General features: G+C 37.3%; 9 protein-coding genes across 19 annotated transcripts; 3 read left to right on the top strand and 6 right to left on the bottom strand.

Annotated features, from left to right (window-relative positions):
* The first annotated feature begins 3,227 nt into the window (after window positions 1-3,227).
* LOC121372162 lies at window positions 3,228-7,929 on the top strand. Its single transcript, XM_041498437.1, has 2 exons — window positions 3,228-3,613; window positions 4,258-7,929. The coding sequence occupies exon 2, from the start codon at window positions 4,339-4,341 to the stop codon at window positions 5,356-5,358; it is 1,020 nt and encodes a 339-aa protein (XP_041354371.1). The 5' UTR covers window positions 3,228-3,613; window positions 4,258-4,338; the 3' UTR covers window positions 5,359-7,929.
* Window positions 7,930-16,024: 8,095 nt separating this feature from the next.
* LOC121372635 (protein F37C4.5-like) lies at window positions 16,025-65,202 on the top strand. Of its 4 annotated transcripts, none has more exons than XM_041499076.1 (9): window positions 16,025-16,277; window positions 22,020-22,245; window positions 22,968-23,170; window positions 28,049-28,178; window positions 28,958-29,109; window positions 43,155-43,332; window positions 58,348-58,587; window positions 59,722-59,955; window positions 61,229-65,202. In XM_041499076.1, the coding sequence occupies exons 1-9, from the start codon at window positions 16,093-16,095 to the stop codon at window positions 61,418-61,420; spliced, it is 1,740 nt and encodes a 579-aa protein (XP_041355010.1). In that variant the 5' UTR covers window positions 16,025-16,092; the 3' UTR covers window positions 61,421-65,202. The 4 variants fall into 4 exon arrangements, with proteins under 4 accessions (XP_041355010.1, XP_041355009.1, XP_041355011.1 ...); XM_041499075.1 differs by lacking the exon at window positions 43,155-43,332 and adding an exon at window positions 37,359-37,536; XM_041499077.1 differs by lacking the exon at window positions 43,155-43,332 and adding an exon at window positions 34,771-34,939.
* A 3,452-nt stretch (window positions 65,203-68,654) lies between these two features.
* On the bottom strand, window positions 68,655-80,519 carry LOC121370326. 3 transcript variants are annotated; one of them, XR_005957670.1, is made up of 5 exons: window positions 79,791-80,519; window positions 78,235-78,322; window positions 75,924-76,274; window positions 70,163-71,353; window positions 68,655-69,265 (listed from the first exon to the last, which is right to left on the bottom strand). XR_005957670.1 is itself a non-coding variant. In XM_041495474.1 (4 exons), the coding sequence occupies exons 2-4, from the start codon at window positions 78,284-78,286 to the stop codon at window positions 71,253-71,255; spliced, it is 504 nt and encodes a 167-aa protein (XP_041351408.1). In that variant the 5' UTR covers window positions 78,287-78,322; window positions 79,791-80,519; the 3' UTR covers window positions 69,910-71,252. The 3 variants fall into 3 exon arrangements, 2 of the variants coding, with proteins under 2 accessions (XP_041351408.1, XP_041351409.1); XM_041495474.1 differs by lacking the exon at window positions 68,655-69,265 and having other exon boundaries at window positions 69,910-71,353; XM_041495475.1 differs by lacking the exons at window positions 68,655-69,265; window positions 75,924-76,274; window positions 78,235-78,322; window positions 79,791-80,519 and adding an exon at window positions 74,015-74,244 and having other exon boundaries at window positions 69,910-71,353.
* A 19,530-nt stretch (window positions 80,520-100,049) lies between these two features.
* On the bottom strand, window positions 100,050-159,579 carry LOC121372633. 4 transcript variants are annotated; one of them, XM_041499068.1, is made up of 7 exons: window positions 159,486-159,564; window positions 142,685-142,776; window positions 139,167-139,514; window positions 135,853-136,038; window positions 116,001-116,097; window positions 113,475-113,558; window positions 100,050-100,997 (listed from the first exon to the last, which is right to left on the bottom strand). In XM_041499068.1, exons 2-7 carry the CDS (start codon window positions 142,734-142,736, stop codon window positions 100,478-100,480), a joined length of 1,287 nt encoding a protein of 428 aa, XP_041355002.1. In that variant the 5' UTR covers window positions 142,737-142,776; window positions 159,486-159,564; the 3' UTR covers window positions 100,050-100,477. The 4 variants fall into 4 exon arrangements, with proteins under 4 accessions (XP_041355002.1, XP_041355004.1, XP_041355003.1 ...); XM_041499070.1 differs by lacking the exon at window positions 142,685-142,776 and having other exon boundaries at window positions 159,486-159,579; XM_041499069.1 differs by lacking the exon at window positions 113,475-113,558 and having other exon boundaries at window positions 159,486-159,560.
* LOC121372634 lies at window positions 117,166-130,699 on the bottom strand. 3 transcript variants are annotated; one of them, XR_005957959.1, is made up of 4 exons: window positions 129,920-130,699; window positions 125,172-125,265; window positions 119,293-120,190; window positions 117,166-118,834 (listed from the first exon to the last, which is right to left on the bottom strand). XR_005957959.1 is itself a non-coding variant. In XM_041499072.1 (3 exons), exons 2-3 carry the CDS (start codon window positions 119,516-119,518, stop codon window positions 118,572-118,574), a joined length of 489 nt encoding a protein of 162 aa, XP_041355006.1. In that variant the 5' UTR covers window positions 119,519-120,190; window positions 129,920-130,675; the 3' UTR covers window positions 117,168-118,571. The 3 variants fall into 3 exon arrangements, 2 of the variants coding, with proteins under 2 accessions (XP_041355006.1, XP_041355008.1); XM_041499072.1 differs by lacking the exon at window positions 125,172-125,265 and having other exon boundaries at window positions 117,168-118,834; window positions 129,920-130,675; XM_041499074.1 differs by lacking the exon at window positions 129,920-130,699 and having other exon boundaries at window positions 117,168-118,834; window positions 125,172-125,272.
* Window positions 159,580-162,375: 2,796 nt separating the features above from the next.
* On the top strand, window positions 162,376-176,379 carry LOC121372313. The gene is made up of 7 exons (XM_041498607.1): window positions 162,376-162,505; window positions 166,579-166,655; window positions 169,254-169,549; window positions 170,671-170,757; window positions 172,400-172,511; window positions 174,062-174,150; window positions 176,335-176,379. The coding sequence occupies exons 2-7, from the start codon at window positions 166,598-166,600 to the stop codon at window positions 176,377-176,379; spliced, it is 687 nt and encodes a 228-aa protein (XP_041354541.1). The 5' UTR covers window positions 162,376-162,505; window positions 166,579-166,597.
* Window positions 176,380-183,263: 6,884 nt separating this feature from the next.
* LOC121372632 (kelch-like protein 5) lies at window positions 183,264-188,123 on the bottom strand. Its single transcript, XM_041499067.1, has 2 exons — window positions 187,906-188,123; window positions 183,264-185,349 (listed from the first exon to the last, which is right to left on the bottom strand). The coding sequence occupies exon 2, from the start codon at window positions 185,332-185,334 to the stop codon at window positions 183,712-183,714; it is 1,623 nt and encodes a 540-aa protein (XP_041355001.1). The 5' UTR covers window positions 185,335-185,349; window positions 187,906-188,123; the 3' UTR covers window positions 183,264-183,711.
* Window positions 188,124-193,240: 5,117 nt separating this feature from the next.
* Window positions 193,241-194,860, bottom strand: LOC121372312 (kelch-like protein 8). The gene has a single exon (XM_041498606.1). The coding sequence runs from the start codon at window positions 194,858-194,860 to the stop codon at window positions 193,241-193,243; it is 1,620 nt and encodes a 539-aa protein (XP_041354540.1).
* Window positions 194,861-203,915: 9,055 nt separating this feature from the next.
* LOC121370486 lies at window positions 203,916-218,631 on the bottom strand. Its single transcript, XM_041495747.1, has 5 exons — window positions 218,265-218,631; window positions 211,861-211,947; window positions 207,792-207,903; window positions 205,406-205,494; window positions 203,916-204,018 (listed from the first exon to the last, which is right to left on the bottom strand). Exons 1-5 carry the CDS (start codon window positions 218,613-218,615, stop codon window positions 203,977-203,979), a joined length of 681 nt encoding a protein of 226 aa, XP_041351681.1. The 5' UTR covers window positions 218,616-218,631; the 3' UTR covers window positions 203,916-203,976.
* Window positions 218,632-236,471: the final 17,840 nt, after the last annotated feature.

Below are 236,471 nucleotides of genomic sequence, written 5' to 3'. Positions count from 1 at the left end.
TTTGATTTGTTCCCCACGTGGCTATTTGGGTTAACTTGAGGCGCCTAAACCAGTCTAGGGGATGTTTTTCTGCACGGTCAGGCTGAACGTAGCCCAGAAACGTTGTACATACTACTACTGTATTACTAGAAGTACCCATCGTGTCCCTGGCGAGCACCCTTTCATTAAACTATACTCGACCTCGTTCGTGATGAAGAAGCACGATCAAAGTACATGGCGGTATACTATCTTCCTATTCATACTGTATTGAAAACACTCAGTAACTGGGTCAAAGATGATACAATAAACTGGTTTACCTGTTCGGAGGCTCATCTCAGTGTTATCAGTTGATCCGGATACTCTGTACCGATTTCGTGTGTGACAAAGCGTAGTGTAATCACATTACTGTAAACATTATGAAATTCAGGACACGTGACCACATATATCACATAGCCTTTGAAAAGTAAACTATGAAAAATAGATCCTTAAAAAAAATCACAACAAACACAGTTAAAAGCTGTATGTTTTGACATCTGTGTGTGTGTAGGTATCAAACGGTGACTGGCGTACTAACTACGAGTTTATTATTTTAAATATATACGTCAAACAGGATAATTTAAATGTGGCTCTTCGTCACCCATTGACGTAAATGACTGGTGACTCAAGAGGAACAAGCGGAGACGATTAGTAACATAATAGAAACCAGACACTTTATCTAGTGTTCGCGTGTGCCCCTCAGTTGTCTTTAAGACTTTTGGGGAATACTACGGCACGCTCAAATACAATAGTAATGTCATGGCCATAAATAACTCGAGTCACCCCTAACGCTCCCCTTATTGATATGTTGTAGGGGAGGGTTAGAGGCGACTCGAGCTAGGCCGTAAACAGCGTTTATGTCGGGGAGTTTGGGTGGTCTTTAGGGGTGTTATTGGAAAGAAACATACAAATACCGTATATTTTCAAATACGGTTTCTGTTGTTGGTGGTGTTTGTTTTTGTTTTATTTTATTTATTTATTTTTGTACTCTTGTTTTTGTTTTAATTTATCTAATTTGTTTTTAAACTATAAAAGGGAATTATGTTTGTACATGATTTAATTTACTAGATAGTAATGGAAAATGTATGAATTATACTTTTACCAAATAAAATAGAACAACTTTTTTTACAACACATTTCCACGATTTACACAAAGGCCTTTCTGAATTATGATTTCTCCATCAGAATAGTTGATGGTAAAATTATGCATAAAGAAGAACCCAGACAGCTGTATAGTATTACCGGCCTCGGTGGTGTCGTGGTTAAGCCATCGGTTAAGGTTGGTAGGTACAGGGTTCGCAGCCCGGAACCGGCTCCCACCCAGAGCGAGTGTTAAAGACTCAATGGGTAGGGACGTAGCTCAGTGGTAAAGCGCTCGCTTGGTGCGCGGTCGGTTTAGTATCAATCCCCGTCAGTGGCCCCATTGGGCTATTTCTCGTTCCAGGCAGTGCTCAACAACTGGTGTAACAAAGGCCGTGGTATGTACTATCCTGTCTGTGGGATGGTGCATATAAAAGATCCCTTGCTGCTAATTGAAAAGAGTAGCCCATGAAGTGGCGACAGCGGGTTTCGTCTCTATATATCTGTGTGGTCCTTAACCATATGTTTGACGCCATATAACCGTAAATAAAATGTGTTGAGTGCGTCGTTAATTTCCTTCCTTCAAACAAGCACTATTCATTTCTTTCCATTGAATGGGGAAAATGTTATCCATTGTTTCTAATGCTAAAATATCCATCATTGCGGTCTTTCAAATATTCAGTTTAATTTTAATTTTAACAAATATTGCTTTTGACAGAAAACTAGATAATATATCATTGATACAAATCAAATATGTTAACTTTGAGGTGGGTCTGGAAAAATTATAACGCAGTTTTAAAGAACAAATGATTGGAACGAACGAACAGTCGTATTTTAAAATTAAAAAACCCAACACATTTACATAACGAACCATTATAATCCATACGAAATCTTTTCATTCTTTCATTGAGTTTTGGTAGTTATCAGGAAGAAACACACCTGACTAGCGAGCGAATAAAGGTCGCAACGCCACAGAGCGCTAGCATCAAATGAAGTCCAAAGTCCGACCGCATCCATTAGGTTCAGACATATCTACCCTGGGTTTAGTCTCTGGTATGACCAGTGGTAAAGCGCTCACTTGATGGGCGGCCGGTCTGGGATCGATCCCCATCGGTGGGCCCATTGTGTTATTTCTCGTTCCAGCCAGTGCACCACGACTAGTATGTGCTATCCTATCAAAGGCCATGGTATGGGTTATCCTGTCTGTGGGAAGGTGCATATAAAAGATCCCTTGCTACTACTGGAAAAATGTAGCGGCTTTCTTCTCTAAGACTATATATCAAAATTACCAAATGTTTGACATCCTATAGCCGACTATTAATAATCAATGTGCTCTTGTGGTGTCACTAAACAAAACTAACTCTCTCTCCCCCTCCCCCACCCTTTCTTCGTCCGTCCATCCGCCTGTCTGTCTCTCTCGCTATCTGTCTCTGTCATTCCCTTTCAAACTATTTAATGTCAGGTCCCCTTCGCTTCCGGCGCCAATGATATGTTAGATATCAAATAGCTGTAAATAAAATAAATAAATAAATACATAAATTAAAAGAACAAATCCCAACAACTTTCCTTCCCTAAATTATGCAAAGGGGTTATCCTCGTTATTTGCTGTTATAAAAAACCGGAAATCCTGGATTAAAGGGTCTCTCTCGACGTTTCTAGGATCCCGACTCGATCCACACTACCACGCATCGTAATAATGCATATTAAAAAACGCAGTGCTCCCTTGGAAATAGACCGACTATCCATACATCGAAATAAAGCATACACAAGATCTATTGCCCGACGTGTAGAATGTCAGTCCTAAACAAACAAGACAAACTGCTCAATTCAAGACACGTGGCTTTGCAAATGTATATCAAACTGAAGAGCGATCTTCCATTGCAAGCTGTCCCTTTATGCTCTGGTGTGATTGCAATCGTCACCGAACAACCCAGTCGTTTTGCTTGACGGGGGCATGAATATCTCAATCGGCTAATCGATTCTCGTTCTTTATTCTCCGTACAATTGCTGTCTGACAAACTTTGATCATTTAGGTTCATGGTACACGCTCAGCTTTCACTTGCTACTTGATACTGTTTGGGAGACAGAGACGTTGCTAAATTGTTAAAATTCAGACGAGTGTAATTACAAATCTGTAAAAGAAGATGTGTTATCTATTGCCGGTGTCATCTCGTACCAAGCTGTCACTGAACAGCGTGTGAAGATACGATTTCTACTGTTTCTAACATTGAGCCAGTCATCATATCGTTAGTTCTATTCACCAGATAATTCACTTCTGGTTTATCTCAGGTATACTGTCGTTACTTGTGTAATTTCTGAAAATATATGCTTCCTGTGAAAGTAAGGTTTACTTAACAAAATACACACATTGAGAATGAGATAAAAAAACACCCAGAAGAAGCGTATTTTGTCACTGGCACAGACTGGTTCGTACAATACGACAAAAACAGCCACTGGTAAAAAGTAATCAACATGTAGCGAAGTTGGTGCCTGACTGTACATACATACCAACAATGGCGGTGAGTGATGGACACAATATAGCTCTTATTTTTGTAAATTGGATATGTCTGTCTGTCTGTCTGTCTGTCTCTCTCTCTCTCTCTCTCTCTCTCTCTCTCTCTCTCTCTCTCTCTCTCTCTCTCTCTCTCTCTCTCACACACACACACACGTATGCATCGGAAGCGGCGGGCTGGGGTGGGGGTGGTGGATTGCAGAAACAAACATGGATTATATAACTTTTAACTGTTGTACGTGTTGTGTGTTTGTCGTGTGTTGTCACGCGTGTTAACTACCATGTGTGCGTTGGAATCTCAGTGAAAGTTAATGTCATATTTTATGAGTAAAGGGAAATATTCGAATTAAACTGTATAGATCAACTCGACGAAAATCGGTCAAGTTAAGAAAACCTAAATGCTTAAATATTTGCTTTTACTTATTTATTTTGATCTAATTAATTTAAATATTGATTGATCGGTTCGATTTATGAAAGGACTTTCCTTTGGCACTGTCACTAACCCTAACCCTAACTCTATTTATGATAAGTATTTATAATGTTCTTTATACGTGACAGTGCCAAAGAAAAGTCCTATCTTTTTTTAAATTTATTTATTTGAAATAAAGCTACTAAATAGGCGTAAGCATTATTTTATTTTTTTCGTTTCAGACGAATGTCTTTACAAAAGAATACAAATGATTCTTTTTCATTGTATCGCCAAATGTTTTACTTGATTGTAAAACCTGGACGATGCCGCGGCACATTAGCATTGCCAAATTCTACGACTGGACGGATGACCTGTACGATTGTGTGTCTGTCTCGAAATCGAAACTGCACGAAAATATGAACGACACACCCCGACGCTTTTCCGAAAAGAGCAAACTACAGAACACTCGATGGTGTTCGAATGGAGTTCACGTGACCCCGGGGCGGATGTTTTCAAGGGAAAGAGGAAACCTTACGAAGGGTGAGGTGAACATAATACACGGAATATATCAAAATCGCGGCAATCTATCAGAAACTGACACTCTCTCGAGTCCCAGAAGTCACAAGGATGCTTGGCTTGTTGGGAAAACCACGAGAAACTCCAGTGGGAATCAGACGGAACGTGTGGACTCGGTGTCTTCGCATGACACGGACCTCAGTGATGGTCGAGCGTCAGGGAAGAGTAGAGCTGGTAGACACACACAGGGATGTGGGGTTCAGAAGGATACTGTCGGTCCAGCTACAATTAATCTGTTTTTCTCAAATGGCGTGCGGCGACGTGCCTCAGGTAAAACTCTAGAAAAGACCACATGTGTGGAGGATCGTTGTGAAATGGACGATGAGAGTCATCAAAATAACAGTCAGGTCGACAGAACAACTCCCAGGACCCAACGTTTGCCAGCTGACAAAGAAGACAGTACTTCTGGTGACGGTTTTGTACGCGATCACGAAGACCAAAATATGCCATCATCGTCTGAAGTAAACACAATGAATGGAGGTCAGTCAGTGTCGTACAGGGCTGAAGAAAGCAGTAAGGAAGTAGACAGTAAAAGACAGGTCACTCGGAGGATACAGATGGAGGTGTTTTTACCGCCAGTACCACGTGATCCGACAGATGATGACATCAGGAATTCGCTTCAAGAGGGACGACCTCTACTAGAAAGAGAACGGCCAATGAGTCATACCAAGTTCAAACTGAAACTTGACAGACTGCCTGAGACCAGTGATCCATACAATGTAAGGTCAGACGAGAAAAACAACTTGGCTGAGTCAGATCTCTTGTAGAGAAAGATACCAGCCAGTGAATCATGTCCAGTATTATGTGTGACCAAAGAACCATTCCCAGTGTTAAAGTATGAGTGGCCCACTACAAACGTAAACTAGACACATTGGTCTTATTAGATATATGGTAGAAATACATCAACCAAAGAATCATTTCCAGTATTATGTGTGACCCAGTGGAAGCCTAAACTAGACACATTGGTCTTGTTAGATATGTGGTAGAAATACATCAGCCAAAGAACCATTCCCAGTGTTATAGTATGAGTGGCCCACTACAAACGTAAATTAGACACGTTGGTCTTATTAGATATATGGTAGAAATACATCAACCAAAGAATCATTTCCAGTATTATGTGTGACCCAATGGAAGCTTAAACTAGACATATTGGTATTGTTGAATATGTGATAGAAATAGATCAACCAAAGAACCATTCTCAGTGTTATATTTTTATGAGTGACCCATTACAAGCTTAAACCTGACACATTGGTATTGTTAGATATTTGGTAGAAATACATCAACCAAAGCATCACATTGTATACAAGTTCAAACTGGACAAACTAACAAAAGATAGAAAGAGTCTTGATCGAGTGTCGTCTAGCGTTATATGTGAGAATAACGCTAGAGGACACTCGAGCTAGAAAGCGACCAACCAAAGAATTGTGCCCAATGTTATATTACCTGGTATATGCTTAGACTAGACAAGTGAAGTTCGGTACGTGCTAAAAACAGATAAACAATTAGTCTTATCAAGTATAAACTCAACTAGATAAACTATTAAGTCCGGTTTTTTTTATTGCGAAGAGAATGAGCAATGCATGCTATCTAACACTACCCCAAACTAAACGAACTGGCCGTGCTAGTCAGATCTGTGATCAGATCAACCAAGGAATCGCATTGAGTACAAACTCAAACTAAACAAATTGGTTTAGCTCGATCTGTGATTATAGAAATAAGTAAAACAAGGAATCACATTCAGTACAAACTCAAAGTAAACCAATTGGCTAAGTTCGGTATTGGATTACAGAATGAAATACAACAATGAACCTCATTTAGAACAGTCTCATGCTGTATAAAGTGACAAGCAATTCTGTGTTACAGGGATAATGACCAATTAATAATATCCAGTATAAGCTCAAATTGGACAAACTGGCTGTGATAGAAAAAACATCACAATAACAATTTGGCTCAGCCAGTTCTGCATTGTTACAAAGTTACAAAGTATCGAGTTTATACCAGTGTAAGTCAAACTTGGACAACCAGGCTAAGATATCATAAAATCATCGTAGGCTCTGACGTCAGTGCGATACACGCCATAGTGATGCCATAGCCTATGATGGTTTTACCATATCGTAGGCCTTGACGCTGGTTTATTTGAATATGTGACAGAAAAAGGATGTTCTATCTCACAAGGCCAATAGTGAGCCACCCAGTGTATGTTGAAACTGGACAAAAAACGTTGTGCTCGATCTTCGTTTGTACAGCACGTGATGATTTTATTGTATTTATACTATAACCATGGTTGTAAATGTTTTCTGATTTTAAAAAAATTAGAATTACAACCAAGGTTGTAGTTTTTTGTTCCATATTTTATTTGTGTTACAACCATTGCTTTGTTAATATGTCTTCTTCTTCTTTTCGTTCGCTTGATGACTACACGTTCAGGCTAGCTGTGACAATGAATGCTACTATCCTCTGTAGATCACTCGTGATACCGTACAGTTTCTTCTGGAGTGTTGTTGTAGTTGTCCAGGTAGCGTCCCTCAGCTGCTGTAGGTTTATGCAGTCTTGGATGACATGTTTGGTCGTCTGGTCTACTTCTCCACAGGAGCACATGGAGGAGGGTACACGCCGGAACCTCTTATACATGTGCTGGTTCAGACTGTTGTGTCCAGTCCTTAGTCATGATCACCTGTGCATGCCGATTTAGCTGGAAATAACCATCAGTTAGTTTGGGAGATCTGTAGAGTGATTTAATATGGGTTTTCATTTCTCTGATACCAGTGGCGAATCCAGAAAATCCATTATGGGAGGGGGTGGCAATGACATGAGGTGGAATGCCAATGAAACTTTGGGGGGAGGTTTGGAGGCGATCGTAAAAAAAATGAAAATTAATATATAATAAAATTATAACTGTCGTAAAATTTAGGGTGGGGGCGGGCCCTGTCCCCCCCCCCCCCCCCCCCGATCCGCCTCTTGATACTTTATCTGCATTACAACCATTGGCTTTCGTCTTTCTAATACTTTATTAGTATTAAAAACATTGTTTTAATTTGTCTGATACTTTAAGCGGCGTTCTCATTGTGTTATTAGTCGTATGCGATTTGTCGTTTCTACAAAAATCGTAACGTATAAGACTAAAGGCGTTCCGATTTAGGTTTTCTCACAGTACGATTCGATCGCATGCGACAAGTCCGTGCGACTAATCGCATAATAAGAATGCCCCTTTGTCTGCATACTGTAAACCAGATTTCAGATACTATTTGTGTTCAACCATAGATTTAATGCGTTCTAATACATTATTTGTATTACAAACCTAAGCTTTAATGTTTCAAAATATATTATTTATATTACAACAATAGCTTTATCTTTTTTCTTTTTGATTTTTATTATTTATTTATGTTACAGCTATTGCCTGCAATAGGAATGAAATAATATTTGTTAAATGACACCTACGGCTATGTGGTGTCTAACATCTAGTTATTTCAACATTTAGTCATTAGAGAAAAAACCAGAGAAACCTGCTACAACCACATATGCTACTCTTATAGACAGGTACACAACGCCTGGTATATCAAAAGCCGTGGTATGTGCTATCATGGCTGTAGGATGGTGCATATAAAAGATCCCTTGCTATTAATGGAAAATGTAGCGGGTTTCCTCTCTAAGACTATATGTCAAAATTATCAAATGTTTGACATCCAATAGCCGATGATTAATAAGTTCATTTAATCTAGTGGTGTCGTTAAACAAAACAAACTTTAAACTATTTTAGATAAAGCAGTAAGGGATTTTTATATGCACTTTCCCACAGACAGGACAATACATGTACTAACATGGAACATACTGGAATAATAATAGTACACTGAATGCGTCTGTGATTCCTCGAACTGGTAATTTTAACTCCTCCTTCGAAACACTCACAATCTAAGACCGTAATACGTATTTAGTAATAAAATCACACGTTTTTCTTCACATCAAAAAACGAACCTGGTAACTTTAAACCATACATCCAGATTTTCTGATTTCATAATAATAATATCTGTAACGGTTTGCAATTAGTGCTTTTCCATTGGACATTAGCTAGATATGAATAGAGCAAAAAAAAGAAGAAGAAAGAAACTAAATATAAACAATTTGCCAAGATCACTCCTGAGAACGCTGAGGTATGCTCATGACAGACGTATTTGAATCGTTTATAGCTATAGCAAAAGTTCAGCCTCTCATATGGTTGATCGCTGCCCGGACGTATCCAAGAAATATTTTGCGAGGGTGGACGTAGGTGGGAGGCTAACAGGAACATAACCGTACGTGACATAGGGGCAAATTATTAAATTCGGGCAAAAATTATAGAGATTGCTCGAAATCTTTTCACCGTGTTTTTCCATCAATCAAACCACAATATTAGTTGTAATTCAGGTGAAGAGGAGTAGTGATTTGTTTGCAACCCTATATAGCGGTTTGGCAGTAATGCTAATATGAATAAATGTTGTTATTCATGATTCAATGATTTTCGTTTAATTCTGGCAAAAAGCAGCCTGCCCCTCCCCACCCCCACCAAAAAATGGGAGCCCGTACACCTATGTATGGGGGGGGGGGAAGGGGGGGGGGGGACTAACGTGAACATAAGCGTACGAGACAAGGGGAGACATTCTCAAATTCCTGCAAAAACAATAGAGATTTTCGTACAAAAACGATTGAGATTTTGGAGCAAAATGAGCTTGCTTAAAATCTTTTCACCATGTCTTTCCATCAATCTAACCACAATATTAGTTGTAATCCATGTAAAATTGCGTACGGATTTGTTTGCAACCTTATATAGTGGTTTGGCAGTAATGCTAATATGAGTAAATGTTATCTATATTTGGGCATGTTCGTTTCATTAGACAAAACGCAGCCAGCCTACCCCCCCCCCCTCCCCCCAACCCCTTACAAACATGGGAACCCGTACGCCTATAAACGGGAAACGGTCACATAAACCAACTTGTCAATAGGGGGGGGGGGGGGGGGGAGACAAAATTAAGAGGGAAAAATGGGACACTTGAATATTTTTAGGGGGACGGGTCCCCTGGTCCCCCCCCCCCCCCCCCCTTGGATTCTCCTCTGTGATGGATGGATGGGTGGATTGAAATGAAAATTAACCGACACGTGTTCGTCTACTTTTATATGTTGTTGACAGTGACTCGTGATTACACAATGACAGGCCGTCGCATATTTCTCGTTGACGGTTCGTTGTTATTGACAATTTAATGCAACGCATTTGGTAACAACTTTATCCATTCACTCAGTGATTCGTATAATATAATATATACACATGGGCCCCGTTCCACGAAGCGATCTTAGCACTAAGATCACCTTAAGTGCATAAGTTTAAAGTTTTTTGTTTTGTTTAACAACACCACTAGAGCACACTGATTTAGTATTCATCGGTTATTGGATGTCAAACATTTGACAAAAGTTTGACATATGAATGAATGAATGATGAATGAATGAATGAATGAATGAATGAATGAATGGGTAACGACACCCCAGCACGAAAAATACATCGGCTATTAGGTGTCAAACTATGGTAAATGCAAACAAATATAGTAATGATCAACATCAATATAAAAATTCAACAGTTAAATCAGTTTGTCATATAGTCTTAGAGAGGAAACCCGCTACATTTTTCCATTAGTAGCAAGGGGTCTTTTATATGCACCATCCCACAGATAGGATAGCACATACCACGGCCTTTGATATACCAGCCATGCATTGTGCACAGCCTAGAATGAGAAATAGCCCAATGGGCCCACCGACAAAGTGCATAAGGTAGTTATACTCTTAAGGTGATCTTAGGACTAAGATATCTTCGTGGAACGGGGCCCTAGTAATTCAGTTAGCACCACCTAGTTTTGACCGTGTGACTTACAGTTCGTGAACATTTCGTGGATATTGGAAACATTTAGCAGCAAGCAACAGTGTCGGCACATCACTACTTAATGTATGCAAGAGAAAATATTTAGCAGCAAGCGACAGTGTCGGCACATCACTACTTAATGTATGCAAGAGAAAACATTTAGCAGCAAGCGACAGTGTCGGCACATCACTACTTAATGTATGCAAGAGAAAACATTTAGCAGCAAGCGACAGTGTCGGCACATCACTACTTAATGTATGTATGCAAGAGAAAACATTTAGCAGCAAGCGACAATGTCGGCACATCACTACTTAATGTATGCAAGAGAAAACATTTAGCAGCAAGCGACAGTGTCGGCACATCACTACTTAATGTATGCAAGAGAAAAACATGGAAATATATGACAATTAATTGTGGTGCTAGAATCATATTGGTGTGCTTCTCATAAGGACTCTAAGTAATTCGTTCATACCATCTCAGTACATACCCAGTAATGGACCGGATCTAGGATATTGAGAGGTGTGTGTGTGGGGGGGGGGGGGGTAGGGGGGGGGGCTTTAGCATTTATGCTTTCTTGGCTAAGCTGTGTGTGTGTGTTTGCGCGCGTGTGCGTATGTGTGTGTGTTTCTGTTAGTGTGTGTATGTGTGTGTGCGTATGTGTGTATGTATGTGTGCGTGCGTGTGTGTCTGTTAGTGTGTGTGTGTGTGTTTTCAGTGAAAAAATCAACCTCAATAATAAAGGTGATTCTTTTACTTAGTAGCTAATGGTGATGGTGGTGGTGGTGGTGGGTGGTGGTGGTGTGTGTGTGTGTGGGGGGGGGGGGAGGTAAACCTCTTAACCCTCAGCTTAGATCCACCACTGCAGTAGATATAGAACATGTAAAAACTCTTAATATCAGGTTTAACCTCCGTCGGCATGGACAATGACTTCTAGTCGCCCTTTTAGCTGCCATACAATTCAGGTGGTGTTTAATTAATTTCCAGGTCTATATTCCAGACGATATTGGAATTGAAAAAGCTAAGTACCGACAGGTAGACACGTAACTTGGTTTAAAGCTGAAATCTCGAATATATATATATATATATATATATATATATATATATATATATATATATATGTGTGTGTGTGTGTGTGTGTGCGTGCGTGCGTGCGTGCGTGCGTGCGCGCGCGCGTGTGTGTGTGTGTGTGTGTGTGTGTGTGTGATGTATATATAATATTTACGTATTTAGAACATAATTATCCATGACCGGCCTCGGTGGTGCAGTGGTTAAGCCCATCGGACATAAGACTGGTAGGTAATGGGTTCGAACGCCCTGTACCGGCTCGAATCCAAAGCGAGTATGACGACTTAGTGGGTAAGTGTAAGGCCACGACACCGACTTCTCTCTCACTGACCATTAACAACTAACCACCAACTTTCTGTCCTGGACAGACAGTCCAGATAGCTGACGTGTGTCTCCAGGACCTTAATTGGATTTAAGCACAAACAAAGATAAGATAGATAGATCATCCATATTAATGTTATGACTCAAAATGTTCGAGGTTATTTGTTCAGTTAAAAAACCCAGTTTGTTTTATTTAATATCACTAGACAACATTTATCAATTATCGGAAACATTTGGTAATTTTTACATAAGAGGAAACCCGCTACACTTCTCCATAGCAAGGGATCTTTTATATGCGCCATCCCACAGACAGGATAGCACATACCACTACCTACCTTTGATATATCAGTCTTGGTGCACTAGCTGGAACGAGAAATAGCCCAATTGGCCAACCAACCGCGCATCAGGCGACGCTTTACCAGAGTTAACGGTGTTTGAATCATAAGTTATTTTTAAAATATACTTGCTTCTTATAGGTACTCTGCGGCTGTTTAACAAGATCTTCCTGTGCTTAACGTTTCTTCATCCCAAATATAACTAGTATAAGGTAATAAATATATTTATCATATAACAGATAGCATATCCAGTTCAATCAATAACTTTGCAAATTAGATGTAAATTAATCGAGGTCACGGCACTATGTTCATTGACATTTAAGCAAAGATACTATGACGACACTCCAGAATTAACGTATGCAAACAAACACTTGTCAACAGCAACTTTACAATGTAAGAATATCCGATGTGCCCATTGAAAATGACGCCGCATCACATTCATACTTCATTTGAATATCGATTGATGGCTAACAGGAATAATAGTTGCATTATAATTTATACAGTTTACAAAAATATGTTGCATTAAGTTTAAAGGAAACATGTCACGTAAACCATATTTGGCACCAACCATGTACAATTAATTATAAATTGAATCACCTAAAAAAAAAAATTATAAAAAATTAATTACTTAAAATATCTCCATAAAAGAACCCCAGATACGAGCTCTTAGCGGAAATTGCCGATCTTTAATGAGCAGGGCAATCACGAGGTCCGTGACGTCAGAGACGCGTCGCTTGATCTGAAGCCTTACACTTAAAAGCATTAGTCCGTACCACTCATAAAGAATCTAAGACTTGCACAGCTTACCAAAACAATGAGTGTTCGTTCGCAAAACGTTTTGCCGTATCAATATGAGCTGTTAGTAAATGAAGAAAGACACACATTTACTTACAACAGTGATACTGAAGAAAAAACGGATAGCGAGTCGGAGGGTGGAGAAACTGATGGTGCCAGACCAGACCGGTCGACCAATTTACAGCCCGGAGCCCGAAAGCAACCCGGAGACAAAACCAAAACTCGGATGCTAATGCCGAGGTGTATACTGTTCATATTTAGCATAAAGATACACCTCGATATGATGTATTTAAATATGTAAAAAATATAAATGTAGGACAAACATTTTGGGGTTTTTTTTAAAGAAAATATCGCATTTTTTATGTTCGGGCTGTACATAATGAAATTTGTATGCACAGTGTAAACAAACGCTCTAATTTACGACAAGGCGCTTCACTTTCATTAACCTGGCTTGTAAAACAACATAAATGACTTGAGAGTATAATCAACTTTTAAACTAAATATATTTCTATTTGCATCAATAGAACGAAATGGGGTTATAGTATTTTTCTCTCATAAAAAAAAGTAGCATATTATTAGGCCTATTGGTAGGGTGCGTTAGAGTAAAAACGACCACTCACGATACCCAAGTGATAATTTTGTTTTCTTTGGTACTACGTAATTGGTCAGTTTTGTAATTTTAGATGCGAAAGTCTACTTAATCAAGGGTTTTACAGCATTATTTACAGTAATGAAGCAGGGCGGCTGATAATGTCTATTAACATTGTACTATAGTCGCGACAGGTTACGCCATAATACCCTGTGATCTTAAAAAAACTGGCACGTATTTTGTACGTATGTCTAGACCGTGGTAATCACTTACCTGGTCGATACCCTGCAATATACACCTGCCAATCAGGAATCACATGTGCAGGCCACGGAAAGAAAGGACCAATTAACTAAAACAACACTCCGATTCTCAAGTCAGCCCGTGGATGAAACATAATAGTTATTTCGACACCGACAGTAGTGGGTTTTTTTGTATTGAACTTCGTGTTGCTTTGGGGCTTCGGGCGATGAGCCCCTGCGCGTGCTGTAACCTCACCGTGGTGCAGGGGTGTAACATTCTCTTTGAGAATGGCCAATACAGCACAAATTGAAGTTTAGAGTAAAATTCGGTGTCCGTAAAATTCTGTGATGTTTGTATTTGTATTTTTTGGCACAGTACACTGTTTTTGTTTAAACCTTGAATTTTTATATTGATGTTGATCATCACTTTATTTATTTGCATTACCATAGTTTGACACCCAATAGCCGATGTATTTTTCGTGCTGGGGTGTCGTTAAACATTCATTCAATCGGGCGATGAGGAACGTTTTTGTGACGTATTCCGCCCGAAGATTAAAAACATTATTTAAAATTATTATTGTTTTCTACACGTTTTTTTAAAAACATATTTAAATACATCGTACTGAGATGTATCCTCATGCCAAATCCCATGTTTGTATATGCCATATTTAATTACTTATTGACGTTTCCTTCTTCGGACGGTGAATACAGATTTTGTTATGTTTTGTAGGCCTACAGCCCTAACATGAAAAATCTTTTTTTTTCCAAAAAAATAAATAAATAAAAAATTCTACATTTTTGTTTTAACATATATAAATACATCATGCTGAGGTGTATCTTTGTGCCAAATATGTACAATGTACACCTCGGCATTCGCAACCGAGTACTGTTTTTGTCTCCGGTAACGTTCGGGCTCCGGGCTGTAATTAGGCTGACACCAAAGTACTATGCGGTGTTGGTGTCCAATCTTTTCTTTTGCGATAAAATACACGCGTCTTTGTTCGGATACAATCCTTTGGAAAACCATAAAAAGACAATCCCGATCGTTTAAACTGTTTATTTTTACACCCAAAGGCCGCGCAGTACGGCACTGTTGAACTGAAAAGATCGTAAGCCCCTTACTCCATATATAAACAGTTAACAACAATGGAAGAGTACAGCGGCTCTGACGTCACTTCCCTTTTTTTCCGAACGCTCACGAAGAAATATGCATAAATCGTACTTTGATACTGATTAGCGTAATTTTTTCATTTTAAGTTAACTACACGTATTTTATTGTTATAAAGTTATTTGTATATTATTTTTATATCATTTTTCTTTTAAAATGAGCTATAATATGGTCTCGTGTCATGTTTCCTTTAAGAATATACGATAAATAAATAATTACCTTCGTATGTTTCGCTATCGTCAATATTATATATTAAGAATACAAATAAAGAATCTCGCATAATATAATTTTTATTCCTAATATATGATATTGACGATACCGAAACACAGTCTGGTAATAACCTATATATATATATATTCAACAATTGTTAGTTTGTGTTGTATAGTCTGAACTTGGTATGTCTTCCCAGGGCATTCAGTAAATGTCAATTAGTTTGTTAACTAATCATACTTGTTTTTTGAATGCCAGTTAGTAAGGGAGAGTACTTCCTAAAATACAAGCCACGAAGCCGTTTCGGTGTAATAATATTTTTATTTTTTTTATTTTTTTTATATAGAAATTGTATTGAAATACCTACAAAAGTGAACAGCGGGACGTAGCCCAGTGGTAAAGCGCTCACTTGATGCGCGGTCGGTCTAGGATCGATCCCCGTTGGTGGACCCATTGGTCTGTTTCTCGTTCAAGCCAGTGAACCACTACTGGTATATCAAAGTCCTTGGTATGTGCTACCCTGTCTGTGGAATGGTGCATATATAAGATCCCTTGCTACTAATGGAAAATTGTAGCTGGTTTCCTCTTTAAGACTATATGTCAAAATTACCGAATGTTTGACATCCAATAGACGATGATTAGTAAATCAATGTGCTCTAGTGGTGTTGTTAAACAAAACAAACTTAAAGTCTTTTTTAAAATTGTTTTGAAATGCATGATAAAGTGAATGGTGGTGTGCAACTTCAACACGCCATCTTGATTTTACATTAGCAGAGTTATCTCCCTTTTTTGTCTTTCTTTTTGTAATATTTGCCACTTGGTGGCGCTAATAATCAGGAAATAACTTTGTCAGGTGTTGGAACTGCTTCAGGTAAAGATTATTTCTGAAATAATTAAGATGGAGAAGAAGGAAAATGTGAATGAAGATGACACGTTTGTGTCATCTGAGTGCGCGGTAAAGAAAGTTACCGTCTACTCAGACCGTGCAGAAGTATGTCGTCTTATCGAAGCAGACGTGAAAAAGGGCGTCAACGAAATCGTCCTGAAGCAGTTGCCGAAGTGTATTGATCCGGATTCAATCAGGTAATTAACATCATGCCAATTAATAATTAACATATCCTTAGCCGTTTTCAGTAGCACGAGCGCTCCCGATCATTCATTTGGACACATCAAACAGCAGTTCATCAAGATAAACTGTGTTCACCTAACGACAAAAACACGAATACGATTATTATTATGAATATCATTATGGGAAAAATATCCGCCCGGTCCCCACCTCTAACTCTAACCCTAACCCTAACTCTAACCCCTAACTCTAACTAAAAATAATAAAGGGGGGACCGGGCGGATATTATACCTCATTATGCAATATGGTTGAGTATTGTAAAATCGAGAGTATTGTAAGTTCAAGACTCGGCGATTTTCGTAAAAATCATGAGAACGCTCGCGCTTCAACCGTTTTTTTTTTCTAATAAACCATCTGACGAGCAACCAAGACGTCACAAACAACTTTTCTGTGAAATAATGCGATTCAAACAGGTACAGTGCTGTCCGGTGTATCGGCGCACCTAAGCATTCAAAGACCATTTTCTATGTGAACACTGTGAAATACTTAATAAAATATGTCTCTCACCATTGAAGCAGCGCATAATCTGAGATACACTACAAATTGTTTTATGTCTGTAGTAAATAAACATTTTAAAATTTTCCATATATGTAGACACCTAGCCCGAGTACTCTGACTGTAAGAGAGCTAGACGGACATTTGGACAGTTATACACTCTTATTACAGTCAGAGATCAACCTATGTATTTTTTTGGCAATTCCTGACAACCAAAAAATTGGCAAAGATTCCCGCTCTAATACCACACCAATCCTATGTTTGATGTCAAATACCTTTACATCGATCATTTTCGAGTTAACTGATAAAAAAAAAATCCACATATTAATCACTAATACACATACTACAGAAAGAAATCCGACAGCACCCACATTCAGCTACGCTTCGTGACACTCCGTCGCCATAATTACAAAGCTCGGCGATCTATTTCAAGACGTAGATCACGTGATTGCACACTGGGTGATTCCGCTTTGTGCAGCAGTTACAGGGGCCGTCTCATACCAAGCGATGTTACAACTTTGTACAGCTTTGTAATTATGGCGACGGAGTGTCACGAAGCGTAGCTGAATGTGGGTGCTGTCGAATTTCTTTGTGTAGTATGTGTATTAGTGATTAATATGTGGATTTTTTTTATCAATTAACTCGAAAATGATCGATGTAAAGGTATTTGACGTCAAACATAGGATTGTTGTGGTATTAGAGCAGGAATCTTTGCCTACCGTTTGGTAGTCAGGAATTGTCAAAAATATACATAGGATGGTCTCTGACTGTAATGAGAGCATATAACTGTCCAAATGTCCATCTAGCTCTCATTACAGTCAGAGTACTCAGGCTAGTAGACACCCACCTTGTATCCAAAACGATTTCCATGTCCGGTGATTCGGCGCAGTAGATGTGGATCGGTGACCTCGCTATTTATAAACTGCCTGTGACCTCACTTTGATGCCCATAAACGCCACACTATTATCCCAGGATTATTTTAGTAGGCTACCTTTTTGTTTTGTCTTGTTAAAAAATATTACTATGAAAACGAACGATCACACATTACCCATCTCGTGATCAGTTTCGGAATCGTTTTCTTGAGTGACACAGTACTGCAGATGCATACATGTTCATTACTATGCATGGCTAAATGCCTACATGGATTTTTTTTTTCTCGGGTAGATTGTGCACACACGTGGATCTTATTTCCCTATTATTATTTTTATTTTATTTTATTTTTTTTGTTTTGTAACAATGTGACAAAATTTTGTGAACTGGAATGACTGGCAATTAAGGTGTAAAACTTTTGTTTTGTTTGTAGTTATCTGTGTTTTCCTTTTCAGTTTAAATAAAAATAAACGAAAAAAAATAATTACTGTAATTTTAAAAATGCGGGAAAGGTGTTTTTAGACTGGTTTTAACATTCTTAATATTAATAAGGCTGACCTACTTCGCGTTTATATACACTAAAGCAGGTGAATGATTTATTTTGAAATTATATATAATTATTGATAATTCTATTAAAAAAAACATTAATTGTACCCTTAACAATAAATATGTTGATACTTGATTGAACATTGAAAATGGAATTAAACTTTAATTCGTTAAAAATACTGACAACATGACAACTTCCTAAGCATACTTGAGCAAAATACCAAGTGCGCCGAATCACCGGACGCGCCGATACACCGGACACGGTTGTATAACTAGAACAAAATGTTTGTTTACCTACTTTTTAACTGTTTTCACTAATTCCTGTTTTCACCCTGGAAACGAAACCCAGCATTATAAAAAATACGGAAGTAGACAAAAATAGTTTGGGTTGGATGGCAAAAATTACAGCTTTTGATCACGTGACACATTGGGAGGGACTCTGTAAGGCCACGATAAAGTAATTAAATGGGTACTAACACAGGTGGGGGTCTTATCAAATAAACCGCACATAAAGCACTGACAGATTACTTGAGAGTGGGTTATAATGCCAGAAATTCTATTTTTAATGATTTTTAACTATTGACTACTCAAAGCCTTTTTCAATTTAGACAGCTTTATATGATATTGTAATAAATTAAGATAATTTACTTAATTGTATTACAATTATTTTTTTTGACAGACCAAACCAAATAAACAAAAAACAGGATATAGGTCATACTCGCCATCCAGTTTAACAAATGCTTACTTAGCAGTGAAAGATACTTACCTGTATTAACAGCTGCCAAACAATATGGTATTCCCCAAACTACACTCAGAGACAGGGTAGATGGCAGAATTCATATTGACTGTACTGTTATGAACAGAACACCAATACTAACATTAGATGAAGAGGCAAAACTTGTACAGCATTTGCAGGATGTTGCGAAATATGGCTATGGTTATACCAGACAAGAAGTAGTAGACATTGCTTCAGACTATGCGGCTGTTCTTACAGCATTTGCAGGATGTTGCGAAATATGGCTATGGTTATACCAGACAAGAAGTAGTAGACATTGCTTCAAACTATGCGGCTGTTCTTACATGTCACGTCAGATTTTGAGCTTTTCCACAGAGGTTACCATTTAAAAGTTTATATTTCATTATTCATTGTTTTATGAATTTTACTGTCCTTTTTATCAGTTGGTTAAAAAGGAGGGGTTTTTTTTAATACAAAGAAGTGTAATAAAATGCTTCAGAAACAAAACATTTCTTTTAAGTGGCCTCAATTGAATGTGACGTCACAGAAAGTAACACTGTGTTTACTCTCGACTTTACAATACTCTAACTGGACGCCATTTGTTTTAGGGGGAGTGTGTTTGGAACAATGTTTAATATATCAGCAGTGTTGCAGTGGACTTTCTTTTCGTTTGACTTTACTATAAACATATTTATGTACATGTAAGTAACATTTTTATTTTGTTGTCAGTTTCAAAGTATGGCCCTTCCGATCAAGTCAAACCTTAAGGTCTCGAATTTACAATACTCAACTGTATATGGTGCGTCCCATCCTTGATCGCTGTGTCAGGGACTCCGGGTCCGTGAGAACCATGACGATATTTACGGAAATATTATTATACATTTTTCAGCCAGGATACGTGAAACAAAATAGATTGCAATCAGTTAACGTAAACAAATCAACAATGTGGATGTAAAACAAATTCATTCTAGTAAACAAAAGTGAAACACCCTGCGGTAAACAGGAAAGAGTGCAACATTTCTAACTGCGTTCAGGTGCATGCGTTTGCAAAAAGTATCGTAACGTGCATGTGCGGTTTGTCATTTTCCATTTTTAAGGCCACTACATGAAAAATATGTTTCTTAACTATGCACAGTTGACGAACACTTAGTTTAATATTTTTTTAAAGGAAAAATTCAGTTTTTCAAGCGTTCTGGTCCGGTCTGCATTTTATCAACACACATCTTGATGTCAATACTGATAGGCATTAAGTTAATATCAGTGAATAGTTTGTAAAATATATATATTTGTTTTAATGACTAACTGTTGAATTTTTATATTGATGTTGATCATCACTTTGTTTTCCCCATTACCATAGTTTGACACCCAATAGCCGATGTATTTTTCGTGCTGGGGTGTCGTTAAACATTCATTCATTCATTCATTCATGTTTTAATAAACTGATTCATAATTTACACAAATATGTTTATACTTTATAGTAATGTCAAATGAAAGTAAAGTCCATTGGAACACTGCTTATATAATAAATACTGTTCCAAGCGCACTCCCCCTAAAATAAATGGCGTCCAGTTAAAATATTGTTATGTCTAGAGTAAATGCAACATTACTTTCTAAGACATCACATTCAGATGAGGTCATTTTAAAGAAATGTTTTGCTTCTGGAACATTTTATTACATTTGTTTTGTATTTAAAAAAACACTCCTCTTTTTAACCAACTGATGAAAAAAAAGAATGTAAAATTCATAAAGCAATGAATAATGAAACATCATACAATTTTAAATGGTGACAACGGGAAAGCTGAAAAAAGCATGGAACGTAATTTACTGTTCATTGTTTTTACTATTGGACCTACAATGAAGGCAAAAGAGTCGACCATGCACTTCTCCTAAGCACTCTTTCTTAGGTGCAGTACATTAAAAGCAGAATTTCTGGCATTATAACCCACTCTCAAGCCTCTATTTATTTATTACCCATATGGTCTACAATAAACGGTTACATAAATGTCATACTTTTCACACGTAATCTGTATTGCGTAGGTCATAACAATACCTTGAAAACTGTTATTGCACACTACTGATGTCACATGTTGCTTTATAGCAGCTGCAAGCTTGCAACAGTGGAGGTTTCTGAAAATGACATTAATCCACATCACTGTATTTGACATCACTGGATGTTATTAAGGTGGATTGTGAAGCAATTACAATCTTATTTAACATTTGTTCAAAATCATAGTTTGTGGATAATAAATAAATTATAACATTCGCAGGAGTGCCATTTGTAATTTATGAAACTTGTTTGGCAATTGTTTTATACCCCTTGCTCTCACTCGGAGAATAAAATTCCCAAAACTCGTTTAATAAATTCCGTATAGCACTCCCGCTCATGCAATATTAATCTGTCTATAGTCCTTCCCACAGGGAACGCCATTTTCTTTCTTTGGTATTCACTACACGTTATTTATTTCTGAGTCTATTGTTTTCTAAATTGCACACAAAAATAGGGTGGGGTGTTTGTTATTTCCAAAAAACTTTTACTTTTTTCTTATGACAAATTAAGCTAAAATTGTTTACAAACAACAATCAACAATGTTCATGGAGGCTGGGAAGGACGTATAGATGTGATGTCAGTATTACCCAAGTGCCTCAGGGTATGCAGGGTAAAAAAACATGTAACTAATTGTTATTTAATGGATAGGTTTTTGCCAGAGGGTATTTGGAGGGTCAAAAAAAAATTCCGTAGCTAATATCTTGGAATTTTAATGGATAGTAAGTTTAATCCATATTTGACAAAGCATATGACAATTTCTTCATGTGTTAAATTAAAAAAAACAATGCATTGAAGTGATTTTGTTGGGGTTTATTAAAGTCACAGTATTAAAAGTGATTCCTATGTAAGGGGTTTAGGTTTATTGAAGTACAGTATTGAAGTGATGTGTTGGGGATTTATTAAAAGTACAGTATTGAAGTGATGTGTTGGGGTACCGTTAAAGTACAGTATTGGAGATATGTGGTGGTTCAACATAAGAAGAATGTTTTGTTTTTCCCCCCACAGAGTGGAGGGGAAGGGGTCTGCGACGATTGCGGAGGTGTCCTATCAGATGAAATACCTGCCCAAGGATGAGGCCGAGATCACCCACCAGGAGAAGGAGCTCACTGACAAGATAGAGAGTCTCAAGAAGGAGAAAGACGAACTGGACGCTAAACTTGGGGTCATCGGCAAGCAGACGGAAGTCCTAGACAACTTCGCCAAAACTGCATCCAATGTTGGCTCTACTAAGGTCAGTTAGGTTTTGTCTTTAAGATAGCAGGCACGGACAGGGAACATTCTGTTCACTATCGCATTGCAATTCACTACACATGTTTCAAAGATCGCTACACAATTTTAAAACATTAACCAGTGGTTGCTAATCAATTTTCATTTGACTAGAAATATCACTAATCAAGATTTTGAAACCAAAATGTTCCCTGACGGATCCATGTAGGAGTGGGGAGGGGGCACTCATCGTACACCCCTCCTTTTTTTCGTAGATGTAAAACAAATAATAATAAAAGGCTGTTTGATTGAAACATAACCACCCCCCCCCCCCCACCCCCCACACAAACTAATAGATTAGGCACATGTTATACAATTTACTAGGCCTTCTCCATAAAGGTTGTTCAAACACCTGTTGCCATGTCCATTGCTACACCCCACCATACCCTCTTTTCTATAACCCCTGGATCCATGCTGGGATAGTAGGTACAGTATTTTTGACAATATGTTAATTGAATTTTACCGGTTAATGTTTAAATTTATTTGAATTTTTAAATCAATCATGCATGTAATTGTTGCCAATCAAAAATTTTAAAAACAAAATGTTCTCTTGATAATCATGTTATTCACCACACATGTATAGCTGTAGTTTTAAAATGTACTGAAATGGCATTGAACATTTTGTTCATTTTCTTTCCTACCAATAAAATAGGGATGTCATGAGAATTTAGTTTTTTTGTTTTACAGAATGCTACCCCGCCTGTTTTAGACTCATCATTTTTCAAAGGAGTTGGTGAGTTTCTGCAGCTGATTGGGGACCAGGGGAACACACTGGCGAGCGACCGGCTGGATATTGAACGGCAGGTGACAGTGTTGAATGACAAGATCACGGCAGCTAATGAAAACCTCAACAAGCTGAGGGGACCCAGGACTAATCTACAAGAATCTAGGTACCCAAGTCTTTTAATTAGTTAGGATCAATGTGAGATGTCCCACTACTATAGTCCGTCCCATTATTTTATAAAAATGTGTTTTTTTTGGAAATAATTTCAGTTTGGTTTGACATAAGAAGAAATGTAAAAGTGTTTTGGAAATAACAAATAAATAAAAATTTTGATGTGTAGTTTACAAATCAGTCTGTTCCGAAATAAATAATGTGTAGTAAATTTCATAGTATGAAAAAACGTCTTCCCTCTGGGACAGAGTATAGGTGATATGTTTTATCATGGCTCTTTGGTAGGGAGGTAGGTTTTTCTCTCTCACTCTATAGACTGGCTAGACTCTGTCCCACAATAAATTCTGGACTTTTTTTTCTGCAAAGCCTCAAGATACTAAGCTGAAATTTATATAGCTTTATCATGTATTAGCTGTTACATATCACATGCTGGAGTGTCATTAAATATTCATTCTGTTACATATCACATGCCGGAGTGTCATTAAATATTCATTCATTCATTCTGTTACATATCAAGTTTGACTTTCATAGGGATTTTCAGAGTCATGGCCCTTGAACTTAGGAGATACAAAAAGTTATTGGGCCCAGCTAGTAGGGGACATGTATTGCTTTAACCTTATTCCCAGAATGCTTGTTAATACATTTTATTTAATTATACTTGCCTTGTACCATTTCAGGATAGTAATCTTCAGCTCACCTTAATTTTACTCATGTTAAAGATTGGACACTTGTAACATTACATGTTCACAATTAAAATATTTTTACAATTAAATTATATATTAATTACTTACAACTTCTTGCTTAAGTTATCAGTTTATGGTAGCTCCAAATTTATTTTACACAAAGCAGAAAAAGGTATATGTTCCTCAGAACGTAGGGTCAGTGACTGTACAACATGTATATATTATATGAATTCAAGGCTGGAGACAGGAATTAATTTTTTTAATATGGCCTGATGTTATGTTTTTAAAAATAGAAAGTACAAAAAATATGTCCTGCAAAAAACCCCATATGGCCTCCTGGAAATAAGACAGCACAGCTAGGTGAGAAGAAGGTTTGGGATAGTGTGTGAAAAACATTAATACCTCTGAAATGTATTTTAGAGCATTGTTGAATTACAATATAGAAATTTAATGACCAGCATTTGTTTTGTGGTTTTAGCAGGTCAATTTCTATTTTACCTACTATTATCCTGTTCAATTATTTAGACCCAAAGTTTTTTGCAAATGTTACGTTTATTTCCTATTTGATATTTGTTTTCTTTGCATTTACATGAAAACAAACCCAAACCCCGACAGATTTTATATACAAATCATCATATAAAATGCACGAAGTTGACTTATTCCACTTTTTAAAAATCTCTGTGTCAAACTAATGTTCGGTTCTATCGTCCTCTCCGCACAAATCGTAGTATGACCTATATTTAAGAAAATATCTGTAAACATGAAGCAGGCGCGGATTCAGGTGGGGAGTTCAAGTGACAAAAAAAAGAAAGAAGTGTTTTATTTAACGACGCACTCAACACATTTTATTTACGGTTATATGGCGTCAGACCACACAGATTTTTTTTTAGAGGAAACCCGCTGTCGCCACATAGGCTACTCTTTTACGACAGGCAACAAGGGATCTTTTATTTGCGCTTCCCACAGGCAGGATAGCACAAACCATGGCCTTTGTTGAACCAGTTATGGATCACTGGTCGGTGCAAGTGGTTTACACCTACCCACTGAGCCTTGCGGAGCGCTCACTCAGAGTTTGGAGTCGGTATCTGGATTAAAAATCCCATGCCTCGACTGGGATCCGAGAGAGAGAGACGTCATTTATGTAATGACGCACTCAACATATTTTAATATATGGTTATAGGGAGAGAGAGAGAAGAATATGGTATGCATGCGATTGGTGGAGGTGGAGGTAAATAAACATTTCTCTCGTATGTATGTGTAGTCTATATGCATTTCTAGTCAATTAGTTTATAGGTTGTTAGGTTGTTTGATAGTGAGTGATATGGAAATAAATTGTTTTTGGTATTAAAGAGTTCATGCATACATTAAATAATACTCCTGATGGGTATGGAGAAATAACTTAATCAGTCGACGAACTCATTTCTTCATCACTATCTTCGTTAAGGGGGACTATCACAGGGGGTATTTTATTTCTTATAAAACTATTTTGTTTTCTAAAATCTTCTTCGATCTTTATTACATGTTTAACTGAGTCAGAGAAGTGTGTAGGTGTGACAGAGTTCAATGCATGTACAAGTTCTCTCCGCACCGTGGTCATTTTACCATCATTATGACGAGCTACACATGTATGTGCCCTTTGACTTGACTCCAGGTCAGTTCTATCGGATTGAGTTCAGAATGTCTTGGCAGCAGTCTTAGACACAAGTGCCCATGGCGTTCAGCAATATCATCAGTAACAAATTGCTTTGCACATTTGTTACTTTTCACAAGTTCATAAAGAACTGGCTTTGTCATGTTACTCTCAAAAGGTATATTTTTGTTTCGTAGCCACGACTGAATTTCTTCCTTTTTAGCGTTTAGTGCAGGACATTGTGTAATCTCAGTTAATTTGTTGTGGTAGCTTGCGTTATCCATGACGATAACAGAAGGTTCTGGTAAAGAAGGCATAAGTTGTTCTTCAAACCATTTGATGAAATTGTCATGATTCATCTCACCAGGATAGTCTCCGTCTGTTTTTTTAGCCTCAAAGATCAATTCACAGCCATCTATCAATCCATATTTATCACAGCCAGCATGACAAATAATAAGTCTTTTTCCCTTCCCAGTCACCGAACAGAGTTTAGGAACTCGATCAGCAGCGTCTGATTTCGGCAGGTGATTGGCGGTACTTGTGCCCGGGTGGATATCTGTCCAGTGGTGGGATGTTGTGTGGTTGACATTCACCCAGGTCTCATCTTGATACACTATTAAATACCCCTGTTCTCGTAAACTGGATATTTCATGGAGATAGGACAGTCTCCTGTCTGATATATTGGCGTCCTCAAAAATCACTTTTCCGGTTGTAGACATATGTTGGTATTTAAAATCGAGGTCATGGAGTGTTCTTCGTAAAGTTGATATGGATATGTTGATTACACATTCCTCCCTTAAAGCCACGTTAATCTTATGTAATGTAGGTAATTCGACCTCTCTATAAAATCTGTATACTTGTCGTCTAATAACATCTTTATCAAATAAATCGATGAGTTTTCGGTCGCGTTTTTTAACAGTGATTTCTGTGCTTGGATTCGTAGAGCTTAGATTTTTCACAGTTCTTTTTACTGTTGAAACCGAAACTTTAAGTGCATCGGAAACTCGATCGACAATTCGATAAGAAGCATACCTAGGTCTACCGCGCTGATATTCATCTTCAAAATAATCGAAAACGTTCTTAATACATGATTTTACATCAACTGAAGTGTTTTTCGATTTACCCAGATTTTTCCTCAAATAACAATAACAAGAATGTCGACTAATACATTTTCAATGAATTTATATACCCTACCTAACTTGTATTTTACGTGGTTTACACATTGCTACAATAGCACGTGCAGTCATAGATCGAAATAATGATGTTATTGACCAAGCAATGCTATCGTATTTTGAACATTCAGAGCTGTGTCTGCGGGATGAAAAAGTGGTTTAACCCATACAAGTCCAAACAATAGCCCTTTGGTTTTTCGCATTACAAATGTAACACCCCACCCCCAAACCCCAGCCCCTAGCACCACCCTAAATACTATATATATATATATATATATATATATATATATATATATATATATATATATATTATATATATATATATATATATATATATATATATACCCGTATGAGTTTTCCCAATTTAGAGGCAAATTAAATAACATTTTTATTATTATTTGATGTTGGTGGCCTTTGACATTTTATTCCCCCCCCCCCCCCCCCCCCCCCCCCCGGTCTTCTGGGTCCGGCCCTGCATTAAATTTATTTATAAATTTGGAAAGCACATTCCTGCAGTGTGTGAGGTGATTTGTTTTTATTACTGTGCTACACCTCAGTTGTGTTAGGTTAGGTATGGTATGCTAATATATAATTGATATAATAAAATAAAAATACATAATACATTAGCTAAATTTATTAAATATAATGCACCTACAAGAAAGGGTTACATGTTCTGTTTGTTTACATCTATGTTTAACAGAAAGATTAGACAATGCTGTTACACACTGCAAAACAATGATAACCTTGATTTAGTGAAACAAGCTATAATGGCCTTCATGTAGCCTCAGATCCCAATGTTTTGATATGCAAATGACCTTAGTTATTTATAGGCGAAATAACGTGCATTCAAAAGACACAGAGATTTTTAAAAAGTGGAATTAAGTCAACTTCGTGCATTTTATATGATGATTTGTATATAAAACCTGTCGGGGTTTGGGTTTGTTTTCATGTAAATGCAAAGAAAACAAATATCGAATAGGAAATAAACGTAACATTTGCAAAAAACTTTGGGTCTAAATAATTGAACAGGATAATAGCTACTTGTAGATCTAAACATATTTGCTTGCATGAGTTACATATGATACATTAATTGTAAGATCAATCCAACATTAAAGAAACATTCCTTTCCTTTATTAGACAGTGCAATACAGTTTTATAATACTTTTAGTGATCAGGCTGTGTCTGTGTTATTTAGGAAGCAGTAAAAATCAGGGCACAGAAATATAATAGGGCACTTTTAAAGTAACAATGGCACTTTTTTAATGTTTTTCTGTGCAGGTGGACTTCCTTTACCTTCATGCTAGGCTTCAGCCCATACACATGTAAGATGCTGCTGAGATTGGTCTCAAAATTAATGATTAAATTAATAACGATTACTGCTGTTTCAGAGAGTGTACTATTGTTCTGGAGTGTGAAGAAAAGACCAAGGTACTGCTGACTGTTTCCTATGTGGTCACTAGAGCGGCCTGGATACCAAGCTATGATATTCGCATGTTCACCGCTGAGGGAACAATGAAGGTAAATCTTTACAACCACAGGACATTGTCTTTATTATCATACTGTAAGAACGACTTACAACTCGTGTTTGGTTTTCCAGAGGCTAGCATGCAGGGCACAATATTTTTCGTGAACCATCATTCTGTGTGCAGGTTGGTGACAGAACATTAAATTTTCACGAAGCACTAATTGTTTACATGGTGAAGCGTTACACATTTAATTCAGAAAGAAACTTATTATTGATGAATTGCCATGACATATTTTTATTTTATAATTTAATTTGTGTAGAAATTATGGTCAGATCAGTGAAGAAGTCTTGAATAACATTAAAACATGGATTTCTTTCAGATCTTCTGTTACAGTCAGTTCGGTGAAGAAGTCTTGAATAACATTAAAACATGGATTTCTTTCAGATCTTCTATTACAGTCAGATCGGTGAAGAAGTCATGAATAACACTAAAACATGGATTTCTTTCAGATCTTTTATTACAGTCAGATCGGTGAAGAAGTCTTGAATAACACTAAAACATGGATTTCTTTCAGATCTTCTATTAAGGTCAGATCAATGAAGAAGTCTTGAATAACACTAAAACATAGATTTATTTCAGATCTTTTATTACAGTCAGATCGGTGAAGAAGTCTTGAATAACACTAAAACGTGGATTTCTTTCAGATCTTCTATTAAGGTCAGATCAATGAAGAAGTCTTGAATAACACTAAAACATGGATTTATTTCAGATCTATTACAGTCAGATTGGTGAAGAAGTCTTGAATAACACTAAAACATGGATTTCTTTCAGATCTTCTATTACGGTCAGATCAAGCAGTCTACAGGCGAGGACTGGAATGATGCCAAGCTCTTCCTGTCAACGGCCACGCCAAGTGTGGGGGGAGTCGTGCCTGAGCTGTCAGTCCAGCTTCTTTCTGTCAAGTACAAGTATGCATCAGCAAGGTTTGTAGACGTTTCACCTCACTGGAATCTTAAAGAAGGCATATTAATACATTCTAAGTGAATTTCAATCTGTTACATTGAATGTCATGGCAAATACCAATGAACAATAATATGTCTTGAGCCATGTTGTGTGGTGCCTGTTGCTTATGTTCATGGTTTGCATTTATGCATGAATGTTGCTGAAAACTATTTTTAAAATCAGATATCCTATATTGGAGGAACAAAAAACCTATAAATAATTTTTTTAATCTGGTCCAGAGCAAAGTTAACTTGGTCCCATAAAATGATTCACTGTAAGGATCTCATTTTATATTGATATTGCTTCTTTTTTCTGTTTAAAGGAACATACATAACCAAGGCTAGCTCTGGCTTATATGTAGAAAGTTTTGCCATATTATCTATTAAATGCTAAATATTTCAGAAACCCACCAACATTTTCACCAAAATATCAATCATTACATGAAATTCCTTCTCCAAATTAAAATAAAATTTGCCAGTTGTGTTTTAAATTCGCATTTGGCGAGTGGCAGAGCTAGCCATTGTAATAGGATTTTTAGAAAGTTTAAAGCATTGAAAATTTAACAAAGTTGCCATGTCACAGGGTAAAAGCACAGCCTACACAAAGTTGTTGAATATTACCCTTTATTCAAAACATTGACTGAAAAGGTAAGTTTTGTGGATGGCAATTGAAACCACAGGTACCTTATTAAAGAAGTAAAAAATCATTGACGAATGTGTCATATAATGTGTCAAATTTCACTAATTTGCCAGGGATGGAACAGCTGGACCTTAAACAATGATATTTTTAAACCACTGAGCTATTGTACATTTACACTGTTCATTTAAGGTTTATACAGTCCTAATATCTCAGTTATTTGATGGTGAAAGGCTATGGTATGTGCTTTCCTGTCTGTGGGAAAGTGCATATAAAAGACCCCTTGCTGCATTAGGGTTTTCTCTGATGACTATGTGTCAGAATTACCAAATGTTTGATATCCAATAGCCGATGATTAATTAATCAATGTGCTCTAGTAATATCTTTAAACAAAAAAAACCTCTTCAACTTCATGGTATACATGTCTAATGACTTATCTAGTAATTCGCAGTTACATGTATTTTGATGGTGATCTTTATATGGACCCAAATTAGTGCAGCCTTCATGGTGTTTGTTATCTTTGAACATATGTATAGGAGGCTATTTAAGAAAAGGTGGTGGCTAGATCTACTCTGATGTGTTTAATTCAGAGTATGAAAAGTAGATTAGGATGGTGGCAGCAGTGACTCAAACTCACCATGTAGGCCCAATTTAACAAAACGTTTTAAGCCTAGTTTTGCACATAAGCCACAATGCATATTACTGATAATTATTTAACAGTACAAAAAATATATTTTGAAGTACCCATATTTAAAAAAGAAAATTGTCCCTGTCGTAAAATTATGTCATTTGTTGTGTGAAATAGATGCCAAACACATGATGTAACTTATGATGCTTTGTGAAAGTGGCTCCTGCTGGGTTTTTTAAATAACACATCCTATATTTGTAATGGTGTGAAATGTCCCGGAATTGTGTGAATGTTTGAGGACTTACCTCTCACACTGACGGTGTAAATGGATTTATAATCCCTCCGTTTGTTTATTACATGTCCTGTGATTATTTGGATGAGTTTTGGATGAGTTTTGTTGATTTACAGATGAAATATAGTCCAGGAGCCATGGATGTATTCAGAATGTTGATTTCATTTCATTTCAACTTGTTTTCAAGGTTCAAGCATGCTGTTCTGGGCACACCTCAGCATTCTGGTCTGTCGGTCAAGGACAGTGTGTTAGTTGTTAGAGGGTGTAGGGTTTTCTCTGATGACTATGTGTCAGAATTACCAAATGTTTGATATCCAATAGCCCTTAAGAACTTGCTCTGGGTTGGAGCCGGTACCAGGCTGCGAACCCTGTACCTACCAGCCAGTAGTCTGATGGCTTAACCACTGCACCACCGAAGTTGGTTTCATACCCTTTAAAGAGAACAGTTATGTGAGATTGTTAGCTTGGCCTTTATGGGAAATGTTACTTGAAAAACATGCCACAGAAATTGCATTTTATAACTATACATTTGTGTATGGGAAAAAAATGTTATGCAAGGCCCTAATTAACTTGAAGAAATTATTATATAAAAAAAAAAGGAAGTGTATTATCTATCAACTCATTATTTTCTCCAACTATAATTACCCAAATAGTTTCAATAAATATTTTGTAAACTTTTTTTTATTGTCTGCAGCCTTAATTGTAGCAATTCTACAGAAATAGAGCTACTTTGGCATACAGTTATATAATGGCAGGGTTCGTACTCAGTCTGGAAATCCTTAAAAAGTATAGAATTTATATTTTTAATTTTCCAGGTCTTGAAAAAGTAAGGAAAAAAACACAATTTTGTGTGCAAGTTTTGGAAAAATATGGAAAACAATCAAATTTCAATAACTTTTGTAATGTTGCCTGAACATGATCTCCTTTTATACACAATCGTTAATATTCAGAAGCTAATTGGGAGTTTCCAATTTTATATGCTTGCTGTAAGTCTGGAAAATGGTTTAATGTATTTTGGAAAAGGTATGGAAAAAGTATGGAAATTAGTTTTGAAAAACGGTATATGAATCCTGTAATAGGTAGTTACACATAGATAGCAGTGAGTGCTGCAATGATATATATTTTTATCTCTAGTTTTGTCAGCTGTGCTAAAAATCACTATGGGCATTTGTAACACACATCCCCACCCTACCTCCCCCCAAATAAAAAATCCAAACCAAACAAAACAAATGGTAGAGGTGGCCTAAATTTATGATCCTGGCTTATATATAAGCTTGTATTGATTTGATATTTGTCAGACCTATGTTGTAAGTATTTCTCTGGTCTATAGAATGATATATTCTCCTTGTTGAATTGTTGCTTGTAGTTCCCCACTAGTAGCTCCAGGTAGGCAGTTATTAATGGCGTCAGGTGGCATGTTGCTAAAGTCTCCTCCACAAGCCAGGAGTTCCTCCGCCACACACCTGGACCATTCTGTACCTTCCCCAAAGATGGATTATTCCACATCGAAGGTCTGTATGAAATTGGACCACTTTGGTTTTTCATTATAGTCTTCTCTTTCCTGAACTGTTATCAGTATATTTAACACGCAGTTCAGTGGCGTAGCGTGGGTTTCCAGCGCCCGGGGCAAGGCAAGTATTGCAACCCCTAACCAGTGGACCGTTAGCACTCCCCGAGTCCCTTCCACCAGTCCACAATTTTGTGCCATGGGCAACCGCCTCGGTGGCCCCGCTCACGCTACACCACTGACACAGTTCCAACAGTTAGTGTATAGTTGTGGTTTTTCATTGTAGTCTTCTTTATCCTGAACTGTTATCAGTATATTTAACACAGTTCCAGCAGTTATTAGTGTATAGTTGTGGTTTTTCCATTGTAGTCTTCTCTACCCTGAACTGTTATCAGTATATTTCACAGAGTTCCAGCAGTTACCGTATTAGTGTATATAGTTGTGGTTTTTCATTGTAGTCTTTTCTATCCTGAACTGTTCTCAGTATATTTAACAGTTCCAGCAGTTATTAGTGTATATAGTTGTGGTTTTTCATTGTAGTCTTTTCTATCCTGAACTGTTCTCAGTATATTTAACAGTTCCAGCAGTTATTAGTGTATATAGTTGTGGTTTTTCATTGTAGTCTTCTCTATCCTGAACTGTTCTCAGTATATTTAACAGTTCCAGCAGTTATTAGTGTATATAGTTGTGGTTTTTCATTGTAGTCTTCTCTATCCTGAATTGTTATCAGTATATTTAACACAGTTCCAGCAGTTATTAGTGTATAGTTGTGGTTTTTCATTGTAGTCTTCTCTATCCTGAACTGTTCTCAGTATATTTAACAGTTCCAGCAGTTATTAGTGTATAGTTGTGGTGTTTCATTGTAGTCTTCTCTATCCTGAACTGTTATCAGTATATTTAACACAGTTCCAGCAGTTATTAGTGTATATAGTTGTGGTTTTTCATTGTAGTCTTCTCTATCCTGAACTGTTCTCAGTATATTTAACAGTTCCAGCAGTTATTAGTGTATAGTTGTGGTTTTTCATTGTAGTCTTCTCTATCCTGAACTGTTATCAGTATATTTAACACAGTTCCAGCAGTTATTAGTGTATAGTTGTGGTTTTTCATTGTAGTCTTCTCTATCCTGAACTGTTATCAGTATATTTGACATAGTTCCAGCAGTTATTAGTGTATAGTTGTGGTTTTTCATTGTAGTCTTCTCTATCCTGAACTGTTATCAGTATATTTGACATAGTTCCAGCAGTTATTAGTGTATAGTTGTGGTTTTTCATTGTAGTCTTCTCTATCCTGAACTGTTCTCAGTATATTTAACAGTTCCAGCAGTTATTAGTGTATAGTTGTGGTTTTTCATTGTAGTCTTCTCTATCCTGAACTGTTATCAGTATATTTAACACAGTTCCAGCAGTTATTAGTGTATAGTTGTGGTTTTTCATTGTAGTCTTCTCTATCCTGAACTGTTATCAGTATATTTGACATAGTTCCAGCAGTTATTAGCGTCTACATGTAGTTGACTGTGGTGGTATTATTAGGATCTGAAGTATTTTTGGTTTTGAAGATGTCTAAACAACAATTAACTGCATGCACCTGCATGTGCATATCCAGAGCCTGCGGGAAGTATATAGCTCAGTGGTTGTTTATTTCTCTGATGGGTGATGGGTTATGGGATCAATTGGCCACAGTGAATCATTTGTGTTTTCACCCCATTCCAATCAATGCACTTCATAGCAAATGTACCAACAGTCATGGTATGTGCTACCCGATTTAATATTATGAAAATAGGTTGTCATTCAGTCATCTACCATGAACGGTCAACAGACATAGCCTGTTTTAAGACCTTAATTGTTAAATAGATGTGCTTACATTTACTGTATTATTAATATGACACTAATATAACTACATTAGTAAACATATTATTAGCCTAAATATAAACTCAAAAGTGACAGCTAGGGAGGAGAAGATGGTACCCATCAAATAACAAATCTCTTTTTTAATATTGATCTTTAGGTGCACAAATAGGGGTGAAAGAGCAGCCCAAAATTTAACCCTACATCAAAGTTTTGTTCACAAGCCATCTTTAAGGCCATCACTGTGTTCTAGTGGTGTCGTTAAACAAAACAAACTTCTTTAAGGCCATGAACATTTATCTCAAACTCTCTGGGCTGTATTCTAGTCAACATTAAATTTTTTGGATCCAACTTTCATACAATTCTGTATCGGCCATGTTGAAAAAATGGTTATACAAAGTCATTTAAAATGATGACCATTTAACTTATGCTCAGAGGAGTTTTATGAAGAGGATCTATAGTTTACATGTATTGGTAACCTGTATTGAGGTACATGTACAAAGTCTTTTATTTCTTTGTTTCACTTAGACCTTGGAAAAGATCTAAAGCAACACGTAGCTTTAGTGGATTTAACCCTGCATACTGTTCACCACCTGAATGTGATTCTTCCTCACCTGTCAGACTGAGTGAAATAGAGCCACAAATGATGGATTTTGCTGTTACAGAAGTTGGTTATTGTTTTTATTGCATATTATTTAGTCTTACCACAGTCTTTTATTTCTTTGTTCCACTTAGACACTGGAAAAAAGGTAAAGCAACATGTAGCTCTAATGAATTTGCCTCATCCAAACCTGACCCTACTATAGACTATGAGCTTGACTACATGTGCAATACATATGGACCTTCCTCACCTGCCAGACTGAAACAAATAGAGCAACAAATGATGATGTTTACTGTTACAGAAGTTGGTTATTGTTTTTATTGCATATTATTTAGTCTTACCACAGATATATATATAGGCATTTTATCTTTTGGTTTTATCATACACAAAGTTGAATGAAAGACCAGGGCTTTATTTTACTAAGTGATTTTAGTGCTAAGATCCTTAGGTTGTAATGCACTTAAGATCACTTCATAAAATGGGGCACAGTAGTATGCTTTTTGTGGGGAATCTTTTTCTCAATTAACTAACATTGTGATAGTGATGTTCCATCTTCTGTATAAGTAGACCAGATTGGGGTGTGCTTTTTATGAGGCATATTTTTTGTGTGCATCTCACTACATTCTTAACCACTGTCTGCTTGATTGGACTTTTGTTTTAATCTTAGCTTATGGTCTGATACCTCTGTAGTTTTATTAACCGGTTAACTATATACTTGAGTTTTAGTCAAGCACACTTGTTACACTACACCTTTTATACCTGTGAGTTTTCTGTTTCTCCTCATACTCTTGAAAAAGTCTGTATTATACAGACGAAACGTCAAATTTTAACTTTGTGTTGTGGGTTTTTTTAAAGTGGATGATTTTAGATAAAGACTTTTGGTTTTAATTACTTTCGTAACAGGCAAGACAGGGTTGACTCAAGATTTATAATGGTGTGTGGGCATCAAACTTTCAGGAAAAAAAACAACGAGGATTCATCTTCGACATGGACTGATCAGCAATCATCCAAACTAAATAAAGAATCTAACCCTTCATTCTCTGCAGACTCTACATCGTATATCACAAACAGGAATTCTACTCAGAAATGTTTGATGACAAAGTCACAGTAACGAACAGTAACCTTTTGGTTAACAATCAAAATAACATGTGGAAGCAGCGGTCTTTGCAACAAAAGACTTGGAAGTTTGGATTGCAGGTCTTTATATACTGTCAGTGAGTTTATTAATGCATTAATTGAGATGCACATGCAGCTGGCAGTTTTTATATCTCTGAAATAAAGGAGTGGTGGTCTGGTTGGCAATAAATATGCATGATCAACCGTAGAAAGTTGTAGACTTTCATGGAAAAGAAGGGGTTTGAACAACCATGTGTTTCTTTAAATATACTTTTATAAATTCTTACATACATGGGTGGGACGTAGCCCAGTGGTAAAGATTTCGCTTGATGCATGGTCGGTCTTTGATCGATCTCCGACGGTGGGTCCATTGGGCTATTTGGCGCTCCAGCCAGTGCACCACAAAGGCTGTGGTATGTGCTATCCTGTCTTTGAGATGGTGCATATAAAAGATCCCTTGCTACTAATGGAAAAATGTAGCGGGATTCCTTTCTTAGACTATATATCAAAATTACCAAATGTTTGACATCCAATAGCCAATGGTTAATAAATCAATGTGCTCTAGAGGTGTCATTAAACAAAGTTTAATTTTTTACATACATAGTTTTAAAATCTCAAACTTGCAGCTAAACTGTATGTAGCATTAACAGTTACTATTCATGTGAAGTGTCCTGAAGAGGATTATGGGTATTTATGTGTATTTTGACAGCATCAAAATGAGTGTTTTCATGATTTGATGGTACATTCTGTATTAACAGGAAATTGTCCTGCTAATCTGCACTCATGCAGTATCAATGTTTGTGTACATAATAGCTGTAATGTTTCATGGTGGCAATTAAAACCTTGTGAAAATATCTCTTTGACTAAGATTGCTTCATTGTAGCAGTGATGACATTGTCAAAACGTCCCTTCAGTCTTCACCAGGATTGCTTCATTGTAGCAGTGATGACATTGTCAAAACGTCCCTTCAGTCTTCACCAGGATTGCTTCATTGTAGCAGTGAAGACATTGTCAAAACGTCCCTTCAGTCTTCACCAGGATTGCTTCATTGTAGCAGCGACGACTTTGTCAAAACATCCCTTCAGTCTTCACCAGGATTGCTTCATTGTAGCAGCGACGACATTGTCAAAACATCCCTTCAGTCTTCACCAGGATTGCTTCATTGTAGCAGCGACGACATTGTCAAAACATCCCTTCAGTCTTCACCAGGATTGCTTCATTGTAGCAGCGATGACATTGTCAAAACATCCCTTCAGTCTTCACCAGGATTGCTTCATTGTAGCAGCGACGACATTGTCAAAACATCCCTTCAGTCTTCACCAGGAAAGGTTATGCAGTGATAACTCCCGTGCCCATCCACACTTTCCTGCAAAGTTTTACGAGAGTGATAAATTAATCATTGAATTAAATTGAATCATTTTATTTGAAACTCCATAGCTCCAAGACCTAGCACCATTTGAGGAGTGTGATCTTCAGCTCAGCTTGATTTTGCTCATGGCGAAGACTGTCCCTTTGACTCTGCATTGTGCAAAGATACTATTTTATATATGGTAATATTGTTGTCATTCAGACAGATTGATGAACATTCTTTCGTTGTATTCAACAGGGGCAAAGCTAGAGGCAGATCCATGAGACGGGGTCACACATTGGATGGTGATCTGTCCCATAGAGTATATTTGGAAGCAACAGGTTTAGCTGATGGTGGGGGAGGAGAGATGTGTTTACTGGAGCGTAGTTCTGATCTAGATCAAGTTCAAACTGATGTTTCTTACGCTACCTCACAGGTATTTCTCACTGTTGTGTTTTCCTTGTTGCATATACCTGTTGTCCACTTTCCTCCAGTTTGGACAGGCATCAGAAGAAGCATAGCACTTGTCCATGACAAGTTCAGGAGGCTGAGTAATTACGAACAATTTGACTGGTAACATCGACTTCAATCACATCACTTGTTTTTAAAATTATAGGTGCAAAAGCCAGCCCAGCCACTAAACAATTGCCTGGTAACCCATGTACAGATTTCCATAAATTATGGGCTTGGTATTTCAGGGCTCACCAAAGTTGCCAATTGTGAAAAATAATACAAATTTGTGAAATAATTTTTGCAAAACAGTTTGCGAAAGTTTTTTAATCTAGATTTTTATTAATCAAAAGCTAGAAAACACAATCAAATAAGACATATTTAAGATGTGTTTCATTGTTGATATTGAATATTTGATTACTAGCTACAGTATTTTTCACTTTTTATTAATCATGTTTCGAGCATTCTGTCGTATCAGATAATGTGGCATAGTAATGATATCTGGAGGGGAAGAAGCACAATCTCGTGGGGTGGCACATGTTAAATTTTTATCTTTATATAGAGCAGCTGACAACAAAAACATCGGCTATTAGATGTCAAACATATGGTAATGTTTACATATACATGTAGTCTTAGAGAGGAAACCCACTACATTTTCTTATTAGTAGCATATCCCATGGCCTTCTGATATACCAGTCGTGATGCACCAACTTGAACGAGAAATAGCTCATTGCATACACGGGGATCGATCCTAGACCGACCATGCATCAGACGAATGTTTTATTACTGGGTTACGGCCCGCCCTAGATATCAGCAGCATTTCACTATTAGATGAGTTAAAAACAGACCCCTCCCCCAATACAATGTCATACAAGATGTAAACTGAATAATAAGTACATTTTAGCATATACTTTATTATCATAAGCACAAGATTGAAAACAAAATCTTTTGACTGAAATGCCAAAATGTAGTTGGAGAATATATATTTAAATTGGCACAAGAAATTAAAGATTGGTGAATTTTTTGGCAAACAAAAATAGGAACCCAGGGCTAGCCCTGTAACTAATAGGTGAATTTTTATGACACGTTTATTAAGTTTACAATTCTCATTATCATTCCTTCACAAACATGCTGAATCTTTGTAGTTCATTTCACTGTTCTCAGTACAGCAATACTTGTGTGTGTAATTTATGTTTTAACTGCAAACAATTGATCAAAATGTAGTTGGTGTTTGTGTTCAAATATTTTTGTAGAAAACAAAGTGCGATTCTTGACTTTATTGACATGTGGCATCCTCCTGGTGTAATGATTGTTTTTGAGTTATTTCAAATACCTGTTTGTCTTTAACTTGCGACTACTTTTTATTGACCTTTTTGTCATATCTCTGAGTTTTTACAGCTGACATCCATACTGATGTTTCGTACTTTGGTGCATGTGCGGAAGTGTAGGCAGGATATATCTATCATTGTCAGTCAGCATGTGACATTGATGTAATACACTGATACTCCTACCTTTTGCCTGTGTGTTCAGAGCAAGATATTATATGCATTCATGTTTTACTCAACCCCTGCAGCATGCAGTGCCATGGATATTTCCATGGAGTTTTTTATTCTCCACAGCTGTTCTCTCTTTTTTTTGCCATGGACATTTTCTAAATTGAAGGGATTGTACTTAGTTTACTGTTCATTGGAAATAATTTGTAGTTCCGAGATAAGATTCTAATTTTCCATCCTCTTGCTGTAGCAGATTTTAACTGACAAATGGCTGATTGCAGATATTAACTTGATTTCTCATCCTGGCTGTTCACCCATTGGTTTTTCTCTTCGTCTGTTTGTTGATTCATCATTTCTTGTCTGGTGAATGTTGTCCGTACTGTTTATTGCTAGCTTTGTTTGATGGTGGTCGACAATACATCTAGTGGAAGTTGATGTATACATATTACTTTTCACAATAACCATGGTGATCTTGTCGTCCAGTAGCTAGTGTCACTGTGCCTAAAGTTATGCCTCTCACCCCCTGTTGTTTGAAGCAAGTGAAGATACAGGGAGCTACTTTTATTATGAATGTTTGTAGGTCAGGATGTATCTACCACTGACAAATTAAATCCTCGTCCTTTGGATTGCTATATTGGTTTGAGTATATGCCTCTGTGGTATTATTAATAATATTCTTAATTTACCTGTTGTAGAAGACAGGATAGGCCTACATTAATTTTGCTCTTGCTTAGTTAGTTTGTGTATGAACTGACAGATAAAGATTTACCAGCCTTATATAAACAGATATAACCCCACTGCCAGGATTTACTAGCATACAAGTAAATATATTAATTATTAGCTTGCAAAGATCTACTGACATGATAAGTTCCACTAGCCTTTAAAGATATACTGGCCAGCAGAGATTTACATTTAAATTTACACCTGCAGATATCTATAAAGATCAAATACCGGTCAGCTAGCAGAGAGTACCAGCTTGCAGAGATTGACACTTAGATTTATACCTGCAGAGATCTATAAAGATCTACTCTCTGACATGCAAAGATCTACTCTCTGACATGCAAAGATCTACTCTCTGACATGCAAAGGTCTACTCTATGACATGCAAAGATCTACTCTCTGACATGCAAAAATCTACTGGTACTCAAGGATGTAAGGATTTATAAGCTTGAACAGATCTTCTGACCTTGAAAGATCTATACCAGCCTACAAAGGCCTACAGACATGCAAATAAGATCTACTCGTCTTTAAGGATTGGCCAGCCTTTAATTATCTACTGGTCAGTTAAGGTATACCAGCCTATAAAGATATGCAGACATGCAAAGATATCAATTAACCAGTCTATATAAACTTAAAATGTCTACTAAATTGTCTGTTAAATTGATCCAAACTTTAAAGATGTTTAGAAATGCAAATACATGTATCTATCATAGCTACAGGTAGCTCTACAGATATGCAAAGATCTACTGGTTTATTAAGGTCTACAGACATGCAAATTAAGATCTACTGCGTTATTCAGACCTACCAGCCTATAAAGATTTACAGATACATGTATATGGTTTTTTAAGTCACACCAACCTATTTTAAAATCTACAGACATGCAGAAATCTACCAGCCTATTTTAAGATAAACAGACATGCAAAGGTCTACCAACCTATTTTTAATGAAAATGCAAAAACAACTTTTCATTGCAAATAACGACAAACTATTAATGAATTGATGGATAATGTAATATGACATTAATGACTGGTATTCATGAGATACATTCACATGGAAACATGGCCAGTTATCATCAGTAATCGAGATGCATTCGTAATCGAAAAGTTCAACACCCCCCCCCCCCCCCCCCCCCCCCCCCCCCCCCCCCATATCAAGGTCAGTATCTGGTGTGTCCACCATTGACCCGTGAGCATGCGTGAAGATGACGGGGAAAGGATTGGCACAAACATCTCAAATAAGCCACATGAATATTCCTCCACTACTCCTGCAACGCCTGTGCAAGCTCAACGACGTTACGCGGTGGTGGCTGGCGGTGATGTACACGACATTCTAACTCATCCCACATGTGTTCAATTGGGTTCAAATCCAGTGAAACGGCAGGCCAGTTCATAACGGTGATACCAGCTTATTGCAGGAATGTCTGGGTAATTCTTGTAGTATGTGGACGGGCATTATCTTGTTGAAACAGAAGGGGACCTCCTGGTCTTCGGTGACGGTGCAAAAGTGGCTGGAGAACTGGTCTTAGAATAACGTCAACATAACGCTGGGCTGTAAGGGCATTGTGGACAATGCTGAGAACACTCCTGAAATCACAGTTGATTGCCCTCCCATACCATCAGACAACCGCCGCCAAACGGATCGCGTTCCCTCACACATCCATCAGCGTACCATTCGTGGAGTCTCCTGTACACACATGCTTTTCCATCGGCAAAGGAGACAGAGAAACGGGACTCATCTGAGAAAACAATGCTCCGGTAAAAGGCTGGTGGATGATTACCATTCTGGAGAGCAAACTGTAGTCTCGCAGCACGATGTTGCGGTGTCATGATGTTACTGTTGTACGAGCGTCTGCATCTGAGTCCAGCCGTTCTGAGTCATCGGATGGATAGGCCTTTGATGACGTCCTATCGTGTTGCTTGCTGTCATCGTCGCAGTTCTGAACCAGTCACAGAGGTGGGGTCGTCGATTCTGCCGATCTTGGCATGGGGTCGTAACGGGACATTGACCAGGTCGAGGTCGATCACGGACACTCCCGGTCTGTTGATGACGTTCAACAAGTCGTCCAATAGTTGATGGATGGACTCTGAAGGTCCTAACAACTTGGCTTTGCGAAGTCCCCCCTTGAACCATGCCCGACGCTCGCTCCCTTTGTTCTTCTCTGAGTCGTGGCATTCTTAATGTGACGAGGAATATGACACCGTTACGTGACTTTTGTGTGTTTACATACTGGCATTTCACGTGCATTGCATGCAGCATGATTGAGCATGTAATGAATGCATTTCACACCATTTTGTGTGTGTTTCTGCTATTGTACATGTATGTGTAACGAGAACAAAACCAGGATTAAAACCAAGACAAAAGTACCAATCAATGGCTTCCTCTCATAATTTGTTATTTTAAGTCCAATAAATATATTTTTTATTAATCACAACAAAATATTGAAAAATATCTGTTTTGCGTTTTCATTGTGTGTCAGTATATATATATATATATATATATATATATATATATATACTATGACATAAAGATCTACCAACCTATTTTAAGATCTACATACTATGACATGCAAAGATCTACTAGCTGGTTTATTAAGATCTACTAGCAACCCTCTATATTAACTTTTTCATCCAGGAGCCAGATGGAGCCTACTTGTATTTTTATATAGATGGTATGAAATGTTTTAGTTGCCAAATGGAAAGAAAAAAAAGGTCACATATTGGACCAAATCGGTCACAATGTAGATCGAGCCTATAAAGATCTACAGACTAGCTGTGACATGCAAATTTGATGTACTAGCTGGTCTACTGGTTTATTAAGAACTGCCAACCTATAAAGATCTACTGACTGTGACATGCAAATTTGATCTACTAGCTGGTCTACTGGTTTATTAAGAACTGCAACCTATAAAGATCTACACATATATGCTAAGATCTACCAACCATCCAACCTGCAAAGCTGTACTGGCCTATGAAAGATATGCCAGCCTGCAGAAATCGACTTGCTTATACAATCAGCTGGCCTGTAGAGGTTACTAACCTGCAAATGACTACTGGCCAATAAACATCACTCAATTGAGCAGTGGTGTAGGAAGGTGCCAAAAAGGGAGGGCACTCACATACATATATATATATATGTATGTATGTATGTATGTATGTATGTATGTATGTATGTATATATATATATATATATATATATATATATATATAAATATATATAAATATAAATATATATAAACCATCGCTGCTGCAACTGGATCAAGAAAAGTGGGTGGGCACATGCATGCCCCTCTTGCCTCCCCCTGCTTCCTAAGCCAGTATTGAGGACCACATTTCATACTGAAATATAACTTTGCATCATATAGTTTATTATTATAATTATTCTGTATTCAACAGGAAGAAAACAAGAACCTTTTCCATGAGACAGTATCGCACTATGGATAATGATGCATACATGTATGATGATCTACAACCATGTGGTATAGATGATTATTGTTTGAACACAAGTCTATCTGCAGGATTGATGGATGATGAACCTCAGTTTGAACCTGAGGTTGCGCATGCTACCTCACAGGTATTTGTGACTCTGTTTCCTGGATGTTGTACCTGTTGTCCACCTTCCACCTGGTTTGTGATGTGTTCACTTGTAAACATCCTCTTGCTAGTGTGAATTACATTGAATGGGACAGACCAGACATAATATTTATTATCCACATGGTTCAACATAACAGAGTTAATAAAAATCATACGAAGCACAAATGTAATAACGTAATTTTGGGAAGTGACGTCATTTCGTCGTCTTCAAGTTGTGGTTGAAACATTTAAAGACGATCCTTGTTATTCATAAAATAATAATATGAAACTCGTGTCAGGATTCAGGTATTACCCTCGCTCTCACTTGGGCAATACAAAACCCTGACACTTCTTGAAATCAGTACGACACACAAGCTCGTATAATAATAATATATGCCTACTTCTGTTCAGTGGTCAATTACAGATAATAATTACGTTGAACATCACACTCTTGTATAAATGTAGGGCATGATGTGCCTACATTTTCTAACACTTAAATTTTTATTCTTCTTTCTCTTGCTGTGGGCAGGATGTAGCCCAGTGGTAAAGCACTCGCTTGATGCATAGTTTGTCTAGGATCAATCCTTGTCCATGAGCCCATTGGGCTATTTCTCATCCTGGTCAGCGCACCATGACTGGTATATCAGTGGCCATGGTATTTGCTATCCTGTCTGTGGGATGATGCATTTAAAAATCTACCAATGGAAAAATGTAGTAGGATTGAAAATTAACATGAAAACCATGATCACCAGCAGGGCCAGTTGAAGACATATCTTACTGGCCCTTCTCAAATTCAACTAGCCCTCCAATTTTCACATTCAAATTTAACTGTACAGCCAAATTCAAAACTGTTCTTTGTTGAATAATAACCATGTGTTCATCGTATATAGATCGTTCACTTCAAAAGGAAACAGATGAATTGGCACGTAACTTTATAATGAATAAAGTTAAAATTCATATAAAAGCATGTTAAAAAGTTTTAAACCCATAGCTCAAATAACACTTTTTGAAAAAAGAAATCCAGCATAAATAAAAATGTTTCTTTACAAATTACCATTAAATTATACATATTAAATCTCATTTTTATACAGGGGTGAAGATAAAATGCTAGAACAGCCAAGGTATGCAGCTTGACTTGCATTGTCTCAGAAGTGAAAAAACTAAATAATGCAGTACAAAGAGAATAAAGGTAGAACTGCGCGTGCTTTGGTATATAAACTAGTCTGGGGTGCCAGAGGGATGAAATAAATTGGGGGGGGGGGGGGGGGATAACATTTCCTCAGGAGTGGCTGTCCTCCTAAAGACAAAGCATGCACATGTTTATAATTTGGATATTTTAAATGCTAGTAAGCTACTAATAAAATAAATCTGTGACAAAAAAACCCAACAAAAAAACAACAACACATTTTACCAACATATCATATTACAAAGCATAAAAATGTACTTATTGTTTATTACAGTAATATTTGGATGGTTATGTTATCATGTAAGTCTTGGTGTCACTTTAGATCTAATCTGTTCTTATTTCATGCAAATCGCTTAAACTTAATACAATATCAACAACAACAACAACCAATTAACTGAATTTTGGAATAAGCTCTGTAGTGATGGAAAATGTAATTGACATTTTTATCTGTGCACATGTGCTGTTGTTAGTGTGAGTTAAAACTACAATATAGATTTTGATTTTGTCCTAAAATAATGTAAGCTAATTAAATATGATTCCTTTTTACCATAACTTTGAATAACAATTGCCAAATAGTAGCTCTACTAGATAATTATGGCGTATCCAGTCCATTTCAATAAGCCAATAACTTCCAGATTTAAAAAAATATATGCAATATCTTCGATATGTTTTGATCTCTATTTTTAGAAAGACCCAGCCCAAAGCCACAAGCTTAGTCTGGTGTTGTCAAAATATAGAAAATGTTCTATGTCTTCTGCTTCTGTAGTTCACGCCAACACAGAGGCGATGTGTTTTGTCACATTCGATTCAGTTTCAATGTCTTTTCTTTTTTAACTGGTACCACACTCGCCAGACCGATAGCCAATGATTAATAAATCAATGTGCTCTAGTGGTGTCGTTAAACAAAACAAACTTTAACTTTCTCTTGCTGAGTTAAAGCATAATAAATATCTCTTTACAACTGATAAGTGTAATGCTTCTTTCTGTTGCTGAGTTAAAGCATAATAAATATCTCTTTACAACTGATAAGTGTAATGCTTCTTTCTGTTGCTGGTGTGTAGGACGGAATGAGGCTGCTCACTTGGTACATGTATATGCTGCTGGTACAGTGGTAGACTGAAATGTTAAATGCCTCAATCTTCCATTTGTTACTTCTCCTCTTGCTGCTGTTTTTAAGGGTTTGTTTATGCTTATTTCCGTGCTTCTATCCAATTACGGTTGAAGCACACTAGCTGTCTTGGGAACATAACTGAGCTATATTTGGGCTGTCTGTTCAGTGGTTAGTTTATTAGTAGTGAGAGAGAGAGGTAAGTATAGTGGCCTTACAACTACCCATTGAGTCGTTCAGCTCATTCTGGGTGGAGCCAGTACCACAATGTGAACCCAGTACCTACCAGCCTTAAGTCTGGTGGCTTGGCCACTGCACCACCAAGGCTGTGCTTGGTTCAGGGTCATACTTTTGCACTGGGCAGTGTTATCACACTTTACACACAGGCAGTGTTACCACACTTTACACACGGGCAGTGTTACCACATGGGCAGTGTTACCACATGGGCAGTGTTATCACACTTTACACATGGGCAGTGTTACCACACTTTACACACGGGCAGTGTTACCACACTTTACACACGGGCAGTGTTACCACACTTTACACACGGGCAGTGTTACCACACTTTACACACGGGCAGTGTTACCACATGGGCAGTGTTACCACATGGGCAGTGTTACCACACTTTACACACGGGCAGTGTTACCACACTTTACACACGGGCAGTGTTACCACACTTTACACACGGGCAGTGTTACCACACTTTACACACGGGCAGTGTTACCACATGGGCAGTGTTACCACATGGGCAGTGTTACCACACTTTACACACGGGCAGTGTTACCACACTTTACACACGGGCAGTGTTACCACACTTTACACACGGGCAGTGTTACCACACTTTACACACGGGCAGTGTTATCACACTTTACACACGGGCAGTGTTATCACACTTTACACACGGGCAGTGTTACCACATGGGCAGTGTTATCACACTTTACACACGGGCAGTGTTATCACACGTTACCACATGGGCAGTGTTATCACACTTTACACATGGGCAGTGTTATCACACTTTACACATGGGCAGTGTTATCACACTTTACACATGGGCAGTGTTATCACACTTTACACACCGGCAGTGTTACCACACTCTACACACTGGTAGTGTACCACGTTACCACACTTTACACACTGGCAGTGTTACCACACTTTACACACCGGCAGTATTATCACACTTTACACACTGGTAGTGTTATCACACTTTACTAACGGGCAGTGTTACCCCACTTTACACATGGGCAGTGTTATCACACTTTACTAACGGGCAGTGTTGTCACACTTTACACACGGGCAGTGTTATCACACTTTACACACGGGCAGTGTTATCACACTTTACACACGGACAGTGTTATCACACTTTACACATGGGCAGTGTTATCACACGTTACACACCGGTAGTGTTGTCACACTTTACACACCGGTAGTGTTATCACATTTTACACACCGGTAGTGTTACCACACTTTACATATGGGTAGTGTTACCACACTTTACATATGGCAGTGTTATCACACTTTACACATGGGCAGTGTTACCACACTTTATACACCGGCAGTGTTACCACACTCTACACACTGGTAGTGTACCACGTTACCACACTTTACACACCGGCAGTGTTACCACACTTTACACACCGGCAGTATTATCACACTTTACACACTGGTAGTGTTATCACACTTTACTAACGGGCAGTGTTACCACACTTTACACATGGGCAGTGTTATCACACTTTACACATGGGCAGTGTTGTCACACTTTACACACGGGCAGTGTTGTCACACTTTACACATGGGCAGTGTTATCACACTTTACACACGGGCAGTGTTATCACACTTTACACACGGGCAGTGTTATCACACTTTACACACGGGGGCAGTGTTACCACACTTTACACACGGGCAGTGTCATCACACTTTACAGACTGGCAGTGTTACCACACTTTACACATGGGCAGTGTTACCACACTTTACACACGGGTAGTGTTATCACACTTTACACATGGGCAGTGTTACCACACTTTACACACGGGCAGTGTTATCACACTTTACACACGGGCAGTGTTATCACACTTTACACATGGGCAGTGTTATCACACTTTACACATGGGCAGTGTTATCACACTTTACACATGGGCAGTGTTATCACACTTTACACACGGGCAGTGTTATCACACTTTACACACGGGCAGTGTTATCACACTTTACACACGGGGGCAGTGTTACCACACTTTACACACGGGCAGTGTTATCACACTTTACACACTGGCAGTGTTACCACACTTTACACATGGGCAGTGTTATCACACTTTACACACTGGCAGTGTTACCACACTTTACACATGGGCAGTGTTATCACACTTTACACACTGGCAGTGTTACCACACTTTACACACTGGCAGTGTTATCACACTTTACACATGGGCAGTGTTACCACACTTTACACACTGGCAGTGTTATCACACTTTACACACCGGCAGTGTTATCACACTTTACACACCGGCAGTGTTATCACACTTTACAGACTGGCAGTGTTACCACACTTTACACATGGGCAGTGTTATCACACTTTACACACTGGCAGTGTTACCACACTTTACACACCGGCAGTGTTATCACACTTTACACACCGGCAGTGTTACCACACTTTACACACCGGCAGTTTTATCACTCTTTACACACCGGCAGTGTTATCACACTTTACACACCGGCAGTGTTACCACACTTTGCACACGGGCAGTGTTATCACACTTTACACACCGGCAGTGTTATCACACTTTACACACCAACAGTGTTATCACACTTTACACATCGGCAGTGTTATCACACTTTACACACCGGCAGTGTTATCACACTTTACACACCGGCAGTGTTATCACACTTTACACACCGGCAGTGTTACCACACTTTGCACACGGGCAGTGTTATCACACTTTACACACCGGCAGTGTTATCACACTTTACACACCAACAGTGTTATCACACTTTACACACCGGCAGTGTTATCACACTTTACACACCGGCAGTGTTATCAAACTTTACACACCAGCAGTGGAAAGATCAAGCAGCAGACAGATGAAAGATTAATACCGTAATATTTTGTCTTATTTGTTCTGTGCTGTTTTACTTTCTTAGGGTTGGATCTAGCTTAGTCGGTAGAGTACTCACACGAAGTGCTTGGTTCATAGGATTAAACCCGTCTGTGAACCAATTCTCTGAGTGGGTTTTCCCCATCCCAACCAGTGTCTCACGACTGGTATATCAAAGGTCATGGTGTGTGCTGTCCTGTCTGTAGGAAAGTACATTGTAAAAAGATCCTATGCTAGCTGTTCATGGAAATGTTTTAGTAGGTGTCGTCTAAGACTGTTTGTAAAAAATGTCAAAATTATCAAATGTTTGATGTCCAATAGCCAGTAATTAATAGATCAGTGTGCTTTAGTGGTGTCATTGAAACAAAACATTCTTTAACTTTTTTGTTGACATTAAGCCAAGCTTGACTTATAGCCAAGAATCACTAAATGTGTCCTGGATGAAGGTTTACTATGATTCCTGTTTTATATATACTAAAACGCAAAAGAAACGCAGGTCCTGAAAATGCGAAAGAATTGCACTTTGTAAAGCAGTATCTTTGGTGGAATTGAACCTCAACTGTGTTAAAGGACATGGCACACACCCACACCGCAGTCCCACCTGCGTGTCAATTTCATTACCTGTGTGACGTCACGAATTCTCAAAACACGTTGTTTGCACGTGCTGGATCATCCGTATCATGAATCCAGTGCAAACACACTCATTGAAATGCTTATAAAGCCTACACACCTGGATTTAATCGCATAAATTCAATTTGAGTAGTGACAGACAACAGAATCACATTTTAAAAATGCCGCGACTGACGCAACTCCAGCGAGGGATGGCCATCGGGATGTTGCAAGCCGGACAGACCTGTACTGCTGTAGCCAGACAATTGGGATGTCATGTTTCGACAATCGCACGCCTTTCTCAACGTCACCAAATCACTGGATCTGTGAACGATCGACCACGCACCGGCCGCCCGAGGGTGACAACCGCAGCCCTAGACCGGTACATCCGGGTGACCCACCTTAGGAATCGGATGCTGCCAGCAGCTAACACCGCTCACCAGGTGCGTGGTCCACGTGGTCCAGTGTCCGCCGATACCGTCCGACGCCGTCTGAGGGCAGCAGGACTCCGTAACCGCCGTCCTTATGTGGGACCAATATTGACCCCTCGGCACCGCCAACAACGTCAACAGTGGGCGCAACAACATCAAAGATGGCGACGTGGCCAGTGGCAACAAGTTCTGTTTACTGATGAGAGCCGTTACAATCTTTCCAACGCTGATGGCCGAATCCGAGTATGGCGACGTCGACATGAACGTTACTCCGACTGCTGCGTTCTGCAGGCCGACCGATGGGGCGGGGGTAGTGTGATGGTGTGGGGTGGGTTCTCATTCAACCACAGAACACAACTTCATGTGTTCAGACAACGCGTTAATGCCGCCGTGTACCAAAATGACGTCATCAACAATCACGTCGTTCCCTTCTTTGCCGCTCACCCACGTGTGCGCTTGCTGCAGCAAGACAATGCCAGGCCGCACACTGCCAGGGCAACACAGGCGTTGCTGGCTCAGCACAACATCCCAACGTTGCCGTGGCCAGCCTTATCACCGGACATGGCGCCTATCGAACATGTCTGGGATGAAATCGGACGTCGCCTTCAGGCTCGCGGACAACCTCAGAATATGCAGGCGCTGGAGGCAGCATTGGTCCATGAATGGAACTCACTCCCTCAGGCATTCTTTCAACGGCTTGTCAACTCAATGAGGAGACGTTGCACTGCCTGTTTGAATGCCCAGGGTGGTCACACGCGATACTGACTTTGACAATGCTACAGGTCGTCTCTTTCACATTTTTAACATGGACCCCCACCCTACTTTATGACATGAAACAATAGCCAAAAAGGAATTCAATCAAAAATTTCCAACACCAATGTGTGCCGAATTGGTGTAGCTCCAAAATAAATGTTGAAATCTTCATTTCGTTTTGTTTTTTTAATATTTTATATCCAATTTAATGAGAACCTGCGTTTCTTTTGCGTTTTAGTATACTATATCATGCACTGTGAGCTGCTACAATCATCGTAATGACCCTCTACCCACCCAAACCCCCTCCCACCTACCCTGAAACAATTTGCCACAGTTGTAAATTAAGCACGAAATTGTATTAGGCCTCTGAAAATAGGGCAAACGATCGTTTCGATCGGGTGTCGTACGCGCAAGTCTAGTTTTGCATAACTAATTTTTCGTTCTCGCCAAAAAAATAAAGACATTAATAATATTTTACACTATCATTTGTCACTGTTCACATAATTATATATTTGAAACAGGTTACACAAAATGAAATGGGTTACCGTAAACGCAAATATTTTCGCGGCTAAAATAATTTGCAATTGGGCTTCCATTTTACATTTTCGCAAGGAATTATTTTTTGAAACTGTGTCCCCCGATAATAAAGTCAAAAGTACGCAAATTTCATTTGCCAAACTCTTTTCAATGACGATTTCATGCACACACTGGACATGTTCACCATGCTGTCAGGGAGACATAAATGTTGTATGTATGTCTGAATAGAAAATTGAAAAACGCAAATATAACTTTGAATTATTGGTGGTATACCCACAAACTTCCATTCAGGGTTACAAAGAAAACAAACAAAACTGAGATTACGCAACAACAGACTTACACCCAACAAATCCACGTGACCATGCAGGTTTACAGAACCATGTGACCTTGTGGATAATTTGGTGGTATAAAGACAAAGTACATACGAAACTCAGTATAAATTTAACAGGTACATGTACATGTGTGTACCTCTGACTGCTTGATTCTGATATGTGTTGAGCATGTAGAGATAAGACTATTTATCATATAATATCTTACATTTTCAGTGCAATCAAAGTATGTGATATTTTTCAGATCACATACTTTTAAGAATTTGATAACTTTGCAAATTAGATGTAACTTAGTCGAGGTCTTGGCACTAGGTTTATTGACATTTAAGAAAACGTACTTGGGTGACACTCCATGATTTACATATGCATTCATAGTCATCAAATAAAAACATTTCAATGGCAATTTGACACTGAAAGCTGTCCAGCATTCAGAAAACAAAAAACGTTAGGCATAACTTTATTTTGATGTAAGGACATCCAAAATTACGTCATTCGAGTTTGACGTCATATCCATTCAAAAATATTCCATTCGTGTATTTCGGTATCGTCAATATTATATATTAGGAATAAAAATAATATATTATGCTCGCCAGAGGCTCGCATAATACAATTTTTATTCCTAATATATGATATTGACCATACCGAAAAACACTCTGGTAATAACCTCTATATATCATATGGTAAATAATGTAAATATTTCGAATGTTAACATATACATATCCGTGGTCAATCTGAACATTTTACTATGTTTCGGAAATAATTTTGTGCTTAATTAAATTCCCACTGCTATTAATGTCTTTGCGATTTTTACGGTATATTTTATTTGCGAACATATTTGCGTATATAGTACATGAAACATTTCTGCGTAACCCATATTAATATTTGGGTTACACACACTTTTAATTCTTAGAGGCCTGTTGTACATGTATGTATAATTTAACTATAAAACAGCAGTAATAACTAGAATACTTCACGCTGCCTGGCAACTGTTGTATGTATAATTTAACTATAAAACAGCACTAATAGCTGGAATACTTCACGCTGCCTGGTAACTGTTGTATGTATATTTTAACTATAAAACAGCAGTAATAACTGGAATACTTCACGCTGCCTGGCAACTGTTGTATGTATAATTTAACTATAAAACAGCAGTAATAGCTGGAATACTTCACGCTGCCTGGTAACTGTTGTATATGTATAATTTAACTATAAAACAGCAGTAATAGCTGGAATACTTCACGCTGCCTGGCAACTGTTGTATGTATAATTTAACTATAAAACGGCAGTAATAGCTGGAATACTTCACACTGCCTGGTAACTGTTGTATGTATAATTTAACTATAAAACGGCAGTAATAGCTGGAATACTTCACGCTGCCTGGTAACTGTTGTATATGTATAATTTAACTATAAAACGGCAGTAATAGCTGGAATACTTCACGCTGCCTGGTAACTGTTGTATGTATAATTTAACTATAAAACGGCAGTAATAGCTGGAATACCTCACTGCCTGGCAACTGTTGTATGTATAATTTAACTATAAAACAGCACTAATAGCTGGAATACTTCACGCTGCCTGGTAACTGTTGTATGTATAATTTAACTATAAAACAGCAGTAATAACTGGAATACTTCACGCTGCCTGGTAACTGTTGTATATGTATAATTTAACTATAAAACGGCAGTAATAGCTGGAATACTTCACGCTGCCTGGTAACTGTTGTATGTATAATTTAACTATAAAACGGCAGTAATAGCTGGAATACTTCACACTGCCTGGTAACTGTTGTATGTATAATTTAACTATAAAACAGCAGTAATAGCTGGAATACCTCACTGCCTGGTAACTGTTGTATGTGTATAATTTAACTATAAAACGGCAGTAATAGCTGGAATACCTCACTGCCTGGTAACTGTTGTATGTATAATTTAACTATAAAACGGCAGTAATAGCTGGAATACTTCACACTGCCTGGTAACTGTTGTATGTATAATTTAACTATAAAACGGCAGTAATAGCTGGAATACCTCACTGCCTGGTAACTGTTGTATGTATAATTTAACTATAAAACGGCAGTAATAGCTGGAATACCTCACTGCCTGGTAACTGTTGTATGTATAATTTAACTATAAAACAGCAGTAATAACTGGAATACTTCACGCTGCCTGGTAACTGTTGTATGTATAATTTAACTATAAAACGGCAGTAATAGCTGGAATACCTCACTGCCTGGTAACTGTTGTATGTATAATTTAACTATAAAACGGCAGTAATAGCTGGAATACCTCACTGCCTGGTAACTGTTGTATGTATAATTTAACTATAAAACAGCAGTAATAACTGGAATACTTCATGCTGCCTGGTAACTGTTGTATGTATAATTTAACTATAAAACGGCAGTAATAGCTGGAATACCTCACTGCCTGGTAACTGTTGTATGTATAATTTAACTATAAAACAGCAGTAATAACTGGAATACTTCACGCTGCCTGGTAACTGTTGTATGTATAATTTAACTATAAAACGGCAGTAATAGCTGGAATACTTCACGCTGCCTGGTAACTGTTGTATGTATAATTTAACTATAAAACGGCAGTAATAGCTGGAATACCTCACTGCCTGGTAACTGTTGTATGTATAATTTAACTATAAAACAGCAGTAATAACTGGAATACTTCACGCTGCCTGGTAACTGTTGTATGTATAATTTAACTATAAAACGGCAGTAATAGCTGGAATACCTCACTGCCTGGTAACTGTTGTATGTATAATTTAACTATAAAACAGCAGTAATAACTGGAATACTTCACACTGCCTGGTAACTGTTGTATGTATAATTTAACTATAAAACGGCAGTAATAGCTGGAATACCTCACTGCCTGGTAACTGTTGTATGTATAATTTAACTATAAAACAGCAGTAATAACTGGAATACTTCACGCTGCCTGGTAACTGTTGTATGTATAATTTAACTATAAAACGGCAGTAATAGCTGGAATACCTCACTGCCTGGTAACTGTTGTATGTATAATTTAACTATAAAACAGCAGTAATAACTGGAATACTTCACACTGCCTGGTAACTGTTGTATGTATAATTTAACTATAAAACGGCAGTAATAGCTGGAATACCTCACTGCCTGGTAACTGTTGTATGTATAATTTAACTATAAAACAGCAGTAATAACTGGAATACTTCACGCTGCCTGGTAACTGTTGTATGTATAATTTAACTATAAAACGGCAGTAATAGCTGGAATACTTAACACTGCCTGGTAACTGTCATCGGATTTAATTATTTTAAAGACTATTAAAACTAATGCTAATTAATTTGTTTCCTAATTACTAATATCTTCTGCACCTTTTACTAATGTATTTTTGTCATTGTGTAATTCTCCATATTCTGTATATATACATGTATATATATATAGTGCCTGCATACATGTATTTAGAGCGGGACGTAGTGGTAAAGCGCCCACTTGATGCACGGTAGGTCTGGGATCAATCCCCATCGGTGGGTGAGCCCATTGGGTTATTTCTCGTTTCAGCCAGTGTACCAAAACTGGTATATCAAAGGTTGTGGTATGTGCTATCCTGTCTGTGGGATGTTGCATATAAAAGATCCCTTGCTACTAATGGAAAATGTAGCCTGTTTTCTCTCTAAGACTACATGTATATATGTCAAAATTGCCAAATGTTTGACATCCATTAGCCGATGATTAATAAATCAATGTGCTCTAGTGGTGTCGTTAAAACCAAACAAACATGTATACATGTACTGAAATACAAAACAAAATGCAATAAACATTTTCTGATATTATTTTCGCAATTTATTTAAGACAATAAAAATATACCTGTAGTCAACATAAAGATCAGTTTCTCTCTTAAACAATTTTATTTTGTTAACATGTATGTTCGAACATTTCATTAGGATGGTGTTTGATTATCATATATGTGTCACTACAGATCCCCCAAATGTACTAGTATTTTTCACATATCTTTGAAAGCACTGTGTGTGTGTGTATAAGCATGTGTAACTAGAAATCATTTAAAGACTATTAAAACTAATGCTAATTCATTTGTTTCCTAATTACTAATGTCTTCTGCACCTAGTTTTTACTAATGTATTTTTGTCATTGTGTAATTCGATCTCCATATTCTCTCTCTATATATATAGTGCCTGCATACATGTACATGTTGGGATATGTCGTAGCCCAGTTGTAAAGCACTCTTGATGCCCAATTTGTTTGGGATCGATCCCTGTTGATGTTCCCAGTGGGCTATTTCTCATTCCAACCAGTGCACCATGACTGGTATATCAAAGGCTATGGTATATATGCTATCCTCTCTGTGAGGTGCATATAGAAAAGATCCCTTTGTACTATGAACAATTTAGCGGGCGTCCTCTAAACAAAAACAAACATGTATGTACTGAAATACAAAACAAAATGCAGTAAACATTTTCTGATGTTATTTTCACAATTTATTTAAGATAATGAAAATTATACCTAGTCAACAATAAAGATCAGTTTCTCTCTTACACAATGTTATTTTGTTAATTAACATGTATGGTCGAACATTTTATAAGGATGAGGTTTGATTATCATATATGCATGGGTCACAAAAGATCCCCAAAATGTTGTGAGTTGTTTTGCTTTCAGTATATACAATGTATTAGTATTTTTCGCTCAACTTTGAAAGGAGTGTGTGTGCATGCATGCGTGTGTGTGCGTGTGTGTGTGTGTGTGTGTGTGTGTGTGTGTAAGCATGTGTAACTAGAATTAATGCATGTATATATAGTGGTATTTGTAATTTATATTCCATATTGTTAGTATTCTCGTAACTAGTGCTGTTGAGTGTATGTATATAGACATCCATGTGGCAGCATTTTTGTAGCAGTTAAGTAATTGACCTGAAAAATGTTTTATGAATTTAAAACTGATTGCCTAAAAGTAATTATATTCATTGACAAATTAAATTCTTAATTAAAGCTGCAATATTAATTAAGTGTATATATATATATATTTTGTATTATTAAACGTTTTAAAAATAGATACAGCATTAAATTTTGTTTTTTCTCCCATGACACATGACTTAATTTAATTCTTTGTTTTCTTTGTAGTGTACTTACTTTCCAGTATACATGTAATTTAATGCAATTGACACTAAAATTGCCATGTTAGAGATTACATGTATGTGTATGTTTTTAAAACTATATTTCTAAACCTGCTGCATCTTAATTCCTATTCTCAAACTTCTGGGGGAAATACCTTTCTGCAGCAGTACAAATAATTAATACAATGATATATCATAATTATAAGATATTAAATGAGCTTCCATTTCATATCATGTTTATGTCTTAACTGAAATAATTTTCAATTGTCAAGAGCTTTAGCGAGTGACGATGAAAATTATTTCACGAGGGACATATAAATATGATACGAAATGGTAGCAAGTTTAATATCCTATTTATTACTCAAAATCGATTTTAATTTATATCACTCATCTCGTTTCGTTGACGTTCCTGTAAGGTTGTGCGCCAATTGATGACATCATCGTGTGACATCAAAAGTGTTACATTCCACTTAGCATTCTAGTGGGACGTACATGTATCACTTTGATATGTACCAAGATATTTTTAACCATATGGGAAATAATACTACATAGGTTACTCCTGCTGAATAGAGAGGGGCTGAATCTATAGCTCAGTTGGTAGAGTTCACCTGAGGGGCGGAATCTATAGCTCAGTTGGTAGAGTTCACCTGAGGGGCGGAATCTATAGCTCAGTTGGTAGAGTTCACCTGAGGGGCTGAATATATAGCTCAGTTGGTAGAGTTCACCTGAGGGGCTGAATCTATAGCTCAGTTGGTAGAGTTCACCTGAGGGGTTGAATCTATAGCTCAGTTGGTAGAGTTCACCTGAGGGGCTGGCATATTACAGGATAGAATCACCTCAGTGGACCCATTCTCTGATTGATTGTTTTTTTTTCCATCCCACCAGTGACCCATTACTGGTATATCAAGGGCCATAGTGCTATCCTGTCTGGAAAAGTGCATATAAAGGATCCTAATGGAAAAGTATAGCAGGTTTCGCGATCCTCTAAGAATATTGTGAAAAATTACCAATGTTTGACATCCAATAGCTGCATGATGATTAATAAATAATGTGCACTGGCTGTAGTGATGGTCATTAAACAAAACATACTTTAACTTTGAATCTACTGAATACAAAAAAAAGAAGATATTTGATGTACTTTTCTTATAGAATTTACACATTATACAGACAGCACATCCAAATCCTTTGATATACATGTATGGTACTAATTGTTGGGTACATATCAGGGGCGTCGTAAGGAATTATTTAGCATTGGGGCAGCGAGGAGGGTGGGTGTTGGAGGGGTGTCCCCCTCTTGCAGATGGTGTTGCAGAGATGTTCCCACCTAAAACAGCTTTAAAGATATCTACTTTCAGATGATATTGTCACAATATTAAACAGAAAGAACATTAAAATATGTACGAGTATGTATACTTTAAAAAAAAACGAAATATTGCTCCGATGTCCCAGCATATCACGTTTTATATAGTCCATCCAACAGAGAACGCTTTTTTTCATGCTATAGAATTTACTAAAAGTTATTTATTTCTAAACCGATAGTTTTTTAAATTGGACACAAAAAAATAGTTTTTTTGTTATCTTCAAAATACTTTTACTTTTCTTCTTATGCCAAGCAAAACTGAAATTATTTACAAAAAACATTTTTGTAGGAGGGTCTGACTATAAACATTGTTCGTTGTATTGTTAGCAATGTTTTTTGATAGACGTTTTAGTAATTGACAAAGTAACTATATATATGGCAATGATTAATCTTACTTAAGATATACTTTGCCAGTATTCTAGCACGTGGTATTTGATTATTTCTGCAGAATTTTTGTAGGAGGATGGAATGGACTATAGAATAATGTCTATATTTTGTGTCAGGTGAACGAGAGCACAACAAGCGCTACGTATGAAATAGCTCGGCAGTCCAGCATCCCCAGTGATGACGTGGCTCATAAGGTGTCTGTTGGTATCCTCGACTTGAAGCCCAAACTGGAGTACATCACAATGCCGAAGACCGTGCCCCACGCCTTCCTGCGGGCCCGCATCACCAACACATCACAGTTCACACTGCTGCCCGGGTCCACCAGCATATTTCTCGACAACAGTTTTGTAGCAAAGGTATGGTTTATAGTTACACAGTTGAATCCACTTAATTGCATATCGGTTCACAGCATAAATCGGTTAATAGCATATTAAATTATTCTGTTGCACAGAAACTTTTAGCATTAGGCGCGGATTCAGGTGGGGGCCCAAGGGCCCAGACCCCCCTATTTTTGGTCAAACAATATATATTACAGAATACACCAAAAATGCAAACTTATCCCGACCATCTGTCTAGGAGCTTTAAATTCAATTTTCAAAAATAAGAACATCTTTTGGGCCCCCTCTGTTAAAAAATCCTGAATCTATGTCTGAGTATAATTTATAATTTATAATCTTGACATTTTTTATGTTCTGTGTAATATACATACCTGGTGTACATTGTATTATTAGTTTTCTTGTTTTTTCACTGTACATTGTTCAGACTGGAGTTTGAATAGATATCAGTATTAAAAGGAAATGGAGCATTTGGTTTTCAAAGTAAATTTGCAAGCAACTAATATGTTTTTTAATAAAAGTTATTTTGAATAAATATAATTACAACAGGTCTCTGAGAATTGAAAATCTATGTTACATATTTATCGGTTACATAGAAATAAATCCAGGTAACCGACTTCCTTTTTGCGTAACCCTTTATATCCAAGTAAATGGTGCTCCAAATTTTGCGCAAACAAAAAATAGGTTACACAAAATTAGATTTGCACTCGAGCAGTGCGTGAACAAAACGATCGTTCTCGTAGTTTTCAGACACCTGTACAATAGCATCTTATAAATGTGTACATGTGTTCTAGCAAACGTGTGATATCAACATGGCATGATTATATCAGTATTAATTAACATGTTTGTACTAAACACTTTTGCGGATGTTCAGAAAAACAAACAAAATTGCTATTTTCAAGGGATTTATTGATTTTTTGTTTGGTCATTTAAAAAGTGTACACTGGTATTATAATCATAAACCCCTGCATACAATTGTACGCTTATGAAAATATTAACAGGCTTTATGTAATAATTAATAAATCTTAGCAGAATTCATTTGAATATATTCATTGTTCTATAGGCCAAAATAGAGACAATGTACTTTGGGAGAGTGGTTTGAACGTCCATTAGATAATCTTGACGGCATGTGTTTAAATATACTTTATATTGTAGGCCAAAATAAAGGCCGTCTCTCCAGGAGAGGAGTTTGAGTGTTCGCTAGGGGTCGACCCAGCGGTGAGAGTGACGTACAAGCCACTGAGTAAGTTCCGTGAGTCGTCGGGCATCTTTTCGAAGACTGCGTGCACCAAGTACAAGCAGGTGACGGAGGTGAAGAATTCGCACGACTACGCGATCAGCGTCGAGCTGCGAGACCAGCTCCCACGAAGCAGTGACGAGAAGATCAAGGTGAGGGTCGACAGGCCATAGGATTTCAAACTTCATGGCAAACACTTTTTCAGTTCTGTGCCTTGTGATCATGGGAAACCATTGGAAACTGTTTATATTATTTTTGTTGAATAGTCGTACTTGATATAATAATCATGGGAAACAAAATTTCAGTTCTGTGATTTTACTGACATGCTACCAACATGTTACTGGAAACTATCGTTACCATGAAATCCGAAGGCCTGGGTCGATTGCCAAAGTGGCAGGGATATGATCTTTCTTATAGGATTTTAGGTTCTTTTGCATAAAATAAGATTCTCAAAATAGATTGAATTTTGATCTGAAATTGTCAAAAATTATTTAGATATTGTATTGAGATTTCAGCTTTTTAAAAATAATTTCAGCTTTTATTTTTAAATGGGTGTCACATTCCTGAAGTAGCAACTGAAATTATATAACCTATTTAACTGAAATTATATAAACTATTTATTTTCATCCTTGTATATACAAGGATGAAAATAAATAGTTTATTAGTCACCAGAGGAGACCTTTATAGACTACATGTAAGTGCAACTACAAGTTTTATAGAAAAATTCAAATGAGAAAACTAAATGTGATATGATAACACTGCCATGTTTGGTCTTGTTTCTTTGTTCATAGTCAGTTCCTTCTTATGGTGCAGTAATTTGTGGGCTGGTTAAAATTGTTTTCAACTGGCTTCAGCTGCATGTAGTTACCATAATTTTAAAGTTAAGTTTCAACCTCGTCTGTATACAGCTACCATTACGATATATTTTATACATGTTTTATTATAATGTTTATGGCACATTCAAAATGTCATCAGTTCTATGGTATGCAAACCCTAGGTTAGTATATTATAATAGCATTATGAGAATGAGTCTCTTTTGAATAATATAATATTTATAATGGTGCTCGAGAAAAACACAATAAAAAACCTACAACAAACACACACAAATAAAAAATCACAAGCAAAAAAACCCCACACCAGAATTTAAAAAATTATTTCTTCCATTTAAAATATTTTTCTTATGATTACTTAAAATTCACCCTCTCTGTCAGAGTTAAAATTATGACCCTTTTTAAAAAAACAAACAAATGAAATTATGTGTTATTTGTCAGTTATCGAACTTCTGCTGCTATATTACAGCTTGAAATTACAAGATGTATGATTTATTTGAACTTTGTGTTTGCCGATGATTAATAAATCAATGTGTTCTAGTGGTGTTGTTAAAACAAACTTTAAAAAAAAAAATCCTTGTTTTTTCCTGCCCAGGTTACTCTGATCGAGCCAACAATAGACATGAAGCACCCCGAGAAGAACCAGGATGTGAGCTTGACAAAGAACAACCATGTGGTGTGGCAGCTCAAACTGGACAAGCAGGAGACGAGGGAGATAACTCTGAGATACTCCGTGGAACATCCTGCCAGTGAGGAGATCGAATCCAAGGAGGTCTTTCAGGATTAGTCAAACTGTCAGTTAATCCTTCTGTTATAGTGATATCATCATTCTCCAGTCTGTTAGTGATGTCGTCCTACTACAATCTGTTATAATGATGTCATCCTACTAGTCTGTTAGTGATGGCATTCTACTACAGTCTGTTATAGTTATGTCATCCTACTACAGTCTGTTAAAGTGATGTCATCCTTCTTCAGTCTGTTATAATGATGTCATCCTTTTTCAGTATATTATAGTGATGTCATCCTACTACAGTCTGTTATAGTTATGTCATCCTTCTCCAGTCTGATATAGTGATGTCATCCTTCTTCAGTCTGTTATAATGATGTCATCCTACTACAGTCTGTTATAGTGATGTCATCCTACTACAGTCTGTTATAGTGATGTCATCCTTCTTCAGTCTGTTATAATGATGTCATCCTACTACAGTCTGTTATAGTGATGTCATCCTACTACAGTGTGTTATAGTGATGTCATCCTTCTAGTCTGTTAGTGATGTCATCCTACTACAGTCTGTTAGCAATGTCATCATTCTCCACTCTGTTATAGTGATGTCATCCTACTATAGTCTGTTATAGTGATGTCATCCTACTACAGTCTGTTATAGTGATGTCATCCTTCTACAGTCTGTTAGTGATGTCATCCTACTACAGTCTGTTAGCAATGTCATCATTCTCCACTCTGTTATAGTGATGTCATCCTACTATAGTCTGTTATAGTGATGTCATCCTACTACAGTCTGTTATAGTGATGTCATCCTACTACAGTCTGTTATAGTGATGTCATCCTACTACAGTGTGTTATAGTGATGTCATCCTACTACAGTGTGTTATAGTGATGTCATCCTACTACAGTTTGTTAGTGATGTCGCGCTACTACAGTATGTTAGTGAAGTTGCCCTACTACAGTCTGTTAGTGATGTCATCCTACTACAGTCTGTTAGCGATGTCATCCTTCTCCAGTCTGTTAGTGATGTCATTCTTCTACAGTCTGTTAGTGATGTCATCATACTACAGTCTGTTAGCGATGTCATCCTTCTCCAGTCTATTAGTGATATCATCCTACTCCAGACTGTTATAGTGATGCCATCCTACTCCAGACTGTTAGTGATGTCATCCTACTACAGTCTGTTATAGTGATGTCATTCTAGTTTGACGTGAGCATTTGCTCTCTATCTCTATCTCCACACGCAGATAGTACTCAAAATTAATTTGAATTTGACACTGAAAGTATCTGTTCTCTTACATAATAATTTCAGGAGAGCAATTTACTGCTTATACCACCGATTTTCAAACCATAAAATTTTACATTAGTTTTGTTTTAACAATGGATGTCTTATGCCATAATCATAACTAAGATTTGCTCAGTTATTTAGAAAATATAATCTACCTGTAGTATGATTAGAATGAATGTTTGCCTTTATAGGTATGATTTTGATAATTATGTGATAATTTATCATGTCACAATATTGAAGACAAGTGTTTTGGTTACCTTGTGGAATAAGGGATTATGTATTATGGGATCACATATATTTGGTTGTACATTATATTTGTAGAATCAGTACTATAATTTGCTGTCTGTACGAGTTTGATGATCATCTTTGATAATTTAAGTCACAGTATTGTTTTGTTATTTTGTGGAATATAAGAGTTACTTGTATTGCCAGGGTAAGTAGGGTCATGGAGGCTTTCTTTAAAAATCCTCTGAATTTTGTCTTGTATACACACGATTTTGAATATGCTAAAAAAATGTTTTGTGATTTTGAAATCTGTACTATGTACTAAAATGGCAGATAGCATTTTTTTTAACTGATCGGCATTTTCATATGTACATCTGAAAAAGGATACTTTCATGTATAGCTGTTAATTTACATTATATTGGTCATATTGTTGTTATTTGTTAGACTTGTGTTAGGACTGCTAGCAGCACTCGAGAGGGAATGCACATGCTGAGAAGAGCCCTTTGCTGAGAACATCCCTTCTTCCACCAAATGTGCTGGTTATATATTAACTGGTGACTGTAAAGAAAGACCCCAAGATTCTCAGTTTGTTGGCTACATATTTTACTATTTTTATATCCTTATAAATAGTGTCAAAAACAAACTTCTACAATTATAGAATGTTTGTGGGTTTTAAAACATAATGGGACCATTCATGAGCATCAATATGATGACAAGTGTACCAACTGTATGCTTAGTGGGGAGGGGTCATTCTAACTCAAACCTCACCAATTAAGGAGAGCTATAACTCGTTATGCATCACTCCCTTGAGACTAGTTCAAGGAGATTCAACTTTTAACTCCTGTTATCATGTGAATTTATATGGTATCAATATGTTAATTTCTTAAATCACTTCCCATAAGTCAAGGAACCAATTACTCACTTCTCAGGGGTTTTATCGTAGTGAGATCTGCTGACATATGCAGTTTAACCATGTCAACAGATTTATCGCATGTGAAATCAAAATGTTTGGTAAATACTTTTACGGTAGGTGGATGCTTGGGCTAGCAAGTTTTTTTAATACCCTTTGTTTGGTTGTGGATATTTAGATAGCTCCAAACCAGTTTGAATTTTGGACATGGTATATCTGGAATATATGTAATACAATGTACCTGTGTCTTAAGGTAGACAGATTAGACCGTCAAAGAATTAAGTTTTTGTTTTTTTAAATATTTAATTCCTATAGGTTCCATATACTATTGTATGTGCCTTTCAAGCCGTTTCCACAGCTGCCTTGTATGTAATTATTAATTCTAAAGTATATATTTATATCTCTTATCTTCAGAAATATTGACAAATGCATCTCTTTTATGAATTCTATATTTTATGTGCATTAATTTTGTTATAAGATGTTATGGTTTTATAGCGGTGTATGTATTTTTAAAAATGTTGTATGTATATATTTAATATACATGTAATCATTCTACCTTAATGTGTTCTGAATTGTGTGTTAATTATAATGTACTATTACATGCCAGAGAAGTTCCTTGAGATTTATGTTTTCCTATACACATACATGTACATCATTAACTATTGTCAGTTCACATGCAGAGAGACTGCAAACTAAAGTTTAAAACAAGCAATTGTCTGTTTGACCTGTGCTCTGTTCCACGAAGCGATCATAGCGCTACAATCACCATAATTGCATAGGGTAGCTATGCACTTAAGGTGATCTTAGTGCTAAGATTGCTTCGTGGAACGGGACCCTGGCAGGTAAAAATAAAATGTGTTCACAGATTGTACATCTGGTGGACCAGATAAATTTGTACTATTAATGTCAATAGAAATTTCAATAACATGTCAACTTGAAGCATACATTTTTCCTCCATTCTTAACTCTTATCCATCCAGCTTTACAACCACAAAACCCAAGTGTCCAATGTGAAATATGTTATTTTGAACCTACATTTTCAACCTCAAATATTAAAAAACAACTAATGTAACACTCTCTTGATGTGTGTAATATTATTTGCAGACCTGAAAAAGCTCTAAACATTAATTTACACTTATTTGAAGAATTAAATTCCAATGTCTGCTACACCACCCACCCACCTCCTTTTATTTGGATCAATTGGGTTTTTTGTTGGTTTTTTAAATTATTTGGATCAATTTTAGTGAAGATTCACTCTCATGCCCCAAAGTATCACTTGTGTATGAATGAGGCATAAGATACAATATTGTTTGTTTACAGTTAACCTATTGATAGTTTTTAAACTGCTGATCCCAATAAAAAAAAAAAAAAAAAAAAAAAAATATATATTATTATTATTATTATTATTATTATTAAAGAATTACTAAGAAAATAAATCAAAATAATGTGTTGTGGTGATCAGTTTTAAAAGAAATAAAATAACAAATATTCTACTTTACAGTACATACCTTATGATTTTACAACATATAATTGAAAATTGTTTTGGTCCGGCCTGGTCAGTTTTGATAAAACTTTATATGTGGGTCCAGTTTCAGGGATTCTTAAAATTATATACCATATTTGTTTTGATGAGGGGGGTGGGGGGTACTTGACAAGAATATCTCTTGATTTTTAATAAATAGTACACTTGAATATAATGTGTTGATGGTAGCAAATTATCTCAATTTAACACTATTTAAAAATATTTCTCACCTCTATTTAGTGAAATGGGTTTTTTTTTTCCTTCTTTCTTTTATTTTCTTGTCCGATATATTATAAATATTGTTTAGAAAAATATTTAAAACCAAAAATTGTAAAAAATGTATTTTATATAATATTTCATCAGTGTTGCTCAATAAAAGTTTTTTTATTTTAAATGTATTTTTTTATATATTATACACTGTCTTGTAACCACCATGGCAATATTTGTTAATTATTGTTGATATACAATTTATATTTGCACCATCAATTCTGTTTCGCATTATTTAATTTTTTGTAATTAAATATACATTATATTTGTATAGTAAGCATAATTCTGTACATTTATAGGATTAAAATGAATTTGCTTTAAAAAATCTTCATTTGTTTTATACTTGCATAGCGAAGAATATCGTCTTTGCTGTCCTGTTGCATAATGGTACATGTAAATTGTCGCCTGATGCATGGTAGGTTTAGGATCGACCCCCCTAGGTGCCCTGTTGGCTTTTTTTCGTTCCAGACTAGTGCACCACAACTGCTATATCAATGGTCTTTGGGTGTGCTATCCTGTCTGTGGGATGGTGCATATAAAATATCCCTTGCTACTAATGGAACAATGTAGTGGGTTTCCTCTCTAAGACTATATGTCAGAATTAATTGTTTGAGAGCATATGATAAATAAATGAATGTGTTCTAGTGATGTCGTTACACAAAACAAACATTTTCGCTCTGTTCCATCAGTGATCCATGACGTATATCAAAGATCACGATATACACTGACGTAGGCAGGATTTTATATTGGGAGGGTGGAGGAATCACCGTAGCTGTCTGCGAGTCATGTTATGAGGCATCGGGCAAATATAAAAGGTGGTGGCAAAAAGGATGACCTCGGTGTCAGTGGTGGTACCTTATGCCGTCCTGTAGCGGAGTTGTAGGCAGCCTGCCTACGCAGCAATGCATCGATTCCATCAGGGCTCTCATTGGGTTGCGTCCAATATCCATTCCCTCGTAGCCCTCAATTTCTCTATATTTGATTAATACACACGTACGCACGTTGCGTCCAATATCCATTCCCCCGTAGCCCTCAATTTCTCTATATTTGATTAATACACACGTACGCACGTTGCGTCCAATATCCATTCCCCCGTAGCCCTCAATTTCTCTATATTTGATTAATACACACGTACGCACGTTGCGTCTAATATCCATTCCCCCGTAGCCCTCAATTTCTCTATATTTGATTAATACACACGTACGCACGTTGCGTCCAATATCCATTCCCCGTAGCCCTCAATTTCTCTATATTTGATTAATACACACGTACGCACGTTGCGTCTAATATCCATTCCCTCGTAGCCCTCAATTTCTCTATATTTGATTAATACACACGTACGCACGTTGCGTCCAATATCCATTCCCCCGTAGCCCTCAATTTCTCTATATTTGATTAATACACACGTACGCACGTTGCGTCCAATATCCATTCCCCCGTAGCCCTCAATTTCTCTATATTTGATTAATACACACGTACGCACGTTGCGTCCAATATCCATTCCCCCGTAGCCCTCAATTTCTCTATATTTGATTAATACACACGTACGCACGTTGCGTCTAATATCCATTCCCCCGTAGCCCTCAATTTCTCTATATTTGATTAATACACACGTACGCACGTTGCGTCTAATATCCATTCCCCCGTAGCCCTCAATTTCTCTATATTTGATTAATACACACGTACGCACGTTGCGTCCAATATCCATTCCCCCGTAGCCCTCAATTTCTCTATATTTGATTAATATACACGTACGCACGTTGCGTCTAATATCCATTCCCTCGTAGCCCTCAATTTCTCTATATTTGATTAATACACACGTACGCACGTTGCGTCCAATATCCATTCCCCCGTAGCCCTCAATTTCTCTATATTTGATTAATACACACGTACGCACGTTGCGTCCAATATCCATTCCCCCGTAGCCCTCAATTTCTCTATATTTGATTAATACACACGTACGCACGTTGCGTCCAATATCCATTCCCCCGTAGCCCTCAATTTCTCTATATTTGATTAATACACACGTACGCACGTTGCGTCCAATATCCATTCCCTCGTAGCCCTCAATTTCTCTATATTGGATTAATACACACGTACGCACGTTGCGTCTAATATCCATTCCTCCGAGTCATTGCCCTCCATTTCTCTATACTTGATTGTTAATACACACGTACGCACGTTGCGTCTAATATCCATTCCCTCATAGCCCTCCATTTTTCTATACTTGATTGTTAATACACACGTACGCACGTTGCGTCTAATATCCATTGCCTCATAGCCCTCCATTTCTCTATACTTGATTGTTAATACACACGTGTCTTATATTCATTCCCTCATAGCCTTCCATTTCTCTATACTTTATACGCACGTAGTCATATGCACACAACTTACATGCACGTAAGTATGTACATGCACACATGGTAATGCAGGTTGGGATCTAGCTCGAGTCACCTCCAGCCCTACCCCCCTTATTGATACTTATTGATCTAATGCCACATCACAATTGAGTTAAAACGAGTTCATACCACTCGTTTCTGCAGCAAGGTCTCTCATCAATTATTATTATTATTATTATTAAAAAAAAAAATTGGCCAGTTATTTAGAAATGTATCTGGCCTTGACCTTGACTTCTAAAATCGTGTAGCCCCTTCTAAAAAAAAAAAAAAAAATCGTACTGTACCAAATTTGGTGCTTTGGGCCAGTAAGTCACGACTATTCCCCTAGTATCAAGTAAATACGTAACGCACCCAGTATATAATCATTGATAATTTATGTACCTAAAACATTTTAATTTTCGACCAGTCTTCCATAATTGTGTACCATCAAATTTTAACAACTCTAGCAGTGAATGAAATTTGGTCTCAAACACCACGTGCTACCTTATTTTCTTTCCATCAGTATGTTATGATTAAGGATTAATGTTTAATCTTCAAAAATAAATTATTATTTATTATTATTATTTCAAGTTCTGTCAAACATTGCCGTTTAGAAAATAAGAATAAAAATGTTGCATAAGATATATACTCAAGTGATTTAAATAATTCAGTTAGACAATTACTCAAATAGCACCAGTACTTTGCCGATTTTTTTTTTTTTTTTTTTTTTTTAATTTTTTATTATTATTATTATTTTATGTTTTTTTGTGGGGAATGTCAGTAAGAATTATTACATGTAGCACGGACTGCTGATAGCTATGCCACTGGAGTGTTACTGTCGTGAAAGTCCATAAGCCAGACCAAAAATTGGTACCATCTGAGGGCACCAAACAAAACTGTTGTAATTGTTTTAGTACATCCTAGGACAAACAAAAAATGCATAATGGACTTTTCAATAGGGTAGATTTACCTAGTTATCACACCTTTTAACATTTATCATTCAGGTGGTCGAGAAATCCGTGTTTTAGTGTTTACTAAAGCACTTATAAGCCTTGCAGATCGGTACCCACAATGTTCTTTGTGGTTTTTGCATTTTTTTAAAGTGTTGATTAAGGATCCCAGAGGTGTAATTTGGTATCCTTGAACATTTTTAAATATTCAAGATGGCGTCCAAGATGGCTGTCAAAACAGAACTGGAAACATCTCCAATACTTTATCAATAATGACGAAACTGCTGATGTTCATGATGGTGTTTCATGTTGAACTACTCCCAGCTAATTGAGATATTGCAACATTCTTTACATCCAAGATTGCCACCGCTACAATAGTCAGAACAAGAAAATTGAAATTTATTTAATTTTACATCAACTATAGCAAGATTGAGGGGGTTTTATTCACCAAGGAATACATTCAAAACAGATGCTAATTGAGATATTGCATCATCATTTAAATTCAAGATGCCCCCGAAAAATGGCCGTTAGGAGTAATAAGTGGCTATATGTTACATTCTAAATTACCCCAAACAATAATTTATACTTCAAATACAGGGTTTTATAGTGGGCAGGAAATTTAATTATTGTTTCCAGAATTCAAGATGGTTAACAAAATGGCTGCAAACACAAAGAAATGTGATATATGCATCACCTAAAACAATCTTTTTGAATCCAATTGTTAAGTTTTGAAGGTGTTCAATCCATTAAACATGCATGTATATCTACAAGTAAAGTTACCGTATCTAAAATGTCATCTAAAATACTAATTATTATGCTGACCTCTATGTCTTAAGGGTGCACCAATCTATTTTTAAATTATCTAGAAGAAATGTCACATCATATAGACCAAGTCTATAATGCCAATCTGGCTGTGATAAATGTGTAACTACAGTTTTGGTAAAGACTGTGGAATTAGTTTTTATCATTCCCATTTTTTGTCTCTTGATAATGGATACATACATATAATATATATATATATATATATATATATATATATATATATATATATATATATATATATCATCACTACATTTGAATGGCCAGGATAATTCGTCCGACATCAGGTTTTCTTGCCGTAACTTTTAATTTCTAGTATATGTATCCGGTTATTCTGTTATACGGATATTACCAAAAGGAGTTGCTGCCTAGAAAAATTGATTGATTTTGAATATACAACACCCAATCTTAGGTTGCCTAACAATACACAAACATAAAATACATCACCTTGAACACCAATATTACCCAGTCGGCGAAATTTGGTTAAAAAGCTGCAATGAATCGGACGATTTCAAAGGGTGCATGGTTTCATTCCATGTAGAATAGTACTTGTGGAAGTGATCTAAAACTTCGTATTTTCAACAATCAACGTCTTTACCATCTAAATGAAGCCTTTCTGGTGACTTATCTATGTCACTATCCAAGTCCCCAGGTTTAATAGGTTTAAAAGCTTCATGCAGAATTTTGATAAATCTTGCTTTTGTAACCCTTTATATTATAGCAGCAGTATTACATCCTGGAAGGGCATGGATTATCAAATGAGCAGCAACCATTTTTATTGCTGTTTCCCCATTGTAGTTCTTGCCAGTAGTGCTATTATTTGGACAGAAATCAGAAGAAGCATCTCTGAAATTATGCAACTAAGTCGGTGTAGCTTTCAATAAAACAATGCCAAATTTTGAATGAAACATGTAGCGGTCAAGGAACAAATGCGGTCCATAAGAAATGTGCACGTCTAACTCTTTGTAGTCACTTCTTCACAGAAAAATATACAAGCAGGCGCATGTGCAGGGCTTCGGGGCTCGAACCTCCTCACCTGCTCAAGCAAATTGTAGTTTTTTTCCAATATATTTTCCTGGCGTGTATGATTCAACCCCCTATAAATTTCAGACAACCCTCGATTTTGAAATTTTGAAATATAATATTATTGTGTATTATTATTATAGTATAGCCAGCAATTTGGATATACATCACCGTAAACATATATATCTGTTTCAAAAGCAAACTTTGTGTATGGATATGCAGTTTTGGCATATTTCTTTTTTTATGTCCGTTCTTTTTTCTTTATTTCTATTTCTGATTTTACTTTAAAACCTCGCTTCTTGGCTTCTGATTTTCAGTGTTTCTGTTGCAGATGACACTCTTCTGTATTTGTCGTAATCCTCGGTAAATTTAACCACCCTGTTCTGTTTGTTCTTTGTTCTGTAATGTGAAAGTTGTGTGTATACTCTGTGGTCTTCTCTGGTATGTGAACGTGTCCTGGGTCTTTTTGCGGGGGGTGTAACGAGGCTGTATTTTCGGTAGATCTCATTAGGGCTTAGCACCGGGATGTCGTCGACGTGCAGTAGGTCCTGTGTTGATGGTTGCCTGGTGTTTTCCAAGTCTGTAAGTGGCAGCTGCTGCTCGTGTAGTCCTGGTCTGAAAGAAAAAAAACACAAGAGGGGCAAAGGTTCACTATCGAAATTGGTTCATGTTTCACTGTTATTCATGTAGGTAAAGTTTATTATCTGAAAACACACATTGTGAAAATGTATTTTGATATGTTCTTTAAAATCAACATGGCAAACAAGACTGTACCTACACCCCCCAAAGAAATGCTTTTGGTTTAGACGTAGCAGTTAACCAAACAGTATTTCACAACGTGAAAGTTGAAAGTGCACCCATCTTTTCATTTCATAGTTAATGATACCAGTCCTGCCATTGGTGATAAATGTGATTGTCATAAAATGTTGTTTTATCTCACCAGTAAATCCCTGTTATTTAATTTGAACTACGTGTAGGCTATACACTTTAACACTTTTTAATTTACTGCCTCTTTTTTCTAGCATACCTTGTATTTGCTCTGGTGTATTACTCTGGCGGATCCAGAGGGGGTCACAGAGGTACAGTGACCCACCATCCACCCGTTTGAAGTGCCTTTTGTAATTACCTTTTTATGTGTTTTAGAAATCATTATCTACAACATACAACGCTAAATTGCCCTGAAAAAGCAACTCTGGGCATCTTTATTTCAACATTTTGTGGGGACCATGTCTCCGAACTCCCCTGTAGACCACGCTCCCATTGGGATCTCTGCTCGATTGCATTCGACAATCTCAAATGACCATTTGTACACATGGACGTCCATCAGAGCACCATTTCACATCTCTGGGACAGGTACCAGCAGTTTCAATCGGCTGAAGACGGGCCCAGAAGTGGAATACCTTGCATAACAACTGCAGCACAAGATCGCTACATCCGGGTTCTGCACTTGCGTCACCGAACTGCCACACAACGAACACTGCTGGACGCATACCTGGTTTGAGAAGGGTGACTGCACAAACCATTCGGAACCGACTTCGAGAAGCTGGTTCACGGGCTAGGAGACCGAATGTTGGTCCCGTCCTGCGACGTCAACATCGACATTTACGTGTTCGCTGGTGCACGAATTAACAGGGGTGGAAGTTGGGAAACTGGCGGCGAGTTTGGTTCAGCGACGAGTCACGTTTCCTTCTACAGCGACGTGATGGACGACAACGTGTTTACAGACGCCGCAATGAATGTCTTGCTAACAACTGCGTCGCCCAAGCTGACAGATTCGGTGGAGGGAGTGTCATGATGTGGGGAGCCATCTCATACACCGGCAGAAGTGAACTTGTGTTCGTACAACGCAACCTGACAGCCGTACGCTACCGGGATGAAATTCATCGTCATCACATGCTTCCCATTTTGGATCGACAAAAAGAACTCTTTCAGCAGGACAATGCCAGGCCGCATACGGCACGTGTAACAATGGATTTCCTACAGAATGAGAACATTAATGTGCTGCCATGGCCATCAAGATCGCCAGATCTCAACCCCATTGAACATATATGGGACGAACTGGACAGACGTGTACGCCAGCGTGACCCGGAGCCTCAGACGCTTCCGCAACTGCCACATGCACTGCTGGAAGAATGGGCTAGGATTCCATGTGCCCGGATTCAGAGACTCATTCAGTCTATGCCAAGGAGATGTCGCGCAGTGATTGCTGCTGCTGCTGGCTGCACAAAGTACTGTTCCAGCGCCCTCGTGCGACGCTGTTTAGTGACGAAAACGCCTCCACTGCCGTCAGTCCATAGCAAAAACATTTTCACATGTCAAATTAAAGAGATAATTCCATGAATTTTTGACAAAGTATATTAGCGTGAAATACAAAATAAGCGGTTTGGGGATTGGCCACTAGGGCAAAGCCAATTTGTTTATTCAAACGCTTAGCAATACATTGAAACTGGAACTGTACCGTGTACCTAAGTTAAAATCAAACACTATTTTACGGAGTAAATTTGCTACCATGACCCAAAACTACTGTTTTTGTAGTTAAAGTATTATTTTCACAGCAAGTTATGCTAACTATATATAAACTAATGCTTTGCTGCAGACGAAGTGTGCGTGTGTGTGCGCGCACGTGCATGTGTGTGTGTGTGTGTGTGTGTGTGTGTATGTATGTAACCAGTGTTAAAGGGACTATCCTGTGTTTGCTGCCATTGTATAATGTGTACAAATGATATACTAAATACAATTTCTTGTATCAGTGTGTGTATATTCAATGTGTGTTTCAGGATTTTGTCCCCCATAGGCGTACGGACTCCCATTTTTGTAGGAAATTTGTATTGTTTTTGCCCGAATCAGAGGATTTACCCCAGCACGGAGGTGTGTGTGTGTGTGTCAGCTGCATCCCTGTCCCCTGTCTCGTACGCTTATGTTGTCTCCCAATAACTTCGTACTATGAAAAATATATTTTAAGAAATCAAATGAAGTATGACTCAGTAATCTGAGTAAATGAGTACTTAGCCCGAGCACTCTGACGGTAAGGGAGCTGGACGGACATTTGGACAGTTCTATACTCATTAATTGTGAGAGAGTGTTGATAATCGTACAGATGTCCGTCTAGTTCTCGTACCGTCAGAGTACTCCGGCTAATCATTACCGTGGCCCAAAGTCAATTATTTCTCTCTAGTTATTGTACAGTAAGTTATGTCTATTAAACCAACGTGTTTGCGGTCTTGTGCTAATGTTTGTAGCAGTCTAGGACGGTGGTTTTAATCTAGAATGTTTTACCTCGGACACCGATACACGCAAGCTAACACAACCATAAGCAGTATTAAGATTATCGTCGCTGCAAACATTACTTTAACTGTTGGATGCAAGGGCGTGTCTGGAACAAAATAATCATTATTAGCATACATACAGAACACCGACGTAGCCAGGAGTTTATAGGGGGGGGGGGGGGGGGGTGAGCAACCCACAATATGTATTAAGTATGTATGTATCTATGTATGTATGTATGATTTTATAAAATTTAATACAATAAAAACAACAAAGAAAAAGGTTTGATGGGGGATAGGGGCATGGGCCCCGTGCACCCCTCCCTACATCACTGATGCAGAACCATTATAAGCATTCAAGCAAGCAATGCTGTAGAAACGTTCACTTATATTTACGACTTTGACGTTTTAAATTAAATGTTTTACTCATTAAAGGTACCAGTGGTTAGGGCCGATTTTACAAAGGATGTTTATGTTTTATACACGTTCTACATACAAAACAGGCGTCGTAAATTCTGCCCTTTCATGTTTCATTGTTAACAATAAATGTATAATTGTACATATTCAAAACACAACGAAAACGAGAGAGAGAGAGAGAGTGAGAGAGAGAGAGAGAGAGAGAGAGACAGACAGACAGACAGACACAGAGAGACAGAGAGCAAAAAGTATGAACACATTCACAAATTCTTTACCAATGATGACTATCTGTACAGCACAGAATTTTATTTAACACCTTGCTTGCGAGTTTGGTATCTTTCTGTATGTGGGGGCGGGACGTAGCTCAGTGTTAAAGCGTTCGCTTGGTGCGTGGTCGGTCAGGGATCGATCCCCGTCGGTGGGCCCACTGGGCTATTTCTCGCTCCAGCCAGTGCACCACGGCTGGTATATCAAAAACCGTGGCATGTGTTACCCTGTCTGTACGATGGTGCATATAAAAGATCCCTTGTTGCTAATCGAAAAGAGTAGCCAATAAAGTGGCGACAGCGGGTTTCCTCTCTCATTATATATGTGATTCTTAACCACATGTCCGACGCCATATAACCGTAAATAAAATGTGTTGATTGCGTCGTTAAATAAAACATATCCTTCCTTCCTCTGTATGTATGTATGTATGTATGTGTGTGTATGTGTGTGTGTGTGTGTGTGTGTGTGTGTGTGTGTGTGTGTGTGTGTGTGTGTGTCTGTCTGTCGGCATATCGACTGGTCGATCAACAAACGGACAGAAATAGAGGAAAATAATATACAGAAAACTGCTAAGTAAGTCTTCTTGGTAATCATTAAATACTGGTAAAAACATATTACTCTTTTCTTGCTTGCCTATCACACATTTTTCAACTGGGCACATCTGTTTGAAATTCTTTTTTCTGTGTCCAGTGCACACGACTACTATATCTCCGGAAGAACTGGGCTGCCTACAGGTTCTGCTTACAAACACGATTCGCTTGCAGTCTGCTTGACAAGGACCTATACGTGTACTCCAGGATGTCCACACCCCAACAACTGAAGAAAGAGTCGAATAACCATCTTACTAATACTGTCACTGCTACCGCTACTCTACAATATGTATCAACACCTTTATATTACCTCAGATAGGTCATATAGATTACTGAGCAAATATAATTAATAGGAATCTGGGAATAAAGTTTAAGGGGAAAACGTGACTACTGCTTTTATAATGTTCGCACATTATGTAATTAAACAGACAGTAAGTGACACTGCCTGTCAATGGGCTATGCACTTTTTACCAGGATATTTGTTTTCAATTACAAAAATTGTCTCCGCCGCTTAATCTTAATTCTAGATCCCCTCTAGTTTGATTTTCACAGTCCACAGAGAACGGACATTTTTCTTTCGAGGAGCATTATATTTAAAGCAATCCACTTGAAAGTATTCATAAAGTTGATTTGCCTGCAGTAACTTACGCTTCAACTTGACTTTAAAACTGTTGCTGCGATTTTTTGGATTTTTCGTTTCACAGAACCAGTCTGTAATATCGTTGACTGAAATTCTTTTGATGGTCAGAGTGTAGTTCTTACTTCTGGCAAAGATATCGGCTGTCCCTGATTCACAGGAGGCAGAATAACGTACTGGGTGTGGAACGTTAGACAAAACACATCCTGAAGCCGTCTGCTTCAGCACAGCAATCTCGTCTTTTCCAGTTTGAAAACTTACTTCGTCAGTAGGATTGGAAGAGACGGTTACAGTACAGATGAAAGTAAAGGGGTGGTTCAGCTCAGCGTACGTCGTAGCACCAGACAAATAAGGGGATCCAACTGCAATGAAAGGCGGTTTCAGTTCATTCATATAAAAAATGTATGCACTGTACACAATAAAATAGTTTTGGCGTAAAACCCAGTAGAGTATTTCGTTTGGTTTTACTTTTTTCTTTAAGGATTGTTCCAAAATGTATCATACAGGCAGGACCGCAGCTGGCATGTTTTTGTTTGTCTCCATTAGTTCATAACTGTTAGCCTACAAAGCTTACGTGAGGTCTCGAAAATGGCAATCGTGTAATTTTATACTTTCTTTAAAAAAAAAAAAAAAAAAAAAAAAAAAAAAAAAAAAAAAAAAAAAATTAAAAGGAATAATAAAAGAAGGTAAATAAATGATAATAGGTATGTAGGAATAACCTAGGTCATTTTTTACGTCTATTATTTTTCTTTTTTATCTTTAAAAAAAAATCCAAATAAAACTTTCTTTTAAAATTTGTATTTCAGCCAGAGGTTAATGAATGTACATGTGTTATTTATATATAGTAACAGTAATCACTGATCATTGCCGACTATTTAATTTTTGTTTTGTTTGTCAGAAAGTCACAGACCATGTGACTGGAACATGATTTGATGCGCAGTACTCTGTGGCATATTGACCAATCAGAGCTACCGGGGTCAGATGATTTTAACTCTGAATTCTGCATACACACGATGGTCTACTTGACAACTTATTACGCATTGATGATGGTGTCTACAATTATGGAGGTTTTTATTATCTTTATTATGGCATCCCACGTTCGGAATAAAATCCTCTGTAATGACAGATTTTGTCAGAGTTTGTATATTTTTTTATCAAAAACATTGGGGCCATTTTAGATCAATGACGTAACGCTGTTAGAGCTCTTAGTAACTTGTAGCGGTAGGTCAAATGGCGTGTTACAAAATGTTGAGGGAGGGAGACTGGTTGTGTAATTGTTGAATTAAAAATGCCACGTGAAAGTCAAAGTCCGAAACAACACTATCAATTGAAGTAATTGTAGTCTTACGTTTCACGAGTTATTTAAAAACATGTTTTAATAATATGAGTTGGTTGTGCACACCTGAGATGCATGGGTCGTAATTCATGAGCCACCTCCTCGGAACCAGTGGTTTTTTCCCATCCCAACTATCCTAATCATGTTCGTTGCACATAATAATGAAATTCAAGACAAGTTGATTCCTATATATGTTTAGCTGCACGTTCGTGAAAAGGTATATATATATATATATATATATATATATATATATATATATATATATATATATATATATATATATATATATATATAATTGTGTGCATAAAACTATCTGAATAGTACATATAATATTAATATTAAAAAATCAAATTGTCTGCATCAGTGTATGTCATAATTATATGTCTATAGTACTACTCCTGAAACTTTTTAATAAATTATAACTCCTGAAAAGGAAAAGAAGTCAGACCACTAATGAACCAAACAACATAAAATTAGAAGAAAACATTATTGGTTTATAGGTTAATTTTTTCAACATATGTCTCTACATTTACATGTACTAATTATTTCATAAATTAATAATACTTGATTTTCACTCGCCTTAGCATTTTGATGAGTGCGATTTTTCACTCGCCTAAGCGTTTTGAGGTGTACGATTTTTCACTCGTCTTTGTATTTCAAAAGCCAAGGAATGAAAAACGGTCTAAGAAGGAAAGGAAAGTAATATTAATTTTGTTTAACACCACCCCACCATAATTAATTAGTTATATCCACACTGTGCGGCATATTTATCACCAATATAAACATTCTCGTCAGTCGTACCACCCATCGATATCAGTCCCGTAGGACGAACATGTACCACTAGAGATTGTGCCCCCCCCCCCCCCACCCCACCCCTACTCCTGATATCGTTCCTACTGGCCTACATGTACACATAATTATGTCAAACCATGCTTAATAGTATTAATAATAAGCACCAATCTTGTTCTAGTATATGATATACAGACCACAATTTATCAGCAGTCCCTGCATCATAAAGACGCACTTTATGGTCTTCATGTTAGTCTACTATCAGCCTTAGCATTGCACAAATACCTGCAAATGAAAATAATACGGTTATCATTGTATTGTAACAACACGGTTATTTTTATAGTATTATTAATTTGTTTAATTGATTGAAACATATTTTATTGCATATAAGGTACAAATGAATTGGGCACAAGTTATCCAACTTACGAGGCTCTCTCCTAATAACATACAATAATGACAATATGACAATAACGGCAACTACAATTATTACAAGAATAAATAAAAAATTAAATATTCAAAGAGAAGTATATACATGAGAGAAAAACAAAACACAGGGGAAAAAACAACAAAATAATAAATAAATAAATAAATAAATAAATGAATGAAAAAAAATGAAGAAGGAAAGCAAACGGAGGTGATTCATTTTCCAATCGGACAACCCAATTTATAAAATATTCTTAGCAGACAGGTTCCTGCGTAACTGATTTAGATTTAATTAGACATTATTTATTGTTATTGTTATTATTATTATTATTATTATTATTATTATTATTATTTAAAACGCTATGTTTGTTTAATATATTTATGTACAATATAGAATATTTGTTTGTTAATAGTACCATTTACAACTGTACTGCCATACAATACTAATTGTAGATTAACCGGTGCAAACGTTTTCAAAGAATCTAAAAGTGTAGTGTTAATTCCAATGGACAGTTTGGCTTTGGCGTGAAGTAACCAATCAAGTGTCTTCAAATCAATCTCCCACGTATGTGGGATATAGCCTAACTGTGTGATACCACAAAGTTCATTCCAACGGAGAGGCGTAACAACCGAGAGTTACGTCCCTTCCCAAAAACGCATCCATCGTTCTTCCGGCGTAGAAACAAAGCAACATTTACAAAATACCCATTGCAAAATTTTGTGCTGTAAAACATATATTACAGTGAGAATTATGCCAGAAAGATATCATTTAGGTCTATGTGTGATGTAAATACGGTAACACGAATGTCTATGTTTATTGTGTTTACTCACAAAACAACAATGCATGTACCGAGCTCATTTCATTGATCATTTGTCGTGGCACAAAGTTAAATGTTTTATATAATACCTATAATTTATATTATTTTAAAATAAATTATATAAATAATGTTCAAACAAGCAGATTTTATCAACACTAATGCTCCTTTGATTTGTAAACAAATGATTAAAGTTAGCTGTAGTTCTTCCCACAGGGAAGGCCTTTTTTTCTTCTTTTTTTTACATACAATGGAATTTACTACAATTTATTTATTTCTAAACCGATTGTTTTTTAAAATTGCACACACATATATAATTTGTTTTGTCATTTCCAAAACACTTTTTTCTTCTTACGTAAAGGCAAAATGAAATTATTTACAAAAAACAAAAACAAAAACAAAACATTTTTGTAGGATTGATGTCGACCATAATAGGTGTCTACTTAATTAAAATGTAATTTTTTTTTGCAGAAGATACTTGGATCACACAAGATAATAGACACAGCTAAACTCACCAGAGTTTAAAATGGAGAATATATTCCTAAAACGGACTCATCGTTTATAATCGCATGCTCTAACATCACGGAAACAATTCGTACGTCACAACACCACCTCAAGTGCTCTCCCCCAATTTGTGACGTCACATTTCTACAGACGCTTATAAATAAAATAGGATCTATAGTCCGTCCCACCGGAAACGCCCTTTTTTATACCATGGAATTTACTACAAGTTATTTATTTTTGAGGTGATTGTTTTTTTTTGTTTTTTTTTTAAATTGCACACAATAATAGTATTGTTTTGTTATTTCAATTTTTTTTTTTTTTTTTCTTCTTAGGCCTACATCAAACCAAACTGAAATTATTTACAAAACAATTTTTGTAGGAGGATGGGACGGATTATAAGAGATTTGTTAGCCTACTTTGCGTTTGGGTGTATTTCGGTTCAGTTTGTGAATATATAGGAGTCAGTCCCCCATTTGTTTTCTTGCCTGTGTTTATATTTTAATAATAATAGGCCTATTTTACTTTTGTGCCTCGGATAAAATGCGACCAGGAGTCCTTTTACGCGCCTATGAAAGTATGTTTGAACCTTAAATCAGTCGCAACAGAATAACCTGGCACTATCGTTTTGGCTTCGTGCTCAGTTTATATAACATACAGACTGTTGGTACACATTTCTATTGTAATATTTATTTTTAAACTGGAACTTTACATTTTTATTACAATCATGAAGAATATAAACATGTACATGATACTGGCATAGATGATGTGTAGATCTGTGTTGACGATTCAGCTGGTAGGGGTCAGGGTAAGTAAACGCGTATCATAATCTAAAAAAACTTTACTGGGCCGACATTTTCTTAAAAACTAGACTCCTTTTCAAACACTCTAAACACTTATTCAAATTAAAAGGGTTTTTAATATTTAAATGATGTCACTTTTCACGTCCCTGCAATAATAAATTCGTCCATGGCGTCCTTTATCATTAAAACGGGACATTATTGTTCGCTAGATACTGTGTTGTAACACGTGCTGTGTGCGCTCGGGCGTTGTCTTGCTGAAATGTGTGCATATCCCGATGCTGATGAAAGAAGGGAATGACGTGATTTTGCAACACGTTATCCCGCTAGTAAAAATCATTTATTCTGCCACGGCAAACATGGAGTGCTGTTCGGTGATGATAACTGATTCCGCCCCACACCATGACACTCCTTCCACCCCATCGATCCGTCTGGACAAGGCAGTCATTGTTGTAACGTTCTCCACGCCTACGCCACACCCGCAACCGACCATCAGCATTCCTTAAATGGAAACGAGATTCGTCAGAGAATAGCACACGATGCCACCGTTGTAATGTCCAATGACGATACCTTCCTGCCAAACATCGGCGCTCATTTTGATGTCGATCAGCCAGGATAGGTTCAACATATGGTCGTTGAGCACGCAGCCCACCAGATAACCCCTCGTCGACCTTGAACTGTTACAGTTGGTGCAATCCTGGCAGCTTGCAGCGTTCGATCACAAATATGGAGGCGAACAATATGGCGATCTTGTCGTGGTGTCGTAACATGCCGTTGGCCTGGACGTGGACGGTCCCTGGTGGTTCCTGTCTGCTGGTACCTCCCGTGGAGTCTAGTGATTGTTGAATGGTGGAATCCAAATCGCTGTGCGATGACTCTACTCGAAATGCCGACTTGAAGCATGCCTAAGGCACGTTAACGTTCCTCAGCTGTCAATTTTCCCTCAAAGACTACTTCATAAATGAAAATGTTTTTTCAGAGACCATCGTTTATAGCCCCAAGCAGCATGATTTGCACATTCAATTTACGTTTTTCATGCTATGCATGCAATATGTTGTGTTTTGGTGTTGTGTTCCATGGAGTGTTCGGACAATCGTTTTTGTAAGTTATTTGTCGTCATGCATGGTCTATAAGATAGTACGGTACTTATTCATTGACACTTTTAATGCTGATATACGCCCCATTCACATTTGTTCTCATCAACTGGTGGTGCGTTTTCAATGCTGTTCAGTATATTATATTTAACTTAGGTTTTAATGCATATAATTGACATCTACATGGAATATTATCATCAGGCAAATATCTAGCACTATAAAAATCTAACTTTCATTTTAATCATTTTATGTGACCCAAATATGATGTATGCGAAGTTCACAATTTTCTAGTTCTACATCCTTCTTTTTATTATATAAAGTAGATGTTAATAACAACTACAAAACAATATAATATGTGGTATGAATAATTATAAACTTCTCAAAATAAGTTGAGCAATGCTATGTTCTCATATTTATGAAGATGTCCCTCTATTTTGAGTACCAGCCAATTGTGTAAGTATCTTTCCTCGGCATGTGTGTTTTAAATTTACAATTCATCTATCTCACAGAAACTTAAAATATTTTTTAAACACATTTGTATTTTAATTGTGCTTAATGTATGCTTAGGTGTATATAATTGACATCAAATATAGTCATCGGACATATCTAGCACTTGACTTTCTTTTCTATTTCAGTCTTATCATCTGACTCAAATATAATGTCTATCATGTTCACAATATCTGTAATTTCTTATTTTTCCTCTGGGCCTTTGCTCTTGTTCTTCCCTCAATATGTCAACATCTCTTGCATTATCAGAGCACAAACCATCCCCCTCAGCTTCAGTATTCCGTTGGACATTTCCAGGACTACCCAGGACTTTGTGATATGACTAATACCAAATGAGACCATGGCAATTTGCTCTCTTGCAATTTGCTCTATTGGTATAGTGTATTTTCAGGGAATCTCTGCTGGATGGAAGATTTGCAATTAATCCACAGTAGCATAATAACACCAGTCGTAGTTTGGCACTAAATTTCTCAAGTGAAATGGGTTCTTCCAATCCACACTTGATCTAAGGAGTCCCTACAAAGGCCTCAAGAGACTGGAAGACATTATCTTTAAATTAAAAAAAGAAAACCCTTCCGTCCGCTTCTTGGGAAGAGGGTTCTATTTGTGAGACAAAGTACATGTTTCAAATGCAAACCATGTCCGAGGGTGTAAAGTACACAAGATGGTGCAGAAACAAAGATTATACTTAAATGTCTGTATATTGCTGCCAGTTCACCATCCCGGATACGAACATTTGTATAATCTCAACTTGGCAACAAGAGGCATCTTATAGATATGCACAGCATCATTAAGGATGCATGGAAGACGCCAAGTAACAATTTCAGTTGTGCCTGCCGTTACTGGCTATGATACCAACAGTGTTTTATGCAGAATGAAAAACTCGTGGTTTTAAATATTCTCAAGCAACATCAAGACTTCCTTGAAATGTTGTTAGCTCATGAAAGGTCAGCAAAAATTGATGTTCGTATATTTAAGACGTATATCATTTCAAATACCTTCTCTACAGGTGCGAATAACACAAAAAAAAAACATTATGACTTGAGAAATATCTGGAAATGTTTGTTGCCAAACCAAGAATGATAATATTGAACTACAGTAGAGTATAAATCAGCCTTCTTCACTCTACATGTATGTATTCATTGAGAATGCTCTAAGAATGCACATAAAGAGAACACATTACCAAGTTGTTATTTGGTATCAGTCATATCAAGCAGTCCAGGCTATTCCCCAACCAAATTATCATATGGCTGAGAAAGTTTAGAAGGAATACTAGATATGATATTATACCATGATAGCAGATGGACATACGGATGGAGGAACCAGAGCAGAGTCTAAAGAAGGAAAATACCAGAAATTGTGAACATGGCAGACATATTTTAATTGCATGAAAATACAAAGGAATATGAAAGGAAGTCAAAACTTGCCTAGTGCTAATGACAATATTCGATGTAGGTACTAATTATATACACCTGAGCATAAGTTAAATATAAACGCAAATCTAATAATATTACAAGCACAGACTAGTATAAGATGAACTTCTGTGAGATAGATGAATTGTACATGTAATGCAAAAGAAATTACGGTAGGTACACAGAACTGGTGTTTTAAATTTTTAGCACTGGTGTTTAGTAAAGAGGAACATCTTCATACGCAACAAATTTAATTAAGGGCTAGTAAACCTTCTTATAATATAATTCTTTGTTACTGTCATATTATTTTAGCTAGTTTGAGTCATATACATAACTTCTAAACATTGTTTCAGTAAAATCTGACGGGCAATACATGCAAAAAAAAAACCACTGGGTATTTCACACATTTATGAACACTATTGAAATGAGCATTAGGCTAGGATTTGTTACACATTTGTTCAGAATGATATTTGTGATTTTGTTCCCTCTAAACTGTTATTTAAATAATTAACTTTAAGAACATGTCATAATGCTGACAACTTTAAACGGTAGAAGGAAAATGTTAAAATATCTGTTGGCCCTTAATTAATTTTGTTGAGTATAGTATAGGCAGATATACTGAACCATATTTGAATAATGCTGCCTCAGTATATTAAATACAGTGCAATTTTTAACAATAAAAGGTTTAAGAAGCCCAAAGTATGTGTAAATATAGAAAATAATGCATTTTAGGCATTGCTGAACTTTTGCCGATGGGTATATTTAATTTTTCCATATAGCATTTTTGGGACACAAAATGTGCAATGGTACCCCTATTCAAATGGCGATATGTTTTTAATCCACCAACATTTTTGCTGCAGACAAGCAGATATTAAATTCAAATATAATGGGGTATCGAAAAATACTTGGGTATTTGGCCCATGGACTATACACATGTCATCTGCCATTGAAATCCATGTTGAATTGCCCAACTTCAAAAGAAGATTGCCAATAGAACACGTTCCTTTGGCACTAACAACATACACCATTGCGAACATACATCATATAAGCATTTATTTTCACTCCAAAATTGATAACATTTCCGTCTCAGTTTTTTTGCTGTATGACCGCATTTGGCTGTAGTACCGGTCCGAACAGGTGGTTCATTATCCGATTAATTCCGGCTGTCTCATGCGGTATACACGCATGTCCCAAACTATCAATGCACAATGTTACCAAATAACATGGGCAAAATAAACACAGAAGGGCTTACCATTAAACATACATATTGTTTTAATTCTTACCCAATTCCTAGAAGTGAATATGTGAACCACAACATGTGTCACAATTAGGAACTATAGTGGATGAATGAACTCTCACCCGGAAGTTAACTGTGTAGTGAGAACGTACGGCTTTCGAGGTTTTTTTGTATCTTTGCTTGGAACAATATTCTGAGGGATGTAGCTAGGGAAAGAAGTGTTTTATTTAACGACGCACTCAACACATTTTATTTACGGTTATATGGCGTCAGACATATGGTTAAGGACCACACAGATTTTGAGAGGAAACCCGCTGTCGCCACTACATGGGCTACTCTTCCGATTGGCAGCAAGGGATCTTTTATTTGCGCTTCCCACAGGCAGGATAGCACAAACCATGGCCTTTGTTGAACCAGTTATGGATCACTGGTCGGTACAAGTGGTTTACACCTACCCATTGAGCCTTGCGGAGCACTCACTCAGGTTTTGGAGTCGGTATCTGGATTAAAAATCCCATGCCTCGACTGGGATCGGAACCCAGTACCTACCAGCCTGTAGACCGATGGCCTGCCACGACGCCACCGAGGCCGGTGGATGTAGCTAGGGAGCAAACAGGATATGGCCTAAAACAAGAACACGATATGAGTGGGTCCGTCGTTTATTTCTCAGTTAGATGTGTGTGTGATACATGAAATAGTTACATATACATTATTATAAAACGTGATAATGGATATTTCAATATTATTGAATGCATGTGCCGCAATAGTATGCACTTTACTTGTGTATTGCAATATAGTAATCAATATCCATGTACAACACACGTTTCATATATTTCCCACACCTCTAAATGCGGCAATCGCTAATAATGTATATAATAAACACTGTATATTCAAAGGTGACGTCATCTACATAACTATGTTTTATTATCGTTCACAATTTATCAATGCAGGTTATTCAAGGAACGTATGTCTTACGAGGCTATTTGGTTTCAAATAAATATGTAATATTGGTTTCAATTATGTATTTTAATGTAAGAACATAGCATTGAAGCCAACGATATTTCAACATAATGAAAATCAAAGTTTATTTCTCAGTCAGATGTGTGTGTCTGGGTTTAGATGTACGCTGTTTATATGGGCCCCGACTCAAACCGGTTATGTATGGATATGTAGGTTGTAGGTTTTAATTGCATACTACTTCTTTATGCCGTAACAGTTTAAGAAGCTCCCGACATGTTTGTTACGTATTGTATTGTTTATCATTGTTGGCAGATCGGACTCGTCATTAAGACCTATTTTAAAATATATTCTGTATCCCATTTATTAGCTGGTTCAGTTGATTGATGATGTTGGCAGGTTTAATTAATGTTTAGTTATCCTTCTTGGCAGGTTTAATCTTTAACTGTAATTAGTGTCATTCACGCTTGAGTGTTCCATTACGATTCTTGTTTAACTTGAATATTGTAAGTTTGCCACTGTGACAGTACCCCCGCGCAGTATGTAGCTGCTTTTGTCCCCAAAAGGTAAAATAATAAAGTAATATTCATACATACATACATATATACATGCATGCATACATACATACATACATATATACATATATACATGCATGCATACATGCATGCATACATACATACATACATACATGCATGCATGCATACATACATGCATACATCCATGCATACATACATGCATACATACATGCATACATACATACATACATACAATTTTTCACATATATAACAATATCAATATATTCTAAAAATACATACACATGAGTACTTCTCATTTCATTTCAACTTATTTCCGTGCTTATCTCTAATTAAGGTTCAAACATGCTGTCCTGGGCACACGGCTCAGCTATCTGGGCTGTCTGTCCAGGATAATACTTATCGCAATACAGTTTTGACCATTCTGTGGCACCTTATAGTAATACAATCATTAAGAATCATGATCCAGCGAAGTTCCATGCTACTGTGTGTTGTTATTTTAAATTATTGTCATGTGTGTGAGAGAGAAAACAAAATCTGCAAGTTTGTACTATGCTCTATAGAAGTAGTTCAATGGTGTATCATAGTTCAGTAGAAAATGTGACAATCAGTGAAATAAAGTGCGCCTCTCAAGAAAAGCGGCAAGACTTTGGTATCAAACTAACACATTAGTGTTCGATCATGGGTTTAAGCGTTGGTCTTGTTTTCGGTTGCCACACTTCTTTTAATTAAAAAAGGCAGATTGTCTACCCTTACCAATAGTCACAGTATTGAATGGCTTCTGTTTTAACATACTGAAGGTTGACACAACTCCACACCATTTTATTGTGTAGAAGCTGCCATGCCTGCTATTGGTAATGCCTCGTCACATTATTTCAGTAACATCCAAAAGATAGGAATTTAGAAGTATTATTTGAAATGTGGAAACTGGTACAGCGAAGTTTACTTGCTGCTTATGAAAACTATCCGGCAAGTTTATCATTCCTGTCAATAGTTAATTATTCACTGCTGTCTAACGCATTTCCTTAGGTCACCAGTGCAAAGACAAGCAATCACACATTTGACATTAGCCTTTGTTCGTGTACGGCTTCGCAGATTTTAGCTTATATCTTGCATCTGCAGTACTTGGGACATCTTGCTGTAATCAGACTCCTTCAGCATCACTGTTGCACATCTCATTAAAATGCTGTCTCGGCAGAAAAATGCAAAGCAAATTTTCCTTGGTGATAAAGGTTGTCATCAGTCATCTCGTCCACACAGACACTTGAACAGGTGTCTTTTCGCCAAGAAACATTTCACCAAACGAAATTAAGGGTAGATTGCCAGTGCTTTCAACATTCTTTCCTCACGTAAGATACCTGTATCTTTGTTTTACTTTGTAAAGGTAATACCTGTATCTTTGTTTTACTTTGTAAAGGTAATTACCTGTATCTTTGTTTTACTTTGTAAAGGTAATACCTGTATCTTTGTTTTACTTTGTAAAGGTAATACCTGTATCTTTGTTTTACTTTGTAAAGGTAATACCTGTATCTTTGTTTTACTTTGTAAAGGTAATTACCTGTATCTTTGTTTTACTTTGTAAAGGTAATTACCTGTATCTTTGTTTTACTTTGTAAAGGTAATACCTGTATCTTTGTTTTACTTTGTAAAGGTAATACCTGTATCTTTGTTTTACTTTGTAAAGGTAATACCTGTATCTTTGTTTTACTTTGTAATGGTAATACCTGTATCTTTGTTTTACTTTGTAAAGGTAATACCTGTATCTTTGTTTTACTTTGTAATGGTAATACCTGTATCTTTGTTTTACTTTGTAAAGTTAATACAAATCATCCAGGGTAAATAAAACAATCAACTAAGAGAGGTGGCTGCTGACTATGGATGTCATGATAGGTGTTTAAACATTACTTTCTTCTTCGTAGATCCAAAGAGGAAAGAAAGAAAGAAAGAAAGAAATGTTTTAGTTAACGACGCACCCAACACATTTTATTTACGGTTATATGGCGTCAAACATATGGTTAAGGACCACACAGATTTTGAGAGGAAACCCGCTGTCGCCACTACATGGGCTACTCTTTCCGATTAGCAGCAAGGGATCTTTTATTTGCGCTTCCCACAGGCAGGATAGCACAAACCATGGCCTTTGTTGAACCAGTTATGGTAGATCCAAAGTAGAGACGGGAACACACGATGTTGGTCAAAATATCGATACACATATACTCACACCAATACATTCAAGCTTACTTTCCTTTGGTGTGGAATTGATCAGCAGCATTAATAACAGTTTAACATTGGGATGGGGGGGGGGGGGGTGTAGATTGACAATAAGCGGGCCACAGACCATTAGACAGTGCCAGGGTTAAAATTAATATACATACATGTGTAAACATACATACATATATACAAACATACACACATACAAACGCATACACGCACGCACGTGCGCACTCACATTACATTCTATTCTGATATATACAGGTACAAATCAAAATAAAATAGTACTTCCTTTTATGCACGCCTTATGGTCCAGGACTTTAAAAAAAAGAAAAAGAAAAAAGGGTAACAACGAGAGAAGAAGAAGAAGAAAAAGAAGGAAAACAAGAAGAACAAGAAGAATAAGAAAAAAAAGAAGAAGAAGAGGAAGAAAAACCTAAAGTTGATAGTGAGTAACGAAGCAGAATTAAACTGATGATAATAACAGGAACAGCAGTCGGGCCTGTGTTGGAATGTTATATGAACATGCAATTACAAAGGTTTTTACTTTGAGTAGATCGTTATGTAAGTGTAATGGGGTGGGGGTGGGGGGGGGGGGGGGGGGGGTTCTTTCACTATATAAAAAGGTTGAGCCATTGTGTCCATTCTTTATTAAACGTTTCATAGTTGCAGTTTTTTAAATAAATATATTTCTCAATTTCAAATTTGTCATGCTAAACGTTTTGAACGGACGCGATAGTTTTTTGTTTGTTTTATTCTTGCATTTTCGTACAGTATATATAATATTTAATGTTAATAATTAGCCAATTAATTATATTAACGTTCTTTTTGTTAATAATACCAAACATAACAATATTTTTGTCAAAGTGGACAACAATTCCTTCCCTGTTTTGGACAAAACCCAGTCTTCTACAGCTTTCCATAAAGTATTAACCTGAGTGCATTCATAGAATAGATATTGTAGAGTTTCTGGGAAGTTATTACAGAATATACACATATTAGAATCTACATAATGAATCATATATAGAAAAGTGTTTGTTGCTAAAATCCGATGAAGGATGCGATACTGAAACCATAATAAAGTTGTATCGTTAATGCTTTGGAAAGGTAATTCATAGTATTGTTCCTAATAACTTGAGTCAAAATTAAATCCTTGATTTCTATATTTTATCTGCGCTTTTGGGATTATGCGTTTATGGTTGAGTATGCAATACATGTCCGTACATCTCTGTTTACAAAACAAGTCTTAACCTAAAAGGGAAAATTGGATTATTCACTTTTTTTAAACGATCGTCCCTTAAATCACTGAATGTTAATATGAATGATTTCACAGCATTTATTAGTGAAGCATAGCTAATGAAATTTGAACAAATTGTTCACACTTTAAAAATTCTCCAAAATCATCTACTAAATCGCTTATGAAGATTATACCTTTTTGGGCATAATGTTTATATAAAAATGGTTTATGATTTATAACTATTTCACTATTATGCCAAATATTAACTGATAAAATATCATCTACAGATTGTGGCTTATGTTTTTGTTCAGTAGTTATCCAACTCAGTAATGTATCTTTCCAAAACATGTTTGACATCTCATTGCATTTTTTAGAAATAAAAGGATCACCATATATTATTAAATCGTTCTTTGAGATACCTGTAACGGATTTGAAAAGAGTAACCCACTTTGAATTGTTTAAAAACAGTCTTCGTATCCATGAACATTTTAATGAGGTTTTAAAATGATACATGATGGTACATGTATTTATAACACGTCTATGAATCCATGCATCAGAACGCATAGCATCTGTGCAACAGATTTTTTGTTTCTTTTCTTTACTTTTAATTTGATTTTCCTGCATATGTTCAATTAATGTTCAAGCACGCTATCCAAGGCACTTACTTCAGTTATCTGGGCTGTATGTCCAGGTCAGTGGGTTAATGGTTAATTGTTTGCCATTATTAGAATACATTTAATGAGCTACAGTAACAAGAGGTTTTCTAGGGAAGAACATAATTATATTTTATTATTATTAGTTTTTTTGTGTTTTTTTGTGTGCTTTTTGCTACAAAAATATTGCATGTACATGTATAAATGTAGCCATAATTTTTATTTGAAACATTTTTGGCACAGCAGACCATCCAATTCTATCATAAGAAGGCCTATTCAAACAAAACACAAAGTAAAAGTGTGTTAGGTGAAGTATGTCAAGCAGTTTTTAACCAGTTCTAGAGTTTGGGAAGTATGTGGCTATACTTAACTTCTGTCGTACGTCAAGTAGTTTATAACCAGTTCTAGAACTTGGGAAGTATGTGGCTATACACTTAACCTTTGTCGTACGTCAAATAGTTTATAACCAGTTCCAGAGTTTGGGAAGTATGTGGCTATACTTAACCTCTGTCGTACGTCAAGTAGTTTCATAACCAGTTCTAGAGCTTGGGAAGTGTGTGGCTATACTTAACCTCTGTCGTACGTCAAGTAGTTTATAACCAGTTCTAGAGCTTGGGAAGTATGTGGCTATACACTTAACCTTTGTCGTACGTCAAGTAGTTTATAACCAGTTCTAGATCTTGGGAAGTATGTGGTTATACTTAACCGCTGTCGTACGTCAAGTAGTTTATAACCAGTTCTAGAGCTTGGGAAGTATGTGGCTATACTTAGCCTCTGTCGTACGTCAAGTAGTTTCATAACCAGTTCTAGAGCTTGGGAAGTATGTGGCTATACTTAACCTCTGTCGTACGTCAAGTAGTTTATAACCAGTTCTAGAGCTTGGGAAGTATATGGCTATACTTAACCTCTAAGTACGTCAAGTAGTTTATAACCAGTTCTAGAGCTTGGGAAGTATGTGGCTATACACTTAACCTTTGTCGTACGTCAAGTAGTTTATAACCAGTTCTAGAGCTTGGGAAGTATGTGGCTATACTTAACCTCTGTCATACGTCAAGTAGTTTCATAACCAGTTCCAGAGCATGAGAAGTATGTGGCTATATTTAACCTCTGCCGTACGTCAAGTAGTTTATAACCAGTTCTAGAGCCTGGGAAGTATGTGGCTATACGTAACCTCTGTCGTACGTCAAGTAGTTTATAACCAGTTGTAGAGCTTGGGAAGTATGTGGCTATACTTAACCTCTGTCGTACGTCAAGTAGTTTCATAACCAGTTCTAGAGCGTGGGAAGTATGTGGCTATACTTAACCTCTGTCATACATCAAGTAGTTTCACAACCAGTTCTAGAGCGTGGGAAGTATGTGGCTATACTTAACCTCTGTCGTACGTCAAGTAGTTTATATCCAGTTCTAGAGCTTAGGAAGTATGTGGCTATACTTAACCTCTGTCGTACGTCAAGTAGTTTATAACCAGTTCTAGAGCTTGGGAACTATGTGGCTACACTTAACCTCTGTCATACTTAGGTAGTTTATAACCAGTTCTAGAGCTTGTGAAGTATATGGCTACACGTAACCTCTGTCATACTAAATAGTTTATATCCAGTTCTAGAGCTTGGGAAGTATGTGGCTACACTTAACCTCTGTCATACTTAGGTAGTTTATAACCAGTTCTAGAGCTTGTGAAGTATGTGGCTACACTTAACCTCTGTCATACTAAGTAGTTTATAACCAGTTCTAGAGCTTGTGAAGTATGTGGCTACACATAACCTCTGTCATACTTAAGTAGTTTATATCCAGTTCTAGAGCTTGTGAAGTATGTGGCTACACTTAACCTCTGTCATACTTGGGTAGTTTATAACCAGTTCTAGAGCTTGGGAAGTATGTAGCTACACTTAACCTCTGTCATACTTAGGTAGTTTATAACCAGTTCTAGAGCTTGTGAAGTATGTGGCTACACTTAACCTCTGTCATACTAAGTAGTTTATAACCAGTTCTAGAGCTTGGGAAGTATGTGACTACACTTAACCTCTGTCATACTTAGGTAGTTTATATCTAGTTCTAGAGCTTGTGAAGTATGTGGCTACTCTTAACCTCTGTCATACTAAGTAGTTTATAACCAGTTCTAGAGCTTGTGAAGTATGTGGCTACACTTAACCTCTGTCATACTTAAGTAGTTTATATCCAGTTCTAGAGCTTGGGAAGTATGTGGCTACACTTAACCTCTGTCATACTTGAGTAGTTTATAACCAGTTCTAGAGCTTGGGAAGTATGTGGTTACACTTAACCTCTGTCATACTGAAGTAGTTTATAACCAGTTCTAGAGCGTGTGAAGTGTGTGGCTACACTTAACCTCTGTCATACTTAAGTAGTTTATAACCAGTTCTAGAGCTTCTGAAGTATGTGGCTACACTTAACCTCTGTCATACTTAAGTAGTTTATATCCAGTTCTAGAGCTTGTGAAGTATGTGGCTACACTTAACCTCTGTCACACTGAAGTAGTTTATAACCAGTTTTAGAGCGTGTGAAGTGTGTGGCTACACTTAACCTCTGTCATACTTAAGTAGTTTATAACCAGTTCTAGAGCTTCTGAAGTATGTGGCTACACTTAACCTCTGTCATACTTAAGTAGTTTATATCCAGTTCTAGAGCTTGGGAAGTATGTGGTTACACTTAACCTCTGTCATACTGAAGTAGTTTATAACCAGTTCTAGAGCTTGTGAAGTATGTGCCTACCCTTAACCTCTGTCATACTAAGTAGTTTATAACCAGTTCTAGAGCTTGTGAAGTATGTGGCTACACTTAACCTCTGTCATACTAAGTAGTTTTTAACCAGTTCTAGAGCTTGTGAAGTATGTGCCTACCCTTAACCTCTGTCATACTAAGTAGTTTATAACCAGTTCTAGAGCGTGTGAAGTGTGTGGCTACACTTAACCTCTGTCATACTTAAGTAGTTTATAACCAGTTCTAGAGCTTGTGAAGTATGTGGCTACACTTAACCTCTGTCATACTTAAGTAGTTTATATCCAGTTCTAGAGCTTGTGAAGTATGTGGCTACCCTTAACCTCTGTCATACTTAGGTAGTTTATAACCAGTTCTAGAGCTTGTGAATTATGTGGCTACAGTTAACCTCTGTCATACTTAGGTAGTTTATAACCAGTTCTAGAGCTTGTGAAGTATGTGGCTACACTTAACCTCTGTCATACTAAGTAGTTTATAACCAGTCCTAGAACTTGAGAAGTATAGTTTTTATCCAGTTCTAGAGCTTGGGAAGTATGCGGTTACACTTAACATCTGTCATACGTAAGTACTCTATAAGTAGTTCTAGAGCTTGGGAAGTATGTGGCCTCGGCTACCTTATGTCATACGTAAGTAGTTTATGACCAGTTCTGAAGCTCGCTACTTAAGGCACGTGGTTACAATATTTACAAATAATAGAAAACTGAAAACTTATGTAAAATCTGGCGGCATATGCCTAGCCATTAGGAATAATTTAATAACACAAGTGAATGTTCATCAGAATACATCGGAGTATGTCTTGTGGTTTGAACTCAAAGACCCCACTTTAAACTCGTACATTTCTAATACCGTTATAGCGGTCGTATACATACCACCAGAAGGATCGCCATATTTTAATCAAGATACTTTTGGTGAGTTACAGAGCGAAATAAATAGCTTGTCCTTTAAAAATAGTGTATTACTTTCAGGCGATTTTAATGCCAGGACCCAGTTACTCCCAAATTATGTAAATTGTGATACTGAACCTACTAATACGATTGACTTTTTGAATGAATTTTCAAATTATATGAATGAACCTAACAGTTTAAATCAGGATAACAGTAGACCAAATAGTCATGGCTATAAACTTATTGAAATCTGTAAAAATAATAAACGGAAGAGTTGATGAAGATAGAAATATAGGTAAAGTTACTTGTAAAGGGGTCAGTGTTGATTATGCCATAGCCACCTTCTATGTATTAGAGAAAATGATGAAATTTAAGGTGCTTGATTTTTAACCGTTATTCTCAGATATCCATAGCCCATTAATTATCACTTTGAATGTTTTAACAACGAATTAACAAGAAAATAGCAGTGAACAGAGATTAAAGCCACGCAAATGGAACAGGCATCTGGCCGACAAGTTCAATGCTTAGCTTAGTAACTGGTTTAACGTGTCCATATACCACTAGGGTTTCGAACACGCCTATCCCCGAGTCCGGCCTCCGATAGGATCGGGGGGGGGGGGGGGGGGGGTCTGACTCGGGACAGGAATAACCTAACAAATAGGATCAATTTTGAAATTTTGAATATTAACGACAAAAGTATTTTTAAAAAAGGGGGGAAGTTCAATGAACATGTAAACAGACAAACTATCAGCACTATTATTTTAGATCTAGACAAGTTCAGTGAACACTTCTCTTAAGAACAACTTAACGTCACAGTGGACAACATTAGTCAACTATGTCTGGACACTGCAGTGAATGCGTTTGGTTACACACAAAGGAATGCTAGACCCAAGCACAGAAACAATAAAGCGTGGTTCGGCAGCCAGTGTAAAACATTCAGAAGAAAATATATGGAAGCCAAAACAGCACACAGGAAAAATAAAACAACAGCAAACAAACAACGTCTTTTAAATTCAAGCAAACAGCATAAGAATATAATATTGAAACATTTAAGAAAATATAACTGGAAAACAGAGCAGAAAGATAACGATCTCAGTCGAAATGACATACGAGCCTTTTGGAAACTAAAAGAAAACAAAAGGGATTTTAACCTACCGCCTTTAGAAACATTACATCAATATTTTAAAGACGCAAACAGCAGTGATGACTTCATTCCTGAGCCAGATTTCTCTGTCGATTTTGAAAACAACAGTGCATTGAATGAACCTATTTCAGAAAACGAAATCCTCACTGTGGTAAAAACTCTTAAGAATGATAAAGCCCCAAGTTTAGACAATATAATAAATGAACTTATTAAACAAACTATTGATTGTATGTGAAACTTTTCAATTTATTTTTTGAAAATGGCATTTTCCCCGATTCATGGTTAATTGGTATAATTAAGCCAATTTATAAAAGTGGTGAAAAAAGAACCCAGAGAATTATAGACCTATCACATTACTTAGTTGTCTCGGAAAACTATTTACTGCTGTATTAAACAATAGGCTGAAACTATATATTGAAACAAATAGCATACTATCTGAAGTTCAGGCTGGTTTCAGAAAAGATTATTCTACATGTTTACATTATATGGACTTATTGAATTAATAAAAGCTCGAGAAAAAACAACTATTTTGTACATTCATAGTAAAGCATTTGATTCTGTATGGAGAGCCGGACTTTGGGGGAAACTAATTGAAAATGGTATAAATGGTAAATGTTTTAAAGTAATATACAACATTTATCAGAACATTAAATCTTGTGTTGGTGCACATAACTCTGTAACTGATTATTTCCCCTGCTGTGTTGGCGTTAGACAAGGTGAAAATTTGTCTCCCTTATTATTCTTTTTGTTTCTTAATGATTTAGATGTTTTTCAAAAATAATGACTGCCAAGATATCATCATAGATGAAATGTATGACCAGTCTTTACTACACACAGCTACTGTACGTTTTCGTTTACTCTATGCCGAGATATCAACATAGATGAAATGTATGACCAGTCTCTACTACACACAGCTACTGTACGTTTTCGTTTACTCTATGCCGAGATATCAACGTAGATGAAATGTATGACCAGTCTCTACTACACACAGCTACTGTACGTTTTCGTTTACTCTATGCCGAGATATCAACGTAGATGAAATGTATGACCAGTCTCTACTACACACAGCTACTGTACGTTTTCGTTTACTCTATGCCGAGATATCAACGTAGATGAAATGTATGACCAGTCTCTACTACACACAGCTACTGTACGTTTTCGTTTACTCTATGCCGAGATATCAACGTAGATGAAATGTATGACCAGTCTCTACTACACACAGCTACTGTACGTTTTCGTTTACTCTATGCCGAGATATCAACATAGATGAAATGTATGACCAGTCTCTACTACACACAGCTACTCTACGTTTTCGTTTACTCTATGCCGAGATATCAACGTAGATGAAATGTATGACCAGTCTCTACTACACACAGCTACTGTACGTTTTCGTTTACTCTATGCCGACGATACGGTACTGCTTTCGGATAATTATGAGGATATGCAGAAATTACTGAATGCTTTTGATTCATATTGTACTAAATGGAGACTTACAGTGAACTGTAATAAGACTAAAGTTTTAATTTTTAGTGGAAATAAGAGACTATAAAAAGTTATTTTTTCTTGGGAAATCCAAACAAGCAAAGAAGGTTATGCATTTTATTCTGAGACAAGGTAGATACCAAACAATTTCTATACAATGCCAGTTCAAACTATTCGGCTGTATGGTGTTACCTATTCTTCTATGTGGAAGTGAAGTATGGAGTTTTTAGAGTTTATCCTCTTTGGACAAGTTATGTAACCAATATTTGAAACTGTTATTACCTGTAAGAAAATCTACTCCACTGTACATGTTATTTGGACAACTTGGGCGTTATTCAGTACATCTAAATGTGAAAATAAGAATTATTACGTTTTGGTACCGCTTAATTACTGGGAAACAATCAAAATTATCATTATTAATCTACAAATTACTTTTGAGCGATTTTATCAATGCTGTTTATAATCATAAATGGATTGTTTTTGTTAAATCAATTCTAGACGATATCGGTTGTACATATATGTGGTTAACCCAGTGTATCACAAGCGTTTCTTTGCTTAAGACATATATCTCCAGAAAACTTATTGATCAATTTTTACAAGCATGGTATACTTATATTGATAACTGCTCAAAGGCTTCAAATTATAAACTATTGAAACATACTGTTGAACTTGAGACCTATTTAACATTATTAGAAAGAAAGCACTGGTGCTTTCCTTTGCGGTTTAGACTTTCAAACCATAACCTCCCCATTGAAACAGGCAGATGGAGAAAAATACCATTATGTGATCGAATATGTCTCTTGTGTAACAATGATGTTGGCGATGAGTTTCACTATATATTCTCCTGTACATTCTTTGAAAATGAAAGGCACCATTATTTACCTACATTCTGTAGATCAAAAGCTAGTATATATAAATTTCATAAATTATTTAATTCTAAAAAAGCCGATGTTCTTAGAAAACTCTCAATATTTTGCAAACTAATTATGAATGTTTTTAAGTCCTCTGGCTGATATCTTCTTATATTGTTTTTTTTGTTGTTGTTTTAATGGGTTTTGGGTTTGTTTTTGGTTGGTTTTTTGGTGTGTTTTTTTTTTTAATATGTCACGGGGATTCTATAATACCCGTAACTGAATGAAACACGATTGTCCAAATATCTCTCCTAACTGTATATCTATTAGATCTCTCTGTAACAGGCAGTTATACCCGCTGTGGCTCGTCTAGGTATGATCAGAGATAAGATCTTATATGAAGTATATATTATTATAGCACGTTTAGTTCACTAGAAAACACAACAAAACACAATACACTTTGGAATCTGTATTAACCTACGCTGACAAATGTACTGCCGCAGTAGTTAATTAACAACAACAAATAATAACAACCCAGAACTGATCACTTAATTAGTTAATCTAATCACCGTGACACAACACCCCAACGTGTGATAATTGAGAAACGCTTCCAGGAGAACTTAATTAATAAAGGAATTACAACTCTATTCCTAACTGGTTAATTTTTAATTAACCCTTAACTACTCATTCAGTAACCTTGTAATACAGACTTAATACTGGTACCTATCACAATAAAGACAATAACCTACAGTTTACCTAGGTCCTCTAGGATGACTGGCTAAGCTTTATATATTTATTTAGACAGCGAGCCTACAGTTTACTGCGTCAGATGACCGGCAGCACCGTCTAAATAATATTGGTATAATAAAGTATTAAAATATTTAAAGTCACATCAATCACATCAAGGTTATACACAGAGCAGAAATAAAATTATTTACCAGTCTGGACGGACAGCGATCCCCTGGAGCTTTCCTATGTTTCTCTCTGATATCACTAAATTCCTAGCTATTTATTCAAAACTCTCAGAGACAGCGAATATCGCCTGGGGGCACAACGCGGTACCTCACCTATCATCTGATATTTCCACCTCTCCCAGAGTCGGTATATTTTCTTATATGACCAGACATTCTGTCGCCAGTCACCAAAATCACGGTTGTAAAAACCGCACTCGCGGAGGTATTACGTAACTACTGGCCACCTAGGCTAAGTGCATTTGGAACTGCACACGGCCCTCTAAAACAATTAATATCGCCACAGGCGAAAAGAAATTAAGAGCATGTACCGTCACAAAATAGCTGATTGTTGTTTTCATATTATTAATAGTTTATTTCATTTTGTCAACTAATGCTCAAATCCATTAATATTACTTTATATGTTTACATGTATATATATTAGTGTACACAAAATTAAAATTGTATATACTTTCCTCATCTTGTCACAATATTATAATGTATGTATTATTTTGTAATATTAACCTCATATGCCGTAGAATACGGCCTGAGAGTATATAAAGTTCAGTTCAGTTCAGCTACACTTAACCTCTACCATACTGAATTATCCATGTCATCTATATGCTATGAAAACTACATATCAAAGTGTACCAATGTTTTCAGGGGGTGGGGGGGGGGGAGAAGAAAAAACAACTCCCCCAGCCCCTCCCTCCAAAACAAATTCCCCACACAAAACACTCACACTTCCTATAGATTTGAACATGGATCATGACTCCTATAATACTTTATGCTAGTATTCTGTAAGATCTGTGATTCATGGTCAGTCTTCTCACACACACACACACACACACACACACACACAGAGAGAGAGAGAGAGAGAGAGAGAGAGAGAGAGAGAGAGAGAGAGAGAGAGAGAGAGACACACACACACACACAGAGAGAGAGAGAGAGAGAGAGAGAGAGAGAGAGAGAGAGAGAGAGAGAGAGAGAGAGAGAGAGCAGAGTAGGGCCGTACCCTCCGGGGGAGGGGGCAGTTGCCCACCTGAGAATCTCACTTTCTGGGTTTTTTTACTCCAGAAAATAGCATACACATCTCAGGGTTTACTTTGTATAGTGTTTCATTTGTTTATAAAAAGTAGTGTCCCCCCTCCCCCCTTTGATTTTGATCAGGATACGACTTTGGAGAGAGAGAGAGAGAGAGAGAGAGAGAGAGAGAGAGAGAGAGAGAGAGAGAGAGAGAGAGAGAGAGAGAGAGAGAGAGAGAGAGATGTTATATTAACAGTTGGATAAAGCACTCGACTAACACTTTACAATTACCGTCCGTTACATCCATGACATTTTGCAATCAGTTTCGCAATTAGGCAAAACCCATTACTTTTTACCATTATTTTCATCTGTTAAGTCTATTATAACCAGCATCTCTAGAGTCGGGCAAGGCAAGCCAAGATTACCCCATCTCCTATGAATGAATACGCAAATCTCATTGGAGTAACCAGGGGCTAGTTGTTCAAACGTTAGTTAGCTTAACCACTGGTTAACAGAAATGTTAAAACCCAAAGACTGAATCAATACAAATAATAATCTAAAACATGATGATGAAACTTTATTTAGAACAACCAAAGGTATTCATACATAATCAATTCTAAAGTTTATTTTGTATGTGTTCATAACTAATTTACAAGAAAATATTACACTAACTAAAGATTAATTTAACTATGCTTCAAATAGCTGGGCCCAGGATTTTATATTGTGTGTTTGTGTGTGTGTGTGTGTGTGTGTGGGGGGGGGGGGGGGTGCATTACTGTCCTTTTACACGTTATGGGGAGACTGGAAAATTATAAGAGGTGCCCACCCCACCCCGCCCCCTCCCTCCACCTCTGGCTACGCCAATGATAAATCTATGTTGAGCTGGATCCACGAGCCAGTTCGCGAATTATCAGACGAATGGTGATCGGGACAAGCAGCGTTTAAAACCATCATCTTTACTACGGTCAGCTGACGCTATCATGGCTCGTCTTATTTCTCAAAAGCAGGATTGTCGTATACTCTTTCTGCTGCTTTCCTTTCACTTAACTGGCTGTCTTTGGGAAGTGTGAATGTGACTCTTCTAGACCCGTCTGTTTTGTCTTTATCTAGGGTAAATGATACATCTGTTTCTATATCATTGTCAAGTATCTTCCCAGAAGTTGTACTTTCTGTCTTCTTCTTGAATTGAGCTCCAGATATTGAAAGCGATCTGCTTAACCTGGACCGATGTGCAATTTCGTCGAGGTTTTCGTCCACATTTTCTATGCTATATTTTCTGATGATGTCCTGGGAAGTTGTCACGTGACTGTAGTCTTCCAGTATGTGTTGTATCGACTGTCTCCTAGTGTCCATCCTGTGTTCCACCGCCTCTCGTCTGGTTTCCAGTAGACACTGTAGCGTCTGGCGACAACCAGATAAAGAGTCCGTTGATGGGTGCTCATTGGTGGGGTTTAACACAACAACAGGCAGCTCTTTGTCATCGTCTTTCTCCGCAGTGTTTTGTATTCGGCTAAAATTAAAATAACGAGAAGAAATAAAATAAAATATATATATAAATAACTTCTCGTCCCAGCCTGTGTACCACGACTGATATATCAAAGGCCGTGGCAAGTGCTATTCTGTCTGTGGTTTGGTGTATATAAAAGATCCCTTGCTACTAATGGAAAAATATAGCGGGTTTCCTCTCTAAACCCATATGTCAAAATTACCAAATATATGAGATCCAATAGCAGATTATTAATAAACCAATGTGCTTCAGTGGTGTCGTTAAAGAAAACAAAGTAACTTTTTTTAGTAGCCTTTGTGGCAGCAGCGGTCCTCCCTCTCCCACATACCTCTCCCCCCCCCCCTCTCTCTCTCTCTCTCTCTCCCTCCCTCTATCTGTCTGTTGTTGTTGTTGTTGTTGTTGTTTTTTATATGCCAGTCTCTGACGGGTCAAATTATGGGATGGTGGTTTCCATCTGTTTGTTATCTTTTCTTGTTCTTGTTCGTACCGCACCTTGGATGCCAAACCATGCAGGAACACCAAGTCCCAGAAGCAGGAACAAAGAAAGGCAGTAGGACAGATTAACTTTAGGCTTGCTATCAAGTTTAATGAAGGTTTGTTTTTAGCATTTCAGTACTGTCCTACAGAGAACGTCATGAACATGACTATCTGCAGGTCTTGGCCCCATTTTGCCAAGCGATCTTAACGATAAAATCGTGCCTAAAGTACCGATCATAACGTTTTCCTATGACCAACAGCCCGGGTTTTTTGTTGGATTTTGTTGTTGTTGTTGTTTTGTTGTTGTTTTTTATTTGTTTGTTTGTTGTTGTTGTTGTTGTTGTTTTTTTGTTGTTGTTGTTTTGTTTTTTTTTTGGGGGGGGGGTTTTGGGGGGGGGGGTTGGCTAAACGATGTTAGTTTATAATCACCTTAACTTATATCAATATTTACAATAGGTCTACAATCGTACCAAGATTGCTTTGTCCAACGGTTGTAAATTTTAAGATCCGTAGCGTAAAATCAACCTTAAGTTCGATAATTTTCTACAGACTAAGGTAGACGATAGTCACTATTCGCACCCTTGTGTTGGCTTCGTACACAATAAATATAACATATCTTACCGTAATTTCACTTGAAATCCATATTTCGTAAAAGGTACAATTTTTTAATCACAAGATTTTATTCAAACACATTCATGTGCATTTGTAATGTTCAAACAACAATTCAAACTAATGCAATAGCAATTTTGCATTGGAATCTTTCCAGCGTTCTGAAAATGGAAACGTCATGTAGCACAGCACGCCCTATTACCGCGTGGCTTATCGCAAAATGGGATTCTGAATAAAAACATTTATCTAACCTAACGATTTGTTTTGCTGTTTCGTTATTCATGCTTTCGTGCATATTGTGAAATAAAAAAATCCCACCCAAGGTATTAATTTCCGGTAGAAAACTCGTACCGGTTTTGATGCGGTGACGTACATACGCAATGGGAAGGAACTCGCAGTTACCGCGGGTGTTATGATTGTTTAGTATGGAGGCCCATTATGGACAAAATGTTAATAAATGTTACCTTATTATTGAGCGTGAACATCAAGCAAGTCCTAGTGTAAATATCACCAGAATTTGTCTTTTAACATCCTGTTCTCTTGGTTAAAGGTACCTAAAACCAATAACTTAATATTCGTTAGAAATAACCTGAATACAAATCCTGGAATGCAAGATATTTTAAACTGGATCAAATCATACACTTCAATATACAGAACAGTGGCACTCACTACACAGATGTCATCTGCCATTGAAACCCATTTTAAATTGCTCAACTTCAAATGAAGACTGCCAAAAGAACGGGTTCTCGTTGGCACTAACAACATACACTATTGCGAACATACATCATATAAGCATTTATTTTCACTCCAAAATTGAGAACATTTCCGTCTCAGTTTTTCGCTATATGACTGGCATCTGGCTGTAATACCGGTCCGAACAGGTGGTTCATTAACCGATTCACTCCGGCTGCCTCTTACGCTATACACTCATGTCCCAAAAGGTCAATGCACAATAGCACAATATTACAAAATAGCATGGGCAAAATACAACCAGAAGGCTTATCATTACACATACATATTGATTTAATTCTTCACCATTTCCTAGAAGTGAATATTATGTGAACCATAACTTGTGTTACAATTAGGAACTATAGGGGTGATGAATGAACTCTCACCCGGAAAGTGATCTGTGTAGTGAGACCTTACTTTCGTAATTGTGCTATTTGCGAGTTATGTCACTTGTGGGTATTTTTATATTTCCGGTGCAATCCGTAAACGTCATAACATGAGGAAATATTATTGTTGCATAACAAATTGTCATAGTTTTCGCTGTAAGATCGACAAATTTAAAAAAAAAAAGTTACTTTGCACAAACTGCCGAAAGAAAAATATATATGCTAGAACGGCCTGGATTATAGCTATAACTTAAGCCGGAAATACTGGAAATAAGTTCATAAAAATAAACTCGAATGTAAATGCACATTGAGTTTATAGTGTCGACGACATTTTCCATTCGCAAACACAGAGCCGTTCCGAGCAAACTCGGAACAATCTTGTATGTGGAAAAGGATCGGTGAAGTCATTTCTCGTTCCATAATGAATAAAACAAAAACCATAAAACTAAAAATTAATTAAAGTTCATAAAATAACTTAAAAAGTAAAAATAAATTAAAGTTAATAAAATTAAATAAAATAACATTTATTAATTAATAGAAATGAAATAAAAATTAAATAAAATTGCTCGGAACGGCTCTGTGTTTGCGAATGGAAAATGTCGTCGGCACTATAAACTCAATGTGCATTTACATTCGAGTTTATTTTTATGAACTAACTGGAAACCAACAGCGTATACACAAGTGTGTCCTGACCATTTCAAAAACGGTGACGGACCTAACGGGGTTTTTTTTAAAGATACCCACTGAAAATTTAGCGCAGAGAGCTGACCCACTTAAACGGCCAACAGTCAGATCTCGAAGACTGGAGGAGAATCCCACAACTATTGATTCTGATGGTGCCACACTTGGGCCAACCAAAAGCCAAGTAGAGATGATGCATGGGTAAGCTTTTCGTCAGACTATTGTAAACATTAGTTGCCCATCTCATATATATATTCATTTTGCACGTACCCCTTAGTAGTAGTGAGGCCTGTATGGGGCATGACCTACTGACCTACTTTCTCGTGACCTACTGACCTACTTAGACCAGACCACCGAGTGTATAAAAAGTAGCACCATTCTGAGCTGAACCACAAACATTGCAGCTGTTAGATAACTACATCGGATTGCGACTTCGACTTATCATTATTTGATTGAGAGAGAAAAATGTAACTATGTATTGTATTTTATAAATTTAACTACTATAGGAGGGATGAGTAAGAATTGGTGGTAGAAAAATAAAATTTCTTTACATAATTATACGTGGTACAACAAATTTGTATTTAACGATGCAAAGGTGATGCGTTTATTATGAAACTCAGAAATGTGTCCTCTAAAATATACGAAATCACATTTTAATATAAATAAAAGTTTTACCAGCGAAACGTACGTTATTTGGAGACTGGACACCATTTTTCGCACATCACAGGAATGCTTTTGTCGCACTCGACACAGCTACAAAATAATTGCTGTATACTGGAGAGAATGAAACAGTTAACAGACTCTACTTTCCTAATCAGCCGATGGTCGAATTGCTATACCCAGGTTATTATTGGCCAAACATCATAACACAGTTTTATTTAAATTTTTTATTTAAAGTATTGTTAGCAATGAATTTATAATCGTCATACTATGATGCGAGCATTCAAGTTCCGTTAACATTCCCATATGGTAACTTAATTACCGTGACGAAAAGAACACATTTAAAAAAGATAACAACACCAGATGTCCCGCTCCTCGTCGTGGGTACAGACTCGGCATCGAGGGTCCCGGCCTTTGATGGTGGACAGTATCCACGGAAGGGGTGACTAAACCTTCATTGGATAAAGGCACTTTAAGTCAATGCGGCTGACTGCCTAACACTAGATTTATCGTAACGCTCCAGAGGAACCATAATGAATGCGGGAAAGCGCCCCCCCCCCCCCCCTCCCCCCCCCCCCCCCTCCCCCCCCCCCCCCCCCCCCCCCCCCCCCCCGGGTGGATGATGACATCATTGTCACCTATCGAGATGTTAACATACACACGCTAACGACAGTGGACAATACTTTTACAAATAAGTGGCGTTCTTTAGTAGCCTAAATACCATGAAATAACAGGTGCCGGAATACAGGTACACAGCTTTAACTAATTAAATATGTTTTATTGTTAAAGACCACCGTTCACCATTTCACCGCACACCATTTCTCGTGACGTAGACAATGGAGCCAGCCACAAGACAATTAATTTGCGTATAATCATTATGACAAGCGAAAACACTGTCCTTGTTCATTTACATAATATGAGGCTATTTACTTCCAAACAAGGAATAACCCTACCGTATCGTTTCGTTATGTAAATTAAATTAGAACTATTTCTAAACACGTCTTGTGGTTTAATGGATAGAGCGTAAGAGCATGGCACGGGCGAAGCGAGTTCGTCTCTCAGTAGTGCAATTGTGGGGTGTTTTTTTTGGGTTTTTTGTGTTTTCTTTTTTTTTCTCCTTCTTATATAAATCTATAGTTGTTTATTGTCTATTTGTTAGGTATACAAAACAAAATTTCACAAATATAGTAAGTAGGCCCGACTGAATGTGAATAAAAAATTGCGGTATTGAATTTCTAACTGTCACGCGTATTAACGTGTGCGTGTGTGTGTGCGTGCGTGCGTGTGTGTGTGTGTGCGTGAAACACCCCAGCCCATTGCTTTGAAGAAAAAACGCGTGACTGCAACTCAACGCTCCAACCTAACCTATGATCTTTTAACTGCATTTTAAACACAAGTATTTTCCCAGAGTACAAGCCTTTATAGACAACCAGTGTATTGTGTATGGTATATCAAAGGTCGTGGTATGTTCTGTCTTGTACACACAGCTCTTGCTACTATAAAGTAGCGGTAGAAATATCCAATCACAAATCTAGTCATAGAGTAAAAAACACAAAAAAACAAACGCAATGGTTTGGTTTTTCATTTATTTCTAAATAACAAATCACTGACACATATATAAAATGGGCACACATTGGGTTACATCGAGAGACCTTAAGGGAGACATATGAATAATATTAGTGTTCATTTCTCTTCATCTTCGTCCTAATCATCAGTATCATCATCATCGGTATCGTCGTCGTCTATTTCGTCCAAATATTCGCCGATCCAGGAACGATACTGATTTAATTTAGAACGAATCTGTGGTCCGACATCTCGGTTAGGATTGACAGACTGTAGAAGTTACCTTGTCTTTGTCAAAGTAATGCATATATGTCAGAAAGCGAGAGTACGTGTCTTTAAATAACTTCCATTGTAAAGTCTTCATGTTTCTTTCGATGGCATCTTGGGACATGTTTTTGTCTTCGTAGCGTTTTCTCTTGCTTTCGATATAGTCATGATTGATGTCGAATTCACGTTCCACCATGAGACGAATGCCTTCGTTTTCCAGGTCGGGCGACAGCTCTTCTTCTTTTTCATTTCCCTCCTCACACATTTTAATTCGCAGATGTCGCTGCAAGTCGCTTCCGTCTTTAAAGACCAGACCACACGTATCGCAAGACTGCATCCTCTTGACTTTTTTCAGATAGGGTTCCACCTCATCTTCTTCTTCGTCGTCACTTTCGTAGGTGGGCATGCCTGGTAGTGTTCTTTTGACTGCAACTCTTCTGAGACATTCGCCGTTACGTTTGCGCTTTTATACCATTCGGACGGCCCCGTCTCTAAACCATTAGGTCGAAGGCGCCAATGTTCGGTTGTGGTCGGTTTTAAGTCCACCAAGAGATGTCCGTAGAGCCTGTGGGTAGCTTCCTCAAACCGCTGCATGAAATGACAAGTATTTCCAGGATACATCTGTTGTGCCAAGGTTAGGACTTGCTGCTTGTCGATGGGGTTGTTGAACAGTGCCAGGTAATGACAGTTTCTTCTCTGTGTCGGGTCCTTGCTGTGATACAGGTTCTGGTTGATGGCGATGACGGATACGTTTCTGTGGTGACTCCCTTCTGTGAACAGGTCGGTGATGCGAGGGTCTTTTCCAGCTGTAGACATCAGGTCGTCCAACACGACGAGATTTCTGACTGTCGAATCCAAATAACGATCCTTTTCCAAATTCTCGGGTATGCCTTGAACAAATTTCACTCAAGCAACCATTTTGATCGTATCATAGAGGGGTTGCCATCGTTTGTAGAGCCAAATGATGCGTTGAGGCGATGGGAAGATCTTACCATCCCTCAACAATTTGTATACCAAAAATGTCTTTCCACACGACGTGGGTCCCGACACGATCATGGTGAAGGGATGTAGCAATCTTAGGGGATGCTGCTGCTGCTGTGGTGGTGGTGGTGGTGGATGCTGCTGTGGTGGTGGTGGTGGCTGCTGCTGTGGTGGTGGTGGTGGTGGTTGCAGCTGTGGTGGTGGTGGTGGTGGTGACTGCTGCTGTGGTGGTAGACCTTTAGCATGTTTTTGTTGAAAATGTCTTAACATGGCGTCTCTCCTCTAGAATGTGAAACCACATTCTGAGCATGTGCTCTGCATGATGACTCTAAATGAAATGACGATATCTGACCCACATAGTTCCTTTTATAGTTTATTTAGAAATGCTTCTGCAATTTTGGGGCTTTCCAAACCGTACCACTTTGTTGTTGTTGTTGTTGTTTCCGTTTCAGATTGGCCTTGGCTTGCTCCACCACTTGCTGCGTTGGGGAGACCATGACAACATTGGGTGTCGGGGGCTTGTTCTGTTCCTCTTTTTCTTTTTTCCACGTGGGATCGTAGAGTTCTAGACATCGATCCACACTGTACATGATCTGACTTTTCCCACCACGTTGAATTTCGAAGTGAGGTTGAAGTTTGCCTTCTGCTTGCAATTTGTAGAAACGGGTCCACTTATCCACGTCGGGAACATACAATTTGTACTGGTCTGACATGTTGCTCCTCTGAAGGTTCTATCCCAAATGATGATGGTTTTTAACAGACATCCTGTTTATAGAGATCCTGCATATCTCCAGCGATCCGTGATCACTGACCATACGGTTTTTGCTTTCATCTGATCCAGGTGACTGTCGTCCATACTAATGAAAGTCAAACAGGTGTTGAGGTCTTTTATACCATCTGATATCGAACGACGTCTGCTTCTGGAATCCACGTATTGTACTTCTTAGGCCAGTGAAGCCATTTCACCAACACTTCTTTTTTCTTGTTACGAGTTCTCTTTTTTACGATGTCTTGGATGCGGTATAACTGTTCTGGATGCTCTGTCACCTCTTGAAGTTCGGCAGCATAGAATGTCCCTTCGATGGCATCACCACTCCAATCCTTTAATTTGTACATGTCTTTACCTTGAGACCAGTATCTTTTCTCGACGGTAAATATTTCCCCAGACCATTTCTCTTGGTATTCTCGATCGAAGGTACCACGAAGATGACTGACTCGTACTTTTTCACCTATGTCAAAAGTAAACGTTTTCTTCTTTTTTTTGATTTTTTTTTTTAGATTTGATCAGATACTGCGACAGACGTACCTCTTCTTCATTCGTTTTGTTTACATGATTGGTATTTGATTATAACTATGGACGACTTTCTCTAACACATCCATGTACTTGTAAGTAAAGTTTTTTAACATATAGCGATACAGGCGCATTTTAATGGTTTTAATGACCCATTCTGCGTAACTGGCTTTGGTTTCATTGAGCGAAAACAACTGCGTTATACCGTGTGACTTTAATAATGCTTTGACCATATGGTTCTTGTACTCCGACCCCGAATCAGACTGAAATAGTTTGGGTTTTCTGAACTCTGACTTCCATAGATCTGTCAAAACGTCTGTCACGTGTTTGCCCGTTTTCGATTTGAGCGGCAGAACCCACAAGTATCTGGAGAACAGGTCAATTATCACCATGAGATATTTCACCCCATCATTATATTTGGCCAAACTGACCATGTCCATCAGGTCGGAATGCCAGTGGCTGTCTAAGCCTTCCACCGTATATGTATTACGCGGATACTTTCGCCTCACTTGTGTTATGGTATAGGTCTTTTGACCTTTCAACCATTTCTTAATCTGCGTTAGAGGAATTTTAAATTTATCCTCTGCTTTAACGGCCTGGTACAGTTTAACATAACTACCAGGATGTTTCGCATCGTAGTAAACAGATTCCAGGTACCGTTCCCATGGAGACATGGTTCTCAACTGACCGATAGATCATAAAGACATGCTATTTATAAACAACAGATTCGCAATATACAACACAAAATTTATTACTAAAACAGCAGAAATACACAAAATATATGACAAAACATAGCAAAAACATACAGGTGTTTCAAATGCGTCTGAACACATTGTTCACATAGGGACATCTCGGAGAGAGTCTGTTCCAACACCGGGTCGTCCATTCTCTGCCATTGGTAGGCTCGTAGCCTACAACAGTAACAGACGACGGCATCGTGATCTCCCGTGTAATAAAAACCCGCCTTGGCGAGTTCCCTCGGTTTCTGGCGTAATTGTATTGGCCACCACCCAAACGTCTGCATCCGCGTGTAGACGTGGCGCATTTCGGGACGATGGCAGAACAGGTAACGTCTCGAACAGCAGTCTTCTTCATCCCAGGCAGTGTCTGTTTTATATTCTCGAGCGGCATCTGTTTGATCCACGGCTTCTTTGATTTCACCATCTTCATTTCCATCCATATTGTCACAGGCAGCATCCGTTTGATCCGTGAAATGTTCTTCTGGTTTGGTAGCCACTCTTTTGATCGTATGTCTTTCTGAACATTTGCAGACCAAGACGTCGTCCTCGTCGCTACTGCTGTTGCTACTAACACTGCTCGAATATCCCGATGCCATCTTCTTCGTTCCAGATAGAGTGCAACAAGACACAAGAATGTTAGACTCATAAAACACGTCTGCTCCCTAGGACAGTCGTAAAACAGTCGTAAAACAAATGACGTTTATACCACAAACCACTTTTTATAGCCAAAACAATGTCTGTTACCACTGATAGCACTCGTTCGGGTTGCAGAAGTTACACTGTAGGAATCTCATCTGATTTTGATGGTCGTCTTGCATGGCGCAGGGCACGATCGAGTTCAGATCTGGTACAAAGTCACACATGAGTTTCTCCCATTGGTCTAGGTGAAGAAAAATTCCTTTCTTCGATGGCTTGATCGCGTCAACGCACCACCACCACTGTCGAATGTTGTTGTCCACGCTCACGTACACGTTGGACCCACTATGACGAAACAACTTCTCCTCTTTCCTTTCCTTTAAGACTGCAATGGTGTCGTCTATCTGGCTCTTACTCGTACACAGTTCGACCCAGTGTTTAAGGGTTAGTGCAATACCTCGCTTCGTGGGTAAAGTGGCATTTTCGTCATCAAATTTCCTGATGTGAATGGCAATGTCGCCTTTCCACAGTTTGACCACAACGTATACGTTACTTACAAGTTCTATCTTGCATCTCGTATCGGTATTGCTTCCACTTGTCGAACAGGCCATGTCAAATGAATTCAGTTCTCGTTCGTAGAGAGTGAATGAAGTTACTAACGAAATACCCGGTGTTTTTATACTCTCAGGTCTGGTCTAAGTAGGTTAGTAGGTCACGAGAAAGTAGGTCAGTAGGTCATGCCCCCATACAGGCCTCACTACTACTCCCCTTCCACTCTGTTTATAATTAATGAATGCAATTAATAATGCAGAATTATAAAGATGTTAAAAGATGCTAGCCAGTTGGTTATCCCCCCCCCCCCCCCCCCCCCCCCCCCCCACCCCCCCCAAAATCCCTTAATGTTTGAGGTTTTCTGGTTAAAAAATTAAATTAAATTAAAACAATAAAATTAAAAAAATTGGGTGGGTGGGTAGGTATAAACCTTTTGCTTTATATTATTGAATGTAAGACAATGTTTATATTCCAAACAGTAACATATCATTTGAAAACATTACAGAAACAAAGTTATTTTTATGTATTTATGTATTTTTTTTAAAGAAAAAGGTTGATGTCAGCGGGTAGAATTAGGGTTGGTTGGGGAATTTAAAAAAAAAAAAGTAATTTTTTTTATTATTGGTGGGGGGGGGGGGGGGGGGAACTTAGCTAATTGGCAGTTCTCATTATGCATGAGTTTATAATAATGAATAAACACTAGGAAGAAATTTTCATATATTTTTTATGTCATTGTATACAGTTGTACTACTCAAAAGAATTTAAGGGTCAAAAATTTATAACCAAATAAGTTTCAGAGTGTATTAGATTGATGATGTAAACTACACCAAAAAATGTATTTATTGTTCCATATTTACAAAACCCCACAAATAAACGTCACTGTATACAAGAAAGTCACATGACATGCTGTCAAAGTTGAAGGTTGTCAAACATGGATTTTACACATTAGAACATTCGTTTAATAGTGTGTGAATCCACCCCTGGCGCGAATACACTCGACACATCGTTGCCTCATGCTGTTGATCAGACGTCTGAAGAACTCTTGGGGAATGGCCTGCCACTCTGCCATAAGAAGTTGACCCAGATCATGAAGGTTGACCGGAGGGGCATGGTTATCCCTAACTCTCCTGCCTAATTCGTCCCAGGCGTGCTCTATTGGGGCCAAGTCAGGCGAATATGCTGGCCAATCCATCCTGGCGATACCTTGTTGTCTGAGAAAGTCCGTTACCACCCTGGCGCAGTGGGGTCTAGCATTGTCATCCTGCAGAACTGCCCCGCCGCCAATCTGCTGAAGGCCTGGGAGAACCAACGGCCGGATAATCAATCTCATTCAGATAGCGGATTCCATTCAGATTGCCATCCACCACATAGAGGGGGGTCCTGTGGTGGATAGAGATGCCGCCCCACACCATGACGCTGCCACCACCGAACCGGTGACGTTGTCTAACGTTAACGTCAGCGAAGCGCTCCCCAGGACGTCTGTAGACACGAACCCGGCCGTCGTTGAACTGGAGACTAAACCTGGACTCATCAGTGAACATCACTCGACCCCAATGAACACGTTTCCACCGCAGATGAAGCGTGCACCAGTGACGACTGGCCGTTCTGTGACGTGGTAGGAGTGGTGGTCGAACAGCCTGGCGACGGCAGCGTAGATTATTGGCTCTCAGATGATTGCGTATGGTTTGATCACACTCGAGTTCCAGTCGCAGTCCGCAGATTGTCACGTAATCGGCGTGCAGTGGTTGTGCGTTGACGTAGAGCCATATTGGTGATGTAGAGGTCCTCTCTATTTGTAGTGCTTCGGGGTCTTCCCGAACGTGGACGATTTCGAACAGAATTCGTTGCTTGGTACCGTTGCCACAGTCGGCCAACGACACTCTGACTGACACCAAGTCTCAGTTGAAGTCGTACCATTGTCGAATTTGGAGTGTGCACCGTACACGAACGCAAGCTCCAATTATACGGAAATTCAGCATTGGGAACATGGAATACACGTGCAAAGCGTGCAAATGAAGCGATTTGTGAAAAAGCAAGTTATGGGCACTTAGCAGACCTTTCGCTTTCGCCCTAATTTACGTGCAAATGTAAGCATGTTTTCGCCATTAGAACTAGTCGACAGTGTCATTGACAGTGGATTTTAATTCATTTATGGGTTGCTTAGACCCACTTTCGTCAAAATGGAACAATACCATGCGTGACATTATGGTCTAGCTAATATAATTGACATTCAGAAAATAATGTCGAAAATATCGTCTGACCCTTAAATTCTTTTGAGTAGTATATACATGTGTATTCAAAAATATATAGCGGGCGAGATGTTGCCCAGTGGTAAAGTGCTCACTTGATGCGCGGTCGGTTTGGGATCGATCCTTGTCAGTGGGCCCATTGGGCTATTTCTCACTCCAGCCAATGCACTACGACTGATACATCAAAGGCCGTGGTATGTGGTATCCTGTCTATGGGATGGTGCATATAAAAGATCCCTTGCTGCAAACCGAAGAGAGTAGCCCATGAAGTGGCGACAGCGGGTTTCCTCCTTCAATATCTCTGTGGTCCTTAACCATATGTCTGACGCCATATAACCATAAATAAAAAGCGTTGAGTGCGTCGTTAAATAAAACATTTCCTTCCTTCCTTCAAAAATATGGTATGTTATCTGTACTATTTTATTAGTAATAGTAATAAGTTTCTTGTATTATCAGATATGCTAACCCAGCCAGTGATGAATCGAGTCTGGATGAAGATGCCATACAGTCACTAGTGCCTTCTCAGTCTGTACAGTCATGTACAGTTGGAATACAGAACACTCCAGTAATGTGTGACGTTAGTGTTGGTAGTAGCAGGCCAGAGATTATTGAGGATATACAAGACTCAAATGTTGATATGCAGTTTTACACTGGCTTACCAAATTGCATTGTATCTCTTGCCCTTTTCAAAAGTCTGCTGGAATGTGGGGGAAAACTGTTGTGCACAACCATATATAGGAAGTCTGAAATATGTTTAAAAAAAAAAAAAAGGCTTAAAAGGAAACTGAGGCGTATAGATGGAATTTCTATTAGTAATGATTAGGTTAGGTTTACTTGTCAAAGACCTGGAGTTCATATTTAAAGTATCCAGCAGTACTTTTTCAAACATTTTCAACACCAGGATATCATTTATGTATACATATTTGCAAGCTTTAGTATTTTTGCCAAAGTTGGAAATTCTGAAATCACATCCAGAGTGCTTTAAATTTTTTAGTGATACCATAATTATTTTAGACTGCACCAAGATATTTATTTAAACTCCTTCTTTGGAAAACCAATCATTGACATATTCCAATTATAAATCGCATAATACCTTTAAAGTTATACCTCATTTGAATACGCATAACTGGTGCAATTGTTTTAATTTCAAAACTATGGGTGGTAGTGCTTCTGATGTTGAAATAACCAGAGCGAGTGGTTTACTTGAACAATTAGAGCTTGGTGATGCAGCAATGGTAGATAAGGGTTTTGTACATTTGAAGAGATGAAGAGATGAAGAGAGGAGTGAAAATGTATTGTCCACCATTCAAATGTAAAGAACAATTTTCAAAAACTGAAGTCGAAATAACAAGATGAATTGCAGAAATGAAAATGGAACAGATACAAAAATTCCGGATTCTTCAGGGAGTTATGCCACTTGCTCTTAGTAACACAGCTGCTGTTTTGTGTGTGGTGCATTGACAAATTTATTGCCACCATTAGTAACTTAAAGATGTTATCTTGAGTTTTCAGAAGTGTTCTGTTCATTCCCTTCAATACCAGTTAAACATATCCTACTTTTCTCACAAATTTAAAAAATGTAATTTGGAGGTTGCTAGAAAAAATAAATTGATACATACAACATTATTGGAGGTAAAAGTCCATGTTAAGCTACTACAAAATCTTCAGATGGTCAGAACTGTTTAAATGACTAAAACATTGGGGAGTGTCCCTTTAAGTTTCAAGAACATGTTTAAATGTCAAACAACCAGAATCTATTTTAATATTTTCTTATTCAGCTGGATGTGTAACAGATATTTAAAGTGTCTATAATGAGGTAAAATGACATGCAAATTTTCAATGAATCTGTTCGTTGTTAGTCAATTTTAACAGTCACGGCGTGTTTTATATACCTTTTAGCTAATGCATACTTATTTCCGCTGATTACTGCCTTTTTCAAATTCAATATATTTTCAAATGTAGTTTCTCCAGATGATAAGATATTCGACGAATCCATACCATAGAAACTTGATGACACTGTGATCGAAAGCTTGTTGTAATCAATAAATGTCTACTGTTGTTTTTAAATAACATTTTGTTAAAATAGCAGACACCCCCTCCCCCCCCCCCCCCCCCCCCCCCCCCCCCCCCCCCCCCATATCCGATAAACATTCAGTACTATTTTTGTTTCGTTTTATTTTGTTTTAACATCACCCTATCCTACCTACGCATTTTGGTTCACGTTTTATTCCCGGCCAGGACGAAGTGAGGATTTTACCCCGCCCATAATGCAAATGTTAAAACACGAAACTATATGAGAAATACATGTAAAAAGAAGTACAAAATTTATTTTAAAGCTTAAGTTGCATCATATGCTTCTTGAAAAATACCTTATGACGTTGATATAATCAGGTATTAAAACACTTCATCAGGACCATAAATTATTATATACCCGACTTTGACCAAGTAAGTTTTTTAAAGTACCTTGTATAATATCTACATTTGATATTGAAAACGCTTGTAACAATATAGGCTACGTGTTAGTGGTTGGGACGCTAATTTATGGATATAAAAAAAGCTTTCAAATAATTATTGTAAATATTCATCATATTTTAATTTTCATGATACAATTATACTACTTGTATTATTATTATTATCTTTCTTCTTTTTTTTTCTTTCTCTTTTAGGGGTTTGTATGTAGGCTAGTGCGTGCCTTAGAGGGTTTGGGTTTCTTGGGGTTTTTTTTTTTTTTTGGGGGGGGGGGGTTGGGGGGTATATAGTGTGGTATATTGAGAGTAATTAAATTATCCTGTCATCAAGTGCCTATGATCCATAATGGCGTCTTGGCAGTCGAACGTAAACGTTACCTACCCACAGGGGAGATAACTCTAAAGTACAATCAATTACTGAAAAAGTGATATTCACCATACACTGGGTACATGACGTTTCTGTTTTAAGAATGCCGGAAAAATTCCAATGCAAAATTGCTATTGAATTCTTTTCTTTCTTTCTTTTTGTTTGAACATTACTAATGCACCTGAATGTGTCTGAAGAAAATCTTGTGATTAAAAAATTGTACCTTTTACGAAATATGGATCTCAAGTGAAATTACGGTGAGATATGCTATATAGATTGTGTACGAAGCCAAAACAAGGGTGCGAAAAGTGACTGTCGTCGACCTTAATAAGGAACGCAACATGGTTTACCTTCGGCAGAAACACCAAGCAGTCAACACCATCGCAATCAGAAGTAACACTGAAGTTACGGTAATCATTATAGCGACCTTTGAAGACAAACTTAGACCTAAAAACAAATAGATGTCATAAATATAAATAAAATGTGCATTTTCTCTAAATAAAAAGGTTTTGATCATCGGCTCGTTATTTCGTTAGATTTACTTTTTATTACATACCTGTTAAATCTTACTATATAAATACAGTCCTGAATACAAAAATGAAACCGACCTCGGTGGCGTCGTGGTTAAGCCATCGGTCTACATGCTGGTAGGTACTGGGTTCGGATCCCAGTCGAGGCATGGGATTTTTAATCCAGATACCGACTCCAAACCCTGAGTGAGTGCTTCGCAAGGCTCAGTGGGTAGGTGTAAACCACTTGCACCGACCAGTGATCCATAACTGGTTCAACAAAGGCCATGGTTTGTGCTATTCTGCCTGTGGGAAGCGCAAATAAAAGATCCCTTGCTGCCTGTCGTAAAAGAGTAGCCTATGTGGCGACAGCGGGTTTCCTCTAAAAAAAACAGTGTCAGAATGACCATATGTTTGACGTCCAATAGCCGATGATAAGATAAAAAAATCAATGTGCTCTAGTGGTGTCGTTAAATAAAACAAACTTTACTTTATAAAAATGAAATACACTTTTCCGTATTCAACTCAACTGCCGGAACTATGACGTATTCAATGCTACTATTAATAGCACATGGTTACCGGGGATGCCCTTAGCGATATGTAAACAAAGTTGGTACTTGGTTTGAATTGCCTATTAAAGCAATTAACGGTTATGCATGTTTAAAATGCTACTCTCGAGTGCCTAATAAACATAGGGGCTGAATAAGCATAGGATCTGGAAAATGTTCTAAAATCAATTAAAAGTAGGGTGCCAGAGAATTTTGCTACTGTACAAAATTTTATTTGTATTGCAAAACGGTCTGGGTCCAAATCAGTTTGGTCATTATAGATTAATTAGGAGATAATCATATCAAGTTTTTAGATTTGCGGGTGTTATTGTCTATTTGATCCCACAAATGTCATTCGGTCAAAAATTACCTTTGCGGGATCAAATAGACAATAACCCTCGCAAATCTAAAAACTCCATTAGGTTTCCTCCTAAATCACTATTTAGCATATCATGGCAGGCGTATCGGATAGGGATATTAATTATGTAGATCTATAGGTCACAGCTCTATAGTCCGAAGGTTCAATGGTAAGAAGGTTCAATAGTCCGAAGGTTCAATGGTCCGAAGGTTCGGTAGTCCGAAGGTTTATAGATTAGGCTATAATCACGAAAAATGGCAAAAGAACCGTGTCAAGTGCACTAAAATGTGAATACTTTACAGTATTCACTAGGCGTACCTCTGTGTAAAATGTTTTACGCAACTATGTTATCTTATCAATTTCTATTGTCAGATGACGTACAAATCAACAGTGTATATTACGTAACTCGAGCGACATATATAACTTGGTTCAAAGTACCTTTTAATTTCTCTTTAAACTGTATGTTAAATATAAAGATATATTCGTGACAGATATCAATTATCTTGCATTGTGATTAAAATTGTGTTCACCTCATGTTCGCTCCCATTGGCGTAGCCAGGATTTTATATTGGAGGGGACCACAATGCATCGAGGGTCGACTACATTGTTTTTGAAACTGTTAATATGGAAGGAAGGAAATATGGTGAAGGATCTCACCGATATTGAGACAGGAAACCCGCTGCCGCCACTTCATGGGCTACTCTTTACGATTTTATTTTTTACACCAGTTGTGCAGCATGAATGGAATGAAAATTAGCCCATCGACGGGGATCGACCGTGCACCAAGCGAGCGCTGTACCACTGAGCTACGGCCCGGCCCCATGTTAATAGGACGACAAACATAAAGAATGTGGCTGAGGAAAAATAGTTTGCTTGTGGAGAGCATAGTGTTCCTACCCCCTCCCCAGGCAACGCCAATCTTGGCTCCTTAGGTTTGAAGCAACCTGGAAGCTAAAAGGTATGTAACGATCGTCCATATTATATTCTCTGTTTATCCAAGAGCATTCTAAAGTGGTCACGATTTAAAGGCTTTGTGATGCTATTAATCTATAATTATATAAATAATATAACAAGAAGAATGCCCCTTTTAATGGTGGATATTTTAAAACATAAGCCACACCTGGATAGACTAGTAGTATAGTATAATACACGAGTTAACAAACAAACAATGTCAGTTTTTAATTAAAATAACTTTATTGAAATACATAACAGTTAAAGCTCCTATATCTGGGTTTCCATGTTATAATGTCGAATACTAATGCAAAATAAAAGCACAGCTGCACCTATATTACATATCGTCAAAAACCTATTACTCAATTCGCAAGACGTAAAAGTGGAGTTATGTCTGGATTTTGATTTAGTAGTCGATGTTATAACATGGCAGCCGGATATAGCAGCTTTAACAAGTACTACAACACATAAAACGACTCGCACAATCCATACTGTTAAACAGTTGGTAATGTTTTTAGATCCAAAAGACTTATCCAAAAGACTTCCCCACAAGCTTCAAACAAATGCTCGAACAGCACAGGTAACTGCTGTCCAATAGTCTTCCAACGTACACCGCCCATTATTGTAGGACTGTTTGAGGCGAATTATCCGATCTTCGAGTGTGCGCCACTTTTTTCTTCGACGGTTTGGTGGATTTCCTCTGCGTGCTGCCGCCGCTGAAACCTCCAAAAGTTGCTGCTCGTCTTTCAGCTTCCGGATGAACATCCACAGAGACGGATGGCGTCTTCCTACAGCAGAATTCCACTTGTAGTGAAAACCTGAAATAATAACAGTAATATTATTAGCAAACCATATACATTAATGGCTGTTATTTTTTGTTTTGTTTTTTTGTTTTCAAAGGTATGTTTTAGCTAATATATTGAGGTGCCGTTATAGCCAAATCGCTTCCGTTTTAGCCAAAGTGAGACGCGATTTATATTCATTCTGTTAAGCTGTTGGTTATCATATATATATGTATTTATCAACATTGTTAGTATTATTAAATTCTACTAGTAAACGACATTATTTAGTTGTACCTTTATAATCGCGTGTAATTAGAGAAGTAACTTTACACAAAACTACGTTTTGATCATTATGTTACTTTAAGAATAATGTATTATTAGGAGAATGAATTATAGTCTATATTCAGTCCTATAATTTGGCCACTGAATTAAACTCGCTTCTAAAATCGGGAGCTTGTATAATTACACTAGTAAAGTTAGTAAAGATGTTTTACCTTCAACATAGCTGTTCGTGTGTCGCATACCCTGTTGAACACGTTCCACATATGCGGAGGGAAATTCCCTTGTAGATAATTCCTGTCCATGTACATAATGAACTCTTGCAGAGCAGGATAACGATGAATCAGCTGTGTTGTTCTCCGGGATGTTGCCAAAAGCTGAAAGTTTTGTCGTACAAGCGGTATCGGAAGGTACCCAATTGCGAGGAATTTCCGTATACATTTTCTGAGGTGTCGGCGGTGTGCATAAGGAAGTGCCGGTTCTTGGACCCTACGTCAAAGACTTTTTAAAAAATGGAAATAGCAACCCCATATTTGCGCTTGTGAAATTTCAGTTTCGACAGCAGTAATGATGGCCTGTTCAAAGTCCGACACAACATGCTGAGGTCAAAATCTGTGACCAGTGCATGCTCTTACTTTGCCTTTCACATGTTGCAGCAACTGTCTGTACTGTCCTATTTGTTTACCTGTAGTAAGGCACACAACAAATGGAAGAACTCGTCCATTGTACATACCATGTATCGTGACAAATTGTGTATATGGTACTGGACATGTTTTAAACGTCACATCTATGTAAATCGTTTTACAAGTTTGGAACATCTGAAAGTTTCCGTCTGTTCCAAAAATGAGTATGCCCCAGACATTGTCCAGGTGCGTTTCCATTCGCCATCTATTTCAACGTCCTCAACATCATGAGGCACAGGCGGCTGTAGTTTGGATCATAGCGTGTTGAAATCCGAAATGCAGTCAACATCAACATTGGTGTCTCTGACGACGTCATTGTACACACGTCTTATTGGCTTCGTACAATTCAACTTGATGGCGCTTTCCATTTCACTTGTCAATGAATCAGCCTCTATCATGTCAGTGTCAGCGCATAGTGATGTTCGCTCTCCTGCAATTTAAAATGTAATTTGTAGTTATTTATTACAAACCAAATACATGTACTGAGATAGGACATTTAAGTGCAACAATGACAAAACTTGTAAATGAGCAATTATCTTTAACTACTTCAATTCGTCAACCACTAAGACAAATGAATGGATGTCATATAATCGTCAGAAGATTATGCACACACACACACACACACCCCCCCCCCCCCCACCAAAAGAAAGACAGTTTAATGTATTATTAGTCCACCCAGCTATAGCAGCGTGCTCTATAAATTATTGTACTGTCAATAATAACACACATGACGACACTTTTGAGAGTTGTAATTATTTAAACAAATATTACAACGAGAATGCAGGGGCATCGGAGGGAATACTTTTAGAACGCAATCTTTAACTGTATCGCTGCATAGCATTTCTGAGACATATATATATATATATATATATATATATAGAGAGAGAGAGAGAGAGAGAGAGAGAGAGAGAGAGAGAGAGAGAGAGAGAGAGAGAGAGAGAGAGAGAGAGAGACAGAGAGAGAGAGAGAGCAGAGCAGGGCCGTACCCTTCGGGGGAGGGGGGCAGTTGCCCACCTGAGGATCTCACTTTCTGGGCCCCGAGAGGGGAGGGGGGGGGGGGGGATTCGTCACGAGTATTCTTTAAAGGCGCTTAATCACGGATTTAGTGGGCCTTATTTCTGTAAATATGGATTATAAATGGAAATTACATTCATTTGTAATACCAAACCAGTGTTCGAGATTAACGGTATCACGATATCCCGGGGATACCAGAATTTAATTTTGGATACCAGACTTCAATGACCCAGTATCTTACCGAGGTACCATATAAGGTTGTGGGGTTTTTTTTAATCCTGCGTTTTTATTTTTCGCTGAAACAATGAAGTCGTCATTCACTGGTGAAGTTAAGTTAACAGTACTCAGTCTAAAGCTATGCCATAACAAAATATCTCCCTCAACTCGTGCGATTCCCAGTCTGGAGCTCTACGCGGTAAGACGTGTTTGTTTCGCTTGTGCACACTGCACGTGCTTTCGTGTGCTCGACTTGGGGGTCGTTCATTTCGTTGTTTTTGTCAGCGAAATGAAGTTTTCTTCTGGGATGTATGCGGCCATTGAAACTGATTGAACGCTGGAACGCTTCTCGTTTCGACAGCCTGCACCACCAAGTTGGATTCTTTTTTAGCGAGATTTCTTGCCTCCACGTCATTTCTCCGTCTGACTGTCGACTTGTTTTTTTCGTGACTCGTATGACGGCCATTCTGCAGAACGCCACGGTTGTTCGCGTTTAGTCTCTACATGTCCGAGCCTGTCCTAGCAGCACTGGAAGATTGACCGCCCCACTCTAACAAGAAATAGGAAGCGGGGTCGGCCCCTACTACTCTTTTTCTAGACTTTACCTTGCTTTATAGTGATACCATCTCGTATCCTCCGGAGTCTAGCCCGTCCGCACCACTATACCAACCCATGACGACTGGACTATACCCTAGTCTGATACTCTCTCTCTCTCGTTCAGACGGATCCGGCTTCTCAAGATCTGTATTTCAGCACAGCACTACACCTTCAACGTCTATCGACTGTCAATCTAGGGGTTTTCTTGACGGGATGCAACCCATCTCGTCCCTTTAAGCTGTGCACCCAAACGGCCTTAACGAGGCCACTCGCGTGAACATATCGATCGGACTTTAAACTTTTAGATCTGCGTTCAAAATTTTATGTCGAAATTACTCTCTTTTTTTAAATATTATTAAATAGTCCGATCCTCTCTTCTTTCTCTTATTTAATTTTGGACTGTCCTTCTAAAATGCTCCAAATTATATAAATATTCGGCCGAGCAGTCAATTCTTTTTTATTTTTGGCTTGTAACCTTTTTCTTTTTTTTCTTTAATTTATTAACTTTTTTACTAATTGCTATTTTCAAAATTCTGCCCATTTTCACCTCCCCCCCCCCCCCCCCTCCATCCCGAGTCAGGCCACCGATCTTATCGGAGGTCGGACTCGGGATGGGCGTGTTCGAAACCCTAGTGGTATATGGGCACGTTAAACTAGTTATCATCATCAACTCGTACCCAATCTAATTAAAATTAGATCCACTATTACATGTGGATCTAACAGCAGCCCGATGGAGCTCATGTCCAGTTGACCTTTCGTTCGACCAATCAAAATCTTACTTGCAGAATCATGACAGTGATTTGAAAAGAATTTGAAAAACATTCGGGATTATGCCGAGGGTATACGAAATGATTCGGGTGAATTACGAAGTATGCCGGAAACTAATTTCAGTATAAAATTTTATATAAAATTCGTTTCAAGACGATAAAAAACCGTGATGGTATAGCCATAAAATCTGTTATACTAGTATACAATCCAGAGTTTATTACTGCACCCCCCCCCCCCCCCCCCCCCCTGTTTTTTAATGCTGAAATCGACCAACAAGTATGCCTATTGCATAAATTTCGGGAGCATACAAATTCCAAAAATACCGGTCGAGACTATTTATAGATTCGACTAGTATTTTTAGAATTTGTATTTTCCCGAATAACGTTATAAAAGGCGAAGTGTAATTGGTCGATATTTAAATTGTTATTTATAGATGAAATGTCACTTGGACATGGGAGTCCATGCAATGCTGTTAGATCTACTGGTGAGACCAGTAGAGATAATTTTAATCAGATTGAACTCGTACCCAGTCTAATGTTACACTGGAGCAATAGCGACGAAGCAAAAGACTGGGAACTGCTAAGTCACTATTGTTTTTATTGGATGTTTTCTCCCTTCAAATTTTATTTGAGATATTGATTCCACATCTGCAGAATATTGATACAGGTAGGTTTATCATTAGTAATGTCAGAAACACTTATAGATTACTGCTAAATATTAATTTGTGTCAGTATTACTCAAAAACAGATGTAGCAAATCTTTTTGCCGATTCCGTTTGATTGCGAATTTCACAAATTCCGCGATTTCAATTGAGGCGTAGCAATAGAATAGAACGAGAACAGTGTCGTCCAAGTTTGTTACGATGTTATTTATGAATTTCATTTAAGTGGGATACTAAATTCTCAGGTGGGATACCAGATTTTGAAATGTTAGTATCCAGCTGGGATACTGCCCAAAATGTTTAATCTCGAAAACTGCAAACCTAGTTATTGTATGACCCAAAACATTTTAATTGAACTACGATCGAGGGAATTCCATGACACGCTTCTTTTTTAAAATTTCGAAGTCTTCTTGTGAAAAGTCATAAAAATACAGCAAAACAGACTCGTAGTGATGAGGCATATATACGACAATCGTATACTATATTTTAGAATTGTATATAAACAACCGCCGTGTATAGAGTCTTGGTAAATGAGGGCAGGCTATATAATAAAATAATAATTTAAAAATATTATTTCATGGCGAAAATAACTGCGAATACGCTGAAATAAAATAATAAACAGTCGGAACATGAACTCACCATTTATTATTATTATTATTATTATTATTATCAGGCGCGTGCGCATGGAATTTAGCAGGGGAGTCTAGACGGTTACAACGCTATAGTGCTTGGTTCGAAACTTATAACATGTTTTCCAGCGTCACAAATGTGGCATACGACCAGCCAGTCATTTTTCGTTAAACGTTTGCAAATTATTTTGACTGATTCGCAAAGTGGTCATTCGGTTTAATGTACAGCGTTAATAAAAAACCCACAAAAAACAAACAAACAAACAAACAAACAAACAAAACAACCGAACAAACAAAACAGTATAGGGGCCTACTGTCGCATGTTTTGCCGTCCAAAGGTTGGCTTAATTATTACTTAACCCAGTTGAATCCAGTTCTACGCGTAGGGACAAGTTCAGCCTGCCGTTTGTGCATGTGTGCATGCACGTTAATCTTGCATTTTTATGGACCCCGACCCCCCCCCCCCCCCCTCCGATAAAACACCGCCCCCGCCACCCAAAAAGGTAGTAGTAGGCTAATAATAATAATAATAATAAGAAGAATTAATAATAATAATAATACACTATTATTATTATTATTATTATTATATCATTATTACATGTATGATAATGTTGGTAAAATCACGTCGCGGTGGGGTGGGTGGGGGTTACAGAAACATTACATAAATTTAGAGGGGGACCCGGGAGTGGTCTCAGCGTTACTGGTATAAAAAAAAAAAAAGTATTTTGAGTTTTATTGCCCCTTTCAATTTTGCGCATTTGAAATATAACTAACACAGCAAAATAACCTTTTAGTCATATTTATTTGCGGTAAAATTAACTTAAAAAAAAAAAAAAAAAAAAAATCCTAAGGAGCCTCAAAATTGCAATCAGAGAAAACATTATTAAGTTCAAGCCCTGTTAGTTTGTGTACTGTCCAAAGTTGGTTTCTCTTTCAGATAATCTACCTCAGCAGCTGATAATTTATAATTTTTATTTTTATTTATTTATTATTTATTTATTATTATTATTATTATTATTATTATTATTATTATTATTATTATTATTATTATTATTATTAATAATATTTTGTTAGTATTGTCAGGGCAATATTACGCTATTCGAAGATTTATATACAACATATATATTTTGTTATATTATTGAAATAAGCCATAATTAGTAATTGCAAACTGTCTGATCACTATTACTTGTTTCGGGTTTTTTATTGTTTGTAGAACGTATACCATTTAATACCATCCACAAATTAAATTTTTTATTTTTTTATTTTTTTTTTAAATCTATAAATGAAGAAATAAAGAACGAAAGAAAAGAACAAACAAGTAAATAAATAAACATGTGCACAAATTGTTGACATTCTAAAAATGACTATTATTAATGAATCGATTTGCGTTTCGTAGAACATCTATTAAAATCAGCTTTCGGGAATTTTTATCAGACGTTTTAATATTTTAAGCTATTTTAAAGGAAAATAAACCAAGGTTTATTGTGATAGACTACTTTCAACTGGGTGTTTACTTAATTAGTTACGTTATATGTGGTTGTGCTGCGACAGGGTGAGGATGACTGCCCATGGAATCAAGCTTGATACGACTGGTTGGCTGCCCGTCTGCAGTCGTAACCACTAAAAAAAGAAAAGAAAGTTTGCCACGGTACCATTGGTGGACTTTCACACCTGTGACAAAACAAGATATTGTCAAGCGTTTCTTAGTTGAATTCAGACCCGTGATAACGCTGTATATGCATTCAGAGGAACGCAAGTGTTTTATTATAAAAACCAATATATATATTATTCTTTTTTTTTACGGCAATGAATTAGGACACAAAACTGGAGTATGGTGCAGCGCCCTTTTGTATTGCTAGCTAGAATGTTGTATTCATTGAAGTGGTTTTATAGTAAACGTAAACACGATAGATACCATTATGTGAATGTGTGTCTTCATCCCCTGGGTAACATTCATTTGATAAGCCAGACGTTATGATCCCCTGTTTCTCAAGGCAAATAATAGTTCTACTGTGATAGTAGTAGACAATGGGAGATCAGTTCTACTGACTGACCAGCACTGCTTCTAACTATAGGCACTGTTACTGGAGTTGATGCTAAACACATCTAAGTTTAGTAAATTATGATTATGAAATAAGTAATGTCATGAAGTTGCTTGTGATCCAGATGTTTATAGGGGTTTTTTGGGTGTTTTTTTGCGTATGACTAACGTTAAATTTACCTATAGATGCAAAGGCCTAAATAGTCGGGGTCGACGTTTAACATGCTTCTATTACTAAAATAAATTAATGTATAAGCTTATTATCGCTCAGTACATGTTTTTATTAATTTTAATAACTTATTTTCATTGTTATGTTTTTTTCTATTTACCCTACGTCGCAGAGGACGGTAAAGCGTTCTCGTTACACGAACTTGGTAAATCGTGTTGACACTGCGGTTATTCGGGGGATGCCCGTCACGTGACCAAAAATAATACGTCACACCTCTGCTCTCCAAATAGCCGTTATTTTTCTCTGAATTATGGACCGTTGACATAATTCAATTATTTTTTATAAAATATCAATAATAAGTGGAATATACTGGTTATGTAGATGGTTTAATAAAGTACTTTTAGGTACAAATCAAATGTATATATTGTCATATAATACTTTGTTGGATCAATAATTAGGTCAACCATCCGTGACAGAGCGCCTTTAAGATGGAAAATATCAACCGAGTCTATATTAATCGGTATTTGTCGAGGCTCTGCCGAGACAAATACCGATTAACTAGACGAGGTTGGTATTTTACATATTAAAAAAAAACGAGTAGCAAATTCTACTTATACTATAACACTTCTAAAATAACATTTTAATTCATGTTTTAAAAAATCACAGTACTAAAGTCGCCACCATCGATAATATGACGTCATCACGATAGAACAGATTAGTTTGATGTCAGGCATTTTAAACATATCTTTGAAAACGTTACGCTCAGATACACGGGTCTTGTTGGTTTGTAAGCAAACGACCAATCCACAGCAACACATTACCTAGAGATCTTGCAAATTTGCATACATTATTAACCGGGTTAATAAATAAATAAATATATATATATATATATATATATACACACACACACACACACACACACACACACACACACACACACACGTGTATATATATACTTAACTCCAAAAGAAACGCGAATACGTAGATTGGAGGTTTGAGTGCACTCATTGAAATACGTCCCAAAGTTCTTAAAATAATCGTTTCTATGAAAAACTTAAACAATTCGTAAAGATGAGATTTCATGTTATTGACATGTTAAAAATCGAGGTCGCATTGTCATTTGAAATGTCAAGGCCATGGCGCTTCTTCAATGGCGTCACATGCCACTCAAACATGTCCACTAATAGCGGGTGTGTCCGCCATTGCTGGCCATGACCGCCGCACACCTCCTACCCATGGAGAGGAAGAGGTTCCTGATGAAGGCCCTGGGCACGTTGTTGTAGGTGTCCACGACGGCCTGGCGGAGCTGCTGCTGTGTCACCACGGGAGCAGGGCGTTGGTTCATCATGCGCTGAACCTCGTCCCACAAGTGCTCGATGGGGTTCAGATCCGGGCTTAAAGCTGGCCAGTCCATTGTGATGATGTTGTGCTGTGCCAGGAATGCCTGGGTGGCCCGTGCCGTGTGTGGCCTGGCGTTGTCGTGCTGGTAAACCATCTGACGGTGACCCGCGAAAAAAGGCACCACCACAGGCGTGAGCACTTCGTCGATGTAGCGCTGTGCTGTGACGCCCCTGCCGCGTCCTCGGCCGTTGTTGTCGAAGATGACAGGTTGTACACGACGTCCCCAGGATATGGCACCCCACAGCATGACGGAAGGCCCTCCCCAACGGTCCCTCTCCATAACACACGCATCTGTGAAGCGCTCACCTCGACGCCTCCACACCCTCATACGACCGTCGGCCCTATCTAAGCAGTAGCGGCTTTCGTCGGAGAAGACGATGTTCTGCCACTGTCGGTTCCGCCACTGTCGATGCAGAACAGCCCAGTTGTGTCGTGCAAGGCGGTGTCGCTGTGTGAGACGTTGTCCAATGTACGGTCGACGACAGTTCAGATGGATGGCGATCAGACGACGTCGTACCGTGGTGTAGGAAACGGGGCGGTTGTGGGTTCCCACTGTCTGCCAGGCTGTTGTGGTGGCTGGTACGAACCGATCACGCATGTGAGTTCGGACGATGTAACGGTCCTGGCGCTGTGACGTACTCTGGGACGGCCGCTACGTGGACGGTCGACGACGTTGTTGTTCTGTAGAAATCGGTCTATGAGACGGTAGATTGTCGAGACATGGACACCGAAAGCACGTGCAACCTACCTGGCATCCATTCCGGCCTCCAAATTCCCCAAAGCTCTATGTCTGGAATCAGCGTTAAGTCGTGGCATCGTTGTATCGCTACTCGTAAAATGAGTTGAACATTGCTGTCTGGCGTTTCTTTTATACCCAGGCCTGGTAGTGTTTCACGTGCAATTCGCATCTTTCATGATCCACCCGTTTTGCATTCCAGATCGATTTTGGTCGTCAATTTCAGCACGTGCGTGACGTCACACTGTACTCGTTTTTTTCATGCGTTATGTGGAATTGGATACGCTGACAAGATGGCTATTGGTCAACTTAATCGATTTGTACATAGTTTATTCAAATGTGGGTTTTTTTAATATTTTAAAATTTTCGCGTTTCTTTTGGAGTTAAGTATATATTTATTACCCCCAATAGGCACTCATAACGGGGAAAATAAAAATCATAATTTCTCAATGAGAAATTATCATGCATTGGTCTAACGAACAATACTATTGGATGATTTGACGCTTACAAACCAATGACCTTGTCGGTACTAAATATGACGTTTTCACGATTTGGCAAACACAATGACGTCATGTAGTTTAAAGAATTTGCGTTTACGGCTGTCTGTTTTTGGTGTTAAATTTATAACAAAATGTCATTTTAATGCAGTTCATTATAGATTTTGTTCCAGAATAAAGAGGACATTTGTTTTTGAAAATGATCTACGGACGTGATTAAATTACAAAGTTATAGCAATACTCAGAACAGTGCGTAAAGCGGTTTATATAATATATATATAATGTATATAATGTATGTCCTTTGTGAAATAATTTTCATTTGTCACTCGCTAAAGCTCGTGACAACTGAAAATTGTTTCACTCGGGACATACATTTGATAATAACTGGTAACTCGTTTATTATCCTCTATATATTCATGCATGCATGCATGCATGCATACATACATACATTCATACATACATACATATATTTATTTATTACCCCAGCAGGCACTTATAACGGGGAAAATAAAAATCATAATTTCTCAATGAGAAATTATTATGCATTGGTCTAAAGAACAATACCATTGGATGATTTGACGATTACAAACCAATGACCTTGTCTGTACGAAATATGACGTCATCACGACTTGGCAAACACACACAATGACGTAATGTAGTTTAAAGAGTTTGCGTTTTATAACAAAATGCCATTTTAATGCAAGTCATTATAGATTTTGTACCAGAATAAAGAGAACGTGATTAAATTACAAAGTTATAGCAATACTCAGAACAGTGCGTAAAGTGGTTTATATCGTTTCTGTGCATTGTGTCCAAAATAAAGGCTTTTAGAGAAGAAAAAAAATAGCTGAGGTAATAAATAGAATAACAAACTCGGTATTAGTTATTATCAAATTTATGTCCCGAGTGAAATAATTTTCATTTGTCACTCGCTAAAGCTTGTGACAACTGAAAATTATTTCACTCGGGACATAAATTTGATAATAACTGCTAACTCGTTTATTATCATATATATATAAAGATAAGATAGATAGAAAGATGAGATTGAAAGAGAAAGAAAGAAAGAAAACAAAACGATAACAACAAGAACATAATCTTAATAACAATTTAAAACAGTCGAACTAAGTTTTCAATGTCTGCGTACTGTATTTAAATAATAGTTTGCATCCTCAAAATATTTATTATTCTGTTTTGGCAAATAAGTTAAAATTTGTGTCTGCCTATTTACTACATCTAAAGTATTACGATTATGTCATTAAGGATGATCATAAATAATGAGCACATATCTAAAAATGTATATACATATACCACATTGTCTGTTACAACAGAGCAATGATTTCACCTTTATGTTTCAGATAAGCAATGTTCTTGTTATACACGTTCGGTTTGATTTGGAGCAATTAAGAATTAATGGGAAAAAAAATACTCACCATCAGAATTGCTATCTGGGGGTTCTCCACTGCAATATCAAATATTGATGTGTGCAAATAGGCGCGGCAGTCTCGTCTCCAACATCTCCAAAATAGTTCATCTTTTGTTGTTCTGTTTTTATGATATCGATGATTATTATAAATTAAAACACAGCCACCACGATTGCCTCTCTGTATGTATGCCATGTTTATAATGTTTTGCTTCAAACATAACGTGTCTTTATGCTTATATATACCTGTGTAACGTACCCAGAACTCCCCTTTTCATATCCAAATATGGTCATGCGGTTACTTTAATGAATTAATCTTTCTTTGACATCTGTAATAGACAATTATAAGTTTCATATTTGTATTAAAAATTGTATCAGGGTTCAGTGTATTTTGAATTTCATTCAGATATGAAAAACTATTTCCGTTTTTCTGACACTTCCGTTACCTGTTAAAACTATTATACAGTCTACTTTAACTTTCAAAATTTTAAATTGCATTCTCATCATCATATAATGTCCAAAATATGTATTCAGTTTTTCCTGTGAAACATAAAGGTTATACCTTGAGGTCAAAGCCCACAAAATACTATATCCAAATAATTCCATGTACTACCATTTTATAAACGTCTTTATTGCAAAGCCACTTATGGTGGCCCATGGGTTAGCACGTGTCCAATTTGTTTTCTGAACTTTTCAGTAACGTGTATTGTAATCAATGTACGGAAAGAAAGAAATGTTTTATTTGACGACACACTCAACATATTTTATTTATGGTTATTTGGCGTCAGACATATGGTTAAGGACCACAAAGATATTGAGAGAAGAAACCCGCTGTCACTTAATAGGCTATTATTTTCGATTAGCAGCAAAGGATCTTTTATATGCACCATCCAACAGACAGGAAAGCACATACCACAGCCTTTGGTATACCAGTCGTGGTGTATTGGCTGGAACGAGAAATAGTCAATGTACGGATGTTCAAAAGAAACTATACCAAGACTCTGAGAGACTACTAAAGAAAACCCTAAATATGTCGCTGCATGTTCCAAAGCTATATACTATTATTGATGTGAACATGTCGTTCCAAACAACCAGAAACATATTTAACTATCATTTCAAATCCATAATCCAAATTATAAAGAATTTTAAGCCATTTATTATCAGTAGTTTCTTTTGGACGTCAGTATAGAATAATATAAACGAGTTCCCGTAACAGACAATATTTAAATATTACGAGTGCTTTTTCAATCGCACATTCGCTCGCGATCATTTTGATGTACAATTGACAACGCACTGGTTGTAATATAAACGATTTCTCACGGGAGATCGTTTAGTATTCTTTAAGTACTAACTGTACATCAGGTCTACCAACTTAATGAAATGTTTGTTTTCGGATCTTAAAAACTATTTTCAAATTAAAACGTGCGCATTTACATTTTTAAAAAGGTAATATACAGCGTGCGAAACCTTTTATATACACACATACATCATACAACACACGCACTTTTATACAGTGGAACCCCTCCAAACGACCATCCATATACTAAGGCCATATGGGGATGTAATCATAAAATACTATTCTTAAGACAACTCGCTATTACGGATTCCGACTGCTAATTTTCAGAACGGTTTTACTCCACAAATGAGACTTCTACACTAAGTAACCTACAATACTGATAACAAACAATAAACTTTCATAATTAATTTACTGTTAATGGTCTGTTTATTGTGTAAGGTATACATAAGAATATCGAAAAGTATAAATTTAATATTATAAGCATCTAGAGTATGTGTATGGGTAATGTTTGCGTGCTTCCATAAAACAAAACTGTTCAAGAACGCCTATCCTGGGCACAACCTCTGAATTCACCAGAGTTCTGCCCACAACAGGAAAGCATTCGTTTTCATGAAAGTATATGTATATTCTGTACAATTCTTTGTTTAGTTTTTGAGTCAGACACGTGATACATACATTCGTTCTGTTTTTGTGGCAGTATACGTCCATGATCCCTGAAGCAGTGTTGTCTGTTGAGTCTTGTTAAGTTTCAACGTCAGGTAAATTACGACGCCGACTGATCTTTTAATTTGAAATAGGCTTGACACTGGATTAATAGTTTCTGGCATGAGTCCTTATGTAAATTGTTTTTTGACACAAGTCTCAAGAAAATCAATCTTTGGAGCGAGCTTTAGCGAGCTCCATGGATTGATTTTCTTGTAACGAGTGTCAGAAAAACCATCTACAAAAGGACGAGTGCCAGAAATATTTTCTAGCACAACCTGTCTTATAAATTTTATTATTAATTTAGTCTAACTATACTGTAAGTCTCTTCATTTTATTTTTGTAACGTGACGTCACCTCTAAGCTGACACCCATGTTACGTCACGAGTGTGAAAGCATACAGTGGTGTCGAGAAGACCTACTCATATTATGTGACGTCATATACTACTTTGTTTAAAAAATGACGTAATCAACCGGTAGCAACTGCCGTCTACATCCTAATATTAACCAATGAAAAGGGCGGATTAGCGTCTACACACATGTGGTAGACGGTTTTTCTACCACCCCTTTCTAGCACCTTTCTACGACGTCATTGTGCTAGAATATTCTAACAATTACATGTACCGTCATCTTAAATTAGGCAATGCTACGAATTGAAGTGAAGCAATGCTGTTGCAAAACTTTGAGGATAAAATACATGTTAACATATTTATACCATACACATATTAGACGTAGTAGAACACTAGCCTATGTTCACGGAGTACAGTGTTTCGGATCAATGAACCTTCGGACTACTGAACCTTCGGACAATTGAACCTTCGGACTATTGAACTTGCGGACCATTGAACCTTCGGACTATAGAGCGGTCCCCGATCTATATACAAATCTATTAATCTAATATTATAAACTGAATCGTTTTTCTACGGAACTAACTTTATATTTGGTATTTCTCTGAAATCATGGCACTGATCAACATATTTTTGGTGATGCCCGCAACCAATGCAACCAGCATTCGTTTTCGGCCTTGCGAAGAGTGAAAACATACCTACGTACCAGTATGTCGCAGAAAAGGTTAAATCACTTGATGCTTTTGTATGTATGTAAGGACAGATTGGACAGCTTGGATATAAAATCTGTAGGCAATGCACTTTGCTGTGGTCACGACAAAAGAGTGTTCAACTTCGGCAAATTTTTAGTACCGGTAATGCAAAGGAAAAAAAAGAAGAAAAAAACCGACCACAAATGGCATTTCTGTGTCATCATCGGAGACATACCCTCATTAATTTTTTTTTTTTTAAATCCAAAAAATGTAACTAAACGCTCTTAAATGGTTTACTATATAATTTGCATTTCTTTTTATAAAAAATAGCAACACATTTTATCACAATCAGATATTATTTATAATGTCCAGAAGCTATTAAAATCGTTTTTCCAGTATCTACATTTCAAAAATTTGGCGGGAGAGCATGCCCCCGGACACCCCTAACAAATTCGAGCCACTTCTTCATAGCCCTCAACATCGCTAGTCCGCCGCCCCAATGTCACAATCGTTCCGGCGGCCATGCAACGAGCTTTTAATCCACGATTAAGGTGGACGACAGTCACTTTTTGGACCCTTGTTTTGGTTTCGTACACAATAAATAAAACATATCCAACGGTAATATTGTGACATGATATATTTGACAAAAGGTACTTTTTATTTCTTTCATCTTTTAAAACTTAAAATTAATATTTTGTCCAGAATTATGAAAAAACTAAATAATACCGACCTGTAAACAGCGGTGTCTGTTATAGGAATTTGACAGGGGTCAAGGTTAGTAGACTAGTTTTTTATTTTAATGTGGCGAAGCATTGTAATAATATAGCTAATTCTGAATTTAAATGACATCAGTATTCCAATGATGTCACTTTGCATGTTCTTACAATAACCATAAACTAGGTATATGACATTTCCTTTTTAAGAATTGCTATTGATTTTTTTTTTTTTTTTTAACATTACTAATGCACCTGAATGTGTTTGAACAAAATCTTGTGATTATAAAAACTTGTACCTTTTACGAAATATGGATTTTTAGTGAAATTACGGTAAAATATGCTATATTTATTGTGTACGAAGCCAAAACAAGGGTGCGAAAAGTGACTGTCGTCGACTTTAGCAACAACGACGTCGCATGCACCGTCTCCTCACATAGAAAACTTGGATGAACTGACAACGCTGAAGGTTTTGTGACGTATTACGAGCAATACCGGCGTCGGTGGTGTCGTGGTTTGGCCATCGATCTACAGGCTGGTAGGTACTGGGTTCGGATACCGACTACAAACCCTGAGTGAGTGTTCCGCAAGGCTCAATGGGTAGGTGTAAACCACTTGCACCGACCAGTGATCCATAACAGGTTCAACAAAGGCCATGGTTTGTATTATCCTGCCTGTGGGAAGCGCAAATAAAAGATCCCTTGCTGCTAATCGGAAAGAGTAGTCCATGTAGTGGCGATAGCGGGTTTCCTCTCAAAATCTGTGTGGTCCTTAACCATATGTCTGACGCCATATAACCGTAAATAAAATATTTCTTTCTTTCTTTGTATTACGAGCAAATTAAATATTACATTGTTCGTGCATTTTAGCTATTAACAACTCTTTAAAAGGCATTTCAAACAATATCATTAATATTATAGATAACTTTTCACTCATTCTTTCTTATTTCTGTTTAATGTTTAAATAGAACTATAATATTTATTCCTAGGTGTAATAATTGGTGGTTCATCGGTCCGCGTAATAATACAGCTGACCTAGTTTGTAAATTGAGAAATCCCCGTCATTAGCTAGCAGTGTTAGCAATTTTTTAACTATTATTTGGAAACAATATCCAATTTAGGGTATGTAATAAATACAAAACTTCTGATTTTTGTATTCCACGAGTGTATTTCCTGCAGGAAACCCCGATGCCGCATAGGTCTATATGTAGTTGTGTCTATATATACAGCATTTTATTACTTAGGATGGTATAATTTCATTTTTCATTTCATTTCAAATTATTTTCGTGCTTATATCCAATTAAGGTTGTTGGGTTTTGTTTTGTTTTTGTTTTTGTTTTTTTGTTGTTGTTTTTTGGGGGGTCCCACATTATTAGTACGACACTGCCGTCAGTTAGCAACTATAAATATCCTCAAAGGCACTTCCTGTTATCTCTGGAACTAGTAGCTTAATCCCACATTTTTGTAATTTGAGAATTAACGCAGCGATGCGGTTTTGGGTTGGGTTTTTCCTTTGATTTCTTTCCCTTAATTTTTGTTTTATTTTATAATTTATTATTTATTATTTTATTGTTTATTTTTATTTATTTATTTGTTTTATATATTAATTGTGTGTGTGTGTGTGTGTGTGTGTGTGTGTGTAGAAACGCATGTGGTTATTTGCAAACCCTCCTTGCACGGCTGGCAGGTGAAAGTGCAATTTGATCCACGTTAGCTGCAGTAAACACTGTGGGCTGCTAAAACAAGAGACACGTGAATGCCTACCCCACCGCACTAGTAGAATCACTCTGACCCCACACGTAAACGGATCTGCAAATACACCGAAAACGGAATCCTAGCTTTATATGTATTCTAGTTCTTTTCCTTGTCCGGACGACATAAGCGTTACCCAGGCGCGTGTCCAGACAGGGGTTTCGTGATTCGAAATCTACCAAAAGCGTTCCAAGCGATTTATGATATATAAATATTTCCTAGAGGAGTTCGATTACCACACACATACACACACACAAACCACAAACGCGCGCGCGCGCATACACACATCTAATAACATCGCTCGCCACAGACTAGACCTCCCTCCCCATGTACAACTCGCGCCTGGTTAGCACAATCCAAAATTGTATCCCTGTACAAGACAGACTCAAAAGGATGTTTTGACAAGGTCGACCCACCCTGTAAACAAAACACGAAACTTGCCTTTATTACAGCCGTCGCTAAGACAGCCCTGAGTTGTCTCATCCTTGTTGCCGCCTAAGCACGGCAGGAGTCTCTCTTGGGGAGCATCATCAGGATAATCACAGGTTCTTGTGTGAGACACTGTCCGCCTGCAGTCAGACTGACACGCACCCAGGTGCTGGACCCAGGATGACCACGCCCCACGCACTGGATAGAGTTAAAACATTAAAGTTTGTTTTTGTTTGACAACAGTGGAGCACATTGATGTATTGATCATCGGCTATTGGTTATTGGATGAAAAATATTACAAAACATTATTGGTAATTTAGGTCGTGATTTGGAGGAAATCCGCTATATTGTTCCATTAGCAGAAAGGGATCTTTTATATGCACTTTCTCAAAGACAGCATAACACATACATTGGCCTTTGATATACCAGTCACGGGAAAACTGGTTGAAACGGGAGAAGAAGAAAAATAATCAGAGAATGGATCATGGATCCACTGGGGAGTATTGATCCTACAACCAATGTGCCTGAGCACTACTGAGGAAGCTTGATCTCATTTTGGAGAGAGAGAGAGAGAGAGAGAGAGAGAGAGAGAGAGAGAGAGAGAGAGAGAGAGAACGAACGAACGAGAGAGGTGAATAATATCAACGTTTATCATTACAGGGGTAGAAACTAACTTCAGCTCCTCGCCCCAGGGAAGTAGAAATTGCTTACTTTAAATGACACTAGTGCAACCTTTCTAGAATACCAGTCCCTCAGACCAATGGAAATACTTCTTAATTTCTATCCCTTTCATCAATCATCATACTTATACAAATAATTTCACCTGTTGATAGTTGCAACAGATCTTCTTTTTTTTAATTATTGTCCCAGAACACATCTGTAATGTCAGGGTTGGAGCCCTAAATTAATTACGTACAGAAACATAGTGGTACACGGTGCACATACACACACAAACAATCAAAAATATTATAGATATAGATATAGATAGATATAGAAATAGATATATATATATACATATGTACTATTTTAACACATGCAGAGGCACCTTCTTTAGTTTAAAGTGGGGAGATAAACCAAGTAAAACTAGTTGGTAAAAAGAGAAGGGGAAAAAAGGTAGAAATTAGAAAGACAAGAGGAAGAAGAAGAAAAAAGAATAACAGAGAAAGGCTTTCCATACTAGAACCATCAGTTATTTATTTTTAAAAAAGGCTAGCCAAGGTCCCCAGGTTTCATTAAATTCTTTAAAAAGACAGTTTTTATAGAAAATGTATTTTTCAATATGCAATGTGTCATTTAGTATATTTTTAAGGCCTTCAGTACTTAATTTGGCATTTTGAATTTTCATTCCATATATATAGTATTTTACATTAATAATTAGCCAGTTAAAAAAAAAAAATCTCTGTCATCTGCAATTCTAAACAAAACTGTATTTTTGTCAAATATAATGTGTACCTTTCGCCTCTGTCCACAGTTCAACAGTTTCCCAAACCTCATTAACATTTGCACATTCGTAAAATAAGTGTTCCAATGTTACATTTTTTTAATATAAAATTAAATATACAGACACAGATATTTGCAAGTTTTGTAATGTTCAACACATTACAAAACTTGCAAATATCTGTGTCTGTATATTTAATTTTATATAAAAAAAATGTGTTGCTCTATGTACAATTTTATACTGAAATCACAAAAAGGAATGGTCTTTTAAAACTCTAAATGGTAAATTATAATAGTGTATTAAAGTATTTAATTCACTCTTTCTTTCATTCTTCCTTACCTTCTCTTTTCTCCCTTTACCATTCCCTTTAAATATTTCCTCTACCTCTATCTTCACTGTTAACCCCACATATTAGTGAACTCCATGTTTTCATGTATTCATGCTTATTAACATGGATGTAAGGTAGTGAAATCAGGGCCCCAACCCTGAGACTACTATACTTGTGTCTGGGGTCAATAAACTTAATTTTCTTTAAAAAAAAAAAAAAAAAACCCATTATAATAGTGTACAGTGTTTCAATTTCTGTGAAGAAAACACATAACCTAATTCAGAGTATTTAGTTTGTGAAGTAGGAACTGCATTGTTCTTGCTCAACAGTTTATATATTGCTTTACTTCCCATTTTTGTATCTTTTAAAAATGTTCTTAAATTAAAAGGGAAAATTTGATTATTCATGGATACAAATAGTTGTTTATCAATTTTTATATTGTCTGTAAAAGTTTTAATAGCTTTTATTAAAGTTGCATATTCTAATAAATTTGATTTAATGTTATACTTGAACTCTCCAGTCTCATTAAGTAAATCTTGTATAATTAAAAAAATGTCAACATAATGTTTGTACAATATATGTTTGTGATCTTTAATTATATAACTATTTAACCAAATATTTGTACTCATCACTTCATCATTATTTTCCTAAGTTTGTTTTTGTTGAATCCTTATCCAGCTCTGTAATACATTTTTCCAGAATATATTTTTTATTTGTTTTTGTTTTCTTTGAATATAATTGTCTCCAAATTTAAGCATATCTTTTGTCTTTAATTTTGTTACTACCTGGAATAAAGTTACCCATTTTGAATCTGTAGTGAAGAGACTTTTTATCCAGGAAGCTTTTAGTGCCATCATAAAATTTGAAAAATGTAACATTTTAATACCTCCTTTGCTATAATCTTGTATCAATATTTTTTGTTTATTTTTTTTCAGGTTTATTTTGCCAAATTATATAATAGTTTATTTATTTGTTTTGTTATTATATCTGGCGGGTTTGGTAGTGAAATAAGTAAATGGTTTATTTTTGGTACTATTAGTTTTAACAACAGTAATTCGACCTAACACAGTTAACTTTCTTGATAACCAATGTTTTGTTAATGTTTTCATTTCCAGTACCTTTTGTTCAAAGTTATTAACAGTGATTTCTTCAAGATTGCAACAGATCATGATCATTATTGTTTAAAGAAAAGTTAAAAGTTGGTTTTGTTTAACGACACCACTAGAGCACATTGATTTATTAATCATCTGCTATTGGGTGTCAGATGTGGTAATTCTGACATATAGTCTTAGAGAGGAAAGCCACTATATTTTTCCATTGGTAGCAAGTGATCTTTTATATGTACCATCCCAAAGGATAGCGCATACCACGGCCGTTGATATACCAGTTGTGGTGCACAGACTGGGACAAGATTATTGTGTAAAGAAAACATTTTCAAAATTACACCAGTGACCTACGCCCGTATCTCAAATAGATCTGTACACCCATAGACTAGCATAGGCCGGATCCCTCTACTTCGAAATAAGTCATTTCTTTAATAATGCATTTTCATTCACTTACGCTTCAACGCTAGAGTAAAACCTTCGCTGCGTCTTAAAGGCTGTGTTCCCTGGCAGAACCATTCTGCAGTGTCGTTGACTGTAACTCTTTTGATTGTCAGAGTGTAAATCCTAGTCCTGTTCAGACGTCCGTTTGTTCCGTGTCCACACGAGGCATCGTAGTCAGCTGCTGCCAGGAGCTTGGCCACCGAGCATCCCGCTAGAGTCTGCGTTAGCATGCCGAACTCTCCCCTTGGATCATGGAAAGTGATCACTTCTTCGTTGATCTCATCGTTTACCGTACATGTAAGCGTGTACGTCTGGTTCAGATCGGGATAGGCCGGAGATCCAGACAAATCAAGGGACCCCACTGCAACAGAAACGTTTTCATATGTGAATTGCTAAAAACATTACAGATTTATAAGAGAACAAATCAATACGAAACAAATCTGAACGACAAAACCGTTATCCATCATCAAGACCATATCTCTGCACAATGCAGAGTCGAATGTACATTTGGCAAAATAGTGGTTGGTTCAATGAATCTCTATCTAGAGCCTCGTCTATAGGATGACACCCACTGCCGAAGAAATGCTTTACTCAATGTAATTAAAATCAGCCCACTGGCCTGTACTATAGCCTGTGGTAATTAGAGACCCACTGTTGCTGATTTTAATCACATTGATCATTTACTGGACAATACATCCTTCCTGCACCGCTCAAAAGAGACCTGCCACTCCCAGACCTGTATCCGTGCTCATAAAACATTTAGAGTCCAGGGGCCCTATTTTCGAAGCCATCTTAGCGCTACGAAATCGTAAAACCGTCGTAGGCTGTGACGTCACTACAGCGCACGCCATAGTGAGGTCATAGCTTACGATGATTTCACGATTTCGTAGGCTAAGATAGCTTCGAAAATATGGGCCCAGGGCCCATATTTTCGAAGCCATCTTAGCGCTACGGAATCGTAAAACCATCGTAGGTTGTGACGTCACTACATCGCATGCCATAGTGACGTCATAGTTTGCGATGAATTTACGATTTCGTAGGCTAAGATTGCTTCGAAAATATGGGCCCAGAAGGAACGTCACGCGCATGCAATTTGTATGCCGTTGCCATGGCGTTACTGTCTCGGACTCTATTATAATAGTCTTGAGTCTAGATTCTAAAAGTTTTATTAGCACCAGGCCAGTTTACTAAATCAAAACTAGTACAGGAAAGACCTCATTGAAATAAATATAGTTGTCATGCCATGCATTCATGAATCATTGTCATAACAGTGATGATGTCAGGGATTCGCGAAAGTTGAAAATATCCTGCGTCACTGGTGGCACATGCCATTACTACTGTCATCATAGCTTTCAAGTCTGTCACTTCATCTAAAACGATGAAACACTTTGCAGGAGTTTCACCAATGACATAAAACACTATGCACAAGTTCAAAATATGGAATAGTACCATATATCATTTTGGTCAGTTATGCATTGTATTTAGTAGATGAGCCTCAGAATGTTCACTATGAAACTTTTTGAATGCCTTCAGAAATCCCTGGACACCATTAACATGATGGAATAACTTCTGTGCCACACTGGTATGGCGGGTTTAAAAAAAAATCTACATACAATGAGCACGCCCTACGAATCTTAGAAGTAGGCTAATATGTAGACACCAAAAGCTGGAGCAGAAGGTATATTGCTCCACATAAAGGGAAAATTGACTATTGGAAACTTGAAGTCATCTCTTTTGTCATTATAGCTAAGATACCAATTTGTCTATAGTCCTTCCCAGGGGAATGGGTTTTTTGTTTTTTCAAACTATGAAGTTTACTACAAACTATTTATTTATGTGTCGGTTGTTTTCTAAATTGAAAAAAAAAAGAGAAGATTTTTTTGTTATTTCCAAAACACTTTTATTTTTATTTTTACGTCAAACCAAACTGAAATTATTTACAAAAAACAATAAAAACAACAACAAACAAACAAACTAAAAAACGATTTTCGTAGGCGGATGGGATGGACTATAAGTATTTGGCCAACCCGCACCAAATGATTGGTCAGCTCGCCTAAAACTCACTGTACTATGTTAGTTAACTTTAAATTGGAAGCTATGTATAAATAAAAATAAAAGGTGAGTTTACGAAGAAGCTATTATGCATGTTCATCCAAATCAGCCGATGACACATAAAATTGTTTATATTGTGTATATTTGATACATCGTTTAACATGGTTGTTGGCCAGTTTGCTTCTTTACGAGTCATCAGTTTATAGTCACAAGCGTGGATCCAGGATTTTTTAACATAGGGGACCCAAAACCCCTTGTTGTGTTTGAAAATATAATTTAAAGGTCCTTGACAGGTGGACGGGATAAGTTTGCAGTTGCATTGTGTATTCTGTAATATATATTGCAGGCACAGCGGAAGCAAGTTGACATGGGGGGCTGACTGATTGCGGACGCAAAAGTGTATGGGGGGGGGGGGGTCGGGGTTATTCTCCCCCTGAAATGCAATTTTGCAATTTCCTGCATTCTACAAGTAAAGTTCATCTCTGCCTTAAAGCCGCACACCCTAGTTCCATCCAGCGAAAATAAATTATAATTTGGTTAATCTACAAACCTGTAACACACTTAGATCACGTTTTTATCAAATGGAGTGAAAAAGCAGGTTTTATATCGATAAATACCATGGGAATCCCCATGTCCCAATTGCTTGAAATAATTTTGAAAGTTTGTATTCTGATGTCACCGGTAGATGTCGCTCGAAGCACAACAATGCCTACGTCACGACAAATTTCACAGAGTGCGCACAGACTTGGGGTGCGTTCTTTTCACCTCTCCTGGACATGTTCCAACTGTTCTGTCCTGGTTGTATCCCCTCTCCAGATATCGTAGAACTTAGCAAAATTATTGGTTTTAAGGGTTTTTAACGTTTTGTATTGCGATACTTACTTGTCTGAACTTTATTGTTACTGAAAATGTTCATGAACTGTGAAGAAAAATCTCACAAATGAACAACAACAAATCGGATGTTGATTGCGCGAACCGTGCACGAGAAAACAAACCGAACCAAAATGATAACGGCCACGTGGTATACCAACGTCTGTGACATTGAAATGGAAATATCCCCTCTAAAAATAGATTAGACCTTGTCTGCTCAACGGTTTTTTCTTAGACGCGCGTGAGTTTTTCAGAAATACGAAAAATGCATTTTGTGGTATTACAAACACCAGGATTACCAGGATTACCAAAAAACACTTCAGGTGAATGGAAATGTATAATTATTCTAAATAATAAACGGTAAGTAAAGTGCAATTTTATTTGTGTAAAAATGGGTTTAATAGCGAAAAACAACGTCGTAATGGTTAACAACTAGCCGTAACTAGGGTGTGTCCCTTTAAGATTTAATATCAATAATAAAGCCCCCCCTACCCCCACCCTGCTCCGCCGTGCCTGTATTGTTTGACCTAAAATAGGATAGGCGTGAACTCCTACATATGTACTAACTCTAACAACAAATATAGATAACAAAATGAGAAGCATACTAACTACAGGTTACCAGTAAACCTGGAATCATACAAACACAGTGTATTGTCTTCATGTTGCTATGCTGATTATTAGTAGATCTGTCACTCGAACACCTGCAATTTAAAATGTTTCAATAATGTTCTTCTGAATACTGAAGTAAATAACTAAACCGAAAAGGAAAGGATAAAAAAATTTTAACGATTTTTGTTTGTTTTGTTTAACGACACCGCTAGAGCACATTGATTAATGAATCATCGGCTATTGGATGTAAAACATTTGATAATTTTGACATTAGTCTAGGAGAGGAAATTTGCTACATTTTTTCTATTTGTAGCAATGGATCTTTTATATGCACCATCCCACAGACAGGATAGCACACACCACAGCCTTTGATTATACCAGTCGTGGTGCACTGGCTGGAACGAGAAATAGTTCAATGAGCCCACAGACGGGGATCGATCCCAGACCGACCGCGTATCAAGCGAGCGCTTTACCACTGGGCTACGTCCTGCCCCGTTGTTTAACGATATCTCAGCACATTTTAACTATGACTACTTGGTGTGTAACACAGGAGTCAAAATAGCGGCCTGCGAAAAGTAGTCTAGAGCTTTTTTTTCTTGCTTTTTTGTTTTATTATTATTTTTTTTTTTAGACGTAGTAGGAAGTACTAAACAAAATAATATCCGGCTGGGTCAAAGTTGGAGGTGCACTTAACTTTTGATAGAACAGTTAATACCACTGGAATTGGTGATAAATGTGACAGCGTTTGTTGTCATAAGATGTTGGTTCATCAATTCAGTAAATTCCTATAATTTAGTTTGTACTAGTGTTAATGTACCAACTACCATTGTGTGTGTGTGTGTGGGGTGGGGGGTGGGGGGGATTTTAATAGCCACGATGGCTTGTAAGCTAGTCAGATGGATGTCACTCACAGACCAGAGCGTGTGGTGATCACAGCGATGGCTTGTAAGCTACAGTCAGATGGATGTCACTCACAGACCAGGGCGTGTGGTGATCACGATCCTCAATCGTTCTTACGGTGGAGTCCGGAAGAAGCGGAGAATGTGCGACATGCTTTGTGTTTGAATAGAAATGTTCAACATGATATCGTTCTGAACTCTGCTGAGCATCCTAACCAGAGTCACATTGATATGTTATGCAAATCCTTTAGTGACAAATTGTTTTCTGTATTATATCCAGAATTTGCAAATATTGGAGTAATACAAGAAAACCTCCCCCACAAAACGACTGGTTTAATGATGACTGTAAACATGCTCGTCGGTATTTCAGTAACTGTAGAAATGTTTTTAACTGAAAAAGATCTGAGGCGATCAACACATAATATAATTAAAAGAATAGCTAAAAATATATACTCTAAACAAAAGTAGGGGAACCTGAAATAATAATGTTAATATTATTAGACGGAACATACTTTTTGACCACAGACATCCTAGTAAAGAACGTTCAGGTCTGTTTATCAACACACCGAAACACATTCCATAGTTTGCATATGCATCACGCAGTTGCCCCGTACACGTGCGTGAGGTGTCATTTTCGATTTTTACAATTTCTAGGAAAGTCCATTAATCACTCTGGAACATTATTTCTGTCAATTATTTTCATTCTGTTGATCATACAGTTGTTATTGTTTTGATTTTAGTAATTTTTATTGTTTGAATTTGCGATATACTGATAAAAAAAACGTTAACTTTCAAATTGCACTTCTGACACCAATCGTCTTTCAAGATCTTTGGTGGTCATAAAACCTACTGTAATACTGAACTACCGGTTGAAATGTTTGCCCAATTAATTCACTATTATCATATAACCATTCCCCACAGCTAATATACCTTACAATTTTGGCAATTGTAAATTCTTATTAGAGTTCCCTACCTTTTTTTTTTAGGAGTATATATAAAAGAACAAGGGAGTGAACTCACAAATTTTGCAGTTTTGGAAAATGGTTAAGGATGTTAATAAAAATAGTAGATTAACCTCAACATTATGCATTGAAGACTTTGGAACATATTTTTAAAATGTTTTTACTCATTCTACTGATAACGCTCCCAGTGAAGATTTTGTGATAGATGAAAATATTTATGTATCAGAACTAGACAAAGATATTACATTAGGAGAAGTTAGGAATGCAGTTAAAAGTCTGAAATGTGATACTAGTCCAGGTTTAGACGGTTTTATTGTAGAAGTCTTCAAGTTTAATGATGATATTTTTAATAGTATTTTAAGTGATTTATTCAATGTCATATTTTCGTCAAGATTTTACCCTGCAGAATGGTTGAAGTGTACAATTGCACCTGTACCCAAAAAGGGAAATACAAATGATGTAAATAACTATCGAGGTATCGTATTGGTGAATGTTATAACAAAGATATATTCTGTTATACTAAGTCTAAAGAAACTTCTGAAATTATGGTCTGTGAAAACGAACCTACTTCATAACGAACAATTTGGATTTCAACCTGGTAAATCAACGACAGATTGTAGTTTTATTTTACATTCTATTATTAGCAAATGTCTTAATGACAAAGACAAACTTTGCTTTTATCGATTACACTAAGGCTTTTGATCGTATCAAAAGGAACTATTTGTGGTTGAAACTTCAAAAATATGGTGCCAGTTACAAGACTGTCAGATCCATTAAAGCAATGTATGACAACGTACAACTGTTGGTTAAATATAATAAAACACGGTCACCAGCAATTCAGTCATTTGTCGGTGTAAAACAGGGAGAACCACTGTCGCCACTTTTATTTTTACTGTTTATTAATGATTTTGTCAGTTCTATAGATATCAGTGAAGCTGATCCTGTACAGTTTAGATATTTGACACTTTTTACTTTGATGTATGCTGATGATACTATTCTTATGTCGAAATTGGCCAAATGCCTACGAAATTTACTTAATAGCTGGAATCAGTATTGTAACACGTGGCATCTTCGTGTTAACGCCAACAAAACTAAAATAATAGTATTTAGTAAAGGTCGACATCCAAAACAGTTGACTAACTTTTTCTATAATGGTGTAAAAGTCGACATTGTTAATTCATTCTGCTATCTTCGTGTTGATTTTCATTCTAATGGCAGATGTAATCTAATGCAAAAGAAAATATCTGAGCGTGGTTTACGATCTGTTTAAGCTGTTTAACATTTTTGAAAACATTAACGTTAATATTGCTCAGAAGAATGTTTTATTTGATTGTTATGTCGGTTCAGTACTTTCATATGGCTCTGAAGTGTGGGGATTCCACAAAGTCCCTGATATAGAGCGTGTGCATCTGAAATATTGTAAATATGTCTTATCAGTTAAAAAGACAACACCCAATATCTCAGTATATAGTGAACTGGGCCGTATGCCAATGTTTATTAGCAGATATGAAAGAATTATTAAATATTGGTTAAAGATAGTTTAGAATAGAAACTCCATTTCATATGAGGTTTACAATATTTTAAGAGTAGACGCAAATAATATTTAATATAACGGATTGAACTGGGTGTATGGTGTTAAATGTCTGTTGGATAGCCATGGTATGTCAGATGTGTGGTGGAGTCAAGATCAAGTGTTGCTTTACTTACCATATATTAAACAAAGAATAATGGATCAATACTTACAAGAATGGAACGATCAAGGTCATTTTATTTCTAAATTAAAACAATAAGTTTAAACAAAGTTTTGAGTGTGAAAAATATTTATCTTATATTTCATCACCACACTTAAAACGCTCACTAACCAGACTACGATTATCCTCTCAGTCTTTTATGCGAAACGGGTCGATATCATTCATATACCTTATGATCAGAGATGTTGTACATTATGTAATATGAAAGTTATAGAAAATTAATATCACTTTGTGTTAGTTTGCCCAACGTATATAAATTTATGACAACAGTATTTAAATAACATTTACTATAGATGGCCAAATATCCAAAAGTTTTATAAGCTAATGTCTTGTGATACCCCTAAAATTGTTATTAATTTAGCAAAATATGTACATCTTGCTATGCATTTTTTTTACAAATGTCAATTAAGCATCCAAAGTTAAATGGAAACGTTTATTTTGAAGTAAGTAAAGTACACATGAGTCAGTATGTTTATCACTAGCTGTGTTATTATAAAGTTATTTGAGTTACGACCGTGATTGGAATTCGTTTACATCTCGTCGGCCTTTCTGCAGTGACCGGACAATCAACATTTTATTTTTTAGTTGTTAAGTTTTTAACGTGTCTTTAACAAAGTAAATACTTCGGCTTGGATTCGTGGAAAGATGTCGACTGTATTTTATTTTCAAATGAAATTGCAACATATCAAAAGTTTGACAAAACGTCAACTTGTTTGATGATGAAAACGCACCCCGACCTCCCCAGCTAAGTGCTTATAAACTGCCTAATAAGCGAATTGGTTTAAAAAGAAAAGCCCAGGGCTTCTGCATTCACCTCCTACCCTACATACATGGACAAGTGGAAATAGTGGCGGACAAGTACAAAGAAAAGCCCAGGGCTTCTGCATTCACCTCCTACCCTACATACATGGACAAGTGGAAATAGTGGCGGACAAGTACAAAGAAAAGCCCAGGGCTTCTGCATTCACCTCCTACCCTACATACATGGACAAGTGGAAATAGTGGCGGACAAGTACAAAGAAAAGCCCAGGGCTTCTGCATTCACCTCCTACCCTACATACATGGACAAGTGGAAATAGTGGCGGACAAGTACAAAGAAAAGCCCAGGGCTTCTGCATTCACCTCCTACCCTACATACATGGACAAGTGGAAATAGTGGCGGACAAGTACAAAGAAAAGCCCAGGGCTTCTGCATTCACCTCCTACCCTACATACATGGACAAGTGGAAATAGTGGCGGACAAGTACAAAGAAAAGCCCAGGGCTTCTGCATTCACCTCCTACCCTACATACATGGACAAGTGGAAATAGTGGCGGACAAGTACAAAGAAAAGCCCAGGGCTTCTGCATTCACCTCCTACCCTACATACATGGACAAGTGGAAATATTGGCGGACAAGTACAAAGAAAAGGCCAGGGCTTCTGCATTCACCTCCTACCCTACATACATGGACAAGTGGAAATATTGGCGGACAAGTACAAAGAAAAGCCCAGGGCTTCTGCATTCACCTCCTACCCTACATACATGGACAAGTGGAAATATTGCCGGACAAGTACAAAGAAAAGCCCAGGGCTTCTGCATTCACCTCCTACCCTACATACATGGACAAGTGGAAATATTGCCGGACAAGTACAAAGAAAAGCCCAGGGCTTCTGCATTCACCTCCTACCCTACATACATGGACAAGTGGAAATAGTGGCGGACAAGTACAAAGAAAAGCCCAGGGCTTCTGCATTCACCTCCTACCCTACATACATGGACAAGTGGAAATAGTGGCGGACAAGTACAAAGAAAAGCCCAGGGCTTCTGCATTCACCTCCTACCCTACATACATGGACAAGTGGAAATAGTGGCGGACAAGTACAAAGAAAAGCCCAGGGCTTCTGCATTCACCTCCTACCCTACATACATGGACAAGTGGAAATATTGGCGGACAAGTACATTTTGTGGTCCGGTGGGCAAGTTAATTTTTGTTTTCTTATTTTTATAGCTGAAATATATGTAAGATATTATATGATAAATATATTTATCATATAATATCTTATATTTTCAGTGCAATCAAAGTATGTGATATTTTTCAGATCACATACTTTAAGAATTTGTTAACTTTGCAAATTAGATGTAAATTAGTCGAGGTCTCGGCACTAGGTTTATTGACATTTAAGCAAACGGACTTGGGTGACATTCCATGATTGACGTATGCATTTATAGTCATCAAATAAAAACATTTCAATGGCAATTTGACACTGAATGCTGTCCAGCGTTCAGAAAACAAAAAACGTTAGGCATAACTTTATTTTGATGTAAGGACATCCAGAATGACGTCTTTCGAGTTTGGCGTCATTTCCATTCAAAAATACACTGCGCCACATATTCTTACGTCATTTGAATATCTAGTAATGGTGGACTGGAATTAAAGTTGCGTGTACAGTTTACAAAAACACGTTGTATTAAGCTTGAGCTTATATGATAAAGAGATTATTACCCTCGTGTATTTCGGTATCGTCAATATCATATATTAGGAATAAAAATAATGTATTATGCTCGCCAGAGGCTCGCATAATACAATTTTTATTCCTAATATATGATATTGACGATACCGAAAAACACTGGTAATAATCTCTATTTATATATATATATATATATATATATATATATATATATATATATATATATATATATATATATATATTTCTAAGCTTAATATAGTTCCTTCCCAGTGCCAATCTTAAACTATAATTAAAAAAATTTAAAAAATTAATGTTGGTCTAATAAACGGGTTAAAGGTTTACGCCAATATTCATTTAGTACTGAATATTTACTTATTATAATTATATACATAGCCATCAAATATATAGATCTACAGAAACAGTAAAAGTGACATTCGGTGAAACGTCATATTTTCCCTGTATGTCTATTTTAGTTACGCCTATAGTAAAAATATGTTTGTGAACAAAATAATGATAAAAATATCTCCCTTGTAAATTATTACGTTTAATTATTGAGACCAGTGTCACTTCTTCGAGTTTACGTTTCATGATTACCAATGCATCTGATCGTTTTTGAAAAATAAAACAATGTAATTTAAACAAATGTACCTATAAACAAAAAAAATAGACATGAACTGCAATTACGATCAATTGTAAACTGATGACCAGTGTGTGTATTGCTAAAAATATATATATGAACTTAAGTTTAACCTTTTAAATGAAAATGAACTAAAAATAATTTTGGACCTACCAATAGATATTGCCTTTTTAACGAGCAAATACGTTTATGAAAATTTGAAAACTCGATTATTTAAGGTCGATGACAGTCACTTTTCGCACCCTTGTTTAGGCTTCGTACACAATAAAATTAATATAGCATAGGCTAATCCATAGCAGACCTTCGTTTTTGACGGGCGCGAGCGGTAACACACCCGTCAACTCAATCTGACGGGCGCGAAATAACGCGCCCCTAAATTGAACAAATCACGCTTGTATTTTTTTTTTTAACTGCCATTTTAATTGTTTATTGAATCCAATCCACAACGCCACAAACCTTTCCATTCTGTTCACAATGAATTTCCTAGAATATGTTTTATAAATTGAAACACGATTGGTTGGTTATCTTTACACTGAGCCAATCAGCTAGGAGTTCACTTATTATTAAAGGTGAGGACAATTAAGGCATTTGGCCTGGTATGCATATTCAACGATATATAATGCACATTATTGCTTAATATCAACACGTATAGTCGTATAGTTAATTAATAAAACGGTTAAATGTGACGGCTATTATATATAACGGGCGCAGCCATTTTGTACCATTCAGTGAGTACGCCCTCTGGCGAGCTGGTGGTTACGTAATACTTGACGCGTAATGTCAGGAATGAGCCTTAGAACTAGAGAAACATAATCCACCTGGTTTTTGCGGGATGATAAATAGTCATACATTGCAATGTTTTGTGATAATACACATCCCAGTAAGCCAGCAATAAGTATATCTATCACTATATATATTATTTTTCAATACAAAATAAAATACCATTGTCAAAGTGGCTACACAACAAGTCGAAACAATTAACAATGTTTTGCCCATGCATTAACCTACGTACTGAAAAGATACACGGAGTGTTTTCTTAGTTAATTGGGGTTTGCTGTTAGTTGCTTCAACCTGTGATTCCTGATTGGCAGGTATGTATTTGATTGGTAACCAGACGAGCCAATTAATTGACGCTGTCTAGACACAAAAATACATACCGGTATTGTGGAATATTACCTGTCGCCCCTAAAATTGTAATTGACATGGCGTATTACTGTATTACTGTAAAAACTATTCCATCTAAAACCACAAAACTGACCAATTACGTAGTCCCAAAGAAAAGAAAATTATCACTTGGGTATCGTGGGTTGTCGTTTTTGCTCCAACGTAGCATATCAATAGGCCTAATAGTGTACATTTTTCCTCTGGATTATTTAACAGAAAAATACTATAACCCCATTTTGTTCCGTTAATGCAACTTGAAATATATTTAGTTAAATAGTTTATTATATTATTACGTCATTTATGCTGTTTTACAAGTCAGGTTGATCAAAGAGAAGCCCCTTGTCGAAAATTACTGCTTTTGTTTACACTGTACATACAGGAGATGGTCAGGAGCTGACGTCACTTCGCCCAAAGCTATCCCACCGGACGTTACAAAAACGAAACAAAATGGCTGCCCCCAGTTAGCAGGAATAATCATGTTTTTTTTATTATGTCTAAAATTACGCGTTTTTCATTTGTATCAGTATGTGTTGGTGGTCTGGGTATGCATCTTTCCAACACATAAGGCTCTTGTTTGAGTTGACCCTACCTTTAAGATATCGTCGGTTTTGTTTTGTTTTGTTTTGTTTAATTTCGTACAATGTAGGTAATGGTCGCAAAATTTATTTTATACTGTCGTCGTTTTGATCACGTGCAGAAAAAATAATAGGTGCGTTGTCCAATAATTCTATGATGTGTATGTTTATACATGTTGATATCACAGTAAACGCGTACACCAACAACAAACGAATTTAGTAAAGCAGGTTTTGTTTTTGTTAATTGCATAGCGACGTACTCCAGACATTTCTGTTACACGATACTGCCACGTGATTTAAAGCCAATGACATTAACCTTGGTAGATTCAGATTTCTTTCCTTTTCCTTTTTTTATTTTTTTTATTTTTTTATTTTAAATATTTATTTTCCCCAGTCCATTCTGACCATGTCAAGGTTGAAGATCCTTGAATTCATGGCCTTACATCAAAGTTAATATAATTTATATACAAGTACATATATCTAATTTGTTGTATAATAATGTTATATAGTCATATATAACAATTTGATACATAAATGCATTTGTGATGTTTCTGTACAAAATTAAGATTGGTAAAAAACAAAACAAATTGCTATGACGCATATAATGGAAAGGACTGGGAAATATAGGAGAAGAAAGAAGATATAATGGTTAAAACACATAATAAATTAATAAATAAATAAGCAAATAAACAAACAAAACAAAAAAATAAATAAACAAATAAAATAAATAAATAAATACATGGGGGGGGGGGGGGTGTAAATCTATACTAGCGCGAAACGAAAAAGTGATGGAATTCGAAACAAGCTGTTGTTAGGAAATACGTTTCAAGTCAAAGAGATTGTGTCCATTGTTGATTCAAAATTTCGTAATTGCAATTCTTATATAAAATAAATCTTTCTATTTCAAACTTGTTTCGCAATTTTTGTTTAACTCCATTGATATTTAATTTTTTTCTTCTGTACTTTCATACAGTAGATATAATATTTAATGTTGATAATCAACCAATTTACAAAGTTACTATTTTCGTTTTCAAGTTTCGTTTTCAGATTTCTAGTACATGTAATCGGTTGACAGGAACCTGAAACAAACATACACCGATTTAATTTCAACTCAGTAATTCGAATTTACCGAGTGTAAAACATGTATATTTTAAAATTAAATTTACATTAGGGTGGTTTGTTTGTTTGTTTGTTTGTTTGTTGTTGTTTTTTGGAGGGTTTTAATGGGTTGCTATGATTCGAGTGTATAATAAATGACGTATTAACTACAGTACACCGATATTAATGAAAGCTAATCCTGTTTGTAAAAATATATATTTATAAAAATTGTAGTAAGACATATTTTGGTAGAAAACAATAGATGTTGACATTTTCTCTGCTATGACAGTTTTTGTTGTTGTTGTTTTTTTAAATAAAGAATTTGCAGGTACATAACATGTATATTATGATATCATGATAAATGTGATAACCCCGTGCTATGTGGTTGTTACACTTTTACATTCAGTTCACAGGTTTGTGTCCATGGAGAATTCATATTCTGCGATGAAAACCATAATTATTGTACTTGTTTTAAATAAAACAGAATAAGCACAAACAAATCAGTTTCAATTCCTTATTCATAAATAGTCAACAGATTATCATGATTCAGAAAAAAAGAAGAAGAAAGAAACGTTTTATTTAACGATGCACTCAGCACATTTTATTTACGGTTATATGGCGTCGGACATATTGTTAAGGACCACACATATATTGAGAGAGGAAACCCGCTGTCGCCACTTCATGGGCTACTCTTTTCGATTAGCAGAAAGGGATCTTTTATATGCACCATCCCGCAGACAGGGTAGTACATACCACTGCCTTTGATATACCAGTCGTGGTGCACTGGCTGGAACGAGAAATAGTCCAATGGACAATCATGATTCAGAATTGTAATGCAACATGACATGCATATAATACATAAGAAATCGATAAATATTGTGTTCATGGTGTTTCTTTTTCTTGTGTAGACTGTAATGGCCCATTCTTTCATCTTTGAGAATAACCATCATATTAGTTAAATTAGGATATTTATTTTGAAAACACAAAACATTAAAGTGCTGTGCCAGACCATACACTAAAATTTCAAATTCAACAATTAAATGCTTTCTTAATTCAATGCAATAATATTTTACACCGATATGTAAATCAATAATTACGAAAATGCCCCATAAAAGTATTAAAACATCACTCCCGTAGAACACTGCCGGAAACGACCGAGTAAAATTCTCGGTAAAAACATTTGCCTGTAAATAGCCATGACGTCATGAAGGGAACGCGCTTCACAGAAACCTACCACGAGACGACTTTCAGCGCAAGCGAAAGTGGGACCGACAGCGACTGCCAAGCTCATTGATCATGCGATTCTTCTTTCGATGATGAATAGTGTAGTAATGACGACTGGACTAATATTTGTGCAACACAAAAAATAATGACTTATCAGTTTGAACCTGGAACATCTTCCGATGAACCACCGGCCTGACAGATGACGATGAAAATGGTCGTGGAGACAGCTTACCACTAATTTACAACTTTTATTCTTGTTTTGTTCTTTAGCTTTTGGTGCGAATTATTTTGCTACACTGTATGTTCTAATACTTGTGATGTAGTAGAGAAGACGATAAATAACTCTTGAATTCTACGAGTCAAGTGGACCCGATATCAGTAATTTTAAGAAATAAACAAAAACGATTTTTTAGTCCGTCCCCATCCCTCTATGAAGATAGGGGTTTTTATGAACAATTTCAGTTTAGTTTGACGTAAAAAAAAAAAAGTAAGTGTTTTGGAAATAACAAAACAATACTATTTTTTGTGTGTAGTTGTGAAAACAGTCTGCTCAGAAATAAATAACTTATTTTAATTTTAAGAAATAAACAAAAACGACTTTTAGCCCGTCCCATCCATGAAGATATTTTTTGTGCGAATAATTTCAGTTTAGTTTGACGTAAAAAAAAAGTAAAAGTGTTTTGGAAACAACAAAACAATACTATTTTTTTGTGTGCAGTTGTGAAAACAGTCTGCTCAGAAATAAATAACTTATAGCACATTCCATAGTATGAAAAAAGGTTTTCTTTGTGGGAAGGTATAGTAAAATTAATTTAATGTATTTATAGTTTGTTTTACAGGGAACGCCTTTTTTTATACTATGGAATTTACAAGTCATTTATTTCTGAGCCGATTGTTTTCTAAGATGCATACAAAATTAGCTTCTTTTTTTTTCACAAAAAAACCCTACATTTTTGTAGGATGGGACGGACTAGGCTATAGATACTTACTTGTTTGTACTTTATTGTTTTAATGTTTTCGAACTGTAAAGAAAAATCTCACAAATGAACGAGATGCAAACGACAACAAATCGGATCTCGATGATTGCACGAACCGTGCATGAAAAAACAAACTGACCGGAGTTGAAAGCATAACGCAATTTGGGACATTGACGATATGCACCCCAAAGTCGTTTCGGTGTGGATGGCATCGGCTGTTGTCATTTGTTTTGTGTCGCAGAAAAATTGTTGGTACGGCATCTTTTTTTTAAAAGCCATAACACATGGTATTCCCATATCTCGCTTAAGCCGACAAGCCAGTTCGGACGAATCGAAACTAAAGTGCCTGCAGTCAACGGTCTCCGGCATTTTCTTCCTGTCCAGTATTTTCACGTTGTTTTAATCAAATTTACACACAGATTATTCACAGCAACATTACTAGGAAATGCGTGAAGACTAAATTTATCGGCTTTTGTATTGCTACAGCCGCCAACAACACGCCGTTTAACCATAATAAACACAAAAGAAGCAATGAATAATGGCGCTGACTATCGAAAGGCGTTCCCTTCGTGACGTCACGGATCAAATCTTACGGAAATTCCCGAAACGAATTCAGCTGGTTCTGTTTTTCAGGGGAATATTTTTAAATGGAAAATATACCGTTATATAATTTTTTTACATTTTTTTTTTTAATTTTCTAATCATATTAACTAATATCTTGATTGATATAGCTCAATACATCATACATCTGGAACAGCACTTTAACCCTTAAGGTATTTAATTTAGAAATCATTACTCCTCAAACTTAATCATGTTCATGGGTGCAATTCCTTTCGGTCTCTTGCCTCTAATTCTGATTATTTTGAGGGGTGCGATTTCCCCCTCTGCATTTTGAGGTGTGTAATCCCCCCCCCCCCCCCCCCCCCCCGTAAGCATTTTGAGGAGTGCGATTTTTAGCACTCCTGGGTCATTCTCCATTAACTGTAGCAACCAATAAAGTATGAATGTTGAAAAATAAATATCTTCTGAGAATGTTAAAAGTGACCTGCCTGCATAGTCTTAAATTGTCTGTAACTATTTAAAAATAAATTCCCCTGTACAGTCACCCTTTTAACAGTGGCGGATGTTGAACTAAGGAAGTCGTACTGATAACGTACGTGACCCGTCATGCCCTCCTTAGGAATTGTACCCTATAAATATACAAATTGGTCATTTTATTAAGTGAACAAAATACATTTTCTGAACAAGAAGAAACATCTTTAATGAAATCAACTTGAAAAATACAACTTTCTTTACTAATTTGTTCAAGATCGATGTTTGTAATAACACACTCTGACTACATTTTTATGCACAGATTGATACCTTATGTTCCAAACTGCATAGAATTGGTGACAGACTTGCACCAGGTAAATTTCACAGTTTATCTGCACCTAACAAACACATGAAATAACACAAAAGGGAAGTATACTACTCAGAAGTGTTTACTTATTATTGACAACTGTATCAAAAGAAGAGGTACGGATAACGTACGTGACGTTAAATTAGGATATGGTCGTTTGTAAAAGTTTCTTGCAATTTGTTTACATTTACTAACAAAACTATCCATCACCATGACCTTGGCTAACATGTAGAATGATAATCTAGCGACTCATGTGCATATTGCCCATTTAATTAATGAATGTCACTCAAAATATGCCTGTAATACAAGTAAATTTTTCATAAATTGATTTTTGACCAACAAGTAAGTGCTTAAAATAAAACAATTCTAACAAAACACGTACACGGTTATCTCCCGTAACTATGACATATATAAGATACCAGCACATTATCTCCAAAGGACACACGAACGGTGTATCCTCACAACATCTTGGGATAACGTACGTGACTCGGTTTGGTTTAAAATGATTGTTCCATAGTGCCATCCACATGTTCAAAGAATGACGTCATGGTTAGGCCCTTTGCAATTCAATCCCTTTAATCCAAACCAAGTACCTTTATTATAGCGTCCCACTCACACGGGTTAACTTGAAAATGGCGGCTGCGGCTTGTTACAGGAATAGGTTTGTCAATTAAGGAAATAACATCTGTATTGGCATATCATACGACATCATCAAACATGGGCCAGAAAAAAACGATTACGCCCAATGCGAGACATTGCCTTCACTTCCAAGTCGTCCTCATCTACGGCTTGTACCATTTCAGGATAGAGCTTGCCATCGTACAGTACTATCACCCATTTGTTCAAATAGGCGGTTGGATGAACAGGAGCGGGAATTGGGGCAAGTTCGAATGGTTTCTGATGCACGGTCTCCACGGCAGGGCCAGATACTGTCGCAGCCGGCATGGTTGGAGGAGGGGTAGTTTGTGTGACCTCCACGGCAGGGCTACTTGTAGATACTGTCGCAGTGGGGGGAGGGTTAGTTGGTGTCTCCACGGTGGTCGCAGTGACGGGGTTCGATGCCGCATCTTCTCTGGTTGTGGTGGCTTCCTAGATTTGCTCTCAATAATACGATGCTCCCACGAATCGCACCCGCAATACATCGTACCAGTATCAAAGCAATGTTCGCAGTAACACGAGAATTGAGCGACTTTAATCTGACCATCACCTTGGCCATACACCGCATGAAGTTTCATCGTGCCACCGATGGGACGTATGTTCTTGCACAGGGTTTCAAGTTCTTTCTTTGCACGGACACAATCGGATTTGGATACGAAGAGAAAGTTCGTTTCACTGTTCACAGATTGCGTCCATGCAAAGAAATCGCGTGGGTCTTGGATGACTGCAACTTCCCTCTTGACTGCATCATCAGCGAGTCGTTTTACTGTTCCACCAAGCCCGTCACATGCTCCCTTCCCATGGCCTGCTTCGAAGTAATTCCACAGGGCCCTAGAAGCAAACAGATCCTGATGTTTCGCAACTATCTGGAAGACGGATTTGTTGCCATATTGTGAAGTCAGACTATCCAATGAATCTCTAGCATACCTGATGTATTTAAGCATAAAATCGGGGTCCAAACATGTGCGCCATGCAGACGACAATTTTGCCCGTCGATGTTGTATCTAAAATGTTGATTCAGCCTGGAACGCAGACTAATGGATGTCGGATAACGTACGTGACAGTTTCGTACGTGACATTTGCAGTAAGAAGGGCCTGTAGTCATACATGCACTACATTTTATCATCATTTCTCTGCTTGTGTCCTTGTACATCTCAGAAACTCCAAGCCAAACTATGTATTAATGCGCTCGAGTGTCTACTTTTGTAAGACGGGAGCGTTCGTACGTGACACCCTTACAGACACGGTCCAGTATTATGGATTAATTGTCTTTCTGCATATCTAATGTACATTTTTCAGAGGAAGGATAAGCAGATACACATAATTAAGTATATTTACCAGAATTTAGTCATTAATCCCAATCGATCTAGGCCGTCAGGCTTACGTAGTTTCCTCTTTCAAATTGTATAACGTACGTGACCTAGAATTTGCGACATGATTTATTAGTGAATATTCCATAATTTAAGATGATTTTAAGTAGAGTAGACACATGTTTTGAAAAGGTGCCATGCTGTTGTGCTTACCCGAGTATAAAAACATACTTTAGAGGTAACAATCATGTATTTGTGATGCCCGTTTTATGCTCATCCTCATTTGCGACATGGGTATTTTTAAGGGTCAGCATTTTCCGACGGTCCTTTTGGAGGGAAAGGAGAGTAATGGCAGGTTGAATAATGACTCAAAAGTATAGGGAATGAACTAGACAACTCAGAAATAGTGTTTATTTTATAATACATTTAAATATTACTGTACAATCAGAGGACTAAGTGCTGCGACAACTATTTTCTACAGTTGCTACAGTTAAAGGAGAATGACCCTCCTGGGTTTTTCAAAAACGAAGTTCTGCATAGGCCTATCTTACCGTAATTTCACTCGACTGGGATTTCGTAAAAGGCACAATTTTTTAATCACAAGTTTTTCTTCAAACACATTCAGGTGCATTAGTAATGTTCAAAAAAAAAAATTCAATAGCAATTCTGCATTGAACGTTTTCCAGCATTCAAATGAAAATAACACCCGGAAAGCTAATGACGTCATTAGAAAGTGACGTCATTAGCAATTGGAACAGGCCAAGTTGGCGGTTCAAGGTCTACGGATAGCTTGTAGCCAGATATTGTTTCTCAAGAAATACCAAATATACAGTTAGTTCTGTAGAAAAACGATTCAGTTTACAATGGACATAATCATAAAATGACATTTGGGGATCAAATAGACAATAACACCCGCAAATCTAAACACTTCATATGGTTATCTCCTAAATATCTAGCATATAAAAGATCCCTTGCTGCTAATCGAAAAGAGTAGCCCATGAAGTGGCGACTGCGGGTTTCCTCTCTCAATATCTGTGTTGTCCTTAACCATATGTCCGACGCCATATAACCGTAAATAAAATGTGTTGAGTGCGTCGTTAAATAAAACATTTCCTTCCTTCCTAAATATCTAAAACTGAATACAGTCCTGGAGAAAATCATCAAATTCGTTCAAAAACAATAGAGAAATTCGGGGAAAACGTTTCACTATGTATTTTCATGTTCCTACCCACAATAGGCCTATTAGTTGTAACCCATTCTTTTGTAATACTATATAGCTGTTTGGCAGTAATGCTAATATGAATTATGAATAAACGTTGTAATCCAGATTCGAGCGTTTTTGTTTAATTCGGGCAAAAATCAGCCTGCACACACACACACACACACACACACACACACACACACACACCCTTACACAATGGGAGCCCGTACGCCTATGATAAGATATTTACCATATGCATATAATAAAATGACAATTCCATGGTGGGGGTTTTTTCGAATACTATTCGGAATAGGCCAACGATTTTTGTCAACGAGTAAAATGTGACAACCATAATGGCATATTTTCATGAGTTGCAAAGCAATGAGTGAAAATACATGTATGGTTTTCAAACATCACGAGTTGACATAAAAATCGTATTCGAAAAAGAACAAGAAAAAGTCTCTATTTTATTTTGTTTTTATTAAAAACAAAACTCACCTGAAATTGTTGAATTAGTCTTCAGTGTAGGCCTACATAGCTAGAACCCATTTCTCCTTGTTCCAAAGTGACGTCATAAAAAAACCGATTAAAAACAACATTCTTTCGGAACTTCTCGGCCGATTCGACTAACGTATGACCGTCGCTGACGTCATTCGGAGCACTTCGGGTACATCAGTATGATATAATTATTAATGCTTTTAAATATGTATTACATATCCAGACTTCAAACAACCCACTGTTAACTGCTGCGTTTATTGATAGCTCAAAGTCAGCTCAGAACAACAAACCGTCGTGGGTAGCTAAACTTATTAATGCTGCAAAGCTAATTGGAATTCCTACGCATCTATCTTCAACTCCAGAATTACCAACTGCATGCACTTTAGGTGAAATCGTAATTAAATGCGACCAGTACTTTTTGCAGTATATTACAACACAGCTAACATCAAACAAAAATTCTAACAAATATGATAATAAAATGCGCACATATATGTCATTCAAACAAATTTCGAGTTCAGTTGAGTCCTATTTATTACATACCAAAGACTATGAAAGCAGAAAAGCTTTTAGTAGGCTTCGTTTAAGTTCACATTCACTTATGATTGAAAAGGGAAGATACAAGAAACCACCTGTCCCTGCGAATGAGAGATATTGTCCCAACTGTCCCCTAGAAGTTGAAGACGAATATCATTTCATTATGACGTGCCCTATATATAATGCTTTTAGAAATGATTTACATCATAAAATAATAAAACAAGAATCACATTTTTCTTTTTTGACTAATAATGAAAAATTCTTATTTCTTACACGCAATAATATTCCAGAATTATGCCCTATCATTTGCAATTTTGTAAAGAGATGCTTTAAGTTGCGTGAAAGCATATGAGTTGGAAGTGATTTCAGATTGTTTGCATTTCACGTCTGTATAGGCTGATGGAGAATGTGCGGGTGTGTGTGGATTCGTGAAAAATAATTCACGAACGCCATAGTTGATGGTTTTTTTATGGCTCTGTACTTCTGACAATATTTGCTTTTACCTAAATATTAATATCACTAGTAATAAGGCTTAAATTACATATGTATTTGTTGATTCAGATGTTTGTTCATGTAATTAATGTATATTTGTGTTACTGTTACTGCAGATAAATGTATATTATATTGTTATTTTTGCTCTGCCCATATTCGGGTGTTATGCAAATAAATTATTCTTATTCTTATTCTTATTCTTATTCAGACAGTTGGGTGGCGAAAACACAATTTTAACTTGGGGTGGATGCCACTTTTTCAATTACATTTTAAGCATTTTACAGAATATTTTAATGCAGTACTTTTTTCGTTTTAAAAAACATCTACTGCATTGATTGCACTTAAAATTAACGTTCACATTGTATATTAATAATAAATTGTTCATATGTATAAAATTTACCATTATCATCTTATTTATGTATCTGACACCAGATTCATATCAATCTTTATAAAATAATTAATTATTATTTATTTTGATGTCATCAGGTTATTGTATCGGAAAGAAAGAAAAGAAAGAAATGTTTTATTTAACGACGCACGCAACACATTGTATTTACGGTTATATGGCGTCAGACATATGGTTAAGGACAACACATATTTTGAGAGGAAACCCGCTATCGCCACTACATGGGCTACTCTTTCCGATTAGCAGCAAGGGATCTTTTATTTGCGCTTCCCACAGGCAGGATAGCACAAACCATGGCCTTTGTTGAACCAGTTATGGATCACTGATCGGTGCAAGTGGTTTACACCTACCCGTTGAGCCTTGCGGAGCACTCACTCAGGGTTTGGAGTCGGTATCTGCATTAAAAATCCCATGCCTCGTCTGGGATCCGAACCCAGTACCTACCAGCCTGTAGACCGATGACCTAACCACGACGCCACCGAGGCCGGTATATTGTATCGGAGTCACCACTAAGTTTGTTCTTACATGTTTTGAGGTATACACACCAAGCTATTAAGGATTCTTTCCAAAATATATTTTGTACTGTTGACACAGTATTCGTTTCAGTATAATGTGTATCAAATTCATTTATATGCAACTGTCTGTGCCGTAATAAAAGTTTGGATATTGGGAACTTTAATACTCTCGTCACTATTATTAATATTCATTTGCACACGTTTAACATTATCCGGTTTTCCTTCTCATATCAACTTCAAACGTTTCTTATGGAATTTCTGCATTGAATGAATGGTGGGTTTATTCTTTCGTTGGGGTGTTGCGTTCATTTGTCTAACTGTTTTCTTTTGTTGCTAAGTGTTTTGGTTATACAGAACATATTTTCAATAAGAAATCTTTACGATTTATTTGAAAAATGATGATGTCACTAATTTTGTCGTTAATCTTAATTTTGAGTCCTACGAATCATTCCTTTCATTTTTGTAAGTAAATATTGTATTTTATTTTTACGTAATTTCTCAAATTCCTACCAATATGTATTATATTTTGGTTTTGACAGCGTAACTTTGGGCATTTAGTACAATTTGAATATTCGCAAAAACATTATAGTCAATTTATATTGGGGCCCCACAGTTTCCGTAAAACCCACTTTAAAACGTGACATCCACCTTAGAAGTGTTTTACTATGATGCCACAACACTTTTAGCATGTACTAAAACATGTCATGGAAAGTGTTTTTAGGGCACTTTTGAAATTTCGCCGCCTAACTATATTGGATGGAGAGGCAGGATGACAGCTTTAACAAGTTTTCTTTTGTATTAGAAACTGTAATGAGCATTATCCTATCCAAGTAGGATTACCTCTATCATAAAATTAGAAATGTTTAACATGTTAATGGCTTCTCAATAGCCGATATGTATTTTTGTGCTGGGGTGTCGTTAAACAAACATTCATTCATTCATTCTTATAAATGTTTATTTGTATATATTGCTCTGTCCATGTACAGTTATTACGTAAACAAATTCTTCCTGTTGTACTTTTAGATCCGTCATGATCCGTCGGATATACGCATGCAGCCTACGACCCTAAGAATGTATGTATATGCTGTTTATGTGTATCTCTCTATGTCCTAGCCCCCCCCCCCTAGCCCCCCCCCCCCCCCCACACACCACACCTCTCTCTCAATCTGCCTCCCTCTCCCCTCTCTCCCCTCCCTCTCTCTCTCTCTCTCTCTCTCTCTCTCTCTCTCTCTCTCTCTCTCTCTCTCTCTCTCTCTCTCTCTCTCTCTCTCTCTCTCTCTCTCGCTCTGTGTCTCTGTGTCTCTCCCTCCCCTGCGCGTGCTGTAACCTCACCGTGGTGCAGGGGTGTAACATTCTCTTTGAGAATGGCCAATACAGCACACATTGAAGTTTAGAGTAAAATTCGGTGTCCGTAAAATTCTGTGATATTTGTATTTGTATTTTTGGCACAGTTCTTTACACTGTTTTTGTTTTAACCTTGAATTTTTATATTGATGTTGATCATCACTTTATTTATTTGCATTACCATAGTTTGACACCCAATAGCCGATGTATTTTTCGTGCTGGGGTGTCGTTAAACATTCATTCATTCATTCATTCATTCTGTGTCTCTTCCTCTTTCTCTCTATCTGTGTGTGTGTGTGTCTCTCTCTCTCTCTCTCTCTCTCTCTCTCTCTCTCTCTCTCTCTCTCTCTCTCTCTCTCTCTCTCTCTCTCTCTCTCTCAATAATATATTTAACATTTTTTGTTTTTGTTTGATGGGAGGGAGCTTGTATTACAATTCAAGACGTAAGTTGTATTGTGAATATGAATTTCTTCACAATAATCAAATTCTGTTCTGTTCCGAGGCTTGACTTAAATATTTAATAATACCGATGTTTCGCACCTCTGCGTGTCATGTCTGTGAACTACACTGATCTGAATGATAACTGTGATAACATAGCCGTATGATTGTTCACTGTCCCTCGGGCCGGCGGGGCGGTGTTGTCTGATGTATGTTTAGGTGCTATCTACTCGAGTGTTAAGTAGAACTGACTCCAGGGTTATTGTCACCCCGGGCAAATCAAACTTCGGCCGGCCTCACTGGCTTATTACTTTAGCCACCGGCTTTGTGGCTGGTAGACACTTCGTTCGCCTCCCACTACTGGCTTCAATCCCAGATTGAGCTCAGTGAAGAGTTATTTTGTATGGGTTTTTTTTTTTGGCCGATTAACGACTAACAATTAAGTGTCCTGGACAGACAGACAAGATATGTGGACATTGTGCTTGAAGTGTAGTTGGATGTCAGAAAGAAAAGTGTATATAGTTTAACGTCAAATTTGACATTCAATAGCCCATGATTAATGAATAAATCTGCTCTAGTGGTAGAGCGCCTTTATTGATCTATGATCGGCTATTGGATGTTAAATTTGATCATTTTAACTCTAGTCTTCATAGGACACCCGATACATTTTTTCCATTAGCAGCTAGGGATCTTTTATATGCACTTTCCCACAAATAGGACAGCACATACCACGGCTTCTGATATACTAGTCGTGGGGCACTGGTCGGTTTGATTTCGCTTATGTCCCTTTCCAGATCTGCGGGTAACCCATGCAAAAATCGTGGTTTTGCAAACACGGGTAAAATACACACATGCGAAATGCACCACGGGTCTTGGTCTTGGTCATGTTTTTTCATCGTTTTACGTAAACCAGCGTTAAAGCTAGGTTTTGATATAACCCGATGTTTCGAAACCCAGACATAAAATCGACCCTACGATTTCAACTCGTAGTCTTCATTAACAGCAAGGGATTGCTTTTAGGGTAATTTCGCCACAAACAGGATGGCACATACCATGGCATTTGATATACCAGTCACCGCCCACTGGTTGTGACGGGAGGGGGGGGGGTGTACAATCAGAGAATATGTCCACTGAGTTGATTCGATCCCACGACGCAAGCACCTCAGGCGAGCGTCCACTTAAGGAACAAGACAATTGTAATACCACTTGAGGTTAAGGTATGCTATGTTTAGAGGCCCCAGGCCCCCACACCGTTAGCATGGCTTTGCGTTAACATTCGCGTTGCCACGACCAGATAAGAACTGGTGTGATCGCCGGCAAGATTCGATGTAATGGAATCAATGGTGCGTTGTTATCAGCAGCCGAAGAAGGTATAACTACATGGACGCGCACAATCCACTTTCACACTCAGACAACAGAGCGCGTCCATAGTTAGACATCTGAACACGTCGCAGGTAACAGTATAACATTTTGAACATTTCCTACCTCTGTTGATAATAGTTTATTATAAAATGTACAGGACATATTCCGTGTTTAATGAGTACAAAGCTGATAGTCTGGATGTTCACCTAAAGTTAATCGATATATATAAACGACCAAACCATCGGGGTTTTTTTTTGTTGTTGGTGGGGTTGTTTTTTTTTTTTTTTTTTTTTAATAGCACCACTAGAGCGCATTGATTTATTTGCTATTGGATGTCAAACATTTGGTAATTTTGACATATAGTCTTAAGAGAGGAAATTCGTTACATTTTTCCATTAGTAGCAAGGGTCATTGTATATGCAAAATCCCACAGATAGGATAGCACATACCACAGCCTTTGATATACCAGTTGTGGTACACTGGATTGAACGAAAAATAGTCCAATGGGCCATCCGACGGGGTTCGATTCAAGATTTTCCCGCCTTCAACACAAACCAGACATAATTTACGGTGCGTCTTGACAACATCCTTGAGACATCGCTTCTATAGGATTATATAGATATGAATACTGTCATTTTGCTTCTTTCCTGCCGTCTCCTAGAGAATAGCCATATCACCAAGACAGACGTGATTCATCGACTCTTTTTCACATTGTCTAATGTCTGCTCTTAGTCTTAGTGCCAAATGATGTTTGCTTTTTGTACTCAGCATAATACAAGCACAAATATTCGCAGTTGGTGGTCAGTGGGTCATCCTTACAGATACAGTGTTCTGCAAGCAATGCTAACAAAATATTGTTGTGCTAATTTTCAAAAATTCAATCTACATTTTTATTTATAAGTCATAAATATTCAGTACTCCATATGCTCTATTGTCCACCAACGTGTTAGTCCTTAACCACATGTCTGACGCCATATCGCTTTAATTAAAACGTGTTAAGTGCGTCATTAAGTTACTTAAGTAAAACAGGACGGGACATAGCCCAGTGGAAAAGCGCTCGCTTGATGTGAGGTCGGTTTAGAATCGATTTCCGCCGCCGTGGTATGTTCTAATCTCTCTGTGGGATGATGCATATAAAAGATCCCTTGTTACTAATGGAAAAAATGTAGCGGGTTTCCTCTCGAAGACTATGTAATAATTACCAAATGTTTGACATCCAATAGCTCTAACAGTGTCGTTAAAAAAAATTTTTTTTTTTTTTTTTTTTAAAGTAAAACATTCTTTACTTTTATGAACGTATTATACATACATATGATGCATTGTACAGCTATGACCTCTAATACATTATTGCTAATGGAACAATGTAGCGGGTCTCCTCTGAAGAATACGTGTCAGAATTAATAAATGTTTACCTTCCAGTAATGCCATAATGGTGTTGTTAAACAAAACGAAATTTAACTTTTAACGAATACACTTCTAGACAATTGTCAGAACTGGCATGGCGGAAGCAAGTAGACATGTTGGGGCTGGCTGAGATCGAGTTCGCAAAGCAAAGTTTCTAGTGGGTTCGGGGGTATGCTTCCCCGTAAACATTTGAATACTAGATGTCCTGAAATGCAATTTCCTGAATTCTACAAGTAAAATTCATGTCTGCCTTAATTCTAAATTCGCACGTTCGTTGGAGAAGTAATGGTTATCAAGACAAGCTCTAGTTATTTTTAGACGGTATTTGCCTGTTTAAATATCACATACTGTAGCTTCTCTCTGTTATAACCATATCCAAATATGTTGCAGGTTTGTAGATTAACTATACTAAGCGTCCATTTTCACGGGCTGAAACTAGGGTCTGCGCTTTTAAGATTTACTACCAATAATAGTTTTGATTTAGAATTATTGGGGGGGGGGCTAGAGCCTCCTCAGCCTCACCCCCATCCCCCACCCCCAATTGCTCCGCCGTGCCTGTAGAAGATGAAACTTACTTTGTTCATATTTTTGTTTTCAGGTGATACTCAAAGCAGAAGATGTTGTTTTCACTGGTTGTCGTCTGCGCCTTGGTGTGCTCCACAACAGCCATACAGTGTGAGTAACTCACTAATAGCTGATGCTGGAGATGTTAGGGGCCGTTATACAATTACGTAACGCTCTAGTGGGAGAGGAGGTATTGTCGGTTGCGTTGCGAAATGTTATTGGGGAGAGAGGAAGGGGGTTGTTGTCAAGAGTTATGAAACATTTACAAAAATATATCATATTTATTAATAAATGTAGTCAGTGATGATTTTCTATGTAGTATGTATTATGCAAATGAGCATAAATACCATTTTGCTAATGCAATAATATTATAAAATTGCGTCATAATGGATTTTACGAGGTCTGTTCAAAAAGTATCCGACTTTAGGCCGGGGAAAAAAAGTAGCTTAAATTTTGGGTTCCATCTTTAGTCTCCTTCGAAGTAGGCTCCTTGTGACTTCACACGCTTAGCCTAGCGGTCCATCCATTGCTGGAAACATTTCTAGAAGTCCTGTTTTGGAACGGCTGTCATGTGCGCAATCGCGTTCTTCGTGATGTCATCTCGGCTCTCAAATCGGGACCCTTTCAGCGGCATCTTCAGCTTGTGGAACAAGGAGCCATGTCTGGATAGTAGGGAGTCTGGCGAAGCTGAGTAATTCCGTGCTTGGCCAAGAAATCCTGGACCAGGTGCGACGTCAAGGCGGAGCTCTTGCTACTCACGCGAAAGCAGCTTGGTCACAAATTTCGTGGCCACTTTGCGCATGCCCAAATCAACAGTTAAAATGGCATGTGCAGAACCTTCACTAATCTGAACGTCATTAGCAAATTTTTGGACGGTCAACCGACGGTCTTCCATGATGAAACTGCGCACTTTGTCCATGACATGTGGATTTTGGCTTGTTGACGACCTACCGGAACGCTGGTCACTGTCAACTGAAGTTCGACCATTTTTAAACCGGTTAAACCATTCTTTAATTTGTTTAACCTCCATAGCATCGTTGCCGAAGGCATGCTGAATCTTATGAACTATTTCAGTTTGGGTATCACCAAGCTTTTGACAAAACTTGATGCAGTAACGCTGCTCAACACGTCCCGTCATCGCGTGTAAAGTGTAAATGCGACGAGCACGTGTTACACAACCACGAACACCGGCTGCACCAGCCCTCTCTAAAACTTAATATATCAGTCAGAAATAAAAGCTCACAGGAACACCACAAGAAAACAAGCCATTTTTTTTTTTAGTTTTTTTTTTTTTGCATGGCATGGAACCACTGGTATATTCAGCAGTAATGTCAACTGAAAACAAAGAGGCACTCAACAGATTCATTATGACACCATCACCAACATCGGATGTAAAAGCAAGTGGTTATGTTAACTTGTTTACATCCGTAGTTAATTGTATAAACATATTTATTCCGTGGATGTAACTGAACTATTTCATAAGGTTGCTCTTGTGGAGATTACAGGCAATGTTCTAAAAATTATAAAATCTCCGTATGCCAATGTCACATATAGTGTTCAAACTGATAAAGGAACGTCACAACGATTCCAGTCAAATATTGGTGTTCGACAGGGTTGTATTTTATCCCCAACATTGCTCAACGTGTTTATTAATGCTTTTCAAGAATATATATGCAGAATTGGTGATAAGGTATCATTAGACACAGTGTACCTAAGCTATCTGCATTTTGCACACGACATCCTGTTTCTATTGGAAACACCTCAAGGACTACAGTTACTCCTTATTAGCCAACTAGATAAATACTGCAAAGATAACATACTTACCACCAATCTAGATAAAACCAAAATCGTTATGTTTGGTGACCAAAGCGCAACAAATAATCATTTATGACATCTTTCTGGCAATACAGTACCTGTCCAGTAGTATCAAAATATACATATCTAGGAGTGGATTTTAATCAAAATGGTCATTTTAAAGAATGCTCCAAATCTCTTTGAAAAAAAAAAGGTCTGGGCTGCTTTTACAAACTTCAGATATAACTCGTGAACGCCAATATACCAGTGGATATTTCATGTCAATTATTGATTAAATCTGTCCTTTTATATGCCAGTGAAGTATGGGGTGTCCAGTTCATATATTTAAAATGCCTTAAAACTTTCTTGCCAGAGAGAGGGAGAGTGCTCTTAAAAGTCTGTAAGTCAATACTACAGTTAAGCAATTGTGCCCATAATTGGGCTTCTAGAGCTGAGCTTGGTCTGTATCCACTTTTATTATCTGTATTGAAAATAATGGTAAATTTTACTCTCACACAAAACCCTTTACTCCAGTGGAAGAACGATTCTGTAATCAGTGCAATCTGATTGCAGATGACTATCATCACATCATAATATGTGTGGAATATAATACTTCACGCTCTAAACTATTTGAATATTTAACTTTACATAATAACACATTTAAAGTGATGTCTGTGCATGAACAATTTATATTTATAATGTAAAACCAAGATGCTGCTTGTGCAGGTGCAGTGTGTAAACTTGTTTATGATTATACATGTATTAACCAATAATTAGTTTAGTATCCTGTTTGTACCATGCTTGTACACATATTACATTTATACATTATAATTTCAACGTTTGGTCTACTTACAAAATGCCAAACGTTATTTAGTGCATAGTTTAACGTAATTTCACTTTCTGGTCTATTTTCAGTTTGCTTACCAGAGATGTTGTACGAGTTCGCCAGCGATTTGACGCCCACGTTTGGGTCTGGATATGTGCAGATTAGTCCAGTGAGCTCCGTGCCCATTACTGGGGGAGTGGCCAATTTCGGGGGTACCGGGACTATCAAATACTACAAGCTGTCGGCCATGGACTGGAGGGGAGACAATCTGCTGAGCTTCACGTTTCAGCCAACCGATCCAAGCCTAGTGGCTGACGTCAGTCTCATGTCAACGTCCTTGGCAGACAATGCCGGGAGTCTGATGGTCACTTGGTCAGCCAATCAGGTGAGTCGCTAAAGTGTCTTGGTAGGGATTCTTCTTCTTCCTATTCTGTCCTTCGGCTAGTGCAGGCGCGGATCTAAGGGGGTGCTGGAGTGCGCACTACACCATCACCCCACTGAACTCCCTCCAAGAACCCAGGTAAATCTTTAAAATGTGTTGGTAAGATTTTTCTCGTCTACCTTTGTGTCGTTTAAGCCCGTGCATGCGCCGATCCAAGGGAATGGTGTTGGGGTTACGCACCCCCTCCGGAATTCGAATCCTCCGAAAAAATCCACTGTTTAGCAGACTAATTCATGCATTTCTTGGTTTTTAATGGGGAACATCTAATTAGTCATCTTGATATTTCTGTGGAAGATTATAATGTAGGTCATGGTAAGTACTATCCTGTTTGTAGGTGACCCCTTACTGCTGATAAAACGAGCAGCCCATGGAGTGGTGAAGGCAGGTTCCTCTCATTGTCTATGTGGTCGTTAACCATATGTCCGACGCCTTAGAACTCAAATACAAATGTGTTGAGTGCGTCGTTAAATTCTCCCTTCTTCATTTTTCCTCTTCGTTTTCTTTTCATTCATTCATTAATTCCGTTCATTCCATTCATTCCATTCATTCATTCATTCATTAATTCCATGCATTCATTCCATTCATTCATCCATTCATTCATTCATTCATTCACTTATTCGTTCATTTCATTCATTCATTCCACGCATGCATTCCATTCATTCATTCATTTATTCATTCATCCATTCATCCATTCATTCATTCCATTCATTCATTCCATGCATTCGCTCATTCATTCATTTCATTCATTCATTCATTCCACACATTCATTCCATTCATTCATCCATTCATTCCATTCCATTCCATTCATTCATTCCATTCATTTAATTCATTCATTCCATTCATTCCATTCGTTCAATCATTGATTCATTAGTTTATTATGTTGTCACTAAACAACATAATGTTGACCCATGTAATCATTTCACACGTTTTAGTTATCCCCATTCTAGCCTTCACTAAATGTGTTTATTTTTCTTGTCAATAATTTCAGCGAGGTTGATGTAAAGCGAAAAAGAGTTCAGCATATGGTATCGATGAGTTCTATATATATATTATATTAATTCCAGGTCAAGCTCAAGGTAATCCTGCGTCTGTGGAACACAACCACTCTTCAGTTTGATACAAGAACAGAAATGCTAACTATTTCTGGTTTGGTAAGTCAGTTTAATATAACCACCATTCAGGGCCGTAGTTAGGATTTATGTGGTGGTGGGGGGTGGGTGGGGGGGGGGGGGGGGGTGGAGCAGATGAATTATTGGAACGAAAGTGCACGGAAGGCGCAAGACACCTATTTTTGTAATCTAGAGGTTCTGAAATACCATTTTGCAACCATTTCAGGGCGCTTACATACTTAAAACGTTAATATCAATTACCCCCTTGCCCCCACCCCACCATAAGGAGTTGCCTTTATATTGTTCATTGAACAAAGTCTGGTGTATTTTACTGTGTATATATTGGGTGAGACTTTAATAAAATACCAGGGGCGGGACGTAGCCCAGTGGTACAGCGCTTGCTCGATGCACGGTCGGTGTGGGATCGATCCCCGTCGGTGGGCCCATTGGGTTATTTCTCGTTCCAGCCAGTGCACCACGACTGGAATATAAAAGGCCGTAGTATGTGCTACCCTGTCTGTGGGATGGTGCATATAAAAGATCCCTTGCTGCTTATCGAAAAGAGTAGCCCATGAAGTGGCGACAGCGGGATTCCTCTCTCAATGTCTGTGTGGTTCTTAATCATATGTCTGACGCCATATAACTGTAAATAAAATGTGTTGAGTGCGTCATCTGTCTGTATGTCTGTCAGTGGTCCCTCAGGAACGCTGTGTGTATTGCAAAAACAAAATTTTAAAGAAAAATTAGTCAAACTTATGTTATTTAGTAACAATTCCTAGGCCCAGTGTTCAGGGTTTCTGCCACATGGTAAAATGGGTATGGCGCCATACCCACATGTTTTTGCAGATTTTTTTTTAAGTTAACCTTTTGACAAAATTAATGACTCTTATCATTACTGTATGATTTGCTTAACCCTAACCCTAAACATAACCTTTTTTTCTGGGGGAATCACCCATAGCCCTTGTCGACTGCTTGCATTCAAAACATACATTGTAAATATTCAGTTTCATAGCGCTATACCCCAACATTTCGTTCTGGCAGAAACGTCGATGTTGGGTATATATTAAAGTGACAGACCCGTGTTGTTAAACATTATGACGTATTTTTCAGTTTTAAAGCCGTTTTTGATAATATAAATTAAAATTACTTACATTTTATTATTTAGAATATTCAATTTTGTACACCTTAAGTGGTTCTGGGGCCCAATTCACAAATGTCTCTTAGGCTCTGTTAGATAACAAAGCATCCTCTTTGCAAATCTTTTAGCATTGCACTGCGAGATCGCAAAGTTGCGAGAGTTTAGTGAATTAGGCCCCAGGTCATCCAGGTTTTTGTAATGCCCCGAAATGCATTATTTTTCATAATTTTAAAAAAACACGTTCGTCTGAGAAGTAATGGCTATGGAGACAAGCTTGTTAGTTTTAGACGGTATGTCCTCATTTAAACATCACATACTTTAGCTTCTCTCTGTTATAACCTCATCTTTGATGTTTCCAGATTAACTAAACTCTGTGTCCATTTTCACAGGCTGAAACTAGTGTCTGCGACTTTAAACTTGTTGTCTCTACAATCTTCAAAGATTGTAAAACTATTTGCAACAAACATCATGTTGCAGGCGGAAGAAAAAGGAAATCCGTATTTGTTATATATGTAGCGATTTTCAAATAGAATCTCTCTTAACCAGGATCTGAGCGTCGTACAGTCTGTGCGTGTGACCCTAGAAGCGACCAGAATTCGATTCCAGTCCAGTCCCCTGATTGGAGGAGGAGCCCCTACACCGCTTACACTCAATCTCCGTAAGTATAGACTTTACACACAATCTCCGTAAGTATAGACTTTATACTCAATCTCCGTATGTATAGACTGTACACTTAGTCTCCGTATGTATAGACTTTACACTCAATCTCTGTATGTATAGACTTTACACTTAGTCTCCGTATGTATAGACTTTACACTAAATCTCTGTATGTATAGACTTTACACTAAATCTCCGTATATATAGACTTTACACAAAAAATCTCCGTAAGTATAGACTTTATACCCAATCTCCGTATGTATAGACTTTACACTTAGTCTCCGTATGTATAGACTTTACACTTAGTCTCCGTATGTATAGACTTTACACTTAGTCTCCGTATGTATAGACTTTACACTCAATCTCCGTATGTATAGACTTTATACTCAATCTTCGTATGTATAGACTTTACATTCAATCTCCGTACGTATAGACTTTATCCTCAATCTCCGTACGTATAGACTTTACACTCAATCTCCGTATGTATAGACTTTACCCTCAATCTCTGTATGTATAGACATTACACTCAATCTCCGTATGTATAGACTTTACACTCCATTTCCGCATGTATAGACTTTACACTCAATCTCCGTATGTATAGACTTTACACTAAATCTCCGTATGTATAGACTTTACACTCAATCTACATATGTATAGACTTTACACTAAATCTCCGTATGTATAGACTTTACACTCAATCTACATATGTATAGACTTTACACTAAATCTCCGTATGTATAGACTTTACACTCAGTCTCCATATGTATAGACTTTACACTAAATCTCTGTATGTATAGACTTTACACTCAGTCTCCATATGTATAGACTTTACACCAAATCTCCGTATGTATAGACTTTACATTTAAGCGGAACCTAGATTATAATTCCCATGTTTTAAAACCCATCTACAAACTAGCGTCAGCAATCTGTTGGTTTTGCCCTCATTTACGTAGCTTTAAAATGATCATGTCCAAGCTAACTTGTAGTCAAATTCCATACACTACAACAAGTCAGCAGAGGTTTAATGCCAATAATGGGCCATACATGCCAGCAAACACGCACAAAAAGTTCAAGTTTATTTTGTTTAAAAACACCACTAGAGCACATTGGCTATTGGATTTCAAACATTTGGTAATTTTGACATAGACCTATAATCTTAGAGACGAAAGCCGCTACATTTTTCCATTAGTAGCAAGGGATCTTTTGCATGCACCATCCCACAAACAGGATATCACATACCACTGCCTTTTATATACCAGTCGTGGTGTACTGGCTGGAACGAGAAATAGCCCAATGGGATCACCAACGGGGATCGATCCAACACCGACCGCGCATCAACCGGGCACTTTACCACTGGATTACGTCCCGTCCCCTTATGCATGCATGCACAAACAAACAACACACGTCTACTTAGTAGAAAGAACAGAAATATGTTTAGAACAAACTGTATTTACGCTAAAATACTTAAAACGTGTTGTTGTTGTTGTTGTTGTTGTTGTTGTTCTTGTTCTTGTTCTTCTTCTTCTTCTTTATTTATGTATTTTATTGTAGGGCACGATGAGCATATTAAGATCATTGGCTGGGATCCACTGATATTTGGAGCAGGAACTCCAACTCGTTATTCAGGGATCTTCGATGAGGCGAGTTTTGTTTATTATTATTACTTCTAGCAACTGTTAACGTAGCCATTAATACCATGACAACATTCTATCGAAGCAGCGTACATAGTTTTCGAAAATGAAAAAGCAGCATGTCTTCTTCTTCTTGTTCATCTACTTCTTCATCCTTTTCTCTCCTCCTCCATCTTCTTATTCTTCTTTATCTTCTTCTTCATCATCATCATCATCATCATCATCATCATCATCTTTTCCTGCTCCTTCTCCCCTTCCTTCTTCTTTCTCCTCTTCCTTTTTCTATATGTTTTCCACCTCCTTCTTCTTCTTTATCTTTTCCACCTCCTTCTCCTCATTCTCCTCCTCCTCCTCCTTCTTCTCCTCCTTCTCATCCTCCTTCTCCTCCTCCACCTCTTTCTTCTTCTTTATCTTTTCCTTCTCCTCCTCCTTCTTCTCTTCCTTCTTCTCCACCTCCTTCTTCTTCATCTTTTCCTCCTCCTTCACCTCCTTCTCCTCCTTCTTCATCTCTCTTCCTTCTTCTCCTCCTCCTCCTTATTCTCTTCTTTTTTCTTCTTTCTTTTTTAAAAGCTCAGACAGGGACCTCAATTAGCTGCTATGCGCGCTACATGAGGTTCTTCATGGGTTTGAATACTTTCTCCTTGTGTAGCCAATTTCACAAAACATCGTAAGTTTACGTCTGCCACTAGCAGTTATAGAAGTCATACGTTTGCATGTGTTTGGCATCTATTTCACGTAGACATATCACATCATTACGGAAATTGAAGCATTTTAAGGACGAAATAAAATAAAATATGTGTACTTCAAACTATATATTGGTTGTACTGTTAATAGTAATGAGAACTGTGGAATAGTCGTAGGTATACGTTTACGTGCAAAAACTATGCTTACGATATATTGTAAAATTGGGCCAGGGGTTTATCTGAAGACAAGACTGCTTTCCTCTTGTCCGGGTATAAAGCATAAAAAGGAAACAAGTTTGGATAGATAGATACTGGAATGTGGAGTTGGGAGTGCCTGATTCTGTGGGGTGGTAGTTAGGGTATCAGTTTTAAGACCGATACGTTCTGGATTCGATACTCTGTTCAGCAGGAAGGCAGAATGGTGCCATCACAATCTGTCTGATAATTTTGCATTCCACACCGCTTCAGCTCTTGACAATACTATAGAGTACGAACACTTCAAAGTGTCACGAAATCCAGGTTTAATGTATAAATATAATGAATGTATTTGTTTTAGTAGGGAAATGTACTATTTTAGAAGATGCTTGCCTGAGACCTTTCTCACCATGTATTTCCATCATTCTACCCTCAAAATTAGTTGTAATCCATGTAAAAATACGTAGTGATTTGTTTGTAACCCTATATAGCTGTTTGATAGTAATGCTGAAATGAATAAATGTTGTAATGCAGATTGTGGCACTTTTGTTTAATTCGGGCGAAAGCCAGCCTACCGTCCTACAAAAATGTGCACCCGTACGCCTATGCTTTAGTTTACTTCGAGGTACTGTATAGGTATCCTTGTTGACGTTGCAACCCTGCCGAGAAAAATCCTGCCACTGTCCCTGATTATTAGATACGTATTGTGATACAGGCTTGTTATACTGCTGTATATCTTACAAAACGTTGCATATGAATCTCATCCCTAATAACTGAGGTGTCTACCAAGGACAGCTTAATTAACTGTAAGCACAGAAATAAACGGATTTTGTTTTCATTGGGAACGCCAGTGCATCCAATGTTGATGATGTACATGTAGTTGATAAACAGAGAACACTACACGACCGGCCATTAGATGTCTTTTATCTTGCAACGAGTTATGACAAAACGTATCTAACGAGCGATGCGTGGATGCATTTTTAAATGAGTTGTAAGATAAATGGTATCTAACGGACATGAATAAGGTATTCTATTTCTTACATATATCCTCAAAAATAAGGTTGAAAACGATTTTAAAAATGCCTTTTCCAACTACAAACACTGTATTCGTGCTGGTCCAGTTAACAAACATCACTGAGCAATTAATATCACTAACGTTTCGGTGTGGCTATGGCGTCTAGGTCACCACTGCAGAGCAGCCAATCAGATGCCTCTAAATTGATCTCCCACGCGTATGATACCACAAATATCAGACAGTGTTCTCATTAACGCGTGAATAAGAAATTATTCTTATTGTGTTTTTCTCTTCTTTCAGTTCGCATATTTCAAATGTATACCAGTTGATGCCTTCGTCCCATAACTGCCGACCAAAACCTGGTGAAAAAGTCCAGTATGACGATACCTCGACTACTAGCGTGTCCCGAACTGGACCCAATTTGATGTTTACGTATTATATATCTTGCAATAAAACTACTTACACCTTAATCGTTCGCCTTTATGTTGAAACTAAACTGTATAACGCCATTAGCAAAAATGGCACACAGGGCGAACGTTGCCTACTTTATATAAATAGATACTGTATCTCTTTAGTATACCAAACATGACTTCAAAGGTGACTATGTTAACGTATGTGGTAAAAAATGTCATATGCAATTTATATTAACTAAACTACGACGCAAATATTAATACTACAACCCCTCCTCTAAAGTATTAATACCCTAGATTCGAACAAAATCGCAGTAAACTTTTGTTTTTGTTAAATACATCATTAGAACACATTGATTTATTAATCAACGGCCACTTGATGTTAAACATTTGATAATTTTGACATATAGTAGTAAGTGATCTTTCATACACCATCCCATAGACAGGATAGCACATACCACGGTCTTTGATATATCAGTCATGATGAACTGGTTGGAACGAGAAATAGCCCAATGGGCCCACCAACGGGGATCGATCCCAAACGGACCGCGCATAAAGCGAGCGTTTTACCAATGGGCTACGTTTTTGGCCTTCCTAATGATTGAAGTAGCTTAAACAGTATTTTATTTCCTAATTGTATTTATTTATTTTTCGTACCTACAACCTTATTAGGAGATAATATCCAGTTTGTACTACTACAAACATTGGCAACATGGAACACACTGAAAATAAAGACACTGATATATTGTAAACAAGTACTATTATCCTGTTCAATTATTTAGACCCAAAGTTTTTTGCAAATGTTACGTTTATTTCATATTCGATATTTGTTTTGTTTGCATTTACATGAAAACAAACCCAAACCCCGACAGGTTTTATATACAAATCATCATATAAAATGCACGAAGTTGACTTAATTCCACTTTTTTAAAATCTCTGTGTGTTCGGAATGCACGTTATTTCTCCTATAAATAACTAAGGTCATTTGCATATCAAAAGCATCATTCTATAGTGCGTTTCAAACTAATGTTCGGTTCTATCGTCCTATCCGCTCAAATCGTAGTATGATCTATATTTAAGAAAATATCTGTAAACATGAAGCAGGCGCGGATTCAGGTGGGGAGTTCAAGTGACAAAACCTCAGTTTGAAAAAAAAAAATATGTATCAAATATTATAATTATATTGTGGAATACACAAGCGCGCGCGCTGAAGAGAGAGAGAGAGAGAGAGAGAGAGAGAGAGAGAGAGAGAGAGAGAGAGAGAGAGAGAGAGACGTCATTTATGTAACGACGCACTCAACATATTTTAATCTATGGTTATATGGTTATAGGGAGAGAGAGAGAAGAATATGGTATGCATGCGATTGGTGGAGGTGTGACCCTCTGCACAACCCCAACCCCACTTAAGGCTTCTTTTGTATATGGAGCGGGACGTAGCTCAGAGGTAAAGCGTTCGCTCATAGTAGGTCGACTGATCGATCCCACATGGTGAACCCATTGGGTTGTGTCTAGTTCCAGCCTGTGCACCACAACTGATGTATAAAGGCTGTGGTATGTGCTATCCTGTCTATGGGATGGTGTATATAAAACGTCCCTTATTGCTTATCAAAATTGCTTATCGGAAACAGTGGCCCATGTGGCGGTAGCGAGTTTCTTTCTCACTGTCATAATGCTCCTTAACCGTTTTGTCTGACGCCACATAAACGTATATCAAATGCGTTGAGTGTGTCGTTAAATAAACATTTCTCTCGTATGTATGTGTAGTCTATATGCATTTCTAGTCGATTAGTTTATAGGTTGTTAGGTTGTTTGATAGTGAATGATATGGAAATAAATTGTTTTTGGTGTTAAAGAGTTCATGCATACATTAAAGTAATACTCCTGATGGGTATGGAGAAATAACTTAATCAGTCGACAAACTCATTTCTTCATCACTATCTTCGTTAAGGGGGACTATCACAGGGGGTATTTTATTTCTTATAAAACTATTTTGTTTTCTAAAATATTCTGCGATCTTTATTACATGTTTAACTGCGTCAGAGAAGTGTGTAGGTGTGACAGAGTTCAATGCATGTGCAAGTTCTCTCCGCACCGTGGTCATTTTACCATCATTATGACGAGCTATGTGCCCTTTGACTTGACTTCAGATCAGTTCTATCGGATTGAGTTCAGAATGTCTTGGCGGCAGTCTTAGACACAAGTGCCCATGGCGTTCAGCAATATCATCAGTAACAAATTGCTGTGCACATTTGTTACTTTTCACAATTTCATAAAGAAGTGGCTTTGTCATGTTACTCTCAAAAGGTATATTTTTGTTTCGTAGCCACGACTGAATTTCTTCCTTTTTAGCGTTTAGTGCAGGACATCGTGTAATCTCAGTTAATTTGTTGTGGTAGCTTGCGTTATCCATGACGATAACAGAAGGTTCTGGTAGAGAAGGCATAAGTTGTTCTTCAAACCATTTGATGAAATTGTCATGATTCATCTCTCCGTCTGTGTTTTTTAGCCTCAAAGATCAATTCACAGCCATCTATCAATCCATATTTATCACAGCCAGCATGACAAATAATAAGTCTTTTTCCCTTCCCAGTCAACGAACAGAGTTTAGGAACTTTATCAGCAGCGTCTGATTTCGGCAGGTGATTGGCGGTACTTGTGCCCGGGTGGATATCTGTCCAGTGGTGGGATGTTGTGTGGTTGACATTCACCCAGGTCTCATCTTGATACACTATTAAATACCCCTGTTCTCGTAAACTGGATATTTCATGGAGATAAGACAGTCTCCTGTCTGATATATTGGCGTCCTCAAAAATCACATATGTTGGTATTTAAAATCGAGGTCATGGAGTGTTCTTCGTAAAGTTGATATGGATATGTTGATTCCACATTCCTCCCTTGAAGCCACGTTAATCTTATGTAATGTAGGTAATTCGCCCTCTCTATAAAATCTGTATACTCGTCGTCTAATAACATCTTTATCAAATAAATCGATGAGTTTTCGGTCGTGTTTTTTAACAGTGATTTCTGTGCTCGGATTCGTAGAGCTTAGATTTTTCACAGTTCTTTTTACTGTTGAAACCGAAACTTTAAGTGCAGCGGCAACTCGATCGACAATTCGATAAGAAGCATACCTAGGTCTACCGCGCTGATATTCATCTTCACAATAATCGAAAACGTTCTTAATACACGATTTTACATCAACTGAAGTATTTTTCGATTTACCCATATTTTTCCTCAAATAACAATAACAAGAATGTCGACTAATACATTTTCAGTGAATTTATATACCCTACCTAACTTGTATTTTACGTGGTTTACACATTGCTACAATAGTACGTGCAGTCATAGGTCGAAATAATGATGTTATTGACCAATGAATTAATGAATGAATTAATGAATGTTTAACGACACCCCAGCACGAAAAATACATCGGCTATTGGATGTCAAACTATGGTAATGCAAATAAATAAAGTGATGATCAACATCAATATAAAAATTCAAGGTTTAAACAAAAACAGTGTAAAGAACTGTGCAAAAATACAAATACAAATATCACAGAATTTTACGGACACCGAATTTTACTCTAAACTTCAATTTGTGCTGTATTGGCCATTCTCAAAGAGAATGTTACACCCCTGCACCACGGTGAGGTTACAGCACGCGCAGGGGTGTTATTGACCAAGCAATGCTATCGTATTTTGGACATTCAGGGCTGTGTCTGCGGGATGAAAAAGTGGTTGAACCCATACGAGTCCGAACAATAGCCCTTTGGTTTTTCGCATTACAAATGTAACACCCCACCCCCAAACCCCAGCCCCTAGCACCACCATAAATATATATATATATATATATATATATATATATATATATATATATATATATAGATATATATACGTATGAGTTCCCAATTTAGAGGCAAATTAAATAACATTTTTATTATTATTTGATGTTGGTGGCCTTTGACATTTTATCCCCCCCCCCCCCTGGTCTTCTGGGTCCGGCCCTGCATTAAATTTATTTATAAATTTGGAAAGCACATTCCTGCGGTGTGTGAGGTGATTTGTGTTTATTACTGTGCTACACCTCAGTTGTGTTAGGTTAGGTATGGTATGCTAATATATAATTGATATAATAAAACAAAAATACATAATACATTAGCTAAATTGATTAAATATAATGCACCTACAAGAAAGGGTTACATGTTCTGTTTGTTTACATCTATGTTTAACGGAAAGATTAGACAATGCTGTTACACACTGCAAAACAATAATAACCTTGATTTAGTGAAACAAGCTATAATGGCCTTCACGTAGCCTCAGATCCCAATCTTTTGATATGCAAATGACCTTAGTTATTTATAGGAGAAATAACGTGCATTCCGAACACGCAGAGATTTTTAAAAAATGGAATTAAGTCAACTTTGTGCATTTTATATGATGATTTGTATATAAAACCTGTCGGGGTTTGGGTTTGTTTTCATGTAAATGCAAAGAAAACAAATATCGAATAGGAAATAAATGTAACATTTGCAAAAAACTTTGGGTCTAAATAATTGAACAGGATAATAGTACTTTTGTTCCTTAAAGGGCTCCGTTAGTGTGAAACGTTATTGATGATGTTACTATGGGAGACAACTCGAGATAGTCTCTTTAACAACTGATGGATATATATTTATTACAGAATGGATGATAAAAACGCTTAATGATAAATCTCAGCATGAACAAGAAAGAAGTGTTTTATTTAACGACGCACTCAACACATTTTATTTACGGTTATATGGCGTCAGACACATGGTTAAGGACCACACAGATTTTTTTTAGAGGAAACCCGCTGTCGCCACATAGGCTACTCTTTTAAGACAGGCAGCAAGGGATCTTTTATTTGCGCTTCCCACAGGCAGGATAGCACAAACCATGGCCTTTGTTGAACCAGTTATGGATCACTGGTCGGTGCAAGTGGTTTACACCTACCCACTGAGCCTTGCGGAGCACTCACTCAGGGTTTGGAGTCGGTATCTGGATTAAAAATTCCATGCCTCGACTGGGATCCGAACCCAGTACCTACCAGCCTGTAGACCGATGGCCTGCCACGACGCCACCGAGGCCGGTCTCAGCATGAACAAACCTATTGGCTATTCAGTTATATTTACAAAACACTGCCAAAATGAATAAACTTTTCTGGCCACCAAAAAAAGATAGCGCTTTTTTATCCGCGTTCTAATGCAAGGTCTTTTCTTATCTAGTAAGGGACACACATTTCGTTGAATACTTAAATTCATTGACCGAAAAGGTAGAAGCATAAATTAGTATTCAGGGCCGTAGCTAGCGGGGGTGGGGTGGGGATCCGGAAAGCATTATAGAAACTTAAATAAAATTCTCTTCTTAACTGTTTAAGGAGTTTTAGACTATTAACTACTCAGTCCCCCCCCCTTCCCCCCCTCCCCCCCCAAAAAAAAAAAACCCACCCTAGCTACGGCTCTGGTATTATATGTGTACAAGTATTATATTTTTGTTGTGTTTTTTAATTCGATGACTGCACTAGTCCACGAATGGCATGGAAATTAGACCGTCACGAACAAAGGTGATTTGACATATACGCAGTTGATTGCTACTGACTGCATTATAATACCTGGCAGTTGTTATCACACCTGTCAGGTGTAATTATATCGTGTACGTCGGACTCAAATTGTTCATGTAATATGTACCTTGTCGATATACTTTTTCACATAAAAAGACAACTTTTTAGGTGTATTTTGCTTGTTATTTGCAACAACAAAAAATAATGGTGGGTATAGTTTTGCTAGGTACTTTTTAAATACAAATACTAGAAAAGAGGCGTGCCTCGCACTTGTAAATAATTGTACATTATTAATATGATAATTTGTTACTATAAAAGACAACTTTTTGTGTATTTTGCTTGTTATTTGCAAACATAAGGTGAGGTATAAATTTGCTTGGTACTTTTTAAAGCATAAATACTAGAAAAGAGGCGTACGTCGTTAGCCGGGGGTGGATGAATTGTAGATAGCAGTCTACCCAATAGCATCTCGCCGGGTCAAAAGTTCGAAATGCACCTGACAACGGCGCATTAAATAAAGCAACGCCTGTCATTGGTGAGATATCATGCGACAGGAGTTGTCATAAAGTGTTATTTTATCTGGCCAGTAAATTCGTGTAATCTGTGTTGAATTAACATCAGTGTAGGCACAGTTATAGCCTACTTGAAACATGTCATGGGTCCTTCTGAACTTCAGTTAAAGTCTGTTTAACGACACCACTAGAGCACAATAATTTATTAAACATCGGCTATTGGGTGTCAAACACATGGTCATTTTGATACAGTCATAGAAAGGAAACCCGCTACATTTTTTCATTAGAAGCAAGGGATCTTTTATAGAAATAGCCCAATAGGCCCACCGACGGGGATCGATCCAACACCGACCGTGCATCAGGCGAGTGCTTTACCACTGGGCTACACCCTGGCCCTACTGAAATTCAAATGATATTTTCTTTTTGTGCGGAACTAGGGTAGTCAAATACCTTTCCCCGTTATAACTGAAATTTACAGCTTACCCCCATCCCCTATTTTTTGTATTCTCTTTACAGTTCAGTGCTTGCAGTATTTATATATGTGGTGTGTGTATTTATTGAAATGTTGCAGGTAGCAGTTTTTGTAACATATGTTACTATTAAATACATGTTTATAACTATGCATTATAGTTTTGGACAAGTAAATATAGACATTGTTCTAAAACTAAGTACAAATGTTTAAAATCACAAGAGGAAGACTTCTTATTAAAAAAAAATACTCGTATTTTTATTAATTTTCTAAGGTATTAAAAATGAATGTAATTTAATTATTTTCGATAGCAATTTCAATCATTTTAATTTTCACATACGCTAGACATTTTAAAACAATTATCTACAAAAAATTAAAAAATAACACCTGAACATCAGTATATATAATGGGACTGGTAATGCTAAACACTAGAGAAGGTTAATTTGATAAAACCAGGATCACTAAGGTAAAAAAACACAAAAAAAAAAAAAAAAAAAAACAAACCCTAGCAAAGGCTAATCTTATAAAACAAGGGTGGCTAATTAATGTTAAAACATCATGGAGGCTAAAATTAATGTGAAGGTAAAGCCACTTTTGATATGTAAGCAAACATTCTGTCCTGTTCAAATGTTTTGAGACAATATGCTGGGATGTTATGGACATATATTTCGAAGATACGAAACTAAATAAAATCCGCCATGCAGTGTGTTCAGTACCTTCCAGACCAACCTCTCAGCACGTTACATAGGTTACCACTTCTTGGTGGTTTAGGGAACGTATTCTTTTCTTCCTTACCTTTAGCTAGGTTAAATGTTTTGATCCCGTCTTTTGTAAAACACAGCAAGTTCCCACCTTGGAGTGCTATACCAAACGCACACTTGAAAAAAATCCATTCTGCTGTGTTTTCTATCTTAATCTGGATATCTCCATCCATGTGAGTGATCGTGATGTGCATCACGGTGCCATCGTAATCCAACAGATACACATCTGGGAGGTGAGCACATCCTTTTATTACCACAGAGCTGCAGGGCAACTTTAAGTCTAGAGTGCTGACGGTGTGAGTTGTTGCGTTAAAACACTGGATGAGATCTGAATTGGTGTGGTTTACTGTTCCTCCCATAATGAAAATTTTCTCACCAACCGTCACAGCAAACGCGTGAAATCTCTTCAGTCCCAGATCAGCAACAACCTGCCACTGTGTGATCTCTTGGCTGATCTGTTCAATCTTGTTGCTGCTCACTCCACCTATTGCAAACACTTGCGACAGAGCTGTGGCCATACAGTGGAAGCTGTGATCCTGGTTCAGATCTGGCCCAATCTCCCACTCTTTTGTGTAGGTGTCATAGATTAGCGTACATTTCTTCTCCTTATTTCCACCAGTGATGTAGATCCTGTCGTCCAGACTTGCCGCTGAGTACCAAATGCCAGGATCTATTGGGGCTGGTGGGACGTCTTCCCACTTGTTGTCTGACGTGAAGCAAGACAGAAGTGATGTCCTGTGATAATGAAGTACAAATACTTCACGTCTTCTGGAACGCAACGTTAACCGAGTCTTTATGCTTGGCCATGGTGGTGCGGGTTGTTCATGGTACGAACGCAGAACTTTTCGTATCTTTTGCTGAAGAGGACTGTTTTGACAAATAATATTGGTAAACACAAGTTTGTCAATTAAAAGTTTTGGATCAACGATTGTCATCCGCACGTGTTGAAAAATAGTTCTGATTCCATCTGTGTCCGGGTTATTGGTTTCAATCCACTTCAGGGAGCATTTCATAACCGTGTCTTCTTCACAGTTCAAGTCTTCTTTTGAGATTATTGTTTGAAGTTCTGCCATCGACAGCTGAATCACATTTTCTGTTGCAACAAAATGATCCAAGTGTTTAACCAAATAGCGAAATGCTTGCGTGGACAAATCCAGGAAATTGTAGAGTTTTAGCAATCTCCACCAACTGAGACAATTCTCAGCGGTGAATACCAGACTGTTCTTGAGGTGGTTGTAACAGAGATGTTTGATGTCGTCAAGCTGCATCATTTCAGCAGCATCTAAGACTTGTATACAGTTTTTGTTATTGACGAGATTCATTTTACACAAATACATTTTAATAATATCTTGAAATACAGACAGTTGCACCGATGGAAGGTTCAAGACGCCTGTCCGACTCTCTGCCATGTCTGACGAAAGCATGGCCTCGAAGTACGGTGATAATACCGCCAGTACGAGCCGGCTTCCGGTTGTTGACCCATTCTTACAGATAACTTGAATGTCGTTGAAAGAGCCTTTGATGATCTCCTGGTGAATTTTACCTGGAAGTTGTGTGTGGATGTCCTCCATTATATATGACGACTTCTGAAGTGAAAAAAAACATTATAGAAATAAGTACTATTTGCGAAATTGTATGACACTTCTGCGTATATAGAGTGCAAACGCAGATATAATCTCCGAGTATTGGCCTATCACGAAACTGTTTATTTTACAGTAATAAAAATATGTTTAAACCAGAGATTGATATATGTATTGGCTGATCCCAAAACCGTTTATGTTACCGTAATAAAATAATAATAATAATAGTAAACTATGTTTAAACCAGATACTGATACATGTATTTCTGCTGGAGGTCAGGTTATTTTTAGATCGTAACATCATTGCATTACTGTCTGAGACTCGATTAGAGTCTTGAGTCTAGAGTAAAAGTTTTATAAGTACCAGACCAGGTTCTCAGTGTGTCATTCCTGGCATTGATATCCTATACGTTTTGCAAAAGGGTGCCTACTTGGCAGATGAAGAAGGCTTTTGACAACAGACAACGTGTCTCCGTGTGTGACAGTTACTGAATACTAGAAACATCTAAATCAGAACAACCAAGACTTTAACTACAAACGTATTGGACAATTATTTAAAGAAATCGCCTATGCTAAACAATAATAAGCACATCACCCCTATTACAAAGTCGACTCGACTGACTTTGAAGATTTTCGTCAGGTTTCTTTTTGTAGCTTTATACTGTCATCATATCATGACGCCCGTAGGAATAATATCTGACGGGGGCCCAAACTCTAGCAGGGGTCTCAACCTGTATAGTGGGGGAGGTAGTGTAAGCCATATTTGTTCCTTTTATATTGAGTTGGACAAAATCAAGGCCCCCCCCCCCCCCCCCCCGTCCCTCAGTTCCTACAGTCCTGGTAATACAAATGTAATGAATCGACCACACTAAAGTATATGGCGTCTTAGAGGATTCCGAAATTGGTGGCTGTCAGTATTATGTATGTTCTATGTCCTCAACTATATACATGATGAGGTTAGAGATACTCCAGCCCACTGGCAGAACTCTGGCCTTAAACACAGACAATACTGTCAAGGGCGATACACGTGAAATAAGTGGTTCTCATCGATTGGCACATCCCTGGCCATACACTGGCACAATGTTGTCAAGAGCGATACACGTGTACTAAGTGGTTCTCATCGATTGGCACATCCCTGGCTACACACTGGCACAATGTTGTCAAGGGTGATACACGTGTACTAAGTGGTTCTCAATGATTGGCACATCCCTGGCCACACACTGGCACAATGTTGTCAAGGGCGATACACATGTACTAAGTTAGATTCACATCTGTTCACAGACAATCACACAATTCAACACATGGTTGAAACGTTTTGACAAATTGATTTAGTCTATACATATTGCATTTACCATATACACTTTGTCGTATTCATATCAGTGATGGTTTTGAATCTATAACTTGGGTTGTACAGGTATTCCTATCAGTCAGCACCAGTCTCCCATCTCAGTACTGTTCGCTACAATGTTGCCCACCCCTAAACGGACAGTCAAGGGAGAAATCGGGAGTAATAGAGAGTGTTTCCTCGCTAAAGTAAATTGAAATGGCACTTTTTCATACTTTCCGGTTACGTCCTGAAAACCCCACCCCACTACATTACTATATACAGCCCTGATACTTTGTTGGTGATAATACTGACTTAGGCCCTGTTTTACGATGCGATCTTAGCGGTAAGATCATCTTAAGTGCATTAGGTAGTTATACACTAAAGGTGATCTTACAGGGGCGTCGGAAGGAATAGGGTGGCTGAAAGGGTGGGTGTAGGAGGGTGGGTGTCGGACGGTTGTCTCCGTCTTGCAGATCGTGTTAGACGGGTGTTCCCGCTTGAAACAGTTTAAAATATATCTACTTTCTGGTAATATTGTCAGAATATTAAACAGAAAGAACACTAAAATATGTACGAGTATGTCCTGTTCACGTGACACCTAGCATTTTCAGAAAGATGCCAGTTGCGATTCCTTATAACAATCTAACTCGTATTATACTAGCACTTGCAACTAGTCAACTAAACTTCCGAAATTAGAGATAGTGTGAATTTTGATTTGTTTTAAAAAAAGAAGTAAAAAAGAACAGAGAATTGGTCTACCGATAAGGTTCGATCATACGATTCAAACACCTCCGGCGATTGATCTACATACTGAGCTATATCCTGCAATCCCCTCCCCCACACACACACACCAGCCAGCCAGTGTAGGATATACACGTACACTTGAGACTGTTTAAATCTCAGTTGTTATAGTTAAGGTTTGTTTTGTTTAACGACACCACTAGAGTACATCGATTAATTAATCGTCGGCTATTGGATGTCAAATATTTGGTAATTGACATATAGTCATCGGAGGAAACCCGCTACATTTATTTTTTCTAATGCACTTTCCCACAGACAGGACAGCACATATCACGGCCTTTGTCCATTCGTGGCGCACTGCTTGGAAAGAGAGAAAAAAAACAATCAGTTGAATGAACAGTGGTTGTAGGTGAAAACAGTAAACTCTTCAAGGAGTTTATTTTTAGTTAACACGTGTTATATTTCCCAACAGCGTACTTATTATTGTTTACTTACAGTTTTATCGACACAGAGTCTACACTTGTAGATAAGATGGCTGTCACGAGACACTAGTTGTCAGAAACGCCAACCAGAAGACTGTAACCAGGTTTTTTGACTTCCCTCTTTAGCAGGTTAAATCATATTGTTTAATCAGAACAGAACAAGATCAGTACTACATTTAAAGTCAGGCCATTCCACAACGGCGTTAGAGGAACAAATATAATAACTTGAATAAATAAGACACGACGGTTTCAGCTGTGACGTCACACTATTGTTTTAACTAAGAGTTACTAGGGATGTAAATATATATTATACCGATACGTCAATGTATCACGATACTACTGCTGACGACACGATACATAATACCATACCCTTGCTTCTGTATCGATTCCTGTTTTAATTCAGTACAGATTTATCAACACCAGTTACTCAGATCATTGTACTTATTGACAAGGTATTTGAGCCTGCTTAATATGTCATCATGTCTATGGTATGGTATTGCCATATTAAAACTGTGGTTAAAGGGACATTCCTGGGTTTGCTGCAACTTTTAAGATGTTATCGACTAATAGAACCTTTTTAACGATTGCAATTACATATCAAATATATTTGTCTGCATAAAATATTAGTGATTGTATATTAAACGTGTTTCTGATCGTTCTAATATTTTTACTAGGTTAAATTTCATTTTATTTCCTAAAATATTATTTTTTCGTACGTACGAAATTATTTGAAAACAGAATCAGTTTGGGCTCCTTTCAAATATTAAGACGACCAGAAACACATTGAATGTACAGACACTGATATTCTAAACAACAAAACATATTTAATGTGCAAATTTAATCGAAGAAATAGTTTATTAGTCGGAAACATCTTACAATGCAGCAAACTCCGGAATGTCCCTTTAACCAATGTTTCACTTTTGTCATGTTTATTTTTTATTTTAAAATAATTTCACCTAAACTTCAGTTTGTGACACCCAATAGCCGATATGTATTTTTGTGCTGGGGTGTCGTTAAACAAACATTCATTCATTCTAAACTTCAGTTTCTAGTTTTACGGAGAAATAAACGTGAACCTGGCATCGTGATACATTGCGGATCGTGTGCTATGTATTGTGGGATGTGTATCGTGACACGATACGTATTGTGGGCTGTGCATCGCGATATGTGTCGTTTCGTGGGCTGTGTATCGCGATATGTGTCGTTTCGTGGGATTTGTATCGCGATATGTGTCGTTTCCTGGGCTGTGTATCGCGATATGTGTCGTTTCGTGGGTTTTGTATCGCGATACGTGTCGTTTCGTGTGCTGTGTATCGCGATACGTGTCGTTTCGTGGGCTTTGTATCGCGATGTCTGTCGTTTCGTGGGCTGTGTATCGCGATACGCATCGTGATATAGGTGTATCATGACACACTTTGTTCTAATTATGTCATATTTTATAATCTAATAGCATCCCATCTTCTCAAGCTTTAAAGCTGCAGTCCCTGGAATATTTTTTATTATTAAAGTATTTAGAATAGAAGATCCAGTTCTGTTTGGTACATAAAATCCCACCACATCGCTTCAAACGCAATGGTCAGCTTTTTTTTTCTTCATTTAGCGGGACGCCAGTAGAACTGGGACTTTACGTGATTTGCGCAGGCGCTGAGCTTCTCACGTGATTTTGAACAAATTTAACTGTCTTGATTGAGCGGTCGTCTCATATCTCCAAAACATATTTATATCCATAGAGGTATCGTACATTTCCATGGGTCGGTAGGGGATTTGCCTTGAAAGTTTAACAGTGGCCAGCGGTTGGCATTCGCGTTACATGTAAGAGGGTGTTAATAATTACGTAACGCTCTATGGGTAGAGGAAGAGGGTGTTGTGTTCGATTTACGTAACATTTCAGTGGCGTAGGAAGGTGCGAAAAGTGTGGGAGGCGGAGGGAGCACACTTTTATATTTACACACTTTTACACTATTATAAAGCAATTATAAAGGAAACGATCTGAAAAGTGTGTGGCGGGGGGGGGGGGGGGGGGCACATATAATTGATCCCTTGTAAAAAAAAGAAAAAATTAAATGTAGCGGGTTCCTAAGGCGCGTGTGCACGGATTTCAGCGGGGTTATAGACTGTGTTGAGCGAACTTTATATGGGGTCATGCTCCTCCAGAAAATATATTTCATTTTTTTTAGCTTGGGCAGTTAAGGGTTACGACCCCCAATACTCCCCCCCCCCCCCCCCCCCCGCACATGCACCCGTTTCCTCTTAATATGATCTAACATTGATGTCGTTAAACAAAACAAACTGACTTTGCCCTGAATTTGAATACGTAAAATTAAAAAGTTATTGCATTGTCTACTTTAGTATATTTTATTCAAAGTGTATACATGATCAATGTGTTATTAGTATACAAACTAAACTTTGAAAGTTCTACTGACACTTTATAAAAGATTAATTCTGAAATAGGAAGGTACGATTGACGATAATACGTTGTCAAGATCAAACCGGTTTTAACGAAAGACTTTAGTAGCGTATCCTCAACCGAACATTCTTCGTACAGCGCAGGATTTCTCATTGCATTTTTAGAGACGACCCGTACAATTTCAAATCCTCAAACGCACGTGTTAACTGAAACTAACAACAGGCTGTCGTTTGTTCTTTGCCGAGCAATGGCGGCACAGGCGACGAATCGAGCGTATACTTTTGACGATCTCCGTCCATAGCGAACACACACGACTTTTTTAAAAGTGCTTTTGAACTTGTATTTCATATTTGTACATGATGTTATAATATGGTAACCAGAGACTGTAACTTTAAGCAACAAAACTTTAACAGCGTATTAAATGAATGAATGAATGTTTAACGACGAAAGATACGAAATAACACAAAAAATACATCGGCTATTGGGTGTCAGACTATGGTAATGCAAACAAAGTCATGATCAACATCAATATAAGAATTCAAGATTTAAATAAAAACAGTGTAAAGAACTGTGCAAAAATACAAATATCACAGATAGATACCGACTTTTACTCAAAATTTCAATTGTGTGCTGTATTGGGTGTGCTGTATTGGCCATTCTCAAAGAGAACGTTACACCCCTGCACCACGGTGAGGTTACAGCACGCGCAGGGGCAGCGCATTAAATAAAGCGGGACGTAGCCTAGTGGTAAGTCGCGGTCGGTCTGGGATCGTCGGTAGGCTATTTCTCGTTCCAGTTAATGCACCACGACTGATATATCAAAGGCCGTGGTATGTTCTATCCTGTCTGTGGGCTGGTTTCCTCTCTATGACTAAGTAAAAATTATCAAATGTTTGACATCCGATGATTAATAAATCAATGTGCTCTAGTGGTGTCGTTAATTTTAACTTTTAAATAAATTTAAACCTGCCAACGATGATACATATGATAGTTTTTATTGATAAAAAGTCTTGTTTCATCTGGCCAGTAAACACCTGCAATTTGATTTCGAGTAGTTTCAGCGTGCTACGTACTGTTGAATCATGTGTAGCGTCCTACTAAACTTAGGATGACAATTTTTTATGCGAAACTAGTGTATTCAAATCTGAACGACAAAACCGTTATCCTTGATCAAGACCGTTGAGTGGGCATTGGGAAAGTAGGGATTGATTCCAAGAATCTGTATCTAATGTTTCGTCTATAGGACAGTCACTAGATTCTATACTGAAACAAGTGCTTAACTTTTGTGATTTACTTTAGGACTATCGTATGTATGTTGATTGAAACTGTATATGTAGAAGCTTTCGCCACCTTACCATTGAAACTAAATGATATATATAAAACCACAAGAGGAAAACTTCTTAATAACAAAATAGTTTATTCTTTTGAAAAATATTTAGAAATGGATTATCATTTTATTTTCAACAGTGATTAATTTCGGTACTTTTAATTTTCACATGTGCCGGGCTTTAATAGTTGTAACCTTTCCACAATTTTCTAAAACAAATACATATTTCAATAGGCTATTCAAGTAGTTATAAAGATGTGTGTGTGTGTGTGTGTGTGTGTGTGTGTGTGTGTGTGTGTGTGTGTATGTATGTATGTATGTATATTGTTACACAGTGCAGATTAATTGCACGTCTAAACTAAAACATCGTCTAAACACATTTTGTTCTTCGTCAGCCTAAATCATAATATAAAGCTACAACATTTATGTTAAACTGGGGCGGGACATAGTCCAGTAGTAAAGCGCTTGCCTGTCAGGATAGATTTCCGTCGATGAGCCCATTGGGTTATTTCTCATTCCAGCCAGTGCTGTGGTATGTGCTATTCTGTCTGTGGGATGGTGCGTTTAAAAAATCCCTTTCTACTAGTGGAAAAATGTAGCGGGTTTCCTCTGTAAGACCATATATGGCAAAATAACCAAACCATTGACATCCAATAGCCGATGATTAATAAATCAATGTGTTCTAGTGGTGGCGTTAAACAAAATAAACGTGTATGTTAAACTAGCGGCTGAATGTTATATTATTATAAAACAATACTAAAATACTACATTTGAAAATGACCTTAACATTTGGTTGATTGACTGCTTACAAACATCAGAATACTATAAATACAAAAAAGAAAAAAAAAAAAAAAACACGCCGCTTTCCTCCCCCATTCCACCACCAATATCTAGCACACACTATATTATTTCTGTCTCATGTTTAGCATAATTCAGTGACTTTGCTTCCATTAAATCGAACTGACATCAGAAACCGAGCTGTCACATTGAGAGTAATGAGCACTCCACTAACTGTCACACCGGGAGTCACGAACACCCCATTAACCGATAGCACAAGGAAAGTAGCCACTCTCAGATAAATTAACACTCCACTGCACGATAGCACAAGGCGAGCAGTCACTCATAAATGATCACTCAACTTACTCTCTGATAGCACAAGGCGAGCTGTCACAGATCAGTAAGCAGTCCACACTCAGTCTGATAGCACAAAGTGAGCAGTCACTCATAAGTGGACCCTCCACTAACTGTCAAATAGTACAAGGTCAGCAGTCAGTCCGAGATAAATGAACACTCCACTAACTAATAGCGAGCAGTCACTCTGATACAAACAACAACAAAAAAAATGCTTTCCTGCCCAATTCTACTGTCAATATACAGCACACACCATATTACTTCTGCAATTCCTTTGACATTTCTGTCTCATTTTCAGCATAATCCAGTAGATTTACTTCCATTAAACCTAAGTGACGTCGTAAAGAGAACTTTCACACTAGGTGTAATGAAAACTAAACTAACTGTAAGGACAACAAGCAAGCTGTCGGCCTGAGAGTAATGAACACTCCACTGGCTTTGTGAGAAGACAAGGCAATCTGTCACATGGAAGTAATGGGCACCTCACTGAATGTCTGAACGAAATGTCAGGACGTTGTACACTTTGCTACTGCTTGGTGGTGTAGGTAACGTACACGCTTCTTCTTTACCTTCAGCCAGATTGAACTTTCTGATTCCAGCTGTTGTAAAACACAGCAAGCTTCCATCGCAGTGCTTTACACCAAAGTAATAATCAAAACTTTTCCATTTTGCTTTTGTTTTACTCTGAATTTGTATTTCTCCACCTATATCAGTGATCTGGATGTGCATCACGTTACCGTCTTTGTCCAACAGATACACATCAGGGAGGTGAACAGATCCCCTTAGTGCTGAAGACTTACAGGGCAACTGTGTGTTTAGAGAGCTGACAGTGTAAGTTGTTGTGTTCAAGTGCTGGATAACATCAGAGTTATTGGAGTTTACTCCTCCTCCCATAATGACAATGTTCTTACCAACTGTCAAAGCAAAACCATGACGTCTGTTCATTCCTAAATCTGCAACAACCTGCCACTGTGTGGAGGCTTTACTTATGTGTTCAATCGTATTGCTCTTAAAGCCACCTATTACAAACACTTTAGAACAAGCAGTGGCCATACAGTGACATGAGTGTTCCTGGTTGAGGTTTGAACCTGCTTTCCACTCTTTTCTAATGGTGTCATAAATTAATGTACATTTATTCAGTGTTTGACCACCAGTGATGTAGATCTTGTTGTCCAAACTTGCTGCAGAATAGCATTGTCCAGGATCTACTGGGGCTGGTGGGACGTCTTCCCACTTGTCGTCTGACGTGAAACAAGACAGAAGTGATTTCTTGTCATGAAGCAATACAAATACATCATGATGTTTGGAATTCAAATTTATCCGAGATTTTATTCTTGGCCACGGTGTTACTCTTTGATGGTACGTGTGTAAAACGTGTTGAATCATTTGCTGAAGAGGAGTATTTTGACAAACAACAGTTGAAAATACAACTTTATCAATTAGAAACTGTGGATCAACGATTTCCAGCCGAACATTTTCAAAAATAGCTCTGATGTCATCTGGATCCGGATTATTGGTTTCAATCCACTTCAGAGAGCATTTCATAACACTGTCTTCTTCACAGTCCAAGTCGTGTTTTGAGATTATTTCTAGAAGTTCTGCCTTCGACAGCTGAATCACATTTTCTGTTGCGATAAAGTTAGTAAAATGTTTAGTCAAATAGCAAAATGCTTGCTCCGACAAATCCAGAAAATTATAGAGTTTTAGCAGTCTCCACCAACTGAGACAGTTCTCAGAGGTGAGAACCAGACCTTTCTGCAGGTACGAGTTACACAGCTGTTTGATGTAGTCAAGCTGCATCATCTCGGCAGCATCTAATACTTGCATGCAGTTATCTTCTGTAACAATATTTATTTTGCAAAAATACATTTTGATAATATCTTGAAAGGCGGACAGAGGCACTGAGGGGAGGTTTAAGACGCCCGTCCGACTCTCTGCCATGTCGGACGAAAGCATGGCTCGGAAGTAAGGTGATAGCGCCGCCAGGACAAGGCGACTTCCGGTTGTTGTCCCGTCTTTGCATACGATTTGAATGTCGCAGAAACTGCCTTTGATGATCTCCTGATGGATGCTTACAAGAAGTTGTGTGTGAATGTCCTCCATTATATACGACTACTTCTGGTCTGAAATAAATAAATAATAATATAACTTCCATAAATAACAGAAAACTGCTCATGTACTTGTATCTCATTTTTGGATTAATACGCACCCTATCCTATATATGTAAGGTTTATAAATATAATAACAATTTTGTGACAATAGCTACGCACCCTGGTGTATTTACACAGTTTAGAATGTAACGCACCTTAGTTGGTATGTAAGATGTACATACATATATACATTCATACATACATACATACATACATACATACATACACACATACATACATACATACACACACACCTACACCTACACACATACATATAAACACACGTACATACAGACACACATACATACAGACACACACAGGAAGGAAATGTTTTATTTTACGACGCAATCAACACATTTTATTTACGGTTATATATCGTCGGACATATGGTTAAGGACCACACAGATATTGAAGGAAGAAACCAGCTGTCGCCACTTCATGGGCTACTCTTTTCAATTAGCAGCAAGGGATCTTTTATATGCACCATCCCATAGACAGGATAGCACATACCACGGTATTTGATGTACCAGTCGTGGTGCACTGGCTGGAGCGATGCACACATAGATCACACACACACACACACACACACACACACACACACACACACACACACACACACACACATATATATACATACATACATACATACATACAATAGAGATATTCAAAATATAAAAATACATATATAGCCAGTGCCAGGTCTGTCCACATTTGCATGTAAGTCAAACGTTGCCAAGCCATGGGGCCTTAGAACGATCGTTCTATTTTTGTGGAATGTAGTTGGTCTGATTGGTAGCGTTCCGGCCCAACAATTGCGGGCGATTGGGTGCAACAGGTTCGGGTCTCGGTAACGGCATGAGCCAGGTCTGTCCACATCTGCATTTAAGTCAAACGTTGCTAAGCTATGGGCTTAGAACCGCGTGGTTGTTGGACCGGTACGAATATGGTCGACTAACGATCGTTCTATTTTTGTGGAACGTAGTTGGTCTAATTGGTAGCGTTCCGGCCCAACAATTGCGGGCGATTGTGTGCAACAGGTTCGGGTCTCGGTAACGGCATGAGGAAATTTTTGAATGCAATAAAGGATTTTAATATCCCCTGTGCCAGTGTGTCATTGAATATATGTATGTTTAAATCAAAACCCGACATACATACAATAGAGATATTCAAAAAATATAAAAATACATACATACATGCATGCATACATACAGACATATATACATACAGACACACATACAGACATACAGACATACATACATACATATATATACATATACATACATGCATATATACATGCACACATACAGACATACAGACACACATGTATACATACATACATACATACATATTTTGTCGTATGTGGGTCAATAAGCCTTCTATTTTTGGAATCAGCACCACTTTTTACATAAAGTAGGATTGTCAAACTTTCTTTACCTAAAGTTATGATAAAAGCCATCTACCTCTCAGGGCCGTACCTACCGTACTATAACTAGGTAACAAAAGTGAATAACCAAGAATAGAGGATCTTTTCTAGCTGAAATTGTTTTCAAGAGATGTTTTATTTAACGACGCACTCAACACATTTTAATTACGGTTATATGGCGTCAGACATATGATTAAGGACCACACAGATTTTGAGAGGAAACCCGCTGTCGCCACTACATGGGCTACTCTTCCGATTAGCAGCAAGGGATCTTTTATTTACGCTTCCCACAGGCAGGATAGCACAAACCATGGCCTTTGTTGAACCAGTTATGGATCACTGGTCGGTGCAAGTGGTTTACACCTACCCATTGAGCCTTGCGGAGCACTCACTCAGGGTTTGGAGTCGGTATCTGGATTAAAAATACCATGCCTCGACTGGGATCCAAACCCAGTACCTACCAGCCTGTATACCGATGACCTAATCACGACGCCACCGAGGCCGGTCCAGAAAAAGAGAGAGAGAGAGAGAGAGAGAGAGAGAGAGAGAGAGAGAGAGAGAGAGAGAGAGAGAGAGAGAGAGAGAGAGAGAGGCGGGGGGGGGATATTAGCAATGCAAAAGTATAATTGAAGGGAAAATGTTCGAGATTCTAGAAAATAGAGTACTAGAAATAGAAATAAAGAGTGAAGGAAGAGAAAAATGTTCTTGAAAAATAAATAAGATCCATGAAATATTAAAGAGAAAAGAAATTATAGAAAGTTGAGATACGTTTTCCGAACTGGCGATATTTTGCATTAAAATATTCTTATTAACATATTCATATATTTTGTTGTTAATCAATAAGTTTATAAGTGAATTTATACAATTTGTTTGAAGAACTGCTGCCAATGTTCCCACTGATCGTGGAAGTCTTTATATAGGCAATTTTTATTAAAAAATAATAATAATAAATCTGTATTTTATCAATAACGAATCTTAGCATTGCGTTTTTATTTAATATGATTTTTTGTAATTTCGTTTTCACGGCCTTTCATGTGAACAATTTGTAACAACTACGATGGTAATGTGCCTCTGCTGCAACAATGTCTCTGGAAGTTATGACAAGAAGTCGTTCATTAGCGGTCTTTATTGCAATGTTTAGAATAGTCTGGTCAGCCCGAAGGTCTATGGCCTGTATCAAGGGTTTTCTACTCTGTGTTCCTTTTACATACCTCTTTTTACGTTCACAGAAAATGCACACCTTATCATACACACGTGATTTTTCTTCAGTTCCCGTGTGTCGCAATGATTGCGTTGGTTCTGTCTTTTCCCCGTCAGTCCTAACCAATTCTTGCCTTTTTGCCACGTTTTGTAGCCGTGTCAGTTCCTTTTTGTGCGTAAATCCTGATCTGCATTCACGATGATACAGTACATTGGGTACAACACTTAGATTGTCAGTCGACAGTTTTATGATAGGTTCAAAATGTCGTATCTCTGCAGCATCACAAAGCATTTTTCAAGATTCCAGATCTCTTGGCCTCACCAGTTGATCAGGTGGAGAGTTCTTTCCACAGATTATGCAGGGGTCAAGTTTGGGGCGTTTCTGTGGGGGCTATGCCATGGCTTCACATCTGAAATAAACAGCGTTTATCAGAATCGGAATCAGACAAGTGGCAATACCTAGTGGGCATTGGGGGTAATAGAAATCATAGAGCATAGTCCTAGTGACTCCACGGACGTGCAGTTCAGATTACACCTATAAAAATGTAGATGGCGCCTTGGATGAGCGGCTCCATATACCTACAATAGCCAGGTTACAAATATAGAGGGTCTTACTAGAATTTCGTTTACCACGAAATTCCAATTGTTGCCACTTCCGCTACCTGGGACATAATCACTTTAATGTTGTGAAACAAATCGGGGACAATGTCTAGAATTTTTATGAAAATACCTAGCCTTTTAATCTAGGGCTACATTGACAATCATTGCAATGTTTAATTGCATCGCCACAGTGGGGCTACATCCATCCATCCACAGGATAGAGTATCAATAGAAACTGGTTTACAGCATACAGGTGTGCAATGTACATGCAATGGTTATGCATTGCAGAGGTGACCTACATAATATAGCCCTCACAAAGTATGCACAAATGGGATTAACGTATATCATAAGTCAATACTCACCATCTCTGTAGGCCTACTGGAAGTTTTAGGCCTTCACGATAACAATAATTTGAGCTAGATCAAAGTAACATTTTGACACATGCACATGTCTGTAGTTCCTGACATCCATGATGAAAGTGAACGTAGTATTTGTTGTGGTTGTTTTTTGTTATAGCCAATTCTGTAGGGCCCTTGTATAATGAATCATGGTAGGCCTAACTCTGCAAGTGATTGGTACTGTGGTTGGCCAACATGTATGTTTTGGTAGATTATTTAAAACGACTAAACGATCGGAACCTATAGGCCTATGAACAGACTATAAGGGTTGAAGTGGTGTAAAATTATAAATATATGAATACAAAATGTATTTTAATATCAAATTAGCCTAACTTCATGTCCCCAAGTCATCTTTATGATTCCTTATAGCAGCTTATTAAAGATCTGATACTACCCCTACCCCAAAAGAGCCGAAAACGAAAATTAGGTATCTATAGTACAACGCGTCACCAGAGTACAAAAATGGTCAAACAAGACCATGTAATGGTGGTTATGGGTGGCATATGAATACATCTAGATGACCTAGGTGGAAATTTGTATAGATAGAGAATGGTGATAAATTTTACTAGAAAAATGTGGGAAAAAAGAAAATGTTTTACATTATTTCTTAAATTTGGAACAGACAATAGTAATTAAGGTACACTATATGTACATCATAAGATGCGTAATCCAAAGATGAACAAAATACTCCAAACCCCATGTCTGTAGGCCATGTGGTTAGAGCTCCAAAGTCACTTTTATGAAGTATCATCTTTTAGTCCCAAACCGGCGGGCACTAAGCTACACTTCCAAAAAGTCCATCACAGGTTTTTGGACCCCTCAGGTACCAGACTAACCAAAAATCACTGTTGGATCTGGTCACCTTTTTAGTAGTCAGATTCGGTCTGGCTCATGGACTATAGGTACGGCCCTATTACAAATTCCTCTTTTACCGCGATATACACCAACGTGTTTAGGCCCTAAGTAAAATTAAGTAAAAAAATTCGGCTAGTGTATAAATCTCAAATGTATTTACTTGTATTTACTTATTGGTGTAAACAGTAAACTCAAGAAAGTGTTTATATATTTGTTTTAATTAACACGTGTTTTATTAAATTGCTAACCACGGCTTTGTAAGAGTAATTGACTTACCTGCACTACCGACAATGAGTTTACACATGTACACAAGATGGCTGTTGCGAGACACACGACCTAGTTGTTGTTTTTTCAGAAGTGTCGATCACTTCCGTGTTCAGCAGGTGATGTCATACTTTATTAATATCTCTACACACACGTCGTTCTGCAGTCAAGGTAAATAAACACTCACACGCAAAGGTGTACGTGATGGTTTTTCGGGTTTATCCAACATGGTTAAAGTACACTTTCCTGGGTATATACGTCAGTTGTTTCTACTGCCCACGATGGAGGTAAATGATTAATTATTAGTGGTGAGTCTCAGGCTGTAATACATAGGACTCAAATATAAATTCATTTATAGTGTTCATCAGTTACGGACCAAGCACGCTGCCAGAGAAAAATATTCTGTTATCCTCATTGTTTGTCTACGATATAATAGAGGTTAATGGCTAATTATTAATGGCTGGCGTTTGGCTGTGATATACAGGACTCCAATTATAGATGTATTTCTATATTATTTTGAAGGTTATCTTCAAACTGAACAGTAATTACAGAGGACATGTATCTAGAAACAAACTCTTTAAATATTGTCATCATTTAAAGTTTTATATTTCTTCCAAAACTGATAACACGTTTAAAGACTGTTTTTCCTCGTCTACACCTCCAACCCCAATCCCGCCTCTTTCTCTCCACACCACCTTTTATATCTTACATGGGATATTTGATATATACTTTATACCAGTTTCTACGCTGTGTACACCATTCGTTTACCATGTGGCGATTCGTTAACGGTGGCACAACACGTGGTCGCCGAACATGCAGATGAGCTGCGTGAAGACGATTTCTAATCACTCGGATCCCAGTAGCCTGTTGTAACTGTGCACCGATTTAGAATTGCTGTTTCAAATCGATTTCCTACAACATGGGTTCTGATGAATCGATCCTGGACTAGTATGGTTGACCTGGGGTGCCCTGAACAGGGTCGATCATCGACATATTGGGTCTGCTGGTATATCTGTTCCATAGTCTGCAGATCACAGACGACGAAACATTGAACATATTGGAGGCGATGACGCTGAATTCTACCAGTTTGAAGTTTGATTATACCATATGTGACCAAAACCATTAGTGAATAGAATAGAATAGAACAGAATAGAATGGAATAGAATAGAATAGACGTGCAACGACACCCCAGCACGAACCATTAGTAGTGAGAAGCAGGTCTCGTATTTGACTAACCCAGTTAACAACATGTGGTTTTCTTAACATAAGAGTTTTCATAACACTCTTACAAAATACTGTTATCTGCATTCAACACATTTATCCAATATTTAATAATACGAATGTTCCTACTTGTGTACAAAGGTGATCTACTTAATTCAAAATAGACCATCATATTAGTAGTGCTCCTTTTCACGCCTAAAATACGTTTACAGAATTGTAAATGAAGGATCTCGTGTCCATTTGTTTTGTTACACTTCACAGCTATAATTTACAATACTGCTAACATATGTATCAAACAGTGATAGTAATGTTTCTGCATTTGAGAAATAGTTACTAGTTTTGCCAAATAGAGCAGCCATAGCTTTTCTACCTTGGTTGCATATTACCTTCTGAGTGGTATTAAATTTGCCATTATAATGAAGGCAGACTCCAAGATAGTTAAAACTGTCAATAATTTCTAAATAAATTTCATGGCATTTCCACCTTTCTTCAGGTTTCACATTTCCACCTTTCTTCAGGTTTCACATTTCCACCTTTCTTCAGGTTTCACATTTCCACCTTTCTTCAGGTTTGACAACCACTTTTTCTGAATACTACAATCTTACTTTTATTAATATGTACTTTTAAAATTCTACTTATATATATATATATATATATATATATATATATATATATATATATATATATATATATATATATATAACGTGTCTAACATACTGTGCACGTGCACACTTTCGGCTGTCTTTGAGTGTTAGGTTGTGCAGCCATGAACAGTCATTTTTTAAAGATGATCTCTGTTCCAATCATTGGTTATGTCATTTGCATTTTAATTTCCCCTACTTCTGTTTAAGTATACAACCCAATGCAGAAACATAACTGGATGTTGCTAAATTATTATGATAGTGTGTTTCCAAGGAGGCGGGGGGAAAAAACAGACAGATGCGGGGGAAATTCACCCATAAACTGCTTGAATACAACACAAACATGTCTGTAAGTAGTTTGGGAAGAAGGCGACATAGAAGCTTGTAACAAAATCTAAGTCAGATATTTTAAATAGATAGTATGATGTCTGGAATGTGTGTGGGGCGCTCGAAACTGCATTTGAACTGCACCTGTAATCGAGAGAGTTGATCAGCTGCTATATTTTTACATCTGAAATGTAAAATGCTTTGAAGGTTAAATCGTAACAATTGCAAAATGAGCCTACGCAAACGTTTCGTGATAGTATGATCTTTGGTAGTGTGCTTGTTAAAGATGCGTACCACAGCCTGGTCGACAGAATGAAATGTCACACATGTGTTTGTTTTTAAACTCGGTTGACCATAAATAACTTAAAATCTATTTGGATGTTTTCATTTAGATGGCCTTAAACGCATCAGATCTCACCGGTTAAGGGTTTTTTCTGGGGTTGGGGGAGCAGTAATCATGGTCTATAACGTCTAGGGGGTGTTTTTTTCTGGGGTGGGGGAGCAGTAATCATGGTCTATAACGTCTAGGGGGTGTTTTTTCTGGGGTGGGGGAGCAGTAATCATGGTCTATAACGTCTAGGGTTGTTTTTTTTCTGGGGTGGGGGAGCAGTAATCATGGTCTATAACGTCTAGGGGGGTCCGGGGACATGCTCCGCCGTGAACATTTTAAAATTGGATGGCTTTAAACGTGATTTCGTGGCATCTGAATCACAAAATTATCATTTAAGGATTATTTTGCATAGCCTAGTAATATAACCCAATAATTTTTTATTTAGATAACCTTAACACCAGATCTCATTGGTGAAGTAAGAGAGAGGGGGAATTGATCAGAGTCGGAGATGTAGAGGAGTGTCCAAAGGTTAATGCTCTTCGGGGAAATTTTTAATTTGAATTTTTGCAGGGTACGGGGTCGGGGTCTAGACTGGTGAGTTAAGTTTATGGAGAGGGGGAGAAATCGCAAAGAAATCGCGTCTAAGGCTATCTAAATAATAATAATAAAACATTCTTGGGTTATATTCCTTAAAATAGTTAAGAATGTATTGTTTACAAATGGCTACGTTTGCTATTCAGATGCCAAGAAACCACCTTTAAAGACACTGAAATTAAAAAGTTCCCCGGTAGAGCATTACCCCCTGGACACACCTATACGTCTCCAACCCTGATCAGTGCCCCCTCCCCACCCCCACTTAACCAGTGAAACCTGGTGTTAAAGCTATCTAAATAAAAAGATTCTTGGGTTATATTACTAGGTTATGCAAAATAATCCTTAAAATAGTAAAAACTTCTCTCTTTTTCTAATTGATAATTTTGTGATGCAGATACCAAGAAATCACGTTTAAAGTCATCCAATTTTAAAATGTTCACGGGGGAGCATTTGGCTATTTCTCGTTCCAGCCAGCGCACCACGACTGGCATATCAAAGGCCGTGGTATGTAGTACCCTGTCTGTGGAATAGTGCATATAAAATATTACATGCTGCTAATAGAAAAAGAGTAGCCCATGATGTGGCGACAGCGGGTTTCCTCTCTCAATATCTGTGTAGTCCTTAACCATATGTCTGACGCCATATAACTGTAAAATAAAATGTGTTGAGTGTGTCGTTAAATAAAACATTTCCTTCCTTCATTGAGACAATATGGCGAAATCGCATTTGATCAGTAAAAGTGTATTCAAGAATAATGAAGACAAAACTGAATAATACATTCAAAAATTTGTAATATTTGAAATATATCTGATCAGCAGGCCGAACATTGGCGAACAGTTCGACTGAGGCGTCTTCGGGGGTGGGGGAGTCGAGAGATTGCGATCGCTCGCCACGTTGGATAATATTTGATAAATTTGATGCGAGTGAAGACGATGGTGCCTGTCAAATTGGCGAGCGCTCCGCTTCCTGGACACATTGGTTTCCACCCCATCGTATTTTATCACATATGTTCAATGTTCAGCGCAAACATCTAGTCCACTAAGCGAGCGTGAGACCTCGTAAACATGTCTGATATTTTAAAAACAACGACTAATTATTGGAATTATGTATTTTTAATGCACATCAAAAAGAAAATAACATGGCACATGAGCATCGTCAACTTCATGTACTTCCAACGGCATCTGGTGCAAGGTCATTGGTCAACTACTATGACATCTAGAAGAAGAAGCCAATTGGTATGCAGTTGTAATGAGTGAACTGAAAAACAAGAAAGCAGAATTCTGAAGCCAGTTTTAGCAAATAAGTTGTAATTTAAGAAGAGCCCCGCATAACGATATCTTGGACGTTGATACTATTTCAAATCACGGTACGTGAATTTCGTTGCCATTTGAAACATGTTACCATATGAGGATATGGTCTGTCGCCAATTATGGTAGGCATGGCGTTATTTAATGCGATGTTTAAAGTTAGGTCTGATGCGAACTTTAACCTTACATTTGTTAACATCACTGAACAAATATGGCTGCCAAACGTTTTGATTTTGGCTTTGCACGCCAAACTATTAAAAATCCTTAGCATTCCCATACTAGAACTAATTATGGAATTAAACAAAATAAATGCCATATACTGGCAAGCAGAACTATTTCTAAATGTTTCGTTGATAATATTTGCATTGTTTTGTTACCGTGGTAACCGTTTAATAAAACCAAGCTATGAATTAAACTATTTTGTTTGGTGTATTAAGAAACGTATACGGCTGGTTACAAGAGAAGGGATACTTTGTGAATGCTCTTTAATTGCCCCGGGAATAGAGGTGGGATATTTAAATAAAGAGATGCAGCCGTACTTATATCTCCAGCGCAGGGGGGGGGGGGGGGGGGGGGGTACATCGTGAGACACTGTCTATGTGTTCTAGAATCACCATTTATTAAGTCCTTGTTGTTTGGGAATTCTCTATATCAGACCACTAGGCAATGTCTATGTTATCGGATCATGGTAATGTTTATTATACAATATGGCACTGTTTATCATAAAAGATGGCACTGTTCATCATACAAAATGGCACTGTTCATCATACAAGATGGCATTGTTCATCATACAAGATTACACTTCATCATACAGGATGACATTGTTCATCATACAATATGACACATCATCATACAAGATTACACTTCATCATACAAGATGGCATTGTTCATCATACAAGATGGCACTGATCGTCACACAAAGTGGCATTGTTCATCATACATTATGACACATCATCATACAAGATGACATTGTTCATCATACAAGATGGCACTGATCGTCACACAAAGTGGCATTGTTCATCATACAAAATGACACTGTTCATCATACAAGCATACAAGATGGCACTGTTCATCATACAAGATGACACTGTTTATTATACAATATGACACTGTTTATCATACAAGATGGCACTGTTAAACATACAAGATGACACTGTTTACTATACAATATGACACTGTTTATCATACAAGATGGCACTGATAATACTGTTTATCATACAAGATGGCATTTAAAATGCTCTAGTAGTGTCGTTAAATAAAAGAACAGTTTTTTTTTAACTCAGGATATTTTCAAGAACGCAAGATGACAACTTGAAAATGGAGAAACGCGAACTTACAGACTGAAGCACACCGGAAAAGGGTGTTGCAGTCCCTTTTCCGAAAATCAGCGGATCCCATCCGACAATCTCAATATGTTCATCGTGTTCTATAAGAAAAAACCACATTAATATTAATAGTGACAATAGCAAATTAGAAAGAAAAACGTACATCTTACTTCTAACGGCATTACATAATCAAAGATTGAATGGTGCAATGACAATGGTGTAGTTTTAGTCCTTAAAATATTTTATTAGTCGGACACATCTTATAATACAGAAACATCTTTAATTAGAATAATAACAGCTTTTGTTTTGTGTTATGTTTTAGTTTTTGAGTTCTTTTTATAAGATGAATTTATTTGTTAGGGTTTTTGGGGATTGTTTTTTGGGGGGTTCGTGTGTGTGTGTGTGTGTGTGTGTGTGTGTGTTGTCGTTTTTGTGTTTTTAATTGTTTTGTTGTTGGGTCATTTTCTCATATTTTTAATTTAATTCCGTTACTCACCCCTAAAATTGAGAAAGATATGAAGACTGAGATAAACATCACTTAGATAAGTACATATTAATTAAAAATTCACAGAGAAATGGAGGTAGCATAAAGGCACCTAAAATTATGAAAAAATACTGGATTTAATAGGGTGGGACAACCTCAAATTGCCATGTTACAAATCAGCGCCATGAGACTGAACCTAAATTTGAAAGAAAAAAAATGTTTTCATGAATTATTTTATAGCAATCAGTCAGTTAATAAAGACAGCTTTTCTCAGGCTAAAATTACACTTGTGATTTATTTAGCAAAATGATCATTCTCTGTTACTTATTTTGTAATGAACATGTGAACACCGTGACACCAAGCAACATACATGGTCCACGATGTATAATGACAACCCTACGCATGTTACAAAATTCCTTCCAGGTCGAGGAAACTACAGTCTGTTCAAGTGATATCCACAGACTCTACCCAGACGATCACTCTCCTACAACTGATCAGGCAAAAAGAGGATGGCTCACTGCTATGTTTCTTTCTGTCAACGTAAACATTCTTTCCGAGTATTATTGAAACAAAATACATACAAATGAATAATGAAATTCGTGTCCTATATCATTTTCATCGCAAGTAGTACTTGGTCTATCTTCCAACAAAACTGCATTCCAATGTCCAGTCTCAATAGGCAAATTGTGGTTAGAAGTCCTAATTTTTATCATAACTGTCCATAATTTTTCAGGAATAATATTAACATAATATTCAAATATTAGTTGCTCTTTGCAAAGTTCGTAGGTTTTACCTCTCGATGACGCTCAAATATTATTTGTCCATGTTTGTAAATACTGGTCATTTTGTCTTATACCAATGTGTTGTGATACCTATTTTACGGATAGAATGGTTAGTGATAGCCATATATTACTCATTCCTAGGTGATCTAACATATATTTTTAACAGCAGCAATCCAGTTCCATTGCTAATATGGTCTCTTACCGTTGATTTGTATAATGGTAGAGATAGTTTAGATTGTTTCCCTGAGATTACTCGTGTCCAATAACAAATTAATCTTGTGTGGATAGTCAGCTCGACTGGCATTCTAGCAAGTTCACCATATAAAATGAAAAATGGGGTCGCTTTCTTTTACAGGAAGAATATGTCTAATCTAATTGATTTGAACAGAGTTATAGATGTTATTTTCGTATCCCCATATTTCACAGCCATATAATAGTATTGGCAAAACCATCGAGTCAAACATTATGAGTTTACACTCTATTGATAGATGACGATCTTTTCCTTTTGTCAGAACAAAATGCATAGCCGTTGTCACCTGTTGTTTAAGTCTAATCTTAGTATTTTAAAAATTATTTGGTTTAGTAAAAGTGGCACCTAAATATTTGTATTCTTTGACATTTTCAAAAGTAGCTTTTCCAATCTTAAAAGTATATTTATAATCTTTAGTATTTCCATAAAAAGGTAATACTTTTGGTTTTGTGATATTTATTTTAAGTTTTCAAATATTTCAATATTGATAGAATATATTTAACATCTGATGTACATTGGCCGCACTTGTTGCTAGTAAAACAGTATCATCAGCATACAATAAGCAAACAAAACAATGTATTTTAATGTCTAGTGGCTTATTTTTATTATCTGAGATGGAAGAAACGCCTTCACAACCGTGGTTAAGTAAATATTTTTCTAGGTCATTTAAATACAGTTAAAATTAAAGTATCACTGCAGTAGGGTAGGTTCCCCCAATCAGCGGACCTGACTGGAATGTGATACTTAGTGGAATTGTCACTGGAGTAGGGTAGCCTCACACACACACACACACACACACACACACACACACACACACACACACACACACACACACACACACACATACACAAGCAGCGGACCTGCCTGGAATGTGATACTTACTCAGTGCAATTGTTACTGGAGTAGGGTAGCCTCCAACAGTCAGCGGACCTGCCTGGAATGTAATCACCGAGCTTTCAATCGTCACCAGAACGTTTGTCATCACGGTCAAATCCTGTTGAGGAAGGAAGAATATTTTAACATTACTCGTAGTCTGTAAACGTACTTCTCCTTTAAAACGAATGTATTTGTTTTTGTCCGAGAAAACTGTCGATAATCTGCATTAATCCACTCACCAGTCACACACCAAAGTAATATTAAGAGTGTGTGGGTGTGGGTAATTTGGGGCATGCCTCCATCAGAGAACTGCTAAAGCACGCCTGTCGTGAGTACAACCTCTGACTTCGATAGAGAGTTCTGTCCATGACAGGTTATTTAGACTGATTCCAAAAGACATTTTAATATGAATTATGAGAGCAAGCAACCATGACACACTTAATATAAGTGTGAAGACAAAATGTTGAAAGAGCAATGGTAGGCAGGTTCACGGGAATTGTTACTACTTATTCTATAATGCAATGTGAGGGATACAAAATGTAAAACTCTTTTTGCATTTGTCTTATATTGGCTGTTCTAGTAGATGCCTTCATCCGATATTTAATCTGTAGGTTTTGATGGCACTTAGTTTTAAAAATATTACTTAACTGAGATTGCTTTTCTTTCTCTCTGTTTTGTTTGCAAAGAATGTTACAGGAGTTGGTATGATAATTGAAAACTGTAGTTATGTTTGTATTTACCATTAATATATGATGTCATAATATGGTGAAGAGAGATGTTTGACGCTTATAAGATTGACATGTTTACAGAGATAATTGTGTAATGTTTGTTATAAAATTGCTACAAAGGTGTGGCTTTTTAAGCCGTTACTACAGAGGTGTGATAGTTATATTTGACACACATTTCCATACCAAACCAGAACTCAGTCAAACGGTATCCTTGTTAAGCAGTTACTACAGAGGAGTGATAGTTATATTTAACACACATTTTCATACCAAACCAGAAATCGGTCAAACGGTATCCTTGTTAAGCCGTTACTACAGGGTGTATACTACCAAATCAAATCCCATAGACGACAATAGTAACATATGTGGCTAAAACTCCTACCTACAACGTATCAACCGACATAAACGCCACGGATATAAATACTACCACCCATTACACTTAAAGTGAATCAGAAACAAATGGGGGTCAAGCTGCTCGTTTCTGAGATAACGGGTAGCGTCTATGACTACCCTAGTTTCGCACAAAACACTTTTTTTTACAGGTACCCCATACATGTTTCAAGCACAAGGCTACTTGACACATTGGTACTAGATGAAATAAAATTGCAATTTTTTTTTACCCAGATGAAACTATTATTTTTTACAACCAACACTCATATTTATAACCAATCACAGGACTCGTGGTGTTCACTTCTCTATCAAAAGTTGGGTGCACCTCGAACTTTGACTCAGCCGGAAGTTATTTGGTTTAGTACTACCTATACTGATAACATACATTTTTCAAAAAGTGTCCAGCTATGTGTCTTTATGACAACCAGGATCTGGTGTATTCTGACATAAACTGACAACCTCACTGAAACTGTTGTTTCTACAGTGCAACCTAATATAATGTACACCTAAAAAAGCATATATATTGCATATAGTTTTGTACAAATGCAATATGTCATATTAAACAACAAAATGTTTTAAAATAAAACTCCTGAAGATATTTACTTTCAGTTGGGTGTGTGTACTCAGGTATATATGTAGAGACAACAAAGATAGTCAGAGTACCTCTACCCCTTTAAAGAATTCCATTAAAACACATGCACTTGATTGACCCCTAGATTATGAAGACTTTAACAGGCACATCAAAGAAATATCAGTATTAAAAAAATACACTGTCTGAGGAAGGAAACACAAACATGACTGTACCTGTATGAAGTAATGACTTAATGTCCTGAACATTAGTGTTGGGAGGAACTCCTGTATGCTGGGTGTGGGTGTCTTTAAGTTACCAGGTGTGGGAATTTCAAATCCATCGGCCATGCTGATTTTCATAATGAACCATCAAAACTATTGGCAGCCACCAATATTCCTGACTATATTTTATTTATAGCCTACTGTAGTTGGAGGTTTTAATAGTTGTGATATCTGGAATAATCATGCAGCTTTAACACATTTATTTTTTATTAATTACTGAAAAAAAACTATTTTTAAATGACAAAATTACCCGAACATCTATTTTCTTGCATTATTTTCTAATCCGGATGAATACAATATGTACATTAGATGTATTCCTACAATCTGTAATCCAGCATTTTATTTAGCTAGTAACATTAGGTAATACAGCTTTAACAATAAAATAAATAATCAACTTAATCCAAGGCAGATAATCAAATCTGAAAAAATTGGTTCTGAATCTAGTATAAACTCAAAATGCTTTTACGAGAGCTAACTAAGTGATTATTAAGAAAAAAATTATCTGGAGATCTAAGTATATGTTTAACAACCTTATTGTTATGTACAAATAAGAACAGAAGGCACAATAGTGACAACAAATTTAATTATGTTTTTGGTAAAGTTTTTCTTCAAATTTACTTTAAATTTTGCATAAAACTACAAATTTGTATAAAATATAACTTAGCACCCTATAAATATGTCAAAATGACAATAAAAATCAACTTCTTTACAAATTTGAGTTTTCAGAATTTCATACATAAAAAATTAACAATGTTAATGGAAACTAAAGACATTAACCCACTATTGGCTCATGCTATTTTTAATATAAAAATAAATTGCTATTAAAATCTTAGTTCAGGTTGCCTATATATAATACCATATTTAAGAGCAGTTGTATATGGCAAGTCAAATACCATGTAAAAAGAAATTATTGAAATCTTTACAGTATGAATTATAGGCCAAAACCAACTTTTCTTCAGTACTAACTTTGATTCAAACTCCATTCAGAGCCATGTACAGAGATTATTGTCACGGTCACGGTCAATGTGAACTTGCATGATCGAGTGATGGCTAATTAATCAACCAGTATAGTTTAATTAAATAAAATGACAAAATCATAATAGTTTTTATTATGCACTGAATATGTGCTATAGGGTGAATACTACCAAATCAAATCCCATAGACGACAATAGTAACATATGTGACTAAAACTCCTACCTGCAACGTATCAACCGACATAAACGCCACGGATATAAATACTACCACCCCTTACACTTAAAGTGAATCACAAAAAAATAGAGGTCAAGCTGCTCGTTTCTGAGATAACGGGTAGAGTCTATGACTACCCTAGTTTCGCAAAAAATTCGAGCACTTTTTTTACAGGTATCCCATACATGTTTCAAGCACAAGGCTACTTGACACATTGGTACTAGATGAAATAAAATTGCTATTTTTTTTTACCCAGATGAAACTATTCTTTTTTACAACCAACACACTCACATTTATAACCAATCACATGCACAGGACTCGTGGTGTTCACTTCTCTATCGAACTTTGACCCAGCCGGAAGTTATTTGGTTTAGTACTACCTACAGAGGTATGACAGTTATATTTCACATATATTTCCATACCAAACCAGAAATAGCCCAAACGATATCCTTGTTAAGCCGTTACTACAGAGGTATGATAGTTATATTTGACATATATTTCCATACCAAACTAGAAATAGGTCAAACGGTATCCTTCTTAAGCCGTTATTACAGAGGAATGATAGGTATGTTAGACACATATTTCCTTCCCAAACTAGAAATAGCTCAAACGATATTCTTGTTAAGCCGTTACTACAGAGGAATGATAGATATATTAGACGCATATTTCCTTACCAAACCAGACATAGCTTTAACGGTATCCTTGTTAAGCTGTTACTACAGAGGTATGATAATTATATTTCACATATATTTCCATACCAAACCAGAAATAGCTCAAACGGTATTCTTGTTAAGCCGTTACTACAGAGGAATGATAGGTATATTAGACGCATATTTTCTTCCCAAACAAGAACTAGCTCAAACAGTATCCTTGTTAAGCCGTTACTACAGAGTAATGGCGGTTATATCATCTTGACTTACCAAACCAGTAATAGTCTGCACGTCTGTTCTTGTGTCGAACTGGAGAGTGGTCGTATTCCACAAGCGCAGCGATACTTTAAGCTTGACCTGGAATTAATATTTAAAAACAATTGATATCATACATCAATCAGAGTTCAATCAGGTCTCGTGCATATAAAACATTTAGAGTCTGGACTCAAGACTAACAGAGTTGAGACTCTAACGCACTGACTACACCATACAAACTGAATGCGTCTGGCGTCATTAGAGATTGAGTCTTAGACTCAAAAGTTTTATAAGCACGAGTCCAGATTGCGTCATGCGTTGTTCAGAATTATGTTCTCAGATCTTGAACGATGATGGTTAATTGCGCTTCTGTCTGTGGTGTTGTCGCCCCCAACCCGCCACCGCCAACCTACGGTTGATGATTCACAGTTTTGTCGTGTTGTCGCAGTTCTGTGTTTCTTACGACGGGACTGCTCCTTTGGACACTCTTGTGTACGGCGTTTGATGCCAGCCTGTCTATTACCTCACCGTGAACTTCCGTGAATCTCGGCGCTAACCCTCCAACCTTTAATTACCACAAAAATTTTATAATACACTTAGGCGACCCAGGATGTTATACCCTGGTGGAACAAATTTATTGCCGTTCAAAAACAGTAGTGGCCTGGGGATTGGCCAACACGCGTTAGCCTATATTAAGGCCTCTCCCAACAGTTTATAATATGAATGTATTAGAAGCAATGCAATGAAACATGATTATAACTTGTTCCAAATTTAGTAACAAAGAGGTGAAATAGAAGGAAGAAAAGGTAAAGAGGATGAACAGGTTATAACCTTTAATCATTTTACATTATTTAGAATTAGATGTCAGAAGCGAGAGAACGAATGTTAATTAATCTCAAAACGTTTGCTATTTGTAATGAAGTTCTGAACAAATTTGAATACAGCATTATTTTCTAGGAGACTAAGGTTTGGGTCACCAAATAGTAAAATATTACAATTAACATTATGGTACTTTGGCAAATAGGTATTACGAACTACATTGTATAGTGGACAAAAGCGTAAGAAGTGTTCACCGTCTTCAATTAGGTGCCCGCATGCACAAGATGGATTGTCACATACGTATCATGAGAAATTTTGACCATTTAAGTTACTATTACCCAAACGGAGTCGGCTTTGTAATATCTGCTACATTCTATTGTCATTATAAAAGTAAGCTGGTATAATCGGATCAAATGTTTGAATTTGAATTTTAAATCCATTTACTGATGAAGAATGCCTAATATCAGCTGCTGTGTTGCTCCATAGTTTAACGGCGGACGGAAAGAGTTTGTTCGACAAAAATATGTGTGCAGATGATCTGCACTACGTGTATGATGTTGATGTATTTCAGCAGTAGAACGCGGTAGTTGTAATGTCAAGAAGATGGGTAGCACTTTATGTTTTAGTTTGTACATCATGCATAGTTTGTGACGTTTTCTCATTTCTGATAAACGTAAGAAGCCAGTTTCCTTAAATAATAGCTGGTAGGATGTTCTCCGGACAGCACCATAAATTGTACGGAGTAGATCTAATTAGATATTTTCAAGAGAAAATGTCTGTTGAATGGTACAATTATCATAGATAATATGTGCATAATCGAATATAGGGAGAATAAAATATCTGTATATTTGTTCTAATGAGACAGTTTATCAATTTACTGGCTTTGGCAACAATACTTTTGATACGGAAATCCCATTCAGCATAGTTTTACGGCGAAACATAATGGTTTCGGTTTTATCCGGACTAAACTTAACAAACCAATTTTTAGCCCACGTATTAATACACTCTAAATGAGAATTTAAAATGGGATTTTCAATAACAACGTATGATCGGCAAAAAATCGTATATTTGATGTAATTCCACTAACAATGTAATTTATATGTGATAAAAACAAAATAAGGCTCAAAACAGAACCTTGGGGACACCAGCTGGAGCTGTGTTTGTGCGAGAAGACCGATTTTGTAATACTACACGTTGTTTTCGATCAGATAAATAACGTTTAAACAACATTAACAATTTGCCTTTTATTTCAACAGTTTCCAATTTATGGATCAGACCCTTGTGCCAGAGCCGATCAAAGGCTTTATTTATATCATAGAATACCGCCCTAAAATGATATAAATAAAGAAGCTGGTTAACGTTTGAATTTCCTGAAATAAAACCAGATTGGTATTCTGTTATAATATTGTTAACTTTAAAACAATTTAAAATATGTTTAAAGATGCATTTTTCAAGTTTTGAACAACTACTTGTTAGCGAAATTAGTCTGTAATTTGATAATTCATTAATACTGCACTTTTAATTCTTCCTAGTTCTCCATATAACATGAATAGTGGGGTGCCTTTTTTAACTGGTAGGATGTGTTTTAAGAAATATATATGAATAGTTTCAATGATATCGATGTTTTCATAACCCCATATTTCGCATCCGTATAAGAGAATTGAGCTTACAATGGAGTCATACAGTTTTAATTTGCATTCTACTGAAAACTTATTGTTGTTAGCTTTAGACAGAACAAAGTACATTGCATTTGTTGCGTTTTTGAGTTAGCTGTTTGTTTGCTTGTATTGAATTTATTTAGTTTGGTAAAAGTAAAACCTAGGTATTTATATTATTTTACATTTTCGAGCAGATGATTTTTGAAGTCTAAAGACTTTATTGTAGTCACTTGTGGTGCCATTCAAATTATTATTTTAGTTTTATTTGTATTTACTTTGAGTTTCCATTTAACCAATATTAGGAAAAGATATATGTCTTGTTGTAAGTCAGAGACGGTAGATGCGAGAAGCGCAGTATCGTCAGCATATAATAAACACGAAAACGTAAAAAGCTGTTTCAGAGAACGCTTTCATCTATATCCAGGGTACGCAATTTTGGCTTTTTAAGTAATTATCTCGATCATTAAACGAAAGGGAAAACAGGGCAGGTGACAATGTTCTCCTTGTCGGACACCGATGTTGCATGGAAAGGGATCGTAGGTTTGGTTTTTGCATTAATACATGTTTTTATTCCTTGATACATTGATAAATATTTTAACTTTGAATTTTCCATTTATATTATTTTCTAACAATTTCTGCCAGAGGCATGTTCTAGAAATTAGATCAATACCTTTTTGGAAATCTACAAACGCGCAAAATAATTTCTTTTTTCTTGTTTCTAAAATTTCGATCAGGGAATGTATATTAAGTAGATGGTGGTGGTACAGTTCCTGTCGGATAGCAGATGGATCACGGGATGGAATTCTGTGGCTTGTACTACAGTTTTCCATCAGACACTATCATAAATGTGATTTGAAACGGTTATTTAAAATTGTGGTGAATAGTTTAGAGATGCAGCTGAGCAGCGTTATTGGTCTGTAATATTTGTTCCAGTAGTAGGTAGTACTATACCAAATAACTTCCGGCTGGGTCAAAGTTCGAGGTGCACCGAACTTTTGATAGAGAAGTGAACACCACAAGTCCTGTGATTGGTTATAAATGTGAGTGTGTTGGTTGTAAAAAATAATAGTTTCATCTGGGTAAAATAAATGTGCAATTTTATTTCATCTAGTACCAATGTGTCAAGTGGCCTTGTGCTTGAAACATGTATGGGGTACCTGTAAAAAAAAGTACTCAAATTTTGTGCGAAACTAGGGTAGTCATAGACGCTACCCGTTATCTCAGAAACGAGCAGCTTGACCCCCATTTTTTTCTGATTCACTTTAAGTGTAAGCTTCTAGTAACCAGTCTTGGTAAAGTGGCAGTCCTCCTATAGACAGTGCAGGTAGGATGAAATATGTACTATTGTCGTCTATGTGCTTTGATCGGTAGTATACACCCTATAGCACATATTCAGTGCATAATAAAAAAGATTATGATTTTGTCAGTTTGATTAAACTATACTGGTTGATGAATTAGCCATCACTCGATCATGCAAGTGTCACAATTAACTTGCAACTCGACAATAATCTTTGGAGAAAGAATGGATGGAATCATTTCGTTCCATCCAGAACTTTTATTGCAATTTTTACGTGATACTGAGTATTATTCTAAATTTTAATATTATATATCTGTGATATTTGTATTTTACACAATCCTTTACACTGTGTTTTAATTTAACTGTTGAATTTTTATATTAATGTTGATCATCACATTGTTCTTCCATTACCACAGTTTGACACCCAATAGCCGATGTATTTTTCGTGCTGGCGTGTCGTTAAACATTCATTCATTCATTCATTCATTCCGTATAAGAGAATTGAGCTTACAATGGAGTCATACAGTTTTAATTTGCATTCTACTGAAACGTTATTGTCGTTAGCTTTGACAGAACAAAGTACATTGCATTTGTTGCGTTTTTGAGTTAGCTGTTTGTTTGCTTGTATTGAATTTATTTAGTTTGGTAAAAGTAAAACCTAGGTGTTTATATTATTTTACATTTTCGAGCACATAATTTTCGAAGTGTAAAGACTTTATTGTAGTCACTTGTGGTGCCATTAAGAATTATTATTTTAGTTTTATTTGTATTTACTTTGAGTTTCCATTTATTGCAATATTATGAAAAGACATAGGGATTGTTGTAAGTCAGAGACGGTAGATACGAGAAACGCAGTATCGTCAGCACATAATAAACATAAAACGTAAAAAGCTGTTTCAGAGAACGTTTCATCTGTATCCAGGGATATGCCAGAACAATTTTGGCTTTTTAAGTAATTATCTCGATCATTAAAATAAAGGGAAAACAGGGCAGGTGACAAATGTTCTCCTTGTCAGACACCGATGTTGCATGGAAATAGATCTGAGGTTTTGTTTTTTTGTACTAATACATGACTTTATTCCTTGATACATTTGATAAATTAGTTTAAAAAAAATTCATTGATATTATTTTCTAACAATTTCTGCCAGAGGCATGTTCTAGAAATTAGATCAATACCTTTTTGGAAATCTACAAACCCCCATCTGCGGGTATACAAAAAGACCATGGTATGTGATATCTTGTCTGTTGGATGGTACATATAAACGATCCCTTGCTAAAAAAAAACGTATCGGGTTTCCAAGGCACGTGTGCAGGGATTCAGCGGGGTTCGGGTTATAGACTGTGTTGAGCGAAGTTTATATGGGGCCATGCTCCCCCAAAAAATACATTTTTATTTTGTTTAAGCTTCGGCAAGTAAGGGTTTAGATCTGCAATACCCTCCCCCTGCACATGCACCCGATTCCTCTCAAAATTACCAAATGTTAGACATCCAACAGCCGATGGAAGGAAGGATAGGATATGTTTTATTTAACGACGCACTCAACACATTTTATTTACGGTTGTATGGGGTCGGATGATTATTAAATCAATATGCTTTATCTTTGATGTCGTTAAACAACCCCACCCCCAACTTTACCCTTTCCAAACGAAATAATATTTATTTGAATTTGTCGATTTTAACACGTAAAATTAAGAAGTGAAAACGTTCATTGTCTACTTTAGTATATTTTATTTTAAAAATATATACATGATTAATGTGTTACAAACTACACTTTGAAAGTTCTACTAACACTTTATAAACTATCAATTCTGAAATAGGAAGGTACGACTGTCGATAATACCGGTTTTAACTAAAGACTCTAGTACCGTATCCTCAACCGAACGTTCTTCGTACAGCGCAAGATTTCTCTTTTAATTTTTTGAGACGAACCCTACAATTTGATATCGTTTGTGCTTTGCCGAGCTGTGGCGGCACAGGCGACGAATCAAGCGTATACGTTTGACGATATCCGTTCATAGCGAACACACACGACCTTTTTAAAAGTGCATTTGAGCTTGTATTTCACATTTGTACATGATGTTATAATATGGTAACCAGAGAATGTAACTTTAATAATATTATCGATTCCAGATGCCTTACAGTTTTACAGTTGTTTTATAGCATTTAATGTTTAATTTTCTTCAATCCTACTGTTTGAAACAGTTTCGCTATCTGAGTTTATGTTATTCAAGTTTATTATTGTTGTAAAATATATATCCTGGGAAGGGATCTCCGCTGTTATTTGTGCTACAGGCCCCGCGTATCTTTAAACCGGCTCTGCCAGGACAGTGGGTTAGTTGTTAAGTTGTTAGTGGTTAGCAACTGTGTGTCTTACCGAACAGTGATTGGTTACCTTTGAGTTTTACACGTCGCTTGATCGTGCACGATCGTGAATAACCTAGAGTCGATTCATTCGCATCTAAAAATATGATTTTTCATAGCCTCTGTTCAAAATCCCATTCTATCAAAACTGTCCCTATAAATTGATAAATGGTTCTCTATCGATCCCAGACCCAGACACTTGCCATATCAAAAACAGGGTCTTGGGTGGACGTCTGATTGAGGCATGATCAAATTATTTAACTTGATTCGACTTTTAACTAACCTGATTGGCTGACCACGTAATCATGAAGCTCCCGGCGTTGTCGTTGACGTCATTCGTCATGAGACTGACCTCTGCGACAAGGGTCGGGTCCGTTGGTTGGAAGTTAAACAAGAGGCTGTGAATCCCGCGCCAGTCTATGGCGGAGAACTTGTACATCTTCAGCATGCCGGTACCAGTGAAGGTTGCACCTGAGCCAGAAAACGTAACAGAGCCCACAGGACTCTCTTCCATGTATCCCACACCAGTGGTTGGTGAGGTGCTAGCTAAGTCATAGCTCACATCCACAGAGCATTGTGCTAGAACTTTTGCTAAACACAGCAACAAAGACACGGCGACTGCTAACACCGACATGTTCTGATTGTTATTGGCACCTGAAAATTAGAAAAACAAAATAAAAAAACAACAATAAATTGATAATAGTTTCACTTAATATGGATTGTTTCCAAGCAATAATATAGGTGACGGGAGTTAGGAGGGGGTGGGACGGCGAATGAATACTTATTACACCGTGGTGGAAGAGATACATATGTGATATTTGTCGTCTCTGAACATTATGAAATATACCGTGTGAGAGGTCACGGCTTCTAATCAGGCGATCAACTATGTCACACAGTACACCTGCGCATAGCTATTCATGCACAAAGTGTGCACATTGTTCTTTCTATTCATATTTTTAAATCGGAAAAATATTTGCTGTCAGTTCTTATAACACTGGTCTACAAAAATATTTTAGTTTTTTCTTGCACGGACTTTGTAAAGTGGTTTAGGCTAATTTTGGGCTGCTGAATCCAAATCTGAGCTCAGATTTGCTCTATCACATCAAGTTTTTGTGCTATCTGTATGCTCTATATTCATGGAGCTTACGAAAGTTGACCATCCAGTCCGGCAGTTTTTGGGGGATAAAACAGCAAAAGCTTGATTATTCTACCCAAAACTACTTCATTTATGGCCTTATTATATTTTGTTCACCAATGTTCTAAGTCTTTGTTCATGTGGTGAAGTTGTTTTTATTATTTATTTATTTATTTTTGTATTTATTTATTTATTTATTTATTTATTCATTTGTTATAGTGTTGTTTTCTTTTGTTTTTATTATATGATTTACAGATGTGAAGATTACCTAATTAGCTGTTAAGACTACCTTTCACTTTAGCACCTCAAAGGCGTAACATTACTACATTCGTCAAGAGAGTGTACCGTGCCTACTTTAAAGTACCGCTTGGAGACCAGGACAAAAACTGGGCCCATCATAAAGTATGCACGACTTGTGTCGAAACTCTGAGAGCATGGTCTCGAGGAAAGAATGCTAAACTCAAATTTATTGTGCCGATGGTTTGGAGAGAACCAAAAAACCATCTAGATGACTGCTACTTCTGCCTTGTAAATGTCAAAGGATTCAATAAGAAAAACAAGCAATACCCTAGCATACCATCTGCTATACGGCCAGTTCCTCATTGTGACGAAATACCTGTACCTGTTTTTACCGAGCTCGCAGAGATTGACGAGGAAGCACCTACTTCATCCACATCTTTATCCGATGATGATAATGGAAAAGCAGATGCAGAGTACAAGCCATCGAATTCGTCTCTTGATTAACCTTCTCTGTTTAGTCAACCTGAATTGAATGATCTGATCCGAGATTTGAATTTGCCAAAACAATCTGCTGAGTTATTGACTTCCAGAATGAAACAGAAAAACCTTCTCGAACCTTGCACAAGTGTTTCATTTTATCGCAACAGAGAGGCAGAACTGAGGAAGTACTTCCATTCTGATGGTCAGCTTGTATACTGCAATGATGTTGAAGGGATTCTTCTCGCTATGGGATTGCCTGCGTATCATTCACGTGAGTGGAGACTCTTTATTGACAGTTCAAAAAGAAGTTTGAAATGTGTTTTACTTCACAACAGGAACATCTATGGATCCATCCCTATAGAATACTCAGTGACCCTGAAGGAAGAGTATGCAAACATCAAAGTTGTACTTGATCGATTGAAGTACTGCATATTAAGCTCGGTCTAATGAAGCAGTTTGTGAAAGCTCTTGATCACACTGGAGACTGCTTTAGCTACATATGTTCTACCTTTCCGAGTCTTAGCACCGAAAAGAAAAAAGCAGGCATATTTGACGGACCTCACATCAGAACATTACTCAAGGACACACACTTCATTACGACAATGACTGCAGTCGAAGCTCGAGCGTGGAATGCATTCACTAATGTGGTGCAGAATTTTCTTGGGAACAAGAAAGATGACAACTACCAAGAGATTGTGGAGGAACTGGTCCTTAGTCTGCAAGCACTGGGGTGCAGAATGAGCATCAAGGTGCACTACCTGCATAGTCACTTGAGCGAGTTTCCAGATAACCTTGGAGATGTAAGCGACGAACAAGGCGAACGGTTCCATCAAGACCTTAAAGTGATGGAAGAACGCTATCAAGGTCGTTGGGACTCACATATGATGGCAGATTACTGCTGGAGTTTGATGAGGGATGTCCCAGATGCTGTTCATAAAAGAACGTCCACAAAGAGGAAGTTTACTATGTTGTAATACGATTACACCTGTGCCTTTCAATGACCGGATATGGATACTTGCTGCATTTTGAATGTTGTGTAAAGTCTCAAAACTCATGTGTATGAATATGTGAGAAAATGATGTGCAATAAATGATTAAATATTGTACTTGAATTAGGTACCTTTTACTGTGAACATTTCTGCATCTATCAACCCTTTAATGCAACATAATTTAAAAATCTGATGTGATAGGCAAAAACTAATGACAGATTTGGATTCAGCATACAAAAGTTAGCTAGAATCCGTTCGAATACCTTATGCAAGAAAAATTGTGTTTATCAGTATAATTAATGTTAGCAGCATAATTTAACCAAATATATATTTTCTTAATGATATGCTTATAATATTATTAGTGTAAACTTCATTGATAGACGTGTGGCTTACGAAGGAAGGAAGTGTTTTATTTAACGACGCATTCAACACATTTTTTATTTACGGTTATATGGCGTCGGACATATGGTTAAGGACAACACATATATTGATAGAGGAAACCCGCTATCGCCACTTCATGGGCTACTCTTAGCAGCAAGGGGTATTTTATATGCACCATCCCATAGGCAGAATAGCAGATACCACAGCCTTTGATATACCAGTCGTGGTGCACTGGCTGGAGCGACAAATAACCTAATGGGCCAACTGACGGGGATCGATCCGAAACCGACCGCGCATTAAGCGAGCGCTTTACCACTGGGCTAGTGTGGCTTACGAATGCAAATTTCCATTGATAAATAGCTAAATGATGTGACGTAAGCAACGTCATTTTTCCGGTCTTTAATCTGTGAATTTTCATGTCATGTTATTTTGGAAGTCATTGATGTGCGGTGTAATAAATAAAATACTATACTCGTTCCCTAGTGTGACCGTTTATATTACAATGCGTTTTTAATCGTACATCACTCACTTTCGCCTATAGTTAGTACTGAGTATTAGAACCGCGATAAATGATGACAGTCACAAACAAATGGTCAATTATGTTCGGAAAAAAAATGATATGATAAACAAATAATCTCTCATTAAATAAATTACTTTTATTTTGTTTCTTCTAGTTTCTATTCCACTTTCTTTAACTTTAAACAAACGGAAAACACGGACACATTTAGGTTTAACTTTAACAAATGATGAAACCTGATCCAGTCACGTGCGTAAATCTGCTTCAGTAATGATATTAGTATCAAAGAAATAGAGACCAGTATTAAACCATCAAATTCTGATGCAAATATACACCACTTCCATTCGTCCTTGTTCGGGCTTCGATGGCCGTTCCAAGTTGAAACAGAGATAATTTAGAAACGGTTGAACTAGAAGCTGCAATGGCAGCCACTGGTATGCCCACATTTACCTCACGTAATTCATTGCGTATTGAAACTGGTTTGACTACACTTGGAGAAAGGAGAAAAGCAATAAGGCTATATACAATGTTTAAAATAACCAAAGACATAATACCCGATTAGTGAATATCATTTTATCGTTCAGATTTGTACATTACAATCGACTGAATTTATTCAAAAACAAACTTGAAGAAAAATACTCTGGTATAATGGACATATCCATGAAACTATGAGAAGTATTACCATTAACTGATAAAGAAAAATAGCTAGTGACACATTTGTTTTAAATTCAATGAAAGCATAGGAAGATATTGACGAAAGTACAAACGTGCTATAGTAAGGAAGATCAATTATAAAACTCGTACATAACAGCATACACATTTATAGAATATCAATATGGTCCCCCTTACCACCCTCGCCGATTTCGTTAAGTGATAAACTCTGGCGACCAAAATGTTTTAACTGCATGTATTTATTAACCAGACGAATGAATAGAGAACACATTAAAATAATAAAACTACAAAACGTTTATATACTATTATATGAATGATGTGGCACTGTAGTTACTAAGTTACTTTAGCAAGTGCTTTTCTAGATAATGAATTACAACAAATAATGTTTAATATCTTAATGTTAGAAAAATTCTATCAGTTTAATGATAATATAAATAAAACAATAGGAAAAGAAATACGATTAATATGTTAATGGTATTAATTATAAGTATATTATTTACTTTCATGATGATTTTGTTTTTAGATGTGACACATGTGGGAAATATTAACAATGTAACGGTACACTTTTAACATCGATTGTATTGTTTCTGACATATGATGTGAAAGAATATTTGATAAAGTTATTTAAATTGAATATCTAATTTACACTTGCCTGTAACTGGTTACTGAAGACAGCATCCCTTCGCCTTCCTCTCTGTTTGAAAGTATACCAGACAATGAACATACTTATACTGTCTTTGAATTGTGATAACAATGCCTCAGCGATTCCAGCAGATCGAATGTTGCCTGCGGGTACAGACTTTTTACCTGTCATATCGTAACAAGCGATCTGATAACAAGTCCCACGAACCACACCAGAAGACTTCCCACTATACCGCCCCGTGTGCCCGAGGGTCAGAGAGGAATATTTACGGGTTGTGTCACTGGATTTATTATTCGGAACGAGTGAGCTAATACATTTAGCAAGTAAAAGTGTGAACCACGAAGATTACATACAGTTTACATGCAGAAAACAAAAGAAAAACAACTCTAACAGACTTCAAGATTTATTCCAATGGAACGGGGACAAAATTACAACATATTATAATACGAACGTGGACACACACACACACATTCTCTCAAACACACATACCGACAAACACACACACACACACACACACACACACACACACACACACACTATTTACACACACACACACACACACACACACACACACACACTATTTACACACACACACACACACACACACACACACACACACACACACACACACACACACACACACACACACATACACACATACATACTCACACAGACACACACACAAACACACACATACATACTCACACAGACACTCACACACACACACATATATACTCACACAGACAAACACACACTACTTACACACACACACACACACACGCTATTTACACACACACACACACACACACACACACACACACACACACACACACACACATGTACATTTAACACCAACATTTCAATTCAAAGAGAAATGTCACTTGGGGAGGAGAGGAAACAGCTGGCTTTACCAACTGAATACAAAAAGCGTGCTCTCCATGGACTCCATAATGATGTAGGACATCAAGGACGTGACAGGACATTGTCACTTTTGCAAGAACGATTTTATTTCCCAGGGATGTCCAAGGCCGTTGACAACTGGATTAAGGGGTGTGGCAGATGTGTTAGACGGAAATCGAACACCAATATTCGTGCTCCATTAGTCAACATCTCCACCAGCCAGCCAATGGAGTTAGTCTGCATGGACTATCTGACACTTGAAACATCAAAAGGAGGTTTCCAGAACATCTTGGTGATCGCAGATCACTTCACCCGTTATGCTCAGGCTATTCCTACAAGACTCCAGACAGCAAGAACAAGCTCTCTTCAATAAATTCATTGTTCACTATGGATTTCCTCTTCGATTCCATTCTGATCAAGGAGCCAATTTTGAGAGCCAGCTCATCAAACAGCTTTGTTCAGTGGCAGGGATAACGAAGTCGAGAACAACCCCCATACCACCTGATGGGAAATGGCATAACTGAGAGGTTCAACAGGACTCTTCTTAGTATGTTGGGAACATTGGATTCTAACAAGAAGACTGATTGGAAGTCTTACGTCTCACCTTTTGTTCATGCTTACAACAGCACGAGACATGAGACAACAGGACATTCACCTTTCTTCTTGATGTTTGGCCGCCATCCTAGATTACCTGTGGATGTAGCACTTGGCATGGATTTGCAGCAAGACAAGAAGAACCTGTCCAGTTATGTTTCAGGACTTAGGAAACGACTACAGGATTCTTACAAGCTGGCATCCGACCACATTGACCAAAGCCAACACAATCAGAAGAAGTACTTTGATGCAAAAGTGCGAGGTGCAGTCATCCACATAGGAGAGAGAGTATTTGTCAGGCAGTTGGCTTTTGAGGGAAAACACAAACTGGCAGATAAATGGGAGGAAGATGTGTACATTGTACGTCATCAACCTAATCCAGAAATCCCAGTATTTGTGTTGAAGAGAGAGGATGGACAGGGAAAGAGTTGCACTTTACACCGTAACCTTCTCCTGCCAATCACTTCTCTTCCTTTTATTTTAGCCGATGAAAAGGCAAGACGGATACTGCCTGACACACCACCAACGACGACAAGACTGCGACCGCACCTACCAAAGATACCAGTGAGAAAACCACAGTCATCAGAATCCAACGATGGAGCAACCCCATCTGGAGATGATAGTTTGTTGGATGATGATTCTGATGGGTTTGTGGTTGGTCCTTCGGTTCAAGAACCTCCAGTGGTCAGCGCCCAAAACATCGTTGTCACAGATGCTAGAGAAGGACCTGGTTCAGGAGATACCACCCAACCTGACATTGCGATCAGCAACGGTGTTGCACAGGATGAAGAACCAGAAGAGGAACCATTGGAAACAGAAACCTTACCAGTGGATCAAGAGTTGGATCAAGATGATGAACGGGATACTATACCAGAGTCCATAGGATCCAATGGTGAGCAAGATAGTGTCATCTCCCATGATTCTTCACCAAAATCAGACCATGACGTTCCAATAGAGACAGACGTCCACCAGCTAGATTTCGAAGTGGAGAATTTAATATGCTCCAAACAGCATGTACTCTGGAATCTACTTGGAGAGAGAGAAAGCTACTTTTCTGCAGGCTTTGGCAGAAAGTTATTTTTTCTCAAGAGCTTCTAGGAAAGTCTGCAGAGTTATGCTCAATCTATTGGAACAGAACCCTGACAATGAGGACATCATTTTATTTGGGAGGGGAGTTTGTAACCGGATGTTTTAAATTGCATATCACATACACTACAATTTTAAAACATCTGGTTACACACACACACACACACACACACACACACACACACATACATACTCACAAGGACACACACACACACACACACACACACAAACTCAGCCACACACACACTCACATACAGACACACACACACACACTCACAGACACACACACAGCCACACACACACACACACACACACAGACAGACACAGACACACACACATAGACACACACACAGACACACACACATACATACATACTCACAAGGACACACACACATACACACACACACACAGACACACACAGACATACACACACGCTCACACATACACTCACATACATAGTTACGCATATAGACACACACAGACATACACAGACACACATACACGCATACATACATCTTCGTAAATCAAGGCTAATATTCGTTCCTCGTATTCAGCCTTGATACATGTCGTCAAGAAATCGTGCCACAAAATGCTTAAATTTCATTGGATGCGATGAGATCTGATTGCAACGAATCGCAACGCTCCTTATAGATTCCCTTGTTATTGTAAACAAAGATGGCAGCGACAGCGTCCGGCGGTTAATTTTTGATATTGCTTTCAAGATTGTCACATGTTACCGATACTGTGATTGGTCAGCGATGTCATCGTGTAAGGGACATAATCGGTGTTACAAATTTTCTTCCAATAGAGGGCGCTAGTAGTGAATATCAGTAATCTTGACTACATGTATCAAGGCTGAGTACGAGGAACGAATATTAGCCTTGATTTATGAAGATGGCATACATACAGAGAGAGAGAGAGAGACACATACATACATACATTCACACACCAACAAAGACACACACAGACACACACACACACACACACACACACAAACACACAGATTTCAGCAATGTAGTTACTATTGTATTACACAAAATTGAATGTATGAATTTGTATGCCAAGTAGATATATCAAATATACTTACCATTATATTAAACACGAGTTGAATGTCTTAATCTGTATTCAAAATAAATATATTTACCCACATTAATCAGATATTTAGTATTTTCAATTTTAATTCATTTTAACTTGGACGCTTCTGTTGAAATGTACGGAATTACTGGTGGACGCCCAACCAGTAATGTCCATGTCGCTATGTTATGTAGCCCAAAACATATAATCGTTCAATTAGCTGGCAATGAATTAGATGGACCAGGTGCAGACGATGAAGTCAAACGAAATAATAGTTGTGCTTCCGATTACCCAACCATCCCTATAAAAACCGCGAGACCTTAACGTTTTTAAAGAAAAATAATTAATTACTGACCGAGTCAAAATTAATATCACCAACAAGCGTATTTTGTTTTTTAACTTCTGCACTTGTTCAATTGAGAATTAAATTGCGTTTGGTTTGATGTTTATCATAGCCGTGTTTTGAAATTCCAGAAAATACCCAGTCGCGGCATGGGATTTTTAATCCAGATACTGACTCCAAACCCTGAGTGAGTGCTCCGCAAGGCACAATGGGTAGGTGTAAACCACTTGCACCGACCAGTGATCCATAACTGGTTCAACAAAGACCATGGTTTGTGCTATCCTGCCTGTGGGAAGCGCAAATAAAAGATCCTTTGCTGCTAATCGGAAGAGTAGCCCATGTAGTGTCGACAGCGGGTTTCCTCTCAGAATCTGTGTGGCCCTTAACCATATGTCTGATGCCATATAACCGTAAATAAAATGTACTGAGTGCGTCATTAAATAAAACATTTCTTTCTTTCTACAAAGAATATGCGCGTAGACTAGTAGCGTTACGTACTTTGGACCATAAATGAAACTATACTGTATATGATTCTCTGTCTCGTTTTGTTTTGCCAATGTCACCAGAAAATAAATCTATGAAAGTCTCAGACCCTAGTAGGACCTAAAGTTAAAACCAGTGAACAATCTAATTAAAATTAGCTCCACTATTACATGTGAATCTAACAGCAGCCAGTTGGAGCTCATGTCCACCAATCAAAACCTTACTTGCAGAATCGTGCCAGTGATTTAAAAATAATTTGAAAACATTCCGAATTATCCTGAGGGTATACGACATGTTTCGTGTGAATTACGAATGCCTTAAAACATGTTTTATTTTATAAAATAAATAATTTGTAATGTAAAACTGAAGACTGATTTAGTTTTTAGTTTTTTTAATAAATAAATAATTTGTAATGTAAAATTGAAGACTGATAACCCATCCCGTACGTATTGGTATGGTTCGCTGAACTGCGGCCACTAAAATAGGCTCGCCCGATATTTTTGGAATTTGTACGCTCCCAAATAACGTTATAAAAGGCGAAGTGTGATTGGTCAATATTTAAATTATTATTTACAGACGAAATGTTACTTGGACATTGGAGACTACGCAGTGTTGTTAGCAATCTGATTAAAATTCGTAATTCACATGAAACATGTCGTATACCCTCAGGATAAATCGAATGTTTTCAAATTATTTTCAAATCACTGGCATGATTATGCAAGTAACGTTTTGACTGGTGGACATGAGCTCCAATTGGCTGCTATTAGATCGACCTGTAATAGTGGAGCTAATTTTAATTAGATTGACCAATTAACAACATGTCAGTGCACAATCTGTTTTATTTGTGTGTATTATAATGTTAATTTGTTTAAACTTAATTTTATTGTTCAGTGTCAAACTAAACATATAGATATAAAACGTTTTTTGTTTCATGGTCTTTAATAAGCTTGCCTTATATCACATAGATACATCTATATTAATCTTATATATTATGGCCAAATTTAATATTATACATTAATGTTTTAAAATATTATATTAAATATAATTAAACTTATTGTTTATTTATTCAATGATGCAATTCTAATCATTATCAAACCACACCTAGGTCCAGGCCATCTAGTTCTCTGGTTTCTACTAAATATTCCTGTAACTGCCATGTTTGCAATCACCATGAGCAGGAGAACATCCAAGTGCATGTTTGCAAACACCATATGCAGGAGAACATCCAAGTGCATGTTTGCAATCGCCATATACAGGAGAACATCCAAGTGCATGTTTGCAATCGCCATGTGCAGGATAACATCCAAGTGCATGTTTGCAATCGCCATGTGCAGGAGAACATCCAAGTGCATGTTTGCAATCACCATATGCAGGAGAACATCCAAGTGCATGTTTGCAATCGCCATGTGCAGGATAACATCCAAGTGCATGTTTGCAATCGCCATATACAGGAGAACATCCAAGTGCATGTTTGCAGTCGCCATATGCAGGAGAACATCCAAGTGCATGTTTGCAATCGCCATGTGCAGGATAACATCCAAGTGCATGTTTGCAATCGCCATGTGCAGGAGAACATCCAAGTGCATGTTTGCAATCGCCATATGCAGGAGAACATCCAAGTGCATGTTTGCAATCGCCATGTGCAGGATAACATCCAAGTGCATGTTTGCAATCGCCATGTGCAGCAGAACATCCAAGTGCATGTTTGCTATCACCATGTGCAGGAGAACATCCAAGTGCATGTTTGCTATCACCATGTGCAGGAGAACATCCAAGTGCAAGGTTTTGCATCTGTATTGTTTACAGTCACAAAATCCTTTATTGCACTGCATGACTTCTGATGAACAATTGGTTTAGCTTCAGAAATGCATGCTCAGTTTTCTGGTTCACGCCATCTTCTTTTTCCAAACAGATTTGAACCTGATAGTTTACACAACAAGTATTCTACTTGGATGCATCTGATATTAGCGGAATGTCCTGTACTTTCACAAGCAATCTATCTGTTTGTACTTTGTTAAGTGATGTACTTTTCCCAATTACAAATAATCTTGACGTGGTACTACAACCATACATGTATATAAAAGAAGAGAAAATAAGAAACATTTTCATTAAAAAGTGACTATCCAAAACCAGATACCTACTTGACTATTGATATAAAATAAAGACCCTGTCAGGCCTAGCCCAAAAGATTCTATTTTCTTATTTGTATGGCAAATGTTGGTATGATGGGAAGAATTACTTTTGACCTCAAATCTCCTTTGAACATTGATGGACTTGTGTATTTATCAAATTATTGGATAACTTGGACAAGATAGATATTCAAAACTCCAGACTAAGCTGTGTGTCAAAAGGAATGTGTCCGCCTATTCAACAGTCAATTTTCTTTTTATATCGAGGAATATTCATTCTGCTTCAGTTTCTGGCAGCTACTTCTGAAATCCCCCACGACATGTTCACTGTATTCTAATTCAAACAACACCATATTGTTTTGGATCAGAAGTTGTTTGTCAGTATTATGACATTCAAAAACTCATTAAGGCTTTGCAGTCGTTTTATGGCAGACATTTAAAGGCTAATTCCACATAAGTCTGACTAAAATGATGTCTGATGCTATACACTATTGTGATGTTATACATGAAAGCATTACCCCTGGACGCCCCTATACGTCTTCAACCCTGATCAACGCCCCCCCCCCCCCCCCCCCCACACACACACACGCTTAACCATGGTGTTAAAGCTATCTAATTAAAAATATTCTTGGGTTATATTACTAGGCTATGCAAAATAATCCTTAAAATAGTAAAAACGTCTCTCTTTTTTCTAATTGCTAATTTTGTGATGCAGATGCCAAGAAATCACGTTTAAAGTCATCCAATTTTAAAATGTTCACAGGGGAGCATTTGGCTATTTCTCGTTCCAGCCAGTGCACCACGACTGGCATATCAAAGGCCGTGGTATGTACTACCCTGTCTGTGGGATGGTGCATATAAAATATCCCTTGCTGCTAATCGAAAAGAGTAGCCCATGATGGGGTGACAGCGAGTTTCCTCTCTCAGTATATGTGTAGTCCTTAACCATATGTCTGACGCGATATAACCGTAAAATAAAATGTGTTGAGTGTGTCGTTAAATAAAACATTTCCTTCCTTCATTGAGAAAATATGGCGAAATCGCATTTGATCAGCAAAAGTGTATTCAAGAATAACGAAGACAAAACTGAATAATACATTCATAAATTTGTAATATAACTGATCAGCAGGCCGAACATTCGCGAACAATTCGACTGAGGCGTCTTCGGGGGTGGGGTGGGGGTTGAGAGATTGCGATCGCTCGCCACGTTGGATAATATTAGATAAATTTGATGTGAGAGAAGACGATGGTGCCTGTCAAATTGTTGGCGAGCGCTCCGCTTCCTGAACACATTGGTTTCCACCCCATCGTATTTTATCACATATGTTCAATGTTCAGCGCAAACATCTAGTCCACTAAGCGAGCGTGAGACCTCGTAAACATGCCTTGGTATTTTAAAAAACAACGACTAATTATTGGAATTATGTATTTTTAATGCACATCAAAAAGAAAATAACATGGCACATGAGTATCATCGACTTCATGTACTTCCAATAGCATCTAGTGCAAGGTCATTGGTCATCTACTATGACATCTACAAGAAGAAGCCAGTTGGTATGCAGTTGAAATGAGTGAACTGAAAAACAAGAAAGTTGATACTATTTCAAATCACGGTACGTGAATTTCGTCGCCATTTGAAACGTGTTACCATATGAGGATATGGTCTGTCGCCAATTATGGTAGAAATGGCATTATTTAATGCGATGTTTAAAGTTAGGTCTGATGCGAACTTTAACCTCACATTTCGTAACGTCACTGAACAAATATGGCTGCCAAACCTTTTGATTTTGGCTTTGCACACCAAACTATTAAAAATCCTTAGCATTCCCATACTAGAACTAATTATGGAATTAAACAAAATAAATGTCATTATACCGGCAAGCAGAACTATTTCTAAATGTTTCGTTGATAATATCTGCATTGTTTTGTTACCGTGGTAACAGTCTAATAAGACCAAGCTATGAATTAAACTGTTTTACTTCGTGTATTACAAAACGTATAAGGCTGGTTACAAGAGAAGGGATACTTTGTGAATGTTCTTTAATTGTCCCGGGATGGAGGTGGGGTATTTAAATAAAGAGATGCAGCGGTGCGGGGAGGGGGAGGTTACATCGTGAGACACTGTCTATGTCTTCTAGAATCACCATTTATTAAGTCCTTTCAGGACATTCTTGTTTAGGAATTCTCTATATCAGACCACTAGGCAATGTTTATGTTATCAGATCATGGTAATGTTTATCATAAAATATGGCACTGTTCATCATAAAATATGACACTTCATCATACAAGATGGCACTGTTCATCATACAAGATGGCACTGTTCATCATACAAGATGACACTGTTAAACATACAAGATGGCACTGTTCATCATAAAATATGACACTTCATCATACAAGATGACACTGTTAATCATACAAGATGGCGTGATTCATGATACAAGATGACACTGTTAATCATACAAGATGGCACTGATAATACTGTTCATCATACAAGATGACACTGTTAAACATACAAGATGGCACTGTTCATCATATAAGATGGCACTGTTAAACATACAAGATGGCACTGTTCATCATAAAATATGACACTTCATCATACAAGATGGCACTGTTAATCATACAAGATGACACTGTTAAACATACAAGATTGCACTGTTCATCATACAAGATGACTCTGTTAAACATACAAGATGGCACTCTTCATCATAAAATATGACACTTCATCATACAAGATGGCACTGTTCATCATACAAGATGGCACTGTTTATCATACAAGATGGCACGGTTCATGATACAAGATGGCACTGCTTATTATACAAGATGACATTCTTTATCATACAAGATTGCACTAATAATACTGTTTATCATACAAAGATGGCACTTAAAATGCTCTAGTGATGTCGTTAAATAAATGAAACGTGTTTTTATAATTGAGGATATTTTCAAGAACGCAAGATGACAACTTGAAAATGGAGAAACGCGAACTTACAGACTGAAGTACACCGGAAAAGGGTGTTGCAGTTCCTTTTCCGAAAATCAGCGGATCCCATCCGACAATCTCAATATGTTCATCGTGTTCTACAAGAAAAAAACACATTAATATTAATAGTGACAATATCCATTACAGCGGAATTCCGACGCCGACAGCAAATTAGAAAGAAAAACGTACATCTTACTTCTAACGGCATTACATAATCAAAGATTGAATGGTGCAATGACAATGGTGTAGTTTTAGTCCTTAAAATATTTTATTAGTCGGACACATCTTATAATACAGAAACATCTTTAATTAGAATAATAACAGCTTTTGTTTTGTGTTATGTTTTAGTTTTTGAGTTCTTTTTATAAGATGAATTTATTTGTTAGGGTTTTTTGGGATTGTTTTTGGGGGGGTTCGTGTGTGTGTGTGTGTGTGTGTGTGTGTGTGTGTGTGTGTGTGTGTGTGTGTTTTGTGGTGTTTGTTTTGTTGATTTGTTGTTGAGTCATTCTCTCATATTTTTAATTTAATTCCGTTACTCACCCCTAAAATTGAGAAAATATCAAGACTGAGATAAACATCACTTAGATAAGTACATATTAATTAGAAACTCACAGAGAAAAGGGGGTAGCATAAAGGCACCTAAAATTATGAACAAATACTGGATTTAATAGGGCGGGAAAACCTAAAATTGCCATGTTACAAATCAGCGCCATAAGACTAAACCTAAATTTGAAAAAAACCAAAACTGATTTCATTAATTATTCATAGCAATCAGTCAATTGATAAAGACATGTTTTCTCAGGCTAAAATTACACTTGTGATTTATTTAGCAAAATGATCATTCTCCGTTACTTATTTTGTAATGAACATGTGAACACCGTGACACCAAGCAACATACATGGTCCACGATGTATAATGACAACCCTACGCATGTTACAAAATTCCTTCCAGGTCGAGGAAACTACAGTCTGTTCAAGTGATATCCACAGACTCTACCCAGACGATCACTCTCCTACAACTGATCAGGCAAAAAGAGGATGGCTCACTGCTATGTTTCTTTCTGTCAACGTAAACATTCTTTCCGAGTATTATTGAAACAAAATACATACAAATGAATAATGAAATTCGTGTCCTACATCATTTTCATCGCACATAGTACTTAGTCTATCTTCCAACAGAACTGTAGTCCTAATTTTTATCATAACTGTCCATAATTTTTCAGGAATAATATTAAGATAATATTCAAATGTTAGTTGCTCTTTGCAAAGTTCGTAGATTTTACTTCTCGATGACTGAAATATTATTTGTCCATGTTTGTAAATATTGGTCATTTTGTCTTATACCAATGTGTTGTCATAGCAATTTTAAGGATTGAATGGTTAGTGATAGCCATATATTACTCATTCCTAGGTGATCTAACATATATTTTTAACAGCAGCAATCCAGTTGTAGTTAGTTCCATTGCTAATATTGTTTCTTACCGTTGATTTGTATAATGATAGAGATAGTTTAGATTGTTTCCCTGAGATTACTCGTGTCCAATAACAAATTAATCGTGTGTGGATAGTCAGCTCGACTGGCACTCTACCAAGTTCACCATATAAAATGAAAAATGGGGTCACTTTCTTTTACAGGAAGAATATGTCTAATCCAATTGATTTGAACAAAGTTATAGATGTTATTTTCGTATCCCCATATTTCACAGCCATATAATAGTATTGGCAAAACCATCGAGTCAAACATTATGAGTTTACACTCTACTGATAGATGACTATCTTTTCCTTTTGTCAGAACAAAATGCATAGCCGTTGTCACCTGTCGTTTAAGTCTAATCTTAGTATTTTAAAAATTATTTGGTTTAGTAAAAGTGGCACCTAAATATTTGTATTCTTTGACATTTTCAAGAGTAGCTTTTCCAATCTTAAAAGTATTTTTATAATCTTTAGTATTTCCATAAAAATGTAATACTTTTGCTTTTGTAATATTTATTTTAAGTTTTCAAATATTTCAATATTGATAGAATATACTTACACACACACACACACACGCACACGCACACACACACACACACACACACACACACACACACACACACACACACACACACACATACACACATGCAGTGGACCTGCCTGCAATGTGATACTTACTCAGTGCAATTGTCACTGGAGTAGGGTAGCCTCCAAGAGTCAGCGGACCTGCCTGGAATGTAATCACCGAGCTTTCAATCGTCACCATAACGTCTGTCATCACGGTCAAATCCTGTTGAGGAAGGAAGAATATTTCAACATTACTCGTAGTCTGTAAACGTACTTCTCCTTTAAAACGAATGTATTTGTTTTTTCCCGAGAAAACTGTCGATAATTTGTATTAATCCACTCACCAATAACACACCAAAGTAATATATAGACTGTGTGGGTGTGGGTAATTTGGGACATGCCTCCATCAGAGAACTGCTCAAGCACGTCTGTCGTGGGCACAACCTCTGACTTCGCCAGAGAGTTCTGTCCTTGACAGGTTATTTATACTGATTCCAAAAGACATTTTAATATGAATTATGAGAGCAAGTAACCATGACGCACTTAATATAGGTGTGAAGACAAAATGTTGAAACAACAATGGTAGGCAGGTTCACGGGCATTGTTACTACTTATTCGATAATGCAATGTACGGATACAAAATGTAGAACTGTTTTTGCATTTGTCTTATATTGGCTGTTCTAGTAGCTGCCTTCATCCATGTATTAAAAAAACAACGATATTTAATCTGTAGGGTTTGATGGCACTTAGTTTTAAAAATATTACTTAACTGAGATTTCTTTTCTTTTTCTCTGTTTTGTTTGCAAAGAATGTTACAGGAGTTTGTATGATAATTGAAAACTGTAGTTATGTTTGTATTTACCATTAATATATGATGTCATGATATGGTGGGGAGAGATGTTTGACGCTTATAACATTGACATGTTTACAGAGATAATTGTGTAATGTTTGTTATAAAATTGCTACAAAGGTGTGGCTTGTTAAGCCGTTACTACAGAGGTGTGATAGTTATATTTTACATACATTTCCATACCAAACCAGAAATCAGTCAAACGGTATCCTTGTTAAGCCGTTACTGCAGAGGTGTGATAGTTATATTTGACATATATTTCCATACCAAACTAGAAACAGCTCAAACGGTATCCTTCTTAAGCCGTTACTACAGAGGAATGATAGGTATATTAGACGCATATTTCCTTCCCAAACTAGAAATAGCTCAAGTGATATCCTTGTTAAGCCGTTACTACAGAGGTATGATCGTTATATTTGACATATATTTCTTTACCAAACCAGAAATAGCTCAAACGGTATCGTTGTTAAGCCGTTACTACAGGGGAATGATAGGTATATTAGACGCATATTTTCTTCCCAAATAAGAACTAGCACAAACGGTATCCTTGTTAAGCCGTTACTAAATCAAAGATTATCAGTTTAAAACAGTACGTGTCTGGGATGGACACTCTGTGTACCTTATGAGCTCAATGACTTAATGCCTGACATTATATTGGACAACTCTGTATACAGGGTTGATGCAGCTGTCTATTAGTACCAGGGTGGAACTTCCGAATCTCGCTGCGATTTCATAACCTCCAAACTTTGCCCACCAATTACCGAACTATATTTTATTATAGCCACTTAGTGCGCCAGGATTTATACCTGGTGGATATCGAATATTCATGCCGCTTCTAAACAGTAGTGCCTGGGATTGCCAACACGAACTTAGCTATTTTAATGGCAACTCTCCCAACATTTATAATCTTGCATTATTTCTAACGAGCAATCAAATGACATTACATGATTCCTACA

Source organism: Gigantopelta aegis, chromosome 4 (genome assembly GCF_016097555.1).
Source record: "Gigantopelta aegis isolate Gae_Host chromosome 4, Gae_host_genome, whole genome shotgun sequence".
Lineage (NCBI taxonomy): Eukaryota > Metazoa > Mollusca > Gastropoda > Neomphalida > Peltospiridae > Gigantopelta > Gigantopelta aegis.
The sequence above is the reverse complement of the archived record's forward strand: the minus strand, read 5'-3'. Positions and strand labels throughout refer to the sequence as shown.

Excerpts from the sequence above, each read along its gene's own strand:
- LOC121372162 (XM_041498437.1), top strand. The coding sequence starts at position 4,339 with ATGCCGCGGCACATTAGCATTGCCAAATTCTACGACTGGACGGATGAC.
- LOC121372635 (XM_041499076.1), top strand. The coding sequence starts at position 16,093 with ATGGAGAAGAAGGAAAATGTGAATGAAGATGACACGTTTGTGTCATCT. Across the intron at positions 16,278-22,019 it reads ATTGATCCGGATTCAATCAG|AGTGGAGGGGAAGGGGTCTG; the intron begins GTAATTAACATC and ends TTCCCCCCACAG. Across the intron at positions 43,333-58,347 it reads TTGCGCATGCTACCTCACAG|GTGAACGAGAGCACAACAAG; the intron begins GTATTTGTGACT and ends ATTTTGTGTCAG.
- LOC121370326 (XM_041495474.1), bottom strand. The coding sequence starts at position 78,286 with ATGAAGACCATAAAGTGCGTCTTTATGATGCAGGGACTGCTGATAAAT. Across the intron at positions 76,275-78,234 it reads GGGACTGCTGATAAATTGTG|TTGGATCCCCTTATTTGTCT; the intron begins GTCTGTATATCA and ends CTTTCATTGCAG. Across the intron at positions 71,354-75,923 it reads TTTTAAAGTCAAGTTGAAGC|ACCAGGACTACACGAGCAGC; the intron begins GTAAGTTACTGC and ends TTTTTCTTTCAG.
- LOC121372634 (XM_041499072.1), bottom strand. The coding sequence starts at position 119,518 with ATGTATACGGAAATTCCTCGCAATTGGGTACCTTCCGATACCGCTTGT. Across the intron at positions 118,835-119,292 it reads CACGAACAGCTATGTTGAAG|GTTTTCACTACAAGTGGAAT; the intron begins GTAAAACATCTT and ends TTATTATTTCAG.
- LOC121372633 (XM_041499068.1), bottom strand. The coding sequence starts at position 142,736 with ATGAAGACAATACACTGTGTTTGTATGATTCCAGGTTTACTGGTAACC. Across the intron at positions 136,039-139,166 it reads TTTTACTCTAGCGTTGAAGC|TGCGTGGGGCGTGGTCATCC; the intron begins GTAAGTGAATGA and ends AACTCTATCCAG. Across the intron at positions 116,098-135,852 it reads TAGCGACGGCTGTAATAAAG|GTCTAAGTTTGTCTTCAAAG; the intron begins GCAAGTTTCGTG and ends ATTTGTTTTTAG.
- LOC121372313 (XM_041498607.1), top strand. The coding sequence starts at position 166,598 with ATGTTGTTTTCACTGGTTGTCGTCTGCGCCTTGGTGTGCTCCACAACA. Across the intron at positions 169,550-170,670 it reads TCACTTGGTCAGCCAATCAG|GTCAAGCTCAAGGTAATCCT; the intron begins GTGAGTCGCTAA and ends TATTAATTCCAG. Across the intron at positions 170,758-172,399 it reads TGCTAACTATTTCTGGTTTG|GATCTGAGCGTCGTACAGTC; the intron begins GTAAGTCAGTTT and ends TCTCTTAACCAG.
- LOC121372632 (XM_041499067.1), bottom strand. The coding sequence starts at position 185,334 with ATGGAGGACATCCACACACAACTTCCAGGTAAAATTCACCAGGAGATC.
- LOC121372312 (XM_041498606.1), bottom strand. The coding sequence starts at position 194,860 with ATGGAGGACATTCACACACAACTTCTTGTAAGCATCCATCAGGAGATC.
- LOC121370486 (XM_041495747.1), bottom strand. The coding sequence starts at position 218,615 with ATGTCGGTGTTAGCAGTCGCCGTGTCTTTGTTGCTGTGTTTAGCAAAA. Across the intron at positions 207,904-211,860 it reads TGCAGACTATTACTGGTTTG|GATTTGACCGTGATGACAAA; the intron begins GTAAGTCAAGAT and ends CTTCCTCAACAG. Across the intron at positions 205,495-207,791 it reads TCCAGTAACAATTGCACTGA|AACACGATGAACATATTGAG; the intron begins GTAAGTATCACA and ends TTTTTCTTATAG.